Consider the following 288,358-nt stretch of genomic DNA (forward strand, 5'->3'; position numbering starts at 1 on the left):
CAGTAAAACATTGTTGGATTGTGGAAACTGATTGGATTTATTTTAGATTTAAAGTCTAACTCTGGTAGTATTTCTTTTCGTTTCTAAATCACCCTGCTTCAAATGTTAAAATACTAGTTTAGAACTTCGAAGCTAGCATCGAAGAAACAGAAGCACTGGCAGCCTACAATAATCCACTGATGATGTTAGTAGCTTCGACAGAGAGAAAGAGAGAGAAAAACACCCTATACTTTTTGCAGACTTGTGGTTAGACTTGCTCTCTGCAACTTTCAGATAGGAAAATGTGTGTAATGTCAGCTCCGGCTGTCACTGCACTCTGCATTCACCTTCTCAAACGAATAAAACAGCCCTCAACGTAACGAACCTGTCCCACCAAATCCCAGCAAAGACGATTTCAGCACACTGCACTTCACACTTAGGCAGTTGGAATAAACTGAATGGGTTGATAAGGGGAATGTCACACTGTTGTGCGTTGGGAAGATGTAAATATCCCTCAGTGGCATTCCTTCTCTTGATGTTTTAATGTGTTCAGGTCTGTCCCAGCATTCTAGTCCCACAAAGCCAGGAGGCGGAGAAAAGCAGCACGAAAGTTTCTCATCAAGTTGTGGATTAAATGTCGAATTTTTAAAGTCACCATGACTTTGTCCTCTCTCACTTTTGTGCTGATGCTCGGTAAGTGGTTCGGAATAACAGTATTTCTTTACTCTCTCTAATCCAAATGAAAAGTTTGATGTGTAAAACTTGGTGTGAAACTTTTTGGATCGTTTCGATGTCTACTTTCTGGATTCTATCGGATATTTTATATTAGTGTGGGTGAGGCTGATGAAGACTTTGAGACCTGCATGAAGTTTCCGATATTCAGAGACATTTTGTGTTACTTTGCGAAATATGTTTCTTTTAACGATTTGTTTTTCTATAGCTTGCCGAAACTTAGTTTTTGTTTAAGATTAGCAAAACCTTTGCTTGTACCCTTGACAATGTGTCATATATAAATAAATTAGGTGATGCTGTCGTGTATATAATTGCCTTAAAGTCTTTTTTTTAGTTCAGTTTAAAACTTTTTCAGTGCAATTGACTAAGTAAAAAGCAGCATTGTTTCCAAAAGATGTAACTTGACCCATATTGGAAACAGATGTGGGCTGTATATTAACAGTTTCCAGACCAAATGAAAAAAAAGCAGCAGACTGGGTTAATGAAGGAAGTGAGAGGGATAAAGTTTATTAAAAAAAACAGTTGAACGTTGAAGAAAAGATTAATATTGCTTGACTGTTCTGTGAGTGGCAGTTTATCATAGAGTATTTGATGGTTTGCCTTGTAGTGTGGCCTCAGGGCCTCTGCTGTGGTAAGGCAACTGGAGCGAGACCAAGCCCTTGACCTGGAGCGTGAGCCTGTGCTAGTTGGGTGTGAGCCACTTGTGAGACGGTTTGCAGCACTGTGTGAGCTGTCCTGACCCTGCGTGCTGTCCCTGCACCATCCTATGAGACCAAGGGACTTGAAAGCATGTCAACCACAACAGGATCAGCTAGTTGCTGTTTTTGTTGTTATTGAAAGATTCATTTCTAGCACAGTTGCTCAAAGATAAACAAGTTTGTTTTGTATAAATCCAGAATGCCAAGTAGTCTTAAAAAGGGGTAAATCTGCCTTCAATAGATCATTTTATGTGCCTCTGTATCAATTCTAAGTAAACCAGCATTAGAAAAAATTGCCAATGAGTTTATTTTTTATTATTTGGTGTGCTTTGCATCACTCTGGATGTTTAGAAGGCATAGTTCAAACCTCAGCTTCGGTAGGGCTGATTCACTGTTTTTTTCATTTCTGAAGATTTATTTTGTTGGTATTTTTGCTATTTACACTTAGTATCACATTGTGTGCTTTTGGGAAATTGCTTAAGTGCATCTGCAAACTTTGGACTTTACGTTAATGTCAATACAACAGCATGTCCTTCCACTGTGAGCTTAACGTCAACAGTAATCTATGCTTAAACTGCACTTTTAACATGTCAAAATATCCCGAAGATGCTCGGTTAAAACTAGGCAGGGGTGGGGGAAGTGGTGGGGCAGGAGAGGGATGAGGAGAAAACTATCACAAAGCAGAAATTAGGAGAGTTATGAAAGATATGTTTGAAAAGATAGATTTTGATGTGGATTTTGAAGATGAGGAGAGATTTGGCAAAGTGGGTAGCTTCAGGGAGAGAATTCTAGCATGCAGGAACATGATAGCTAAAGACAATGCCTCTAATGGAGAACCATATCAGGCCAGAGTCAGGAGAAGATAGAGCTGAGGAAAAGGGCTGATGACAGGTTGGAGAACTAGGGGTGCATGACGCCAGAGAGGGATTGGGAAAGGAGAACAAGGGTTTTGAAATCAATAATTTATATACATTAACACGCATTTAGATGAGCACTTGAAACGCCATAGCATACAAGGCTACGGGCCAAGTGCTGGAAAATGGGATTAGAATAGGTAGGTGCTTGATGGCTGTCATGGACACGATGGGCCGAAGGGCCTGTTTTTGTGCTGTATGACTCTATGACTCTCTAAAATGAATAAAACACTATCATAGACAGACATGGCCCTATGCTGTTTGTGCATAAAGCAGCTTTTGTATAAGTGATATAGTTTGCATCCAAGCAAAATATATTAGTAAAATGACCAATTTTTACTTTTTTCTTTTACTGAATGAGCCATAACTTTAGTTCTGTCTTGATCAAATAAAAGTGAAATTGTAGTCTGTCCCACAGGATCCATTCTGGAGAGTTTCATTCATGTTGCTTTCACACAAAGCCTTTGATCAAACAATTATTTACATTTAAAAATAAGGCACAGTTTTATGTTGGAAAGGATTTTAACTACATTGAACTAAAATATTTCACAAATTTGCTCAAATGTATTATTGCCCTTGATATCACACTCAGTCAATGCTGATATCAAGGAGCTCTAGTAAAATTGAAGTTACTAGGAATAAGGAGGAAAATTCTCCACTAGCTGGAGTCATACCTAGCACAGAGGAAGATGGTTGTCGTTGAAGGCCAATTATTTCAACCCAAGGACATCGCTGCAGGAGTTTCTCAAGGCATTGTTCCTGGCCAAATCAATTTCAGCTGCCTTATCAATGACCTTCCTTCCATCATAAGGTCAGAACTAAGGATGTACGCTGATGATTGGTACTGAATACTGTGCATTTGTAACTCCTCAGATGCTGAAGCAAGGCCATGCAGCAAGACCTGGTCAACATTCAGGCTTGGACTGATAAGTGACAAGTAAGTTTTTCACCACACAAATGTCAGGCAATGGCCAAATCCAACAAGAGAGAATTTAACCATCTACCCTTGACATTCAATGGCATTACTATCACTGAATCCCCCACCGTAAACATCCTGAGGGGTCAACATTTACCAGAAACTTAACTGGATCAACCATATAAATAATGTGACTACAAGAGCAGGTCAGAGGCTGGGAATTCTGCAGTGAGTAACTTACCCCCTGACTCCCAAAAGCCTGTCCACCCACCATCTTCAAGACACAAGTCAGGAATGTGATGGAATACTCCCCACTTGCTTGGGCAAATGCAGCTCTCACAACACTCAAGAAGCTCGACACCATCCAGGACAAAGCAGCCCGCTTGATGGGCACCCCATCCACCACCTTAAACTTTCACTCCCTCCACTACCATGCAGCACGATAGCAGTGTGTATCATCTGAAAGATACATTGCAGCAACTCGTCAAGGCTCCTTCAATAGCATCTTCCAAACCCACAACCTCGACCACCCAGAAGAACAAGAACAGCAGGCGCATGGGAGCACCACCACTTGCAAGTTCCTCTCTAAGTCACACACTGCTCTGACTTTGAACTATATCGCCATTCCTTCACTGTCGCTGGGTCAAAATCCTGGAACTCCCTCCCTAACAGCACTGTGGGTGTACCAACACCACATGGACTGTAGCGGTTCAAGAAGGCGACTCACCACCACCTTCTCTAGGGTGATTCAGGATGGGCAATAAATGCGGGCCTTGTCAGTGATGCCCACATCCTATGAATATCTTTTTTAAAAAGTATCTGAGAAACTTTACTTTAAGCAGAACAATGTTGAAATGATAAATTGCCATTTTCTTTCCTCTCGGTGTTAAAGGAACAAAATATTTTTAACTGCTAATATAGGATACTTCCTCTGTGCTATTTGCCTTATTTTTAAATAATTAGGGAGTCATTTACCTAACCCACCTGGCCCTGCTTACCTCCACTCAGTGTTTAAGTTCCCGAGAGTGACAGATGTGAAAGTGATCCCATGACATCAGTCATTGCACGGTGGACTGGTGGGAAATGGGGTTAAGGATGTTGGCCTGTGAGATCATGCAGCTGTGCTTTGTTCTGTCAGTCCACGTGTGAATTGATGGCTCTCATAGACCAGCAGCAGTGTTATTTTCCTATTGTTCAATTTTTTTTAATGTATTCCTGGGATATGGGTGCTGTTAAGAAAGCCAGCATTTATTGCCCATAGCTAATTGGCCTTTAGGAGGAGGTGGTGGGCCTTCTCCTTGAACCCTTACTGTCCATATGGTGAAGGTACTTCCACAGGGCTGTTAGAGAAAGAGCTCCTGGACTTTGATCCAGTAACAATTAGGGTACAATGATATATGCCTAAGTCAGAATGGTGTGTGACTTGGAGGGAAACCTGGAGGTAATGGTGTTCCGATGCACCTGTCCTTATCCTCCTAAGTTATGGTGGTGTGGTTTTGGGAGGTACTATTGAAGAACTCATGGCAAGGTGCTGCAGTGCATCCTGTAGATGGTACATACTGCAGCCACAATGTACCCGTGATGGAGGAAGTGTATGTTTAATGTGATGGATGGGCTGCTTGGAATGTGTCGAGTTTTTTTGTAGCTGCATCCATCAGGAAAGTGGAGATATTCTATCACACTTCTGACTTGTGTTTTGTATGTGATGGAAATGCTTTGGTGAATCAAGAGTTGAGCCATTCACCACAGAATACACAGTCTCTTACCTCCTGTAGTATCCTGGACATTTATTTGTTTGGTTCAGTTGAGTTTTTGGTCAATGACAACCCCCCAAAATATTGATGATTGGGGATTTGATGATAGAAATGTTGTTGAATGTCAAGGGGAGGTGGTTATGCTCATTCTTGTTGGAGATGGTTATTGCCTGGCACTTATGTGGTGCAAATGTTACTTGCCACTTATCAGCCCAAGCCTGTTTGTTGTCCAGGTTTTGCTGCATGTGGGCATGGACTGCTTGATTACATACATAAAAATGTTCTAGGTTTTTGTATGACAGGATGTGGGTCGCGGAGTGCAATATTTGGAGTTACGTTATCAAAAATTAAGAGTACTACTTTTAATTTGGCTACTTCAGAAAGTTTTCTGGACTTTTTTTATTATGAATAATCAAAGTGAGTGGCTATTATCAACTTGGAAATGATTAAGAATGTAAATATAAAATGCACAATTCTTTTTTAGTGTAAAACACTGCTTCTGACACTCCTGAAGGAAGGCTCTGGATCATTATCCTAGAGGGTTTACAGTTTTTTGTATGTGTTGTGGGGTGAAAGATGTTGTATAGAAAAACAGATAACATGCTCCTCTAGTGGTTCAGTGAGCTTAGTCAATATCTACTTGAACCAAGTTTATTCCCAAGTCTTATGCTGAGCTTTTTGATCTTGATCAGGTGGTAATAGGTTCTCTACACTGGCCTCAGTACCCCTGAATTAGGGAGGGAACATTGTTAAAGTTTCCTAATCTTGATAATAAAAGCAAAATACTGCAGATGCTGGAAGTCTGAAATAAAAACAAGAAATGCTGGAAATACTCAGCAGGTCTGGCAGCATTTGTGGAGAGAGAAGCAGAGTTAACATTTCAGGTCAGTGACCCTTCATCAGAGGTTCATCATCCTAATCTTGATGACTGTCCAGTGGAATCTAGTCCTCAGCCAAAGTCGACACACATGCATTTTCTGGCTGGAAGTGTGCACATGTAGACATCAGAAAGGTGTGAGAGAGAAACCAGAGAATTATAGACCATTTAGTCTAACATCTGTTGTCATAAAATTACAAGAGTCTATAATTAAGGATAGAGTGACTGAATACCTTCAAAATTTTCAGCTGATGAGAGCATCAGCATGGATTTGTAAAGGGTAGGTCAAACCTGATTGAAATTTTTGAAGAGGCTAATGAAGTAATGAACAGAGAAATGTCTATGGACGTTACTTATATGGATTTCCAGAAACCATTTGATAAAGTCCCTCATAAGAGACTGTTGGCTAAAGTTGAAGTTTATGGGACTAAAGGCAAATTATTGACCTGGTTAGAAAATTGGCTGAGCAGCAGGAGACAAAGAGTCGGGAAAATGGGTGGGTATTCTAAATTGCAGGCTGTCACCAGTGGTGTCCCGCAAGGATCTGTGTTAAGGCCTCAACTATTCACTGTATTGATTAATGGCTTAGATGATGGGATAGAGCGTTTGTTAATGGCACAAAAATAGGTGTCTGTAAGGAGTGTAGGTAGAAGCATAAAATTACAAAGAGATAGTGATAGATTAAGTGAATGGGCAAAACTGTGGCAAATGTATCTCAATGTAGGAAAATGTGAGATCATTCACTTTGAACAGGGTATTTTCTAAATGGTGGAAAGCTAGAAGCATTGGAAGTCCAAAGTGACTTGGGGGGTCCAGGTACATAAAAAATTAAAATGTCATGAACAGGTACAGAAAGTAATTAAAAAGGCTAATGGGCTTTGTATTGAAGGACTAGAATACAAAGGAGTAGAAGTCATGCTGCAGCTATACAAAGCCATGGTTAGACGAAACCTAAAGTACTATGAGTAATTATGGGCACCACATCTTAGGAAGGATAGATTATCCCTGGAGGGAGTGCAGCATAGATTTACCAGAATGATACCTGGATTCCAAGGGTTAAATTACGAGGACAGAGGATTGTATTTCCTGTAGGTTAGAAGGTAAAAAGGTGATTTGATTGAAGGTTTATTAAGGGGAACAGATAGGATAGATAGAAACTATTTCTGCTGGCTGGGGAATTTAGGACAAGGGGGCATAGTCTAAAAATTAGAGCCAGACCTTTCTGGAATGAAATTAGGAAATGCTTCTACACACAAAAGGTGGGAGAATTTTGAAACTCTTCTGCAAATGGCAATTGATGCTAGATCAATTGTTAATTTTAAACCTGAGATTGATAGATTTTTGTTAACCAAAGGTATTTAGGAATATGGGGCAAAGGTGGATATACAGAGTTAGGTCTCAGATCAGCCATGATCTCAGTGAATGAAGGAACAGGCTTGGGGGGCTGAAGACAGGGACAAGATTGCCTGTGCTACAGCCCTCCTCCACCATGGTCAAGCAGCCAGCCAATAATCATTGTGAATCTTCATACATGAGTAATGGCAACTTGCTTGATGGTAACTCATGTCTGTGGAGCTGTAACCTAGTAAGGAATCAACATCTTCAGTAGAGCAAACATTGGCACAGAAAGTCAGAGGATAGAAGTATAGATAACAAAGAATGATTGCAAGACAGTAATCAATTGATGGGTTTAATGAATGTCAGAAACAATGGGAATGATGCTTGTTGGCTCTGCAACATGATTTGAACCTCAAGCTCTATTCTGCAACTTGAAATGCATCTCAGCCACTTAGGCTTAATTTCCCAACTTGTTATTGCTGGTGAACCAATATGTCCTGTTGGGCCACTCAACATGACTTTCAGAATTTTCTGCTGGAAGTGACGTTAGGCATAAAATACACCCTCCCAAATATGGGCAGATATATTCTAATTAGATGGAATGACTGGAATGCATCATATAATGTATTTCCCGTTCTTTGTATCTGAGAAACATTGGCCTTGACAATAATGGGGAGGCGGGAAAGGTATGGGGGAGCCTGATAGCGGGCAAATCACTGAGACCTTGCTGAAAATTAATGGCAGTACCTCCTTTAAATAATACTGTGCAGACTCCCAGCTGGCAGCTAGTCAAATTGACTGCCTGGCCAGCAGGCAGAAGCAGAAGCGTGGTGGCAGGAGGCTGTCCCCAGCAGTCAGTTGATGGGGGATGAGGGGAGCGGAAGCCTCAGGAAGATGGGAGGAAGGCTATGGCCAAAATCAGGAAGGGGCATCTAGCTGATGGCATCATTGGGCCATGACTTTTGCATGTTAAGTTCTCTCCTGCCTGTGCGTAGCGTGAGCCCCGTCCAGGGCCTGAATTGCTGCCATAAATATAACGGCGGACAGGAATGGGGCAGGTTGAGATCGGGCTACTCCATTCCATTATTTTAACCCTTACCCCTGATGCTCTCCTGCCCATCGGGAGGAGGGGGTTAAAAATTGAGGAAACTGGGTTCAAGGAACACCGGTGCATTCCTGGGATTGTGGGAACTTAATTGTTAAAGGGCAGCTTTGGTTGATTTGATTAATTACAGAGTAAACCTGAAATGTTGAAAATTTAAATAATGAGAGAAAATTGAAATCTTCTGCCAACACTGCTGGCCACATTGCAGCTGATGTAGGCAATCTGGGTCCAAATGATTAACATGGTCTGTGCTCTACCTCTTTTCCCGCTGGCCCCCTCTGAGTGAAAACATTCAAAAAAGCACCAATTAACATGTCTGACTGCTTGGCCTGTAGCCAAGCTAAAATTTCAGTGGAATTTTGAAAAGAACATAAAATTAATGTTTGGATGTATAATATGGCTAATTCAAAAATGTTTCAAGCAGGAAGTTGGTTATCCAAGATGGCATTGCATTCAGCAGTATATGAACGAGCCAGACATTACAAATTAGAGGCCAGATGTGTGCTACAGAATACCACATCCCATCCATCACACACATTGGGATTAGCTCACAGTTCCGTCTCAATCGAAGACAGGCTGCAGCATTGATGAAAAAGTAGAAATTCTTGGTTGGTTGCGAGCTTTTATAATGCAAACTTTCACAGCAGCTCAGGGAGCTGCAGTGCATCCAAGTGAACATTTGGCACCCAGCACTGGGTATGTAAGGTTAAAATTAGTGATGGGGGTTGATTTTCAAAGTGTCTGATTGTGGTATTTATGGTTGAAGTAGTACAGAATGAAAGAGAAAATGATACAGAATGAAAGGAGGAATGCCAAGAAAATCATCAGGTGCCAGATTACCTGTACCTACCTTTATACCACCAACTATACTGCAGTCTCTGTCACACCTACATGGCAATGATCAAGAACAACTGCCTCTTCAGGCTCCATCTGAGCATTGAGCCAGTTGTACACCTGTGTCATCCTCTGTAAGGACACCTGTGGCTGAGTTATACCTAAATGACAACATTACCTGTGGAGTTATGGTCATCTGATCTGTCAACATTTTCTGATGCCATGCTTTGCCACACATGCTCCAATTAATCCAATTTTGATGGTGTTAACTGAGAAGAATGTTGGCTAAGACACAATTAAAAATTTGAATACACTTCTGACATAGGGGCAGGGTAATGTGGAGTGCCAAACAAAGCAACCCTCCTCACTCCTATCTCATGTAGAGCAGTATTTGTACTCTGTCAGACAGTAAACATATCAATCATATCAATCAGTAGATTTATCTTAATGAAGTGTAATTTTTTTGATTTGATAGGGAAATGGAAATATGAAGAGCAGGGTGTTTGTGCAAATAAGGTTTACATGCTGACCATTAGCTTACAAGATGAAGTTTGTTCCAAGAATGGGGTTATCCGCTCTAATCTGGAATTCAAAGTTATGCTATTTATGAGACTACAAACCTGATATATATATATCAGACAATCATAGAGAATTGTAAAAGTTTGTGAAAAGGAGAGAGACCAAAGCAGAGACTAGACAGAAATTAAGTTACATGCTCTTTATTCTCATCTTTGCTTAGTTCAATGGATTTTTATTTTTTACTGGCGGTACAAAGTTTATAACTGGATCATTTAAGGGTCTGAAAATTATATTGTAATTACTCAGACAGAAAGGTTCTTTTGGGCTTTTGTCTTGACTTGTCTGTGCACTTGCATTTGAGCTAGAAGGTGCCATGACAATACATGGAAGAACTCATAGACTGAAAAATAGAGAAACATTAATCAGAAGATCTTCTAAAATGATATACTGTACCCTTGACTTGCTGAGTTAATGTCTGGTAGTCAGCTGTTTCATGGATTATCTGTAATTTCTTCCCTGCCTAAATAACTCTTCCTTTGATATTCTGCACATCTGGCAGTGGTTCGTTCTACTAAGATAAGTCAGACAGCAATTTTTTTGTTTATCTGTGTTTGAGGAGTATGTTATGATGTAACCTAAAGCTATTGCATTCTCTATCTCAAGTGAACCATTTTTTTGTTTTATGTACTTCCATTACAGCGCCTAAAGATTTGGTTTAGTACAATTAAGGGAAGGCAGTGACACAGTGGTAAAGTCACTGAAGTAGTAATCCAGAGGCCCAGGCTAATGCTCTAGGGACATGGATTTGAATCCCACCATGGCAGGTGGTGACATTTGAATTTAAAAACATGTCTAATGGTGGCCATGAAACCATTGTCACTTGTAAAAAGCCCATCTGGTTCACTAATGTCCTTTAGGGAAGGAAATGTGTTCTCCTTACCTGATCTGGCCTACATGTGACTCCAGACTCACAGCAATGTGGTTGACTCTGAAATGGCCTAACAAGCCATTCAGTTGTATCAAAGGGCAATTAGGGATGGGCAATAAATGCTGGTCTAGCCAGCAACGCCCACATCCCATGAACGAATAAATAAATTTAAAAATTGTGTTAGATAGTATGGTGGTTATGCTACTGGATAGTAATGTCCTTTAGGGAAGGAAGCCTGCTGGCCGATATGTAACTTCAGTCCCACATCAACGTGGTTGATTCTGGACTTTCCTCTGAAATGGTCACGCAAGCCACACAAATGTCAGTGCAACTCGGAATGGGCTATAAATGCTGGCCAACAACATCCACATCCCGAGAATGAAATAAAAATAATTATTTTTCATTTGGGTATTCCCTGCTTCCCCCCTCATTTCACAATTTTACCAGATCCTGAACATAACCTATTTTGTGAGATTGCTCTAAAGGTGGTATTCAGTACGTTATCACCACACCAACAGTTAGTTGCCATCTCACAGAGCTCCAAACTAGTAAATCCATTATCAAAGCTAGAGTTTAATGGTATTTGTTTGCCACAGCTAACAACATTGGCTGACTCAGTGGACAATAAGCCAAAAGTGCCCTTGATGTATTTCACTGCTGGCTGTTTTAATATAGTACACTGTGTACTTGGAAACAACAATAACAAAAACAGGATATGTAAAATGTGGGCTACACTGGGACAGCATGCCACATGTGAAACTGCATTCTGTCTTTACAATCCACAATTGAGTCAGCAAATGTGGTTTTCAAAGATGTATTAAGAATAAAAGATGAAACTCAAGTGATTTTGTTTGAATCAGTTTCAGCTATGGAAGACACAAATCCATACACTACAGCATGTTACTTATGATTTCTAGTAGAACTAATGCAGAAGTGATGTGATAAAAGAGGAAAGTTGGGGATTGAAAACTCCACTGATATGTGGCCCAGCGGAATGGATGCTGTTTCCAAAGTCCTTTGAAGCTGGCTGAGTGTGAAAATGGCACAAGATTTTTCGCTCTGGAACATGGACGATGGCGTTATTTCCCCTACTAACTTCTTCCAGCTATGGTTACAAACAATAATCATTGACACTGTCAGAAGTGTATTCAAATATAATTGTGTCCTGCCCAACATTCTTCTCAGCTAACACCACCAAAATTGGGTTAATAAATCTTTCGCCTCATTTTTTGTTGGTGGAATCCTGTTGAATGCAAAGTCAGTTACCGTGTTTGCCTGTGTAACAATGATGACTACAATTGAAAGTAATTTATTGGTTCAGAACCATTTTGGGACATCCTCAGGTAATGGTAATGCACCGTATATAAGTGCAAGTGCTTTTCTTTATATTACTCTAATTTTGATTGAAGTCAAAGGAAATAAACACCAGGGAAGATGTACAATAGGCATTGAATTGATATTGTCCATTTTATACAATCAATTAAGTCAAAATTACTCCCACTGAGTCAGGGAATATTGCCCATTGTAGGGGCACAGTAGACAGAGGATTATTCTATATCTGACCCATGAAACTGCTGACCCGGAATGACCAATAGAAGTGTTTTGATCCCTGGCATTCCCCAATGGGAATAAAAATTCAACAAATATAAGATACAAAGACCACACAAGTAAGTGAACAAATTTCTTACTATATAAAAACCGTTAGCCAGGGAACTGAAGAACTTTGGAATATCATCTACTTTTTATACAAACTCTTAGAGAAATTTGTATGTTTTTTCCTGAGAAATTTATTATGTTTAGACCCTCATTCCGAGGCCTCAAAGCTCAGACAGTTAAATTATGTGTAGAATTTTTGGCCAGTTCTCTGCTGTAATTTTTTCACAAATGATGTAATGTGGCATTGGATTGAGACCATTTGAATTTATCATAACCCTAATTAGTTGCCAGTGAAAAGAAATCGCCAGTGCCTTCCTTGAGCTTAAATGCAATCTGGACCTGCTGAGGCGAACCAGTGTAATCATTATATTACAAGAAGAGATTACACAAACTAGGGTTGTATTCCTGGAATTTAGAAGCTTAAGGGGTGATTTGATTGAAGTTTTTGAGATAATAAGGGGAACCGATAGCATAGATAGAGAGAAACTATTTCCACTGGTTGGGGCATGTAGGACTAGGGAACATAGCTGAAACATTGGAGCCAGGCCTTTTGGGAGTGAAGGTAGGGAACACTTCTACACACAAAGGGTGGTAGAAGTTTGGAACTCTCTTCTGGAAACAGCAATTGGTGCTAGGATATTATCAATTTTAAAACTGAGATTGATAACTTTTTGTTAACCAATGGTATTTAAGGCATATTGGGCAAAATTGTGTATTCGGATTTTGGTCACAGATCAACCATGGTCTCACTGAATGGTAGAACTGGCTTGAAGGATTAAGTGGCCTACTCCTGTTCTTTTGCTCCTGTAACAATGTTCTGATACATTGCCATCGAGTTGAAAGAGGAGGTAAGTCAGACACTAGAGGGGTTTAAAATTGATAAAGAGGAAGTATTAGATAGGCTGTCTGAAATTAAAGTGGATAAAGCACCAGGATCAGATGTGTTACATCTAGAGATTTTTTAAAAATTTGTTTTGTGGGATGTGTGCATCGCTGGCAAGGCCAGCATTTATTGCCCATCCCTAATTGCCCTTGAGTAACCTGTTAGGCCATTTCAGAGGGCATTTTAAGAGTTAACCACATTGCTGTGGGTCTGGAGTCACATGTAGGCCAGACCAGGTAAGGACAGCAGATTTCCTTCCTTAAAGGACATTAGTGAACCAGATGGGTTTTTGCAACAATCGACAATGGTTTCATGCTCACCAGATTTATTAATTGAATTCAAATTTCACCATCTGCCGTGGTGGAATTCGAACCCATGTCCCCAGAGCATTAGCCTGGGCTCTGGAGTACTAGTCTAGTGACATTATCACTATGCCATCGCCTCCCCGGATAATGAGGGAAGTGAGGGTGGAAATTGCAGAGGCACTGCCCATAAATTTTCAGTCTTCCTTAGACTCAGGGGTGGTGCGAGAGGACTGGAGAATTACAAACGTTACACCCTTGTGCAAAAAAGGGTATAAAGATAAGCCCAGCAACTACAGGCCAGTCAGTTTAACTTCAGTGGTGGGAAAACATATAGAAAAAATTATTTGGGACAACATTAATAGTCACATAGACAAATGCAATTAAGGAAAGCCAGCATGGATTTCTTAAGGGACAATCATATTTAACTAACTTGCAGGAATTTTTTGAGGAGGTAACAGAAAGGGTTGATGAGGGCAATGCTGTTGATGTGGTGTACATGGACCTTCAAAAGGAATTTGATACAGTGCCACACAACAGACTTGTAAGCAAACATGTAGCTCATGGGATAAAATGGACAGTAGCAACATGGATATGGAATTGGCTGAGTGACAGGAAACAAAGAGTAGTGTTTAATGAATGTTTTTGGGGTTGCAGGAAGGTTTGTAGTGGAGTTTCCCAGAGATCAGTGTTGGGACCCTTGCTTTTCCTGATAGATATGAATGACCTGGACCGTGATGTACAGGGCACAATTTCAAAGTTTGCAGATGATACGAAACTTGGACGCATTGTGAACTGTGAGGAGGATAGTGTAGAACTCAAAAAGGACATAGACAAGGTGGTGGAATGGGCAGACAGGTGGCAGATGAAGTTCAATGCAGGGAAATGTGAAGTGATCCATTTTGGTCAGAAGAACATGGACAGACAATATAGAATAAAGAGTACAATTCGAAAGGGGGTGCAGAAGCAGAGGGACCTAAGTGTATATGTGCATAACTTATTGAAAGTGGCAGGACAGATTGAAAGCGCGGTTAATAAAGCATACAGTATCCTGGGCTTTATTAAAAGGGGCATAGAGTACAAGAACAAGGAAGTTGTGTTGAACTTGTATAAGACATTAATTTGGCCTCAGCTGGACTATTACATCCAATTCTGGGCGCCGTACTTGAGGAAAGATGTGAGGGCATTGGAGAGAGTACAGAAAAGATTCACGAGAATGGTTCCGGGAATGAGGAGTTTCAGTTATGAAGATAGATTGGAGAAATTAGGACTCCTCAGAGAAGAGAAGGCTGAGATGTGATTTGATAGAGGTATTCAAAATTATGAGAAGTCTGGACAGAGTAGATAGAGAGAAAGTGTTCCCACTCGTGAAAGGATCGAGAGTGAGAGGACACAGATTTAAAGTATTTGGTAAGAGAAGTAAAAGTGACATGAGTAAAATACTTTTTCATGCAGCGAGTGGTTAAGGTCTGGAATGCGCTGCCTGAGAACGTGGTGGAGGCAGGTTCAGTTGAAGCATTCAAAAGGGAATTAGACAGTTATTTGACAAGGAAGAATGTGCAGGGTTATGGGGAGAAGACAGGGGAACGGAACTGAGGGAGTTGCTCTTTCAGAGAGCAGGTGTGGACATGATGGGCCGAATGGCGTCCTTCTGTGCTGTAACATTTCTGTGATTCTAAGTTGCCATTGAATGTGAACTCTGTGAGATATAAAACAGATAAGTTGTATGTTGCATAATAACAAGGGGATTATTGCATTGCGCTTTCTAAAAATGTTGCAGAAATCTTGGTAGTTTTTTCAAAGTTTGTTTTGTAATTTTTACTGACTGTATTACCCTAAGTTAAACATGATAAAAAGCAACCTTCCTGCAGTAGTAGATGGAAAACCCATGCTGCAATAATGTTGAAATAGCAGACTGAACCATAATTCCTGTTCTGCTGCATTTCGTCAATTAGAAACACATTTCTATACTTAGCGACCCTTAAATGTTAATAGATTCAGTTTTGAAATTATGGATATGCCTGTTAACATTCCTGAAATGTTATGCATATGAACAATAAATCAGGAAAGTTTACAAGAAGAAAACATAAAAGGAATGTTGCAACACAACTATTTATGTAGAAAATGGGAAGAAAGTCAAGCAAAAGTAGATAAAAAATCAACTGAAGAAACAAGATTAGAGGAGGTCCATGCTGCCGGTGTCCTTGCTGCTCCATGTGCGAAGATATTAGATGTCTCCCAACATCTTTTAATGATCAGTTAATTATTCAATAATGCAGTATATTTATGATGCATATTCCAGATTTTCCCCCTTAGCCCTCCTAATTGCATGAGATACCAGGACAGCTGCTAGCATCTGTAGTATGGTACCACAGATGACACCAGCTGCCCTGGTAACACGTGCACTCATTCTTTATCTGCCAGTATAGATAGAATATCAGTAGGCTACGCATCTGTGTGGGTGTGTGTTGTGTGGGTGTGTATGGGGAACTGCATCAGAGTTGAACTCAACTTTATTCTCATGAAATGTTCACTTACATGTACTTTGCTTACTTGTACTTTGCTTAAAAATTGCTTTATAATGATCAACAGCAGACACCTTGGCAAATTTTCCAATACTTGTAGTACTTTGATCCTGGGACCATGTAACGCAACACAGATAAGGCATTGAGCCCATGACTTCCCTGCTTTGCATTGCCCATTACAACCTCACATAGCACATTTACCTTCTTGGGCATCAAGGGAGTCCTATTAATCCACTGTATTTAATACTTAGAAAGATTCTAAAAACAATGATGAATTGGTGACAGGGAAATTCAGGGGACAATTTGAATTAACAGCAGACACCAGGCAGGCAGTGGGTGAAGATATTGAACCTTGCTCCCGATGTCCTCGGGGGGAGGCCTAAGCCATTTTGATGTTGGGGCCTCATTTGGATCTGATCAGCTAGCGCTGAACCAGGGCTGATAGGCAGCTCATCGAAAAGGCAGGGGTGGGAAATTCGTTGGGTCCTTGTGGAGTCAAACTGGTACTCGAGGGGAAGGGAGGGAGGGAATCGTTGCGGGAGATACCAAAGGTCTGGCAGCGGGTAAGGTGATTTTTGTGAAGCCAAGGGGAGTTCTTATGCTCCCAAGAAATGATCATTCTGAAAACATACCCTGTGGTTTCCAGATAGACCTGCAACAATCCCTTTAAGGACAGCTGGTTTGGCTGCTCTTCACCCAGCACCTGTGGGTGGAGCATGAACAGTGGATGCTCTGCCCATTTCTACCTACAAATTACACCTGGGTCTTATGTATGTCTTGGGATCCCGCTTTGCATGGCTTAATAAGGCACCCAGCTAAAACAGGCAGGCACTCTTGCCGTGCAATTTGAGGACCAGTTGGAAAAGGCAGTAGGTTGCAGGAACAAAGGCAGTAAGTTGAGCACTATGATTTACGGAGTTTTGTCATTCTGTTCCTGCCAGGTGGTTGCATGAAAATTGGCCTCTCTGTTTCTGTGGACTCAACAATCTGTTGCATAAATGATTTGCATAATTCTTGGAAGGTTTGGGGGAATTGTTCAGCAGACTTCTTACTGATTCACAATAGCCACTCACAACAATAACTGAATTAATAGGCAGGTGAGGGAAATACAGAATCTGTTTTTATTGATCATAGAAAGATGGAACAAACCATTGTGTTGGTTTAATGTCGGGTGTGTTAAACTTTGATTTACATAAAGCATCTTTCCATCAATGATCTAACATAGGAATTTGCACTACAGTAACTGCTATCATCGAACAACACTGCTAAAGCTCAAAAATAATTTGTCATGACACAATGTTGAAAAATAGTGGTTCATTTATTTAGCAGATTTTCCTCTCGCCCTCCCCCTCCCCCCACCTCCACCTCCACTCAATTCCTGAGTCAGGCTGAGTGAAACCAAGGTTAAATCTATCTGATACAACTTGAATCCCATCCAGTTTTCCAGGCTCAGGTTATTTACTTAAGTCAGGTACTCCCCCAGCATGTGTCCATTCTAATGCCTGAAAGCAGGGTCGTGGCTTATGACAGTCGTAATGGCCACTAGTTGCATAGCGTTCTAGCTACTATCTAAAATCAAAGAAGAGTGCAGGAAAGTATGCCAGGAGCAGCCCCCGGCATACCTAAAAATGAGGTGTCAGCCTGGTGAAGCTACAACACAGGACGACTTGCGTGCCAAACAACGAAAGCGGAATGCAAAAGACAGGGTAAGTGATCCCACAATCAACGGATCAGATCTAAGCTCTGCAGTCCTGCCACATCCAGTTGTGAATGGTGGTGGACAATTATTAAAACAATTGACAGATGGAGGAGGTTCCACAAATATCCCCATCCTCAACGATGGGGGAATCCAGCACATCAGTGCTAATGACGAGGTTGAAGCATTTGCATCCATCTTCAGCCAGAAATGCTGATGGATGATCCATCTTGGCCTCCTCCTCTGGTCCCCAGCATCACAGATGCCAGTCTTCAGCCAATCCAATTCACTGCACGTGATATCAAGAAACAGCTGAAGGCACTGGATACTACAAAGGCTAGGGGCCCTGACAACATTCCGGCAATAGTACTGAAGACTTGTGCTCCACAACTAGCTGCAACCCTAGCCAAGCTGTTCCAGTACAGCTACAACACTGGCATCTAACTGGCAATGTGGAAAATTGCCCAAGTATGCCCTGTGCACAAAAAGCAGGACAAATCCAACCCGGCCAATTACTGCCCTATCAGTCTACTCCTGATCATCAGCAAAGTGATGGAAGGGGTCGTCGACAAGCGACACTTGCTTAGCAATAACCTGTTCAGTGACGCTTAGTTTGGGTTCTGACAGGGCCACTCAGCTCCTGACCTCATTACAGCCTCGGTCCAAACATGGACAAAACAGCTGAACTCCAGAGGTGAGGTGAGAGTGATAACCCTTGACATCAAGGCAGCATTTGACCAAGTATGGCATCAAGGAGACCTAACAAAACTGGAGTCAATGGGAATCAGGGGAAAACTCTCCGTTGGTTGGAGTCATACATAGCACATAGCAAGATGGTTGTGGTTGTTGGAGGTCAATCATCTCAGTCCCAGGACACCACTGCAAGAGTCCCTTGGGGTAGTGTCCTAGGCCCAATCATCTTCAGCTGCTTCATCAATGACCTTCCCTCCATCACAAGGTCAGAAGTGAGGATGTTTGCTGATGATTGCACAATGTTTCAGCACCATTCGCAACTCCTCAGATACTCAAGCAGCCCATGTCCATATGCAGCATGACCTGGACAACATCCAGGCTGATATGTGGAAAGTAACATTCCAGCCACACAAGTGCCAGGCAATGGCCATCTCCAACAAGAGAGAATCTAACCATCTCCCCATTACCATTGCTGAATCCTCCACTATCAACATCCTGGGGGTTACCATTGACCAGAAGCTGAACTGGACCACCCACATAAATACTGTGGCTATAGGAGCAGGTCAGAGGCTAGGAATTCTGCCGCGCGTAGCTCACCTTCTAACTCCCCAATGCCTGTCCACCATCTACATGGCACAAGTCAGGAGTGTGATGGAATACTCTCCACTTGCCTGGATGGGTGCAGCTCCAACAACACTCAAGAAGCTCAACGCCATCCAGGACAAAGCACCCGCTTGATTGGCACCCCATTCACCACCTTAAACATTCACTTCCTCCACCACCGACGCACAGTGGCAGCAGTGTGTACTATATAAAAGTTGCACTGCATGAACCCACCAAAGCTCCTTCAACAGCACCTTCCAAACCCGCGACCTAGAAGGACAAGGGGAACAGATGCATGGGAACAACACCACCTGCACGTTCCCCTCCAAACCATCCTGACTTGGAACTATATCGCCGTTCCTTCACTGTCGCTGGGTCAAAATCCTGGAACTCTCTTCTGAACAACACTGTGGCTGCACCTACATCCCAAGAACTGCAGCAGTTCAAGAAGGCAGCTCACCACCACCTTCTCAAGGGTAGTTAGGGATGGGCAATAAATGCTGACCTAACCAGCAACACCCACATCCCATGAATGAATAAAGAAAAGCAATAGCCAGTGTCCAGCCCCAAACCTCTTCTTCCTGCAATGGAAATATTTACGTTTTGCATGGATCCAACAGATCCTGCCAAGATCCTCTGATCTGACAGGCTCTGGGTGCAAAGTCTGAGTCTCCTTTCTTCTGGGGACTCATCTCATCACATTTGTATGGAATAACCTTGCTTCTGACTCGTGTGTATAACTGTTCCACCCTCTGTTCCATTCACCAGGGGTGGTAACCTGGTGTAATGAGCATCTGCCCTTTTTCCTCTACTTTGTGCCTGGGAACTGAGGACACTTCAGTGCAATCAGAGGAAAATTGGCCCCAGTGGGTCTTTTATGAACAGATCAGCTGCTTATAAGTATGCCAGGCCTCAACAGATGGGAGCTGGAAGCTAGCCACAAATGGACCCAATTAGGTCTTACTAATTTCCTTGTGTGTATACATCAAGATGAGCTGATGCAATGACAGGAAATGAAATGTTTTCTTCTTTATGCCAACTTTCTGCTTTAAGTATTCTCAAATTAACCATAGTGTAGCTCAAATACACTCAGAACACCTTTGATATTTCCGTTTTTCGGGGAATGCTTCTTATTCCCAATATCAGATTAGTATTTACATTTTTCTTCATGCATTCAATTTTAATATGTATATGTCACCATTCAAATATTAATTTATTTTATTAGTTGTAATTGTCTTAGGCTTTGTAAAGCATTTGTAAAGGTTAAATACTTTAAAGTTTTTTTTTAAAAAAACCTTCAACCTGCAAAGCCATGAAAGACCTTTCCTCACATATGCCAGGATGTGTGCAAATCCAATCTTGGCAACGATATTGACAAGGGATGCATTTCCTTCTGTTGCATTGGGACAAAACTTGGTCCAGGCGTCCCCTCGTTGGCAGAAACTGCTCCTAACAGAGGGTGCCAATCCATCCATACAACTATAGAAAGTTACAGCAGAGAAGTTAATTAGTTCATTGTGGTCTGTACTGGTTCTTTGCTAGAGCAATCCCAAAATAATCTTACTGCTTTCCTCTCTCTCTATAACCCTGTATCTTTCTCTGCTTCAAATATTTAGCAAATTTTTCCTTAAAAGATAAATGGTCTCAACCTTATTTATTTCCTGAAATAAAGCAGTCTCGTAAGTCCACGGAAGTAAATGGTTTCCATGAACAGACTGAACTAATAAAGGCGGCATTGTGGCGCAGTGGTTAGCACCGCAGCCTCACAGCTCTAGGGACCCGGGTTCGATTCCGGGTACTGCCTGTGTGGAGTTTGCAAGTTCTCCCTGTGTCTGCATGGGTTTTCTCCCACAAGCCAAAAGACTTGCAGGTTGATAGGTAAATTGGCCATTGTAAATTGTCACTAGTATAGGTAGGTGGTAGGGAAATGTAGGGACAGGTGGGGATGTTTGGTAGGAATATGGGATTAGTGTAGGATTAGTATAAATGGGTGATTGATGTTCGGCACAGACTCGGTGGGCCGAAAGGCCTGTTTCAGTGCTGTATCTCTAATCTAGAAAGAGAGGAACATAGGGAGGGTTCCACATGTCCTGGACATCAGTCAAATTTCTTTTGGTGATTATAAGTCTGATCATGATTCTAAATTGAACTTGAGAATTCTATCTTGGATCTATTGCTTCTTGGACAAATTCCTGCTAATTCCTGCTCTTGCACAGCCTGTGTGGCTGTATACTGAGGTTATTTGAGAAAATATTGTTCAATTTACATTGGTTTTAGCCTGACTCAACAAATTATATAAAAACTTTCAAACCCATATAGATCAACCCATTTTAACACCACCATTGCAGATTCCTCAGCGATACTCCACATACAGAGAGAATCTGGCAAATCACCCTGCCAGTGTTGCATCCTTCTTTCCCCAGAAACTGAATCCAAAATGGTTAGTCACTGATACATATAGCTGGTCCAACCTCTTTGTAATTTCTTGTCCTGCCAAACATAATTTCTTCTTTTTGTTAGATTAATACGTGTTTGTGCAGCCTTGCTGGCTCCTATTCATAATTATGTGTTATTTAATTTCCTAGACAATCTGGGACTAAATATTTTATCTGCACATGGTTATTAATATTTTTGAGCAGTTTGTTCCCTTTTTCATTAAATATTTAATCATAAAATACCTAGAGCCACAGGGGAATGGGGTTGGGGCGGGGAAGATTTCCTGCATTCTCTATTGAAAATACAGTTGCAAACATCTTTATTTTAGTATCTATTTTCATGACAAACGGTGACCAGAGGATGTCTCTCCTCCCCAATCTATTTATCTCCAAACAATTCCCTGTACTGAGCATTTTCCTGTATGTAATTAATAATAATAACTACAAGTTCTCATTTATTTTAACTTTTACTTTGTTATAATGTATTTAAAAATCATGTATTGAACAAGTTACTTCTCTGAATTTGCAGTAATCTTGAGTTCTATGCATTAGTAAATTGTTCTTTCTATCAGAGACTCCACTGGTAAAATCTCTTTATCTAATTTTGTTTTAAATGAATGTCTTATTTTCAAATAGGTAGGACTAATCAGATCAGTTCATAGATTGCTTGGACACATTCAAAGCAGACAACATTCTGGCCTGCCCCATCTACCCTCAGTCCTCCCAGCCCCTTCCACCCTAACATCAAACCCACAACACGAAAATTTTGCATGCCCCAACCCTAGCTCAGCATTTGATTCAATTCCTCTGTTACACCCACTACCTCAATCTTCTCCCACTGTACCTCCTTATTACTCAGCTTACAAAAATATCTGAACCAAGCAGACCAGGAGGTCCCAGATCTGTAACTAAGGCTAATTATAATGCCATTACAGTCAACTTAGCATGAATTCAGCTAATTCAGCACAGAGTGGAGTCATCCCTGGTAGGTGGTGAGTCACCCAAACTTAGCCAAAGTGGCTGTAAATGTGTTAATTCGCTTTTGATGTCTCTGGGACAGGAAAGGGTTCCTGCTCCTTGCTTCAGCTATACAAAGTCCTAGCAAACCATACCTGGAGTACTGTGAGCAATTCTGGTCACCACACCTTAGAAAAGATATATTGGCCTTGGAGGGAGTCCTGCCTAGGTTTAGGGGACATAGTCTAAAAACTAGAGCCAGGCATTCAGGAGTGAAATTAGGAAACACTTGTACACACAAAGGGTGGTAGAAATTTGGAACTTTCTTCTGCAAACGGCAATTAATGCTACATCAATTGTTAATTTTTAGTCTGAGATTGATTGATATTTGTTATCCAAGGGTATTAAGGAATTATGGAGCAAAGGCAGGTATATAGAGTTAGATCACAGATCTGCCATGATCTCATTGGATGGCAGAACAGGTTTGTAGGGTATAGTGTTGTCGTATTTTGATATTGCAATTGCATTGTGAACTCCAGAGGCTGCTGTAGAACACACATGCTAGCAAAGTGAAACTAAAACAGACAGAATAAAAGGAGAAGCCTTTATGCTCAGTTGCTGCAGTCTTTGCCTCTCGGTCTCTGCCTCATACCTTATACTAAACTCGGCTAAACCTCACCCCAGTCCCGAGGACATCACATTGGGCTAAATGGCCTCCTCTTGATCCTATGTCCCGATCTTGTCCAGTGAACCCTGCTAGAAGTGTATGTACATTTGATGCCTACTGAACTACCATTTATGTGTAACTGCTTCCATTTCTGGCAATCAGTATCAGCATGAAACAGTCCAGATCAGGCACAACACTGCAGAGTATAGCTTCTCCTACTCCCTTCAATATGGTGCTTAACCTGCTGCATCATAAGAGCATCCCCTACTAGATCTGTGTATTTTCAATGTTGGTAATTCTCGTGGTTTTAGTGAATGAATGACATCATTTATTACTCATTTTGCCAATAAGGTACATTTTTTTTTGCTGTGGAATCATGCCCACTGTGAACAGTACCGAGACTCCCCCATACTCAGCAAGATTCTTTAGAGATAGGGAGCAGACTTTTATTATTTTGTGCTGAATTTCAGTACCAAATCCCAGAGGTGAAAGGTCACTAGTTTAATCAATTCTGTTCGCACATTCCTCCTGTGGGATATGAAAGGACACTGGATTGGTTTCTTGCCTAATATTTCTTGAGATTGATAGACCGTGAAATTATCTCCGTGAAATGAATTAACCTATCTCCTTTCATTTCTGGATACAGTTTTTAAACACCACACCAATCAGTAAGAACTGATAGAAATAATAATCTACTTCTATTTGTCAAACTAGTAGAAACATGAAAAAAGCAAATAAAACATTCCTAATTTCTTCTATTTAGTGAGATTTTAATAGGGTGAGGCACCACTAATAAGTTTTTAGCCATGTCCTATTCAGATATGACATTTTTATTGTGCAAAGACTTATGACTGTGATAAGATTTTGCTTGAAATTGCAGCCAACTATTTTGGGCGGTCTTCATATTTTTTGCAGCTGTGACTGTTGGCATATGCTACTTTTGGGGCTTCATTACAAATAATTTTTGTTGTAGGCAAAATGAAAACAGACACAATTTACTCCAAGTACAATGCAGAAGAATTTACAAACTATAAAATGGAGCTTTGTGCTAAATTTTCTTAAATGATTTTATCTGCCTATCATCTGACCATTATGCTGGTGAAGGTCTCATGTCACGGCACTGGTTTTCCTCAGGTGTTCCAAAGTTTAAAGTGGAATTAACTATGTAGTGAATTAGCCGAGTTTTAAAGTAATTTGGCCATATTCTTAATGGACCACATCTGTTCTATGTGTACCTTATTCATAAAAATGTCAAATAATATTGTTAGCAATTCAGCTATTAAAGGTAGCAGTGCAGGCTGAAACATAAATTAAAGGGGCATTGCTGACTGAAAAAGTGTCACTTTAACAGATTGTGCACAGAAGAGCACCTAGATGCCATGATTAGTGACTAGATGTCACTGTGATGTCTACCCAGAGATGCCACAAATATCACAAATTTGTGTTGCTTTTATAGGAGTAAAATATATATGAGTTGTGGCTAGTCTGGCTAAATGAAGGAACACAACATGTTCTAGGTTTTCCATTACTGTAGTGGTTAGATTGAGTCCTTCAAAGGAACTCAGCTGCCTCATTCTAATCAGCACAGAAATCTCTCTCTGAAGAACAAGAAGTGTTCCCTTATATCTGGTGTCAGCAAATAAATTCATGTGCCTGGAGTTTTATTTGTAAGGAGTTTGTTATAGTTTGCTGTTGAACAGTAGTATCATGTTAAAAAGGGCTAGTATGAAAAACATCTGAGCTCTTACTAGATTTCTGAAAGGTGTTCAGTTTAAAGAACTTAGTGAATATAATTATAATTCACATGAAACCCCTTATACAATCAATTTGCCAAGACTCTCTTTTTATTTGAAGAGATGGTTTAATTACAAAGCTTGTGAGAAATTAACTGACTTTCTAGATGTATGCATTATAAAAAGGTATTGCCTTGTACTGTATAACACATGGATATACAGTTTCATTTCTGTATATGATTTAAGCATAAATAAATTTGCTTAATTATTTTAGATTTGTTTTCTACTACGTGAACTTAAGACTTGGTGGAAACATGAGACAAATTCCACTGCACAATTGACCGCAATCAGGGTTAACCATTTCATTAAACCTGGGTTAAGGAATCTCAGCAAAGTAAGTTAAAGTTATGAATTTTAGTTTGTAACAAAACGCGGTCCATGTAGGAAACGTTTATCTTTAACTAAAAACTGAATTGTTACAGCACAATATAAAAAACATGCACATTGCACAAATTAATGTTGGAAGGGTTGTAATATTTACTGTAGCAGTGTAAACTTTTCCTGCAAGCCAACATGGCAGAGTTTCAGCAAAGTTCTCACAGCAGGCTCTTCACGGCTGTTTTCTAGCCTGTCTGAAAGCTGCCTGTTAAGGGCCTGTTTGTGCCATACTACAGTCAACATTTTTCAAAATCAATTTTAAGCAGTCAACTTCACTTGAAAATCACTTGTCTCCACATCTGCACCATCCAGTTGAGGATGTGGATCTGGACTGGGAGGAACAATGAACAGAACTATAGACTTTTTCCTCATGACCATTATCAATGTAATCTCAGCAAAGGTACATAGGAGCTGCAGTTCAAACAACACTGCAGTACCTGTCTGTTACTGAATTTTACTGACTAATTCCATGCACATACTAATTGTAATTCAGGCCTGCAAAGGGTGTCGATTGTTAGAACCTTCAAAGAAGCCATTCACTGATGTTCTTGTAGCTGATATCTGCTGAGCAGTTTCTTATCGAAAGAGATGTGGTGCATCTCTGCAAGAGGAAAATGAAGAACAAATACTTCATCAGATTAAAGGGTTTCCTTTTTATTAATAATTTTTCACATTTCATGGATGGGAATGATATTTTATATTGAAGGTCCATTCCCTCACATTTTCCTCTTCCCATTTCTTGTGCCCTAGCATTTACTTGACTGGTGTAGCATGAATCCATTAGTTAGAGTAGATGGGCTATAGTATCTACAATTAGGTAGGCAGCATCTAACTTAAGTATGGAATATTGGATCATTTTCAATCCCCATGTTCATTCATTACCATCCACCTTGCACTACTTATGCAATATACAATACCATAGAAATCAGTACAGAGGATAATCATTTTCCTCGTTCCTGCTGAGAGCCTGATTCTTTCTGTTGGCACCCAAATTATCAAATGTCAAGACAATCTGAAAAACAAACTTAAGAACTGCTGATTGTGAGAGCCATTGGTCATTTTCAGAGTCAACAATAGCAACTTGTATTTATATAGCACCTTTCATATGGCACAATGGCTCAAGGTGCTTCATAGGAATGTTGTCAAACAAAATCTGACATATAAGGAGATATTAGATGGCGGCACAGTGGCGCAGTGGTTAGCACCGTAATCTCACAGCTCCAGCGACCCAGGGTTCAATTCTGGATACTGCCTGTGCGGAGTTTGCAAGTTCTCCCTGTGTCTGCGTGGGTTTTCTCCGGGTGCTCCGGTTTCCTCCCACAGCCAAAGACTTGCAGGTTGATAGGTAAATTGGCCATTGTAAATTGCCCCTAGTATAGGTAGGTGGTAGGGGAATATAGGGACAGATGGGGATATGGTAGGAATATGGGATTAGTGTAAGATTAGTATAAATGGGTGGTTGATGGTCGGCACAGACTCGGTGGGCCGAAGGGCCTGTTTCAGTGCTGTATCTCTAAATAAAAAATAAATAAATATAGCTAGGTCTTTCCACTGGTTTTGACACCCTAGTGATCCAATAGCTACTCTCCAGTCACAGAATTATTTATTTGTTCTTTTTTAACAATTAATAAAAAACATATTTATGTAAATGTAGGTCATAATTTTTAAGTGCAAAAATTGGTCTAAGTCTAGCTATGTGTGTTATTAATAACAAAAGAAATACTTGGAGGTAGGGTTCCAATTTGGGGAGCAGCTTAAGAGTGGCCTATATGTGACTAAATATGATAATCACTTTTTTAAACCAGTGTTAAAACACCATCTATTGAATCCCTTAGTAGTTGTAAGAATGACACAGATGGAGTGCACATGAAATATTTTTAAGCACTAAAACTGCATTGATGAGGGTACACATGCTGACTGACAGAATTAGTGCAAGGAAATGGAAAATCTTTTTGCCTATAAACAATAAGTAAATCAGTTGGCTGTATTATAAATTATGAGGTCAAATAAATTATAAAGCAAATTTTGCTATTGGTATTCCTTCTGCAAGTTGAAAGATGACGAAGAATTGTAATTCACCTTATTATTTAATTTTTTACATTATTTTTGTTTGTCTCATTATGACTAGGTACTTCAGTGATCTTGTTATTTTCCCCACATATGGCAATTTATCTGGCATGTTGCCAGATTCAGTGGTTAACACCGCAGCCTCACAGCTCCAGCGACCCAGGTTCGATTCTGGATACTGCCTGTGCGGAGCTTGCAAGTTCTCCCTGTGACCGCGTGAGTTTCCGCCGGGTGCTCCGGTTTCCTCCCACAGCCAAAGACTTGCAGGTTGATAGGTAAATTGGCCATTGTAAATTGCCCCTAGTATAGGTGGGGGAATTGAGGGAAGGTGGGGATGTGGTAGGCATATGGGATTAATGCAGGATTTGCATAAATGGGTGGTTGATGGTCGGCACACTCAGTGGGCCGAAGGGCTTGTTTCAGTGCAGTATCTCTAAATAAATTTCCCTAGTTAGTTCCCCTGAAGGTGACATCCACATGGCTAAATAAAAGCACTATTAAAATTAAAACTCAAGGGGTAGGATTTTTATTCATTCATGAGGCAGGAAAGGGGCAAGTGGTTGTTTAAATCCACCCTCGGGATGGCATGCCAGTTTTCCGATGCAAAACCGACAAGTTCAGAGTTTAAAACATTGTGGCAGGAACCAGAAGAGGCAACTGCCTGCTCTGCGCAAATGGCAGGTTAAGCCTATTAATGAGCTTGTTGTCAGCTCGTTAAAGGGCCAGTTTAGGATCATCTTTATAATGTGCTGGTTCGACGCATTGTCAGAACCATGACAGGGAGGAGGAGGCAGTGACACAGCGGGGAGCGATCTGGAATGGCCGGACAGAAGCAAGAGGCAGCATTGTAGAGGGAAGGCTCAGAGAAGGCCTTCATTCACAGGCAACAAGTCATGCTCATTGAAAAGTATTACCTTTTATATCTCTGCACTCTTGACAAGGGCAGTTTGGAGGGGCTGGGATTGGGAAGATGTGTGTGGAGTGGGGAGAACTAGTCCTTCTGCTGAAGGGTGTCACAAGTTCATGACGGGGGTAAAGGTTCAGGGAGATTCTGCATTCCATTGCCAACAAATGAAGGACATTCGATGAAATGGGATCAAGCTTCTCCAAGCTTGCTCCAACCAGTGATGTGGAGCAGCATCTGCCAGAGCTGAAGCAGACTCCTGGGTAGTGGGGGTGAAGGGGTAAGGAAGGAGGGACAGGAAGGCTCCAGACTCTCTACCTTACAGAATCTTCACTAGCACATTCCATCACTCTGCCAACCCTCACTTCCCATTCTCCTGCATCTCGCCAATATGAAATGGAAACACACAAATCAGCCTCAGTGTAACAACTTTCCCAGTGCTTTATTGATTAATATTTCACTATTTACAAAGTGACATTACTGATGTGGTGGCCTGCGTCATGGCTACTCCACTGAGTGCCTCCACCTGTGGCTGAAGTGGAGGCAGACTGCTCGCTAGTGCCTGTCTGGGACTGAGACTACTGTGGCGGTTGGCCTCAGCGTGGGGCACATCCAAAAGTTGCTGTACTGGCAACATTGTGGGGGCAGCCTCTGTCACAGGGTGTGATTCCACAAATGCTTTGTCTGCCAGAGGGATCTTGGGGGTGGATGATGCCCCATCAGGGGTAGCCCCCTCATCACCACCTATGGCCTCTTCAGCCCTTTCATGGCGGCCTTGATTGCTGGAGGGGCCCACCAGCTGGAGCATAGCTGGCATCCACTCCATGTCTCTTTGTGTCATTTGAGCTACTCAATGCTGCTGAGTCTGATGTGCATCCTGTGTATGTCAGTGCACTGTTCCTGCATCCACTCTAAGTGATACTGCACATGGCTGTACAAGAGGTTGGCCACTCTCTCAATGGAGGAGCTCACGTGTTCAAAGCACTGAGTCATCATGGAGCACATGAGATGAATGGGCTCTTCCATTCTCATCCCATGACTCTGCAGAGCCTCAGGTAACTCCTACATGTGGGCACACATCTCATGCTGGTTCTCCAGGTACACCATTTGTTTTGTGACTCCCAAGGCACTGCATCTCTACCCTGTTGAGCAGAACTGTGCCTGTCCTCCATCCTCCGAGAGGGATTGGCTACAGCTGACTCTGCCTCCCCTGACGTGATGTGTCCTTCACCCTGTGCCAGCATATCTAATACCGCATGAGCACCCACTGAGGTGCAAGTGTCTGCGCTGGTGGAGGGTGCGCTAGTAAGATGTGATGGTGCAGGCTCCAAAGTGTCTTCCTCCTCTGTTTCCTCCCGAACTTCTTGTCTTTGTATGGACTCCTGTCCCTCTGCAGCTGGCCCTGTGGGAGACATAAAAGAAGATGGTGAAGTGAGATCGGGACAATCAACACTGCCTCTGCTGCTTAAAATAATGAGATGACCACTTATGCATTGACAGCTTGTTGCACAAAGAGCATTGCCAAGCATCCCCTGAACCTTCAAATGTTGAAATGTTTTCACCCTGTCTACAGCAGATTCCCGTTTCTCTGTACCCAGCATCCCTGTGGCTTGACTCTCTAGCCATGTCAAGAGTCAGCTCCTCAAAGTGAGTCAGCAAGCTGTGGCACCCTGCCATCTCGGCATGCCCTCTCCTACTCCCTGGCATTCAACTCACGTTTGTCCCGTGAGGTGAAGAAAAATTGCCATTAGAACAATGCCCTTTTCCCTTACCACTGGCAGCTTTCCATTGGCATGTGCTGCTGCAGTCTCCACTCCAGCCTCCTGTCTATCAATACTAGGGATCTGACCTATGCTTATGGATCATCAAGGCTGCTGAGTACACATCTCTTCCATGCTCGGGAGAGTTCTATGCATCCTCTGTATGCTCCTCTCTTTTGCAGTCTGCTGATTGCTGGCCAGGTGGCATGCCATCTAGGTCTTTGGATTCACCTTTCCAGACCTGAGAAGGCCATTGAAATATTTCCTGCCCTGTACCCAGTTCCTCCTCGCCACTCCTCTGCAGCTGTGTGCCACCTCCAGCCTTGCCCTCTTGGTTAGTCTTGCAGACTTTCTGTTGCCACAGGCAGGGAACAGGATGTTTCGGCACTCAGTCACTGCCTCCAGCAACACCTCCAGTGAGGGGTCAGAAAAATGGGGTGCTTCCTTGGCATGGGGGTCCCCCCTACCCACTGTCCTCTGCTTGGGTCCTTCCTTTTTTAAACAAATGGCAACCTCAGCAATGGCAGCTGCCTGCCCTTTAAATCGGGACTGCTGCTGTCTGAGTCCTGCCTCCTTCCCACATCTCTCGTCACTAATTGGGCCATGAATGTGACTGACCCAACTAAGTGATTTGCAAATTAAACTTGCAACATATGTGTTGCTGCAGCAGTGCAACGTCGGTTTCCAGAGTCATCGTGACATTGGGCTTCTGACCCCGGAATAGAAATCCCACCCAAAGAGACAATTGAAAACATTTTTTTGTGCTTATTCATATGAAGAACACTAGTGCTATGAAATGGGTACAGGCGATTGTATTAAGCATCACCTATAATCTTCCCCAACAATGTGCCTTAATCCAATCACTATGACATATTTCCATTTCCGACACCAACCACCATGTGGTGTCTCTTAAAGAGACTGACAATTTAGTGCTCATTACTAACAAATTAGAGCAGCTCCTAAGATTATTCAGATTCATTTAACTGAAATACTGTTAATGTTAAATAGGTTGTGCTCCAGTGCTGGAAGATTTCAGTTTTTGACCTGGAACAGTTGGAGGCAGCTACTTGTAAATGTACGTATTGACCTATTTCCTGGCATTATAAGTACAACTTTGGCAGATGTCACATTGGTTGTAGCATAAGTTCTATTGTCTATTTCAATGGTAATTTTTTCCAAAGTGAAAACATTCTATGTGTATATTGTCACGTTCACAAAAAATGCAGCGATGAAAATACAGAATCAAACTGAAGAGTTATAAAAAAATTGACTTTTCCTTTAAAAAGTGGACAATTTGCTGCAAAATGGCCACTGAAGGTTGGCTGACTTGGCCTGTATATTCAAACTATCTCACTATCTGTTAAGGACAAAAGGATAAATTCCAGGCTAAGAGGTGTCACTAATACCCATCCTGAAACCATCAAGAGACACTCCTAAATTGAATGGGTACTTCTGAGACAAAGAAGGTGTGACGTAGCCACATCCTGGTCCATTGTGTTGTCACAATGGGGTAGGTGACCATGCGTCGCCTAATAGTGGCTAATGTGAGAGATGTTTGCCTTAAAAGGTAGCTCTCTAGAGAGAGGGAGAGAGATTACAAGAACAACACAGAAGCAGTCCAGCTAGTGGCTGTGGGAAGAAGCCCAGCCAGGCAAGGAAGAAGCCCTGCTGCTAATTCTACACTTCAACTTTGTGCAGCAGAGAACTGAAAGTGACCCACCACCTGCAATCTGAAATTTTAACCATCTACAACACCTCAACAAGTCAAGAGTATAAACAACCCAGACCTGCATCTTTAAAAAAGACTGCCCTACTTGGAAGATTCAACAGGTTTACTAAACACCTACTACACCTTGAATTCTTACCCTTTACCTTCTATCTATCTTCTCATGAGAGTGAATGTGAGAGTGAATGTGTACATGAGTGGTGTCGCGAACATTTCAGGAATGAATATTGTTCAATAAATAGTTAATCTTCTGTTTTAAACCTACACGAAAACCTGTTACTGTCTATTTATTTGGCAAGTAAAACACTCCAGGGCTAACTCATCATTTTAAACCAAACATGATTGCAGTCAGTTGGAAGGTGAACAGTGGAAACCACACACACCCCTTACCAACTGGCCATAACGAAGTGAATGTTGTGTTTGTCTATCACTTCTTTTGCATGCAGGACAGCTTGCAGGAACCTTTTTGAGTCGCCATGCCCCTTTTAATTATAATTCGTATTAACTGTTTTTTGAAACCGTTACTTGTCCTTAGGCTACCTTACTCTACTTTCAGTCAATTTGATTTTGAAATATTTCCTGCAAAAAACAAAACTCTATGGTCTGTATGTCTCAGCTGGCACTCTCAACTTTGCATAATACACAGAGGAATAAAATTATTGCATGCTTCACCAATTACCATTCTCCACATAAAGTCAGTATCAGATTTTCAGTCTCTAAACACATTCAGTACATTCCTGAAGCATAATCTGTGTGGGACTGTGTGGAGAGAAAAGGCAATCTTTTTTTTGGTTTTAAACTAGTCTATTTGAATGGCATTAATTCACAATGCTTACAACAGCAGTTTAGAAGCAATGGTTTTCAAACTGATGCCATCCTTCATCAGTTCATGCCAATAAACAAAATATTTTGAAATGAGTTGCTCCGAAACTTTGTTTTGTTTACTGCAAATTTCCAAAAGTCATTCTTTTACTTAATAGATAATGTTTACAGTTGCTTTTGTTAATGAATATTTGATTGCTGACCACAAATGTAAATAGAGCATGTTGGCTTTAACTGATAAACAAACTTGATAAAGTTCCTCATTAGAGACTGTAAGCTAGAGTTGAAGCAAATGGAATTAAGGGCAAATCATTGACCCAGTTAGGAGATTGCCTGAACAGCAGGAGAAACAGGGCAGGGATAATGGGCAGGCACTCTAATTGGCAGGATGTGACTTGTGGTGTCCTATAGGGATCTATGTTGGAGCCCCAACTATGCACTGTATTTATTAATGGCTTAGATGACGGGATAGATAGCCACACATGCAAGTTTGTTGATGACATAAAGATAGGTAGTGTTGTAATCAATGTAGATGGAAGCATACAATTACAAAGAGTTATGAATAGACTAAGCAAATGGGCAAAACTGTGGCAAATGGATTTCAATATAGACATGTGTAAAGTCATTCACTTTGGATCTAACAAGGATAGATCAGAGTACTTTCTAAATGGTGAAAAGCTAGAAGCAGTGGAGGTCCAAAGAGACTTAGGGGTTCATGTACACAGATCCTTAAAATGTCATGGACAGGTACAGAAAATAATCAAAAGGTCTAATAGAATGCTGGCCTTTAGATCTAGAGTATTAGAATACAAAGTCATCCTTCAGCTATGCAAAGCCCTGGTTAGACCACATCTGGAGTTCTGGGCACCACACCTTAGAAAAAGAACTTCAAAAGGACATAGACAAGTTGGTGGAATGGGCAGACAGGTGGCAGATGAGGTTCAATGCAGAGAAATGTGAAGTGCTTCATTTTGGTCGGAAGAACTTGGACAGACAATATAGAATAAAGCGTACAATTCGAAAGGGGGTGCAGGAGCAGAGGGACCTAGGTATAAATGTGCGTAAGTCATTGAAGGAAGCAGGACAGGTTGAGAGTGCGGTTAATAAAGCATACAGTATCCTGGGCTTTATTAATAAGGGCATAGAGTACAAGAGCAAGGAAGTTATGTTGAACTTGTATAAGACACTAGTTTGGCCTCAGCTGGAGTACTGCGTTCAATTCTGGGCGCCGCACTTGAGGAAAGACATGAGGGCATTGGAGAGAGTACAAAAAAGATTCACTAGAATGGTTTCAGGGATGAGGAATTTCAGTTATGAAGATAGATTGGAGAAGTTAGGACTGTTTTCCTTGGAGAAGAGAGGCTGAGATGTGATTTGATAGAGGTATTTAAAATCATGAGGGGTCTGGACAGATTAGATAGAGAGGTAGTGTTCCCACTCGTGAAAGGATCGAGAAGGAAAGGGCACAGATTTAAAGTATTTGTTAAGAGAAGCAGAAGTTACATGAGCAAAAGTCTTTTCACACAGCGAGTGGTTAAGGTCTGGAATGCGCTGACTGAGAATGTGGTGGAGGCAGGTTCAATTGAAGCATTCAAAAGGGAATTATACAGTTATGTGAAAAGGAAGAATGTGCAGGGTTCTGGGGAGAAGGCAGGGGAATGGAACTAAGGGAATTGCACTTTTGGAGAGCCAGTATGGACACGATAGGCTGAATGGCCTCCTTCTGCACTGTAACGATTCTGTAATTGTGATATTGGTCTTGGAGGGAGTGAAATGTAGATTTATTAAAATGATACCAAGTCTCCAAGGGTTAAATTACAAGGAGAGATTACACAAACTAGGATTGTATTCCCTGGCATTTAGAAGATTAAGGCGTGATTTGATTGAAGTTCTCAAGCTAATATGGGGAACTGATAGAGAAAAAATATTTCTGCTGGTTGGGGAATCTAGGATGAGGGGACATAGTATAGAAAGGGTCCTGTTTACTCACTTTTATTCTCATTCTGTATACCCGTTTCCTACACTATAATGCATACTGACTGCAGTTTTGTTCACTTGCTAGTATTATGTTTCCCATTTTAGTTGCACCTCTTCACTTGCTGGAGAAAAAAATTGCAGGGATATGGGAAAGAGTGGGGAAGTGGGATTAACTGGATTGCTCTTTGAAAGAGCCAGCGCAGACTCAATGGGCTGAATGGCCTTTTGCTATGCTGTACTATTCTCTGATTCTATGATTGTGTTCCCAAATCTCACCGTAAGGGAATTCCTGCATTTTAGAGGATCATAAAAGAAGCTGGTTGCTTACAGCTGTTCCTCCATGTCCTCATCCCTCCCTATCTCTATAACCTCCTCCAACACTCCAAGCCTCGTGTTCTCTGCACTCCTCCAATTCTGGCATCTTGCGCAACTCCAATTTTAATCGTTCTACCATTGGCGGCCACGCTTTCAGTTGCCTTGGCCCTAAGCTCTGGAATCTGAGTAATGGTGACCTGTAACTACTAGATTGTTTAAAAAACCCATCTGGTTCACTGATGTCCTTTAGGGAAGGAAATCTGTCTTCCAATGTTCCAATGCGGCTACAAACTCCTCGGAGTACTACCTGTTTGTTCATGGGCACTTTTCATTTCAAAAGTCATGATTTACCTTATGCTGGAAACTTCTCCTAACAAACTGACAAAGTTGTGAGCGGTCTGTTTTATCCAGTGAGTGGTACCCATTCCAGGTTGCTACATGGCTGTGCACAGGCCCATCTTATAGGCAACGTTGCTGCTGTCCTTATCCAGTCTGGCCTATTTGTGACTCCAGACACTCAGCAGTGTGCTTGACTCTTAACTGCCTTATGAAATGGCCTAGCATGCCACTCAGTTATCAAGATGGCTGCTCACCACCACTTTCTCAAGGGCAATTAGGGATTGGAGATAAATGCTGATCTTGCTAGCAACACCTACGACGCAGGAATGAATTTTTAAAAATCCCCTCAGTAAACCTCTCTGCCTCTCTACCTCTCCCTCACCTCCACGGTGAACCTTAAAACCAACCACTTTGACCAAACTTTTAATCACCGGCCCTGATATCTCCTTCTATGGCTCAGTGTCAAATTTTTAGTGATAATGTTTGTTAAGCGGCTTTGGATGCTTTCTTTTCTTTATTTTTTCTTGGAATGTGAGCATCGCTGGCTAGGCCAGCATTTATTGCCCATCCCTAGTTGCCCTTGAGAAGGTGATGGTGAGCTGCCTTCTTGAACCACTGCAGCCCATCTGGTGTAGGTACACCCATAGGGCTGTTAGGGAGGGAGTTCCAGGATCTTGATCCAGCGACAGTGAAGAAATGGCAATATAGTTCCAAGTCAGAATGGTGTATGACATGGAGGGGAACTTACAGGTGCGCCTGCTGTTCTTGTTCTTCTGGGTGGTAGAGGTTGTGGGTTTGAAAGGTGCTGTTGAAGGAGCTTTGGTGAGTTATTGCAGTGCATCTTATAGATGTTGCCTCTGTGCATTGGTATTAGAGGGAGTGAATGCTTAAGGTGGTGGATGGGGCGCTGATCAAGTGGGCTGCTGTGTACTGGATGGTGTCAAGCTTCTTGAGTGTTTTTGGAGCTGCACTTATCGAGGCAAGTGGAGAGTATTCCATCACTCCTGATCTGCCTTATAGATGGTGACAGGCTTTGGGGAGTCAGGGGCTGAGTTACTTGCCACAGAATTTCCAGACTGTGACGTGCTCTTGTCGCCACAGTACTTATATGGCTGATCCAGTTCAGTTTCTGGCCAATGGTAACCCCAGGATGTTAATGGTGGGGGATTCAGGGGTGGTAATGCCATTGAATGTCAAGGGGAGATGGCTAGATTCTCCCTTTTCAAGATGGTCATTGCCTGGCACTTGTGTGGTATGAATATTTCTTGCCACTTATCAGCCTAGGCCTGAATGTTATCCAGGTCTTTCTGCATATGGGCACGGATTGCTTTGGTATCTGAAGAGTTGTGAATGCACAGTGTTCAGTGCCAATCATCAGCAAGCATCCTCACTTCTGTCCTTATGATGGAGGGAAGGTCATTGATGAAGCAGCTGAAGAGGGTTGGGCCTAGGACACTATCCTGAGGAACTCCTGCAGTGATGTTCTGGGGCTTAGTTGATTGGTTTCCAAAAACCACAATCATCTTCCTTTGTGCTAGGTATGACTCCAACCAAGTGTCTAGGGGTGTGTCTATGTTAAAGACACAATATAAATGCAAGTTGTTCATGTTATAGTGAAATGAGAAATGGAGAAGCTACATTAGTGTCTCATTAATGGGTTGTGTTGACTTTAAAAACTAAAATATTGTAGGATGAGATTGAACACAATAGACAGCCACCTCTGATATATTAGGGCTTCATCTAATTTGCCATTTTTCATACATGGGGCTAGCGTGAAAATGTCTCTTGTGAGTTGATGAGACGCGACAATCTAACCAGATGGATCCCTTGGATTCTTTGGCTGTTTGAAACGGAATCATAATAATTACTTTTCTTAACATTTCTTCACCCAGGGAAAAGCACAGAAATGCACTTATGGCAATAAAAGGAAAAACAATACACAGGCTATAGAAAAAGCCAAACTTTGAGCTGGGAACATCGCCATTGTCCTGCTAGGTGCCAAAAATGAACAGTCTCAGTCATTTCACCAACGTAAAATCATATGCACCTTCATTTAGCTGCTGGCTAGGGTATTACACAAACTGTTGTTGCTACTCAAACTGCTGCATCTTCTATATAATTAAAATATTATTACAGTCGGGTTCACATAAAGTTAATCGCCTTATCGCTATAATCCACATAAAGTTATACTGGCGGCTGGTCCAAGCTGTTCTTGGTATGTTCTGTACACATTTGAGTTTGTGTATTTTTATAGCTGAATAACATTATAATTCATCAAATGTGATTCAAATTTGTAGGCCTGATAAACAAAAGATGGAAAAATGCTGTACTGCATTTTAAACAACAATTTGCTTGGTGCAGTGTTGAAGGGACAAGTCCTGGGGCTAAACGTTTGTTTGTGTAGTGCTGCTTCAAAGAATGCTATGTTGACTGCGTCCATTCCTCTGGGACAGACAGTGTTGCTGGCCACAACCTGCTCGGTCCGCAGGGGTTTCTCCATTGATATCAATAAGAAAACCTGCACAGGCTGCGCAGCTAACGGCCAACAGCGTTGCTTGGCCCTGCGGAATGGATGTAGTCTATGCAGCACCGCTTTGAAGTATCGCTGTGCAAACAAATTTTTAGCTCCTATTCTTTTGTCCCCACAATGCCATGTAGCAGATACATCAAAAAACTGTTACACTCAGTATATTCAGTGGCCGAATGTTGCAATGAAACGTGCCAATATCTAACTAACCAACTGTCAGCCCATAGGTGCAGAATTTCACTGGATCTACAACCTTTCCAAATGTTAAAGCACACCCCATAGCAAGGCCCACAAACTCAACAGAAGCTGTCCTTTTTTTTTAAAGTAAGCCTCTGTCTGCAGGTTCAGTGGGCAAAGCTACCAATCCCTGACCCTCATTGAAGGTTGTCTGGGCAACTGGGTTCACTTGGTGTCTGATTCTCAGTCGATTTGTAGCTCACTTTAGGTGGCTCTCTCACAGGATATTTCGGGAGCTGCTTAGATATGAGCTTGCCAGACCAAGCAAAACTACTTCAAAAAGGTCCATTTTTCAAATAGAAACTAAACAAGAAAAGTTCAAGTAGAAACATCATTATTTCCATTAATCTAACAATTCAAAGAAACAAAAGAAAAGAAAAAACAGTCTTTTTGGACAAAAACTCTAAAGCACAAACTTCAAGCTCTGGTTATGCTTCACCGGACTGTCAATAACTTTGCTACTATTCACTGCACTATCCCAATGAACAATCGGAAGCATAAGTCCAACTAATCTATACTCACGAATCGAATTGTGGAAATAACTGGAAGAATATTTGGTTGTTTTGGTGTTCTATCAAGTTATCTAAGTTATCTCTTTTGATAGGAGGGCTCCAATAAAAAATATCATAAAATCTGTTCAGGACTCAATCAAACTTGGCCTTTGAGTTACAGTACAGATGGTTGTTCTGCAATTAAATGAGAAATCTGGTCATGATTCACAATCTAACTTCATCATTATAAACTCATGAGGACTGTACAATGAGGCATTAGGGTTTGTTCTATCATAGAATCACCAAATGATAAAACACAGAAGGAGGCTATTTGGCCCATCATGCCTGTGCTACCTCTTTGAAAGGACTATCAAATTAGTCCCACTCTCCTGCTTTTTCCTCATAGCCCTGCTCTAAAAGATTCCTCATGTCACTTCTGATTATTTTGATAATATACTGTAAATCTGCGGTAAACCTATGATTATGGACCATACTGTCATGTAAACAGGTTCTACTTATTTACTCTATCCTTGGTACAATTCTAGTAAATCTCTTCTGCACCCTCTCTAAGGCCTTATCATCCTTCTTAAAAGTGTGTACTTCGAACTGGCTGCAATATTCCAGCTGGGCCTAACAGTGTTTTATAAAAGTTTAGCACAACTTCCTTGCTTTTGTACTCTATGGATCTATTTATGAAGCCAAGGATCCCGCCTATCTTTTTAACAGCTTTCTCAACTGGTCCTGTCACCTTCAAAGACTTGTGCACTTACACAGCCAGATCTCTCTGTCCCTGCACCATTGTAAAATTGTACAATTTAGTTTGCCTCTCCTCATTCCTCTGACCAAAATGAATCACCTCACACTTCTCTTCATTAAATTTCATCTGCCATGTGTTAGCTCATTTCACCAGTGTGTTCATGTCCTCCTGAAATCTGTGACTATCCCTCTCACTGTTTACTACATTTCTGAGTTAACGTTTCGGGTCAGTGACTCTTCATCGGAACTGACAAATATTAGAAAAGTCACAGGTTATAAGCAAGTGAGGTGGGGGTGGGGCAAGAGATAACAAAGGAGGTCTAGATTGGACCAGGCCACATAGCTGACCAAAAGGTCACGGAGCAAAGGCAAACAATATGTTAATGGTGTGTTGAAAGACAAAGCATTAGTACAGATTAGGTGTAAATACACTGAATATTGAACAGCAGCAAGTGCAAACCTGAAAAAAAACAGTGGGTAAACAAACTGAACAAACAAAGATGAAATGAAATAAATGCAAAAAAAAAGATTGTAAAAAATGTAAAAAAGAATGTTAAAAAAAAGGAAGAAAAAATAACTAAAAATGAAAGTAAAATGGGGGGCTGTCACGCTCTGAAATTATTGAACTCAATGTTCAGTCCGGCAGGCTGTAGTGTGCCTAATCGGTAAATGAGATGCTGTTCCTCGAGCTTGCGTTGATGTTCACTGGAACACTGCAGCAATCCCAGGACAGAGATGTGAGCATGAGAGCAGGGGGGAGTGTTGAAATGGCAAGCAACCGCAAGCAGGACCCTGAGCTTCCATTTTCAACAGCAGCCTGGTGTTTAATATGAATCCATTGCACCATGGAGCAGTATGGTGCAGGCTCACATTCATAACTGTCAACACAATGGGTTTCTAATCCTGATTTCAGCCTAGATATTGGAGAGGAATCAGTGGATACCTTAGCATTTCTCCTGAATAAGAGAGGAACAATGGCAGGTGAATCATCCCAAATTCCTCTTGCTTCACACCTAGTGGTTATAAAGCATGATCGAAAAAGTAGGTGACCATCCCCACATTTTAGTCAAAGGATGATGTGGTAGTAGGAGATGGCCTAAAGAAAGAAGAGAATATTTAGGATGTGAAAAAATAAATGGAAAATTTGCAAAAATATGAGTTAAGTATTAGAATTGAATCTCTGAATACACAAATTTAGAAATGAAAGAAAAGAATAAAGAAAGATACATAAATTCTGTAGCGTCCTTCACATCCTCAGATCACCCCGAAGCATTTTACAGTCAATGAAGTACTTTTGAAATGTTGCCACTGTTGTAATGCAGGAAACATTGCAGCCCAATTACACACAGCAAGACTGCACAAACCGCAATGAGATAATTGACAGATAATCTATTTTAGTGATGTTGGTTGAGGGATAAATATTGGACAATATTTTGCAACTGGTAGGATCACCAATATTGCAATTCTATGACCAAGGTTCTGATGAGTCAAAATATACTCTACAATTTAGATATCTTTAGAGGCAGTAGTTTGAACATTGTTGAACTGGGTAGACTACAGTAGCACATTTCAGTCTGCAGTCTGATCCATTTGCCCAGTAGCATGTGGTGCGCAGCAGGACATACACAATATGCTCGTGATCACATCAAATTTGAGACAATTTCATTAGGAATGTACAATATAAACTATTACAACAATGAGACAATAATAAAAAACTGTAACTAGAACACTCTGTAGATGTAAGGGCACATCAAGGAGTTTTTCTTTTGCCTCACCCAGGAGATTGCCTGGCTAATTGGTAGGGAGGGGGAAGTGAGTGTGAGTGCTTTTGTGCATAAAATGCATCATGACAGTAGGGACAGGCTCAATGGATCAGCTGGTCTCTTCCCTTTATTTTCATATGTTTGTATTAAATGAAGCTTGCCACACCTGCAAAGCTTACACAAAAGCACACCAAAAAAATAGAGTATGATAAGGAGCTGAGCCAGTGTCAATATAACATGGTATATAAAGGAGGGTCCAACCATATACTTCTCATCCTTGTATTGATGAAGAGTGGATAACATTAGAGCTTGTCTTCAAGCCTGGAGTTGCAATTTATAATCCAAAGAGTAGCTTTGGATTATAAGATACATCATGAAGAGGACTTGATATTTGTTGAAGTGTTTTTCTTCATGTAAAATTATGTTGTCCATAACTCACTGAATACTATGACATCTTTCAGTAATCTACAGATACATTTTGTCCTGAAAGAACACTACAAGCTCCTGCTCCTTGGAGGAGTCATTAATCTGAGTCTTATCAATCTATTCAGGTGAATGCTAATTGTTCCATGGTACTATTAGAAGAAGAGCATGGAGTTCTCCCAGGCTCCTGGCCAACATTCTTCTTGCAACCAATCCCACCAAAGAGCAGATTAACTGGTCATTCATTTTCTGGCTGTATGAAGGTCATTGTTACATTTCTCCACATGACAGTCAATACATACGAACAAGTAGTCAATTGTGTTTTATGTGTTAAGACATTTGATGAACATAGGCATATAGGAACATAGGAGCAGGAGTAGACCATTCAGCCCATTGAGCCTGCACCACCATTCAATATGATCATGGTTGATCATCCACTTCAATGCCTTTTTCCCCACACTATCCTCATATCCCCTTATGTCATTTGTATTTAGAAATCTGTCAATCTCTGCTTTAAATATACTCAATGACTGAGCTTCCACAGCCCTCTGGGGTAGAGAATTTCAAAGATTCACAACCTTCTGAGTAAATAAATTTCTCCTCATCTCTGTCCTAAGTGGCTTTCCCCTTATTTTGAAATTGTGCCCCCTGGTTCTTGACTCCCCAACCAGGGGAAACATCTTAGTTGCATCTACGCTGTCTATCCCTTTAAGTATTTTGTAGGTTTTAATGAGATTACCTCTCATTCTTCGAAACTCTAGAGAATACAGGCCCAGTTTCCCTAATCTCTCTTCATAGGACAGTCCTGCCATCTCGGGAAGAAGTCTGGTCAACCTTCATTGCACTTCCTCTCTGGCAATAATATCCTTCCCAAGGTAAGGGGACCAAAACTGTACACTGTACTCCAAGTGTAGTTTGGTGTCTAACTAAGGTTCTATACAATTGAAGCAAGACTTCATTACTCCTGTACTCAAATCCTCTTGCGATAAAGACTAATATACCATTAGCCTTCCTAATTGCCTGTTGCACCTGCATGTTAGTTTTCAGTGCACATCTGTTCCTCCTACCAAAGTGGAAAACTTCACATTTTTCCACATTATAGACCATCTGCCATATTCTTGCCCACTCACTAAGTCTGTCCAAATCCCCTTGAAGCTGCTTTGCATCTTCCTCACAACACACATTCCCTCCTAGAATTGTGTCAGCCACGAACTTGGAAATACTACATTTGGTCCCCGCATCGAAATCACTGATATATGTTGTGAACAGCTGGGGCCTAACCACTGAACCCTGCGGTACCTATCCCCCTCATCACAGATTGCCAACGTGAGAATGACCCATTTATTCCTATTCTCTGCTTTCTGCCTGTTAACTAATCCTTAATCCATACCAGTATATTACTTCTTATCCCATGTGATTTAATTTTGCTAACCAACATCCTGTGGGGGACTTTATCAAAAGCCTTCTGAAAATCCAAGTATACCATGTCTACCGACTCAATTCTGTTAGTAACATCTCAAAAACCTCCAACAGGTTCGTCATACATGATTTCCCATTCATAAATCCATGTTGACTATGCCCATTCAGATCATAATTATCCAAGTTCCATTTATCGCATCCTTTAGAATAGATTCTAGCATTTTCCCAATGACTGAAGTAAGGCCAACAGGTCTGTAATTCCGTGTTTTCTTTCTCCCTCACTTCTGCAGGAACCATTCCAGAATCTATAGAATTTTGGAAGATGATCACCAATGCATCCACCATCTCCATAGCTACCTCTTTCAATATTCTGGAATGTAGAATTTGAGGTTCTGGGGACTTATCAACCTTCAGCCCCATTAATTTCTCCAATACAACCTTCTTACTAATACGAATTTCCTTCAATTCCTCATTCCCCCTAATCCCTTAGATCTCTAATTCTGGGAGATTTCTTGTATCTTCTTCAGTGAAGACAGACACAAAGTAATCATTTAGCTTCTCTGGCATTTCTCAATTCCCCATTATAAATTCTCCTGACTCTGCCTGTAATGGACTCACATTTGTCTTAGTCAAATGTTTCCTTTTTACGTACCTCTAGAAGCTTTTACAGCCCGTTTTTACATTTTTTGCTAGCTTACATTCATATTCTATTCTCCCTTTCTTTATCAGTTTCTTCGTCCTCCTTTGCAGTATTCTAAAATCCTCCCAATCCTCAGGTTTACTACTATTTCTGACAACTTTATAGGCCTTTTCTTTTAATCTTATACAAGCCTTAAATTCCTTTGTTATCCACAGTTGACAGCCTTTACTTTTGGGGTTTTTATGCCTTGAAGGAATGTATCGATGCTATAAACTATGTAATATTTCTTTAAAGACTATCCCTTGCCTATGTACTGTCATACCATTTAATGTATTTTACCAATCCACCTCAGCCAATTTAGAATTAGAATTAGAATTAGAATTAGAACATTACAGCGCAGTACAGGCCCTTCGGCCCTCGATGTTGTGCCGACCTGTGAAACCATCTGACCTACACTATTCCATTTTCATCCATATGTCTATCCAATGACCACTTAAATGCCCTTAAAGTTGGCGAGTCTACTACTGTTGCAGGCAGGGCGTTCCACGCCCCTACTACTCTCTGAGTAAAGAAACTACCTCTGACATCTGTCCTATATCTATCACCCCTCAACTTAAAGCTATGTCCCCTCGTGTTTGCCATCACCATCCGAGGAAAAAGACTCTCACTATCCACCCTATCTAACCCTCTGATTATCTTATATGTCTCTATTAAGTCACCTCTCCTCCTCCTTCTCTCCAACGAAAACAACCTCAAGTCCCTCAGCCTTTCCTCGTAAGACCTTCCCTCCATACCAGGCAACATCCTAGTAAATCTCCTCTGCACCCTTTCCATAGCTTCCACATCCTTCCTATAATGCGGTGACCAGAACTGCACGCAATACTCCAGGTGCGGTCTCACCAGAGTTTTGTACAGCTGCAGCATGACCTCGTGGCTCCGAAACTCGATCCCCCTACTAATAAAAGCTAACACACCATATGCCTTCTTAACAGCCCTATTAACCTGGGTAGCAACTTTCAGGGATTTATGCACCTGGACACCAAGATCTCTCTGTTCATCTACACTACCAAGAATCTTCCCATTAGCCCGTACTCTGCATTCCTGTTACTCCTTCCAAAGTGAATCACCTCGCACTTTTCCGCATTAAACTCCATTTGCCATCTCTCCGCCCAGCTCTGCAGCCTATCTATGTCCCTCTGTACCCTACAACATCCTTCGGCACTATCCTCAACTCCACCGACCTTAGTGTCATCCGTAAATTTACTAACCCACCCTTCTACACCCTCTTCCAGGTCATTTATAAAAATGACAAACAGAAGTGGCCCCAAAACAGATCCTTGCGGTATACCACTAGTAACTAAACTCCAGGATGAACATTTGCCATCAACCACCACCCTCTGTCTTCTTTCAGCTAGCCAATTTCTGATCCAAAGCTCTAAATCACCTTCAACCCCATACTTCCGTATTTTCTGCAATAGGCTACCATGGGGGAACCTTATCATATGCCTTACTGAAATCCATATACACCACATCCACTGCTTTACCCTCATCCACCTGTTTGGTCACCTGCTCGAAAAACTCAATAAGGTTTGTGAGGCACGACCTACCCGTCACAAAACCGTGCTGACTATCGCTAATGAACTTATTCTTTTCAAAATGATTATAAATCCTATCTCTTATAACCTTTTCCAACATTTTACCCACAACCGAAGTAAGGCACACAGGTCTATAATTACCAGGGCTGTCTCTACTCCCCTTCTTGAACAAGGGGACAACATTTGCTATCCTCCAGTCTTCCGGCACTATTCCTGTCGAAATGACGACATAAAGATCAAGGACAAAGGCTCTGCAATCTCCTCCCGAGCTTCCCAGAGAATCCTAGGATAAATCCCATCTGGCCCAGGGGACTTATCTATTTTCACACTTTCCAAAATTGATAACACCTCCTCCTTGTGAACCTCAATCCCATCTAGCCTAGTAGCCTGAATCTCAGTATTCTCCTCGACAACATTTTCTTTCTCTACTGTAAATACTGACGCAAAATATTCATTTAACACTTCCCCTACCTCCTCTGATTCCACACACAACTTCTCACTACTATCCTTGATTGGCCCTAATCTAACTCTAGTCATTCTTTTATTCCTGATATACCTATAGAAAGCCTTAGGGTTTTCCCTGATCCTATCCGCCAATGACTTCTCGTGTCCTCTCCTTGCTCTTCTTAGCTCTCCCTTTAGATCCTTCCTGGCCAGCTTGTAACTCTCAAGCGCCCTAACTGAGCCTTCACGTCTCATCCTAACATAAGCCTTCTTCTTCCTCTTGACAAGCGCTTCAACTTCTTTAGTAAACCACGGCTCCCTCGCTCGACAACTTCCTCCCTGCCTCACAGGTACATACTTATCAAGGACACGCAGTAGCTGCTCCTTGAATAAGCTCCACATTTCGATTGTTTCCATCCCCTGCAGTTTCCTTCCCCATCCTACGCATCCTAAATCTTGCCTAATCGCATCATAATTTCCTTTCCCCCAGCTATCATTCTTGCCCTGCGGTATATACCTGTCCCTGCCCATCGCTAAGGTAAACCTAACCGAATTGTGGTCACTATCACCAAAGTGCTCACCTACATCTAAATCTAACACCTGGCCGGGTTCATTACCCAGTACCAAATCCAATGTGGCATCGCCCCTGGTTGGCCTGTCTACATACTGTGTCAGAAAACCCTCCTGCACACACTGGACAAAAACTGACCCATCTAAAGTACTCGAACTGTAGTATTTCCAGTCGATATTTGGAAAGTTAAAGTCCCCCATAACAACTACCCTGTTACTCTCGCCCCTGTCGAGAATCATCTTCGCTATCCTTTCCTCTGCATCTCTGGAACTATTTGGAGGTCTATAAAAGACTCCCAACAGGGTGACCTCACCTCTCCTGTTTCTAACCTCGGCCCATACTACCTCAGGAGACGAGTCCTCAAATGTCCTTTCTGTCGCTGTAATACTCTCCTTGATTAACAATGCCACACCCCCCCCTCTTTTACCATCTTCTCTGTTCTTACTGAAACATCTAAATCCCGGAACCTGCAACATCCATTCCTGCCCCTGCTCTACCCATGTCTCCGAAATGGCCACTACATCGAGATCCCAGGTACCAACCCATGCTGCAAGCTCACCCACCTTATTCCGGATGCTCCGGGCGTTGAAGTAGACACACTTTAAACCAGGTTCTTGCTTGCCAGTGCCCTCTTGCGTCCTTGTAACCTTATCCCTGACCTCACTACTCTCAACATCCTGTACACTGGCACTACAATTTAGGTTCCCATTCCCCTGCTGAATTAGTTTAAACCCCCCCGAAGAGCACTAGCAAATCTCCCCCCCAGGATATTGGTACCCCTCTGGTTCAGGTGAAGACCTGAATTTGCCCCTCATACTTTCATAATTTCTTTTGTTCAAATTTAACAGATTGAACTACCTCACTTTCAAACATAATGTAAAATTCTGTCATATTATGGTCACTCATCACTAAAGGTTCTTTTACAACAAGATTATTAATTAGCCCTTTCTCATTACATAAAACTAGATCTAAAATAGCCTGTTCTCCCATCGGTTCCTGAACATTCTGCTCTAGAAAATCATCCCTCATACACTCCAGAAACTCATCCTCCGCAGCATTTGTGCTCATTAGGTTTACCCAGTCTATATGCAGATTGAAGTCACCCATGATTACTGTATTATCCATGCCACATGCTTCTCTAGTCTCCTGATTAATACCATGCCCCACACTACCACTACTGTTTGGTGGCCTATAAACAACTCCTACCAATGAATGCAAGTATTTTTTTGTTGTTTATAAGATATTCCATGTTGCTGTACGTTTCTTTAATTATACTTTTTCCCTACACCTTTTTGGATAGTATAGGATACCATCTGAATTGTAACCTTGCAACCATTGCTGAGTATCCATTATTCTTCATACTTTTATAGAACTGCAGAAGACATCAGTGCTAGTACCAAACTTGGGTGAGTTTGATGTGGAATCAATCTCCAGTACTAACCTTGAGTGCAAAATTCACAAAACATGTAATTAAACAGAATAAAATATGCTGATAAAGTCATGGATAAATCAGAATTTCAATCCAAAATAGGTATCAGATATGGTTTCAGTAATCAAAGGGTTAACAAGATCCCTGTAAAACCTGTGCTTTATTAAGTCAATATGACTAATTTCTCACACACATGCTTTATGAACTGTGCTATCCAGGGAGTTTGTTCCAGTGCATATTTCACTGGAAGGAGGAAGGATTCGTGGGGTGAACTGCAGAATAAAAGTGTAAGCTTACAAGTTGGTTAGATTGATGGTTAGCTTTAAAAACCCCAGTTCAAACATTTTGCAGCAGAAGAGACTGTATTGCTACCAACAGGGTATCACTGCTTTTGGCATAGTTTGTTAAAGATGTGGAAGTTATTGCACATTACGAGTTTTCTCCTTTCATTTTACCTCACTCTTAAGAATAAGTAGCAGTCATGGTGATTCTGTGCCTGTTTAACACAGGCTTTTGGCCCCAATAACATCCACAGATGTTGTTACTTGTTATTTCAATCAGCAAGTGCCCTGGACATCCAAACCTTAGCAGTCAAAGAACACCAGTAATTAGATTTCACAATGAAAGACACCTGGCCCACCCAGCTACAAATCCCTGTGTTGTACATTCAAACCTGCCAAGTCAGTGTTCATGCTTGTTCATAAGGTCTGAGACAGCAGTTTTATTGGAGAGAATTAATTCAGCTGGTGATGAATAATATTCAGTTCCACATAAGCAACTTAATTAGCTGTTCTCGCACCTTGGATTAACTGCTTACTGTTCATACTTATCTGGGTTGAAATTCTGGTTGAATTTTAACTATTATTAGCCTATTTTATAGAGTTTTAAAATACTTCTTTTATGATTTTTTTGCTCAAAGTGAAGGATATTCAGTGATGGGGACTGGAGCTCCCTCTATTCTGCCCTAAACTCCTGACTCCGAAGAGGATCCTTTGTTGTATGAATTCAAGAGAATAGATTCTGGCATGGAATAACTTAGCTATATCATTCACTAGTCTGCATGGATTGCACTGAGTACAAGTGACAGATAGGTTTTCTCTTCAACCTGCCAAACAGGACTATAATAACCCATCACTGAGCAGATACTAAAGGGAATAATAACTTCCTTTACCTGGAATAATGGGAGTTGAAATCAATCGGCTCTATTTGTTGCTTTCTTCCTTCAGGTTTTTCCAGTGGCAGAGTCTCATTAATATATGCTAATCAGGGTCCTATGATGTATATAGCAGCCCAGTGACATTTTAATAGTACACTGTGGGGTGCTGAATATTGGCGCCCCACTCAGTAAAACCTTTTGGAGAAGAAGCAGAGAACATAAGAAATAGGGGCAGGAGTAGGGCATTCAGCCCTTCGAGCCTGCTCCAGCATTCAATAAGGTCATGGATGATCTACCTCAACTCCACCTTCCCACACTATCCCTTTATCCCTTGATGCCCAAAGTATACAAAAATCTATTGACTTCTGCCTTTAATATACTTAATGACTGAACTTCCACAGCCCTTTGGGATAGAGAATTCCACAGATTCACAGCCCTCTGAGTAAAGAAATTTCTCCTCATCTCAGACCTAAACGGCCGATCCCTTATTCTGACACTGTGAACCCTAGCTCTTGACTCCCTAATCAGGGAAACATTGTCCCACCATCTACCTATCAAGCCCCTTAAGAAATTTATACATTTCAATGATCACCTCTCACTCTTCTAAACTCTAGGAAATATAGGCCTAATCTATTCAATCTCTCCTCATAGAACAATCCCCTCATTCCAGGAATAAGTCTAGTGAATGTTAGTTGCACTCCCTCTAAGGCAGGTATATCCTTCCTTAGGTAAGGAGACCAAAGGTTTTAAATTTATCTTTGTGAAGCTAAGAGCAGCAGGAGTGCTCCTCTGAACCCAGCAGGAAAGTGTGCGCTGCTGTTGCTCTGGACTGCCCCTCCCATTCCCACTAGTGTGACCCTGTAAAAACCACCACTCCACAACCTGCATACTATTAGTAGGTGGCTTCCAGGCCTCCCAGTGGTGGTGGGGGTGGGTTGGTGGTGGTCTGTGCATCCCACCCATTTCCTAGCTGGGACTTAAAATTCTCAGTCTAATCTTACTAAGACACTGAAATTGCCAATGGAATGCAGCAGGACTAGGCTTTCTGAGGATGCCAGTTTTGTCAGGCACCTTTACCACTTGTCAGTCCCTAAGGCAGAGCAGATTGCAAAACCAATAATTCCGAAATGTAACTGAAAAAGTCTGCAGCCTTTGTAATGGTAACTTTGCTGGTCCCACACTCGCAGGTGAGCCACATCAAAGGAAGTGTAGGCTGGAGTATCGGCACTACTGTTTGCTAATCCTATCTCCAACTCACCCTCCCGATAACTGTTGCTTCCGACTAGGGCCCACAATCAGTGAATTGGCCCTATAGAATACAGAAGAGATTAGACTTCTCAGTGTTGAAGATAGCGCAATATTTGTCCACATACCCTCCAGTTCCGGTTATAACTGTGTGCAGTATTTTTCTGTTAGATGAAATTGCAGTTAGTTATCACCTAAGCTGCTGAAATACAATATAGAAGAAAACTATTATGCTTTCTCTAATAGATTTATCTGAACTGGTGTACAAATCACCATTGTTTTTTTAATTGTATGTGGTTCAATGGCTCATTATCTTGGCCGAACAAAGAGAACTGTGTGTCGTAAAAGGCCTGTTGGAAGTAGTGCCTAATTCACCAAATGGTACTTTTCTTAATTCATGTCTTTTTATATCATGTGGAGCAGTTTCATGTGAGTAAAAAAGTGCATAAAAACAGCCAAGTTATAACCCAGGTACAATGTCTGATCCATGATTGGAAAGTCTGCAGTGGAAATTTCATAGATCACAACCTTTCTTATTTATTCAGATATAATATGTCGTGAGGCACACCTTTGGTTTGATTACCATTTTTCGTGTTAGTCATTGCTTCAATAATTAGTGGAAAGAATCTGAACTTTAAAATAAATGCTTTAAAGAAATTACTTGGGCTCGATTTCCTACATACATTTGGCTGCAAATGCAGAAGTGAATTTCTTCCAGTGCCTCCTTGTTACATATAACGGAGTGTTCAATTAAACTTCATCCTGTGCTCGGCAGTATATCAATTAATTGCAAATAAGATTTGGGACCAAAAACGTGAAGCACATATGAACAGCTAAGAGCCACTTGTGACCAGGTTTTATCTGCACTTTATTTATATTGAAGACAAATGATTAGGTTTGATTTGCCAAGCAGCAGTTGGATGCTAATGATACATGGAGGGGTACTTTTAGTGGCCATTAGTAATCTCAAAAAGAAAAGGGGAAGAACAGTTTGTCCATTTCTCATGTCATGAGAAACTCAATGATACCATGTTAATAAAAGAATGACTAGAGTTAGATTAGGGCCAATCAAGGATAGTAGTGGGATGTTGTGTGTGGAATCAGAGGAGGTAGGGGAAGTGTTAAATGAATATTTTGCGTCAGTATTTACAGTAGAGAAAGAAAATGTTGTCGAGGAGAATACTGAGATTCAGGCTACGAGGCTAGATGGGATTGAGGTTCACAAGGAGGAGGTGTTAACAATTTTGGAAAGTGTGAAAATAGATAAGTCCCCTGGGCCAGATGGGATTTATCCTAGGATTCTCTGGGAAGCTAGGGAGGAGATTGCAGAGCCTTTGTCCTTGATCTTTATGTCGTCATTGTCGACAGGAATAGTGCCGGAAGACTGGAGGATAGCAAATGTTGTCCCCTTGTTCAAGAAGGGGAGTAGAGACAGCCCTGGTAATTATAGACCTGTGAGCCTTACTTCGGTTGTGGGTAAAATGTTGGAAAAGGTGATAAGAGACAGGATTTATAATCATCTTGAAAAGAATAAGTTCATTAGCGATAGTCAGCACGGTTTTGTGACGGGTATGTCGTGCCTCACAAACCTTATTGAGTTTTTCGAGAAGGTGACCAAACAGGTGGATGAGGGTAAAGCAGTAGATGTGGTGTATATGGATTTCAGTAAGGCATTTGATAAGGTTCCCCATGGTAGGCTATTGCAGAAAATACAGAAGTATGGGGTTGAAGGTGATTTAGAGCTTTGGATCAGAAATTGGCTAGCTGAAAGAAGACAGAGGGTGGTGGTTGATGGCAAATGTTCATCCTGGAGTTTAGTTACTAGTGGTGTACCACAAGGATCTGTTTTGGGGCCACTGCTGTTTGTCATTTTTATAAATGACCTGGAAGAGGGTGTAGAAGGGTGGGTTAGTAAATTTGCGGATGACACGAAGGTCGGTGGAGTTGTGGATAGTGCCGAAGGATGTTGTAGGGTTCAGAGGGACATAGATAGGCTGCAGAGCTGGGCTGAGAGATGGCAAATGGAGTTTAATGCGGAAAAGTGCGAGGTGATTCACTTTGGAAGGAGTAACAGGAATGCAGTGTACTGGGCTAATGGGAAGATTCTTGGTAGTGTAGATGAACAGAGAGATCTTGGTGTCCAGGTGCATAAATCCCTGTAGGTTGCTACCCAGGTTAATAGGGCTGTTAAGAAGGCATATGGTGTGTTAGCTTTTATTAGTAGGGGGATCGAGTTTCGGAGCCACGAGGTCATGATGCAGCTGTACAAAACACTGGTGAGACCGCACCTGGAGTATTGCGTGCAGTTCTGGTCACCGCATTTTAGGAAGGATGTGGAAGCTATGGAAAGGGTGCAGAGGAGATTTACTAGGATGTTGCCTGGTATGGAGGGAAGGTCTTACGAGGAAAGGCTGAGGGACTTGAGGTTGTTTTCGTTGGAGAGAAGGAGGAGGAGAGGTGACTTAATAGAGACATATAAGATAATCAGAGGGTTAGATAGGGTGGATAGTGAGAGTCTTTTTCCTCGGATGGTGATGGCAAACACGAGGGGACATAGCTTTAAGTTGAGGGGTGATAGATATAGGACAGATGTCAGAGGTAGTTTCTTTACTCAGAGAGTAGTAGGGGCGTGGAACGCCCTGCCTGCAACAGTAGTAGACTCGCCAACTTTAAGGGCATTTAAGTGGTCATTGGATAGACATATTGATGAAAATGGAATAGTGTAGGTCAGATGGTTTCACAGGTCGGTGCAACATCGAGGGCCGAAGGGCCTGTACTGCACTGTAATGTTCTAATTCTAACCTAATATTTATTGAATCTGATCGATCTCCTGCATTATTCTGCAGTTTAATTTCCCTAGCTCCATCCCTGTTTAAACAAACTAGGCAAGCATTCACATGAGGATTTGTATGCGATTGGCCTGAGATAATTCTCCATCCAATTTTTCCTTCCCTTGCAGTGAAAAAATGGGCAGCTTCTGCTTAGCACCTCAAGACGAGTATACATCCAGTGCTAAAGTTTTGAACAGGATTCTGATGTGTAAAGCATTGCTGCTCCAAGTCTAAAATATAAAAGACAAAGTTTACACGTTGGATTTTTGTGGTATCTTAAAAAATCTGTTTATAAGCATTTGATTATTTTTAGATGATGTTTATTTAAGGATTGTTGGAGAAGATAATTTGATATTAGGAAAGGCAATTCTTTACTGCCCTAAAAAATTCCAACATTAATCTAGAAACACATTGCTTAAGTTTCTGCAAAGTCATTCATGATGCTTACATTCACTTTTCTTCTTGACATCTCTAATTATATTCATATGATCCTTAAGTGCAATGCCCAACCACTTTACTGTTTGCACATTGGAGGAATGGTGGCAGGGGATCAATAACACTGTCAGCATCTTATTGCTCCATCATACACCACACTGTGGTCCTTCAATGTGCTGTAACATTGTGCTGTCCAACAAAAAAATATTTCTAACTGGTGGGGAAGAGAGGATTGGAGAGGCATCGTCCGTCTACCCATTCCTCCAATGTTCAAATAGCAAATTAGCCCAAAGGGGGTCTCCGATACCCGTAGTATTTATAAATCATAATTTCCATGTAATTCAAGATGTGCAGACTTTACACATTAACAAAAGGGGGGAAATTGGGGCCTTGTCCTGTCCCTTTTGCAACATCAGTTGATTGTATATTATGCAACAACAATGTGCATTTATATAGCACCTTTAACCCAGTAAACGTTCCAAGGTGCTTCACAGGGGCATTATCAAACAGAATTTGACACCGATGCAACAGTCTGTCTAAAGAACCAGATGTTTTGAACAGGATTCCGATGTGTAAATCATTGCGGCTCGAAGTCTAAAATATAAAAACAAAGTTTACACGTTGGATTTTTGTGGTATCTTAAAAAAAATCTGTTTATAAGCATTTGATTATTTTTAGATGATGTTTATTTAAGGATTGTTGGAGAAGATAATTTGATATGAGGAAAGGCAATTCTTTTCTGCCCTGAAAAATTCTGACATTAATCTAGAAACACATTGCTTAAGTTTTGGGTCTGCACTGTGATTGCTAATTTGAGAGGCATCAGTGTTGGACATTGGGAAAACATTTTGCACTTTTTATCACCCACTGTCAGCACCAAGCACTACTCCGGCTTATATGATGAAAGAGTCAGATACCAAGTAAAGTCCCTCCAACCTGCTTCAACACGATGTCTTAATTCCAACCTTAGAAAAGCACCCCCTTCTGTAATTCTTTTATTTCCAACACCAGCTCTCCCTTTAGTCTTTCTGGCTGAGGCTGATAATTTCACATTCAGTAGTCCCAGATTATGGACTTCCTTGTGCTATGGACTGTTACACACTAGGGCTGAATTTTACCAGTCCCTCGAAGCCGCCGGTCGTAGTGCGGGGGCCGGTAAAATGTTGCAGGGAGAGGCCCGCCTTGACCCGCGACGTCGAGAAGGGCCTGCCGCATATTACCAGCGACGGGGGGACTTCGGTGCGGCCTCCCCCCACCACCTGGCTGCGGGCCCTTCATCTGCAAATTTTAATTGACAGTAATGATATTCAAATAAACTTACCAGCTGTCCCATGCCGATTTTACAGCCTTCGTTCAGCCTTCGCACGCCTTTGGAACTCCACACGGATTTCCGAGGCGAGAACCTGGTGGGGAGGGGGAGTAATAAAAATTTCAGGGCGGGAAGGCTGGAGGAGCAGGGAAATCAATTTTTATTGGATGTGGGTATGGTGGGAAGGGGTCATAGGCCAAATGTTATAAGTTTAGGGGGTAAAGTTCGGGTAGGGAAAAAGGAATGTGTTGGTCATTTTGGGCATTGAAATGACCATTGGGGGGTTGGGGAGGGACCATCCACATATTTCCTATTGTTGAATAAAAATTTAATACTGCTGCCCGTTAAAAAATTTAAGGTAATTCTAAGGGCTTAAAGCCCTTTAAAAATGGCGCCTGTACGGTGCCGCTGTACCCGTTGCTGGGGACATGGAAGGCCGTCCCTAAACGTCATCGGGGGTGGGCGCTCCGCCCCCCACTCTTTAAATGAGCCCCCACGTGAAATATCATGGGTGCTCCTCAGCAGCAGCTGAATGTGGGCACCCTGCCAAGTTCAAAGGGCGGCGGTGATGCAAAGCACGGCACCCAAATAAAATTCAGCCCGAGGAACTCATGTCACACAAAACCCTGACAGCTGTCAGAATGAGGAGACTTTCATCCCAGTAATCTGAAGCATAATGTTCTACCCTGAACATCACCCAAACTCTTAAATCGATTAACTTAGAAGTTTTGGTAGCCTAGTAGTTATGGTATTGGGCTAGCAACCCAGAGGATGTGAATTCATATTCACATTATGGCAAATTGTAAAGCAAAATCCAAGAAATGTGTTTATTTATGCAACAGTGCAAGAAAATGGCCATGAAAGTTGCTGGATTGTTGTTAAAAACACTGCTTTACTAATGCCCTTCCGGGAGGGACCTGTCACATCTACTTGCTCTAGCCTGTATGTGACTACAGCCCTACACTACATGGTTGATTCGTAAGGTCCTCAGGGCAACTACAGATGGGCAATAGATACTGCCTTATCAATGTCACCCACATTCCAAGAACAATTAAATACAAAGAGGACATGATACTTGTGTAACGTTACCTTACCCACTATTTAGCATAAGCATAAATCTACTTTCTGTCAGGGTTTACTACCCCAACAGAAAATCCGGAATGGAACCCCGAAGGCAATCATGTGTCACCTTGGGCATGTTTCCAGCAGTTCCTGCAGCCATACCGGTGCCAAACATCGTGCTCTGCACCTTTGGACCTCACCAGGAAGGCCAAGAGGGGGGTTTTGACACTTGGGCAACCTCCATACATCCACCCAGGCATGCGCATTGGAGAGGTCACTCCATCGTCGCCACACAGCAACCAAAACAACATGGAAGGCAGCACTTACGGGTTATAAGTCCAGTTCAATTGGGCACTACGGGTTGCCTTTGTTAGTGGGAGAGGTCATTGCATCTCATTGGACAGCTACCGCCAGCCTCAAACCGGGCAGCCCCCAGTCTTTAGGGTTCTGTCCCACCACAGTCCACCTGCTTCAATGGGTGCTTGGAGCTCAGCGTCATTGCCCGACAAGTGGACCATAACACCGCACCAAACAGCACAACAAAAAAAGGAAAGAAGCTACCAGCCCTTCGTTTTGCAAGCGGGAACATCAGAACTCTGTGCCCTGGCCTGTTGGAAGACCTTACATAAATCAACGATTCTTGGAAGACGGCCACCATTATCAACGAGCTCAGTAGACTCAATGTGGACATTGCAGCACTTCAGGAGATAAGCGTCCCTGTGAGCGGATCTCTAAGAGAGCAAGACTACACGTTCTTCTGGCAGGGTAGGGATCCTGAAGAATCAAGACAGCATGGAGTGGGCTTGACCATCAGAAACTCTTTGCTCAGCATGATAGTGCTTCAAATGGCTCGGAACGCATACTATGCATCCGACTGCTCACCGCCTCTGGTCCAGTACACCTACTCAGCATCTATGCTCCAACACTGTGCTCCTCACCTGAAGTTAAAGTTCTACGAGGAACTCCATAATATCATTAGTAACATTCCCAATACCGAACATTTGTTCCTGCTGGGGGACTTTAACGCCAGGGTTGGGCCGACCATGACTCATGGCCCTCCTGCCTTGGGTGCTATGGCATTGGAAGGATGAATGAGAATGGACAGAGACTGCTTGAGTTGTGTACCTAGCACAACCTCTGCATCACCAACTCGTTCTTTCACACTAAACCCTGTCACCAGGTTTCATGGAGGCACCCAAGATCACGATGTTGGCACCCGCTGGACCTCATCGTCACAAGGCGAGCCTCTTTAAACAGCGTTCAAATCACACGCAGCTTCCACAGTGCGGACTGCGACGCCGACCACTCCCTCGTGTGCAGCAAGGTTAGACTCAAACCAAAGATGCTGCATCACTCCAAGCAGAAGGGCCGCCCGCACACCAACACTAACAGAGTTTCTTAGTTTCTAAATTCACTTGAAAAAGCCCTTCAAAACACTCCCACAGGGGATGCAGAGACCAAGTGTGCCCACATCAGAGACGCCATCTATGACTCAACAATGACCACCTTTGGCAAACGTGAGAAGCAGAATACAGACTGGTTTCAATCTCACATTGAAGAGCTGGAACCTGTCATAGTCGCTAAGTGCATTGCGCTGTTGAACTAGAAGAAAGCCCAGAGCGGGTTAACATTCGTAGCACTTAAAGCAGCCAGAAGCGCTGCACAAAGAACAGCCAGGCGCTGCGCAAATGACTACTAGCAACACCTATACAGTTGTATTCAGCTGGCCTCCGACACCAGAAACATCAGAGGAATGTACGATGGCATTAAGAGAGTTTTTGGGCCAACCATCAGGAAGATCGCCCCCCCCTCAAGTCTAAATCAGGGGACACGATCACTGAACAACACAAGCAAATGGACCACTGGGTGGAGCACTACCTAGAACTGTAGTCCAGGGAAAATGTCACTGAGACCCTCAATGCAGTCCAGTCCCTACCAGTCATGGATGAGCTGGACAAACAGCCAACAAAATCGGAACCCAGTGATGCCATTGATTCTCTAGCCAGTGGATAGGCTCCTGGGAAGGACGGCATTACCCCTGAAATAATCAAGAGTGCCAAGCCTGCTATACTCTCAGCACTCCATGAACTGCTTTGCCTGTGCTGGGATGAGGGAGCAGTACCACTGAACATGCGCGATGCCAATATCATCACCCTCGATAAGAACAAGGGTGACCGCGGTGATTGCAACAACTACCGTGGAATGTCCCTGCTCAGCGTAATAGGGAAAGTCTTCGCTCGAGTCGTTTTAAACAGGCTCCAGAGGTTCGCTGAGCGTGTCTTCCCTGAGGCACAGTGTGGCTTTCGAGCAGAGAGATCAACCATTGACATGCTGTTCTCCCTTCGCCAGCTACAGGAGAATAGCCACGAACAACAGATCCCCTCTACATTGCTTTCATTGATCTCACCAAAGTCTTTGACCTTGTCAGCAGACATGGTCTCTTCAAACTACTAGCAAAGATCGGATGTCCACCAAAGCTACTAAGTATCATCACCTCATTCCATGACAATATGAAAGGCACAATTCAGCATAGCAGCACCTCATCAGACCCCTTTCCTATCCTGAGTGACGTGAAACAGGGCTGTGTTCTCGCACCTACACTGTTTGGGATCTTCTTCTCCCTGCTGCTCTCACATGCTTCAAGTCATCAGAAGAAGGAGTTTTCCTCCACACAAGATCAGATGGCAGGTTTTTCAACCTTGCCCGTCTAAGAGCGTAGACCAAAATACGGGAGGTCCTCATCAGGGAACTCCTCTTTGCTGACGATGCTGCAGTAACATCCCACACAGAAGAGTGTCTGCAGAGACTCATCGACAGGATTGTGGCTGCCTGCAACGAATTTGGCCTAACCATCAACCTCAAGAAAACAAACATCATGGGACAGGACGTCAGAAATGCTACATCCATCAATATCGGCGACCACACTCTGGAAGTGATTCAAGAGTTCACCTACCTAGGCTCAACTATCACCAGTAATCTGTCTCTCGATGCAGAAATCAACAAGCGCATGGGAAAGGCGTCGCTGCTATGTCCAGACTGGCCAAGAGAGTGTAGGAAAATGGCGCACTGACACGGAACATAAAAGTTCTAGTGTATCAAGCCTATGTCCTCAGTACCTTGCTCTATGGCAGCGAGGCCTTGACAACGTATGTCAGCCATGAGCGACGTCTCAATTCATTCCATCTTCGCTGCCTCCGGAGAATCCTTGGCATCAGGTGGCAGGACCATATCTCCAACACAGAAGTCCTCCAGGCGGCCAACATCCCCAGCATATACACGCTACTGAGCCAGCGGCACTTGAGATGGCCATGTGAGCTGCATGGATGATGGCAGGATCCCCAAGGACACATTGTACAGTGAGCTTGTCACTGGCATCAGACCCACCAGCCGTCCATGTCTCTGCTTTAAAGACGTCTGCAAACACGACATGAAGTCCGGTGACATTAATCACAAGTCGTGGGAGTCAGTTGCCAGCGATCGCCAGAGCTAGCGGGCAGCCATAAAGGTGGGGCTAAAGAGTGGCGAGTCGAAGAGACTTAGCTGTTGGCAGGAAAAAAGACAGAAGCGCAAGGGGAGAGCCAACTGTGTAACAGCTCCGACAACCAATTTTATCTGCAGCACCTGTGGAAGAGTCTGTAATTCGAGAATTGGCCTTTATAGCCAGTCCAGTCACTGCTTCACAAACCACTGACCACCTCCAGGCGCTTACCCATTGTCTCTCGAGACAAGGAGGCCAAAGAAGAAGAAGAAATCTACTTAAAACAAATACGTCAATTCCTGCATTAAAACATTACATTTTGGATTTATGGTTCCCAGAGCTCTCAGCCACTAGGGTTTACTTCATGTCATTTTTGACTGTTGTAATCTAATTGATGGAGATTGATTGCTATGATTAGTCAACAACTCCATTGTCATTGCACCATGTGAGCAGTAGGTGAATGAGACAGGTCTTGGTCTTTTTTCCTCTAGCAGTTACTAAACTAGCAGACAGTGGAGTATTATGTGAGTGTGTTATGTATTCCTCTGCCAATTTTGCCAATAATAATTTCCAAGCAGAGATTTTGGAAGAGTTCTGAAGTTGGGGGACCAACAGACAAAAACGGCAGGCAAGAAAAGACCTACTGGTCCATCCAGCCTGGCTCTCACAGTTGTAATGTCTTGTGCATCACAGTACATACTCCCTACCCACCTGCAGTCATGTAATCTCCTGGGAGAAGCAAAACACCAGCGAAAAACCCAGATGAATTAGGGGGGAAAATGTCTCAAAAATTCCTCTCTGACCCCCTTAGATGATCAAAACTAGTTCAGGAGACCTCATTGGCACTGATTTGTGTGATAGGATATCTACTTCTTGTCTGAGGTGATCTCCACCCCAGCCAGAAACAGGTTCAGCTCACAGGTAAAGCAATTTAGTGAGTCAGTGTTCACTGCATGAGTCGGCAGCCTGTTCCACAAATGCACTGTTTTTTGGAAAGGAAGAACTATCTAATATAAAAGAAAAACAGAAAGTGCTGGAAATACTCAGCAGGTCTGGCAGTATCTATGGAGAGAGAAGCAGAGTTAACGTTTCAGGTCAGTGACCTTTCATCAGAACTGGCAAAGGTTAGAAATGTAATAGGTTTTAAGCAAATAAAGCTGGGGTGGGAAAAAGAGAGCAAAAGGGAAGGTGTGTGATAGGACAGAGGGCAGGAGAGATTAACTGACAAGGAGGTCATGGGACAAAGGCAAAGAGAGTGTGCTAATAGTGTGGTGAAAGATAAAGCATTAGTGCAGAGGGGGTGTTAATGACAGAATAATGAGTAGCCCTAGCCAAAAGCACAATCGTGAAAAAAATAGTAGGCAGGCACATGGTAAAAACAAAAAAAAAGATGGAACTAAATAAAATAAAATAAAAATAAAAAAGGGCCAGTCATGCTCAGAAATTATGTCCAGATACAGATTGTAAGTTTATCCCAATATTCTAAATAAGGCCTAACCATAGTCATATACAAGGAGAGTGTAATGTTTTTGTTTTCTATTGCATTGTACTAACAACACACAATAATATTCTATCTGATTTTGCTAACTGTAAGAGATTCGTGTACTATTAACACCTAGATCTTCCTCCATTCAACAGACACATTTGCAATACTATTCAGTATCTTGGCACCTAAAATCTGTTGCCTGACTACAGTAATTGTGTTCATAAAAACTCCCAATTCTTTCAATTCCTTTGATGTTTTTCATCACAAAAGCAAAAGTCTTCTGCAATTATCAAAAGGTCAGAACGGGATTTAACAAAGGCTTCATCTTAATGTCAGCATGTCTTCTGTAGACTCAACAGAGGCCTGTGCAGCAGGTTCCTTTACAGAGCTGTAAATGACTGCCTTAGGAATCAATCTGGAGACACTTGTTTTAACTTATCTAAACTATATTCGCATTGTTTCCATGATAGTTTGTCAGAATTTAGATTGGAGTGGTGGAGTGTGAGCTGCTTCTGAAGCCCGAGCAGCTCTGGGATTTTGTTAATGTCAGGGCTGTATATGTTTTGTCTAAACTTGTAGCAACTTAACACGCCTGTGCTATGTAGCATTCCCTTGTGGGAATGACCATGTATAGTAACGATATGAAGCGTAAGGGTCAAAGTCAGTGTAACATTTATTGAAAAATACTTTAATACAGGTCCATAATATATTTTAGTTTAGTGTTATCTGATGGTGCACTACACAATGTTTAAATGATTTTATTATACCAATTAAAATACTTTTTTCAAAGGCTAGTGGCTTCATGGTTCAGGACTGTGCACAACTACCGTGGAATTCCCCTGCTCAGCATAGTGGGGAAAGTCTTTGCTCGAGTTGTTTTAAACAGACTCCAGAAGCTCGCTGAGCGTGTCTACCCTGAGGCTTTGGAGCAGAGAGATCAACTATTGACATGCTGTTCTCCCTTCGCCAGCTACAGGAGAAATGCCACGAACAATGGATGCCCCTCTATGTTGCTTTCATAGATCTCATAAAAGCCTTTGACCTCGTCAGCAGACATGGTCTCTTCAGACTACTAGCAAAGATCGGATGTCCACCAAAGCTACTAAGTATCATCACCTCATTCCATGACAATATGAAAGGCACAATTCAGCATAGTGGCGCCTCATCAGACCTCTTTCCTAACCTGAGTGGCGTGAAACGGGGCTGTGTTCTCGCATCTACACTGTTTGGGATCTTCTTCTCCCTGCTGCTCTGACATGTGTTCAAGTCTTCAGAAGAAGGACTTTTCCTCCACACAAGATCAGATGGCAGGTTGTTCAACCTTGCCCGTCTAAGAGCGAAGACCAAAGTACGGAAGGTCCTCATCAGGGAACTCCTCTTTGCTGACGATGCTGCAGTAACATCCCACACAGAAGAGTGTCTGCAGAGACTCATCGACAAGATTGTGGCTGCCTGCAACGAACTTGGCCTAACCATCAGCCCCAAGAAAACGAACATCTGGGACAGGACGTCAGAAATGCTCCATCCATCAATATCGGCGATCATGCTCTGGAAGTGGTTCAAGAGTTCACCTACCGAGGCTCAACTATCACCAGTAACCTGTCTCTCGATGCAGAAATCAACAAGCGCATGGGAAATGCGTCCGCTGCTATGTCCAGACTGGCCAAGAGAGTGTGGAAAAATGGCGCACTGACACGGAACACGAAAGTCCGAGTGTATCAAGCCTATGTCCTCAGTACCTTGCTCCATGGCAGTGAGGCCTTGACAATGTATGTCAGCCAAGAGTGATGTCTCAATTCATTCCATCTTCGCTGCCTCTGGAGAATCCTTGGCATCAGGTGGCAGGACCGTATCTCCATCGCAGAAGTCCTCGAGGCAGCCAAATTGCTGTTCTCCCTTATGAACCTGCAAACATCAGCATTAGCATAGTGTTATAATGTAGATAGCTAGTGGCCCTGTTTGGCACAGTGAGTAGTCCATATCAACAGGCAACATTGGTACAGAATAATCATAGAATTATCCATTGAAGGGGAGGCATTGAGAGTGCAGATGATGATGGCCCATCAACTGCTTTATCATTGTGCTTTCTGAAGACAGTCATGAATGTTTATTATTTACTTAAAATGCTGTATATTCAGCCCATTGTGCCTGAGCTGGCTCCTTGATAGTTTATTTTGGACTTATTGGAGACCTTTAAAAGTGTGTATGTGCTTGAAACTGGTTTGACATTTTTTTGGCCTCAATTCAGGAACAGGCAAAAAGCAGAAGGCCTGCCTTCAAGACAATATTTTGCAAACTAGATTTTAAGTAAATTAGAAATAATGATGCTTCAATAGATAAGACACTGTATTATTTAATTTTCAGTACTGACAAAGCACTGTACCCAAAATGTTAACCTGTCTTTCCTTGTTTTAGATGTTGGCTGGGTATTTTCAGCATCTTCTGATTTTGTTTCAAATTTCCAGCATTTGGAGTTGTTTTTATTAATTATGTTCAGTTTGCAGTTTAACTTCAATGTACACTTCAACCCTGCCTAAGTCCGAGTGTATCAGGCCTGTGTCCTCAGTACTTTGCTCTACGGCAGCGAGGCCTGGACAACGTATGCCAGCCAAGAGCGACGTCTCAATTCATTCCATCTTCGCTGCCTTCGGAGAATACTTGGCATCAGGTGGCAGGACTATATCAACACAGAAGTCCTTGAAGCGGCCAACACCCCCAGCTTATACACACTGCTGAGTCAGCGGCGCTTGAGATGGCTTGGCCATGTGAGCCGCATGGAAGATGGCAGGATCCCCAAAGACACATTGTACAGCGAGCTCGCCACTGGTATCAGACCCACCGGCCGTCCATGTCTCCGCTATAAAGACGTCTGCAAACGCGACATGAAATCGTGTGACATTGATCACAAGTCGTGGGAGTCAGTTGCCAGCATTCGCCAGAGCTGGCGGGCAGCCATAAAGACAGGGCTAAATTGTGGCGAGTCGAAGAGACTTAGTAGTTGGCAGGAAAAAAGACAGAGGCGCAAGGGGAGAGCCAACTGTGCAACAGCCCCAACAAACAAATTTCTCTGCAGCACCTGTGGAAGAGCCTGTCACTCCAGAATTGGCCTTTATAGCCACTCCAGGCGCTGCTTCACAAACCACTGACCACCTCCAGGCGCGTATCCATTGTCTCTCGAGATAAGGAGGCCCAAAAGAAAGAAAAAAAAGAACACTTCAATGCACAAATAGTGCCTGTTGCTGAAATGCAGCTGATATGTCATGATTTGAGCTGGATCTCAGCAAGGAAAGGAATCAACACTCAAGTACTCCCTTTTAGGTTGACCAGTTGGCAGACAGTAGTGATTGACCTGCTCCTTATCAGGTTATAACCCTGCCTAAGTACTAAATTATTCAAACATGAGAAGGTAGGGATGAGGTAAGACTGCTCAGCTCATCCATCTTACCCTGTTGTTTCACTCAATAAACTGATTTATTTCCATCTTCCTCTTGTATTTGCATTAAGGTCTTATTGATTAATAAAAGCATATATTGCCTTTCATCAGAGTAGTATTATTTAGGAAGATTCACAAACAGAGAGAACTATGGGAAGAGAAATCATCTTGTGTTGAGGAAGCATGGCACTTTTGACAATAGTAATGTACAAACAGCAGATTTTTACCACTTTAAAAACATTATAAGATATCTGTGACCAGTGTAGTACTCTTCCATGGTTAGTGTGGAAATGCTTAATACATTAATAGAAAGTTAATCTGTTATTTTAGTAAATCTGTTGTGGCCATTTCGGAGACATGGGTAGAGCAGGGGCAGGAATGGATGTTGCAGGTTCCGGGATTTAGATGTATCAGTAAGAACAGAGAAGATGGTAAAAGAGGGGGGGGGGGGTGTGGCATTGTTAATCAAGGAGAGTATTACAGCGGCAGAAAGGACGTTTGAGGACTCATCTACTGAGGTAGTATGGGCCGAGGTTAGAAACAGGAGAGGAGAGGTCACCCTGTTGGGAGTTTTCTATAGACCTCCGAATGGTTCCAGAGATGTAGAGGAAAGGATAGCGAAGATGATTCTCGACAGGAGCGAGAGTAACAGGGTAGTTGTTATGGGGGACTTTAACTTTCCAAATATTGACTGGAAATACTATAGTTTGAGTACTTTAGATGGGTCAGTTTTTGTCCAGTGTGTGCAGGAGGGTTTTCTGACACAGTATGTAGACAGGCCAACCAGGGGCTGGATTTGGTACTGGGTAATGAACCCGGCCAGGTGTTAGATTTAGATGTCGGTGAGCACTTTGGTGATAGTGATCACAATTCGGTTAGGTTTACCTTAGCGATGGGCAGGGACAGGTATATACCGCAGGGCGAGAAGTATAGCTGGGGATTTAGGATGCGTAGGATGGGGAAGGAAACTGCAGGGAATGGGCACAATCGAAATGTGGAGCTTATTCAAGGAGCAGCTACTGCGTGTCCTTGATAAGTATGTACCTGTCAGGCAGGGAGGAAGTTGTCGAGCGAGGGAGCCGTGGTTTACTAAAGAAGTTGAAGCGCTTGTCAAGAGGAAGAAGAAGGCTTATGTTAGGATGAGACGTGAAGGCTCAGTTAGGGCGCTTGAGAGTTACAAGCTAACCAGGAAGGATCTAAAGGGAGAGCTAAGAAGAGCAAGGAGAGGACACGAGAAGTCATTGGCGGATAGGATCAAGGAAAACCCTAAGGCTTTCTATAGGTATATCAGGAATAAAAGAATGACTAGAGTTAGATTAGGGCCAATCAAGGATAGTAGTGGGATGTTGTGTGTGGAATCAGAGGAGATAGGGGAAGCGTTAAATGAATATTTTTCGTCAGTATTTACAGTAGAGAAAGAAAATGTTGTTGAGGAGAATACTGAGATTCAGGCTACTAGGCTAGATGGGATTGAGGTTCACAAGGAGGAGGTGTTATCAATTTTGGAAAGTGTGAAAATAGATAAGTCCCCTGGGCCAGATGGGATTTATCCTAGGATTCTCTGGGAAGCCGGGGAGGAGATTGCAGAGCCTTTGTCCTTGATCTTTATGTCGTCATTGTCGACAGGAATAGTGCGGGAAGACTGGAGGATAGCAAATGTTGTCCCCTTGTTCAAGAATGGGAGTAGAGACAGCCCTGGTAATTATAGACCTGTGAGCCTTACTTCGGTTGTGGTTAAAATGTTGGAAAAGGTGATAAGAGATAAGATTTATAATCATCTTGAAAAGAATAAGTTCATTAGCGATAGTCAGCACGGTTTTGTGAAGGGTAGGTCGTGCCTCACAAACCTTATTGAGTTTTTCGAGAAGGTGACCAAACAGGTGGATGAGGGTAAAGCAGTGGATGTGGTGTATATGGATTTCAGTAAGGCATTTGATAAGGTTCCCCACGGTAGGCTATTGCAGAAAATACGGAAGTATGGGGTTGAAGGTGATTTAGAGCTTTGGATCAGAAATTGGCTAGCTGAAAGAAGACAGAGGGTGGTGGTTGATGGCAAATGTTCATCCTGGAGTTTAGTTACTAGTGGTGTACCGCAAGGATCTGTTTTGGGGCCACTGCTGTTTGTCATTTTTATAAATGACCTGGAAGAGGGTGTAGAAGGGTGGGTTAGTAAATTTGCGGATGACACGAAGGTCGGTGGAGTTGTGGATAGTGCCGAAGGATGTTGTAGGGTACAGAGGGACATAGATAGGCTGCAGAGCTGGGCTGAGAGATGGCAAATGGAGTTTAATGCGGAAAAGTGTGAGGTGATTCACTTTGGAAGGAGTAACAGGAATGCAGAGTACTGGGCTAATGGGAAGATTCTTGGTAGTGTAGATGAGCAGAGAGATCTTGGTGTCCAGGTACATAAATCCCTGAAAGTTGCTACCCAGGTTAATAGGGCTGTTAAGAAGGCATATGGAGTGTTAGCTTTTATTAGTAGGGGGATAGAGTTTCGCAGCCACGAGGTCATGCTGCAGCTGTACAAAACTCTGGTGAGGCCGCACCTGGAGTATTGCGTGCAGTTCTGGTCACCGCATTATAGGAAGGATGTGGAAGCTATGGAAAGGGTGCAGAGGAGATTTACTAGGATGTTGCCTGGTATGGAGGGAAGGTCTTACGAGGAAAGGCTGAGGGACTTGAGGTTGTTTTCGTTGGAGAGAAGGAGGAGGAGAGGTGACTTAATAGAGACATATAAGATAATCAGAGGGTTAGATAGGGTGGATAGTGAGAGTCTTTTTCCTCGGATGGTGATGGCAAACACGAGGGGACATAGCTTTAAGTTGAGGGGTGATAGATATAGGACAGGTGTTAGAGGTAGTTTCTTTACTCAGAGAGTCGTAAGGGCGTGGAACGCCCTGCCTGCAACAGTAGCAGACTCGCCAACTTTAAGGGCATTTAAGTGGTCATTGGATAGACATATTGATGAAAATGGAATAGTGTAGGTCAGATGGCTTCACAGGTCGGCGCAACATCGAGGGCCGAAGGGCCTGTACTGCGCTGTAATGTTCTGATCTAAATAAATGGATTAACCTCTCCATTCGGACAGCAATGGAATATTCTACATCACAATAGTGGCTACACTTCAAAGATACTTCATTGGTTGTAAAGCACTTTACGACATCCTGAGATCATAAAAGGAGCTATACAAGTCCTTTTTCACTGATATCACAGAAACGTTACAGTGCAGAAGAAGGCCATTCGGCCCATCATGTCTGCACTGGCTCTCTGAAAGAGCTACTCTCTCAGTTCCATTCCCCTGCCATCTCCCCATAACCCTGCACATTCTTACTTTTCATATAACTGTCTAATTCCCATTAGAATGCTTCAATTGAACCTGCCTCCACCACGTTCTCAGGCAGCGCATTCCAGACTTTGGTTCTTTCCAAATTAACATTCAACATACAAACAGCCTAATTCCAAGGCCCAAGTGTATTGTAGTTTACAGTCCCAGTCTATGTAACCCTGTATAACTTTAAATCAAAGCCACATTGTTTGGAGAACGTTGGGCTAGATCTGCCCATTAGTCATCCAATGTGACTGGATGTATTGCCAATAGTGGTGATATTTTCAACCTGACTAAACACTGTATTACTTTTACTCCCAAAAATACAATCTTCTTTCTGCAGCAGTAAGAGTTTTGCGGATTGAATGAGCCATTAACCCTGGAGTTTGCTGACAGATTAAAATACACAGATTCCACTTTTCTGAGTAATGCAGATGGTGGGGGCAAGTTCATTCGGAAGCTAATCTTACCTGTGGCTTGGTCATTAATGTTTAAACTAAAGATGAAATACAGGGAGATTATTTTTTGTAATATTACTTGCTCCTTTGGTATGTGAACTATTGTAAGATTCACAGGCCTACAAGTAATATCCAAAGAAAATGTTGGGTTTTATTATAACTTAGCTAGAACATTATATATGAACAGTTACTGCACGAGCTATATCTAAACATGTCTTGCTCTGTCGGGCTCCACCCACAACTGACTGTCATTTGTGAGATGACATCACTTCCTCCGGTGATCTTCACTTGCAGCTGCTTAAGGTGGTCTGCTCTTAAGGTGGTCCCACAGAACTTTCAGTATGGCAGATCTCCATTTAATATATGATAAATGGAAAACTATAAAATTAACCCAATTTCAATATTACCACATGATTTCCCAATCTTTACATTGTTGTCAAGGGCGACACAGATCAGAAGACAGACATTTCCCTCTGGAAGAGAGGGAAAATTAAACGACAATTCAGCCAAGGTCTTCTCATTCAACTTTTAGCAGCTAGCTCAAGCGTTGTATCGAAAAAGGCTTGGCAGCAAGTCACACATTTACCCTTTTAGCTAGACATTGTTGTGAAGTGCTTATTTTTCCCTCTCAGCTGGGTAGTGGGGTGTGGTGTGGGAAGTAAATTGGGAATGTAATGTATTCTGTAGTGCGTTTGTAGCACACCGAGAGTCGAGCATATGTGTAGCACCATTACTCACTATAATCTCACACATTGATTCCTATAAATGTTTTTTATTTTAAAAGAGTGTCTCAATGGTATGTGGAAATATCTCATCATTGAATAAATAAAAATTCTTGTCTATTATCAAAATGGGTAGACTTTCTTGAATAATAGAAATAATCAGTATGCCAGTTGACTGCTCAATCACCCAATATCTGATTGGTGTTTGTACCTTGTGGAGGATGAAAATTTTCATGATCCAAGTGGTGTTTTTGTTCAAATCTCTATTTTGAAATTAGCCATGCGTGTCTGTTTCTTAGATGTCATGATTTCTACAATAGTCATTAACATGCGTTGTACTAATTCAGCTAGAAATGATGTTGTGTAACTGCAGATATTTTTGAATTTGTTCTCAGTGGCAGTCAGCAGTGAGTTTATCCAGTGATGTAATTCAGTTACTTTGCTAGAAATGTAGTTACCCTACTATGCATAATGTTGATGTGCTGCATGATTGGTTGCATTTTGTTTTGTAAATGTAGCATCTGTCTTTCTGTTTCTGGGTAGATGGTATTTTTAGTCCAAAGAAAAAAATTAAAATAAAATGTTCAACCAATCTATAACTTTATTAACATCAATAAACTCAAACATGAAAGTACTATCAGACTATGATTAATGTGGACTGTCAGAGACAAGAACATCCTGCTGCAGTGCGGACATGAGTTAAGGTGAAAGCTGTTAGCCTGGAGCCTTTCTCTTAGTCTGGCAAACACCTTCTTTCCAGGTTGCAGGAGTTGAATGAAGGTCTCATTCAGAATTTAACCTTCATCTGAGCTGATTTAGCCTCAGAGGAGTTCTAGTCACTAGTCCTGCAGGACTGTTAGACTCCATTCAATTTCTCAGTTATCTCGTAAGCTAGAATCCCTTTTGTGTTACCTATTCTTTTTAACAGGATCTGTAGTTACATCACGTGCAATGATTAATTTGTATTAGGTATTTTTCCTGTTATAAAGGTAAAGTTGCATGACATTCTAGTTACTGGAACTATTTTTCCATCATAAATTTCTTTAATGGAAATATTCAAAGTTAAACAGTCTTGGGGTAATTTTTTAAAATTTCATTATGTACACATGACCAGAAGTGGTGAATATAGTAACAGAGATGGGGTACAACCCTGTGTGCCAGATTTCCAGCCCATACTCACTGCTATTGAGAATCCACACCAAAAGCCTAGACTCCCAACATGACAGTCTCTGAACCCATAAATCACAACTAATGCCTGATTAACCTTTACGCTTCTACCAACACCACTGAAACCAAAGCTCATGCAAACATGGTTAGCTGTTGAAGCCATGCTTGAATCTCTACATCTAATTAAATTTGACCTTTTTAAAATGTCATTAATTTTACCATATGGGATTAACAGAGTACACAATGAAGGCCTGTGTGATATGATTTATATTCCAGATAAGGAGCTGAGCGAATTATCAGGTCAGCTGACTTGTAAGATATAAATCATATTAATCTGTTTTTGGAATACTCTCTATATATTCATCAACCATTCCATAAACAGACTGGTGTCTGTACGATTATATTTAAACTTGACAAACCAAGTGAATTCTATGTTTTTCGGCATTCAAAATTTAATTACACAAGGTGGCAAACATGGTTTTAAAGAAAATAAGCTCCTATAAGATAGTAATTAAACCTTAGCTAGGCCTTATGCTGAAGTAATGGTTTTACTCAGGCATAATTATGCTTAGAAGTTATTTCTACTGTCTCTGCCTTTGTCTCCAGTCCAATCCCTCCAGACAGTGACTCCTTTGATTCTAGTTTTCAAATTCTCTTAGTCTCAACATTTTACATGTAAGAGTGAGACAGGTGGTTTGAGTTTGTTTCCCTCCCACAATCACAATTTTTGTGACATCAGCATCATGCAACTGCAGATGTGCCAGACAAATTGATTAAAAGGTCTAATGTTTCACTTCACACCTAAACATGAAAATGGTGTTAAATAAATGGGGCAGATATAAGTGACTGATTTACAAAAAGAAATACCCATACAAATAGCTGGCGCAACTCATTCATTTCTCTGTAATGTTCAATCGATTACAATGGTGTGTCATTTTTTTAAAAGCAACATTATATTGCTTTTCACATTCATGCATCTAAATGTGACTGTAAGAATGTTTCTCATTCGCATTCAACCAGGTATTTTTGGAGACATTAAAATGGTCTACTTTACGTTCTCAAATTATCACTTGTTTCATTTAAGTAATGACAGTCACTGCATTTCAAAAACCCAAGCATTTAATTTATGATGTTTCATGTTATTCTTTCTGTCACAGTATGTAAGGGGTTAAACATCAGTTTACTCACAGAAAATGATTTGGTTTCATTTGTTACACAATATTCCCAGAATGGAGGTTAAGCCAGTGACAAGCATCCAAGGGAGGAGGGAAGCTATTCAGTTCAAATATACGCATCCTGTGGGTTTTGTTTCAACATATGTTTGATTGGCAGCTCTAATTAGAATTTCAGATAGATGAAAATTTTATTTGTCCTAGACAAATTTTGAAAGTATATTTCAGGCTGTTTTTTTTCCAAGTGATTAGTCTATTTCTTTCTTTTCTTTCTTTTGGGCCTCCTTATCTCGAGAGACAATGGATATGCGCCTGGAGGTGGTCAGTGGTTTGTGAAGCAGCGCCTGGAGTCTATTTTGAATAGATTAGTCTATTTGAAGCCATCATATAGATATAGATTCAGATAAGCCAGAAAGACTTCATGGAAGGTCAGCAGAAAACCTTCAATTCAGGTTAAATCATGGTCCTAGTTAATCATGGCTATAGTTCACACTGAATTTCAATGTTACGGATATGACTGTTGTGTCTGTTACTGTAAATCTCCATTGCTACTGTTCACGTAGCCACTTAATGTTTAATAAACCTGTTTGACAGTTTACAGTCCATACCATGGTCCAGTGGAGAGTTTATTTGCTAACTTTGGAAGTAATGTAAGGGCATGAGATCCAATAATCTGAAATACAGTGATCAGGATTTTCTGTTAGGTATTGGGCAGTCAGGATACATTCTTGTTCATAGGTGATTAGATCTCATCCACAGGATGAACCAAGTAATATTTATGGAGTATAATCCGAACAAGATAGGGGATGAATAGAAATTCTAGAAATTACAGTACAGAAAGAAGCCATTCAGGCCATTGTTGCTGTCTTGGTGCTAACTTTTCCACAGGTGCTACCCAATCTCATCCCATTTGCCTGGGTTTCCCCCAATCCTTTTATTTTGTTCCCTTTTAAAGGTTTACCCAATTCCATCTTAAATGATGTAATAGTCTCTACTTTAGTAGCAACATGATAAATACTCCATATTCTAATAACCCCCTTTCATTCTTCTAGTGATAATCCTAATTTTATGCTCTTGGATATCAGCTTTCCAATCAGTGAGAACCATGCGGGTGAATTTCCTCGTGGCTGCTCGCTCTTTGCCACAGTAACTTCAGTACCAATCCCTGTTTATATACGGACATGAGGGAGGCTGAATTTTCCCCGTGGAGGCGGGAAACAGGATTCAGGACTGTTTTTGGGTCCTGAATCTGCCTCTGGTGGGAAACTGATAAAAGACAAGATTTTCATGTAAGTGAACCCTTAATTGGCATGGAGACACGTTCCCTGTCCAATTAAAGATAGTGGTCGGGCTCTTGAAATTGGAAGGCTAATCAGAGGTCTCCCAACTTCAGAGAAGCCACCGACTGGAATAAAAGGTGGTAACAGGGAGGGCACTTCAACAGGAAGGAGCCCTCTCAGCCACATTTTAAAGATTTAAAAAACACAAAAAGGATCACTGTGGAGGGAGGGAGCCCTTCTACAGGGCGGCCTTTGGCTGCACTGCCACCCACCCAGGCAGCGAGAACCTATAGGCCTGCCCGGGGCACTGGCACCCCAGCTTGCTGCTGGGTGCTCGACTCGAGGCAGTTGATCTGTTCCCATCCTATCGGGAAACTGGAGGCTGACTGGAAAATCCCAGTCGGCCTCCTTAATTCTTGATCAACAAGGTTCTGAATGAGCCTAATTGCCTGCCCACTCATGGGGGTGGGCGGTATTCCTGGGCCCAGAACACGTGTCGACTAGAATGACCGACGTTAGGAACAGGGTCAGGAAGCCAGCATGCTGACTGGCCTCGTAATTTTTGGGCCTCGTCCGTCTCCATTTCTGATATCGGCAGGCCCTGACAATTCAGCCCAGGGTTTTTGACAAAGTTACCGTGGCAAAAAGGTAGAAGATCTGAGAAAATTCAACTTCTATGTTTCCCTATTTACCCTCTCAAAACCTGTCATGATTTTGAAACCCACTATTAGATTCTCCTTAACTATTTCTGTTCGAGTGAAAATGTTCAAATTTTTGAACTTTTCTTCATTACTATAAGCTTTCACTCCTGGTGTTATTGTCGTGTTTCTTCAATGTACATTTATATGGTTCTAATATCCTTCCCATAATAGAGGCACCCACACGTATTTCCAACTGTGGTCTAATAAACATTTTGTACAAATATAACCTCACTTTATTGCTTTTATATTCAGTGATTCTTTCTATAAAACCCAGAAATCCATTTGAATTGAATCTCCCATCTCGTTGTCATAAATGGCAAGTTTGTTTATTCCATTTATTGCATTCCCACTCAATACTGTCATTGTAGTCAACTCAGTTGCATCCACCAACTCTGGTTTTCACCACAGATTTGCATTTAAAAAATGTACATGCATATTGACATAAAAAGAAAAGTCTTGCATTTATATAGTGTTTTTCACGACCTCAGGACATATCAAAGTGCTTCACAGCCAATTAATTTTTTTTTTAGAGATACAACGCTGAAATAGGCCCTTCAGCCCATCGGGTCTGTGCCGACCATTATCCACCAATTTATATTAATCCTACACTAATCCCATATTCCTACCACATCCCCACCTGTCCCTATATTTCCCTACCTATACTAGGGGCAATTTATAATGGCCAATTTACCTACCAACCTGCAAATCTTTTGGCTTGTGGGAGGAAACCGGAGCACCCGGAGAAAACCTACGCAGACACAGGGAGAACTTGCAAACTCCACACAGGCATTACCCAGAATTGAACCCAGGTCACTGGAGCTGTGAGGCTGCGGTGCTAACCACTGCGCCACTGTGCCGCCCTAATTACTTTTGAAATGTAAGCACCATTCTACTGCAGAAAATGCGGCAGCCAATTGTGTTTTAGTGATGTTGACTGAGGGATTATTATTGGCCAGGGCACTGGGGATAACTCCCTGAGTTGTAGGCCTATAGGATTCGGGGGCAATCAGAGGCCTTGCAGGGAAGGTTGGGGATGGGGTTGTTCAGGCAGGCATGCCGAATTCAGGAGATAGGTGTAAAGGCATTCAACTCCTGGATCCAGCAAGCCTTGAATGTAGCTGTTGGGTTTCCCAAGCTCAGGAAACTCAGCCGACCACAGCTTAACTTGAAAAACTGATTGACAGTGAGGCTCGCAGCCTCAGTGGGGGGTGCTGTGAGGACAGATCTCAGTGGGTGGGAGATCATGATAGGGGAACGGATAGTGGTTGGAGGAAGGATGGTGGTCAGGGCCATCAGATCATAATTAAGGGGAGAGATCATGGGCATGGGAGGAGAGTGTGAAGGTGGGGGAAATTGCTGAGTGGTGAGGATCATGAGGAGTGAGCCATTGTGGAAGTGGAAGCAAGTAAGCTTGTTGAGTTGAGGGGAAACACTCCTACTCCTCCTGGTCCATAAACAATGCTGTAAATGCATTTGCCTGATGGATCTGGCCTTTCTCGCCTCCTTTTACGCACTGGGTTTCCTGAGGCCTGAGAAACCCAAGCAAAATAAGTTAGAAATAAAATTCCTGTAAAAATTGAGACACACAACCCTCTTAAAAGCTGTTACCTACTAATACGCCTTCTGAAAGCGGATTGGTTGTTCACTCCCCATCCTGTCTCCATGGGAGGGTCTAAGGCAGGTTGTGGTCGGGTTGGAAACTTAAAATATTCTACCTTCTCATCCGATCAAAACCCATCTGTTCGGAGGGTTACAATTATCACCATTATGTCCAATTTTGAGCAGCACACTTTAGAAAGATTGTCAAGGCCTTGGAAATGGTGCAGTGGTGATTTACTGGAATGGTACTTTGGGTTGAGGGACTTGATTTACGTGGAGAGACTGGAGAAGCTGGAATTTTTCTCCTTAGAGCAGGGAAGACTAAGGGTAAATTTAATAGAGATGTTCAAAATTACATACAATATACAGCACAGAAACAGGCCATTTAGCTCAACCAGTCCATGCCAGTTTATGCTCTCAAGCTTCTTCCCATCCTTCCTTATCTAACATTATCACTAGTCCCTTCTCCATCGTACACCTATCTAGCCTTCCCTAAAATGGATTGATACTATTAGTTCAACTACTCCCCGTGGTATCGTGTTTTGATAGAGTAAATAAAGAGAAACTGTTTCCAGTAGCTAAAGAGTTGGTAACTCGAGGACAGAAGTTTAAGACAATTGACAAAAAACCAGAGGCAAGATGAGGAGAATTTTTGTTTTCACGCAAGTTGATATGATCTGGAATGCAGTGCCTGAAAGGATGGTGGAAGCAGACTCAGTATTAATTTTCTAATGGGAATTTGATAAATACTCGAAGGGGAAAGATTTGCAGGGCTATTGGGGAAAGGGCAGGGGAGTGGGACTAATTTGATAGCTCTTCCAAGGAACTATGGCCTTCTTCTGTACTGTATCATTCCATGATTCTATGTAAAAAGGGCTTCCAATTCGCTATCACCAATTTTACACGATTGCATGAAGTCAGAATTACCCCCTCCAGCCTTTAGGTCCTGAGTCTGCCCCGGATTATTCACCATGTGTCTCTGGGTTTTAGATGGGAGAAGCTTACCATCTCAAAGTCATAGCTGCCTAGTGATTCCCTACATGTTTGGATCTGGGATCATAGTTTGCAGCACATAGATCATGTGATGGAAAAAAAGACTTTCTTTAACGACCTCAGGACATCACAAAACACTTTAGAAGTGCAGTCACTGTTGAAATGTAGGAAATATGGCAGCCAATTTGAGCACAGCAAGCTCCCACTAACAGCAGTGATGAGGACTAGATAATCTGTTTTTTATGACGTTGATTGAGGGAGAAATATTGGCCAGGACACCAGGGATAACTCCGTGCTCCTCTTCAAAATAGCGTCATGGGGTGTTTTACATCCACCTGAGAGAGCAGACAGGCCTCCATTTAATGTCTCATCCAAAAGACAGCATAGCACTGGAGCACTAGCTTAGATTTTTGGGCTCAAGTCTCTGGAGTGGGACTAAAAATCATAGCGCTCTTGTCTTTAAGCCAGAAGGTTATCAACTGGGCCACAACTGGCACTGTAGGCAGTGTGCCATCATTGCATAGTTTAAGTTTCTTTTAAGATGGTGTTCAGATAAATGCATTTTAAAACTGACTCCAGGTAGTTTTTTCTCGAGTAATTCCTTTATCTGTTGTGAGGGAAAGTAAGTACGCAAATTCTGGGTCACATTTTAGAGGATGCTATCGATGCCAGAAAGCTTTCAAGGAGGAAGTCATTACACATACTGCTAAGTTAATTGCATCAGAAATTCCCTTGTGTCTTTGAAATATAAAATGCCTGTAAAACTTTAAGACACCTGTTGGATACTCTAGGGTTATTTTGAAAATTAAACTGTTTCATATGCGAAGTCAGATATCAAAAGAAAATGAAAGAACCTTTAACTTAAGGGGCTGCTGTTCACACACAATCTATGTGGATAGTAAAATTAATTAATAACATATTTGCCTGCTTGATGGGAAAAGGCTGTTTTGACCTTTGGTGTTCTTTGAAGAAGCCAACTCTGCTTCAAGGAAAGCAATGCTGTACCTGGACAGCTGTGTTTGGATGTTGCATTTCCATTTTATCCTCCTGCATCAGTGGGGCTTTGTGGACCTTATATGCTCATGTTATGATTGTTCAAAGCTCAGCTAAAATGTCCTGAAGGGAACACTAAGATTTTGAATATTAGTATTTTTGGGACAGTTTGAAATATTATGTAAAGCAAGTATTATATTGGAATAGAAACAAAAAGTGCTGGAAATACGTGGCAGGTCTGGCAGCATCTGTGGAGAGAGAAGCAGAGTTGATGTTTCAGGTCAATGATCTTTCATCAGAACTGCTGATATTATATTGATATTTATTTGGTGTAATAACTTGCATTTACGTAGTGCCTTTAGTGTAGAGAAATATACCAAGGTGCTTCACAAATGTGGAAGGTAAAGACTAAACCAAAGGATTAGAAGGGATGACCAAATGCTTGGGGTTTTAAGGAAGGTCTTGAAGGAGGAGAAAGAGGTGAAGAGATGGGAAGAAATTCCAGAGAGTTTTTTTTTTCATTCATGCGATGTGGGTGTCGCTGGCTAGGCCAGCATTTATTGCCCATCCCTAATTGCCCTTGAGAAGGTGGTGGTGAGCTGCCTTCTTGAACCGCTGCAGTCCATTTGGGGTAGGTAGACCCACAGTGCTGTTAGGAAGGGAGTTCCAGGATTTTGACACAGCGACAGTGAAGGAACGGCGATATAGTTCCAAGTCAGGATGGTGTGTGACTTTGAGGGGAACTTGCAGGTGGTGGTGTTCCCATGTATTTGCTGCCCTTGTCCTTCTAGTTGGTAGAGGTCGCGGGTTTGGAAGGTGCTGTCTAAGGAGCCTTGGTGCATTGCTGCAGTGCATCTTGTAGATGGTACACACTGCTGCTACTGTGCGTCGGTGGTGGAGGGAGTGAATATTTGTAGATGGGGTGCCAATCAAGCAGGCTGTTTTGTCCTGGATGGTGTCGAGCTTCTTGAGTGTTGTTGGAGCTGCACCCATCCAGGCAAGTGGAGAATATTCCATCACACTCCTGACTTGTGCCTTGTAGATGGTGGACAGGCTTTGGGGAGTCAGGAGGTGAGTTACTCGCCTCAGGATTCCTAGCCTCTGACCTGCTCTTGGAGCCACGGTATTTATATGGCTACTCCAGTTCAGTTTCTGGTCAATGGTAGCCCCTAGGATGTTGATAGTGGGGGATTCAGCGATGGTAATGCCGTTGAATGTCAAGGGGAGATGGTTAGATTCTCTCTTGTTGGAGATGGTCATTGCCTGGCACTTGTGTGGCGTGAATGTTACGTGCCACTTATCAGCCCAAGCCTGGATATTGTCAGGTCTTGCTGCATTTCTACACAGACTGCTTCAGTATCTGTGGAGTCACGAATGGTGCTGGACATTGTGCAATCATCCGCGAACATCCCCACTTCTGACCTTATGATTGAAGGAAGGTCATTGATGAAGCAGCTGAAGATGGTTGGGCCTAGGACACTACCCTGAGGAACTCCTGCAGTGATGTCCTGGAGCTCAGATGATTGACCTCCAACAACCACAACCATCTTCCTTTGCGCTAGGTATGACTCCAACCAGCAGAGAGTTTTCCCCCTGATTCCCATTGACCTCAGTTTTGCTAGGGCTCCTTGATGCCATACTCGGTCAAATGCTGCCTTGATGTCAAGGGCAGTCACTCTCACCTCACCTCTTGAGTTCAGCTCTTTTGTCCATGTTTGAACCAAGGCTGTGATGAGGTCAGGAGCTGAGTGGCCCTGGCGGAACCCAAACTGAACGTCACTGAGCAGGTTATTGCTAAGCAAGTGCCGCTTGATGGCACTGTTGATGACACCTTCCATCACTTTACTGATGATTGAGAGTAGGCTGATTGGGCGGTAATTGGCTGGGTTGGACTTGTCCTGTTTTTTGTGTACAGGACATACCTGGGCAATTTTCCACATTGCAGGGTAGATGCCAGTGTTGTAGCTGTACTGGAACAGCTTGGCTAGGGGCGCGGCAAGTTCTGGAGCACAGGTCTTCAGTACTATTGTCGGAATATTGTCAGGGCCCATAGCCTTTGCAGTATCCAGTGCCTTCAGTTGTTTCTTGATATCACGCAGAGTGAATTGAATTGGCTGAAGTCTGGCATCTGTGATGCTGGGGACTTCAGGAGGAGGCCAAGATGGATCATCAACTTGGCACTTCTGGCTGAAGATTGTTGCAAATGCTTCAGCCTTATTTTTTGCACTGATGTGCTGGGCTCCCCCATCATTGAGGATGGGGATATTTGTGGAGCCACCTCCTCCAGTTAGTTGTTTAATTGTCCACCACCATTCAGGGCTGGATGTGGCAGGACTGCAGAGCTTAGATCTGATCTGTTGGTTATGGGATCACTCAGCTCTATCGCATGCTGCTTACGCAGTTTGGCACGCAGATAGTCCTGTGTTGTAGCTTCACCAGGTTGACACCTCATTTTGAGGTATGCCTGGTGCTGCTCCTGGCATGCCCTCCTGCACTCTTCATTGAACCAGGGTTGGTCTCCTGGCTTGATGGTAATGGTAGAGTGGGGGATATGCCGGGCCATGAGGTTACAGATTGTGGATGAGTACAATTCTGCTGCTGCTGATGGCCCACAGCGCCTCTTAGATGCCCAGTTTTGCATTGCTAGATCTGTTAAAAAATGATCCCATTTAGCACGGTGATAGTGCCACACAACACGATGGACGGTATCCTGAATGTGAAGGCGGGACCTCATCTCCACAAGTACTGTATGGTGGTCACTCCTACCAATACTGTCATGGACAGAAGCATCTGCGGCAGGCAGATTGGTGAGGACGAGGTCAAGTATGTTCTTCCCTCGTGTTGGTTCCTCCACCAGCTGCCACAGACCCAGTCTAGCAGCTATGTCCTTTGGGACTCGGCCAGCTCGGTCAGTAGTGGTGCTACCGAGCCACTCTTGGTGATGGACATTGAAGACCCCCACCCAGAGTACATTTTGTGCCCTTGCCACCCTCAGTGCTTCCTCCAAGTGGTGTTCAACATGGAGGAGTACTGAGTCATCAGCTGAGGGAGGGCGGTAGGTGGTAATCAGTAGGAGGTTACCTTGTCCATGTTTGACCTGATGCCATGAGACTTCATGGGGTCCGGAGTCGATGTTGAGGACTCCCAGGGCAACTCCCTCCCTACTGTATACCACTGTGCCACCACCTCTGGTGGGTCTGTCCTGCTGGTGAGACAGGACATACCCGGGGATGGTGATGGCAGTGTCTGGGACATTGTCTGTAAGGTATGATTCCGTGAGTATGACTATGTCAGGCTGTTGCTTGACTAGTCTGTGGGACAGCTCTCCCAACTTTGGCACAAGCCCCCAGATGTTCGTAAGGAACACTTTGCAGGGTCGACAGGACTGGGATATTGGTAGCCAAAGATACAGTCACCAATGAATGAAAGGCAGAGAAATTGTCCAAGAAGCTGGAGTCATGGAAATTAAGAGTTTGGGGGCATTACAGAGGCAGGGGTTGGCACGATTTTAAATTTGGAGTCCCTAAGTCAATGGCGAAGGATGTGATGGGAAAATGGGATAGGATAAAAGCAGCACAATTTTGAATTTTTTTTCCGTCATTCAAGGGATGTAGGTATCGCTAGCTAGGCTACCATTTATTGCCCATCCCTAATTGCCCTTGAGAAGGTGGTGGTGAGCTGCCTTCTTGAACCGCTGCAGTCCATGTGAGGTAGGTACACCCACAGTGCTGATTGGAAGGGAGTTGCAGGATTTTGACCCAGCGACAGTGGAGGAACGGCGATATAGTTCCAAGTCAGGATGGTGTGTGGCTCGGAGGGGAACCTGCAGATGGCGATGTTCCCAACCATTTGCTGCCCTTGTCCTTCTCGGTGGTAGAGGTCATGGGTTTGGAAGGTGCTGTCTAAGGAGCCTTGGTGTGTTGCTGCAGTGCATCTTGTAGATGGTACACACTGCTGCCACTGTGCGTCGATGATGGAGGGAGTGACTGACGGTGGATGGGGTGCCAATCAAGCGGGATGCTTTGTCCTGGATGGTGTTGAGCTTCTTGAGTGTTGTTGGAGCTGCACCCATCCAGGCAAGTGGAGAGTATTCCATCACACTCCTGACGTGCCATGTAGATGGTGGGCAGGCTTTGGGGAGTCAGGAGGTGAGTTACTCGCCACAGGATTCCTAGCCTCTGACCTGCTCTGGTAGCCACGGTATTTATATGGCTAGTCCAGTTCAGTTTCTGGTCAATGGTAACCCCCAGCATGTTGATTGTGGGGGACTCAGCGATCATAATGTCATTGAATGTCAAGGGGAGATGATTAGATTCTCTCTTGTTGGAGATGGTCATTGCCTGGCACTTGTGTGGCATGAATGTTACTTGCCACATATAAGCCCAAGTCTGGATATTGTCCACGTCTTGCTGCATTTCTATACGGATCGCTTCTGTATCTGAGGAGTCACCAAATGAGCTGGAGATTATGGAGTTTATGACTTATTTATGAAGTTTGTGGTTATTTGTTATATTCTTAAGTTTCTGTTTAATCACATATCCTTGCAAATGCTTTAGACTGCTAGTTTAGCTGCATTACACAATCTGATAGTTATGGTTTTTTGCACCTTCTGGACTAGTTAGGAGTGCGTGCGTTAGCCTGTGCCAAATCAGGTGTGAAATATTACAATAAAAGAGTAACTGTTCGTCCAATTCATGGTGTGCATAATGTTGTCGGATATAAAGCTGCTGATCCAGACTGCTTTTTGCTGTGCTCGCGAATAAAAAGAATTTGGAGAGAGCCTAAATGGTAACAGCAACATAAGTTAACTTAACACCAAGCTGAAACTGGTCAAAATCAAAGGAGTTTACAGGAAATGCTCTAAAACCTATTACCTCTCATTTTTAATCTTCTTCATGTGACTAAGCCAAAAGTAGCTGCAGAGATCATTATTTTTGATGATATACTTGAAACTTCAGTATTAAAGAGTTAGTGAGTTCTACTAAAGTTCTTACTACTTCATTTAATTTAATTCTTTTGAAAGACCCACATCCTTTTTCTAAATCACTGTCAGTTATTGTGCCAGAAAAGGGAGGAGGCTTTGACTCCCCCACCTTGGCAATGATTGCTGCAGTAGGAAATGACTTTCCTTTGAGTTTCTCTTTGTTTAAGTTCCCATTTCTTTTGTTTCACCGTTATCTCCCCATTCAACTGCTTAACTTCGTTGTCATTTTACTAGTTGGAGTGTCAGAGCTTTCTTACTCTTTCGTGGAACAGTTGAAATTCTACTGTTTTCCTCTACATTCATGATGCTGCATTCAATTTCTTCTTCCGTCTATAAAATATAGCAGTTTTTAGTGGCTCTGACCCACTGTTTTGGAGAGATATTAAACAGCTCAGTGACCTTTCAAATTTTTGGCAATGGGCATCTCCTGCAAACATTGGCACACTCCTGGAAACCCCTGTCCATACTTCTGAAAGACAGTGTCAGTTCTCGAGAAACCTTTTTTTTCACTAGTATTCAATAATGGAAATAACTATTGGCAAAATTTAGAAGTCTATAGTCAGACACAAACCTGGTAATATCATAAACTCCCATAGAATCCTATGATCCTAGGTTAAAAAGCTACATTGGAACTGGTTATGGTTCAATTACTGACTGAATAATATGACAGGATGTTCAGGCAGATATGTTACCCCTTCTTTTCAGACAAATGAGTCATGTCTGCTTTCTAACTTAGAAAAGGGAAAAAGAGCCTCCACCCCCCCACAACCCCCCGCCCCCCATTTAGCTTTAAATGTCGGCACTGTAGTTATGCTAGATGAAGGTAAAGCAGCTGGCAGTTAATTATAGTCATTGGCCTCAAAATTATTATCAAAGTTACTTTCTGATTTCCAGCGTTATATGTTCATAAAACTGATTGTTCATAGTTTACCCTGTAGTATCCTGCAGGTTTATATATACTGATTGCTCATGTTGGCTGGAATCTTCCCGGTTCCGTGGAGATGGGGTTGAAGGTCGGACCAGGAGGAAATTCACATAACTAGGAGTCAGGTCAGTGGCCCGCATGTTTCTGCCTCTGGGCGATCTTCCCGGCGGTGGGTCATCATGGCCAATGGCTACCTGCCTGGCAGTGGCGGGTAGCCAATTTAAATAATTAACTGCCCATTTGTGGGCTGATTGGGGATGGTGCTGGGATGTTCCTGGAGGCGGATGGGCCACATACTGAGGGCCGAGTATGGCAGGTGCCTGGAGGCAGCTTGCCAGTGACTGGCTGGGGAGGTCCGCGAGGCCTCCCATTCTTACCCCTCCAGTGGAGCAGCATTGATCACTGGGCCCCATCCCGTGGAAGGGTTTCCCCTCCACAGGGGTGGCCTGGCAGCTGAGGCCAGAACTAATTTTTTAAAAGTTCAAACCTCTACAGAGGACGCCTCAAGATGGAGGCTTCCTCAAGAGTCAAGATTCAGCCAGTTATAATTTTCACCTACTTCAATATACACGAACCGGTGGAGTATACATTCATAATTACAAACATATAGATTATTTATCCTTCAATTGGTGTGATCAAAGGTTTCGTTTACCCCGTATCACTCAACATTTAAAAATATTAAGAGAATCAATTACCAACAGTAAATTTATAGCTGTTTTATTCATGCTTTGTATCAACTTATAATCAGTACAATGTTGTGTTTTCATCATGCTTCAGATAGTTGTGGAACTCTCCTGAGCTAAGATCATTTTATATAGCTTACTAAAGATGGATATGATATATGGCAGGAGGTAGTAATTCACTTGGACTTTACAAATGATGTCAGGCCTTTTCACAAGAATCACAAAGAAAAGTGAATTGAAGCCTGATTCTGAAAAAAGACCTTTTATCTTTCTAAAAATATTGTGTATGATCTACTCCTGACATTATAAAGCTGTTTTTTTGAACTCGAGAGAAGAAGGAATTATCCAACAATTTGAATTAAATGTCTTTGTGTAGCATGTACCCATGACTATCTGAGTTTGTGGTTAACTGATGCAAATTTTTCGCCGACAACCACACATGTGAAAACCTGACTCCGTTTCCTGAATCTAACCCAGGGGTACAGAGCTAATTATAGGTCTGAAGTTGGGATCTTACTGAGAATTATCTCCCTCACTCATTGTATAGAACTGCTGAACTATCAGGAGAATATTAAAAGTTTTTTTAAGTGTCAATTGAATACAAATTCATGGTCAATCTTGTGTTTCACAGGCTTGAGACTGGCATAACTAATTTCACAAAGGACCTTTACTGCTGTTAGAGCAAGAGACTTGCACTCCATTGGCCTGGGCTGAATTTAAATTCCAGTGATAGAATAAAGTAAAAAAAAGCAATTTGAATGTTTTTAAAAAAATGTTTCTAGTATTTTTATGAATGATTAAAACAGTTGGTGCTGGTCATTATTCCACATAGGGCTATGTTTTGGAAATCCTGTGTCTGGTTCACAGTGAGGGAGGAGAGCACTGCAGGTGCAACATAGAGCTTGTGCCATGTAGGTTTGGTCGTTGAGATGGGAGTAAAAGTATGTTTTTACTTATTTTAAGATGTGCTGCTGAGGATTTCTTGAAGCTATTATACAAAGCATGTCAACATTAATTTCCTTGTGGCTACATTGTACAGCATCAGTGTATTGTCGCACTTTACATTCACAATAACATTGAGTACTATCCAAGGCAAAAAAGGAGTAACCCAGACTTGACAAATTATACAAGTGCAAGCTCCCCTGATGACTAGCAAGTCTATCCCGTAAACAGCTAAGCAATATGGACCAGAAGGCTCTATCTTTATGCTACGTTGTGTGAGGTGAGCAGCGGGAAGGGTGCTATAGTCATCCTGGCTGCCCATGTTAGGGATTGGGAAAGCAGCCAGCATGCCCTCTTGAATAATTGTCCCTTCTGGAATTTTGCATGTCCGGATTTTCAGGATCTGCAATAGCTGTGATGCCCCTGTGGCCACTTGGATAATGGCCACTTAGGCAAGGTATCAGACTTACCTGTCCCTCATAGAATCTTGCATCATGACAGCAAGGAGTCAATACTTTTGGGAAAGAAAGACAAATACTGACAAAATTTTAAAAAGGAGAGCAAAGCTACCAGTGTAATATAATATATTTTTGCCCATATTATTGTGGATGACATATGCTCACCCCACCCCTGAATTTAATGTCAAAAATGATACAAGTGTAATTTGTGAACTTTCCACTTTCCTCTGCCATATAAATCCGTATGAGTTTAATTGTGCTCTGTGATTTAGCGCACATGTTTCCAAGCTATTCCAAGATGGATTTTTCTTGTCATTACTGCATCAAGTAACAGTACTTTAGGGGATAAAAAGTGTGCACCGAGTGACTGCTTCTTTTAATAAATGATTCAGACTGTAGCACAGTAGGTTTGTACATGGAGTGTGTGCAGGTCTTTCTTTGAATACAATGCTGTATGTCCCCCACCAACAGCCTGTGTGAGGGAGACTTGACCCATCTTGGCTCAAAGCACTTCCTTCTTCTTTCCAAAGAAAATAAAATATTTTTATATCCCAGAACCAGATGTTGTAAGAAGCTGATGCCAGCCTTTAAAATTGAGCTGAATTGCTTACATAAACTTTCAATGCATAAAAGAAAGTTTCTCTTCCTTATTGTGTTAGATGTGCTTCTAAAGTGCAGTTGAAAATCTAAATGGCATCAACAAAAATTGAAAGCATGCAGTGGACATTTTAATTACTTTTGTGAAAATTTTCAAATTAAAAGAGAGGGGTGCAGGATATCACAGATACTTGAGAGCAAAGCAGATAATTTCATCATAAACTATGAAACATGCATTATGATTTAAACTGGAAAATATGTACAGATTATATCAAATTTCATACAAGTTGTGCACTTTGCACACAGTGCTCAGCATAGCCTCTCTGTTTTGAGAGGTCTAGAACTCCCACTGACTAAAGGAGAGTCCTACTGGCAGTGTCGGAAATGCCAGTTTTATTTTGCTAAGTGTGTACAGAAAACCTTACAAGTAATTACATTGTGTGAAATTTTACAAGTTCAGTCACTCTTCCAATGTTTTAAACACATTTTTGGCAAGGCTAACATGTCTCCTTGGAGTTAATTTAGAGAATGAGGTAATGGAAAGGGACATCCTCTTCACCTTGGCTAATGACTTGCACACCATTGTGCGCAGTGGCCATGTCATGGCTTCTCTTGGTACTATCTGCAGTGGATCTACTTGATTTAACATGTGTCCTGGCACCAAATACCATTGTCTTTATTTGAGAAGTTAACAAGTTCTGTGGTGTGCTGTACTCCAAGTCAGCCTCATCATAAAAGTTTTCCGTCAGCATTTCTTTTGTTCTCGCTTGCCATAATTCATTTGTATGTGGAAGTTGAAGACAGAAAGAAAAATGTTAAATGGTCTCATAACTTTAACCTTTCTCAAGGGGTCGCATCCGAGTGAATATGTGCTTTATCTTTTTAATTGCTTTAATATCCCTCCTGTAAAGCATCTCACAAAACCACACATAATACTCCAACTGTGGATTCAATAAGTTCATGTAAATTTAACATTGCCTCCTTGCTTTGTATTCTATGCTCTAGATACAAAACCAAGGATTCTGTCTAGCTTTTTATGCCTTTACCTATTTGTGTGGTCACTTTTAATTACCTGCATATCTGCACATGAAGGTCCCTTTGCTTTTCTACTCCGTTTTAAAATATCATCATTCAAGAAGTATTTCCTCTTTCGATTAAGCACTTTACAACCTAATTCCATCATACTCCTTACTTGTGCCTTGCAGACGGTGGAAAGACTTTAGGGAGTCAGGAGGTGAGTCACTTGCTGAAGAAAACCCAACTTCTGACCTGCTCTTGTAGCCACAGTATTTATGTGGCTGGTCCAGTTAAGTTTTGGAATACTCTCCACTTGTCTGGATGAGTGCAGCTCCAAGAACACTCGCGAAGCTTGACACCAGCCAGGATAAAACAGCCTGCTAGATCGGCACCCATTCACCACTTTAGACATTCACTCCCTCGACCAACGGTGCACCATGGCTGCAATGTGAACCATCTACAAAATGCACTGCAGCAACTCGCCAAGGCTTCTTCAACAGTACCTTCCAAACCCACGATCTCTGCCACTTAGAAGAACAAGGATAACTGGTACATGGGAAAACCACCACCTCCAAATTCCCCTCCAATTCACACACCATTTTGACTTGGAAATATGTAGCTTTTGGTTCATCATTGCTGGCTCAAGGTCCTGGAGCTCCTTACCTCACAGCACTGTGGGTGTACATAGACTACATGGGCTGCAGTGGTTTAAGAAGGCACCTCACCACCACCTTTGCAAGGGCAATTAGGAATGGGCAATAAATACTGGCCTTGCCAGCAACGCCCACATCCCATGAACAAATAACAGGTGTGCTTACAGCCATGATTTCATACGCACTGAGTTTCAACTGGCAGGAAAAATTGGAAGATAAGTCAAGCTAGACCACTGTTTCTCAGCTTCTAACAAACAATTAGAGAGGCCATGACAGAAACCTAAGACCAGGTTGCTTGACGGTCTTGATGTTGCAGAATTGCATGTGTGATAGGGAATTTCAAAATGGGGAGGTGTGTTGGTCTAACATGGTGGAACCAACACTTGACATTCTGGGCACATTGGTGCCAAAATCTTCCATGATCCCCGCTCTGGTGTTGTGGGAAAGAGGCAAAGAGAAGAGCAGCACTTCCCCAAGTTGTGAGAAGAGGCAAGAAGATAGGCACTTTGCTTGTAGATGAAAGAGTGAGTACAGTTATCCTCGGAGTGTTCTCACACCTCATAGAGGTAGTATCATAGCAACATTGGCATTAGAACACCTGGATGGAGTGTGACCCTCACTAAAACAAACGCTGCATCCTCAAAGGTGTCTCATGAAGAATAGTAAGCCATCTTAGTCAGTATGTTCATCACTTAATAGGAAATATGATTAAAGCATTAAACCAACTAAAAAGCACCTACTATATAAGAAAAAAAACAAATGTTTGGCAGTGAATTTGAGCGAGTAAATCATTTGATTGTATTACTGACTTGCAGTTTACTGCGAGTCATTTATTTTCCTATTCTTTCCGATTGCCTTCAGCCAAGTTTAAAGGTGTTCGGCTGGGTGCCCTTATACATTGGCATGGCTGCAAACAGCTTTCAGTCTATTGGATAGAATTCTAAATGTTATGACGCAGGCCTTTTAATTTTGTGTTTCACTGAATTTACTGCAACTTTAATCAAAATTCTAACCAAAAAATTACAACATGAAACTGAAATTCATCAAAATTGTTTTAATGACAGTATTGTTGCCTTACAGTGGCAAATAAAGGTGCTGTAACTTGCTGGATAGGAGCCAACACACCAACTGTTCACAAAGCTGAAAAGTATATTCTCATAAAGTTGCTCACAACAATTAACATACTAAATTATGTCCATGTTGCCAATTTTTAGTGCTGAATACAGTATTTTTAAACTTTGATCCAAATCTGTAAATTTAGCAGTACTGTGTTCCGTTACTAGTCTTAGCCTAGTATCTGTCAGAATGTATATATATCTCTGGAATTTGACAATATTTATAAAGCATGAACAGCAAAAGCAATAATTTTAAAACCCAAATTTGGGAGGACCTCCCAAATTATCATTTAGCCAGTGTTTTGCCACTTTACCACGTGTGGTCCATCATAAATCATCAGATAAACAATGAACTTATTGAAGCTCTAGGAATGGCATGATGGTAGTTGTTTTTTAATAAAATAAATTATTGTGTACAATAATCTTTACAAAATGTATCACAGTGTACAAGAACTTAATAATACTGTTTTCTTTGTTGACGAAATAGTTCAGTTGGCACATTAAGATAAACCGTTATTCCTGCTCCTTTAAATACAGCCAGTATCTTGTCAGCTAGTCTTGTGTCTGTATACTTTAACTGACGTTTGTTGACAAATCGAGAAATAACAACTAGTTCTGGAATTTTTAATGTCTAGGTGCCGAAGTTCCTGACTTCACTAATTTTAGCTCGAAAGTCGTGTAATGTGGCAGGTAAGTGTTGTTCAGCCATGGAGTCATTTCAGCACAGAAGGAGGCCTTTCGGCCTATCAAGTCCCTGCCAGCTCTCTGGAGAGCAATCCAGTCAGTCCCATTCCTCCAGTCTATCCCCGTAACCCTGCAAGTTTATTTCCCTCAACTACCCATCCAATTTCCTTTTGAAATCATTGATTGTCTCTGCTTTCACCACCCTTGTAGACAACGAGTTCCAGGTCATTACCACTCGGTGCATAAAATAAGTTCTTCCTCACATACCCCCTGCATCTCTTGCCCAAAACCTTATATCTATGTCCAATAGTCCTTGGACAATCAGCTAATGGGAATAGCTTTTCTTTGTCTACTTCATCTAAACCTGTCATAATCTTGTACACCAATATCAAATTTCCTTTCAATCTCTTTTGCTACAAGGAGAACAACCCCAGCTTCTTCAGCCTAACCTTGTAGCTAAAATCCCTCAACCCTGGAACCATCCTGGTAAATCTCCTCTGCTCCTTCTCAAGGATCCTCATATCCTTCCTCAAGTGTGGTGACCAGAACTGAACACAATACTCTAGTTGTGGCCTAACCAGAGCTTTGTAAAGGTTCAGCATAACTTCCCTGCATTTGCCCTCAATACCTCTATTTATGCTAAAGGACTATTTGTCCATATCCATGTTTAGTGTTGTTTACTACAGGAAAGGTCAACAACAATAATAAATTGCATTTGTATGTTGCCTTTAACGTAGAAAAACATCCCAATGCACTTCACAGAGAGGTAATGAGAAATAAATGGACAGTAAGCCAAAGAAAAGATATTTAATCGGTGACCAAAGCCTGGTCGAAGAGATGAGCCTTAAAGAGGGTTGAGAGAGAGGAGCAGGAAGTGGGGAGTTTTAGGGAGGGAATTGCAGAACATGGTGTATTGGCAGCTGAAGGACTAGTGGCCTATGATGGATTGAATGGAGGGGAAGATGTACAAGAAGCCAGAGTCAGAAGAAGAAACGTTTTCGGGAAGTTGTAGGGCTGGAAGAGGTTACAGCAATATGGATGAATGAGGTAATGAAGGATTTAAATAGGAAAATGAGAATTTTAAATCTATAGTGTTGGGGTACCAGGAGCCAATGCGGGTCAGCAAGAGCAGGGATATTGGGTGAGCAGGACCTGGTACAAGTTAGGATACAAGCAGAGTTTCAGATCAGCTGTTGTTTGCAGAGTATATTGAGAGGTCAGACAGCAGAGAATTGGAATAGGTGAGTCTGGAGGTGACAAAGATATGGGTAAGGATTTCATCAGCAGATGGACTTGGGTAGATGAGGAGGCAAGCAATTTTATGGAGGTGGAAGCCTTTGTGATGGAGAGGATATGGAGTTGGAAGTTTTAGGTCTGGGTCAATAATGTGCAAACCAGAGCCTTCATTGAACAGACCTTTGGGTGCTAGATATGCTTTACTTGATTACACTGACCTCAGGTTAGAGAGAGAAGAGGCTAAACAAGAGTCTAATAATATGCCCTAGAGAAGGTGTGAAAAATATTCAAAGTCTTATGCATGTTACATAATAATATTAATTGGATAGTGTTACGACCAGGTGAGGCAGGGTTCTAGGGCTCCCCTCTCAGCCTTTGTCTGGTTTGGCCGTAACAGGGTTTAACTTTTAAAACACCGTGTTTTAAGCTTCCCCTCAGTGAATTTTTGTTCACCGCTCTTTAATTGTAATGGCAAAGAAATCAACCAGACAGGTTTTCTTAGATTTAAACAAGAAAGGTGTAAGTTTATTAACCTTAAAACTCTTTAATTCGGTTACAACTACTAGAAATACATAACGTGACCACGCTAGTATGCATACGTGAAAAACACACATGAAAATGGTGACAGAGGAGGAGAAAGAAAGAGAAAGGTTTAAAGTAATTAGCTGGGGTTCAGTTACTAGCTTTCGGGTTTCATGTAAAGTCTTGGATTGCAGTTGTCTTGCAGTTCTTTTTAGGGCCCAGTGCACACTTTCGAACTTGTTTAGTTGCAGGAGTCTTCTCGCTTGAGGTTTGAGTTGCTTCAGTGGATCCCCCGGAACTTCCCCCTGAGAGAGAGAGAGGGAGAGACCTTTCTTCCCTATTGCCTTCAAATTGCAGTCTCTGCCCAAAACTGTCCTGTGAGCACAGTTCAAAATTCCATGTTGGCCAGCAGGTTAGTCATGTAACTAACCCCTTATTTGGAACAACTTGTCCTGCAAGGTTTTGTGGATTCTTTCAATCTTAGCAGACACCCTCAATGTGGGGGTGGGGAGGATGGAATGCTGGCTTTTACACATACAATATCTCTTGATTCAAATCCATCTGGCTAATTGAATTAGGGGAGGCATTCCTATTGTCTTCTCCAGGCAACTGTCTTTTAGAATGCAAAACAAGCAGTCATGTTTGACTGGTCTTTTGAACCAAGCTATTTTTTCAGTTCAGTAACAGTTTAAAATTAATATTCCATATGATGAAATTAATGTGTCTCATTATTGGTAGGTGTGGTTTTCATGACAATAGAGATTTCATCACTGACTTGAAGAGATGCACCTAAAATTCATGATAAACTGGGCAAACAATGCTGTATTGCAGTTATTGAAAGCAGAATAGCAGCTACAGGGATGGAGACAGATGCACAAAGAGTTCATTTCCCAGTTCTTCCAGGACCCTGCAACAGACATTCTTATGTTTTAATGGACATATTTAAAATCACAGAACCACAACTGGTTTTGCCCATTTAGTTATTGCAGATCTCTGTAATGAAGTGATATGAAGACATTTTTGATTGTTAAGTTTTCAGGAGGATGGTAAGCTCCAAACTCCTCAGGCATCCAGGTATATAGAGCAGCTGTAATCTCCTGTATACTCTGTAATATTGAACTTGGATGGGAAGAAATGTTGCATAACTCAAGCTATGCATTGCACACTTAGAAATCTGCTTGATTGACTTCAGCAATACATCAATATATATTCTACGGACATACGAATTAGGAGCAGGAGTAGGCCGCTCAGCCCCTCGAGCCTGCTCTACCATTCAATAAGATCATGGCTGATCTGATTGTCACCTTATTCCTTCCTAGCCTGATAACCTTTCAGCCCCTTGCTTATCAAGAATCCATGTACCTCTGTCTTAAAAATATTCAAAGACTCTGCTTCCATCGCCTTTTGAGGAAGAGAATTCCAAAGACTCACGAGCCTCTGAGAGAAAAAATTTCTCCTCATCGCTATCTTAAATGGGCAGCCCCCTATTTTTAAATAATGACCCCTAGTTCTGGATTCTCCCACAAGAGGAAACATCGTTTTCACGTCCACCCTGTCAAGATCCCTCAGGATCTTATATGTTTCAATCAAGTCGCCTCTTACTTTTCTAAACTCTAGCGGATACAAGCCTAGCCTGTCCAACCTTTCCTCATAAGACAACCTGCCCATTCCAGGTATTAGTCTAGTAAACCTTCTCTGAACTGCTTCCAATGCATTTACATCCTTCCTTCAATAAGGAGACTGATTAAATACTGATTAAAAAGGACTGATGAGACATGACAGTCAGTTCTTTCCAGTCTGCAGAGAATTGAAAGGTAGCCAAACAGAAAGTAAATGAAATGCAGGATTCAAACCAGCATAGGTATACAGGCCATCCTGCTTAAATTGATTTGGAAGAGGTTGGGCCAAACCATCTGTATCATACCGCACTTTTGGCTGCAGCACAAAAAACTTTGGCATGGCACTGTTGCCAAAAGTGCTTTATAACAACAGTATCAATGTGTTCTGCAATGAAACCAAGCTAATTCAGAAAAGTGAAGGAAGAAGAATGAAGATTATATGCAGAACATCATGCGAATGCATATATGGAATGATGCACCACGCAGGAATATTGTGCAGAATGCTGTAATCATTTTGTAGATCATCTCTAGGTCGCACTGGAAGACAATCCCACCCACATGCTCCTCCTCACATGATTGCTATGAGCATCTACAGTGTTGCTTTAGTCCTGCATTGGATTCCATTCCTCTATAAATTTCTAGATATCTTAGATAAAAGGACATTGACTACAAAAGCAAACTGATGTTGATGAATCTGTATAAGACCTTGGTTATGTGCGAAGTTTTGGGTACCCCCATTGTGGAAAGAATGTTTGAACCATGGTAAAGGTATCACATCAACTCGTAGGATTGTAACAGGGATAAGAGGATAGGTATGAGGAGAGATTTCATAAATTAGGGCTAACTGTCTGGAGCACAAAAGGTGTTTGGGGTTGGGGGGTGGGGGGTGTTGGTGGGCATCAATACAGTGAATCTGTCCCAAAGGACAGAAAAAATAAGATCATTATAAGAAGCATAAAATGAGAGATTGAAGAAATTTTTCATGCAACTGGTTATTGGATTATAGAAGTGGCCAATGAAGGTGATTTAGTCATAACATTTAAGAGATAAACATTCAAAGGAAAATATTACATGGCACAGAGAAAGAACAGGAAAATAGCACTGGGGGAGTGTGGAGCCAGCATTGGCAAGGCATGATGAGCCAAAGTAGCCTCCTTCTGTCCTTAAAGTTTTACCATTCAACATTTTTTTTAATTCATTCATGGGATTTGGGCGTCACTGGCCAGGCCAGTATTTATTGCCCATCCCTAATTGCCCTTGAGAAGGTGGTGGTGAGCTGCCTTCTTGAACCGCTGCAGTCCATGTGGGGTAGGTACACCCACAGTGCTGTTAGGAAGGGAGTTCCAGGATTTTGACGAGCGACAGTGAAGGAACGGCGATATAGTTCCAAGTCAGGATGGTGTGTGACTTGGAGAGGAATTTGCAGGTGGTGGTGTTCCCATGCATTTGCTGCCCTTGTCCTTCTCGTTGGTAGAGGTCGTGGGTTTGGAAGGTGCTGTCTGAGGAGCCTTGGTGCATTGCTGCAGTGCGTCTTGTAGATACTGTTGCCACTGTTGCCACTGTGCGTCGGTGGTGGAGGGAGTGAATGTTTGTAGATGGGGTGCCAATCAAGCGGGCTGCTTTGTCCTGGATGGTGTCGAGCTTCTTGAGTGTTGTTGGAGCTGCACCCATCCAGGCAAGTGGAGAGTATTCCATCACACTCCTGACTTGTGCCTTGTAGATGGTGGATAGGCTATGGGGAGTCAGGAGGTGAGTTAATCTCTGCAGGATTCCTAGCCTCTGACCTGCTCTTGTAGCCACGGTATTTATATTGCTACTCCAGTTCAGTTTCTGGTCAATGGTAGCCCCTAGGATGTTGATAGTGGGGGACTCAGCGATTGTATTGCCATTGAATGTAAAGGGGAGATGGTTAGATTCTCTCTTGTTGGAGATGGTCATTGCTGGGACTTGTGTGGTGCGAATGTTACTTGCCACTTATCAGCCCAAGCCTGGATTTTGTCCAAGTCTTGCTGCATTTCTACATGGACTGCTTCTGTATCTGAGGAGTAGCGAATGGTGCTGAACATTGTGCAATTATCAACGAACATCCCCTCTTCTGACCTTATGATAGAAGGAAGGTCATTGATGAAGCAGCTGAAGATGGTTGGGCCTAGGACACTACCCTGACGAACTCCTGCAGTGATGTCCTGGAGCTCAGATGATTGACCTCCAACAATGACAACCACCTTCCTTTGCGTTAGGTATGACTCCAACCAGCGGAGAGTTTTCCCCTGATCCTCAGTTTTGCTACATTTGTGTAAGTTTGGACAGTTTGACCAGTATCTCATTTATGTCCTTATTCATATCTTTTACTTCAGGTCCTGCAGTGGAATAGCTGTTTGAAACAATCATATGGTTTTTGTTCTTACCGGTACTGTCCAGTCCAGGTTTATTGGTGATGTAACTATAAAACTCCAAATACAGATCCAAATCCCAGCCTCAATCTGATTCTTTTAGGAAAAAAATGCCATTGTTAATATCTTAGTACTAGTGTTCCTTTGGTTTTCAGCCAGAGTGCTGAAAAAGTCTTTGTAAGTCAGCTTTTCATTGGGTCACATTTAACTGCATCCCACAACAACATGTATCAGAGCAGTGGTTCACACAACCAATATTCATTTTATAAAGACAAATTTTCAGCAATGAGGTACATAGCTACGAGTTATACCTTGATCCAAGGACTGTGAGTGAGGATGTATAATGGAACATGACATAAAATCAGTATGGGACAGCTCAAATCCACTGTATGGCATTTAACAATGTCAAGAAAACCTGTATATTAAAATAAGGAATGGTTTTTACTTCTATTGGAACATTACTCCATTGTCTCACTCATGAAAGTAACAGTTATGAACTAAAGTGAAATGGAACAATTATGAACTGTAAAAATGAACTGATGAACTCAGCTCCAAACACACACACTTTTTCTGCAAACAAGATGGAGTAAAGGGTGAGGTGACTCTCCTGTGTTAATCTGGTAATTGTGTATCAATTGTTTGATTATATGCAGGTGGAGGGTGTTAATTGGGGTCTTACTTGAGCACTTATAAGCAGATGCTGGTGAACGGTTTTGAGGGAGGAGCTATATGTTTGTAATCCTTTTACCCTGCAAAATAAATGTGAAACTGAGCAAAGATAGGCTCCAGCATTATCCTTCTATAACAGACTTTCTGGAGTTTAACATCCTGTACTGCAAATATACATCGTGACTATTGGAGATTAAACCTATCATCATGCCTGGACTGGTTCTGGGGAAGGCGCATTAAAATGCTAAACAGCCCATTCAATGCTAAATGGCTCCTATCTTCAAGAATTGGGTTGACAAAGACCTTCACAGACAGAGCAACTCTGGATGCAAAGCCAAGATAATAGGTAGGAAATAACACCAATTTATTGAGATAAGCCACATTCAAACCCCATTGTGTAACAATAGTCATGCATTCAAAGACATTGTATGAACACACAAGGGGAGACCATCCATGGTCATTTGACCGAAAACAAATCTGATTAGGCTTTTTCTTTAAAAAAAAGTGATTTCTCTGAAAGAGAGAAAACCAACAGCTGAGAGATCCATTCCAGTCAAGAGGACCTTGCCTTTAACATCTTTAAATCACCGAGGGAGAGACTGAAAAAGGTGATCTTGAAAACTCTCCATCTGAGAAATTTTAACAAGATTGTCACTGACTTTGACTGAGTCTTAAACAAAGGAATCTGCACTATTTCAGTGAACTAAGAAAAGGAACAGCAGGCTTGCAATGCTGTTAAAAGCTCATCCCAGAAGACCACAAAGGTTTCAAAGTGAACTCTTTACAATAATCAGACTTAAGTGCATGCTATCCTCTAATCTCTATCTTTTCTTGTGTGTGCATGTGAGTACCTGTGTGAGTGGGTGAGGTTGCAAATATTTTTGGGTATTGTTTAATAAATAGGTTTAAAAAAGAATAATGATGAGAAAATCTGTCATTTGTTTGTTTATTTGACCTTTAAAATACTCGGGGACTAAAATACTATTTTTTAAAGAAAACACTGTCTTCAGTCAGTTGAGAGGTGAAAAATTGAATCATCCAGACCATTTCCCACTTGTCCGTAACACCATTTTTTTTTTGCCTTTTCATTATAAGAGTTGAAGAAGGGGCGATTGTTACTTTCCAGTGGCACTTTCACTTGGGAGAACTGCAATAGTTTATTTTTACCTCCATGGACTTATAAAACTGTTCAGTGCCTGTATAATTGGGCACGGCCCAACAAACTGATTGTGTTGTATGTGTTTGATGATGTATTAAGTTAATAAAGGGAAAGATCTGGCAAATTACTGCTCTCTGTTCATTTCTTGTAGTTGCCTCTGTTTTGGAATTTTTTTTAACAAGCTGTTTAAAAAAAAATTTGCACTGTTGCGAAAGCAAAATCCCTCACATCTGCATTCTCTAAAAGCTTTGTTCCATTAGCAGGAGCATTCATTTTTGTTTTGACTTGTTTAAGGCACTGAACGAGTCCCATTGACCGCTGGCTCTTTTCCATTTATCCGTCACTTTAAACTCAGATTGAAATTGAGAATTTTCTCCTTGTTGTGATTGACTACATTCCTGAGATGATGATTTTCCAAATTTAATAAGACCATTCTGGTTACCCCCCCCCCCCCACCATTTGCTTAATGAGATTCCTGGTTGTCTCATTATTAAAAGCGAGAGACTGGCACACGGGGGGATGAATGGAAATATTTTGGCAACAAAAATTTATTGTGGATTTTCCACTAATGGATGCTGTCACTCAAATTGAAAAAAGGATTTATAAGATTTCTGCCAACTGAAGAAATTATGTGTCCAAACTCCTGGTGTTATTTTTCCCATGTTGACCTATTAGCTGTTTCTAACTTATTTTATTCACTACATTTTTATACCATAATAAAGGAGAAAAAAATGTTCGTCACTGCATTGAATTTAATTGATACTCGTGTCCTCAACAGGGCAAAGCTCCTGCCATTGTTCACCAGGTAATTTGAAGGAGAAAGTGGTCAAGAAATGTCATACTGGATTGGATGGCAGTAATTTTCACTTTGGGTGATGTGGATTTAGCTGCTCGTTATAAATTTCTCCCAATTTTTGATTTCCTTGGACTTCAATAGAACTAAAATTCGGGAGAAATGTGTAATAGGTGCCAGAATTGATATCACAGGTTTTACACTATAGTCCAAAGTCAAAATTACCCCGATGTCTCTCTGTTCTTACTCCAGAAATGTTCACCACATCAGGTAGTAAAATACCTGAATACTGATATGGAAGTCTTTTTATATTAAATAATGTACTTACCATCAGACTGTCAATAGAGCTGTGATGGAGGAAGTGGTAACTATCTTTCATCAGTAGTCAGCCCAGGACACTCACAAAATCCTGGTCAAAATGTCAAATAGAGGCAATGATTTGAATAGCAATGTTGAGGTTTGCCAAAGCAGCCAGTTTCTAGGCTTTTGCAGTGAAGCTCCTGGTCTCACTAATGATAGCAAATAAAGTTGGCAAAGGATTTAGGTTTATATGTCAGTTTGTTTCAGTGGTACTACTCTTGTCTCGGAGTAATAAGGATTGGGTTCAAGCGCCAATTCAGGTTTGAAGACATAATCTAGGCAGCACCTCTATGTGGTACTGGGAGAGTGCTGCTTTGTTGGAGGTGCCATCCCTCACAAGACATTAAACTGAGGTCATACCTGCCTGTTCAGGTGGATATAAAAGGTGCCATGGCACAATTCATGAAAAAGAGCAAGGTAGTTTGTTGTGGCCAATGTTTATCCCTAACCATCACCACCAAAACAGATTAATTGGTTATTGGTCATAGTGGTTTGTGGGACACTACAATCTGCAAATTGGCTACCATGTTTGTCTACATAACAACAGTCATTGTACTTCAAAAGTAATTCATTGGCTATGGGGCATTCAGTGGATGGGATAGGCGCTATATAAATGAAGGTGGTTTCTTTACAATTAGTGATGATAGGAATTTCACCACAATAGTCTTGTTGTAGACTTACATGTCTCCGGCCGTCCATGTCTCCGCTTTAAAGACGTCTGCAAACGCGACATGAAGTCCTGTGACATTGATCACAAGTCATGGGAGTCAGTTGCCAGCGATCGCCAGAACTGGCGGGCAGCCATAAAGGTGGGGCTGAAGTGTGGCGAGTCGAAGAGACTTAGTAGTTGGCGGGAAAAAAGACAGAAGCGCAAGTGGAGAGCCAACTGTGTAACAGCCCCGACAAACAAATTTTTCTGCAGCACCTGTGGAAGAGTCTGTCACTCTAGAATTGGCCTTTATAGCCACTCCAGGCGCTGCTCCACAAACCACTGACCACCTCCAGGCGCTTACCCATTGTCTCTTGAGACAAGAAGGCCAAAGAAGAAGAAGAAGACTTACAGTTATATGGCTAACAGAGAGTGAAGATTAGAAGTGTATGCATGTCATAAATGTGCTAATTCTTCTTTTGGGCCTCCTTATCTCGAGAGACAATGGATACGCGCCTGGAGGTGGTCAGTGGTTTGTGAAGCAGCGCCTGGAGTGGCTATAAAGGCCAATTTTGGAGTGACAGGCTCTTCCACAGGTGCTGCAGAGAAATTTGTTTGTTGGGGCTGTTGCACAGTTGGCTCTCCCCTTGCGCCTCTGTCTTTTTTCCTGCCAACTACTAAGTCTCTTCGACTCGCCACAATTTAGCCCTGTCTTTATGGCTGCCCGCCAGCTCTGGCGAATGCTGGCAACTGACTCCCACGACTTGTGATCAATGTCACACGATTTCATGTCGCGTTTGCAGACGTCTTTATAACGGAGACATGGACGGCCGGTGGGTCTGATACCAGTGGCGAGCTCGCTGTACAATGTGTCTTTGGGGATCCTGCCATCTTCCATGCGGCTCACATGGCCAAGCCATCTCAAGCGCCGCTGACTCAGTAGTGTGTATAAGCTGGGGGTGTTGGCCGCTTCAAGGACTTCTGTGTTGGAGATATAGTCCTGCCACCTGATGCCAAGTATTCTCCGAAGGCAGCGAAGATGGAATGAATTGAGACGTCGCTCTTGGCTGGCATACGTTGTCCAGGCCTCGCTGCCGTAGAGCAAGGTACTGAGGACACAGGCCTGATACACTCGGACTTTTGTGTTCCGTGTCAGTGCGCCATTTTCCCACACTCTCTTGGCCAGTCTGGACATAGCAGTGGAAGCCTTACCCATGCGCTTGTTGATTTCTGCATCTAGAGACAGGTTACTGGTGATAGTTGAGCCTAGGTAGGTGAACTCTTGAACCACTTCCAGAGCGTGGTCGCCAATATTGATGGATGGAGCATTTCTGACATCCTGCCCCATGATGTTCGTTTTCTTGAGGCTGAGGCTAAATGTGCTAATAGACTAATGATTACTGTAGTTCTGTGCTTGCTAGCTATGTCATCTGTGGAATGCAAACAGGTAGTCATAATTGTAATGCTGATGGCAATATTAGGTCATGACCTTTCTATGTACGTTTTATATTCAATAACAGATTGGATAGATAGATGAACAGAATGGGTACATATGATTTGAACTATTTGCTCACATGGAGAGTAAATGCCAACATGGACTGGTCAGGCCAAATGACCTATTTCTTTGTTTAAACTTTTGTGTAACCATAGAGAATAGGGAGACAGTTCACAAAGATTTGTCTTTTTGGAGATTAACTGGACTGGGTGAGTTCATGGCATGGCAAGTCATACAGGTTTGGAAGTATTGCACATGTGGACTCTGATTTCATATGTTCTGACACTGTACCTAACATTGCTCCTTTCTCTTTGGGACATAGGTTGTGTTCGCTTGTGGATTGCAATGGCCCAGTCTGAAATAAGGAAGGTTGAGGAGCAGGATGTTGTTCTACCATGTCAGCATCGCTTTGGTCGTTTAGTATCAAAGAATCTGGATATTGAATGGCTTTTGCAAGACTCTGAACCCAATCAGAAAGTGGTGAGCATTCCTTTCTCAGATGTTTACATTAGAGTCAATTAATATTCTAATTGTGTTAATGTTCAATGAAATAGCTACATTGTGTCATATTACATTTTAGTTTACCCAGCAGGCACATGATTAACCTTTAACCCTACTCTGCAATTTAAACACACAGCAAGGCTTTTCGTAATTCCCTTCATTATAAAAAGTCTGGATGCACCAGGCACCAGTTTATATTAACATAACCCTGTTACAAGGCAGTTACATTCATGACAAGATTTCCCAACTTCAGAAAGGCCTGCCTCTGAGCTCTAATCCATTTATATTAAGCAGATTAATGTTTATGCTAAAATAACAGACGTGGGAATTTTTGCTTATGTTTGAGGAGTCAGATTTACTCTTCATCACAAGAGGTACAGAATATAAGAGCAAGGAAGTGCAGTTGTGGTTTTACAGAGCACCGGCTGCTTCTCCTCTGGATTATAGGGGTTAAAATTCAATTTCGGCAGGGGGCGGGGCAGTAAAACGAATAGAAGTGGAATAGCCACTGGTTAGACACCCGGCTCATTGAATGGAAAGGCAAGTCAAGCAGGGCGTATAACAGGCGGCTGATACCTTCCAATGATGTATTTTAGCCCCCTGGTGTTCTTTCTTGAGTGTTCCATCCTTAGAAGGATACATTGGCCTTGGCAAAGATTCAGCAGACTGAAAACTGGAATGCAGAATGTTGAGAGAATGGGTAAACTTGGATTATATTCCATGGAGATGAGGAGGTTGAGGGTGATTTTATTAAGATGTATAAAATAACAAAGGGAATTTACTGGGTAGATAGGGCACACCTCTTTCCTTTACAGGAGAAATCTAGATTAAGGGAACATGATCTTAGAATTCAAGTTTTAAGCTAGTTAGAAGTGAATCCAAGAAAAATTTCTTCATACAAAGGCATGTGAGAATATGAAACACACAGCCCAGAAGGCCACACATAAAAGCCAATTGAGGGGTTTACTTGGGAAGTAAGGATGTGAAGAAAAGGAAGGAAATAAGAATTAAAAAGATAGAGCTGCAATGGCTAATAAGATGGTAGAGTGGGCTCAATGGAACTAACGATGCACTTCTCTAGAACACTGATTTAGGCAATTAAATGGGTATGGTACACATCACGGTTAGACAGCTTTCACATGATCGGTGCAAGAAACAGCCTTGGTGGGACAAATATTCTTTTCTGATTCCATGCCTTTTTATTTATTTAGTAACTAATGGTTGCTTGAGGCAAAAAGTTCTCAGGTGAGTTCCTCACTTGTGAAGGATTGCAATGGATTTTCTTTAAATACTGCACTGATTAACATAAACTGGGTGGGAAATAATGATCTAAGCATTTGAACCAGAGTTCCCAAAGATTTTGATTCATGCCTACTCAATTAAATAATGGTGCTTTTGAAGATACTATGTCAGTTCTGTGACCAGAATACATCCCCTCAGGGTTCCCAGATCCTGAATATGTATGGCCTTAGCATGTTTGCTTATCATCTTGTTAGAAGACCCTGTCTGTCCCATTCTCATTGAAATTTTACCTTTACATTTTCCTATCTACTTTTGCAAAAACAATGGGAAATGGCAACAATTTGCTTCCATCAGGAATCTGCTGATGCAGTTGTGTCTTTTTAAAAAATGTATACAATGTCCAAGGAACACAGTACGGCCAAGGGCGGGCATGAGAGTGAATAATATTCTGCCAATGACATTCTGAACCCACAGCTCGGGGGCATGTTACAGTAGCCCAAGGATGACTTTTCTTTGATTTGACTCCCTTCTCCCAACTTGTGCCTGACCACTGACGGGTACATCCAGAACTTAGTCGAATGCGAACAGCAAACCTGCTGCAGTGGCACAATGTGTTAATGTTTCAATGTATCCCTGCATCACCTCAATGCTAATAAACATCACTGCATCATCCTAAATGTTATGCTTGCATACTGTTTCCTTGAAAAAGAAATGGAAATGTGACCTCCTCTCAGGCCTGTGTTAGCTTGGGTTGACTGGCCTGTCCTTTCCCTTCCTCTCATGTGGGAACTGTTTGCAATCTAAACTCTACTCAATCACTCCACCTACAATATGGCTGAAAAGGGAACTCACTGCTTTGGAGGAAATTAATGAGATGGGAGTATCATTGTGTCGCCTCGTCACATCTCTCAGGACCTCTGGACGCTGCAGATAGCGTTAGCCCATTTGCTGATCTTTTTACTACAGGCCAGTTAACAATTCAATGAGTAAAATATAAAATATAAAACTATAAAATAAATGCATAATCCAGTTTTTCTCAATTTACACACTGATCAACAAGTAAAACTAGCTGCTCTCTCCATAGATTAAATTTAGCAATGGAACAACCAGAGTTAATGTATTAAACCCATCTCAGGCTTGGATCTGGAATTGTAATTAGTAGGTGAATGTAAGATTACATAGAATTATACTGAATTCACAGTATCCACATCAGTGTTTATGCTCCACGCAAACCTCCTCCCACTCTCCCTTATCGGACCCTATCAGCATATTCTTTTAATCTTTTCACCCTCATATGTTTGTCTAGCGTTTATTGGTTAGAATGCAATTGTATTTGATGAATGTTAAGATTCTCAGAGAAAGTATCTGATATTTACAACATTTCATGCTAATTTAGGAACAGAAAGATTATTAAATGCTGTATGAAGCACCTTGAGGCATTTTACTATGTTAAAGGCACTATATAAATACAAGTTGTTGTTGTTGTTGTGTCGCATTCAGCTCTCACCTCGATGAACACTGGATCAAATTCTGCTGTTGCTCCAGCTCCGTCTTTCATATGAGTATAGGTTTCATTAGGCAAATAAAAAAAGAAAAAAAACTGCAAATTCTAGAAGGCAGAAATAAAAATAGACAATTCTGGAAATACACTGATCAGTTAGTATATGTAGAGAGGAAAGGCAGGTTGACTTTTCAAGTAGAATCCTCCTTCGTTAGTAGCTGGTAGTTTAACAATATGAGTAAATGTAAAAGGAGCTTGAATAATCTTTCAGGCAGAACCACGCCTTCACACTTAAAGAGGCAAACAGAAGAAAGTCACTGTGTACTTCATGAGTTAAGATCATGGACATAAAACAACTTACACATGAATAGATTGGCTTTGGAGACCAACAGCATGGAACAGGGAGTAATTTAATCCCTCCTCCTAAATGCCACTGCCAGCAGTCACACAGAGGTAAATTGCTGTACTTCCCTACATTGCTGCCAGAAATGGGCTACAAGGAGGTGTGTGACTGGGAGAAAAACATGTTTTGGCCCTTTAAGTTATTGCTTATTAGCCCTTATTCTGACTGGCTACAAATTGAAAATGGAAATAATAGGACTCTATAGTGTCTTCAGTTGTTGGTCCAATGGTTTTACACGTGCAAGCACATGTTAGTGATGCTACATGATGCTAGTGAGGGCTAAATGGCCTACTCCTGTTCCTATATTTTACATGAATTCTCTTTGCTAAACTGGAGTACTGCAATATCACTTGTTAGCAGTCAGTGATTAGCTGAATGTTGTAAGTGGGACTGTTGCTACTTTTTCATTTTTTATGTATAAATGAACAAAGGTAGATCATTTCTCAAAATGAACACTTTCAACTTTAAGCAAGTTCCAATCTGTTATGGCCCGGTGAGAAAGGGGTCTAGGGTTCCCTCTCAGCCTTCACCTCGTCTTACCGTAACAGGGTTTAATTTTCAACACACCATTCTTTAGCTCCCCTTAGTGAATCCTTGTTCACTAACTTCCAATTATAAGGCAAAGAAACTAGACAAACAGGCTTTCTTAGGTTTCAAGAAAAAAGGTTGAACTTTATTAAACTTAAACTCTAATTCGGTTAGCACCTATATGTGACATGCCCACGCTATCATGAATACGCGATACACACATGCAGATAGAGACAGAAAAGAGCAGAAGAAATACAGTGGAAAAGTTTGAGGCAATATCTGAAGATCGTTTTGGTTACTGTTCTTTGAGCTTGATTGCTCTTGATTTTAGGTAGGTCATGCTTTTTGTTGGGGCCCAGTATTCTTAAACCTTGTTCGATGTAGGAGACTTTTCTCTCTTGAAGTTCATGTGTTCTCAGTGGGTCCAGAGGCTTTTGAGAAAGAGATGGGAGCAGACAGAAGAGATTTTCTCACTCCAGGAGCAAACAGTCTTTTCTGAGTTCAAAAACTCTGTGGCTAGTTCAAAAAACCTTGGGCCAGCCAGTTAGTCATATGACCAGCTGGTTTAACCAGTCCTGGCTCTTGTGGATTGTATCACCTTAGCAGTCTCTGGAATGCTCTTCCTTACACCTTCAATATCTGGTGATCAAAATCCATTGTGGGTTGAATGTGTCAGGGAATGGTCCTTTTGTTTCCACAAGCACTGTCTGTTAGTATGCAAATGTTTTTCAACTAAGTGTCTGGCAGCCCTTATAACAGACCTTCTCTTCTTCCCAGCAACAGTTTAAAATCAATGTTCATATGACAAAATTAATATGCCTCATTCTTGGCAGGTGGGGGACTGCATGACACAATCCAATAAAGTCAGTGTGCTCGATCTCTATATTTACCTTTATCCCCAGCCTGAATTCACATCCACATTGGTACTGAAGTTAGAAAAGTTGAAATGTGAATTGAAAGTTTACATAAAGTGACATGTGCGTAAAAATGAAGCCAGAGGACTAACAGACCAATGAAACTCAGCCCTTCCTTTGCAGAGTGCCAAATCATTCAATATCCTGTCCATTCTAGTGACCTCAAGAAATGTATAATGATCTTTTAACCTTTTTCACAAACATCAATGGCATATGCTATTATGTCAAGAATCTAGGAAACTTAAAACAAATTTTGTTTAACACATGTTTCAACCTGAACTGACTAAGATTTTGAAGGTATTTTAAACATGTGCTTAAAATGTATAAACTTCTCAATAAACATGGTGTGAGCTACAGATGTTCACTGTGTTTACTTTTATAGAAATCAGCCAATGTTTTCATGCTGACACTTTGCCTTACTTTATTAAAAGCTCTCTGTAACCTTCTCCAGTCATATAACCCTCTGAGATATTGGCGCTCCTCCAATTCTGACCTCTTGCGCATCCCCAATTTTAATCACCCCACCATTGGTGGCTATGCCTTCAGCTGTCTAGGCCGTAAGCTCCGGAATTCCCTCCCTAAACCTCTCTGCCTCTCCATCTCTCTTTATTCCTTTAAGACGCTCCTTAAACCTACCTCTTTGACCAAGCTTTTGATCATCTGCCTAATATCTCCTTTTGTAGCTTGGTGTCAAGTATTGTCTGATTACGCTCCTGTGAAGCACCTTGGACATTTTGTATAGCTAAAGGTGCTGTGTAAGTGCCAGTTGGTGGTAGTGTTATACTGTCTCCACTCTTTCTCCTGGGTTCCTGCCACAGAGCCAAGACCCTGGGGCTTTTTGCTTGCTTTCTCCGACTTTCTTCATCCCTTTTTACTCACTTACTCATTTTTAAAAAATTCTATTTCCTTTTTCACTCACTACAGAGATGTGTTCAGATATCCTGCTGCTTGTAATATTCACGCATCACCTTGATTTGTTATAAGACGACCATTTAAGTTTGGTAATGATACCATTTTATTATCAACTGCAGCAGCAGTTCCTTCCATTGGCTGTTGATGCTATTTTAGTAAATGAAGTTATCTATTAACTAAAAAAGCAACATTCTGATCTGACTCACCTCAGCTTGTGTGCTTTTGGGATTCTTGTGTAAATGGAATTATGTGGTTCAATCTATAAATGATGAAAGAATAATTAATATTTAAATTTTAATTTGCACCTGTTAAAGTGACCAAGTTTCAAATGTTCAAAATGCGAATGTTGAATTCTTTAACTTCTGGGCAAATTAACTAATGATTATTTGATGAACTGTTTTTTTTTAAATAGTGGAGTGCCAGAGTCCATTCATTATTAATGACAATCTTTAACCAGAAATAGAACTTTATAATGATAACCTCTCAATTAACAAAACAGCTTTTATCAGTTTGATCAAAAGTTGTGTTATGGGATAATTGCATGAGAATGCTTAGCATATTGATATGAAGTTTCACTCCTCCTCAATTTAAGGGAAGTGTTTGGATATAAAAACATAAAAAATAGGAGCAAGAAGAGGCTATTCAGCCCTTCGAGTCTGCTTCACCATTCAATCAGATCATGGCTGCTAGGCAAAACCAATTAACATGCCCCCTGTGTCCCATGGCATGATTGCAAGGGCAAAGAAATGTGTTATGTTTTAACATTGCTACTAACCTTTGCCACTTGCTCAAAGCATATTAAGGAGAGCCACTGGCATAGGATATCTGGAAGTCTTGGTATAGAAAACACATTTATAGAATCTTAGAATGGTTATAGCACAGAAGAAGGCCATTCAGCCTGTCATGTCTGTGCCAACTCTTTGTGAAAGCAACTCAGGTCATCCCACTCCCCTACCTTTTCCCTGTAGCACTGCAGATCTTTTCTCTTCAGTTAATTATCCAATTCTCTTTTGAAAGCCATGTTTGAATCTGTTTCCAGCACACTCTTAGACAGTGCATTCCAGATCCTAACCACTCACCACATAAAAAAGGTTTTTCCTCATGTCACCTCTGGTTCTTTTGCTAACCACTTTAAATCAGTGTCCTGTGGTTCTTGACCCTCCTGCCAATGGGAACAGTTTCTCCTCATCTACTCTTTCCAGACCCCTCATGATTTTGAACATCTCTATCAAAACTCCTCTCAACCTTCTCTAAGGAGAACAGACCCAACTTCTTCAATCTATCCACGTAACTGAAGTGTCTCATCCCCAGAACCATTCAGATAAATCTTTTCTGCACCCTCTCCAATGCATCACATTCTTTCTAAATTGTCGTGCTCAGAATGGAACACAATACTCCAGTTGAGGCCAAACCAGTGTTTTATAAAGTTTTACCCTAATTTCCTTCCTTTTGTAATCTATGCCCCTATTTATAAAGCCCAGGATTCTATATGCCTAATTAATTGTGTTCTATACACCCAAGTCTAGGTCATTGATGTTTATCAAGAAAAGCAATGCTTCCAATACTGACCTCTGGGCAACACCACTGTATTACTTCCACCAGTCCAAAAAAACAACGGTTACAGACAGGTGGTAAGGGGTGGTTCCGACTGTTCATCTCCCAACTGACTGCAATTGTGTTTTGTTTAAAATGATACGTTAGCCCCTGACTGTTTTTAGGGTCAAATAAACACAAACGACAGGTTTTCTCGTAGGTTAAGCAAAAGATAACTATTTATTTTTACATGATTCCTGAAGAATAGATAGATAGAGAGGGACATGGGTAAGTGGTTTAAAGTGAGGTAGGTGTTCACGGTTTAGGTAAACCTGTTGAATCGTCTCGGAAGGGCAGTCACTTTTAAAGGTGCAGGCCTGGGTGTTTGTGGTCTTGAACTTGTTGAGGTGTTATAGATTTCTGGTGGTTAAGACTTCAGACTGGAGGTGGTGGTTACTTTCAGTTCTCTGATCAGCCAGTTGAAGTGCAGGATTAGCAGCAGGGCTCCTTCCTTGTCTGGCTGGACTTCTTTCCACAGCCACTGGCTGGACTGCTTTTTTGATGTTGTTATGATCTGTCTCTCTCCAGAGGGTTGCCTTATAAGGTAAAAATTCATCACATGAGCATTTCTGTTATTTCACACATGGCCTTCTCCCCTGGTGTGACCACACAATGGACCAGGATGTGGAATCCATGGCTATTTATGGATGTCTGGATGGGTACTATTCTGTTATGATGTGGCTACTTCACACTTTCTTTGTATTAGAAGAAAACCATTCAATTTAGGAATGTATCTTGATTGTTTCAGGATAGGTGTAGTTAACACCTCTTAGTCTGGAATATATCCTTCTGTCCTTTTGAGACAGTGAGACAGTTTTTGAATACACAGGCCAGGTCATCTGACCTTTGGTGGCCATCTTTGCAGCACATTGTCCACTTTTATAAAGGAAAAGTCAATTTCAAAGCTTCCATATTGAATAAAGTTTATATCTTAAAAGTTAGGAATATGATATGTCTTTGCTGGGCATGGCACAACCATTCACCATTACTCTCTATTTCCTGTCACTCAGCCAACTTTGTATCCATGCTACCACTGTCCCTTTTATTCCATGGGCTTCAACTTTGCTGACAAACCTGTTTTGTGGCACTTTATCAAGCACATTTTGAAAGTCTATGTACACCACATCAAATGCATTACTCTCATCAACCTCTCTGTTACTTCATCAAAGAACTAAATCAAATTAGTTAAACACTATTTGCTCTTAACACATTTGTGCTGGCTTTCCTTAATCCACATTTGTCCAAGCAGAAAATGTGCAACAAAGCATTTGTTGTCATTCATAATTATTTCAATCAATATTCATAGTCCTTGCCTTCTCTTTACAATGGAAAGACTGCAACATTTTCTGTTTAGAGAAACATGTATTTATGTGACAATTTAAGCGAGGTTACTCACTGGTACTGACAAATATTTAGTGTTCCATTTATGGTTTCAAATAAAATCATAAGAAATAGCAGCAGGGGTAGGCCAATTCAGCCCCTAGAGCCTGCTCCGCCATTCAATAAGATCATGGATGATCTGCTTGTGGCCTTAACTGCACTTTCCTCCCTGACGCTCATAACCCTTGACTCCCTTGTAGATCAAAAATCCGTCTAATTCAGACTTGAATATATTCAATGGCCCAGCTTCCATTGCTCTTTGGGGAAGAGAATTCCAAAGATTAACAACCCTCTGAGAGAAGAAATTCCTCCTCATCGCCATCTTAAATGGGAGACCCCTTATTTTGAAAATGTGACCCCTAGTTCTAGATTCCCCTATGAGGGGAAACATCCTCTCAGCATCTACCCTATCAAGCCCCCTCAGAATCTTGTATGTTTCAATAAGATCGCCTCTCATTCTTCTAAACTCCAATGAGTATAGGCCCAACCTGCTCAATCCTTCCTCAAGTCAACCCCTTCATCCCAGGAATTTTCTCTGGACGGCTTCAATACAAGTATATCCCTACTTAAATAAGGAGACCAAAGCTGTATGCAGTATTCTAGGTGCGGTCTCACCAATGCCCTTTACAGTTGTAGCAAGGCTTCTCTACTTTTATACTCCAACCCCCTTGCAATAAATGCCAAAATTCCATTTGCCTTCTTAATTGCTTGCTGTACCTGCATGCTAACTTCTTGTGATTGCTGTATAAGGATACCCAGATCCCTCTGTATTACAGCATTCTGCAATTTCTATTTAAATAATATTCTGCTTTTCTATTGTTCCCACCAAGTGGATAACCTCATATTTTCCCACATTATTCTCCATCTATCAAATTTTTGCCCACTCACTTAACCTATCTATATCCCTTTGCGTCCTCCACCCATCTTTGTATCGTTAGCAAATTTGTCTATAATACACTCGGTTCCTTCATCCAAGACATTAATATAGATCGTAAATAGTTGAGACCCTAGCACTGATCCCTGGGGAAGCCCACTAGTTACAGTTTACCAACATGAAAATTCCCATTTATCCCAACTCTCTGTTTCCTGTTAGTTTGCCAATCTTCTATCCATGCTAATATATTACCCCCAAAACCATGAGCTCTTATTTTGTGTAGTAACCTTTTATGTGGCACTTTCAAATGCCTTTTGGAAATCCAAATCCAAATGGCACATTAGAATTGTTCTAAAGTCCATGTTCAAACTGACTTCACTGAGTATATAAGTAAGCAAAAGTAGAGAGCTAAGTGGAAAAATAAGGCTGGAAAAATGTTATTGCACCAGGGCAATGTTTATATGACAAGCCCTGATTCTATGGATTTGCTAACTGAATGACTAGGGTGAACAAAACGGTTGGATTTAACTGAATTTAAAGCTGACCTAATGTTTTGTTTAGAGCCACAGGGCTTTCATAAAGATTCAGCTCCCATAACTCTCATCAGGGGACCTCCATAGCCGGTTCTTTATTTCCTCATTCTTTTTTTGCCTCTATTTTATTGATGTACACTACCTGATTTTCAACTGGACAGATTGTGGGCAGGGCATTTTTTGACACCAAGGGAGAATAACGCGGCAACTGGAATAAATCACAGTTCACTTCATGGATGTTATTGCCAGAATTCTGGAAAGAAATAAAGGGAACTGAAAGAAATAATTCATCACCACATGAAAATGTTCTGTGACCATTTAGCAGATACTGGAACTATGGACCATTGTGAAAGGAGTTGAATCATTTGAGTTAGTGGGATTTTGATTTTGAAAGCGTCACATAATAGCTTCAAAATTTTTCTAAGCAACACCCTTTTTGCCCGTAGGGTCAGCGATAAGGAAATATTAGTATGAGCAACATAAAATTCCATGTGGTCTTCCAACCATCCTCCAGCAATGATCTCTGCTGCTACTACATGCAAAACCCACACATTTTATTATTCATTTTAAAGGATATTGCTCAACATGTAAACATAGACATCACTGGTCAATTTTCAGTACGTTAGGGATTAAGGCATTTTAGATAATTATGCCACAGCTGCACATTCTGACGCATAGCATTTTGACTTAAAGGCAGCAGACAGTTAAAACACGCAAGCAGATGTTACATCAAATTATTTAACTTTGCCACTTCAACCAGTAGGAATGGGTTATACAGCCTATGCTAGTGAATATGGGGGTAAAGTTTCTGCTTTGCCAATTCCCACGCAAATTGTGTCCAAAGTTACATCTGTTTTGAAAAGTGTTATTTCTCCCTCAAGTTTCCATTCGAACTCATTTGCATTTAGCTAAATGCAAAATCTGCCAAGAGCCAACACAGTTAGGTAACGTGTTAAAATGAAATATTTTTTTAAAAAATTAACTTTTAAAAATTTCCCTTCATATATTTAGAAGTAGTAACTTGGTGACATTTAATTAAAACAGCTGAAAGTAGGTTTATCATAAAAAATAAGCATTTTTAATTATTGTGTCAATCCACCATCTCTGAGGAATTGATTTTAAAGCACTCAAATTCACTTGAAAACATATATAAAACTATTTTCTAGTTTTATCGGGGTACATGAGTCTGTTTCTTAATAAATTAAAACTAAGATCACCTTTAAAAGCTTTTAAAACTTACTTTTAGTGTCCTTGCACCTAACAGAACCAGCTTAATTTTTAAAGCCTCCCTCAAGGCCCACAAATGAGCACAATTGGCGGAAACTCCCAATGGTGACTAATTCATGCTGTTGGAGTGGCTAATTATGGTGGGGGTGGAGCCTGCTTCTCGTGAGATATTTTTAAAACAAGCACAAAGGATCGCGAAAATTCAAGTTGCACTGAAAGCAAATGGCCCTTAAAATTCTGCGAGTTTTTGCGCCGGTTACGCTGATTTTGGCCGAATTGTGCTGAGAAACCAGCTTAACCAAGTGAAAACTCCAGGCCGTGATGTTTTTGCGCTGGTGACAGTATAGGGCAGAAATAGCAAGTAGAACGGGAACTTTTTCAGGAAGTGAACTATTCATTCTTTATTTTGTTCATCCAGTAGGACGTTGCTTGTCATCCACGTCAGGAAAAGTACTTGGCGACACATCCCTTGAAAAAATTTAGTTTATTAGAGCTCTGATGACCTTTCTTTCCCCGAGCGTCTCATTAATATGGCTTCAGTAAGAAGTTGACTAGCTCTTTTGTCTTCTTTCATCAACATCGGTACCTTTCTGTTAGTGGCCGGATACCTTTACTGAGAAAATTATTTTCTTTTCCCGTTCTTTCTTGACTAGTTGTTCATTGCTTTTATGATATCTCTGACATTGAGTACGTCTTTTTGAATTTTTATTGCATCTTTGGCTTTATTTTCATCACTTCAAAGGCCTTCCTTTATATGTTAGTGGAAGTTTCAGGAGAGCAGCTTTATATCAGTTTCACAGCTCTACTCCATTTACACTTCTTTTTGACACCATTTTCCCCATCAGGTCCCGGCAGAAGCAGCACCAAGAAGTTCAGCAACATTTCTTGAAAGACTTTTGAAAAATGACTGTCTCCTGCCCAGAACAAAGGAAGTTAGCAAGTTTGTATAACTAATGGCAATTGATGGTGAGAGAACTGTATGTTTGCCATTGGTTAGAATTTTTAAATAAATGTTTGCTACCAAAAACTGTGTTGAATCTGATGTGTTGAGTTTTTTTTTCTTTCAGCACAAATCATGACTGGGGTCCTTTTTTATAACCTGTCCTACCATTTTTGTCAGTCGTTGCTGTGAATATGACTTCATTTCTGTCTTTCAGTTGTAGTTTTGTGTTGCAATGTAACTCATTATCTCCCAGTGAGGGACCACCTTGAAAAAAAGGAGGAAAGTTTGAACAGCCTTACAACGATCTGTGACAAAAAACAGCTTTGTTGTTTATTACGCAATGGTATTGTTTTATTTCTTGCTGATCTCAGTGCACAGGGTAAAAATTAAATACAGTTGGCTGACTGTATTTAGTTGTATGCAGGTGATGGGCATTGACTGGGGATTTACTTGTGCCCCTATAAATAGGAACAGACTGAAACTTTTGTGGTTGGGTTGGGAGGTGCATGTTTGTAATATGTATCTCTGTAAATAAATGCTTATAAAAGTGTGTAAAGATTGGCTCCAGTTCTATCCTTCACCACCTAGCTTTCTGGAATATAGCAAACTACAGAGAACATACATTATAGTCTGGTATGCTGAAAGCAAGAATATACATGTTCAGGTTGTAAGAGGTAGTTTAACATTCTACTGTCATTCTGTTCAATAGAACTATTAGCGTCATTCTGTCCAATAGTGTCCCTGATAGTTACCTAGCAGGTATGAATGCATACAATGAAGGTGTTTAAGCTTCAAAGGATGCCAGAGATTACCTTGACCAACAAACATCCTTGGTAATTGGCAGCCTATGAATGGATGACCACCTAATAAAATCATAAGAAATCTAGCCTTTTCATATCCTTTGTTCTGGTCTATTTCTGAGTCTATCTTGGAGAAGTGCATGTGAAGGAGTTCTGATCAAATCACAAGGGAGTTAAATCCAGTAAAATTACAAAGCAGATGCTTACTGGAGTGACCAGTACCACTGTACCCGAAAGAATATCTAAGGGAGACCCAAACCTTGTAACACCAATCTTGAGCCCAAACATCAGGGGCTCACTTTTTGTCTTAAAATTAGTTGCAATGATGCAATTACAGATTGATCTAATTCTATTCTGTTTGATTCACAGGTGATCACTTATTCCTTGGGTAAAGTGTATGAAAATATAAGTCCAAAGATGAGAGGAAGAATCTCCTTTGCAGCAGATCAACTGATGGGAGATGCGTCCATTAAAATATCTTCCTTGCGTTCTACAGACTCAGGGCTATACACATGCAAAGTGAAAAACGGAGGAGATTATGACTGGAAGACTGCTATTAATCTTGTTGTTTTGGGTAGGTGGCTAGAAGATTTTCATTTTAATATTTGACTGTTTTTTAAAGTACTTAAACCTTTTTGTGGGCTTGGTATTGAAAAGGTGTAATAATAATGTCAAAATACGTGGCAAACATTCTTAAACAATATGGTATTTGGTCTGATTTATGGTAGTCCAGTAGGTTGTATAGAATTAGTTCACTTTTCAAAATATTTTTGAAGATATGCCCATAATAAAAAATCTTACATTCGTACCACCTTTCTGTCTTTAAATCCTTACTTCCTGTTGTCATACTTATGCCGTTTGCAATATATATGCCATTGTTCAGATATATAATGATATTCGCTTGTGTAAACTTGTCACATTTTTGTTACACTCTCCCTATAAAGGCAGCACTGTAGTGTTTCAGTATAGCGTCATCCCAGCTCCTCAGACTATGTGGAGAAGATCCTAAGCTCCAATCAACTCTACTGCTGTTTCCCAAAATACCACAATATTTGATTCTTAAGTAGAAAGAATAATAAAACATCACAATGATGTTAGAATGGGGTGTGAATAATATTTCTGTGCCCTGGTCCAATTGTCCCACCCTCAAGTTTTACTTTACCCAAAGATTACGTTTAGTCTTCATTCCTTGTGTACTATGCCACTGGAGTTTGATAAGTTGTATTAAACATATGGTGCACACTTCCTTTAGTGTCACGCTTACTTCCTGTAACACTTTCCCTGTTCGACATTTGTTTGGTCGAATTCCTATTGTTATGAAACAGTGTATTCTCTAGCTCACCATGAACAATCCTTTCAGAGATCTGTTATTTTAAATGTGAATTAGTGTCAGATTCATGCTCATGTATCATCAAGTATTACTTATTGTTAGAGGAGGATCACTGAATAATCCTTGGGCACTGCCAGGACATATTACTGGTGACATACTGTCTGTGACTACTTATTAAGACTTACTGGATAAGGGGAATATTTTATGGAATGGGATCAGAGCTTTCTAGGAATTATATAAGTTAATAATAACACAAGAAATAGGAGGCAGAGGAGACTATATGGCCCCAGAAGCCTGCTAGGCCATTCAGTAAGATCATGGTGGATCTTTTACAGCAACTCCACTTTCCCACCCTATCCCCATATCCTTTGATTCCCTTAGTGCCCAAAAATCTAATGAGCTCCATCTTGAAGATACTCAACAACTGAGCATCCACAGCTCTCTGGGGTAGAGAATTCTTAAGAAAGTATCTTTTAGTTAGATTGTGTGACTTCCCATAGTAGGCCAGAAGATGTACTGTTTTATAAGGACAGGAGCATTATACTCTGTAAGGAACAATATATTATTCTAGTGTAGCTGTGTGCAAACTAACTTTTCTTGTTCAAGGCCACTAGGTACAACTACTGTGCCTTCCTAGGTCATTTGTAGGTCAGACAAGTTTTCTATTTTGCGTAGGTGAGTCAGATGCAATATGAAGAACACAGACATAAGTTAGATGCTGATTTATAGATTTTATTTATCGTGTTATATTAGCAACTATAATTTTAACCCCTTATTACGGAACATCTTTCAAATGAGACATTAAATCAAGGTCCTGCCTGCCCTCCTGTGCTGGCTGACACCTATCACCCAATCCACATCATGAAAAACAGATTATCTGGATTTTTTTAAAATCACATTGCTGTTTGCGGGATCTTGCTGTGTAGAAACCAGCAGTTGTGTTCCCTACATTTCCAACAGTAACTAGACTTCAAAAATAAAAAAAGTTCTTAAGCACTTGAGGGCGTCCATAGCTCATGAAAGGCACTGTTGAAATACAACATCTCACCTTCTTTAATTATATTAGAAGCCGATTTTCCTCAACCCTGGGGGAAACATGCCAAAGTCAAGGTCATCTACAGGTCAAATCATGGATTTGATTTATTTTAAGATACAAGTGGAATGGTGACAGTCTTTGATTTGTGCTCGCACAAATAAACAGTACATTTACCTGGAGTGCCACCTACTGTATGTTCCGAAGAACTAGCAAGAAAGTATTTTTTTGCCTGTCTTCTCCACTGCTGCTCTCTGGTGTGAGAGTTTACTTATGAGGGATGGCTAGAGAAACTGGGGCTCTTTTTCTTCGAACAAAGAAGTTTAAGAGGAGATTCAAGAAAGGCTTTCAAAAATTCTAAGGAGTTTTAATATGATCGGTCAGTCAGGAAAAACTAGAGGGCATTAATTTGAAATAATCATACAACAAACAAAGGAGAGATTAGGAGAGCGTGTTTTATCTTGGGGTTTGTTAGAAGATAGAATATCCGATCAGAAACAATGGTGGAAGCACTTTTATAATGGCTTTCATAATAGAAGTAAATAAAATATTTTAATTTTGTTCTTTCTAAAAGGTTATGAGGTTGGTTCATATGTGCCCTGCATTGATCTCATGGTATTCTGTCTGGTGTATATGTGCCTTGTGGAGTGAAGTGTTAACAAATAATGGTGTCTGAACGTATGAAGCTGTGGCAGATCCAGCTAAACAAATGAAACAAGCTATTGTGCTTTCAAATGCAGCTTCTTTATCATCAATGCTCTTTTGATATCAAATACCTCTTCTGCTCCTGTGGGAAACACCGCTTGTACCTATTTGTAATACATATATGATTGACAAATAAGAGTTTATGGACAGTTGCACAGATCATACAGTACACAGATGTGCCTATACTGTACTAATATATCTGAATTCCTACCATTTACCCAATGTGCATTTTAACCAGCTATAATGAAGACAATTAATCACACCTGTTATAAAATGCAATATACCGATTAAAATGTGAGATCTCAATCAAAATATCTCTGTTCTACTTCAGTCAGACCTTCTAAGCCCAAGTGTTGGACCCAAGGGCAGTTACTACAAGGAAATGATATCAAACTTCAGTGTAAATCAGAGAAAGGCACTGATCCCATCGTGTATAGTTGGAAACATGTTTCAGAAACAGAAGAACACCAAGCCAAAGTTGGTACCAGTTTAAGCATAGGTTGGTGAATAAAATTTTACAGAAGACTGGATTTATTCTAATCCCACATAGGACGCATTTTCCAAATCAGGGTATTCTGCTTATACTCATTTTTGTATAGTACAAAGGATTTCAAATCAGATTTGTACGGCTAAAGAAAGTACTCGAAACGTTTAACAGGTTAGCCAGCATCTGTTAAGAGAACAGATTTTTCAGATACGGACCGTTCATTGGAAGTGGGAGACATTACAGACATAAGGCATTTTTTTTAAAAAAGCTGTCCATCTGTGATATCATCCAATTCTGGCAAAGAATTCACAGATGAAACATCTGTTCTCTCCACTAGTGCTGGCTGCTCTGCTGAGTGCTTCCAGCATTTTATTTTTGTTTTTAATTCAGCTTTCCACCACCCGTGGTCTTTTTTGCTTTTTGTTTAATGAAAAATGTATGTGAGCAACAGTAGTGTCGCTGAAATATCCAGATGAGTTACAGTGCTGCAGCGAGGATGCTCTCCCTCTGATGTTATGTTCCCTTAGTTTTCCATAATTACACTATTTTTGAATGTTAACTATTTGAGGATGATTAGAATTTAAAATAATATGGACAACTCCATACACAACATCTAACATCCAATACTGGCAGACAGTGAAGGACTGCGCAATACATTTCCCCTTGCAGTGAGCTCCTGATCACTGTTATGCCAGCAAGGGAGGTACAGAGCAAAGACTAAGTGCTTTCCAACAAAGACAGAGATAGAAATTCAGAAGCAATTTTACATTGGGACATTCAAGCACTTCCTAGTGTCCAGTGACTAAGTGACACTTATTTAGACCTGGAAGGTGGTCATTTGCTTGCCTATTGGTCCGGATATGTCATGTACCTAAAAGAAACACAGGAAAAGGAAAGGAAGAAAAAAACCTCACAAAGATAAAGAGTTCTGAGTGGGAACATAGTTCAGTGAAAATATCTTATAGCATGAAAAATTGCTCCAAAATACATTTAGCAAACATGTGATAGAAATTTTCCAAAGTTGCAAACATAGAATCATAGAAGGTTTACAGCACAGAAAGAGGCCAATTGGCCCATCATGTCTGTGCCAGCCAAAAAACAATCCACCCATCCTAATCCCACTTCCGAACATTCGTTCTGCAGCCCTGCAGATTACGGCACTTGAAGTGCGTATCCAGACTCCTTTTGAATGAGTTAAGGGTTTCTGCCTCAACTACCCTTTCAGCCAGTGAGTTCTAGATCCCCACAACCCTCTGGATGAAAACGTTTTTCCTTATCTCCCCTCTAATCTTTCTACCAATCACAGGCAGATGTCCAGTCACCAAAATGAGGAAGCCAATGACAGTCTCTGATCCACAACTGCTTTATTGGCGATTCATATTTCAGTCCAAACATCAGTTCCCACTCTGTCTTTCTGGACTAACTCTCTGTCTAGAGACAACTCCCCAACTGACTAAAAACCCAGCCTTTAAATACAAAACTATAATGAGCATCACCTGCTTTCTATTAACACTGAAATGAGTCCTGTTTAATTAAAGGGACCAGCATTTTCAATATTGTCAACTGACCTCTCTGCTAAGAAACAGACCCTTCACTTCCACTCTATCCAAGTCCCTCAAAATTTTGCACATTTCAATCAGATCTCTCCTCAGCTTTCTCTGTTCCAAGGAGAACAACCCCAGGCTATCCAATCTTTCCTCCTAGCTGCATTTTTCCAGTCCCGGCAACATCCTCGTAAATCTCCTTTGTACCCTCTCTAGTGCAATTACATCCTTTCTGTAATGAGGTGACCAGAACAGCACACAGTACTCAAGTTGTAGCCTAACCAATGATTTATACATTTCCAGAATAATCACCCGACTCTTATATTCTATACCTTGGCTAATAAAGAAAAGGATTCCATATGCCTTCTTAACCACCTTATCGACCTGTCCTGCTACCTTCAGGGATCTGTGGACATTCACTCCAAGATCCCTCACTTCCTCTACACTTCTCAGTATTCTCCCATTAATTGTGTATTCCTTTGATTTGTTTGACCTCCCCAAATGCATCACCTCACACTTCTCCGGGTTGAATTCCATTTGCCACTTTTCTGCCCGCCTGACCAGTCCATTGATATCTTCCTGCAGTCTACAGGTATCCTACTCGCTATCTACCACACGGCCAATCTTTGTATCATCTTCAAACTTCTTGATCATGCCCCCTACATTTACATCCAAATCGTTAATATATACCACAAAAAGCAGGGGACCCAGTACTGAGCCCTACGGAACGCCACTGGAAACAGCCCTCCAATCGCAAAAACACCCATCAACAATTTCCCTTTGTTTCCTGCCACTGAGCTAATTTTGTAGCCACCTTGCTGCATTTCCCTGGATCCTATGGGATTTTATTTTTTTAACTAGTCTGCCATGTGGGACCTTGTCAAAAGCCTTGCTAAAATCCATGTAGACCACATCAACTGCACTACCCTCATCTATCTTCCTTGTTACTTCTTCAAAAAATTCGATCAAGTTGATTAGACAAGATCTTCTCTTAACAAATCCATGCTGACTATCCTTGATTAATCTGTGCCTTTCTAAGTGACAGTTAATCCTATCTCTCAGAATAGATTCCAATAATTTGCCCACTACTGAGGTTAGACTGACTGGCCTGTAATTATTCGGTCTATCCCTTGCTCCCTTTTTTAATAGAGGTACAACATTAGCAGTCCTCCAATCTTCCGGCACCACACCTGTATCCAGTGAGGACTGGAAAATGATGGTCAGACCATCTGCTATTTCATCTCTTGCGTCTTTTAACAGTCAGCCCTGGTGATTTATCAACTTTCAAGGATGCTAATTCCATTAATACTTCCTTGCTCCCTATGTTTATCACATCCAATATTTCACACTCCTCCTCCTTAACTACAATATCTGCATCGTCCCTCTTTTGTGAAGACAGACACAAAGTATTCATTAAGAACAATACCAACATCTTCCACCCCTACACATAGGTTACCTATTTGATATTTTATGGGCTCTACTCTTTCCTTAGTTATCCTCTTACTCTGAATGTATTGATAAAACATCTTTGGGTTCACCTTGATTTTGCTTGCCATTATTCTTTCATGCTCTCTCTTAGCTTTCCTAATTTCCTTTTTGATTTCATCCCTCCACTTTCTATACTCTTCTCAGCTTTCTGTAGTATTGAGTTCTCGGTGTCGGACATAAACTTTCCTTTTCTGCCTTATCTTACCCTGTAAGCTCCTTGACATCCATGGGGCTCTAGATTTGGCCATCTCATCCTTTTTCTTTGTGGGAATGTGTTTACTCTGAACCCCTTGAATCTCCCATTGGAATGCCTCCCACTGCTCTGACACTGATTTATCTTCAAGTAGCTGTTTCCAGTCCACTTTCGCTAACTCACTCCTCAGCTTAGTAAAATTGGCCTAGCCCCAACTGAGAACTCTAACTCCTGTTCTATCCTTGTCCTTTTCCATAATTAAGTTAAAACTGACTGAATTATGATCACTACCACTAAAATGCTCTCCCACTGCCACTCCTTCCACCTGCACATCTTCATTTCCATCTTAAACCATAGAACCATAGAAAAGTTACGGCACAGAAGGAGGCCATTCAGCCTGTCGTGTCTGCGCTTGCAGAAAAAATTAGCTGCCCAATCTAATCCCACCTTCCAGCACCTGGTCTGTAGCCTTGCAGGTTGCAACACTTCAGTTGCGTGTCCAGGTACCTTTTTAAAGAGTTGAGGGTTTCTGCCTCCACCACCGATCCGGGCAGTAAATTCCAGACACCCGCCACCCTCTGGGTGAAAGTTTTTCCACATGTCCCCTCTAATCCTTCTACCAATCACTCAAGGTTTAATTTGCAGTAATTTACTCTTTGAGATAATCTTTGAATTGTTGCCTTGTCAAATGCCCCGTGCAGAATTCACCATGTAACTACGTTGTACTTGCTTTTTCAGATTCAAAAACTCCAGAAATGCTGTTTCTGAGGAACTTGAGCCATGCAAATGCTGGACAATATCAGTGCAGTGCCACGAATGAAGCAGGGGAAGCAAGCTGCTTCATTAATATTGCGATTATGCGTGAGTTATTTCACTGAATAAACAAAATCAAAGAATTTGGGGATTGCACTCAAAAGTGCGCAGGCAACGATACAGCTTAAATCAGATTTATTCACAATTACCCAGATTTTGCTGTTGTAATGACAGTGAAACTGTCAGGGATCGCCATCATTACTTTGTGAAACTGACAGGAACTTCTGTCGTTTGTACATGTGGCATTAAATGTGGAAATCCAGCAGTTGCTGCCAGTGAGTCCCTGCTCCTCTGCTTTCAAAGCCCTCACAAATTGAAATCAATTAGAAATCACTGCATTGATTTGACATTCTACTTTTTCTTCTCTGTTTTCATTATAAAAACCCTTGAAAAGTTAAACCTTGTTGAATCAGGTGTAACTGGGTTTTTAACAGTGTACTAAGTCATAATTACTGTTGAACATCTCTGGTCCTGCAAACCTAATTTTATATTTGTGGAATGGCAAATTTCTCTGTTGCATGATAAAACATTTCATAGATTTTTTCCATAAATTTTTTAAAATAAGAAAAATTATCTTTTTTAAAGTTTTTTTTTCTTTTTCAGCTTCTATCTTAATCCCAAGTGTATGTCCCAATCTCTACTTCGCTTTCTGTAAAATTATCAAAAGTGAATGATAAAACCTACTTGTTAGTTCCTCATTTGCTGTCTGTGAGAATTCTTCAATGTGATTGGCTGCTTAGCCTGCCTAATGACATCACTGTTGCTGGATGCCGGAGCTGTCCTAGAGCTGGCACCAGAATGAAATTAGCATTGGGAACTACGGAACTCACTAGATCTTTGTGGCAGCTTTTTTCAAGGTTAGCGGTGAGCACCATCACTTCACAGCGGACTGCAAAATACAGGCCAATAAAATTTATGGTGGCTTATGGGGAGAATGAAGATGTTTGTGCCATGTGACCTATTTTTAAATTTAGTGTGTGCCATGTGAAAAAAAAGTCCAAAAATGTATCTTTTTAAGTAAATGCTATTTGGATGGTCTGCTTAATTATGAGGGTCATAGTTCAAGCTTGACAGAGTGGCAAAATAGAAATTCTGAATTCACAATTACCATGTTCAACAATAATGAGCACAAAACAGAAATAAGCTTACTTTAAGAAGCTGGTGAAAAACATATGTCACCAAAAAGTGTTTTTTTTAACAAGAAGAGTGCCAATAGAAATCCACATTCCCACTAAAATAAGCAGATGCATATTTTCTTTCAAATTAATTTAATTGGACAAGGATGCCAATATTAATTTGCAAACTTAATTTTATTTCCAGATGTGAGAGATCCTGGGATCATTGCTGGTGCTGTAATTGGAGTTATTCTTGGGCTACTGTTAATCTTCCTTATTGTCTGGTTCACACTGTCCAGAAAAGAAAAACATAAGTATGAGGAAGAGGAAATGCCAAATGAGATCAGGTAGAGTTGCAATCAATGGTTTAAGATGTACAAACGTGGTAGTTAACATGGGTTTCAGGCCAGTTATCCCTCAGATTTTGAATATTAATACTGACCTTGTCACTAACTACTGGTGAGGTATGACAGAAATCTCAGTCTGAGCAAATATTCATTGCCTCATCCCTGTGACTTAATTCTAACCCCAGTTTCTGCACCAGTCCAATGTTTACATTTTTGATAGTGTTTATTCTTGTGGTTTCTGATCCTGTCATTGTGCCACACAAACATTTTCATCACTATCTCGAACAACTGTCTGATGCTGCTGGTGGAGGTGTAAGAGAGGCTACTTCCTAAAGGTCGTGCAATACTTTGCTCCACAGCAGTTGCAGTACGACTAAGCCCATATAATTTTTACTTTTTTAAACTTTAGATTGTCCTGTCAGGCCTTTTTAATATAGCTGAAAACATACTAGGGTTCTACAGGAGTTGTTAAGTACAACCCTACTTTGGCACATAAGTATGGAGCTCATGACGGCCGATATCAGGAGTGTGATGGAATACTCTCCACTTGCCTGGACGGGTGCAGGTCCAATAACACTCAAGAAGCTCAACACTGTCCAGGATAATGCAGCCCGCTTGATTGGCACCCCATCCACCACCCTCAAAATTCACTCCCTTCACCAGCGACGCACAGTGGCAGCAGTGTATACCATCTACAAGATGCACTGCAGCAACTCACCAAGGCTCCTTCGACAGCACCTTCCAAACCCGCGACCTCTACCACTTAGAAGGACAGGGGCAGCAGATGCATGGGAACACCACCACCTGCAAGTTCTCCTCCAAGTCACACACCATCCTGATTTGGAACTATATCGCCGTTCCTTCACTGTCGCTGGGTCAAAATCCTGGAACTCCCTTCCTAACAGCACTGTGGGTATACCTACCCCAAATGAACTGCAGCGGTTCAAGAAGGCAGCTCACCACCACGTTCTCAAAGGCAATTAGGGATGGGCAATAAATGCTGGCTTGGCCAGTGACGCCCACATCCCATGAATGAATTAAAAAAAAGCCGCACACCATCCTGACTTGGAACTATATTCCAGAGCAACTCATGTTGCTTTTGGTTCTTAATAGAACACTAAAGCAGATCGCTATCAGAAAGTGCTTCTTTAAGGTAACTTTTTGCATATCACAGGTATTGTATACTCTCAAAGCAGCTATTTATAACTAACATTTAAAGTGATCATATTTCTATTCATAAATATTAAAATATACAAATCTTGTTACAAATGTAACTGAAAGTCCACATTTATCTCATCCTCCCTCTCTATGAAGAGGGACTAGCATCCACTCGCCACCTTCACAATGGCCAAACTCAGAAAGCTCAACATGGGGAATTGTAGGTGGAAACCAGCCCCAATGAGCTGCTTAACCAGGTCTCATGCAAAACAATGCATTGTAAAGGTGGATCTGCTGTCTCTTTATATTCTTGCTCCAAACCTTAGCTTATATTTTGCTATTTTCTTTCATTGCACTGAACAGGGAAGATGCTGAGGCACCAAAGGCAAAGCTTGTCAACGCACAATCCTCAGTGGGGACAGGAAGCACAGTGTCTGGTTCCTGCTCAGTCAAGTCCGTCAAAAGCAGCACCCCTTTCCCCCAGCAGCCTTCAACACCATCAACTGAGGAGGACAAGACACCCATTACTTACACATTAACAGAGGAGGCCAAGATTGATAAGAATGGACCAACCCAGGCACATATGAAAAGAATGGGAGCAGTCCCTGTCATGATACCCGCCCAAACAAGGGCTTTTCAAACTGTGTGAGCATTGACTAGGAAAGGGAAATGCTTTTCTGGGTAACGTATTGGGAAATTTAAACAGCCAAGTTAACAAATTAAATTTAAGGCTGGAAAGTCTGAGCTTCCTCATCCCCTTTCCCAATTTTGGCATGAGCAAATTTTGTTGAGTAAACAGTATGGATATACCTAAACCAGACCTGTCTATATTACTGGCTGCATTAGGGAAAAACTCCACAAGAAACAGATTTTCATTGAATAGATGAATTTATTTAGCTCATCAAAGTTCTTAGCCAAGCTTCACCGACCCTTTCCTGATAAAGCACACACAAGAAAATGATTTAGTCTAACGCTAACTGAATTCTGTCTGAATTTGCTGAACTTGTGGAATGGTCAGATATGAGGGATATTTTCACATTGCTCAGAGCTGGGTAAATGATTACTTGTTTCAGAGCACTATTGAAAGAAAAAGGGAAAATAGTCAACATTGTATAATCTATAGAACTCTGATTTGTGACTTGCTACTGGTATTAATTTTGTAAAATATGCCCTGGAATACTCCTGTGTGAACATTTCTGACAGGCCCCTTGTTAGCCAATCCCTAATTTGCTTCTTACATTTTCACGGTCAGTCCTATATTATCCAAGTCTGATTTTGAACAATCTTTCAACCCATTCCAAACTATAACAGGATTCCTTGGTATTTGCAGACTGTGCAACATTTAACACTTACATTCACAAAAAAGGACACTAATGGAGAATAACCTTTCAGCTAGGAACCTGCAGTAAGTAGTTTAATGCATTTTCATCTATTTCAACATCTATGTTAAAATTATACACAGGCATCACAGCACTGATATATCTTGATATCAGCTCAGTGACAGTGATATTGGATGATATTGGATACCGAAAGCAAAAATTCCGAAAGTAACAAATATTTAAATGAATTGATGTCTATTCATGTGAAACGTGTACAGTAGTATGTGGTGTTTAAGTTTGCTCACAGCCTGCACAAGTACATAAGAAAGCTTCGCTCATTTTTATTTAGTGTTTTCAACTGCACAGTTTTTATTGAACTGATTATTTTTTTAAATCAAAAAGCAAAATGCAATTCACAAACACATCATGTTGATATTCATTGGTGAGTAATTGTCAATAACACAACCTTACCATGCATTACCAAAGGCTTGTGATATTACCTCATAGATTATTCAGCCCCTCCAGCCTATTCTATCTTGGCTGATCTGTAGCTCAACTTCATTTACCCATCTTTACTCTATATCCCTTGATAGCCTAACCACTTTAGGCATTAGCTGGTCATACGGCTGCTTCAGAAGACTTGGGGCTGGATTTTTAAGCCCCAGCGGGTGTGGGCATGGAGGGGGCAGGCTGAGAATTTTCATGGAGGCAGGATGAGTGGTGAGGGGGGAAGGGCTACCTGCCCACAAGCAGCTGGTAGCCAATAAAGACACTGAAGGCCTATGAAGGCCCATTGTTTGAGGTCAGCTGGGATTTTCCAGTCAGTCTCCAGGTCTCCACAGGCAACAGAGGACAGTGCAGCTGCCTGGAGATGGCCTCCTAGCGGCAGACCTGGGAGTGGGGTGGGGGGCAGCAATTCATGCCAGTAGGCTTAGAGGTCCTCCCTGCTTACCTGGGTTCATCTATAGCTGTAGGCCACCCTGTGGAGGAGTTCCTTCTCCATAATGGTGGCCCTGCTGCAAAGGCCTTTTTTATTTTAACTTTAAAAATGGAGAAAGGGTGCCCTCTGCCTCACTTACCTGGCATGGCATCCTGCTCCTGCTTCCAAGCTGGAGGGCATCCTATTGGCCCTCCGGTTTCGAGAGCCCACTTGCTGTCCTTAATTGGACAGCGAGCCTACCCTCTGGCATTAGGTGGCTAATTCGGCGAAAATCACAGATGAATGGCTGTTCCCCACATATTGCCGGCTTCTGACCTCCATTTGAGCTTCGTGGTGGCGTCCTGAAGCCCGCAAGGAAAATCTTGCCCTTGATATCCATCTGATTCATAAATTTTGTAACTGGTCCATGATAATATTACGCCACTATACCCTACATCATGGTGACTTTCTTCACTCTCTTTTTATTCCACCAAAATTTCCTGTATATTTTAGATAGTTTACAGACCATTTTTCTAAAATAATTTGTCATATCAGGTGGATTGACATCATACTGTAAAAATTGTGGGCAGGGATTACTATTATTATAGTTCTTCCTACCAGTTGGAAGTCAAGAAAAGTGGCAGGAATATGGGCCTGAATTTTCCACTGATAAAAATGGAAAAGAGAAATGAGTTGGTTCAAGTGACTTTTAAGATCTCAGCAAGTAATCTGAGAAAATTAATTAGGCATCTGAGAGAGCAACCGATCTACTGTTTCACATCTTACTGCTTTCTTTATGAGATTTGCATTCCCAGATAATTAATTTGCTTTAGCTAACTGATAGCTAAGGTTCTTTAGCTGCCTGATCCTTATTCATCTATTACTGGTGTGTGTGTGTAGAGTAAGTGGTGTCTCCTTTGAGCTCCAGTTCAAACTTGCATAACAAGGCTGTTTTCCTTACAGAGCTTACACAAAGTTACAGTTGGTGCCTTTCTTCTTGTGATTGTTTCAAGGCTGAACAAATCTTGGAGAAATGCCCAAAATGGATGACCCCATGGTAACCAAAACTACATGCACAGAATTGCATAGAATGTATAGCACAGAAACAGCCCATTCAGTGCAACTAGTCTCTGACGTTGTTCATGCTCCACACAAGCCTCCTCCCAACCTACTTTTATGCATTTTTACATAATCTTCTATTCCTTTCTCCCTCATATGCTTATCTAGCTTTCCCTTTAAAGCCATCTACTTAATTTGCCTCAACTGCTGCTTGTGGTCGATAGCTTCACATTCTAACCACTCTCTGGGTAAGGAAATTACTCCTGAATTCTTTATTGGATTTATTATTACCTACCTTGTATTTATGGCCCCCAGTTTTGAACTCCTCCACTAGTGGAAATGTCTTCTCTACATTTACCCTATCCAACCCCTTCATTATATTAAAGACCTCTACTAGGTGGTAAATTGCTGCTATAACATCAGTACAATGTAATGTTTCAACTGCATCTTCACCTGCCTTAATTGGTATCAATTATGTTCAAAGCAAATTTATATTTCAGCAGGACTGTTAAGGGCAATAGAACATCTGTTGACACTATTGCATTTTAATCACGTAAGTATTATCTGCTAACTCTAGTACATACTATTTGCCTTAATAAAACCAATGAAAGAGAATGAAGTTTTGTTGCGGGACCACAGATTTCCACAACCAATCCCACAGGACAGGGAAGGATATCTTCTCCAGAAACTGTTGATTGCTCTTTGGAAATGATCAATCAACATAAACTGTTCCTCTGGTGTTTCATAATCACTCATCATGAAATTCTTGCCCTCAAGCTCCAAAGGCAAATTTTATTGTCATCTATATATATTATATATTGCTTTCAGACTCCAAAAGATTCTATACTTGACAGGCATTACAGCTCCCTCCAAAAAAATGGTCTGCACTTTAACTTGTGTTGCCTAAGTCTTGGTAGAGATAATGGCCCAAATTTTGCTGTCAAAATAACAGTGAGGCTAATAGCACTCGTTGTTTTTGAAGTACATATGCCACAGCAACTTCAGCTGAGAGCAGATGTGCAATGAAATGCAGAAATCCAAAATTCGCTGTCCAAGTTGTGTTGCTCTGCTGTTAGCTTTGCAAAAATTGATATCTTAAAATACATTGAGTGGCGTGAAGTTGCTGTATTCGCATGGTAGCTATGTCGTAAATCTGCTGTGGAAAGTTGTCAATTCATTTCAAGTCTAAGTTCCCTCTTGCCTACCTGATGGATGTTTACTACTGCCAGTCAACTGAAAATATACCACTACAAATGTGGAGTTTCATTCCTTCAGGTTTTATTTGTTTGAGGTTTTTTTCAAATTTCAAAATTCTTTTTAAAACTTTTTCTGTCTCTTTTTTCCCCTTTTAATCCAATATTTATTTCCCTCTCCTTATTTCTTTCTGTATCTGATTTGACATTAAATTCATCCACTCTAACTTGCACTTCCTGGTTAACCTGTGTGATGTTCATTTCACTATCCTTCATTCTGAATGTTTAAGGAGATACACAGTTGTTGCCCTGTTTACTCAGGTCCCAGATGCCCTGTAGAGGGTGTCACACTCTTTCTATCTTGTAATTCCAGCAATTTGTAGAGCAAAATATCATGAAGATTAAAGGGGCCAGGGAAGTCTAGCAGCAAGAGCTGTTGGTTGGGACTTGGCCTGCTATAGCAGTTTTTGGCCCATATGTGTCCAACAAAGCAAATGGGTTCTGTGTACTAGATTTTAGAAAACTGGTTTCTGTTGGTTAACTTTACAAGGTGCCTGATCATTGACAATTACTACTTACCTTTTATTCTTTGATGCTGGCTTAATGTACAAAAGATGACCCAAGAATTAATTTGAAAGAAAAAAAACTGCATGAATCATGGTCCACACTTTTATGCAATTATAAACTTTTGAGCCCTAAAGATTGGGTGCGGGCATGTACAAAAATGCTTAGTTACAAACAACACTGTAAAAACACCCGGGAAGCACAGAGTCCATAACCTTAGGGAATAGGGAATTCATATTTGTCTAACATATGGGATATGGTGCAACATATTGGAATTCAGGGACATGTGCCAAATATTGTTCAGAACCATTATGCTCATGTCATTCACACAGTAAGAACATCTTTCAAAGCAGATGTTCTCCACTTACTGTGATTCACCATGTAACTTAACCAGTGAAGCTGGAATATGCAGACATGTTTTATATTCTGTGTGTACCTACGCTGTTCTTCCTATAAGCAAACAATGAAGGGAATTTTGAAGATAAAATTTTGCATAAAATGTTTTTAAAATCTTGTCAGAGATAACTGATAATTTGATAAATGCATGTTCAAAAATAAAAATGAGAGGGTAAGTGCATTTCTGCCTGAAAAGGCATCGATACAAATGACCCAGTGCCATAGCAAATTGGGGATATAATATTCCATTCAAACGGGACACAAAAATCTAAACAAGATGTCTGATCTTTGCAGACAATTTCAAACTTTGTTTTTATATATATTTAAATAGTTAGAAAAATTTATGTTCATTATTCCATAAATATTTGCTTGCAGATTTTATAAACTGCCAAATTCCATCATTTTTGTTATTAGTGAGAGGAAGTCTGAATGGAGCATTTGATAATATTAGTATTGAAACTATTGACTCATTGCCTTATACGAGCATTGCATGTCCTCTGGTGTAGCTCTCAGAGTTTTGGAAAGTTACATTGTGCCCAGTGCAACTTAACCAAACAACACTGTGAGTGTCTGGTCATTGGATGGGTTATATTTGCACAACCAATCACATTATTTACAACCAAGAAACCTTTCAGAGATTTCTTTGCTGCTGGATTCAGCTGTTACAGGGCAAAGTTCATTAATTGAGTTTCCTTGCTCTTATTGTGAAAATCATTTCACTGGCTGTGGGACAGAATATGGTTAACCACTAATGAGGTAGTTTACCTGTGAAAGATTTTGTTACAAATTTCAAACATCCAAACAGAAATTGGCAAAGATTTCAGTTTGGTTTTAAAAAGTAAAACTTCACTACATTTTTAGCTAAAAGGGATAGAAAGAGAAAACTTTGTATATACCAAACAGGACCTCTGAAAGGGGAAATTATGTTAAAATATAAACTGCTGTCAGTATTTAACATTACACTAATCACAACGCACCACACCATGATGTTATTTAATTATCCAACGCTTCCCATGCAATTGTGCTTAACCTCTGAACGGTGCACTTTGCAGGAAAGTTTTCTTTATTGTTATATAAAATTAATTTTAGCTTACGGGAGTATGACATTTCAGAGGTGTATAAAAAAGTACAGAACATTAACTTTATTTCCCATTTTTTAAAAACATTCTTTTCTTGCTATTAAGCACACCACACGATGCAGAGTTCCTCAGGTGTGAGGATGGGCAGATCGTCTCCTCCTAGGCCTCAGTCACTATTGTTCATTAGGCAAATGGTAGGTGTACGAGAGTAACTTGGGTTGCTTCTCATAATTTCCCTCCCAGCTTGTGATTAAAATTGTGGCTTTTACGTGGTGCTCCCTCCAATCCCCCCCAACTCCCACATGACACAACCAATATCAGACATGTGAACCTACATCCTACCCCTGTATGGCATGGTATATTGAATACCAGTATGCCAAGAAATAATACTAACTTTAGATGATCTTAAGTATACCAGCTGCTGCAGTGTTAGTGTGATACATGTTTACGTTTGAATTTAAAATGTACAAGTGGAGTAGCAGGCAAAGGTACAGTTTAGCAAGTGTTAAATACTGAACAGTAGAGGTAAAAAAATACAAACTGTGAATACTGGAAATGTGAAATTGAAACAGAAAATAATGTAATATGCAGCAGGCCAATTAGTATCTGAAAAGAGAAAGCTAGGCAGAGGCTGCTAGTGTCATGACTACTCTGACAAAGGGGCTCCCTCAAAATATAATTCTATATTTTCTCTTTTCAGTTGTTAATAGGCCTGCACTGCCAGTACAGATTTTTTGCTTTTTATTTCATGCATATGCATTGAATCATTTGAAAATTACAGTCCTATATTTATAACAGGCTGAAAAACATTTTAGGAACAAATGATTCCCATTTTAAATATAGGGCAGGCTTATTATGTATTTTATGTTTTGTTCTTATTGTCTTTTTTATTAACAAATATTGTACTGCAAGAGTTCATAACCCCCGTTTCCACAGCTTTAAATTGACAAATTTACATAATGAGAGAAGCTAATGAAATGCCCGTACTATCTGCAGCCAACTAGTTAGTCCAAAGTTTGTAACTGCAGCACCAAGAGAGTCATTAAAGTGATTAAATAAAATCCTGACAGAATATTTGTGGTAAATATACTAGGAAAACTGAAGCTAGCTTTCCTTAAAGCACCCAGGACCCTAGTTCAATTAATTGCAAGCTATTGTAGTTAAAAACAAACAATGCAAAAAGAATATATTATATTGGAATAACATTTGGTGGCAAATGAAATGCCAGCATTTGTTTGTTCAGGAGATTCTGTTTATCTGCTATTCTTTTTCGTAGTATTTCGAACTAATGTTTAACTGAGCACTGTAATAGTAACTTGCATTGGATTTCAGTGGGAAATATTTCAGTTAAGGTAAACCCTTTATATTTAACACTCTAAGCACGATAAATGTTTTATTTGCCTAAGATATGAAAAAGAACAGATAATTTGACCATTGTCTTTCTTGCTGCAGAAAACTGTGACAGTCCTAAATAAGTCAGAATATAGGATAGGATAGGGAAACTGCGGAAATTCCAATTACTGTCAGAAACAGAAAGGAAGAAATCGAGCTTTAATTTTCTGATTGAAATAAAATCACTGCTAAACATTAAAAGGGATAGAGAAAACTCTGTAATTATTGCACTCTGTGGTACTATGTTGCCCTTTTCAATTATATTTTTGAAATTTCTTCTGTCCAAAATGCTCCATCAGTAAAATTAAAAGCATGTACAAGGGATCATCTTTAAACTGTCATGCACAATGCACACTCACATTTCAATGCATAGTATGACATGAGAGAAATGACACTGTATCCTGGATAATGCAGCACGTCTTAATGTAAAGAGTTTCTCATTTCAAGTGCAAATGTATATTTTTGTAATTTACCACAGCATTTCCTGGTTTGGATGTTGTAAGTATTCTCCAATAAAATAATAAACTTAATTCATCTTGTGCTTCTGTATTTTTTTCTGATGCTTCAGTAGTGGAGGCGAAATATTCATCAATGTGTAGAGATATAGAAGTGAGAGTGATGTATAAAGAGTAACAGTTTTCTAGAGGTCCCTGGATGACTGTGATAATTCATTTCTTGGTCTGTGCTAAGATAGCTGATCTCATCTGATGAATGTGGGAGTATTATAACTGCTTTCAGTAGGGAGGTAGGGAGGAGAAAAATCAGCTCAGTTCCCATTCCTGATTGCTGTTCAGTTATTTAAACTGGAAACTGCATGTGTGTGGATGCTGTAAGAACAAAATTGGGCTGTGCAATGTTGCCCCCCCCCCACCCCCACAGTTGAATATCATTCCTGACATCATTGTCCAATCTCATACATGAAAAACAATCACCTGAGGATAACTGGAACCTCTGGAACTGTACTCAATGTGAGGTAGTGCCTTCAACAGAAGGGGGAGAACATTGGAAGAGAAAAGATAAATTACCTAAGTACCTCCCTTCTAATGGGTAGAGATTATATTTGATGCTTGCATGTTGGGTATCTGCTGCATGTATCTATTCATGTACCAAGATGTCAGAGTGGGCTGAAATAAGGGACACTTTCGAGCATGAGAGTCGGTATAGAGAAATGCCAAAAGGCAGTGCCAGGCGTCATTATAAGGAGAGACTGGTTATTTAGCTTGGAAAAGACATGTCTGACACATCATCTTTTAGAGCTATGTATGATAGTTAATTGGATGGAAAAGGTTAATCCATAATACTACCTTTAACTAAATAGGAGTAGAACAAGGGAGCACAAGTTTCCTTTCGGAGTGCTGGAGGCAAAAATCCTGGAATAATTTAAGAAATGATTAGATACTGAAAAGGGGGCAGTTTATTGTTGCATGGATGTTTGAAAGAAGGGGATAGGGATAAACCAGGTAACTCCAGTGATGGGAAACTTGTAGATTCAGTAATTGGAACAAAATGAATTTTCACTTGGAAAAACATGGGTTAATTAATGACAGCCAGCACAGATTTGTCAAAGGCTAATTGTGTTTGACAAACTTGATTGAGTTCTTTGATGAAGTAATGGGGAGGGCTGATGAGGGTAGTGCGGTTGATGTGTATATGGACTTTCAAAAGGTGTTTTTTTAAAAGTACCACATAATAGACCTGTTAGCAAAGTTGAAGCCCATAGTATTAAAGGGAGAGTGGCAGCTTGGATATGAAATTGGCTAAGAGACCAAAAGCAGAGAGTTAATGGGGCATGGTTGTTTTTCAAACTGAAGGAAATTAAACAGCGGTGTTCCCCAGAGGCTGGTATTAGGACCACTGCTCTTTTTCATATATATATATCTCAATGATCTGGACTTGGGTATATGACATAATTTCAAAGTTTACAGATGACATAAAACTGGGAAAAGTAGTACAAGAGGATAGTGAGGAGGTAACAACAGCCTTCAGGAAGACATGAACAGACTGGTGAAATGGGCAGACACGTGGCGATAAAATTTAATGCTGACTGCGAAGTGCTGCATTTTGGAAGGACAAATGAAGAGTGGCAATATAAACTAAACGGTACAATTGTAAAGGAGGGAGGTGCAGAACGGAGAGACAAGTGGGTTTACTTACAAAAATCTTTGAAGGTGGCAGGGCAAGATGATGCAGCTGTTAAAAAAGTATTTGGGGTCCTTGCCTTTATAAATAGAGGTATAGAGTACAAAATCAAGGAGGTTTTGCTAAATCTTTATAAATCACTGGATAGGCCTCAGCTGAAAAATTGTGTCCAATTCTGGGCACCACATTTTCGGGAGAATGTTGAGGCCTTGGAGAGGGTGCAGAGATTTACTGGAATGGTACCAGGGATGAGCATCCTTAGCTACCTGGGAGAGTGGAGAAGCTGGGATTGTTCTCCTTAACACCGAGATGGTTAAGGGGAGATTTAATAGAGGTGTTAAAAATTATGAAGGGTTTTGATTGAGTAAATAAGGAAAAACTGTTAACAGTGGCAGATGGATTGGTAACCAGAGGACACAGATTTATGGTAATTAACAGACGAGCCAGAGGTGAGATGAGAATGTTTTCACACAGCAAGTTATTATGATCAGGAATATACTACCTGAAAGATTGGTGGAAGCAGATTCAATAGTAATTTTCAAAAGGGAATTGGATAAATATTTAAAGGGAAGAAATTGCAGGGCTATGGGGAAAGAGAAAGGTGTGGATTAATTGGATAGCTCTGCCAAAGGGCTGACATAGAATCAATGGGCTGTAAGATTCTATGATGGGCCAAATATCCTTCGTCATCTGTGAGAATCTTATGATATTGTGATGAGATTTCTGACTGAATTGTCTTTTTTAATGGCAATTTACAGCTATGGTCCTGAGCAACAATGAAATCACACTGTTGTACATTGATTCACAGAATTCAAGTCCAAGTGGGAGATGCTTTTCCTGCACAGTGAAGCAGCTGTGTAGCTTCATACTAATGAATATGGCTAAGAGATAACAGAAGCTTCCATTTTGATTTACATATCTCATGTTTTTTAGATCAGATATGTCTCTGCTAAATAGTTTGGGATATGGGCCATCCCAGCTTTAAGAAGAACTTCCATTTATCATGTCCTAAAGGCATCCCGATGAAGTTTACTACCTGAATTACTTCTAAGTATAATCACTATTATTATGTGGATAAACATGGCAATTTACATACAGAAAGGGCCCCTAAAAGCAACGAATGAATGACCACAAAATGTATTTTTGGCAATGCTGTTTGAGGGAGGAATGTTAGTTAGGTCACATAAATTTCTGCTCATGTGATCTTTTACATCCACATTAGTTTGAAATGTGACAAGGAGTTGCACCTCCACCCCTGACCACACCAATCTGTCCCTTATGCAGGGCTCGATACACGCATAGGAAAAGCAGCTACCACCTTTGGCTGCCTCGCAAAACGCGCATGGGATAACACCAAGCTGACCCGTAGGACCATGCTGATGGTTTATAAGGCCTGTGTTCTCAGCACCCTGCTGTATGGCTGTGAAACATGGGTGACTTATAGCTACCAGGAAAAGAAGCTCAATGATTTCCATCTTTGCTGTCTGCGGCACATTATGGGTATATCCTGGCAGGACAAAATCACAAATGCGAAGTCCTCTCAAAGGCAAAGCTCCCAAGTGTGTTAGTGCTAATCAAACAGAGGCGGCTTTGGTGGATCCGACACGTCCGCAGGATGGAAGATGGTCGCATACCCAATGACCTTCTGTATGGCGAGGTAACTAGGGCCAGAACACCAGTGGGGCAACAAATCTCCACTTCAGTGATGCTTGCAAGAGTGACATGAAGGCCCTAAATGTTGACGATCACACCTGGGAGTCACTAGCTAGCAAAAGAGGGAAATGGCGGCACATCCTGTGGACTGGTGTGTACCATCATGATGACTAGTTGCGACAGCAGCTCGGCAACAGGTGCCAACATCAAAAACAACAGCTCACAGCATCAGTTAGCAGTTTCACATGTGGCACTTCTGGCGAAATCTGCCTCTCAAGGATTGGCCTTCACAGCCGTCAGCAAAGGTGCACCAAGAGAAGATACCCCACCTGATTGGATTGTTTGCTGCACGTCCATCATCTTTCGTAGATGGAAGGATGCCAATCAACCACAGAAATTTCTGCTCATGTGAACTAAAAGACAGTATCGTCAACTAAACTCCCACAGTACTGTGCTGAGGTACCTAATTATGTGCACAAATCCAGTGGGACTGAAACCCACAAAATTTTAATTCAGAGGTCAAGCTGCCACTTAAGTTAAACTTTGCAGAGAATAGGACACAATAACTCTTAGTTGGTAAAATTCAGTCAACATGGTTTGTATATGTGCACCAATTTATTTTATTCTTTCTCAAAGATATCTTAAAGAATCCTGTCCAAGCTTTGGTAAATGAAATCATATTCAAGTTTATATAGAATATTTTACCATCTGGCAATGCTGATGCAGCATGTGGTTAGCTGGTTGAACTGATTAAAGCTTTCACATTTTGAAACTATCTCCTGTTTACTAATCTGAGGTCACCTTCAGCTACATTGGTATTTCACAATGCACAAAAAAAATTTGTTCAAGAGCAGGCTAGTCATGGTAGTTACTCAAAGCGTCTCATCTACAAGCCACAGACCACTTCCTAGAAGTCCACATCTTTACCCACTTGGGTAAGAGAGTAGATTTCCACACGAAGCTGATTTTTTTTTTTAAGGTAGCTAAGTAATGAGTCATATCCAGTGATCTATTGCTAAATATATTTTCCAACTGGAAAATTATACTCAGCGACTGTCTGAGGGTTTTCTGTCTCTTGATGCTCCAGAATCCTTGACAATTATAGCAAAGTTGTTGTCATGGCGACAGCTGGTGCTCACCAATGGGTCAATTAAGATGTAGTTGATTCACTGATTTTCAAATTACAAGTGACTTGAAGGAAAGTAATTTAGGTCACGTTGTTACCTCAATTACATCAGATTTGGTGAGCTAAATGTTAATGCAATTTGAAATTCGAAGCTGTTTGAATATGCTTTAAATGCTAATTTCCAAACTGTGGTCCTTCAAAGTTTTTATAATCCCCTCCTTTCTCCTGCTTTAATGGGTCCTTTAGGGTTTATTTCAGCTCTTGCCTATTGCCATTAATTAGTTAATTAATCCATTCATTTCTTTTTACCTTGATTTTTTGGCTGAAGTATATATTTTTGTTATTGAAAAATTCATTTAAATGATTTTAGATAAAAGTATCCAGCAGTTGACATGAAATATTCTATTCTTGCAATTTTTTGCATCTAGCTTTTGTGTCCTAATGTAAAACAAACTTATTTGGGCTGTAGCACAGTGATACAGTACCTTGTGCAGCATCGTATGCACCTCAAGAATTCTTTAAGCTGTGGTGTTTTGGGAGGTCATTAGTTGTGGTTTGGCCAAAGGGTTTGGCACAGACTCGATGGGCCGAATGGCCTCCTTCTGTGCTGTAACCATTCTATTAATCTGTGAGCTGGTTGCGATTAAGTATATAAGTGAGTGTGGAACGTGCCTCTTGTGGGAAATTTATTTGACTCCATTTTATTTAGGTGAAGTTTCGTTCATGATTGTTCTCAGTTGTATAAGTTTTTGATGAATCAATTATATATTGTTACTGTGTGAGAGTCTTCTGCGCTCTTGGATGCTCTAGAATACTTAACGATAGTTACGGCAAAGAAAGTTGTCACGGCTACAGCTGGTGCTTACCAATCGGGACAGTTAAAATGTAGTTGGATTCATTAAATTTCAAATTACCAGTAGCTTGCAGGAAAGTAATTTAGTTCATGTTGTTACCTCAATTACCCAGCATCAATTCCAATCCCAAAGTAAACAAGATAACAAGCATCCACTTACTATTCTGGGTTACATACATACAAGGCAAATATCCCATGTTCATAGCATCCAATAGCCAAGGTCAGAAGTGATAATAATAGAGTTCAACATACACTTTAGCTGGAAGCTACAAGGAATGTTTATTAATCACTCAAACAGAAAATATAATTAAGCATTGCTTCACTGCAGTCCAAATAATCTTTTCAGTAGAAATTATAGACTACTAAACAGCGTTAATTGTTTAAATGGTTTTCAGAATCTGCTCTACTTTTCAGAACAGAAATTTTATTAGTTAGTTTGCCTTTGCATCTTATATAAAAAAACACAATGCTAAAACCAGGCATCTGAACATAACTGGCTATTCTCCTGTGGTCCACAAGGTGCTGACTCCGATGCTTCAGCAAGTTGAATGGAAGATTCCTCCGACAGCTACCCCCTCTTTCACCAGTTTGTTATACTGCTGCACAGCTTTCTCTGTTTGTAGAACCACAGCATCAACACCCTTACTTCTGATGAAAGACAATGTCGCTTCAGGCACCTAAAACCAACACTGCAAATTAGATTTCAATGATGCTACTTCAGTAGAAGAATTTGCACTCATTCCTGATTTGGGTCAAATTTGAATCCAGATCAAATCCGTAGATTACCATGCCACAAATGGATAATTTTACAAAACCAAAGGATAAATCTATTGATGTTTCTTTAAAACTTCAATTTGATAATACAATGGATGAAACCTAATACCACTATTCAAAAACATCCAGAAAGAACCAACCTGAGGAAAAACTTTTTTTTTTTTTACGCAGTGAGCCGTTAGGATCTGGAATCACTGTCTCAGAGTGTGGTGGAGGCAAATACAATCAGGGCTTTCAAAACCAAATTGGATAAGCACCTGAGGAAAAAGATTTTCAGGGCTACCGGGAAAGCCAGGTGGGGTGGGGAGAGGAGGTGGTGAGTCTAACTGAGTTGCTATTGCAGAGAGCCGGCACAGAAACTACAGGCCGAATGGCCTCCTTCTGTTTTGTAACCATTCTATGATTCTATGCTCTAAAGAGATCTTTACAAGTTACCATTTGTTTAAATGGTTTTCAGAATCTGCTCTACTTTTCAGAACACAAATTTTATTAGTTAGTTTGCCTTTACATCTTATATTTTAAAAAAACACAATGCTAAAACCAGGCATCTAAACATAACTGGCTATTCTCCTGTGGTCCCGAAGGTGTTGACTCCGATGCTTTTATTCTAACAAAAAGATCAAATGTATTCAAAATTTCTTTAAGGCCATTTTTAAAAAATCCAAATTGGGGTCTTGGTTTAACATCTGGTCTGAAAGACAGCATATCTTGACAATGCAGTATTCCCTCAGTACTGCACTGAAGTGTCAGCCTAGATTATGTACTTAACTTTTTGCAGTGGGCTTGAACCAACTGAACAGGTGAAAGTGTTACCAATGAGCATTACTAGAAATTGGGCACGGTGATGCATGAGGTTGGATTGGGTGAGCATGGATGAGCTTGATGGTCTTTTCCCACCTATCTTCTCTTCTCATGTTAGTTTCAGTTCCTGGACTATTATCATTGACGATCAACTGTCTGGTGCTCGCAAGTACACAACAGCAGCCTATGGGAGCTCAGGGAACATTCTTCCTTATGGTCCAATCTGTTTGCTCTTCCAAAACAGCAAACTATCTATGTGGACATTAACAAATGGAAATTCATGTCCTACTCTGTGGTTACTCAAGGTTGCTAATCGACACTAGCACCTTCAAAGTGTTTCAGGGAAATGTTATTAAAAATACTAAGTTTGTACCTAAATTTTTCTCAAGAGACATACACACATGCCATTAAAACTTAGTATTTAATACTGGCACTATTGTCAATGGAACACATTTATGACCAAATTTGAAAAATGATCTACCGATTGGACTGTGGTGAAAAAATTACATTTCAAGAAAAGCAATGGGGTCATCTAAGCCACAAGCAAGTGAAGTTTGATGATTCATTTTGTTCAATGTTTCCCTTAAAATATACTTACTTGCAATGCTTCATCCATCCCCCTTCCAATTACAAGAGTCTGAATACCTTTGTCTATAATCTCATTAATATCAGCTGGCTGAACTCCAGGTGTATGCTGAAAGAACATGGGAACAATATTCAAGATACAAACTACAGTTTCATGAAAAAGAAACTTTTTTTTATTCATGACTAGTCTTCGGAGTCCATCAAATTCTCTACGGTTGCCGAATTTCACTGTTAGGTGCTGTGATTGTTGACAGCCTCAGTGATCTGCAGCCTCCCCACTAAAATATTGTATAATCTTTTAATTCTTGTTCTAATGTATCCTATTCTATATGACCTGAGCCATCTACTAACTAGTCGCACATATAAACTCTTGGAATGTGTATTGAGAATTCAACCATCAGGCCCAAATACAGCTTGGAAGAGCTAGTATTCTGATATTTGCATAGTCAGACCCAATATGCAAGTGCTAAGACTGTCGGATGAATCTCAAAATGGCAGCAGTTCTTACCATGTGCTTCTTATCGTATTTGAGACCATTCTATAACCCTTAAAAGAAACTGGATTCACAACGGAATTTCAAGTGTTCTGGATTCTCTGCAGAAATTTTCTGCACAACGTATATCAAGAAAGCAAACTGTCACAGAGGACACACAGATGTATTTCAATGAAAAAGTTCCATTTATGTAACATTCGTTATATCAACAAGACATTACAGAATGCTACACCTTGAAGAAGTGAAAATGGACACCACAGGAAAGAACAGTCAATGGGATTCATGGGGGAAACTCTCCACTGGTTGGAGTCATACCTAGCACAAAGAAAGATGGTTGAGGTTGTTGAAGGTTAGTCATCTCAGCTCCAAAACATCACTGCAGGAGTTCCTCAGGGTAGTGTCCTAGGCCCAACCATTTTCAGCTGCTTCATCAATGACCCTCCCTCCATCATAAGGTCAGAAGTGGGGATGTTCGCTGATGATTGCACAATGTTCAGCACCATTCACAACTCCTCAGATACTCAAGCAGTCCTGTAAGAGGTTCCGTCCCCGTACCCCCTTACTACAGTTCTTAGACTTTGGGAATTACAAGAACAAAATTACACACGACACAGAGTTAGGCTGAACCACAAATTCGTTTAGTTAAAAAAAACCCTCCTAACATCCTGTTACAAAGACCTCTAAACTAATTTAAACCTTTTCCAAAAAAAACAGGCAAAACCCCACGTTTCTGCCCCAAATTCACTCAATTCAAAACTCAAACCCTGCCAGGATTTGGTTGCTACACTTAAAATTGTTTTAAAACTCTCAGCCTCAAATACCCCGTGGATTTGGCTGATAACGTACAATCCTCTACACGGTTGGCCCTTCCAGTGAGAATTTGTAGGTCCACGAGCCAGGTTGACCATTCCTGACCCTCCTTCTCGACTGCCGTGGCCATACTACAAACCCCTTCAAGATTTGACTGAAAAACTTACAATCACCCACACGTCTGATCATCACCAATGTTGATTGTAGGCCTGGACCTGAAATGACCAGTCCCCATCCTTCTTCACACAACTGCAGTGCCAAACCCTTCGATCTTGTCCTTTTTATGATGATCCTTATCGAAATATCATGAACACATCTCCTGAAGCCATCCTCCTGGATGGTCAGCACTTAGCACCTTTTAATCTCTTTCCTCTGTTACCTGCCTGGTCCAGACAGATCCATTTAGTGCTGATGTGACTTCCCTGACCGAGAACAATGAACTCCACCAAGGTGAGGTAATACAGGCTCCAAAGCTAATATCCATGAAAGAGGTTTCTCTCCTGCCTTGACCAGTTAGTTGTAATAATGGCCTCCCCAATCACTTAACATGATTGCAGTTATGCTGGGTCACTGTTATGATAATGTCCCAAATTCAACTCCTTTAACAGTGTCTGTTCTGTTGTGATGTTTGAAAATTGCAGCCTGCCTCTGTGTGCTTTGTGTTGAGGTTTGGCTCTTATTCACAGTACTAATGTCCGTGGGGGTTGGGGTTCCTTCCCCTTAGTCCACAAAGTCCAGTCTTAAAGTCCAGTTGGGGAGGTGGGGGCAGGAATTCCAATCCCACAGTCCGTGCCAATATACAACAAGATCTAGACACTATTCAGGCTTGGGCTGATAAGTGCAAGTTACATTTGCACCACACAAGTGCCAGGCGATGACAATCTCCAACAAGAGAGAATCCAAGCATCTCCCCTTGACATTCAATGGCATTACCATTGCTGAATCCCCCACTATCAAAATCCTGAGGGTTACCATTGACCAGAAACTGAACTGGACTAGCCATATAAGTACTGTGACTACAAGAGCAGGTCAGAGGTTGGGTATTTTGCTCTGAGTTACTCACCTCCTGACTCCCCAAAGCCTGTCCACCATGTACAAGGCACAAGTCAGGAGTGTAATGGAATACTCTCCACTTGCCTGGATGAGTGCAGCTCCAACAACACTCGAGAAGCTCAACACCATCTAGGACAAAGCAGCCCATCCACCACCTTAAACATTAATTATCTCCATCACCAACGCGCAGTAGCAGCAGAGTGTACCATCTACAAAATGCACTGTAGCAGCTCACAAGGCTCCTTCGACAGCAACTTCCAAACCTGCGACCGCTACCACCTAGAAGGATGAAGGCAGCAGATGCATGGGAACACCACCACCTGCAAGTTCCCCTCCAAGCCGCACACCATCCTGATTTGGAAGTATATCACTGTTCATTCACTGTCTCTGGGTCAAAATCCTGGAACTCTTTAACAGCACTGAGGGTGTACCTACACCACTGCAGCGGTTCAAGAAGGCAGCTCACCACCACCTTTTCAAGGGCAATTAGGGATAAGCAATAAATGCTGGCCTAGCCAGCGACGCCCACATCCCATGAAAGAATTTTTTAAAAATTAGGTAAAATGGATTAATAGGGCAGAGTTGAAAAAGTGGTTGACTAAAAATGTCGTTAGACTTCTGAAATCAAGGAGGAAGGAGGCAAGGCAAAATGGATTTGCAAAGGAGTTCTAGAGGGCAGATGCAAGACGGATAAAAGAATGGCTGGCAATGTAGAGTGAAGAGTAGGAGAAAGAATAGCAGAGGTGACAGCAGGTGCAAACAGTTGAGTAAGATCAAAAGGGCATTTTAAAGATGAGGATAACGATTTTAAAATTGATTTGTACAGCATGGGAAGTGGGTGTAACCTGACAAGGATGAAAGTAATGGACGTACAGAGCTTTAAGCAAAAAGAATGCATTAATATGTACCAATATTACTTCTGCTTTGCATTTATATATTATGATGATTCCTTTAGTTGTTGGATTCCACTGTTCAATGCTGTTTGCTAGAAGTGTCTATTGTGTAGGCTGAGCATTATATTTATGGAATTTGTATTTTTTTGTTGTTGTTCCATAAGTATTTACTTGAATTTAAATTAAATGATTGCATTGCAAAAGTTACAACATCTGGAAATGGCACCTACAGAGCATCTCCATGGACTGGTTTTCACAGCACACGTTCTACTTGAAACCCTTTGCATGTAGACAACAAAGTTTTTTTATCCAATATGCCAGCAGACAATATATACAGATTATACTGTTTTAAACTATGCAGTTTGCTAGATTACAATTAATTTCAGCATCTCAGGTCAAATCTCTACTCACACGAGTTCCTGTCTCTCTCCAGTCCCACGCTCGGTTTCCTCCTGGCCAGACTTTACAATCCTTGTACAGCGTATCACTGCCTTCAACCTTCATTTCTCCCCACCTTAATGATGCAATAGAGGGTGAAGTCATTCTTCACTCACTGTTGGGGTAGGAAAACAAAAAGTGAGCTTCCATAGCAAATTATATACTTAATTGGTTTCTATTTGATGCATTTAAAGGAACTGGCCAGGACAACATAAATGTGGCTAAGGCCTTTTAACTAACACTGTGTCTCCTGACTATGCAGACAGCATTGTCACCAAACACGTCCCTAAAGGAGTCACTGGAATGCTTAGCTAGCATTTCCAACAGAAGATTCCATTTTTACACAAATTATCAGATTTCCTTTCCCTTAGTTTTCTCTCTTTAAAGGCTTTCTCTCGTGCCAAAGTATGGATTCACACATGCAGACCTCCCAATAAACCATTCTACATGTGTGGCCCATAACCGTGAGTGTTTGCAGGCCATTTGGAAAACCACAAATGTAACACCTCTATTCAAGGAAGGGCAGGGAGCAGGGAGGATGGTACGGCAACAGGAAGCTACAGGCCAGTTAGCCTAATATCGGTCATTAGGAAAATGCTACAATCCATTATTAAGGAAGTAGTAGCAGGACATTTAGAAAATCATAATGCAATCAGGCAGAGCCAACATGGTTTTATGAAAGGGAAATCATGTTTGACTAATTTATTACAGTTCTTTGAGAATGTAACAAGTAGGTTGAATAATGGGGAACCAGTACATGCAGTATATTTGGATTTCCAAAAGGCATTCCATAAAGGTGCCACATGAAAGGTTACTACACAAGAGCTCATGGTGTTGGGGGTAGTATATTAGCATGGATACAGGATTGACTAACTAACAGGAAATAGAGTCAGGATAAATGGGCATTTTCGGGTTGGCAAACTGCAATTAGTGGAGTGCCACAGCGATCAGAGCTGGGGCCTCAACTATTTACTATTTAATGACTTGGATGAAGAGACGAGCGTATTGAAGCCAAATATGCACACATTACAAAGATAGGTAGGAAAGCAAGTTGTGAGGACACAAAGTGTCTGCAAAGACATACAGATCGGTTAAGTGAGTGGCACAAATTTGGCAGATGGAGAATAATGTGGGAAAATGTGAGGTTGTCCATTTTGGCAGGAAGAATAGGAAAGCAGTGCTTACATAGACAGGTTGTAGAATTCTGTGGGACAGAATGATCTGGGTGTGCTTGTACATGAATCACAAAAAGTTAGCATGTAGGTTCAGCAAGTAATTAGGAAGGCAAATGGAATGTTGCATTTATTGCAAGTGGGATGGAGCATTAAAGTAGGGAAGTCTTGCTACAACTGTACAGGGCATTGGCAAGACCATACCCCCAAAGCACTGCAGTTTTGGTCTCCTTACTTAAGGAGGGATATACTTGCATTGGAGGCAGGTCAGAGAAGGTTCACTTAGCTGATTCCTGGGATGAAGGTGTTGTCTTATGAGGAAAGGCTGAGCAGGTTGGGCCGATACTCATTGGAGTTTAGAATCATAGAATGGTTACAGCACAGGAGGCCTTTTGTCCCATGCTGGCTCTCTGCAAGAGCAACTCACCTGCAGCCAGGATGTTCTCAGGGTCCATAGAGGTGATCTTGTTGAAACATAAGATTCTGAGTGTGCTTGACAGGGTAGATGCTGAGAGGATGTTTCCTCTTGTGGGGGGCAATCTCTAACTGGGGGGAGGGGGGACACACAGTTTCAAAAAAAGTAGACTCCCATTGAAGATGGAGATGAGGAGGAATTTCTTCTCTCAGAGGGTTGTTAGTGTTTGGAATTCTCTTCCCCAGAGAGCAGTGGAGGCTGGGAAATTGAATATATTCAAGCTGAGTTAGACAGATTTTTGATCTACAAGGCAGTCAAGGGTTACAGGGAGCAAGGAGGAAAGTGGAGTTAAGACCACAATCAGATCAGCCATGATCTTATTAAATGGCGTGGCAGGCTCAAGGTACTGAATGGATTACTCCTGCTCCTATTTCTTATGTTATATTATATAGCACTGGAGAAGTTTAAAACACTTCCAAAGAGGTCCACACAGGCATTACAGATCTGAGACTCATCCATTTAAGCAGAGTAATGCAGCACCCTAAATAAAACAGCGCAGCATACCAGGTTTTATAGAGTTTGTAACAAAGTTATCACACACAATTACTGGAACAAAAATATATCACTGTTGCAGGTATGGAAACTTCTGCATCATCAGACTTGGCAACCCCCAGAGCTAGTGCGGTTTTACCCAGAGCAGATTGCTCAGGAACTGAATCCAGAGACTCGCCAACGTGGCAACCAAACTCTGCTCGCACAAATCCTCTGGATTTTACATTTTATTTTTATGCTAATTGCCTAGCTACAGCTGGATTTTTTTTAAAAAAAAGCAGGAGGCTGTAGCAATATTCCCGCTGACTGACAGCCTGCAGCAGATCAGCGGTCTCTTCTTGAATCTCAGCCCGGAGGCTCAGCTGGAGCGGCGGCCGACAAACCTTCCCTCAGCGCTGGGCCAAGCAGCGTCTCGCTCCCTACAACAGAAGCTAAGTTAAATCTTCCCACCAACCTCCCGCTCCTCCGCCCCCTCCAACCTCAAGAACGCCGAGAGAAGTTGCCGGTCCTCGAAGCCGCCTCACCCCCAGCAGCGCCCACGGTCGGCACAGAAACGGCAGGTCGGGGCCTACAAAAGCCTGAGCTTCCTGTGCCACCCTCCAATTACAGCCCCTTAATCCTGTCTTGAGTATCCATCAGGGTAAACTCATCAGGGCTGTACCTCGAACTGTGTCTAAACTATCAAAACTACTTATCCAACATCCAGTTCTCCATGAGCAGAAATTTTACCCCAATTAAATATTGGGAACACCAAAATTATTGCCTCCAGTCCCCGCCACAAACTCCACTCCCTGGCCACCAACTCCATCTCTCTTCCTGTTAACTATGGCTGAGAGAGACTATTCGTAAGCTTGGTGATCTTGAGATGGGCTTCTGACCACAAGTGCGCTGCCCCAAGACCACCTGTTTCGACCTCTGTAACAACACCCGACTGTCCCTGCCTCAGCTCATCTGCTGCTGCAACCCTCATCCATGCAGTTGTTATGCTCGACTTGATTATTCAATTACACTTCCAGTTGGCCTCCCAAATTCTACCCTCTCTGAATGAGTTCATCCTAAACCCTGCTGTCCATATCACACATCACAGCAAGGCCCATTCCTGCAGTCGCTGACCTACACTTGATCATGGTTAAACATTTCAATTTTAAAATTGTCATCCTTGTTTTCAAATCCCTCTATAACCTGACCCCTCCCCATCTTTGTAATCGCCTCCAGCTTCACACGCCAGTGACAGATAGCTGTTGTTTTCTAACTTTGGTGTTGAGCATCCCCAATTTTAATCCTGCCAGCATTGCTGGCCATGGCTCCAGCTACCGAGGCCCCAAGGTCTGGTTTTCTCAAACCTCTCCACTCTCCTTTAAGACAATCCTTAAAACCTCTTCGACCAAGTTTTTCATCATATGTCCTTATATCAGATGGCTTGGTGCCAAGGTTAGTTTTAGAAATGCTCCAGTGAAGCATCATGGGATGTTACACTAAAAGGCACGATGTAAAAACAACTTTATGGTCTCAAAACTTCTGGGGTTGAGAGCAACCTCTAAATCCACAGAAAATATAGGTGCACTTCTGACTGTTTCCTTTGGCTAATTTTCTTCAGCCTGGAATTAAATAAACTGCATAAATGTATAAAAAGTGTAAATCTGTTAACCTACTATCTGAATAAGTTAATGCTGTCTTTTTTCCTGGAATTAAATATATCAACATTGTTCAGTTGCGGCAGTACTGGAGACCTGATAAAGGGCTCCATGCTAATAGAACTAGTTCTTCAAAAAGTTAAGACTTCCCTAAAATTTCTTTCGAAAGGCAGAAACTCAAGTTCAACTTTCATAGTGCACACATCTTGAAATAATCATCCAACTATCTCATATTCCAGGTGAACTACGATAGGCCAGGCCTACGCAGGTGTAGCATTAGTGGGTTAAAAACCCATTTGGGTTTTTTTAAATAAAAAGTTTCAAAAGCAAAGGAATAAAAGAACCGAGCATAAAACCAAAGTAAGATCGAGTTCACCAAAATGTATGCAAAGATCATGCCAGAATTTTTTTTTTCTTTGGCCTCCTTATCTCGAGAGACAATGGGCAAGTGCCTGGAGGTGGTCAGTGGTGTGTGGAGCAGCACCTGGAGTGGCTATAAAGGCCAATTCCAGAGTGACAGGCTCTTCCACAGGTGCTGCAGAAAAATTTGTTTGTCGGGGCTGTTACACAGTTGACTCTCCCCTTGCGCTTTTATCTTTTTTCCTGCCAACTGCTAAGTCTCTTCGACTCGCCACACTTTAGCCCCGCCTTTATAGTTGCCCGCCAGCTCTGGCGATCGCTGGCAACTCACTCCCACGACTTGTGATCAATGTCACAGGACTTCATGTCACGTTTGCAGACGTCTTTAAAGCGGAGACACGGACGGCCGGCGGGTCTGATACCAGTGGCGAGCTCGCTGTACAATGTGTCTTTGGGGATCCTGCCATCTTCCATGCGGCTCACATGGCCAAGCCATCTCAAGCGCTGCTGACTCAGTAGTGTGTATAAGTTGGGGATGTTGGCCGCCTTGAGGACTTCTGTGTTGGAGATACGGTCCTGCCACCAAGTATTCTCCAGCGGCAGCGAAGATGGAATGAACTGAGACGTTGCTCTTGGCTGACATACGTTGTCCAGGCCTTGCTGCCATAGAGCAAGGTACTGAGGACACAGGCTTGATACACTCGGACTTCTGTGTTCAGTGTCAGTGCGCCATTTTCCCACACTCTCTTGGCCAGTCTGGACATAGCAGTGGAAGCCTTTCCCATGCGCTTGTTGATAGTTGAGCCTAGGTAGGTGAACTCTTGAACCACTTCCAGAGCGTGGTCGCCAATATTGATGGATGGAGCATTTCTGACATCCTGCCCCATGTTAGTTTTCTTGAGGCTGATGGTTAGGCCAAATTCATTGCAGGCAGCCCCGGACCTCGATGAGACTCTGCAGGCACTCTTCAGTGTGAGATGTTAGAGCAGCATAGTCAGCAAAGAGGAGTTTCCTGATGAGGACTTTCCATACCTTGGACTTCGCTCTTAGACGGGCAAGGTTGAACAACCTGCCCCCTGATCTTGTGTGGAGGAAAATTCCTTCAGAAGACTTGAACACATGTGAAAACAGAGGGAGAAGAAAATCCCAAAAAGTGTGGGTGCGAGAACACAGCCCTGTTTCACGCCACTCAGGATGGGAAAGGGGCCTGATGAGGTGCCATGTTGAATTGTGCCTTTCATATTGTCATGGAATGAGGTGATGATACTTAGTAGCTTTGGTGGGTATCCTATCTTTTCTAGTAGGCTGAAGAGACCTCATCTGCTGACGAGGTCAAAGGCTTTGGTGAGATCAATGAAAGCAATGTAGAGGTGCATCTGTTGTTCGCGGCATTTCTCTTGTATCTGACGAAGGGAGAACAGCATGTCAACAGTCGATCTCTCTGCACGAAAGCCACACTGTGCCTCAGGGTAGATGCACTCGGCCAGCTTCTGGAGCCTGTTTAGAGCGACTCGAGCAAAGACTTTCCCCACTCTGCTGAGCAGGGAGATTCCACGGTAGTTTTGCAGTCACCGCGGTCACCTTTGTTTTTATAGAGGGTGATGATATTGGCATCGCGCATGTCCTGAGGTACTGCTCCCTCGTCCCAGCACAGGCATAGCAGTTCATGTAGTGCTGAGAGTATAGCAGGCTTGGCAATCTTGATTATTTCAGGGGTAATGCTGTCCTTCCCAGGGGCTTTTCCGCTGGCTAGAGAATCAATGGCATCACGGAGTTCTGATTTTGTTGGCTGTATGTCCAGCTCATCCATGACTGGTAGAGGCTGGGCTGCATTGAGGGCAATCTCAGTGACTGCTCTCAATGCCAGAATAGTTTGTTAATATTTCAATATGAAGTTACATATGGGGCCTGAAGCTCAGCTTATTGATCAAGATTGTCATCCCACCAAGTATCTTGGTCATTGGCTCATATCAATTGTCTGACTACACTTGTAAGGCACCTTAGGACATTTTAAGACTCTATGCACAGTCATTGTTTGTAAGGCATTTCAAAACACAAAGAATTGTTGATGCAATTATTTGCAAGCATAGGGAACAGCCAGTACTGCAGGAAGCCAGCTGAATACCCCCTGCCAATTCAATAGAGTCCCCAGAACATTTGCACTCCCTCTCCAAACCTCTCCATCTTAAAACCTACCTCTTTGATCAAGCTTTTGGTCACTTGTTCCAATATCTTGTATTCAGTGACAAATTTCAATTGCTGTGAAGCACCTTGGAATGTTTTACAATGTCAAAAAGTGCTATATAAATGCAAATTGCTGTTGGAAGAAACATTTTGTATCTTTCAAAATTAGGCTACATTTAGTCTATTCTTCATCTAAAGTTCCATATGAAAAATAAAACATGTGAATTTTATGAGACTTAACAGAGCTATTTCAAAGATTGCGGCCCAATAATGCAAGTAATATGAGCAAGTGTATTTATTTTACCCAGCCCAATTTTTGATGCTAAGTCCAAAACACAACCTTTTGCTGTTACAGGCAGGATTTATTTTGAATAAAAATAAGTGCATTTTCAATGCTCATTTTTTTAAATCTCATGGCACAAGTGATAACAAGGTTGAGGCTGAGTGAAACAATTTACTGGGGGATTTTACAATGACAATCAAACCCCTCTTTATCCCTTACCATAGTCCTATTGCACCAAACATTTCAACACATGATTAAAAAAATTAAACCAGTTTCTGGCAAGATGATTCTTAAGCAGCTCAAGATCAGCAACAAAAAAACAAAACTAGAAAGTCACTCCACATGCAGCAATATAACTATTACTTACAATTTGGAGCATAAATAAGCACTCCCTCCCAGAAAGATATGAAAATTAGAAACTCAAGCAGAAAGGTATTGTCAGATTTATTATGCAATATTTAAATTGAAGAATATCACGAAGTTAAAAGCAGCTGTGCTGGTTCATAGGCCAAAGGCTCCAATTAGAACAAAAAGGAGAGAGTTAGTTAAGGCTTCGTTATAATTGCTCAATTAGCAAAGCCTGTAATAACTAAAATGGCAAAACACTATAAAAAGAAATTTAGACACTGCTTTTAACTGTTAGATATCACAAAGTAGCTTATTTTCAAGTGCCCAAACTTGGTTGAGAGCAAGAGCAAAAACTTTGTAAACAGACATTTTAAATTTGTTGGAAGCACTTCCTGGGTGTCAGTCAGTCCGTCCCTTCGCTCTAGCTCTTTCACTTGCTTTGGTCACCATTTTCAAGGTGAGTTTTTCTCTTCTTCTCATCTGCTTTGGTTTCTTTAAATATATGAGTCCTGTAAAACTGGAGCTCTTTGATGCTCTCATGGATGTCATCTAATGCTCTGAAAAGTAAGATGTGAATTAGGAACTAGAATTATTCCATGTAATAATTCTATTAAAATCCTGTGAAGTATTGCATTTTAGGTGGGTACTTTTCCCAAAGGCAGAAGGTTATGCTGGGTCACAATTCCAAAGATATCAACTCCATTGCACAGGTAGCTAATTGTGGACATGTTTATAGACTATAAATTATTGTCGACAATCACTGTCTAGGCTATTCAATTGGAGGACATCACACCCAAGTTTGATGATGTCTTCATCTATTTGAAGCTTGTTAATTTTGTGTTCATGTACTCTATTTCTGCACAGTCCAGGTTAGCTTACGTTCATCTACATTAACCTTGCCTTTCAACATTTTACACCTCCAATAATGCCACTAGGATATTTCATGTCAACTTCAAAACCCTCCAGAACATGAATGCAAAAATATTACCCAACAGAAGCAACTGTATAGGTCATGACAGAAAAATGGATTATCTTGGTTTATTACACATTCAACCATTGGGAATCAGAGGAAGTGCGCGCAGTGGGCTCTTCCCTTCCCCCCCCCCCCCCACCACCAAGTGGCATTATCAAATCTTCAAGGGAGCCCACTCTTTTTTGCAAGTTATATTTGAACTGGCTAAAAAGGCAAGGTTTTAACAGACCAGTCTACTCTTTTTTCTATTATTCCTCCAAATAGTTACTGATGGCAGGCATTACTCACCTGTGTGAAGCCTTCTTCTTTGGTGCATCTTCATATTCATCTGCATACCAGCGTCTGAAAGCATCAAAAAGCAAATAACGAACATTGCTCCGTAAACCTAGGTGGAGATTTGAATAGGACAGTCGGAAGTATAAACTTTTGAGTTGATGGATTGGGGGGAAAAAAAAAGTGACTCCTGACAATGCAGCCCAGCGCTGGATGTCATCAGAGCGCTCCCAACTTCACACATGCGCAGAACAGAACCTTGCTGTCAGTATGGTGCTGCGCATGCGCAGCCTACGTCAGCAACCAGCTAGCCAGGATTAATTCTACATGCCGGCGAAAACGTCATGTACTGCAACGTCTGCTCACCGCTTCGCCAGTTCTCCTCTCTAGGCTGCTCACTCCCCACTTCACTTGCCTACAGGCCACTCGCTCTCCGCTTCCTCCCACAATCACTTGGTCGGGGGAGAAAAGAAGGGAGCAAGACAAGCAGGGTAGGGAGACAATGGGGGGGGGGGGGGGGGGGCGGGGGCGGGGTGGGTGGCCAAACAGAGGAGCAGTAGGAGGGAGCAAGAACGAGACGAAAGAGAAGCGGCAAGCAGATGGGCGCGGGCGTCAGCAGCGAAGAGAAGCACGATGGCAGGTGGGAATGGGGTACTGTTGGGGGTGGGGTGGAGGAGACGATCGCAGCCACCTGGGCATTTGGGTTTCATTTGTTTGTGATAAATTGAGCGGCACCATCTTTACTACCGGTAGCTGCCAAAAATATTTCAGTGCATGAGGCTGCATTTCCACATGTGCAAGTACTGCACCACCTAGTGGTTGTGCTGTTAGCAAATGCAGCCATAAAATTGTACAGCTTGTATGGAAAAGATTACAGTATTGAATAGAACTACAGATCTAATTGCAACATAGAATTATGAGGTCAAATAAAGTATCACTTTACTCTTAAAACAATCCTTCGTTTGAATTCCATTTTGATGCCACACAAAAAATTGGCAATAAGACCTTCTGCCAGTGGCAAAGTTTTTTTTTAAAATTTAGATTGGAAAATTGCAAATTCAATGACAGAACAGACTCAAGGGGCTGCATGGTACAGGATCTTGAAATGTGAGTGTATTTCCTGGTGTTAACATAGCTGTCAGAAGGAAATACTCAGTAGGTCTGGCAGCATTTGTGGAGAGAGAAGCAGAGTTTGTGTTTCAGGTCAGTGACCTTTCATCAGAACTTTATATTAAATGCTGCATGTGAGAAATACTTGTAATAATCCAGTGGGCTCCAATGACAATTAGCAGCTCAGCAATTGTAAAAAAGTGCAGTACTCCCAAGTTGCTGAGATATTCTCACATTGTATTTTAACACTGTTGCTGCTAAGTAACATCCAAAATTTTGAATTAAAAGCAATTTTTACCTGCATAATTCTTTAATCGTGCTGACATCAATTATTCTGTAATGCAAGTGCTTCATGAACTGTGGCATATACTTATCCAGAAACTTTTTATCAGCGTGGACTGAATTTCCTTGAAAAATAAACATTTAGAACATAAATTTTCTGCTGCATTACACTTTTTCCCTTTTGAATTTTCTGCTCTCCTCTCCTAAGGGATGCAAATTTATGTTCCATAGGTACCTACACATCTCATAATTCATTTGCATGTATCAAATTTTATTACTCTCCAAGAGACCCAACTATTGTGAACAGGCCAATACCTTGCTAGAAAAAGCTATTTCCCCAATACAATGATTCTTTTAACCCTTCATATTCTAGAAATATATTTTTGGTTTCTTTGACCACTAAGTGATCCCTTGCTTCTTATGCCTTTAGGAGTGTTACTTGCAACAATCATGAAGTTACTTTAAATGGATTTTCATGCAAACCACAATACCTTGGTTAATCTGACATACCTGCAAGTGGACAGAGGCCTGGTGGGGTATGCTGGCGTACAAAGGACAGAAACTCATATTCTGCTTGCTGCAGGCTAATTTTACTATCCCGCACTGCCTGTGTGAGGCCTGACTGCAAGAAAAAGATAAAATATATACATATACACATTGTTTTGAAGCCAGATGTACATCTTCTTAGCTACAGAGATAACATTTATTCAATTCCCAAAACATTCTTAACTGTGTTGTTGTTCTGCCAATACATATAATGAATTCCAAAACACCTTTTGAGTTTATGTCTTCAGAATTAATACTGTTTATTAACTTGACATTCTTTCACATTAACTTTGCCACTCTGTAAACAATTTTAGTAAGACACTGTTAAATCTCTTCTGACATGCCACAAGGAGTGAATTGCAAATGTAGTTTTCAAGTGAAGTGATGCTCAAGAGCCAGGATGTGCAGATTTAATTCAGAAAACTGATTTATTTGAAATTCATACATTCTGTCCTTACTTCAACATAATTATAAATTATGGCCCCATTTATAAAGAAAACTACACAAACCTGCCTTGCTGTAATACACTCTTCTAGTGATACTGCTGCAGCAAACAGTAGTGACAGTGTAGCATTAACAGCAAAGCCATCAGCCATTATTACAGAGTAAATCTGACAGCAACTTCGGGCACCCGCACAGTTAAATGTGGAAATCTAGAAGATGCTGTCAGAGATACGCTGCTCCTCTACAGGGTACACTGTTGCAGACCTCAGTGATATATACTGAAATAGTCAATGGCATAAACGCAGGGTACTTACCTATTCGTGCTACTAAAGATAGCAGAGAATATTAAGGTTAGTACATTCAGCGTAGAGTTTTTTTTTAAAATTGATTAATTACTGAATAACTTCCCTGGCCATGAAAAAAAATAATTTTACAAGCATAAAGTCTAACTTCCTAAGAAAGTTAATGTTAGAGTTCATTTTTAAAAACTTTTGCCTCTTATCGCTCCCCTTCTATATTTTCCAATCTTTATTGTGCTTTCTCTACATGATTTAAATCTAATTTATATTTCCCGCTTTATACTTCTGTGCCTGTGAAGATTCTTCAATTTGATTGGTTAAAAAGAGTTGCTTGCCCCATCCATAAATCCCCTATAAGACGGCATTGTGCTGGAACAGATCTATGATTTGAAGTCTCTGCTCTACACACTAAAGTTGGTCAAACCTTTTTGGGCAGCTGTCAGTGTGGTGAATAGCAAGTGCTGTTCTTTTGTCGCTGACTGCAAAATTCAGGCCAATGTAAAAAGTTAATAATGTAAACACAAGAATTAGTGATGGAAAGTTGACTTGAAGTGAACACAGATTGATCCTTCTACAACAAATTCCAATGCATCAATTCCACATCCCTGTGCCACCCTCCCCACAAAAACAGCCACCAATCGAATCCCAAAAGTAATTTCTACCAATGAAGCTAAAATTTGTTTCACAAGTTTTTTTTAAATAAAGTACACTAGAAGACAGAAAATTAAAAACTATTAGCTCCTGATGCTGCAGAAGATATTACAGAAAGCAAGAAATCCTCCAAAGTGATGTCAAAAGAATCTATTCAAATTAGGAAAGGAGCTCTGGAAACAAAATGTTTAAAAGATCATTGTGAAATGCTTTTGAAAGACAGACACTATTGTTAATATACAGGCAACTACTAAACTAGAGCAATAGGACATGATGTTAATAGGATGTACTGTCCTGAGCAAGTTTGATATTAACATTGTTCTTTTGAAGGGAGTGGGCAGGATTACCATTTCACACATAAGCACATCAATTTTTAGCTGTGCTGAAATAGTAAGCAGCACTGTACCTTCCCATGATGTTCTGTACACCAGTCCGACATGCCATCCAGTAGCTCATTTGGTTGGTTAACAATCAAATGCGGACCCTGATAACAAAGAAACACCAGTGGCATTGAGTGTTTATTTTGGAACATAAAACACGGCCAAAAAAAATCATTTAAATCTCTTTCCAGGGATGCACCCTGATGTAAATTTTAAGCATCTTACCGCGGCTAAAATATTCAGATCTGAATCAGTAATAATGCAAGCCATTTCTATGATTTGATCTTTTTCTATGTCCAAGCCAGTCATCTATTTAAAGGGGGGGAAAAAAGAGAAAGAGGAGGGAGAAAAGGAAAAATATCAGACCACATAGTAATTTTCAACACATGATTTTACCCCTCCTGGCAATTCCATAAAATAGTAAAAGGCCTAGTACTGCATGCCATACATTGTTGTTGAATGGTAGCCTCTTGGAAAACCTAAAGCCCATCATGACAGAGCCAGAGAATTATTCTGGTTCTCTGCACCCAACTCCTCATTTCTATACAAGACACAACATACAGTTTCAAGTGTCTGCATAGATCAGACTAGCAGCATAGAATCTTAAGTCCTTGTCGGTAGAGACAGTTATGATGACCAGGTGAGGAAGGGTCTCAGGCTCCCCTCTAACCCCTTTCCTGGTTTGGCCGTAACAGTGTTTAACTTTTAAAACAGTTTTTAGCTTTACCTCTGAATCCTTGCTCACTGCTCTCCAATTGTAAAGGAATCAGACAGGTTTTCTTGGGTTTAAACAAGATGTCGGTTTATTAACCTTAAAACTCTAACTCAGTTAAAACGACTAAAAATACATGACCCAACCACACTAGCATGCACACACAATAAACACACAAATAGATATAGGGCAGGTTTGAAGTAGATGGAATAAAAACAAGAAATGCTGGAACCACTCAGCAGGTCTGGCAGCATCTGTGAAAAGAGGAGAGTTAACGTTTCGGGTCAGTGAGTTCCGATGAAGGGTCACTGACCCGAAACGTTAACTCTGCTTCTCTTTTCACAGATGCTGCCAGACCTGCTGAGTGGTTCCAGCATTTCTTGTTTTTATTTCAGATTTCCAGCATCCGCAGTATTTTGCTTTTATATTATTGAAGTAGATGGAATTCATTTACTGTTTTGGTTTGGATGTAAAGGCCTTGATTGGAGTTAAGTCTTGCAGTTCTCGTTGGGGCCCAGTGCACACTTTCAAACTTGTCTCACTGGTACCAGAAGGCTGCAGGCATCTTCTGTCTTGAGGCTCAAGTTGCTTCTGTAGGTCCCTGAACTTTACATATGAGTGAGTGAGAGAGAGAGAGTGTGTGAGACATCTTTCTCCTCTTTGGTCTTCCAAATTGTAGTCTGTCAAAAACTTTACTGCGATGCACAATTCAATCGATCAATCCCTAGGTTGACCAGCAGGTTAGTCATGTAACCCCAGTTCTGTTTGACAGCATCGCCTGCGAGGGTTGTTGATTCTTCAAAGCTTACTAGACACACTCAGTGGGGAGTGGTGTGCTGGCTCTTACACAGACAATGACTCTCAGTCTTTTGATCATCACTACTGACGAAACCCATCTGGCCAATGAATCAGGAAGCACTCCCATTGTTGCTTTATTCAACGGTCTCAGAATGCAAATGTGCAGCCATGTTTTCAGCCACCGCTCTGTGGTCCAGTAAACATTCAAATAACATTCCATATGACAAAATTAATGTTTCCATTTGGCAGGTGTGGTTTCTGTCACACAGTTTAAGTAAATTTTACCCAGAAAACTCCACATTATAAAATTCTTCAGTTACTTGTTCCTTCACACCATTCATTAGGATCGTGATCAATTACAAGACTGTGACATTGTCTACACCAGGAAAAACACACATATTGGTGTTTGGAATTCAGAGGGAAACAAGCTTACAGAACACCCAATGTAACATAAATTGAGTTATCACCACCTGACTGAGATTAATCCCACCAATTTTCATCTCATTTGATGAATTTTAGTTTCCCAGATACATACACCATTCATTTTCCTACCTAGGGCAGATAGCCTAGAGTCCAAGCACCACCACTTTTGACCCAGAAGCTGAAGGAGTTGACATGCTCCATTTGCTCCAAGGGGACCAATCTCGACTGAGCAGCTCCTCGACTGATATAAGGAGCTTACAATGGGGGGGGGGGGGGGGAAAATCACATGGAAAAGTTGCATCACCTATCTCTGGCACATTACATGTATGCACAAACAGTACCACCCGCCATAAAACCTGTCCTAACTTTAATGCCTCTTCATATTTTTCAGATTACGATTTCATCGCTGGAGATAAAAACATTTTTCACACGATACACCAAGATAGGACCTTTCTATAAGTGACCTAAAAAAAGTGAATACATTCAGGCATTTTAAGTGGGGTTAAAATAAAAAAGATAATAGACAAGTGGCATAATTATAAAAAGGAAAAAAATAAGATATGAATCGTGACTGGGGCGCATTAAGCCACAGAAAGATTCACACGTTGGTAGAAAGCCGCGTTTATAAAACAAAAGCTCCAATAAATTCTGCTTCAAGCAAACGATGCAAAAGGTTTTCCAGCTCCCTGGGGATGCAGTAATTTACTATTTAAAGAGTTGTAGCGCACTGCAGGAGGAAGAAGAGGGGCCACGCCAGGGGAAAGAGGTCGTTACCTCCAGATCCACCCAGATCATCCTCTTGGCCATGCTCTGTGCTGTCATGGTGGTGAGACGCCGGGGTCGGAGCGGAAAGACCGGGCCGAAGCGGGACATCAGCTGCTGACTGCGGCTGGGCCCGGGACAGGCTGAGTGCAAGCAGCCTGCACGATAAGAGACGCTCCGAGGCCGACAGCAAACAGCAGAGCAACATCCGGATGCCAGAGCTTTAAGGCCGGCGCTGTGAACACGCAGCATTGCCCGCCGCCGGCCCTGCCAATCCGCCCTGCGGCACCCTAGCAACAGGCCCCGCCCACGCACACACTGTCGCACAGAACGTCGCAAAACAACAGATTGGTTGACCAAATTAAAAGCAAAATACCGCAGATGCTGGAAATCTGAAATAAAAACAAGAAAGTGCTGGAAGCACTCAACAGGTCTGGTAGCATCTGTGGAGAGAGAAGCAGAGTTAACATTTCAGGTCAGTGACCATCAGAACTGGCAAATATTGGAAATGTAAAAGGTTTTAAGCAAATAACGTGGGGGTGGGGCAAAAGATAACCAAGGAGAAGGTATTGATGGGACAAGGTCACAGAAAATAACTGACCAGAAGGTCATGGAGCAAAGGCAAATGGTATGTTAATGGTGTGCTGAAAGACAAAGTGTTAGTGCAGAGAGGGTGTTAATGGACAGAAAAATCAACAGCCCTGGCCCAAAGCACAAACATAAAAAAACAGTGAGTAGGCACAGTAGTAAAAAACTAAAATAAAATAAACAAATAAAAAATAACTAAAAAAAAAGGAGGCTCATCATGCTCTGAAATTATTGAACTCAATGTTCAGTCCGGCAGGTAGTAGCGTGCCTTCTCGGTAAATGTGATGCTGTTCCTCAAGTTTGCATTGATGTACTCTGGAACACTGCAGCAATCCCAGGACAGATATGTGGGCATGAGAGCAAGGGGGTGTGTTGAAATGGCCAGCAACCTAAAGCTCAGGGTCATGCTTTCGGACTGAGCGCTGGTGTTCCACAAAGTGGTCACCCGATCTGCGTTTGGTCTCCCCAATGTAGAGGAGACCAATTTGTGAGCAGCGAATACAGTATACTACATTGAAAGAAGTACAAGTAAATCGCTGCTTTGCCTGAAAAGAGTGTTTGGGGCCTTGGATAGTGAGGAGAGAGGAGTGATTGGCGGACCAGTTGGGGCTGAGATGCTGCAGAGTTTCTTTCATTATGTAAGTTCAAAGTGAAGGAATATTTCTCATCAGTCGTCAAACACTTTTGTAAAATGCTGTATTTTTTTATGTTTGCAATTAATGGCCATCTACTTAATAAACTATACTTAGCCTATCAGCTCTAGCAGTTTTCTGTGCCCATCTGTTGCAGATCTTGGGCCTGTGATTGAAGCAGATGCTGGTTCCCCTCTGAGGACTGAGGGGGTGCTGCACTGTTGGAGGTGCTGTCTGTCAGATGATGTTAAACTGACATCACGTCTTCCCTTTCAGGAGGATGTAATAGATCCCATGACACTATTTTGAAGAAGAGCAGTGGAGTTATCCTCAGTGGCCTGGTCAATATTTATCCCTCAATCAACACCATAAAAACAGATTATCTGGACGTTATCACATTGCTGTTTGTGGGGCCTTGCTGTGCACATATTGGCTGCTGTGTTTCCCATTTTTCAACATTGACTCCACTTCACAAGTACTTCATTGGCTGTAAAGTACTTTGCAACGTCTGATGGTCATGAAATGCAATATATAAATGCACGTCTTGCCTTCTATACCTTACCCAACATGTGAGCATTGACAGTGAGAGCCAACAGGCTGCTTTGTATGGCATATCAGAGTGTGTAAGGGAGGTGGTGGGAGGGGGTATGGGGCGGGTGGTGGTCACCAGTCACCGTTATGCAAGGAGCATATTTGTTGTATGTGTGTGGTGGCTGAGTTATCATCACGATTCATCATGTAGTTGCTTTGCTTTCAATCTCCTGTGTGTGTGTGGTTCAGTGAAGCAGCAGATTTCTCGCACTCCAGTAAATCATGTACGTTATGAGCGCTGGACTTTGTAACATGATTATGTTTTAAAACTGTGATATTTTAAAAGTTTAAGATGGAGTTTGAGAAGTCAGATGACCTCACATCCACTCTGCTTAAGGACAAGACAGAAATCTTGGTTAACAGGACAACAGAGAACACAGATGAAAAACTTTTTTTTGAAAAAAAACAGAGACAGCAGGGGTATAACACCTGAAGAATAATGGGTTTCACCTTTCCAATCTTTCAAATCGTAAACAAGGAGTCAGTGATTCTGAGAATTCAAATATGCATGGCAGCTGCTAACACCTGGAAACAATGGAAGATGCGGGTGGCTCTGCTGAAATCAGACTTCTGGACTTTGCATTTTGGAAAAGGACAATGAACTATTGGCTTTTGATTCCAGATAAATTTAACAGATTTTCTGAAAGCATACAGGCTGTAAGAAAGGAAACCAGTGCTGATAGCCTCAAGGGAGAGAGAGGGTACACCTGCTGTCAGAGAAGACTGATACAGCGAAAGGCTGCGAAGACTTGAACCTGTTCTGAAAGTTTAAGTTTTTAGAGTAGAGAAGACCAACAGGATCACCAGGGGATCACCTTATTCACAGATGCCCAGGTCTGAAGTGCTTGGAGAAGTAAGCAGAGGACATTGGCTTTGAGAAAGGTCTGGGAGATCCAACCCATTGCAACTGGGAGGAATTTGGAACTTTTAACTGCAAAGACTTTGCCATCAAAGAGGACTATGTGACATATAAATGTGCTGTGAAGTTTTCAAGTATTTTAATAACTAAAGGAAATATCTTTCTTTGTAATATAATATCTTTCTTTGTAATTTGGGGTATCAGCTACCAACAAAGTACTATTTAGTTAATAGGGATTTATTTTAGTTTAATTGTTAGAATAAAAGCATGAAATCTTGTCATGTAATTTTTTATATTAGTCTGGGGGTCATCTCTTGTATTTTTAACATTAATGGTCTCACTGAGGTCGTAACAACTTATGGTATATGCTTAATAAGATGTTGATACTCTTTCTGCACACAATTCTGGCCACTATTTAAAGAGGTGTGAACACATGGCAATAGTGGCAAATTTCACTTTTGCTTTGGCAGACATATTGGTAGCTAAATAGTTTTAAAAGTTACATGAAAACTAAAGCAAGTCCACAGTGGCATTGGGATGTACTCTACCACCACCTCTGACTCTTTAAATCCACAACACAAGTGCTGCAGAAAGTGGAAGACATTTGAGCGACCCTGAGAAAACTATGCTCTTGCGCTGAAGCGTGACCAAGAATCAGAACGAGTGCAGATAGTGACACATATCATAGTAATTGGGAAAGAGGAGTGTGGAGTCTATTCCATGTAGATGGACTGGGCTGTAGTTGGAGCTAGGAATAAGATAGAGCCGATGCTGATGAAGTTCTTTCTGTACTGCCAACTGCGCAAGAATGTTCCTTTTGTGAGATATATATTCAAAAGGAGAATGCAAGATACTGGTGAAACACATGACCAGCATTGCTCAGCAATGTGAATACTCACAGAAGGGTGCAAGTTCCAAACCATAATGCCAGAAGAGATACTTCAAGGCCAGGCTGTGTTTGGGATTATGGATTCAAGGGTGTGAGAGACTGCTTCAAGAGGCTAATCCAACCTTTTTTTAAAATGGATGAGATTAGTAACGCATCTGAAAGCATGGTGGTGCAACTCAAAAAGTCTTTGCCATCAATAAGGTCAATTCTATTGGTTTGGATGACTCAGAATATGTTGCACTTAAGCTGGAGTCAGGCAATTACACAAGATTTCAAAGATATGGATGCACAATGAGATGTAATTCCACTTCACCTGTACAAAAAAGCAACAAGAGATTTTTTGCTTGCAAAGATTGAACAACTTAAGACTGTGATTGTAGCTTATGGAGGTTCAAGCCTCCCCATTATAGGACAGTACAAATCATGGACCAACATGGTGACTGGAAGTGCTAAGCTGGACAATAAGATCATCAATAGCATGACCATATGGCCTCTGCTGGGTAGAAAGGACTGCCTGGGCATGGACATCATTAAGTATAATGATAATGATGAAAATTAACCTTTACTGGAGTAATAGTATAGACGATCAATACCTGCAAACTACTAAACATGGAGTGTTTTTTACTGTAACATTATTGGATATTCAGTGATGGAGGTACGACAAGTTGAGGGAGAGTTCCGAATCAGGCTCCACAAGGCATTAGATCCAGTCCAACATGTCCCGTGTTATGTACCAGTGGCTGAAGGAAACCCTGGATGTTTGGTCAGACAGGACATCATCGTTCTTGTAACAATGCCAACACCTTGGATCAGTTTGACGGTAGTTGCACCTAAGAAAAATAGCATACTACGCATCTGCTTCGATCCTAAAGACTTAACCAAGGATATCAACCAAGAGCCTTATCCTTTACTAACTATTGAGAATGTAAAGACATGCCTACACGGTGCTAAAGCCTCCATGATTCTCAACATCTACAATAGGTTTTGATATCTGAGGCTTGATGAACTACCACACTTTATTATATTCCACACACAGTTTGGATGGTGCTGCTGAAAGTGTACGCCATTTGGGATCAGCTGAGTGCCAGAATTTTTCCAATGAAAAATGCATTAGCTGCTGGAAGGACTGAAAGGGATAGAAGTCATTTCAGATGATTTTTTGATGGTTGCTTTTGGAGAAATGCTTGAAGTTGCAATTTGAGACCATGATCAACAACTGGAAAATTTTCTATATCGATGCAACGATTGTGGAGTGGTATACACGGACAAAATTAAACTTTGTAAGCAAGAATTACCTTTTCTTAGACACATTGCCATGGAAAGAGGACTTTGTGTTGATCCAGAAAAATTGGAGATGCAGTGACCGATTGATGTAACAGGGATCCAGCAACTGCTTGGACTTGCTCAATATCTGAGTGAATTTCTCCTGCATCTGTCAGACGTAATGATTCTCAGACAGAATGGTTCTCTGGAGAGTTGTGAGTGTTGGCGCTGCAATGGCTTCTTTGATATTCTAATCTCAAGGAAGAAGTCATTCTACAATGTAGTACATCTCAATCTGAACTTGTAATAGCAATGATGCAAAGTAGACAACCAGTCACGTATGCATCAAGAGCACGGACATCAGCAGAGATGAGATATGCACAGATTGAGAAAGAGCTTCTAGCATTCGTGTTCGCCTGTAATAAATTTGAAGCTTACATCAATGGTCGGAATGTGGTGAATATTGAAACAGATCACCCTCCCTTAGAATTGATAGCGCTCAAGCTGTTCAATAACCCACCTAAGAGACTTCAAAGAAAGCTGTTAAGATGCCAAAAATATTGTCAGAACATTTTGTATAAAAAAGGGTAGAAAGTGGTCCCAGCAGATACACTGAGCAGTGAGCATACCTGGCTGAATCTAATGCCTGTGAATTTACATGTGAGCTGGAAGAAATTGATCATCATTTCCAGTTGAAGACTCAGGCAGGCAACAACGTAATCATGCTGCAGCGGATGGCTCGATTTAGAAGCATCTGTGGGTTATCATTTGGCAAGGCTGGTGTGGGATCAAATCAGATGTACCTGAATGCCTCTACCTCTACTTTGACTTTTAAGATTAACTTCTTGTCCAAGGGCAATTGATATTCAAGGGATAGCAACTCGTGGTACCAGCTGAATTGATAAAGAATTAAGATCAATCACTTATTCAGCACATATCGTCATTGAAGGTTGTCTTTGTAGAGTCTGTGACAGCCTCTACTGGCCCATGATGTCAATAGAGCTTTAATAATACATTGCAAAGTCTGATATCTATTTGGCTAATTGCAATTCTCCAAGTACAGAACCATTACTACAACTTAAGATTGTAGCTAGGCCTTAGTCGAAGGCTGGAGCTGACCTTTGTGAGTTACATGGCTGTAGCCTGCTCGTTGTGTGTCGCTGTTACAGTAACTTTATCGAAATAGCCAGCCTCACTTTTGTTACCACATGCAGTGTTCTGAGAGAACTCCATGAGATGTTTGCAAGATTTGGGATACCCATCCGCAGAATTTATAGTGTGCAGGAGATGGGGATTGAGACATGAGATGTCATCACCTCACTACCTGGAGTTCAACGGCAAAGCCGAAAATGCTGTCAAGCCTCAAACGACTTCACAAAGTGCTAGGAATCTGGTCAAGCACAGTTCTTAGCTCTATTAGATTCAGTCACAAGCTGAGTGAAAGCCTTGCACAGAGACTTATGCGCCGTTAGTGCAAGACATTACTTCTGATAGTGGGATCATTTCCACAGCCTTGCTGTTCGACTGGGGAAGATGCTCGTGTGCTTATTGGAAAGAAGCAACATCAGCAGCATCACTATGTGAGGAATCCTAAACCACTTCAAGAAATACACCCTGGTGATAGAGTGCTGATGTAATTCCTTGGCCAAAGTACTTGGAGTCTTGGAGCATGCACAAATATGGTGGGTCCTAGAAGTTACAACGTGCAAGTCGGACACTCATCATGCAGCAAGAATCAGTGTCAATTGATGTATGCTAATGAGCTACTTTTTTTTCTTATTTGTTCATGGCATTGCTGGCAAGGTCAGCATTAATAGCCCATCCCTTAATGACCTTGAAGATGGTAGTGAGCTGCTTTTTGAACCGCTGCAGTTTTTATGGTGTAGGTACATCATAGTGCTGTTAGGGAGGGAGTTCTAGGCTTTTGACCTCGTGACAGTGAAGGAATGGTGATATATTTCCAAGTCAGGATGACGTGTGACTTGGAGGCGAACTTGCAGATGGTGGTGTTCCTATGCGTTTGCTGCTCTTATTCGTCTCGGTGGTAGAGGTCAGGGGTTTGGAAGGTAGTGCAGAAGGCGCCTTGGCGGGTTGCTTCAGTGCATCTTGTAGGTAATACAAAACTAACATTAAAACACTTTTCAGATTATAATTTTGTTCCTTTTGTTTACTATGCACTCTAATGCCTCCAGTAGACTTCATTCATATGTTGATCTGTTTCAAATGATTGGCATTTTGCAGAGAATGGCCCTACTTGCAACTGAAATAAATTCCTGCATGACACAATAGTTAAGATTAACCAATGCATTTTTTCTCTTTCTGGCAGTTGATGCACAATACCTGAACAATTTGCAGCTCAATTTATGTAGATATAGTTTAATTGTTGATGCACAGAAAAGCAAAGAAGGTGAGAATGATCAGAAAACATTCTGAATGGGTAATTCAGTGAATAGTCCAAAACACAGACCAATAATTGTACTGAAAATAGATGAAAATGTTCTGATGAAAGGCCACTGACCTGAAACATTAACTCTGCTTCTCTCCCACAGATGCTGCCTGACCTGCTGAGTATTTCCAGTACTTTTTGTTTTTATTTCAGATTTCCAGCATCTGCAATATTTTGCTTTTATGTAAATAGAAAATGCTGGCTATACACAGCAAGTAAGTCAACATCTGTAGGATATCATATCATGGATGTATATTCTTCATTAGAAGTGAAGACTGATAGCTAAGTATTGTAGCAAGGGTTTGAAGAAAAGAGCAAGAAAAGGCAGGAGAAGATCTTTGTGAACCAGAGAAGTATTTAAAGAGGCTTTTGAAGGAAGTGAGAGGGGTAACAGAGTGGAATAATTTAGGGAGAGAATTTAAAGAGCAGCAATGCAGTGGCTAAAGAAATTTTATCTGATACTGGACTGAAGCTGCAGAATTACACTAAAATTGGTTTGCATGATTTGGGAATATATTGCTCAGTTAAGATAGGGGAGAGATTTGAAAATAAGGATGTGGTTTTTGATACACTGCGGTGATTGGAACCAAGCAGAGTTTGCCAAACAGAAGGCTGGTGGGAGTGCAGGACTTTGTATGGGAGAGAACTTTGAATTGTGGAGTTTGTAAATGAAAGAAATTTGGGAAGTCAGTTTTGTAGGTATTGGCAATTGTAGATATTAGGGTTTTGGCGATGGAAAGAGGGTGTACATAGAAGGGGCACAGACAATGTTTCAAAGGTGGAAAAGTGCATTCCTGGCTACTGATCTGATATGAGGCAAGAAAGTCAGCTGAGAGTTGAAAAGGGTTTTGAGACTGTGGGCAATGGAGGTTGATATTGTTGGAGCTTCCTAAAGAGCTTTGGGTTTGCCAGTGTTCAGATGAAGAGTTGCTGTTAGACAAGTAATTGGTTAGTAGTGAAGTCAGTCGTGGTAGGAGAGTTGGTGTCATTGGCACATGTGAACATTCATCCTGTATTTGTGGATGATGTGGCCAAGGGAAGGCAGAAAATCATAGAATGATACAGCACAGGAGGCTATTTGGCCCATCATGCCTATGCCGGGAGGGGACTGAAGATGGATTCCAAGTGTACAGATTTGTAACCAATCATTACAAAGACAAGAAATTGTTATTAAAAACGCATCTTAAATATTCAGATTTATTAATGTGTTTTTTATTTAAATTAAATTTTTTATTTTAAATTTAGAGATACAGCACTGAAACAGACCCTTCAGCCCACTGACTCTGTGCCAACCATCAACCACCCATTTATACTAATCCTACACTAATTCCATATTCCTACCACATCCCCACCTGTCCCTATATTTCCCTACCACCTACCTATACTCGGGGCAATTTATAAAGGCCAATTTACCTATCAACCTGCAATTCTTTGGCATGTGGGAGGAAACCAGAGCACCCGGAGGAAACCCACGCAGACACAGGGAGAACTTGCAAACTCCACACAGGCAGGACCCAGAATTGAACCCGGGTTGCTGGAGCTGTGAGGCTGCAGTGCTAACCACTGCGCCACTGTGCCGTCCTTGTCAGTCCTGGGAAATGGAATATTGTGGACCTGCAGCACTTCTCTGCCAACATAACAAAAGGGGTACGCTCCCCTTTGTATTTCATCTCTAACGTACTGTAATAATGTAGTTTTGTTCATCTCCCACACACACCCATGCTTTGTCACTTTACCAAATTACCAAACCAGGTTTGTGTTGTGGTTCCCTATGTACACATTTCATGAGACTATCCAGAGGTATTTGAGACAGAACTCTGAGAATTCAGGTCACAGCAAGGTGGAAAACTACTCTGCCATTCAGTAATTTGGCATCATGCATACTAACGATCCATGTCTGCCATGGACGGTTCAGTATTTCATGGATCCAGTCTGTGAAGGAGGATGCCAGCTTGAAATGTGCCAGTTTAAATGGTAATGGAAGAAAATCACCTAATTGTACTAGGTTGGCAGCACATGTTGGCAAATGCTCATTTTAAAGGAATGCACAATTCTGAATTTTCTGCCTATATCCTTGGTTCCATGATGAATAAGTCAGGATTCAAAACTCCTCTGCAATTAAGAAATTATTTTCAGTAAGTTAGTTAGGTCTTGTCCAGCTGGTAATGGATTATTTATTACGACTGGGTGAAAGGAGTTTTATATAATTTTTTATGTATGATTCTTAATATAAAGTTTAACAAAATCAAATGGAAAATAGAGTAGTTTTCAATAAAGTTTAGTGAATGCACCTTCTTTAGGCAAATAATGTAACGCCTGTGTTCATTGTAAATTCTAAAATACTGGAAAATGCAGCAAATGAAGTGTCATAAATCAAAAATGGCCTGGAACATAACTTTTGTGTGTTCATTATTTGTATCTTCCAATCAAGTTTTTATGTACAAATGTTTAATATTTTACTGCAATAGGTGTCAAGAAATGATGGTATTCCGACAATTTAAGTTACAAAGCCCTTGGCTTTGAAGGGAATGCAATGTGGATTTACCAGAATTACACCTGGATTCCAAAGGTTAAATTACGAGGTGAGATTACACAAATTTGTATCGCCTGAAATGTAGAAGGTTAAGGGGTGAGTTATTCAAAGTTTTCAAGATATTAAAGGGAATAGATAGGGTAGGCTGGGAGAAACTATTTCCACTAGTTGGGGAGTCCGGGACTGCAAGGGGCGGGGGATGCGGACAGGGATTTGTCTAAAAATTAGAGCCAGACCTTTCAGGAGTGAAATTAGGAAACACTTGTACACACAAGGGGTGGTAGAAGTTTGGAATTCTGTTCTGCAAACAGTAATTGATGTCAGGTCAGTTGTTAATTTTAAATCTGCGGTTGACAGATTCTTGTTAACCATATGCAGACAGATCAGCCACAATCTCATTGAATGGTGGAACATGCTTGAGGGGCTAAATGGTGTATTCCTCTTCCTATGTTCGTTGCAGTTATGTTGTGGGCTTATAATCAGTTCTTGAGTTGTCAGTTTTCTAAAGCTTTTGGTCAGCTTATGCTAGTTTTCGAGTTTAGTATTTGTGACTCATATCAAATGACGTTTATTACTGCATTGCCCATAAAGCACTCAATCTGAGCATTTAATTTTGAACCGTGTCTTATAAAATTAAACTGGTACCCAACAAGCAATCTGGCATTCTCTAACTTTTGGGCGATATCTGACGTCCAGGCTCGCGGGGCGGAAGTGGGGCCTGATTGCGTGGCTAGTGGTGCGGAAGTGGGGGCCGATGACGTGGCTAGTGGGGCGGAAGTGGGGCTCGAGGGGAGGCTCGCGGGGCCCGAAGTCGAGGCGAGCGGGATTAAAAGGCGCCTGAGCTGTAATTACAAACTGAGTTTGGTCCAACGAAACCGGGAAAAGCCAGAGCAACCATCATGGGAGTATCGAACGATGCGGATAAAACATTGTTCATCGGGAACCTGGATCTGAGAGTAACTGAGGAGCTTCTGTTCGAGCTGTTCCTGCAGGTGGGTCTGGGCCTAATGAAGCTTCTCAGCCTCGGGCCTTGAACATGTCTCAGCGGCTCTGTTGTTTGGTTTGGGGGTTGGAAACGCGGAGTCGTTCTGTTATTTTTCTTTGAATTATTTTTTGAATTTTTTCTATTCGCTTTAACTCGGCTACTTTTTCAAGTCTCTGCTATTTATTGAAGCGGGTAGACGATGTTTGGCCTGCCTTTTGTTGCCGGCAGGATAAACTTTCCCAGGGGTCAGAAAAATAAAAAATAAAAACTCCCACAGGTTTTCCATCTGAGCAACATTCGTACATTCATTCATTCCCCTGCTGCTTTACTTGTGTTCACATTGGAAAGGTTCCAGGTCCGGTTTTTTCCCCAGGTTCTCCAAGTTAAATGAGTTTGTTTCAAACTCCTCAACCTCAGCTGGAAGAATGAGAGGTGATCTTATTGAAACATGTAAGGTTGTAAGGGGGCTTAACAGGGTTGATGTTGAGAATATGTTTCCACTGGTGGGAGAATCTCGAACTAGGGGACATAGTTACAGAATAAGGGGGCACACATTTAAAACTGAGATGCCAAGAAATTTCTTCTGAGATTGGTGAATCTCTGGAATTCTCTGCTTCAGAGTTGTGGAGGCTAGGTCACTAAATTATATTTAAGGAGGAGGTAGATAGATTTTTGAAATCTCGGGGAGTTGAGGGATATACAGAGCAGGCCCGAAGAGGAGTTGAGGCCTGGGACAGATCAGTCTTGATCTTATTGAATGACGGGGCTGGCTGGCCTACTCCTGCTCCTATTTCTTATGTTCAATGTTCTAACATAATTTAGTTCACTAATTCGCCGGGCACTTTTTTCAAGTTGATGGTATTTTTGTGTTTGCTTTTCTCGACTTGATTAAAAATGTACTCTCTCTAGTCCCACTTCCTATTTTCTTTTTTGCCAGGCTGGCCCACTCCTTGCTGTAAAAGTCCCCAAAGACAAGGATGGAAAGTCAAAGCAGTTCGCGTTCGTGCATTTTAAGCACATAGAGTCGGTCCATTATGGAAAGGACTTGTTGAATGGAATACAACTGTATGGCAGGGCTATCAAGATCCAGTTCAGATCAGGTAAGGAATGGCTAAATCATTTTTATTTGGTTTTGCAGGTTATTTCCTCTCATCTGGGGATTGTTTAACTTTTTTAATAGTTTGCCTAATTTTAAAAAAACATAGACTACTTTCATGTCAGACAATGCAAATCTATTCCCAGATGTCCAACCTTTGAGCTGGTTGCTCGAAAGGGACGAAGGGTGTCGGTGAACTGTAGGAGTTACTAGTGGAATTGGGCAGGGCACTTTAATACACACCATGCAAAGATTAAACTTAAAAGTCCTTGTCAATTTTGCTACTCTGTAATGGACCCTCTTAAAGATGAGTTGGATTATATTTGTATGCTTGTGGAACTTTTTTTTTGGCTTTACATTGGCTATGCCACTATAATGTAGGGTACACAGTTTATATGCTTGAGTATTACCTGATCTGGTAATTTGCAAATGGACGCTGATACTGCTGTCACCACCAACCTTTGTTTAGAGGTTGGAATCTCTGAAGGAGATAACTTAAGTAGTTTGACTTGGAGTGGAGATAGCTGCTTCAGTTTAAGCTGGTTGAGGGAAAGAGAGGGATGTGAAAATTAGAATTTAACAACTGAGATGCAGGCATAAAGATGGAGGAATCTCAATTGTAAGCAAATGACTATCAATTTAGAATGTCTTTTTTATTGCAGGGAAGTTTAAAACGAGCTTTTGTATTTGAAATTTGCAGTAATTTCCTATGTTCTGTTCGTAGGTAGTGTTCATGAATCTCGGGAAGGAAACCAGTCTCAGAATTCAACTGCTTCTCACACACCCTACAATTCTAACCAGTTCAACAATAATCGGTATAGACTGGCTTTTGTGACTTGTTCAACTATTTTATTTTTCAGCTCTACATGTGGCTAGCTAGGAGTGTAATCTATTTGCTACATCAGACTTTAAAAAAAAAATCACCAATCCACTTTATGTAATGAGAACTTGCAATGGCCCAAATGTTGCTTTTTAGATTGAGTGTTGAAAGAGCCTTTGCTGTTCTGAAGTCCTGAAGTTTAGTTCTTGGGCTAGGTCTGGAAGCTATACAGGTTATTTGGGAAATTTTGGACGTTGTGTTTGGCGCATCCATGTTATCGTACAGACATTTAACTCCAGTTATTGTATGGAAAAGCTGGTGTAAAAATCACTATTTGGAGGTAGTCTCAACAGTGGGCATCACTTTCAAGGTTAGTGCATGCATTGCACGGCAACGGGCACAAAAGTGCAGAATAAAGTGGTGATGGGAAACTTGCACTAAGGTTTGTATTGAAGATGTCAATAATTCTGTTTGTAAATTTGGTGTTGGAAGAAATTCAATCTTCGTCGCCATTAATTTTCAGCTCATTATACTCCTGCATTTCAAGCAGTGTAAAATTTACTTGGGAAGCAGGACTCTGAGCTTCTGTAACAGTTGAAATCAATGGGAGTTGGCTAAATCCTGCACATTCTTAACTTTTCACATTTCTTCTGTTGGAAATTAGGAAAAAGAAATGGAGATTATAATAACGCCTACTCAAAACACCAGGTCGTCGTCCCAATGCTCTTGCATTGGGGGAAATGCCATGGTGGTAAATGTGTTTGTGAAATTACAGAGCACTGGGGGCCCTATCCTACATCCATGTGAACGCTTTTACAATGCTTGAGTTATTTGGATTTGAACAGATTTTCGGAAATTGTTTTTGGTCTGTATTGCTTCTTGTATCTTTATAAAGTGATCGCCTTCCCTTTCCACCTCTTCCCCACAGCTCTGACAGGTTTCAGCGGGGAATGGATAATACAGGCTCTCAAATATTTGCAACTCCACAGTCAGTACAAAGATCATTTTCTTCACCTGATGGTCTTCAAAGGCAGGTCATGGTAAGTGAAATAACTTTGTGAAAAATCTATTTCCACACCAAGTTTGTTGGGGTAAAACTACTCTGAAATATAAATTTCCAGGTACTGTCTACTATTGTTCATGTCTGCAATTGTATCCTAATTATATATAAATGGTGCTACAGCCATTCTGGATTTTAAAACCAAAAATTAAATTTTGATGGAGATGTGATTCTTTAACATTGTTTAAAAATTTCATATGAAATACCATTTTAATAACCATGAACCTTTGGATGTATTTTTTTTTTTTTGTTGAAGTCCTCTTAACTTCTTAAATTCATTTGTATTTTTCTATGCCCGTATTCTCAAATTCTGTACATAACAGGAAACCTTATCACATCTCCATCAAAATTTAATTTTTGGTTTTAAAATCTAGAATGGCTGTAGCACCATTTATATATAATTAGGATACAATTGCAGACATGAACATGTAAGCACTGATGTACCTTTTCATATGTCAATTCCATTTATAATAACATCTGGTCACTCGCCGCCCCAGTCTTGTGTTCTTTGAGACAAGTCCCAGGGTAATTTTTGCCAGAACATGGTAGGATGAGCAGTAATTTTGTTGCTCTCTGTTGTACCCTCTCTAACATTGTCTTTTGTATTGCTGAAAACAAACATTTTGTCAAAGCTTTTCATATTGTGCTCATCAGGGCAACTCTCAAGAATACCAATGTAAGGGAAAGCAACAAACTTGTGTGAAAAGAGAGTGCTGATTGATTGGCAAGTGGACTCTGGTAGAGGTGTTGCCATGGAGAATACGCCAGTTTATGGTGACTGACAGTTAACTGCCAAGCTTTGTTTGAAATTTAAACCAGGCAGCTTGACTCCGGTCAAGGCATTGACCTGTGGAAGGAACCAGCAAATGGCTGTCACTTATTTTGTTTAGCTGAAACAGGTGCAATGTGTGTACATGTTCTTTCTGTCTGCAAAGAAAAGGGCCCTGTGTATTAGTATATGTAGCTTCCGAATGCGCCACCCTGCGAGCCCTAACCATCTTAAATTGGTTGTTTGTCAGCGTAACTCTTAGCATACTGAGGATTATTTAGCAAATGTTGTCCAATCGTGGAATCACATCTAATGTTGGACACTCCTTTTGAGTTTTAGCAAGCGTAGGCTGGTTGGGAATGGTCTGTACCTTGGAGGAAGTTAGATTAAAATAAGTTATAAGGTATTTAGATCTAGATTTATCTTAACCGTGTTTAAGATTTTAGTTTTTTTAATAAATAGCTAACTTGTTGTCTAAAGATAACTGGTTTGGTCTGTTTTATTGGGGTTACTGGAGTGTTTAATTTGGCTGTTTTCCCATTGGAGTGATCGGATTGAATTGACAGTGTGTTGTTCCCGCCGCGGTCGTAACACTTGGTACTGAGGGAAGAAAGCAGTGAAGGTATTTCGGTGAGAAACTTGGGTAGACTGTCGAGCATGAGGATTTTAAATGAAAGTCATGACCAGTCCAGGAGTAATTTTGGGTGATAATGGTCACTGACAAATTATTCCTACGTGGAGGGGGTGGGGGCATGTGGTGGAAGATTCAAGGGTGGCTTTCAAAAGGGGATTGGATAAGCATCTGAATAGAAAATATTTGCAGGGAAATGGGACCAGCTGAACTGCCCATTGTGTAACAGTTGGTAAGCAAGCAAATTTCTGAGTTGACTGTTTTTGAGCCTCTTTTGCATATATAGGTTTTATTTCTTGGTCATCAACCAAGTTATAACTTATTCTGCAATGATATCATTAATCCACCAATGTGGGCCATTGAGATGGAGTACCCTTTTCCATGTCTGAGACTATTGGGCAAAGATTTTAGGAGCTCAGATGAATGTTGAGCTGCACGATTTATCGTTTTGATTGAGCGTCTGAGATTATGTTTTTGTAATTCCTTCTGGCTATGTATTTTGGGGTTAGCATGGTTTTGATTTACACAAACTGTGAACACTCATACTTTTCAGTGCCTCTAGGTTGTGAAACAGCTTCATATATCCCAACTTTTACAGGGACAGTTCCTTATTTTTCCCCCTGTTCCATCTGGATAATTTTGAAGACATAGAAGCCTTCCTTCTGTGACTGTGCTGGCTCTTTGAAAGGGCTCTCCAATTAATCTTGTTCCCCTCGTCAGTCGTCTTAGCCCTGCAAATTTTTCTTTTTCAAGTATATGTCCAATTTCTTTTTGAAAGTATTGAATCTTTTTCCAGGTAGCACATTCCAGATCATAACAGCTTTGTAGGTTTCAAATTCTGCTCATCTCCCCTCTGATTCTTTTCCAATTAGCTTGAATCATCTGTGTCCAACAGTCACCGACACTCCTGCCAGTCAAATAGGTTTCCCTTGTATCAAACCCTTTCATATGTTTTTTTGCTTGCAAATTGAGTACCTGGGTTTGACCTTTCATTGTTGATCAGATGATTTGCTATCTCCAGTTTAACTGTTACAACCGAGGTGGGAGGAGCGCACTCTTAATTCAGTCCACTTCTCCACAGGTCACAGCATATCAAATGTTTCCACCTACCAAAGAACAGCCAATTACATACTCTATTTGTCCCCTAAAATAAAACACACCAACCAAGTTTATTTAATCACCAACAAAATGAACTATTTTTTAACAAACTAAGTCTTAACCAAAAATGGGAGATCTGTACACGAAAAGCTGCTTATTTCCCTAGCCCTCATTTGTGCACACATACATTCAAAGAAAAACCAGTTCACAGGGGACAAAGGATTTTTTGGCTTACAGCTATTTCTTAGGAATAGAAGGAACAATAAATCAGTTTGTCATGTTCTAGTAGGAAATTCTTCAGTAGAGTGATTTTTCCCAGAGTCGGATGCCACTCCAAGTTTCTCCCAGTGAGGTTGATGAATAGCCTGTGACGGGTAGACGTCAAAGGTAATTCAACTGCAGCAGGCGTCACATAGGTCTTTCAGCAGGGGTGTAGCAATAGAAGATTTCTTCAGATTCTAGGATTTCTTTAAACACTGGATGCAGGGATTCTTCAGAGACAGGAGGCAGGAGAAATCTGCCACCTTTCAAATATAGGGTTTCTTCTCAAAAGATGCAGGATTCCTTTACAGAGAGGTAATGCTTTCTTTGGGTCTTCCTCTCTGCTGTAGGCAGGTTAAAGCCAAATTTCAAATGTCTGCTCTTTGTCCAACTCACTGACTTTTTAGAGGGTCCACAGTGAAAACAAACTTCCCTGAGCTTGGTCACATGCTCAGACATAGTCTCCCTTGTCATTCAAAAAGTTGCTCTGAGGAAACCCCTTGCTGGTTTCATTGAAATGACAGGCTTTCCTGTCCTTATTTCCAAGTTCAGCTTCCTTTTCAAAGCACTCATAAAGTTCAGCTTCTGTTCTGAACTTCCTTTCAAACATTCAAAAAATTTCAACTATTTGCAGGTGTCTTCAATGTCCACTGAACATCCCTTTTCAGTTTAAAAAAAAAACCCACAATCCTAAGTTTTTAATACAAAAGCAAACCTTGTAACAGTCTAGCAGTTCATATTTATAAATTTTGATTTACCTTCCAGATTAACAACATGTGGCAGCAACAGGCCAGGGGAGGGCAGCAGAACTACAGCCTCTCGCAGCAGCCAAATTCCAACAATCGATCCACCCTGCAGCAATCATATCGAGGAATGTCTTCTAGCCAGCAAACGGCACCTCAGAATTATAGCACCTCTGTACAGCCGCAGTCATCCAGTTCCAATTCACGAATGATGTGGCATTCAGAGAAATCATCATCGAGCATCCCGAGGCAGCAGGCTCATTCATCCTATCGATCAGATAACAGTCATTTTCCCAGAGATGCTCGCTTCCAGGATCACAGTCCAGACCAGTACTATAGGGGGAGCCGTGAGCCTGAGTTCCAACATGACCAAAGTTGGGAATATGATTATAAGAGGGAGCATTCTCGAGGCGGCAGGCGACGAAATTGGCAATAAACTGTTCCAATATTGGATTGATGGAATTGAGTTAATCCCCTTTCCATCTGAAAGATTGGAATTTGATGGTGTTCAGTGAAAATGAACTAAACTGGAGCGCCACCTGGTATTAAAGTTTTATATACATAATTGTAACTTTCTCTACATTCCCAGTTGGAATGTCTGCACATTTGTTTGTGCTCACTCTTCAACTGAAGCTGTCTGTCTAATCCTGTTCCCTTCCCATTCATAGACTTGTCTAGTTCCTCTAATACTAGTATCTGCCTCAGTAGCTACTTGGGGTAAAAAAACATCCTATGTTCTAATTGTGCTCTTTGGGATGTGGGATGGTGGAGTCATCCACCTTCCACTTTAGCTTCTATCTCATTCCAGTGCCCCTTTACCTTGGGGAGTTATTTGAACCAAAATTTGAACAGCTCGTTCTGCAGTGCACAATGTGACAGTAAAGTGAAAATAAGATTACTTTTAGAGAAAGTATTAAGCATGCAGTAGAGCTAATAACTCAAATGATTTTGTCCCATTCAGATTGCACGTGAGTGGAATCTACTTATAGTGATCATGCAGATGCAATACCTGAGTGCCAAAACCCATATGCAAGCTCTAGATTTTTTAATCTCTTGTACCGATCAGTCTTGTACTAGATTAGCCACCCTGTATACCTTCTGTTGATGCTTCCTGGAAGCAGACATTCTCATTGAATGATTTGAGCAATGCTGCTCTATACTCATCAGAACTGTGAACACTTAATCAGCTACCCAGCCTGCCTCCAGTGTGTACTTCAGAATGTCAGCGTTCTTCCAATCGGTGGTCACTCTTTAAAATTCTGGCAAGTCGAAATGACAGCACACTAAGCGGAATGCTGCTTACCAGCATGTGGGGGATTGCCCACACTGGCCAGTCCTTTATAATGGGCAATAGGGCTACTGGCAAAAATAATTGCTAAACTGGTTTTCACTTTTTATTAATTTTACAGTTCCATCTGGTCACCTGATTCTAAAATAAGGGTGATTTTGCTCACTGAACCATGACCAGTTTTATAAAGACATTGCTTAAAAGTTTGGCCTTCTCTTCACATTACGTTTGTTGCACAAAAATTGTTCCATCTCAAAAATAAAAATAGGAAGAAAATTTTAGTGTAAATATGAGTAAGTTTGGTAAAACGGTGAGGAATTTGAATCTGGGTGGTTGTAATATGAGCTGTTTCTTGGCTTTACTCTAAACTGGAAAGTAGCATGCTCCTGGTAAAGTGGTTTTACATTTTGTTTGGTCTGGAATGTAGGAAACCAGTATCCTCATGGACACTGCCAAACCTAATCTTGGTGATGGAATCATATTCCACAATTGGGTTATATAAATGCAGGCAGCTATTGCCTGGTGTTAGTCTCCCACACTTCAAACTAAACAAATAGCATGGTGACCAGTTGTCAGGTGGTTGAGTGCCTATTTGATGAAAGTTGTTGCTGTTTTCCTTCAAGTTGTTTAACTCATTTTCCAGTTCGTACGATACAAGTTAAGCGGAAGCTGTTTATCACAGTGTTACAGCCTTCAAGCAGTGTTGGCCTTCATATTGGCAGTGCATGTTTTTTTTTTTTGGAAGTAGTTCACTATTGCAGGTATATTCTAGTCTCAATTGAAGTGCAGCTATTTCCTGTTGATGGGTATTATACTATTTACTCTTTTTTTTGTCTTTAATTTTCCACACACTTAATTTTCATCTAGCCAAATTTTACTGCTTTTTTTTCCCCCTTCTGCAACTGATAAATTTACCAACCTGTTGTAGTTTTGTTCTGTATACCTTTTTCAGTTGTGTTTGAGGAATAATGTATTCTCTGGTCTTCAGTTCACTAACAGTTTTTTATAACCTCAACAAAACAGTTAAGAATTTTTTAAAAGACAAAATTTGTGCAGATTTTTTAATGTAACCATTCTGATTTGTGAATCCAGGTTTAAAAGAAAAGAAACTGGAATTTTTCCAAGAAAATTTGTAGTGTATATAAGCGTGAAGTAGCTAACAATGTTTTTGATCTGTAAAATGTGTATTTGTAATTTGTTTTTCTTTAATTTGGAGTCCATATTTTACTTTTTTGCAAGTTCTTTTGACTTTGTTTCTCTGTTTTTGAAATTGGGAAGTTTAATTGCCAGCCAGGCAAGAGGAGATGGTGGAATTTTAAATACTAGGAAAAATTGCACTGCTGCCTAAATTTTAGTGCAGGTTTTTACAGCGTTCTATTTAGCTGTTGTACAGCTTGTAATTTGTCTGTAAATGTGCAATATTTTAATACTTTTTGTATAAGACCCTGTTCAGTGCAGTCTGACTTTTATTGGTTCCTGACTATAGCTTTGGTATATACTCCCCAAGCAAATTTCAAATGATAAATGTTCTGTCATGCAGTTCTGTGTTTGGCATTATTCATGTACCAGAAAAGGTTTATACTTAAATGTATTTTCTCCAAGTTATAATTTATATTGTGATCCTTTGTTTCTGGGAATTTTGCAAATAACACATTTTGCCACTGTTCTTTGTTTCTCCCGTGTATTGTGAACAGACCATGCAACCACATTTAAAGCTAGCAAGACTTTGAAGTAAAATGTTTTCCCCCTTCGTTTATGTATTTTTCGATAAAATATTATGAAGTTGCCAACACTACAGCCTTGGAACACAATTCCATGGGCACATACAACTATAAATTCATATGACTGGCAAACTAAACCTGGACATATAACTCATTGTTCCTGAAATGCTGAAACCACACAAGATTGCGGATATAATAAGTAATGTAGGTCAGAGTATAAAATTACAGACTTGAGTAGATTGAATGAGATGGAGTTTAGTGCAAGGTCATCTGTTTTGGACAAAAAAGGATAGGTCTGTTTTTTTAAAAAATGATATTGGAAGAGTTGGAGCTCCAAAGAAATGTAAGGGTCTTTTGTGCACTGGTCCCTAACAGATAGTGAGCGGTCAGGTACAAAAAAAAAATCAATGGTTAATGGAATGGTAGCCTTTATATCTAAATAGCTAGAATATAAAGGTTGAGGGTTAATTTTGCTCCAGTTTTGGTTGCACCACATCTGAAATATTGTGCATTTTTCTGGCCACTGGACCTTTAATAGTATGTGGCAACCTTTTGGAAGGCGTGCAGTGTAGATTCTTCAAAATGTTACCAGGGTTCAAAGGGTTAAATCTGAGGTGAGGTTACAAAAAATCGTTTTGTATTCCCTGGGATTTGGAAGGTTGAAGGGGAATTTGAATGAGGTTTTTAGGGTTTCATAAATTGGTTTATAAACTTTTTCTGCTAGTGTGTAGTCTAGGATGAGGGGATATGAACTCTGTCAGAGACAGGCTATTTGAGAGAAATTAGGAAACACTTTTACACCAGGAATGATAAAAGTGTGGAACACTCACGAAAAGTAGTGGATGCTGATAAAATTGAGGGGCATAGCTAGAGTGAATAGGAAGTCCTTATTTGCTTTAGTACAGAGATTATTAAAAAGGGTTATAGATTTAAAGTAATTGACAGAAGGATTAGAGGGGAGTTAAGAAATGTTTTCACCCAGAGGATAGTGGGGATCTGGAATTCGCTGCTTGAAAGGGTGGTAGAGGCAGAAGCCCATCAAAATTTTTAAAAAAGGTTATGTACTTGGGTTGCATCTTCTGTAAATTTTGTCTCTGCTAGTTCAATTTAAAATTAAATAGATTTTAGCGAGCCAAGGCAAGGATCAGCTGTTATCATTGATGGTTTGAGGGGCTGAATGGCCTGTTCCTATGAATAGTACTGTGGGTTTGGATACCTGTGCCTCTGACAATTGACAAATTCAGCTCTGATATGAGGTGCAGCACATAATTCAACTGAACTGTTCTGATCAGTATGCTGCACAATCCTTTATGAAGGTCAGTAGAAGCCCAAGATTGGATTTCTGCCTTATTCAGCTAGGAATTCCTGCAATAAAAAAAATCTTGTGTCGTGTCCATGGAAAAGGAAAGCTGACATAAGTGTGAAGATAAAAGAATAAATCATGACATATGGCGTATGCCTGTGTACTATTAAGAGCAGCTTGGGGCTAGCTGTGAGCTATAGTATGTTTCTAAAGATGTGTGCTGCTCATGCAACAATTTTCAAATAATGACTAAAACTTTGTGCTCTTGTCTGTATTCCAATGTTCTGCATCCAAGGTCAATTCTGTAACTTGGCAGAGAACCTGCAGTTAACATTTAGTTTAGTGTTTAGTTTAGTTTAGAGATACAGCACTGAAACAGGCCCTTCAGCTCACCGAGTCTGTGCCGACCATCAACCACCCATTTATACTAATCCTACACTAATTCCATATTCCTACCACATCCCCACCTGTCCCTAATATTTCCCTACCACCTACCTATAATAGGGGCAATTGCTGATGGCCAATTTACCTATCAACCTGCAAGTCTTTGGCATGTGGGAGGAAACCCATGCAGACACAGGGAGAACTTGCAAACTCCACACAGGTAGTACCCAGAATTGAACCCGGGTCGCTGGAGCTGTGAGGCTGCGGTGCTAACCACTGCACCACTGTGGTCTTCAACCTGAAGATTCTGAGTTATCGCAGCTAATAATCTCTTCTTATAGATTGATAGCTAGCTAATCCTAAATATAATCCATGTCTAATGTTTTCATTTAAAAGGGTCCCTAGGGGATGAGAGCAGCTGACACTCTTCACTTTAGTATGTTGCTGATCCAGGTTGCACTCCCGTATCACTCTTGCTAGACATTGTAAATGTTGTGCAAGAAAATTGTAATGTCTACATCTAAATCTTGCTGGTATTTAACCATTTTTCTCATCTGAAATTGTGATCATTTTATCATATCAAGGATATTGTGCATGCTTACCAGTTGATATCCTTGAAACTAATGGGAATACATATAGTTCTTCCTGTGCTGCTCCCTATGTGTTAAAAGTGTTCATCATAATCACAATTGTAGGACAGGAGCAATCTCTCACACAGTATTGGCATTCAGACAATTATAATCAAGAACTGTTTCGAAAAGTGAAATTTCTTCAAAGCCATTTTTCTCTTCCATTTCCCCATTATGTTAGCTAGTGTTCCAAATCTAAATGGTGTCATCTTTTACCAGTTTTCTCATCCCTAATGATTTGTATTCTCATACTCCTATGCATTTCACACTTAGTATATTTTAACTACTAGGCAGGCCACTCAACTGTAAACCAATTAATCTCAACTAGTCAAGCAAGTGACTGCAGAAACTTGTTTTAAATGTTCAAAATGTGAGCACTTACAAATTATAATGCTGGTATGAAGAACTTCAGCTTTTAGGTTTTCCCTTTTTTGAAATTACAACAATGCATTTCCGAGTTTAATGTGCTGGTAAGTACTTTTAATGCTAAGGCAATGCTTGCCAGACTGGGGGCCAGGGATACAATATTTGTAAATGTCATCTCTTAAATTTTCCCACTAACTGATACTGTCAATCATATACTCTATTTGTCCCAGAATAAAACACACCAACCAGGTTTCTTTAATAAACAACATCAGTTCATTATAAAATGAATTTTAACAAGTACTGAAGGTCCTTTTTGAACCTTAGCCCCTCATACATGCACACATATACACCAGTTAACCTGAAAAATAAAAGGGAATTTTGCTTTAGAGCCCTGTTACCAAAAAAACATAGGTGGAATGCATGCTCATTTGTGAAGAAAAAAGAGAAGATATGGAAAGACATACGTTGTTTTGGTTTGTCGCCCCAAATGCGTATAGACAGCTGTCACTGGAATCTTCCTAGAACAGTTCTTTTTCAGGCGACGTCGAAGATCAGTTCGGGTAGGCTTCCAAGGTAATGCAGATAGGCTTTACGGTAGAAATGCTGCAACAGGGGTTTCAGTTTCTACACATTCAATATACAGGGTTTTGTCAAATACAGGAGGAAAGAGGAGACTGACACACCAGACACGCAGGGTTTCTTTCAACGGGAGAGAAAGAGATGAGCTGGGTTTCCTTAGCAGGCAAAAACCAACTGTCTTCCAAGCAGTTTACTATCCAAAGCAAAACCAAAACAATGTCTCAAGAATCAAGTCTCCTGACCCCTATAACTCTTGACCTGTCACTTCTCTGTAAATATTTTCTCCAAGTCAAAATAACAAGATAGGTAATTACCTGTAAACAGGTTCCTTCCTGTAAGGGCTTGTCAACAAGCCAAGTCCAGGAACCTTCTGGTGACCTCTCTTCATTAAAAAAAACACAAAAGTTAAGCATCTCTTAAAGCTTCCAGTTGAATCAATGTCCATAATTCAACTATAAGGCCTTAAAAACATATTTTACAAAAAATAGAAGCACTCTTGTAACAATGGGAAGAGATTTTTTGAATATGGAGGTTTAGAAATGCTTTATAAAATCTTACTTTTTGATTTCTTACTACAAATACCTGCACTTCCCTCTGACTGCTTATTGCCTATTTTCAGATCTCTCACTCCCAAGTGCAGTTAAGGCTTATCAGGAATAGATATCACATTTCCTATGGCATGCTATTTTATGCCATTAGCATTGGAGGAGTAGTAGCAGCAGCACAGTATGAAGCTAACGAGAGTCAGGCTGCATTTAAGGGTGATGTTCTGCTCCCACAGAATATGCAAGCAGCACAGGCCATATGATGACCTTTCTGAGGAGTTGTGCAGAAGAGGAGGATGTCTCAGCAAAGAGGCAATTTGTCTATCTCTGTGGTGTGCTGCAGGAAGACCCTGAGACATACTGATCTGTCCATGCTGCTCTCTTACTGACTTTGAAGATGACAATTGTGCTCAGCTGCTATGGCATGGGATGATTTTAAGCAGTCTATGGGTGAGCATCTTTAGTTTAGTTTAGAGATACAGCACTGAAACAGGCCCTTCAGCTCACCGAGTCTGTGCCGACCATCAACCACCCATTTATACTAATCCTACACTTATTCCATATTCCTACCACATCCCCACCTGTCCCTATATTTTCCCTACCACCTACCTATACTAGGGGCAATTGCTAATGGCCAATTTACCTATCAACCTGCAAGTCTTTGGCATGTGGGAGGAAACCGGAGCACCCGGAGGAAACCCACGCAGATACAGGGAGAACTTGCAAACTCCACACAGGCAGTACCCAGAATTGAACCCAGGTCGCTGGAGCTGTGAGGCTGCGGTGCTAACCACTGTGCCGCCCATCTATGCAATATCAGCCTGGATGCAGTATGGTCATGCATTTGTCAAGTCACTGACTCTCTTTAGAGTCAGGGTGGTAATAGAATGAAAACAAACAAATCTCCCTCCAGTTAGCAGAGAGAGGACAGTGTGTTTGGTGGCGTATTTAAAGGTGGTGCAAATGGCTGAAGGTGATTTGGTAAATGCGGGGCTTGTTTGATGGAAAGTGAGGGCTAGTCAGGTTTTATCTTTGCTGTGAGAGTAAGGAGGGGGTAAGGCTTAAGAATGGGCTTTGTTATTCACCACTTGGGGAAACCTCCAATGAGAACATAACCTGTTGCCTGTTTCTTTTTCTGGCAGTAGTTTACAGTTATGAAATGGAAACATTTGTGTAGAAACTTAGAAAAAGAATTGCTGTGTTGAATGAATAAAATTGTGTACCTTGGAAGTTGAATCAGTTTTGAGATGATTACTGTTATGGAAGGTTTTTTCTGAACAGTACAAGCAGCAGAATGAGTTGCATTTGTAGACACAACCACTAGGAGGTGGTGCTGACCAGTTGTATCAACATCCTTAATCTGGCACCAAGTATAGTTTTAGTTTGAGAAGAGCATGTAATTGTGTATTGGTGATAACTAGAAGAACTGACCTTTGTGGTATTTGTATAAGGACTCATAACACGTCATAGGCTGAATCCATGATAGCTTATGAAATGTAGCTCAATTTGCTTAGCAGAGAAGGGAGTGAAAAATAAAATATTTTCAATATGGCATAAAAGGAGGTGGAATTTAACAGTCATTCACTTCATGGCAGTTTATGTGAGGAAGATTCTGTAATTGTTAACTTGATAGAATGTTTTCTTTATTTATTCATGGGATGTGGGCATCGGTGGCTAGGCCACCATTTATTGCCCGTCCCTAACTGCTGTTGAGAAGGTGGTGGTGAGCTGCCTTCTTGACCCACTGCAGTCCATGTGAGGTAGGTACACCCACAGTGCTGTTAGGAAGGGAGTTCCAGGATTTTGACCCAGCGACAGTGAAGGAATGGCTATATAGTTCCAAGTCAGGATGGTGTGTGACTTGGAGGGGAACTTGCAGGTGGTGGTGTTCCAATGCATTTGCAGCCCTTGTCCTTCTAGTTGGTAGAGGTCGCGGGTTTGGAAGGTGCTATCTAAGGAGCCTTGGTGCGTTGCTGCAGTGCATCTTGTAGATGGTACACGCTGCTGCTACTGTGCATCGGTGGTGGAGGGAGTGAATGTTTGTGGATGGGGTGCCAATCAAGCGGGCTGCTTTGTCCTGGATGGTGTCGAGCTTCTTGAGTGTTGTTGGAGCTGCACCCATCCAGGCAAGTGGAGAGTATTCCATCACACTCCTGACTTGTGCCTTGTAGATGCTGGATAGGCTTTGGGGAGTCAAGAGGTGAGTTACTCGCCGCAGGATTCCTAGCCTCTGACCTCCTCTTGTAGCCATGGTATTTATATGGCTACTCCAGTTCAGTCAATGGTAGCCCCTAGGAAGTTGATAGTGTGGGATTCAGCGATGGTAATGCCATTGAATGGCAAGGGGAGATGGTTAGATTCTCTCTTGTTAGAGATGGTCATTGCCTGGGACTTGTGTAGCACGAATGTTACTTGCCACTTATCAGCCCAAGCCTGGATATTGTCCAGGTCTTGCTGCATTTCTACATGGACTGCTTCAGCATCTGAGGAGTCGCGAATGGTGCTGAACATTGTGCAGCCAACAGTGAACATCCCCATTTCTGACCTAATGATTGAAGGAAAGTCATTGATGAAGCAGTTGAAGATGGTTGGGCCTAGGACACTACCCTGACGAATTCCTGCAGTGATGTCCTGGAGCTCAGAAGATTGACCTCTAACAACCACAACCATCTTCCTTTGTGCTAGGTATGACTCCAACCAGCAGAGGGATTTCTCCCTAATTCCCATTGACCTTAGTTTTGCTAGGGCTCCTTGATGCCATACTCGGTCAAATGCTGCCTTGATGTCAAGGACAGTCACTCTCACCTCACCTCTTGAGTTCAGCTCTTTTGTCCATGTTTGAACCAAGGCTGTAATGAGGTCAGGAGCTGGCCCTGGCAGAACCCAAACTGAGCGTCACTGAGCAGGTTATTGCTAAGCAAGTGCTGCTTGATGGCACTGTTGATGACACCTTCCATCACTTTACTGATGATTGAGAGTAGACTGATGGGGTGGTAATTGGCCAGGTTGGACTTTTCCTGCTTTTTGTGTACAGGACATACCTGGGCAATTTTCCACATTGCTGAGTCGATGCCAGTGTTGTAGCTGTACTGGAACAGCTTGGCTAGGGGTGCATAGGTTTCATTCATTGCTCCTGCCATAGTTCATGTAGTAAAGATGATAAAACTTCAGAACTGCTTGTGAATTTGAACTGAAGCTTTACTGTCCTCCTTTACTTCAACAAAATTACTATTTTTGTTTTAAATTGCCACACATTGTATTGTGCCAAAATTGGTCCAGAGGAAATGAGAAAGCTACCTCATGAAGCCTGGCAAACACCCACAACTCACCAGAATTATTCAGTTGGGGTCCAAGGCCTAATTTCAGATGAGTCTCAGGCCCGAAAATGGGCAAAATCAAATTTCTCCCCATCTCTCCCTTTCATCAATGGGATATGTAGGCACTCCAGTTTTCTACACAGCACACACCTAACAAACCTAACAAAGCAATGAAGAAGTAGCATTTTGATGGTTTTAGCTAAAAATGAAATATATCAATGACCTTCCCTCCATCATAAGGTCAGAAGTGGGGATGTTCACTGATGATTGCATAATGTTCAGCACCATTCGCGACGACTCAGATACTGAAGCAGTCCGTGCCCATATGCAGCAAGACCTGGGCAACATTCAGGCTTGGGCTGATAAGTGTCAAGTTACATTTGCACCACACAAGTGCCAGGCAATGACCATCTCCACAAGAGAATCCAACCATCTCCCCTTGATGTTCAATGGAATTACCATCACTGAATTCCCCCACTGTCAACATCCTGGGGGTTACCATTGACCAGAAAGTGAACTGGATCAGCCATATAAGTACTGTAATTACAAGAACAGGTCAGAGGATGCTTCGTCAGAACGAAGCATCTGATGTAAGATCATTGACCTGAAATGTTAACTCTGTTTCTCTCTCTCCACAAATGTTCCCAGACCTGAATATTTACAGCATTTTCTGTTTTTATTTCAGATTTCTAGCATCCACAGTATTTTGCTTTTGTATTAGCTTTTTAATGAAGTCTGGATGACATATTCTTATCAAAGGCTCTACAGCGGGATGATAAATAGCTTTTACACTGAATCCAAATTAGTAGCCAAGTCGTCGACTGTTCCGATTGAGTTGCGGCAAGGCTTTCTCGATCACATTGGCTTCTACAAACTTTAGTATAAGCAGTAATGAGGATAATAATTGCACAAGTCTTTTGTTAATCATATTTTGCATTTGGTTTTGGCATTTCATGTGATCTGTGATTCCAAGCTACCTGTACCTAAATTGATATTAACTTACATTTTATCTTAAGTTTATTTTTTATTTTTATTTTTAGAGATACAGCACTGAAACAGGCCCTTCGGCCCACCGAGTCTGTGCCGACCAACAACCACCCATTTATACTAATCCTACAGTAATCCCATATTCCCTATCACCTCCCTACACTAAGGGCAATTTACAATGGCCAATTTACCTATCACCTGCAAGTCTTTGGATGTGGGAGGAAACAAGAGCACCCGAAAACCCACGCAGACACAGGGAGAACTTGCAAACTCCGCACAGGCAGTACCCAGAATCGAACGCGGGTCCCTGGAGCTGTGAGGCTGCGGTGCTAACCACTGTGCCACTCTGCCGCCAAGTTGACGTGCTTTATATTCCACATCATGTCCATGCTCTTAATTATTCAACAATTCCTACTCGAGATGTCAGAACACCTTTGCTGAATGGAAAGATACAAGGATCATGTGCCCAGAGGGCAATCTCTTCCCATGATACTATGTTTCTTGGAGGATTTTCAAATATTTTTCAAAGGAATATCTGATATAGGAAAGAAACCGAAGGAGCGCTATCATAAAATTGTCTCCGAATTTGATACATGTTTTATACCATATTTAACGAGCGCCCCAGTTATTCCTATCTTTGACTTTTTGGAAATTTTTATTAACTGCATATTCTTTGAAAACTTACCATTTTAATGGAATAACAGTTTAATGGATATATACTTGGGAAATACCATTGCATGAGCCATCTCCTGTCCTTCACAAATTATTCCTTCCCAATGGCTCAATTAAAATCCAGAGCTGATTTCCAGTTCCAACGAAAGGCCATCAACATGAAATGTTAACTCTGTTTCTCTCTCCACAGTTGCTGCCAGACCTTATGAGTGTTTCCAGCATTGTCCATTTCTATCTCAGGTCTGATTTGTCTGTGCTGAGTGAGCTATCTCAGCCAGGTTGGTTAGAGAGGCAATGTATTTAACTATAGCATCCCGAGGCAAAGGAGACAAAAAAGAAATCAGCCATGGGTTTCATTTTGATTACCATTCCAGTGTATCCTGCTGTAAAATGTACATGAGGACAGGACCAAACTTACCTGTGATGACAATCACATTCAAATACTTGCCAACATTAATTTTCGTGAACAAAACAACTTGCTTTAAATATAATGCCTCCAATGTCATAATGACATACAAATAAGGGGATATGAGGATAGTGTGGGAAAAAGGCATTGAAGTGCATGATCAGCCATGATCATATTGAATGGCGGGACAGTCTCGATGGGCTGAATGGCCTACTCCTGCTCCTATGTTCCTATGTTGTAAAACCTCCCAACGTGCTTAACAGGAGCATTATCAAACGAAATTTGACACCGAGTCATGAGGTGAGTTTCAAGGGGACTCTCAAAAGGAGAAGAGAGAGGCAGAGAAGTTTAGGGAGGAAATTTCAGAGCTTAAGGACTTAGCAGCTGAAGGCACTGCTGCCAGTAGTGGAGTGAATATCATGGATGCACAAGAGGCCAGATTTGGTGCAGCGCAGATATCTCGGAGGGTTATTGGGCTGAAAGAGGTTGCTGAGATCGGGAGGAGCACGGCTATGGAGGGATTTGAAAACTATGATAAGAATGTTAAAATCGAGGCATTGCTGGAGCGGGAGTCAATATAGATCAGGGAGCAAAGGGGTGATGGATGACTAAAGTGGTGTACTGCACATCTGCTGATGCCTATGGAGACTTAATCAGCATCAGTCAGCAACTTCATGAGAGAACGGAAGAGAGAAAATTGACAAAATGTATAATAATGTGTAAAATTATACATTAGTACTAAATATAATCTATTTATCGTACGCTCTTGAAACTAGTCATTAAAACAGAATTAATGATTTGGCAGAATTATAATTATTTCTGCAGGGCTATTACATTGAATAAAACAGCAATAAAAAGAAAATAATGAAGGAAAATTTAAGGCAAGACAAATTTAAAGAAGGAAAATAAAACCGTCTGACAAATAAATGGCTTCAGAAAATATACAACAAATGAGAAGCAGATGAAATGATGGTCAGAATACAGGTAGGATACTATTTAGGTACAGAAAGATGAGACAATGCAATACTAAACTGGAAACCAGAAAATTCACAATTAGGCTGGTTAGGAACATGGTTTAGGTCAGTCTAGGCGCTGTAACCTTGAAAAATTAAAACATGAGCACAAGGATTATTATATTACAATAGGTAACTCACAATCCACATTTTGCATCGATGCACAGAGTAGTGACATTGAAATTCTGAAATGTCAGCACTTTTCATTTTAACAAATAGTGTGAAATAACTTTTGCATTGGCCAAAGTATAACATTTCAGGCCAGCCCAGGCACTATTGTGAAATTAGTAGAGCTGCAGATGGTGCAACGAGAAATTTCAAGCTTTTAAGCATCTAGCTGGAAGCCAATGAGTCATCCCTAATATTAAAGTCCACTTTTTCTGACCAGACAGTGACCCTGGATCTAGCAGTATAACTTGGATTTGTCAACTCTTGGTATTGGTCTCAAACTGATTTCTATAGTACATCTGTTCCCTTGAAAAAAAATTTAATTTGGATTTTAAATTATATCATAAATGGTCTGTAACAAAAAGTAGGTGTTAAAATGATTAGGCTCTTGTATAACAGATTTTATCCTCCTGAAGTGTTCTGGTTAAATATTTATCAGTAAAATAGATGAACACTTTCTTAATCCTCTGATAACATCAATTGCAACTGCACATCAAGGGAACAGAGGTAATATTGTAACATAGAACAAACACTATCTTTTCTGGGTTTAGCTTGAATGTTCACTAAAAGCAGGCAATATTCCCAAAGCCACTGCATTCTAGCATTATGCAATCTGAATACTAATAGAATGCTGATTAGTTTCATGCTAAGACCTTGAAATGACTGCATCACCTTAATACCTCTAATCCTAGTACAGATGATCTTCACTGAATACATAATAAATCCCATTAGTTGTTGTCTTGCATCCCTCACTTGATAGACAAAGTATGGAATAAAACCATTACTGGTGGATTAATCCTCGAAGTATGACATTTCCTAAGTTTAACACCATATCTTCATATAAAAAGACCTGTATGATAAAACTTTAGGAAATAGACACAGAGAGAATATAAGCTATTGCGTGTTCTCGGAGAAAACTGAAAGATGTAGATTTTGTACTGCGGGCAATAATATTGTGGAATAAAGGATATTGTTTAAACTTTATAAATGAATTACTGCACAGCCTATGGTACTCATATTTAGATCCATCTTATTAAGAAATTATAGACTGTTCTGACAGCTATTAAGGCTTTAAGTGGTATTACTTTGGACAGTCTGAATTTTGTTCCCATCAGACGCGAGACTACAATACAAATTGGCCTCAAATTTGTATTAATTGAGACTAATGTTTCCATCACCTTACAGAGAGGTCATAAAATTTAACAATGGGACATGGAACTGTGATGTATATTTATTGAGATTGTATAAATTCACAGATTAGGCAAGTGTGTAACAAAGGCAGAGTAGTATTAATGGGGGATTTTTAGCTTACACATAGATTGGGAGAGGCAGACTAGCACCTGTCAGAAAGGTAGTGAATTTCTGGAATGTGTCCGGGATAGTTTCCTACAGCAATATGTAACAAGGGGACAGGCTATATTAGATTTAGTTATGAGTAATGAGCCAAATTTAATTAGTAGCCTAACTGTGCATGAACATTTATCAAATAGCGATCACAACATGATCGAATTCAAGGTAGCGTTTGAAAGTGAAAAGCACAAATCAGCTACAAGAATTTTAGACTTGGGTAAGGCTGACTTTAATGGGATGAGACAAAGACTGTCCACCATAAACTGGGAAGATCTGTTAATGGGTCAAACGACTGAAGAACAGTGGAGAGTATTTAAAGAAACATTTAACGAAATACAGAGCGAGTATATACCCCTGAGAGGAAAAAGCTCCACTTCACAGAAAAAACAGCCATGGACAACCAAAGAGATTAGGGATAACATAAAACTAAAAGAAAGGGCTTACAAAAATGCAAAACGCAGCACAGATCCAGCCGAATGGGATAGATACAAAGACCAGCAAAGGGTCACAAAGCAGCTTATGAGAGCTACTAAAAGGGATTATGAAAGAAAACTTGCAAGAGACATCAAAATCAATAAGAAGAAATTTTATAGTTACATAAAGGGAAAGCGGGTGGTCAAGAGCAATGACCACTGAAAGCTGAAAATGGAGATATTGTCATTGATAATGGGGAAATGGCAGACATGTTGAACAATTACTTTGCCTCAGTATTTACAGTTGAAAAGGAGGATAACTTGCCGGAAGTCTCGAAAAAATTAACAGCCGATAGGGGACAGGGACTTAATACAATTAACATAAAGTAAAACATCAGTAACAAGGAAATTAATGGAACTAAAGAGTGAGAAATCCCCAGGACTCGACGGTTTCCATCCGAGGGTGTTAAAGGAATTGGGGAAGCACATTGTAGATGCCCTAACTATAGTCTTTCAGAGTTCTCTAGATTCAGGAGTAGTCCCTCTGGATTGGAAAGTTGCACATGTCACTCCACTTTTTAAGAAGGGTGAAAGGGGGAAACCAAGGAAATTACAGACCAGTTAGCCTAACATCTGTGGTGGGCAAGTTGCTGGAGTCTATAATCAAGGATAGGGTGACTGAACACCTAGAAAATTTTCACCTAATCAGGGACAGCCAGCATGGATTCATGACGGGAAGGTCATGCCTGACAAATCTCATTGAATTTTTTGAAGAGGTGACTGAGGTAGTGGACAGGGGAATGTCTATGGATGTTATTTATATGGACTTCCAGAAGGCAATTGATAAAGTCCCACATAAGAGACTGTTAACTAAGGTAGAAGCCCATGGAGTTGAGGGCAAATTATTGACATGGTTGGGAAGTTGGTTGAGTGGTCGTGGACAGAGAATGGGGATAATGGGTAAGTACTCTGATTGGCAGGATGTGACTGGTGGTGTCCCACAGGGATCTGTGTTGGGGCCTCAATTATTCACATTATTCAATAACAACTTGGATGATGGCATATTAAGTCATATATCCAAATTTGCTGATGACACAAAGTTAGGCGGCATTGTAGACAGTCTAGATAGCATAAAATTGCAAGGAGACATTGACAGACTCGGTGAATGGGCAAAACTGTGGCAGATGGATTTCAATGTGGGCAAGTATGAGGTTATCCATTTTGGACCAAAAAAGGAAAGAGCGGGGTACCTTCTAAATGGGAAGAGGTTAAGTACAGTGGATGTCCAAAGGGAATTGGGGGTTCAGGTACATAGATCTTTAAAATGCCACGAGGGCGGCACAGTGGCGCAGTGGTTAGCACCGCAGCCTCACAGCTCCAGGGACCCGGGTTCGATTCCGGGTACTGCCTGTGTGGAGTTTGCAAGTTCTCCCTGTGTCTGCGTGGGTTTTCTCCGGGTGCTCCGGTTTCCTCCCACAAGCCAAAAGACTTGCAGGTTGATAGGTAAATTGGCCATTATAAATTGTCACTAGTATAGGTAGGTGGTAGGGAAATATAGGGACAGGTGGGGATGTTTGGTAGGAATATGGGATTAGTGTAGGATTAGTATAAATGGGTGGTTGATGTTCGGCACAGACTCGGTGGGCCGAAGGGCCTGTTTCAGTGCTGTATCTCTAATCTAATCTAATCTACGTGCAGAAAATGATCATAAAGGCTAATGGAATGCTAGCCTTTATATCTAGAGGATTGGAGTATAAAGACAGAGGTTATGCTGCAGCTGTACAAAACCCTGGTTCGACCCCACTTGGAGTACTGTGAGCAGTTCTGGGCACCACACCTTAGGAAGGATATACTGGCCTTGGAGGGAGTGCAACGCTGGTTTACAAGAATGATACCTGGACTACAGGGGTTAAGTTACGAGGGGAGATTACACAAATTAGGCCTGTTTTCGCTAGAATTTAGAAGGTTAAGGGGTGATTTGATCGAAGTCTTCAAGATATTAACAGGAAAGGACAGGCTAGATAAAGATAAACTATTTCCACTGGTTGCAGATTCTAAAACTAGGGGAATTATCTAAAAATTAGGGCCAGACTGTCCAGGAGAGATGTTAGGAAGCACTTCTTCACGCAAAGGGTGGTAGAAGTTTGGAACTCTCTCCCACAAACAGCAGTTGAAGCTAGAACAGTTGTTAATTTTAAATCTGAGATAGATAGAATTTTGTTAAGCAAAGATATTAAGGGATGTGGGCCAAAGGCAGGTATATGGAGTTAGACTGCAGATCAGCCATGATCTCATTGAATGGCGGGACAGGCTCGAGGGGCTGAATGGCCTACTCGTGTTCCTATCTTCCTATGATTCCTATGATCCTGACTTGGAACTATATCGCCGTTCCTTCACTGTCGCTGGGTCAAAGTTCTGGAGCTCCCTTCCTATCGGCACTGTGGGTGTACATAAACCCCAAGGACTGCAGCGGTTCAAGAAGGCAGCTCACCACCACCTTCTCAAGGTCAATTAGGGATGGGCAATAAATGCTGGCCTAACCAGCAACGCCCACATCCCATGAACGAATTTTAAAAATGCAGCCGTATTTATGTGCATGCTGATATACTGTTGATTTACAAACAACTTTGTACAAAAATCTCTGTCATTTAAGTGATTGCTAGTGGCATGAATGCTGTAAAGCCCTGGCTCCTCTTCACTTAGACACTCTGGATTCATTTCAAGATTGTGAACTGCATCCTTGTGCAATCGCTGTTTTCCATTACCACTGGAATAAGTTCCCTTTCCTGCTTTAGCCTTTCTATTGGCAATTAAAGCACTTGACGTTTCTGTACTGTCATGCTTGTGCTGTGTGGTTGCCATTACCGTGATAACAAGGCATTAAATGCTATCACCAGGACTCTTCTAACTAGGTCTTTTCACTTTCGGCTTGGCAAAAGTCTTCTGACAGTGGACAGAAGTTGTGCTAGTCGCTGGCATAGGATGAAATTCCCGGGGCATTCTTCGATGCCATCTCCATAAAAAGAGCAATCTTACACGCTAACTCAAATGTGTGTTTAGTAATTTTCGTTTGGATTCTTTCATCTAACAATCCACACACAAATCTGTCTCATAATGCCTGGGCTGAGAATGTGCCAAAGTCGTAATGTGGTGATAAATTCACCAGTGCCACAATATACTTAGCACTGTTTCTCTACCTGTCTGATTTCTGGCTCGAAGTTTGTAGATTTCTGCTATCTCTTAGTGGCTCTGGGTTAAAATGTTCCTCCAATTTGGTGATGATTGTTTTGAATGGCACATCTTTTGTCTTGTTAGGAGCAAGAGGTTTGTTCACGTGCCATACAATTCCTGGCCAATTTCTGTTAGCAAAATTGCTTTCTTGCGCTCAAAAATTGCTTTATTCTGAGTCTTGACCTCTTCACTTTCACCTTCAAGTTCCAAAATGCTATTAGTTCATAAAAGTATGTCCATTCTTTCAATATATGAACCGAATAGTTCTCGAGCCTGTTCACATGTTCCTAGCCTTCTGATGAATTCCATGGACGCAGCCATATTGTCCCATTTCCAAATTCACAGTAACTATTTTACTACAACTGCCTGTAATAGTGATACCTAAAACCTGTCTCGGCAGTGGTTGAAAATACTCTCTTACCCAAATTAGCACTTTGAATCTGATGCAAATTAGGACTCTGCGGCATCCCATTCAACTGAGGAGACAGTTTGAGATTCAGGCTTTGCACAATCCAGCCAAAATCTCCCCCACAAGCAGGTAGGTCACCGGGAGCTGGCTGATCTTGTTCACTGCAGTCCCTGCTGCTGTTTGCTGCCTAGATTTATGGACTTTTCAACTCATCCTCATTGCCTCAGTATATTCGGTTGGCACTAGCAGACAAAATGAACACCAGGCTTGACCATTTTAAGGAAGTGTTGATTTATGTCAATACATCATCATGTCATTACGTCATTAACATAATATACAAATACATTACTGATATGTTATGAGTTTTTATAGAGTTTCTTTCCTTCAGTAAGTGCTGATGTTTCATATAATTTGAATATGTGAGTCAGACACATTCCCTAAGCAATCAGTACCTAGCTGACTGATTTGATGGAGTCAGTGCCAGAGAGTCTGAATAGCAATTTATTAGTAGAGCTTAGAACTTCTGAATGTTCCCGTATGTTATATAATGGCTCGGATTTTTCAGTGGTGAGTGAACGGTTTTAACCATTCATTGCTCTTATATTTTCCCGTAGCCTTTCTTTGGGCTTTTGCACTGGAAGCTGTGACAATTGGAGATTGATTTCAGGATGGCTCCTTCTACAGGGAATCTGCAAGTAACAGTGTGTCTGCACACCAATCAGATTGAAGAATCCTTACTGACACATGCAGAGTCTAAACCAGGAAGTGTAAATTTGTATACCTAATTCAATGTGAAATCATATACAGAAAGTGAAATAAAGACAGCAAAAGAAAGATGCGGTTACGTGAGGAAGATAAAAGACACTGGAAGAAAAGGTTTAAAAAATACATTTTTAATGTTTTTAAAAGCTCCAATAATAATTTAAACCTGAAAGAATTCACTTACACGTAAATGGACAAGCCCTACTTTTTCTGGTCTGTTTAGCATCACATAAGTACTCCAACTACACACAATTGAATGTATTACTTAAACAGTTATTTCTTTTTGTTAACCTTGGATTATAACAAAACCTAAAATAAGTTCAAAACAAAAACATTACTAGCGGAAATACCAGATCTCTGAAAACTGTGAGAAAGTGTTCAATTGTACACATACAATTAACTCAGTTCCCCTTCACACTCTAGTTACACAGTTCTATTGTATTTGGGGATTAAGTGATGATTGAAATGTAATAAGGTCCACTCTGCCAAGAGAAATCAACTTTTTGTTCATTTCTGTTGCTATCCCCACTGCCACTGACAGTTTTGACTTGTTATCCAAAATGTCTGCTGTATGTGATTGGCAGCAGTGATATTATAACATGGAAAAAGGTTTTCTCCAATTTGTTAGCAGATGGTAGTCTGTGAGGCAGTTATTTAATTGAATAAATAGCATGGGAGTAAATGGATTTACCAAGCATTATGATAGTAAGCAAGGTTAATGGAGGGGGCTGGTCTACCATGTGGTGACAGGCTGTGCACTCCTGTGCAGAGAGGACAATTAAATGTAGCTGCTAAGATGATGTAATATTAATAAACGATATTTAAAAATGCAAATACTAAGATCAGAAAATATCAGCTACAACTTGTAGGAGAAATGCCCTAAGAATTGCCTCAAAATAGAGTCAGAATTAAAACTGAGTGCTAGGAAAAGATCACAGAATCCTGAACAGTGCAGGACAGAAGCAGGCCTGTCGAGTCTGCACCACCTTGTTTGAACAGCAATCCAGTTAGTCCCACTCCCCTGCTCTTTCCCCTTTTTTTCTGCTTCAAGTATTTATCCAAATTCCCTTTTGAAAGCTACTATTGAATCTATTTCCACCACCCTATCAGAGAGTACATGCCAAATCCTAACCACTCATTGTGTAAAAAAGTTTTCCCTCATGTCACCTCTGGTTCTTTTGCCAAATACCTTAAATCTGCACCGTCTGGTTATCGACCCTTCAGACACTGGAAACAGTTTCTCTTTAATTAGTCAATCTAAACCCTTCATGATCATCAACACCTTTATCAAATCTCCTCTTAGCTTTCTCTATTCTGCTGTAAGGATTCTTTGCAAGAGTCACTGAGTGTTGAAAGTAATTCTTTTACATTGCATATGTAGGAGTTTGAAATACTTCTGAACCTAGGAAAGAGCTAATGCTAATTAAATCTTGTAGGTTTATACATCAAAATATTCATTACCAGGGTTAGAAGATAGTTCCTTTTATAGACCTGCACAAGACCTTTTGTAAACAAAGAGCTGAGAGACTAGGAAGTAAACAAGAGATCTGGAATGTCTAGGTGTCAGTTCTTTCATTAATCTGGAGTGTATCAGGGATACAAAATGGCTGTATAAGGTAATTGACACCAAAAGAGTTGAACTATTCTAATATGTGTTACACAGATTGTTCAATTAAGTTGAGAAGGTTTCTTTAAGGAAAAAGATGATGTTTTTGGTACTAAATTCATCAGTCCTCACTTCTTAGTTTAGCTGTAGTTCTTTCAGGAGTTCTTGTTGTAACCTTTGTAATAGGAACTCTTTGTTTAGTATGTGTAGAAGGGGGGTCTGTGTAGAATCAGAAAGTGCATCTCTGGTAGTGAATGAGAAGTTAATCTTACAGAAGTTAAGATTGTATGGCTATACCATCTAGCAACAGGCAGATGTGTGTCTCAGTTAGATATAAGTTTCCTTGAGATCAAGGGAGGTGAGATTTAAGCTAGCTAGTCCAGGTACAGCTACCACCACAGAAGGTGACTTTCCCCAGGGGCAGAGGATCCAGCAGGAATGGACTGGATCTCTACAGACAGAGGTTCATCATTCTGACATCTCAGAAGGCTAATACCATCCTCCAGGAGGAAGGCAAGACAACCAATACATTCTTGCCAGCTCATAAGGATGAGGTTGGATACGTTCTGGAAACATTGTTAAGTACAAGTATATGGACTTTAATGTATTTAATAGATTAGCTATCTAATGCTGTTTAATTTTCAATTATCTAAGGAAGCTAATTCTAAATTAACCGCAACATAAATTGATTAACAGCAAGCAGTTACTTACAATGATACGACTGAATTGCATTTCTAACCTTCTATTTATTTTGTCAATTTACCCTATCTACTAATTCTTTGCATACTTAGTATTTAAGTTTAAATAGTGCGAACAATAATTTGAGAAAAAAGAAACAATTGTTAGTTTGTAACTTTATTTTTTGAACTTTGACAAGATCGATTCACGGTAACTTGTGCCAATCCCGAATATAAATGCTAATTTAATCCAAAGTGGTTTATGTAAAATAGTTTGAGCCAAATTTAGGCGTTGTTATCTCCTAGGCACAGATAGTACAATGGCGAGGAATTAAGGTGACGGGGTTAAGGATTTGTCTGGTGCCCTTGTTAGGGTATCGATTCCAGTGTTCAAATTCCTGTATTCCTTACAATAGCAAAGTAACCTGCTGTTCAGTCAGTCTATATGGTTGGAAGACTTTTTTTTTACACTTTCCCTATATGTGGATGCAAATCTTGGTTTAAGAGTAGGGCTTTAGGCCTGAAATTTTACTTACCTGACATGCAGGGAGCGGCTGGGTCAGAAAGTTGTGGGGAACCTGAAAGTCGTGATTCCCCCACACTGATTGTCAGGCTGGCTTCCAGTTGGACAGCGAAGCAGTTGGTGAAGGCCGCAGACCAGGTAAGTACATGGCCGGAGGGGCGGGGGAGGGGCGTGGGGAACAACCTTGGAGATGGGAAAGTGGTGTCAATCTCGGATGGATGAGGGGAGCTGATCCCGGCAGGGAGGAAGGGGTGTCAATCGATTGGTGGGGGGGTGATCCCAGGGGGAAGCGGGGATTCCCAATTCCGGGGACTGGGGTGGGGCGGAATCAGAGGCTTGGGGGCTGAGGGAGGGATCAGAGGCCTGGAGTGGGGCAGGTCAGTGGGGTGGGGGGGGGGGTGGAGAGATCAGGGGCCTATGGGAGCAGTTGGAGGCTCAGGTTGGGGGTGAATCAGTGGCCAGGTGTGAGTGAGGAATTGAAGGTCTGTGGGGGAGGTTGGAGGACTGGGATAGGGGGGGATTAGAGGCCTGGGGTGAGATCAGAAGCTTAGGGAGTGCCCAGAGGCCTTGCAGGAGGGATTAGAGGTCTCATGGGGAACGTCAGTGAGGGGGTGGGGGTAGCATGCCTGATCACATGGGTTACTCAGGCAGGCGCAGAGATGAGTACCTTCACACCTACTTCCTGGATCCACCAAGCCCTAGCTTGAATGTAGCTGCCAAGTTTCCCGAGTTGGGAAATCTGACCGCCAAGTTATAGTTGAAAATTTGAATAACAAAATGAGGCTCGCTGCTGCATTGTTATATTTAAAGAATCAACTCACCTCCCCCATCCAAAATTAACACGACTTTCCCATCTCCACGGTTGCCCTTCCTGCCTCAGTTAAAGCCAGAGGTGTTGTTGGACCACCTTAAGAGGCTGTAAGTGAAGGTCACTGAGGGAAGTGAAGTCGTACCGCACATGACCAGAGAGTTGTGGATGTAGCCCTATAGAGTGAGAGGTATGTAGATGTGCTCGTGTAGTAGCTGTGTATGTTCCAGTTAAGTTATAATAAAAACCCATGTATTCTTTGGATATTACTTGGAGTTCTGTGAATCTTACAATAGTTGACATACCAAAGGAAGAAGAATATTATATGTTGGCAGTGGTGGGATGTTTTTGAAGAACACCAAATATTACATCGTGGCAACATTTGATTTTTTTCTGAGGCACACACCAAGAGCGAACAAAGGATAGCTAATTGCTTACCTGCAGTGGCTGAAGATTCAGGGGAAGAGCAGTTGGCAGGAGAAGCCACAACAGTGCAGCAAGCTTGGACTGCAGACAGGTTGTTGAAACTTTGTGAATATAGTAGATAATTTGTTGGGGGATCAGAGCTTTCAACTAATCTGACAGTGGGTCGACAAAATTGAAAAGAAGTAGTCACAGCCATAACAGGTTTCCCTTTTTTTGCTTTGTGGGCTGGGCCTATGCCAAAAAGAATGGGAAGAGCTCAACTGTGCCACTGGAGGTCCAGCACAAAGTAAAAGGCTGGTTGTGGCAGCTGTTGGTACTGAAAGCTGCAGCTCTGCAGAGAGAGAGAAAAAAACTGCTTTCAGTTTAAAAAAACAAAGGAGCTGTGTAAACAAAGAAAACGCTCCTCTCACAGTTTAAAAAAAATGAGCTGTGTAAACAAACAAACAGCTGTAGTCTCTCACTCATAAGGAGCAGGCCGACCAAAACGAATTTGTCTAAAAAAGGAAACAGAAAGCTGTATCTGTGAGACAGAAAGCATGTAAAGCAGACAGCCTGTAAAATGTCCTATATTTATTCAAAAAAAGGCAGGATCATCCAGAAAATGGCTTTCAGATATCTAATTATGGATCGGAAGACCTCAGACATAATGTCTGAATTTAAACTGTTTTGACAATGGTTGGAACTGTGTTTCCTTAATCAAGAAGTGAGCAAACCAGAGAAACAAGCTGTGAAAATCAAGATTGCACTGGGCAATGAGGGCCTGCAATGGATCAACAAATCAGGATTGTCAGCTGAGGATCAGAAGGACCCCAGCAAGCAATGGACATTCCTGGAAGATCAACTCAAGGTAAATGGCAATTTCTGAGTCCATAGGCTTGAGCTTATGACATACTAGCAAAGGCGAGCTGAGTCCATTGACCAGTTTGTTGCAAGGTGTGGAGACAAAGCTTAGGAATACGACTTTGCAGATATCAAATTGACAGAATGGATTATAGAGCTAGCAGTCACATCTACACACATTTCACTCTGTTGGGCTACACCCACAACACTCTGGTCATCTGTGATGTAACATCACTTTATCCGGTGACCTTCACTTACAGCCTCAAGGTGGCCCCACAACAAGAAGTGGGCGCATTGGGGATGGGTTTGGTTCGGGATTCTGATCTTTAAGATTTTTACCCTACGTCTGACTCAAACCTGCCTGTTTATTTTGGTTACAATTCCTGCGTTAATGGCTAACAAGGTTACTTAAGTTTTTTTTGACAATGTATTTGTGTTAATGGATAAAGGCTTTTCAATTGATATTATATAACTACAAGTTGTTATTGTTTCCATGACTTTAACAAGTGTTTCAAGTGATAAGAAGGTGGTGCACAGTTCAAACCATGGCAATACTGATTAGTGAGGTCTCATGGGACAGGTTGAGAGTTGTTTTCTGTTTATAATCTTCATAAAGGATATTGATCAGATTGTGAACAGAAGTCTTTGTAACTGTCTCTACTCTCTCAGTGAGTTACTAAGTTAATATTAGGGTGTATTTCCAGACATGGACATACAGATCGTGTTAAAACATACTGAACATTCATTTAGTTAAACAAATTGCATCCAGTGTGCATCTGTCGGGTGTGATAAATATCCTTAGGGTGTGGAATGAGTGTGTAGTGGAAAATTAATTAGCTCCGATGTCATCTACATTAAAAAACAGCAAATCAATAACTATTATGTTAAGTGAATGATATTTTCTGATTCTGCTCAAAATTCATTTCCTTTAATAAACTGTTCTGATAAAACTACCAATGAACAACCAGCAACCATTACAAAGCAAGCTAATTAAATGGATCTGAAAAAATGTAAATTATTTTCCACAGATATCTTGGTTTCTCACTGACCTTGCCAATTCGGTCTTGCAAAAAGTTTGTTGTTTACCTGCTGCTGTAATCCTCAGCCGTTCCTGGAATCCTCAGCCATTCCTGGATATTTGAAGGCAGTCCCAGTAGTTCTCACCCTTTCACCCCTGCAATGTGTTTCTTCCATTTTACACAGAAATTGTACTACAAAAGTGCCAGTAGATATTGAAATGATCTGACTCTGTAAGGGACCCAGTCGGGAGAGTACTGTAGGTGACTGGCAGATAGAAGTCCTGTCTCCAGGGCACATCAGCCTAAATGATGCCTCAGCATTTTCAGACCTGGGGTACCTACCTCCACCCTAATACATCCTGAGAGTCACCTTGCTGTATATCCTCAGCTTTAAAAAGGTATCAGATTAAAAGTGAATACAGAAAGGTACAGGAATAAATATAAGATACAAGCCAATCATTTATGAATAAAAGAATTAATAAAGGATTTACACATATTCATAGGTAAATATCGCCTCTCATGACTTCAGAATGCCCCAACATATTTACAGTGAATTAATTACTTTTCAAGTGTTATCACTGTTGTAATGTAGGGTAACATGGAAGTAAATTTGTGCACAGCTAATTCCCACAAGCAGTGATGAAATAAATGAGCGGTTGATTTTCATAGTGATGCTGGTTCAGAAATAGATGTTGGAAGGAAACTTCTTCAGTGCCCTTGGATGTTTCCATCCACTTCAGAGTACAAACAGATGATTGGTTTAACATTTCATCCAGTAGATAGCACATCCAACAGTGAAATAACAACCAGATTATATGGCCAACTCTCCAGAATGAGAATTGAACCCATAACTTACTGACTCAGAGGTGAGACTGCTATCAGTGAGACAAGGTTGACCCCTGAAGCTACTGGTTTATAGATTTCACAGAAAAATGACAAGTTGCAGAATTCAATTCCCAAAATGCTGACAGAAATCCCAAAATACCATGTAACATAAACAGAATTTGCTTTATTCTATTACCATACGCTAGTGGCCTTGATGTACATTATCTTACACCCGTCTTATAATAGAACAGTATATCCTTTAACTCACTATGGACAACACAACTGGAGATCTTCTTGTACTATATAAGATGTTGTGCATTACATTATATAGTTCTGCTGTCATAAACAGCATATCCTCTTACTTATCATAAGGCATGAGCAACACCAGAGGAGTTCTGCTAGTATCTCCATCCACTGTGTAAGGTCCTCCCGCCATAGTATACTGAGGGGCTGAACCCGTGTAGAACCCCTCGGCTGTATGCACCAAATATATTTTTGCTGTGTAATTCAAATGTACATTAGCATGTAAAATGGAATGGAAAGAGTTGTGAGGTACCTCATATTCTGTATCGAAGGAATCTGATCACTATTGTACTTTCCGAAATGTCAAATTTCAACTGTTTAGTAATGTAGTTTTTTTGACAAATTTTTATGAATATAGTATTTTTGGGTGGGTGGGGGGGGAAATCTGCTAGTATCTCCATAACAATGGATGTTCTGATGAAGGATTGCAACCTAGATGTTCTTCACTCTTTCTCTTTTTATAATTCCAGCATTTTTTTAAATTTCAGAATTCCTTTACTTGCAGTTTCCTTTTTAACTCTGTTACATTTCTATAATCATTTAGATGGCACTCAGAATATTTCAACCACTCCTGATTACTATAGTTCAAGAAAGACATTGATGTATTCGAGAGAGTTCAAAGAACAACAAGGGAAGGTCATGGATTTTGATCATTGTCATAAGGCACTGCTTTGGGAGATTGGATTTACATTGTTTGAAGAATAAGTACTGAGGTGGCAGTGGGAATTAGGTTTGAAGATTCTGAAGGAAGAGATAAAAGAGTACAGCTTTTTAACAGCGTAGTTAGGAAATTAAGAACTCATGATATGAACATCAAAATCATAGCCTGACCAATTAAGATGGAGCCTCTCATACAACATGGCTAAATTTATACTCTCCTTTTGTTCCAAAGAAGGCACTAACACTTGCTGAAGTACAGCGTATCCAGTTGGCCATTCTTCATGTGTGAACCCAGAGAATTAGTGCCGAATCTTCATCCAATTTTTTTCCTGTAATTTGAACCCCAGCTGTCATAGAACCACAGACATTTACCAACAGAAGATGGCCATTTGGCACATTATGTTGTGCTAGATCTTTGCTAGAGCAATTCTAAGCTAATCTTGTTACCTTTCTATCTCCTGACAGCCCTGTATTTTTCTCTGTTTTAAATGTTTATACAATTTACCAGTAAAAGAGATGGTGGGCTTGGCCTCAATTGCTCCATGTTCCTACACCCTCTATGTAAAGAAATTTTTCCTAACTTCTCATTCTCTTAGTGACAATTTTAATTTGATGACTATTGAATGAGAGGAAGTTGTATTTCTCTATTCAAAATAATGTTTTCTATATATGGCTTAAATTTTTAAAAATCTGGAAATACTCAGGAGGTCAGGCAGCTTCTGTGGAGGGAAAGAGAGAGAGAGAGAGAGACAAAGTTCATGTTTCAGGTCAATCACCTTTGATCAGAACTGGAAAGTGTAAGGGATGTAACAGATTTTAAGCAAGATTAGGTGATAGTTTTGCAGAATACCTCCATTCATTCCACAAGCGTGACTCTGAGCCAGTCGTTTTAATTCTCTGCCCAACTTCCATACTGACCGCTCTATCCTCAGCCTCTACACTGTATTAATGGAGCTCAATTATAGCCCAAGGAATAGCGCTTCATCTTTTGATAGGCACTTTACAGCCTTCCGGACTTAACATTCAGAACACTATTTCCGATCATAACCACCACTCCAAGAGCGATAATGATTCTGCTTTTGCCATTTACACCTCCTCTAGACATATCTTTTGTTTCTTTACTTGTCCTATTACCATCTCCCTTTGTCTTGTGCCATCGTTCATTTTGTCATTTATTCTGTCCTGCCTTCCATCCGATCGCAGACCTTCCCTTCTGTTCTTTCCTCCCCTACATCCTTTCCATGCCTATTACATCTTTAACTTTTTCCAGTTCTGATGAAAGGTCATCAATCTTTGTCTTTCTGTCAACAGATGTTGCCAGCATATTCTGTTTTTAATACAGATTTCCAGCATCCATAGTATTTTGCTTTTGTATTAATACAAATGGCTTTTTTACTGTGGCTATAATACAGAGGCCAATCAAGGGCACTATAGATGAGCAGTTCCTAATATAAGCTATTGCAGAGGAGGCATAGTCTAAAAATTAGAGCCTGACCTTTCAGGAGTGAAATTAGGAAACATGTCTGTACATACAGGGTGGCAGAAGTTTGGAACTCTCCTCTGCAAACAGTAATTGATGCTCGACCAGTTGTTAATTTTACATCTGAGATTGATTAGATTTTTGATTTCAAAGGTATTAGGGGATATGGGCAAAGGCAAGAATATGGAGTTATGTCATGATCTTATTGAATGGCTAAACAGGCTCAAGGGGCTAAATGGCTCACTACAACTCCTATATTCCTTTACAAAGTAATCAGCACTGGAAGCACCCCAACAAACACCTCCCCCCCCCCCCCCCCCCACCCCCACTCCACACCCACCCCAGGGAGACTGATTTTTTTTGATGAAAAGGTCATCAACCTGAAACGTTAACTCTGTTTCTCTCTCCACAGATGCTCCCTGCGCTGCTGTGTATTTCCAACATTCTCGGTTTTTATTTCAGATTTCCAGCATCCGTCGCATTTTGCATTTGTTTTATTTTGGGAGTGAGAAATCCATATTTAATTTCAGAGAAACACTTTAAAAAACTGATCTGACCGACTCGATATTCCAAAAGCTCTTGCATTGCATTTCTTTTGGACAAGAAGTATTTGGAAGACTTTGGAAAGAAAACACAGCTGTTCCTTCTTTGCTTCTCAGCATAAGGCAATCAGCAATGTCACAGAAAATAATAAAAGAACTTGACATCCAGATGGGCTGCTGAACAAATCTGGCTGGCACCATGCAGAAGGTGCTCTGTGAAGTGATTTGATGTTCAAGCTCCCAAGGGCACTGTGCAGCAACTCAGAAAGCAACAAACCATTTAGTGATCTCTGTGGAAATAAGAATTATCATTAGATATATTAAATCATTAAATAAGCAAACATTAAATTGCAAAATCTGTAAAATAATCCCTTAATACATGCAAAAGTATATATTTCAATATATATTAAAATGATATATATTCCATATATAATTTTCAAATTTCTTATTGTAATGCACTCATAAACAAACCCTCAGTGAAACCAAATGTCAGTGCTGTTGTCCTCCAGTTCTTAAGAATTTTTTCAAGTTTGGAAATCAAAATCTGGCTCAATATCGTCTTCTAATATTTTAAAAATATACCATTATAATGCCTGCTATTCAGTCATCCCATTACTGGTGACACCGCAGAGTAAGTTACTCCAATTCCTCAACTATTTCACCCTGTTACGATGGTCACAATTAAAATGCATTCAATTTGCTCCAAATAGCAGTGAGCTGGCTTTGACCCAGTGGTAGCCTCTGACTGGGAGGATTGTGGGTTCAAGTCCCACTCCAGAGACATGAGTGCATCATCGAGGCTGATATTTCAGCGCAGTGAGAGAGTGGCATCTTTCAGATGATATGTCTGCCCTCTCAGGTAAAATAATTCATGGTGCTATTTGAAGAAGAGCAGGTGATTTCTCCCTGATGACTTGGAACAATATGTATCCCTGAAACAGCATGACAAAAACAGATTATCTGGTTATTTATACCATTACTGTTTGTTGGCTCTTGCTGTGTGTAAATTGGCTGCTGCATTTCTTACATTCAAAGTGATTACTGACAACGCAGCCAGCAGTTTACGTCATCTGACTGCGCCAATCTGCGCACACGTGCAGATTGGTTCCTACCCTCTGCGCGCACACTGCGTTCCGCAGTGCCAGGACTGGTTGTCGCATATGCCTATGACGTCATCGCGTAACGCGGGCAGATGGTGGGGGGATCCGGGCCGGAGAGAGCAGGAGTGGGGGAGAAGAGGATGTCTGGGGAGCGGGTAGAGAGTGGGTGCAGGGAGAGCGCGGCCGAAGACCTTGCTGGTGGTGGGCGCGCTTTCCTCCTCCCCGCCGCCTGCCCCCGACCCCCATCGCCCACCTGCTTGCTCACCCCCCCACCCCCCACCCCCAGCCCGCTCGTTCACCGCCCCCACCCCCCGGCCCGCTCACTCACCGACCCACCCACGCCCGCTCCCTCCCTCCCCGCTCGCTCCCTTCCCCTCCGGCCGTTGTGTGCTGCCATGTGTTTAGGTTGCCATCATGTGATTATTTGAGCAGCGCCATCTTTATTCCTGGCAGCTGCCTGACGACGCAGACTGGGACATTTTAGTGACACAGGCTGCATTTGCGCATGTGCCATTGCAGCACCACCTAGTGGTGGCGTTGTCAGCAAACGCAGCCATGTGAAATTATCTATTGTTGCAGGAAGTCCACATGGATATAACATATGTAGAATATATACATCTTATTTTAATATGATACATATTACGCAGGTCAATTAAATTCTATCGTAGTCTAATATATACCATCATGCAGGCCCCCACCTGCCAAGAATGAGACACCTTAATTTCGTCACATGAACATTGATTTTTAAACTGTTACTGGAGTAAAGAAAGAACTTGTTTAAATAAAGAAAACACCAGAACTTTGACTGGAAAGATATTTGCATAGTAACAGACAGTACTTGGAAAGGCCAAAGGGGCCACTCCCTGCTCCAATTTAATCCACAATGGACTTTTGATTACCAGACGTTGAAGATGGAGAGGCTAGCATTCCAGGTTAACTGCTAAGATGGCCGAATACACAAACAGACTAACTGGCTGTTGGAGTTTTTTTGAATTTGAACTTGCCACAGAGTTTTAAAACTCAGAAAGCTGTTTGCTCCTGGGCTGGAAAAGACCGCTCTCCTTTCTCCTTCCAAACTCTTTCTCACGGAACTGAAGACCCATTAAAGACACATGAGCCCCAAAAGAGAAAAGTCTCCTACAGTGAACAAGGTTTAAGAAGAAAACTGGGCCCCAAAGAAAATGAGGATACTGAAGAAGATAGTTCCAAATTCAAATTTGACTTGGGGTCAAAGATTTCAGATTTGAAAACTGAAAGAATTACCTACAAAAGGACTGCAGTGAGCTTGAAGCACAGGCACAAGAAACTCTTCTGATGTTGCCTCAAACCTCTACACTTTATTTTTCTTCTCTTTTCTGTTTCTATTTGCATATGCGTATCGCGTATGCATGCTAGTATGGTGCGTATCCATAGGCGTTAACTAAATTAGAGTTTAAGTTTTAATAAATTTCACTTTTCTTCTTTAAACCTAAGAAAGCCTGTTTATGCTCATTTCTTTGCCTTATAATTGGAAAGTGGTGAACAAAGATTCACCAAGGGGGAGCTCGAAACACTGTTAAAAACAAAACCCTATTACAATAAGACCAAGTGAAGGCTGAGAAAGATCCATAGATACCTTTCTCACCTGGTTGTAACAATATTTAGATACATGGATTAATGGACTTAAATAAGTGAATATATTGCACTCTGACGGGAAGCATAAGAAAAGATGATAAACATTCAATGAAAGGAATGGTATCACCATTAGGATTTCGATTTCCCATTAAACATTCAATTTGTTTTCCTCATTTAAAAATACTGACTACATCTACAGATTCACAGCTTAGTCTAATGCTCTTTTTAAGCTGCACCACTGGTGTTGGTGCCCTGCTCAATTTTCAGTGCAGTGATTTTCAGATTAGTGTATCCTGGTATTGATATCCAGTCATTTCGTTTTGCACCAGAGGCCTGCAATTTATTACAGAGTTTATTTAAAAATGTTAGTGTTCCAACAGGCCAGAGCACCTTTCAATTACTATTGATTGAAAAGGATCAACTGTTCTGATAGTTCTTCTCCAGCAGTTGATGCTGGACATAGTCAGGAGCTAATGAGTTGCGCTCCACGTGCATATTTGAATAGATTTGCAAGAAGCTCCACTTCTCCCTTCTTTAGTGGATTTCCCCGCCTAAGGTTCCATTACGTGCCTCAAATGTCAGTTTGGCTCAGTTGGTTGCTCTGTCACTTTTGCTTTGAGTTAGAAGGTAGTAAATTCAAGCCTTTCCCAAGGACTTTGAGCAGAAAATCTAGTCTGACACTTAAAATGCAGTACTGAGGCAAGGCTGCCTTTGGATGAGATGTTAAATCGAGGTCCCACTTGCCTGTTCAGGTGGATGCTAAACATCCCATGACAGCATTTGAAGAAGGGCAGAGAGTTCTACTGATGACCTGGCCAGCATTCCTCCCTTAACCAACAGCATCAAAAAACAGATTCATTCACTATTTATGGGACTTGGTACAAATTGGCTGCCTTCTTTGTCTAAATAGCAACACTTAAAATGTAAGTCATTGGCTGTGAGGTGTTTTGGGGCATTCTAAGAACATGAAAGACAATTTAAGTAAATACAAGTTTATTCTGTCTTTCTAACACATTTGGGTTCTTCTGTCAGACTTGAAATGGGCAAAATTGCTTTTATGTTAACTTGTATAGTCAAATAAAGGAGCAGATTCTGCCAGAATGACCTGAAAAAGAGCTCTATTTACATTTACAATCTATTTAAAGTGCCTGCATCAGAAAACTGTTGCAATGGTCCGTGTTGTTTCTCACTGATGGTAGCAACATTTCTGACATCTATCTCCTGGATTCTGTACAGCCTTTAGCTCTCCAACTACTACATCGTGATTCCAGAAGTTCCTGCAATCCTGACCAGCCTCACTTGGTTTTAGTTGTCCTGGAGCTGTCTATCGGGTCAGGACAAGTATCATGCCAAACAGTTCAGGCCTGAGGCCTATTTTATGGGATGTCATTTTCCTACTAACCTCTATGGAGGAGAGCTTCAGAGAGATGGTGCCATTCCCAAATGCTCACCCTCAAGATCTAAGAGACTTGAGAGCGAGAGGAAGGATCACTGATCAACTGATCCCCTGCTTCTGTCAAACTCCTAACACCAATTCTGAAGAAAGATCCTTCTGGATATCAAAACTTTCAGAAAATTAAGGATTTCTTACCTTTTATTAACAAATGTTTGTTTTCCAATAATTTTCTACAGTAAGAACATGGATGCAGATTTCCACATTAGTCATTAGTGTAGTTCTTATGAAGGTTTATTTGAAAACAATGTTTTATTTTGTTTGTTCATGGGATGTGAGCATCACTGTCTAGGTCAGCATTTATTGCCCATCATTAATTGCCCTTGAGAAGGTGGTGGTGAGCTGCCTTCTTGAACTGCTGTAGTCTTGAGGTGTAGGTTTACAAACAGTGCTGTTAGGAAGGAAGCTCCAGGATTTTGACCCAGCAACAGTGAAGGAACGGCAATATAGTTCCAAGTCAGGATGGTATGTAGCTTGGAGGGGAACGTGCATGTGGTTCCCATGCATCTGCTGTCCTTGTGCTTCAAGGTGGTAGGTTTGGAAAGTGCTGTCGAAGGAGCTTTGGTGAGTTGCCGCAGTGCATCTTGTAGATGGTACACACTGCTGCCACTGTCTGTCGGTGGTGAAGGGAGTGAATGTTGAAGGTGGTGCTAATCAAGCAGACTTTGTCCTGGGTGGTGTCGTGGTTCTTGAGTGTTGTTGGAGCTGCACCCATCCAGGCAAGTGGAGAATATTCCATCACACTCCTTACTTGTGCCTTGTAGATGGTGGACAGGCTTTGGGGAATCAGGAGGTGAATTACTCACTGCAGGATTCCTAGCCTCTGACCTGCTCTTGTAGCCACAGTATTATGTGGCTGGTCCATTTCAGTTTCTGGTCAATGGTAACCCCCAGGATGTTGATAGTGGGGGATTCAGCAATGGGAATGCCATTGAACATCAAGGAGAGATAGTTAGATTCTCCCTTGTTTGAGATGGCCATTGCCTGGCACTTGTGTGGTGCAAATGTAACTTGCCCCTTATCAGCCCAAGCCTGGATGTTGTCCAGGTCTTGGTCCATCTGGACATGAACTGCTTCAGTATCTGAGGAGTCATGAATGGTGCTGAACATGGTGAAATCATCCCCACTTCTGATCGAGGGAAAGTCATTGATGAAACAGTTGAAAATGGTTGGGCCTAGGGCCCTACCATGAGGAACTCCTGCAGTGAAGTCCTGGGACTGAGATAATTGACCTCCAATAACCACAACCATCTTACTTTGTACTAGATATGAATCCAACCAGTGGAGAATTTTCCCCCTGATTCCCATTGACTTTAGGGTTCCTTGATGCCATACGTGGTCAAATGCTGACTTGATGTCAAGGGCAGTCACTCTCACCTCTGGAGTTCAGTAATCCTTAGCTAGCAGAACAAATTGCTAACCTGAATCTTATAGGGATCAGTTTTTTGAAATTCGTTTGTGGGATGTGGGCATCATTGGCCAGCATTTAGATGGCATTTAAGAGTCACCCAAATTGCTGTGGGTTTGGAGTCACATGTAGGCCTGGTATGGAGGGCAGATTTTCTTCCTTTAAGGGACATTAGTGAACCAGATGGGTTTTTTACAACAATCGACAATGGTTTCATGGTCACCATTAGACTGGCTTTTTTTTTAAATTCCAGAGTTATTAATTGAATTCAGTTTTACCATCTGCCATGGTGGGATTCAAATGCATGTCCTCAGAGCACTAACCTGGGCCTCTGGATTATTAGTCCAGTGACATTACCACTACACCACCACCTCCCCTGGCTTTAACTCAGTGGTAGATTTTTTTGCCTCTGAGTGGGAAAGTTGAAGGTTCAGGCATAATATAATTCAAATAAGTAGCAATATGTATCAACAATATATTTTTCTTTTCAAATGCAAGTGGTGAATAGATCTCCTGGTGTTCCAGCTGATAAGGGAGTGTCTGCATAGTTTGGTTATCCTCCTTCTAGCTCTGAAATTTGTTCTCCCATGAGACTTTTAACAGTCCAAACATTATTCTAATTTATTTGGGTTACCATATAGTTACCGAAATTGAAAAAGTTACAAGTTTGAAAAAAAACCTACAGTTTGCAATATGAAATTGGAAGACTTACTGAATGTATTAAAATATTTTAATAAAATGATGATTAAAGTCAGTAGGGCCATAACTCATTTTGGTGAAAAAGACTCAAACACTGAGATTTTCTTCCCAGCTGTGCATTTTTATGACTTTTTAAAATTATTCTTTTCATGAGATGTGGGCTTCACTGGCATGGCCAGTACTTGTTGCCCATTCCTAATTGCCCTTGAACCAAATGGCTTGCTACCTCACTTCAGAGGGCAGTTTAAGAGTCAACCACATTACTGTGAGTCTGGTGTCACATGTAGGCCAGCAGATTTCCTTCTCTTAAGGACATTAGTGAACCAGATGGGTTTTTATAGCAATCAGTGATAGTTTCATTTCACCATTACTGAGGCTAGTTTTCAATTCCAGATTTTTATTAATTAATTAGTTGTTTAAATTCCATCATCTACCATGGTGGGATTTGAACCAATGGCCCCAGGAGATTAGCCTGGGCCTCTGCATTACTAGTCCAGCGACATTACAACTAAACCACCGTCTCCCCAACTTTCTGGGTGCACAGATACGGGAAGAAAAAACACAGAACACTGCTTACTCTGAACTCTGGTAAGCTTCTAAATTTGTTATTGAGATCAGCAATAAGGAAGTGCAAAGGAAATTTTGTTCTTTTGATTTATAAAATTAATTAACTATTGCACAATTTAATCACTTTACCTAATATTTGAACATATCATTGGTGCAATTATGTTGAACAATACAGAATGCAGTAGAGATGAGTAACATATAAAATTGGAAAGATAGAAGACAAACAGATTAATTTCCATCACACCAGAAACCTGGAATAATTCTGGATGTATGATAGTAATTTTGTTGCAATTAACATTCAGAAAGCAATTAACATTCTGTCATTCAGAATAATGCTGAATAAATGTCTTTGGTTATTCTTGAGGGTTGTAACAACTAAAATTCTCAAGGGCCAGTACCTCAGGAGACAGCCGTGTGCTGCAAAGCTTAAGAAATCAATTTATTTCTCAAAGATGGTTAAACCTACAAAGATGCAGCATATGCAGATCTCTGTCGCATGTTGATGCCTTCTGCAGTCCTGATTGAAATTTTATAAACGTCCTGCAGCATATCTAGAGCAGGGCTGCATAATTATGTTTGATGCGACACATAAAGGAAACTACAGAGCCTGTCTGAAGTCCACACTGTTCTGTATTACAATTGTTTCAGTGCCATCTATCAGTGCTTAAACATAATACTTGTTTCAATAATAGGAAAATATTGGTTAGGAATTATTATTGAGCCGGAGACTCTATGAGGTAAATTAAACAAGTGACTGGAAAATTAAATTACCTCTGTCTGACTTTTTGAAACTGCAGACATCCATACTGAAAGATAACGGAGATCTAGTTTGATCCAGTGTCACCATTTGTACTCCACCTAACAGATGGGCCTCAGTGAGATACACAGAGAATTTTAAATAGCTAGTTTAAAACAAAGTACAAGAAGTGCAGTGAAAGCCATTCAACATCTGGAGGAGAAAGGTGGGTTAGACTCTTCATTATAAGAGTGGTTATGACTGAAGCGGGAGGAGTGCACTGTTAATTCAGTCCCACTTCTCCACGGGTTACAGAATATCAATAAATTTTTCCACTTACCGAAACAGCCAATTAGATACTCTCTTTGTCCCTGAATAAAGCACACCAACCAGGTTTCTTTAATGAACAACAAAATTAACTGTTTATTATAAAACCAAGGTCTTAACCAATAATAACGTAAATCTATATACGATTTGAGATATTAAAGCTCCTTATTTTCCTTAGTCCTCATGCACATGCATACACATCCAAAAACTAGTTAACTGGGGGGAAAAAAAGATTTTTGATTACAGCTGTTTCATAGGAATGAAAGGAATAATTTTAAAAAACTTAATCTGTCATGATCTGGAAGGATGAGGTGTCCCAAAGTCATATAGTTGGATGCCACTCAAGTCTTTCCAAAAGAGATCGATGAACAGTCTGTGATGGGTAGGCGTTCAAAGAATTTCAACAGTAGAAGGCTTCACATAGGTCTTCCATCAGGTGTGCAGCAACAAGGATCTTCTTAGGTCTTACAGCAGCAGTAAAAGGAAGGATGTGATTGCACTGGAGAGGGTGCAGAGGAGATTCACCAGCATGTTGCCTGGGCTGGAGCATTTCAGCTATGAAGAGAGACTGAAAAGGCTAGGGCTGTTTTCCTTGGAGCAGCGAAGGCTGAGGGGGGACATGATTGAGGTATACAAAATTATGAGGGGCATTGATAGGTTAGATAGGAAGAAACTTTTTCCCTTAGCGGAGGGGTCAATAACTAGGGGGCATAGATTTAAGGTAAGGGGTAGGAGGTTTAGAGGGGATTTGAGGAAAGATTTTTTCACCCAGAGGGTGGTTGGAATCTGAAACACACTGCCTGAAGAGGTGGTAGAGGCAGGAACCCTCACAACATTTAAGAAGTATTTAGATGAGCACTTGAAACGCCATAGCATACAAGGCTATGGGCCAAGTGCTGGAAAATGGGATTAGGATAGGTAGGTACTTGATGGCCAGCACAGACACGATGGGCCGAAGGGCTTGTTTCTGTGCTGTATAACTCAATGACTCTAAAATGTTTCTTCCAATATACTAGATTTCTTAAACCCAGGAGGCAATAGTACAGCTTGGTGCAGGGATTCTTTAGAGAAAGGAATAGGATTCTGTCACATTTGAAATACAGGGTTTCTTCTCGAGATAGAGGATTCCTTTACAGAGAGGTAATCCTTTTTCTGGGTCTTCTTCTGATCTCCAGGCATGTCAAAATCAAATTTCAACTGCCTGCTTTTTGTCCAAATCCACTTGCTTTTTAAAGTTCCAAACGGAAACCAAAACCTTCCTGAAACAGGTCACATGCCCAGTCGTAAATTCTCTCTTGTCATAACAGAGAGTGACTCTGAGGTCAACCCCCTACTGGCTTTCTTGAAATTACCTGCATTCCAGTCTGGCTTTTGTTGAACTTCCTTTCAAAACATCCATAAAATGCAACTATTTTCAGGTGTCTCAATGCCCACTGAAATCCTTTTTCAGTTTTTAAAAAGAAAGAATCCTAAGTTTTAATGCAAAAAAAAATCCTCGTAGCAGAGTTACAGCTTGAAGAGGTTGACAACATCGCTGGTACATGTCTGGAAGCAGGAAAATCTCCCCATTATCAGCAGCAGGTGGAAGAGTTAAGCAAAGGTTCTCTGTTTGGCATCCTTCCATCTATGAAATATGATGAACATGCAGCAAACAATCCATTTAGGTGGGGTGTCTTCTCTTGCTGCCCCTTTTGCTGATGGCTGTGAAGGCCAATCCTTGAGAGGCATGTTCTGCCACAAGTGCCGCATGTGAAGCTGCCGAGTAACGCTGTGAGTTGTTGTTTTTGACATTGGCGCCTGTTGCCAAGCTGCTGTAGCAACTAGTCGTCATGGTGGTGCACACCAGTCCACAGGATGTGTCGCCATTTCCCTCTTTCGCCAGCTTATGACTCCCAGGTGCGATAGTCAACATTTAGGGCCTTCATGTCACACTTGCAAGCATCCTTGAAGTGGAGCTTTGGGCGCCCCACTGGTCCCCTGGCCCCAGCTACCTCACCATACTGAAGGTCCTTGGGTATGCAACCATCTTCCATCCTGCAGACATGTCCAATCCACCAAAGCCACCTCTGTCTGATTACTGCCAACACACCTGCGAGCTCTGACTTTAAGAGAACTGCCACATTTTTGTCCTGCCAGGATATACCCATAATGCACCACAGACAGCGAAGTTGGAAATGATTGTTTCTTTCCCTGGTAGTTGTAAATTGCCCATGTTTTACAGCCATACAGCAAGGTGTTGAGAACACAGGCCTTATAAACCATCAGCTTGGTCCTAAGGGTCAGCTTGGTGTTATCCCATACGCCTTTCTTGAGTCAGCCAAAGGTGGTAGCTGCTTTCCCTAAGCTTGTATCGAGCTCAGCATCAAGGGACAGACTGTCTGTCACCGTAGACCCAAGATAGCAGAATTTTCTAACCATTTCCAGTGGGGTGTTATTTAGTGTGATCAGGGGTGGAGATGCAACACCTTGTCCCCTGACCACGGTTTTCTTGGTGCTTATAGTCAAGGAGAACAAGTTACAGGTATGGGAGAGACAGTCCACGAGTCTTTGTAGCTGAGTAAACAAAGGTAAAGGAGTAAAACTATGTATACAGCAACAAATCTCATCCCAGCTCTGAGAAATCAATGGAGAGGTAAACTGGCTAGTTTCCATAATGGGAGCCCAACCTGCAGTGCCAGTTTTATACTCCAAGGTAAATTGCAAATTACTTTTAGCTTTTCAAATTTTGCTTTTTGTGTTCTTGCTAACTTCTTGATCCCTGATCTGTCCACTTTCAGATGGTCTTGCCAACATTTGTACAAGAAAAGTATTGCCCTCCTGTCAAAGGAAAGCGTTGTCAAGCCCATATGAGTCCACTTCAATTCTGTGTTTACAGCTGCAGACGGAGGACCATTTTCTACCGTTTTATCACTTATATTGTATTTCAATGGAAAGAAAGGTTGGATGATAAGGGTGACTGAACCCTATGTAAACCATGGTACCATTAGAATGATCATTGAACAGTTTCAAAAGTGCCATGTTCAGATTTGATACATTTCATCATTCAACAATGATGAGTCAATTGGCACTTCTTTTGTAATGCTCTTATAAGACCCATTTATGGTAATTTTAACAATTGATTTAAAAAAAATATATAATCACAAGTGCTGTAGTGGCCCAATCTCATCTCTCGGCACTGAACTAATGTGACACTTAAGCTAACACTTGTTGGGTTTTACTACTGCTTTAATTATGCTTAGACTTTAGACTATCCCAAATTACCAGAGAGTTCGCATGTGGGCTGACTGGAAATTTCTAAATGCAAACCAGGTTGATGTTGAGAGTGGAAGTAAATTTTTCCCTTAAGTTCTGTGTCTTGTGATGTGGAGAGAGTTGTGATTAAGGTCATTAAATTTTCGATGAATTTTCATCATTAATGTAAGTATCTAAATTTAAGCCACAATCCTGTTCCCTGCCTCTATCCTGATTTCTGTCAAAGCCTACATTCCACAGCACAATATGTTTTGGAACATGTTTTAATTGGATGTTGCACTTAGAGTTAAGTAGAAGATATATACTGGAACAGCAAGGGAACAGAGCCCACAATGACAAAATACCAGCCTTTAATTTGTACTTTGATGTGACCATTGTTTTCAATAAGAAAGTATTATATCGCCGTGAACTACCCTGCCACTTAATCACCAGACAAAAGGAAACAGAAATGGACAGTCTCAGTTTGAAAATTCATAAAAAATAAACTCAAACAATACCAACAAAACAGAGTACGCCCACACTAGGGTTACCGACTCTGCTTGGACGTAACTGAGACTGCAGCAGCAGAAAAGGCTGTGTGCCAACCTGTGTCTCTCTCTCCAGAAAACATAAGGTTTGAAAACTGTCTGCAACCCTCCAAGCCTACAGATTGCTACAGAGACCAGGGGAAGAGAGCCAACTACAGCGCAAGGGGAGAGCCTACAGTGTAACAGCCCCGACAACCAATTTTATCTGTAGCACCTGTGGAAGAGTCTGTCACTCTAGAATTGGCCTTTATAGCCACTCCAGACGCTACTTCACAAATGACTGACCACCTCCAGGTGCTTACCCATTGTCTCTCGAGACAAGGAGGCCAAAGACTAGACTAAGACTCGAAGAGGTTCTGCTCAGAGTCATTGAACTGGAGTCCGAGCTGCAGACGCTGCGACACATCAGGGAGGGGGAAAGTTACCTGGACGTTTTGTACCAGGAGGCGGTCACATCCCTTCGGCTAGGATCTTCTGATTTGGTCAGTGGTCAGGGACAGGACAGTGTGGCTGTAGCTGAGGCAGGTAAGGGGACCCAGAGGGCAGGAGTGCAGGAACCTCAGCCTTTGTGATTGTCCAACAGGTATGAGGTTCTTTCAGCTAGTTTGGATGAGAGTGGGGGCTGCAGGGTGGATGAGCAACTTGACCATAGCCTTTCATTCAAGTGGAGGGAGAAAAAAGGAATGTAATGGTAATAGGGGACAGTATAGTTAGGGGGCTTGACACTGTTCTCTGCGGCAAAGAGCAAGTGTCCGAACGGCTGTGTTGCCTGCCCAGTGCCAGGGTTCGGGACATCTGCTCAGGGCTGGAGAGGAACTTACAGTGGGAGGGGGAGAATCCAGACATCCTGGGCCACGTTGACGTAGTGTCACCAATGACATAGGCAGGACAAGGAAAACGGTTCTGCATAGTCAGTATGAGTAACTAGGTGCCAAATTAAGAAGCAGAACCTCAAAGTAAGGTAGTAAGTTAAAAAATAGCACCTCTAGGGTTGTAATCTCTGGATTACTCCCTGTGCCACGTGCCAGTGAGGCTAGAATTAGGAAGATAGTGCAGCTAAACACGTGGCTGAGCAGCTGGTGTAGAAGGGAGGGTTTCAGATATCTGGACCATTGGGCTCTCTTCAGGGACAGATGGGACCTGTACAAGAAGGACGGGTTGCATCTAAACTGGACGGGCACTAATATCCTGGCTGCAAAGTTTGCTAGCGTCACTCGGGAGGGTTTAAACTAGTGTGGCAGGGGGGTGGGAACCATTGCAGTAGGACAGCTAGTGAAATAAATGAGGAGGACATAGTAAATAAGGCCAGTAGGACTAAGAGGAAGAGCAGACAGGGAGATGTTGCTGAGCACAGCAGGACTGGTGGTCTGAAGTGCATTTGTTTCAATGCGAGAAGTATAACAGGTAAGGCAGATGAACTTAGAGCTTGGATTAGTACTTGGAACTATGATGTTGTTGCTATTACAGAGACTTGGTTGCTGGAAGGACAGGATTGGCAACTAAATGTTCCAGGATTTAGAAGCTTCAGGCGGGATAGAGGGGGTTGTAAAAGGGGTGGTGGAGTTGCATTACTGGTTAAGGAGAATATCACAACTGTACTGCGGGAGGACACCTCAGAGGGGTCATGCAGCGAGGCAATATGGGTGGAGCTCAGGAATAGGAAGGGTGCAGTCACGATGTTGGGGGTTTTCTACAGGCCTCCCAACAGCCAGCGGGAGGTAGAGGAGCAGATATGTAGACAGATTTTGGAAAGATGTAAAGGTAACAGGGTTGTGGTGGTGGGTGATTTTAACTTCCCCTATATTGACTGGGATTCACTTAGTGCCAGGGGCTTGGATGGGGCAGAATTTGTGAGGAGTATCCAGGAGAGCTTCTTGAAACAGTATGTAGATAGTCCAACTAGGGAAGGGGCCGTACTGGACCTGGTATTGGGGAATGAGCCCGGCCAGGTGGTCGATGTTTCAGTGGGGGAGCATTTCGGGAACAGTGACCATAATTCCATAAGTTTTAAGGTACTTGTGGATAAGGATAAGAGTAGTCCTTGGGTGAAGGTGCTAAATTGGGGGAAGGCTAATTATAACAATATTAAGCAGGAACTGAAGAATTTAGATTGGGGGCGGCTGTTTGAGGGTAAATCAACATCTGACATGTGGGAGTCTTTCAAACGTCAGCTGATTAGAATCCAAGACCAGCATGTTCCTGTGAGGAAGAAAGACAGGTTTGGCAAGTTTCGGGAAGCTTGGATAACATGGGATATTGTGAGCCTAGTCAAAAAGAAAAAGGAAGCATTCGTAAGGGCTGGAAGGCTAGGAACAGATGAAGCACTTGAGGAATATAAAGACAGTAGGAAGGAACTTAAGCAAGGAGTTAGGAGGGCTAAAACGGGTCATGAAAAGTCATTGGCAAATAGGATTAAGGAAAATCCCAAGGCTTTTTATACATTTGGGCGGCACAGTGGCGCAGTGGTTAGCACCGCAGCCTCACAGCTCCAGCGACCCGGGTTCAATTCCGAGTACTTGCCTGTGTGGAGTTTGCAAGTTCTCCCTGTGTCTGCATGGGTTTCCTCCGGGTGCTCCGGTTTCCTCCCACATGCCAAAGACTTGCAGGTTGGTAGGTAAATTGACCATTAGCAATTGCCCCTAGTATAGGTAGGTGGTAGGGAAATATAGGGACAGGTGGGGATGTGGTAGGAATATGGAATTAGTGTAGGATTAGTATAAATGGGTGGTTGATGGTCGGCACAGACTCGGTGGGCCGAAGGGCCTGTTTCAGTGCTGTATCACTAAACTAAACATATATAAAGAGCAAGAGGGTAACCAGGGAAAGGGTTGGCCCACTCAAGGACAGAGATGGGAATCTATGTGTGGAGCCAGAGGAAATGGGCGAGGTGCTAAATGAGTACTTTGCATCAGTATTCACCAAAGAGAAGGACTTGGTGGATGATGAGCCTAGGGAAGGGAGTGCAGATAGTCTCAGTCATCTCATTATCAAAAAGAAGGTGGTGTTGGGTGTCTTGCAAAGCATTATGGTAGATAAGTCCCCAGGGCCTGATGGGATCTACCCTAGAATACTGAGGGAGGCAAGGGAAGAAATTGCTGGGGCCTTGACAGAAATCTTTGCATCCTCATTGGCTATAGGTGAGGTCCCAAAGGACTGGAGAATAGCCAATGTTGTGCCTTTGTTTAAGAAGGGTGGCAAGGATAATCCAGGAAATTATAGGCCGGTGAGCCTTACGTCAGTGGTTGGGAAACTGTTAGAGAGGATTATTCGGGACAGGATTTACTCCCATTTGGAAACAAACTAACTTATTAGCGAGAGACAGCGTGGTTTTGTGAAGGGGAGGTCGTGTCTTACTAATTTGATTGAGTTTTTTGAGGAAGTGACGAAGATGATTGATGAAGGAAGGGCAGTGGATGTTATCTATGTGGACTTTAGTAAAGCCTTTGACAAGGTCCCGCATGGCAGCCTGGTACAAAAGGTGAAGTCACACGGGATCAGAGGTGACCTGGCAAGATGGATACAGAACTGGTTTGGTCATAGAAGGCAGAGGGTATCAGTGGATGGGTGTTTTTCTGAATGGAGGAATGTGACTAGTGGTGTTCCGCAGGGATCAGTGCTGGGACCTTTGCTGTTTGTCGTATATATAAATGATTTGGAGGAAAATGTAGCTGGTCTGATTCGTAAGTTTGCGGACGACACAAAGGTTGGTGGAGTTGAGGATAAAGATGAGGATTGTCAGAGGATACAGCAGGATATAGATCGGTTGGAGACTTGGGCGGAGAAATGGCAGATGGAGTTTAATCCGGACAAATGTGAGGTAATGCATCTTGGAAAGTCTAATGCAGGTGGGAGGAATACAGTAAATGGCAGAACCCTTTGGAGTATTGACAGGCAGAGAGATCTGGGCGTACAGGTCCACAGGTCACTGAAAGTGGCAACGCAGGTGGATAAGGTAGTCAAGAAGGCATACGGCATGCTTGCCTTCATCGGTCGGGGCATTGGGTATAAAAATTGGCAAGTCATGTTGCAGCTGTACAGAACCTTAGTTAGGCCACACTTAGAATATTGCGTGCAATTCTGGTCGCCACACTACCAGAAGGACATGGAGGCTTTGGAGAGGGTACAGAGGAGGTTTACCAGAATGTTGCCTGGTCTGGAGGGCATTAGCTATGAGGAGAGGTTGGAAAAGCTCGGATTGTTTTCACTGGAACGACGGAGGTGGAGGGGCGACATGATAGAGGTTTACAAAGTTATGAGCGGCATGGACAGAGTGAATAGTCAGAAGCTTTTTCCCAGGGTGGAAGAGTCAGTTACTAGGGGACATAGGTTTAAGGTGCGAGGGGCAAAGTTTAGAGGGGATGTGCGAGGCATGTTTTTTACACAGAGGGTGGTGAGTACCTGGAACTTGCTGCCAGGGGAGGTGGTGGAAGCAGATACGATAGCGACGTTTAAGAGACATCTTGACAAATATATGAATAGGATGGTAATAGAGGGATATGGGCCCCGGAAGTGCAGAAGGTGTTAGTTTAGGCAGGCATCAAGATCGGTGCAGGCTTGGAGGGCCGAATGGCCTGTTCCTGTGCTGTACTGTTCTTTGTTCTGGATTATTAGTTGAGCCACGTGTAAATTGGCATAGACAAATAAGATTAGAGAAATTAATGCGAGGCTCAACGACTGGTGTGGTAGAAGTGCGTTCCTGTTCATGAGGCACTGGCACCGGTACTGGGGAAAGCAGTGGCTGTAGTTTGGGATGGTCTACACCTGAACCATGCTGGGGCTGGTGTTTTAGCGAGCTGCGTAACTAGGGATGTAGAGAGGGTTTTAAACTGGCTAGTGGGGGAAAGGGATCAAATTTGGGAAGATATGGTAAATTAAGGAGTAGAGACAAGGCAAGAGATATAAGTATTAAATTGGGAAATGATAAACAGACTGACATGAAGGGACAGAGTGTACAAATCTAAGAGTAAATCAACAGTTAAAGCTAGAGGTAACAAAAGTAATAAAAGGACACAACTAAAGGCTCTGTATCTGAATGCAGTTAGCATTCCAAACAAAGCAAATGAACTGAGCGCGCAAATAAGAAATAAATAAGTACGATCTGATAGCCATTACAGAGACATGGCTGCAGGACAACATAGGTTGGGACCTGAATATTGAAAGGCACGTGGCATTTAGGAAGGACAGGAAGCTAGAAAAAGGGGGAGGGGTAGCTCTGTTAATTAATGATGGTATTAGCGGAATAGAGAGGGATGACCTAAGTTCAGGAGACCAGGATGTAGAAGCAGTTTGGGTAGAGATGAGAAATCATAAAGGCAAGAAGTCACTTGTGGGAGTGGTGTACAGGCCACCTAACATTATCCACACTGTAGGACGGGGTATAAAGGAAGAAATAATGGTAGCTTGTCAGAAAGGTACAGCGATAATTATGGAGCATTTTAACCTACATATAGACTGGAAAAATCAGATGGGTAGAGGTAGCCTAGGTGAGGAATACATAGAATGTTTTCGGGATAATTTCTTGGAACAATGCGTTCTGGAGCAAAACAGAGAGCAGGCTATACTAGACCTGGTATTGTGCAAGGAGATAGGATTAATTAATGACCTCATAGTTAAGGCACCCCTAGCTAGCAACAATCATAATATGATTGAATTTTACATTCCGTTTGAGGGAGAGAAGAGTCGGTCCAAGACTAGTATTTTAAACTTAAATAAGGGCAATTATGAGGGCATGAAAGTGGAGCGAGCTAAAATGAACTGGCAAATCAGGTTAAGGGATAGGTCAATAGAGATGCAATGGCAGACATTTAAGGGGATATTTCAGAATACACACAATAGATACATTTCAATGTAAAAGAAAAATTCCAAGGGTGGGATCTGCCATCCGTGGTTGACTAAAACAGTTAAAGATAGTATCAAACTTAAAGAAAAAGTCTATAATTGCGCAAAGATGGGAGTCAGGTCAGAAGATTGGACAGAATATAAAAAACAGCAAAGGATGACTAAAGATTGATAAGGAAGGTAAAATTAGAGTATGAGAGAAAGCTTGCTTGAAATATAAAGACAGACAGTAAGAGTTTCTGTAGATATTTTAAAAAGTTAACAAAGTGAGCGTTGGTCCTATAAAAAGTGAGTCTGGAGAATTAATAATGGATAATAAGAAGATGGCAGATGAATTGAACAGATACTTTGCATCAGTCTTCACTATTGAGGACGCAAGTAACATCCCAGTATTAGCTGTAAGTCAGGAAATGGAAGGGAGGGAGGAACTCAAGAAAATTGCAATCACCAGGGAAGTGGTACTGAACAAATTGTTGGAGCTGCAGGCTGACAAGTCCCCAGGTCCTGATAGACTTCATCCTAGGGTGTTAAAAGAAGCGGCTAGTGAGATAGTTGATGTGTTAGTTTTCACTTTCCAGAATTTCCTAGATTCAGGGAAGGTTCCATTCGATTAGAAAATAGCAAATGTAACTCCTTTATTCAAAAAGGGAGGGAGACAGAAAGCAAGAAACTACAGGCCAGTTAGCTTAACATCTGTCTCAGGGAAAACATTAGAAGCTATTATTAAAGATGTTATAGCAGGCCATTTAGAAAAATTCAAGGTAATCAGGCAGAGTCAACATCGTTTTGTGAAAGGGAAATCATGTTTAACCAATTTCTTAGCGTTCTTTGAGGGAGTTACCTATGCTGTGGATAAAGGGGAACCAGTGGATGTATTATACTTAGATTTTCAGAAGACATTTGATAAGGTGCCACATTAGAGGTTATTGCAGAAAATAAAAGCTCACGGTATAGAGGGTAACATATTGAGATGGATAGAAGATTGGCTAGCTAACAGAGAGTAGGCATAAGTGAGTCATTTTCTGGTTGGCAAGATGTAACAAGTGGTGTGCCACAGGGATCTGTGCTGGGGCCTCAACTTTTTACAATTTAAATAAATGACTTCGATGAAGGGACCGAAGGTATGGTTACTAAATTTGCTGATGGCACAAAGATAGGTAGGAAAGTAAGTTGTGAAGAGGACATAAGGAGGCTACAAAGGGATATAGATAGCTTAAGTGAGTGGACAAAGATCTGGCAAATGGAGTATAATGTGGGAAAGTGTGAAATTGTCCACTTTAGCAGGAAGAATAAAAAAGCAGCATATTATCTAAATGGTGAGAGATTGCAGAGCTCTGAGATGCAGAGGGATCTGGGTGTCCTAGTGCATGAATCGCAAAAGGTTTGTATGTGATCTACCTGCTTAATTTGGAAAGCTAATAGAATGGTATCGTTTATCGTGAGGGGATTGAACACAAAAGTAGGTTATGCTTCAGCTATACAGGGCATTGGTAAGACCACATCTGGAGTACTGTGCACAGTACTGGTCTCCTTATTTAAAGCAGTACAGAGAAGGTTTTCTACACTCATACCTGGAATGGGTGGGCTGTCTTACGAGGAAAGATTGAACAGGCTAGGCTTGTATCCGCTGTAATTTAGAAGATTAAGAGGCGACTTGATTGAAACATATAAGATCCTGAGGGGTCTTGACAGGGTGGATGTGGAAAGGATGTTTCCACTTGTGGGAGAATCGAGAACTAGGGGTCACTGTTTAAAAATAAGGGGTCGCCCATTTAAGACAGATGAGGAGAAATTTTTTTCTCTGAGGGTCGTGAGTCTTTGGAATTCTCTTCCTCAAAAGGCGGTGGAAGCAGAGTGTTTGAATATTTTTAAGGCAGAGGTAGATAGATTCTTGATAAGCAAGGAGGTGGAATGTTATCAGGGGTAGGTGGAAATTTGGAATAATCAGTTCAGCCATGCACTTGTTGAATGGTGGAGCAGGCTCGAGGGGCCGAGTGGCCTACTCCTGCTCCTAATTCATATGTTTGTATGTTCGTATTCCAGGTGGTTTCATGATATGACCTCTTGCCTCCAAATGCCTTCCCCAGTCAGAACACCTATTCCCCAATCGCCAATATTTGTGCAACTAATAAATAAAAGTGTTCAAAGAAATTGAAAACAATTTAATTTTTTTCAATGCCCCTGTGATTTTGCTCGCAGTAGCAGCCAGGAGATTAACCTTCACCTATTTGAGATACCATGGAAATCCAGGGGAGCTGGTGACCCTAAACCACACAAGAGCATTCAGCATCAAGGAGTGTGACAGCCTCAAGCCTTCAGGGCCACAGTCCTCTCAGTCACAAAACCCTCAGCTCAGCTGTTAATGTGGCAGATATGCCAGAATCTATATTTTTGCCTATGCACCTGATATTCCTTCTGGGGTTGGGAAACCACTGTCGGAAACATTTCTGTATCCCAACCCCACCCCGGGGTGGGGGGAAGCAGTCATAGCGTGCGATTTTCACAGAGGAGGAGTGCCAAATGGCTGGAGGGCGGGTGGGGTGGCCAAGGGGGCAGGAATGGAGATAGGACTGAGCAAGTGTGGGCCCATTTAAACACACCACGGTGGCTATTACTGTGGCTGCTATTTAACTGCAAGAATGGATGCACCAGTGTTGGAAGAAGTAAGACCGAGGGCTGGCATCCGGGAAGGGGCTGCCTCTTCTTTTCCCGATGCTGATCTGGAAGTCCTCCTTGAAACAGTGAGGGAGTAGAGGGAGGACCACTTCCCAGAGGGTGGCAGGAGAAGAACACCCTTCCAAACAAAGCTGGTTTAGATTGAGGTTGCTGAGACTGTCAGCAGATGAAGTCTGGTCAGAAACAATTGGGGCCAGTGCCGGAAAAGTTTCAATGTACTTCTTTGCTCTGGCAAGGTCAGTGCAATATGAAATCCTCATGACAGACCTCTGGGTATTCATTCTCCAGCAGACACACCAGTTGAGGAGCCTGAGGGTGCATGCTGCTCCTGAACATGGGAGGAATGTTTGCCCAGGGTATTTACTGACCCCCAGCAAGGTTCAGAGCCCGAGCATTGTTGAGGACTTGGCAGCACTCATGCACCTTCCTATGTCAATGAACCACTGGCATAGGCCATAGAGGTCAGCAATGCCTTACCTCCCTCTCTTTTGTGCTTGCAGGAGAAAAAGGCTCACAATGCTTCAGGAAGGGCATTGAAAGGAGGAGCATTGCCCTGTCCCCACATAGTCACCTCCACGGAGGAAAGAGCCATGGAAGTCATCAGGGTGGCCCCACCCCCCCCCGGGAGCAAGTCGAGGAAGGTGAGATGGGCATTTCTGGTGGAGGGGGTGAAAATAGATGAAGGGGTGGAGTGTACTCATCCCCGTCTGACAGCATGCCAAAGACTCATCTTCTGCTCACCAAGGTTAGTTCTCATGATCTCTTCTTCTGTCTCCCGCAGGTTCAGATGTGGAGGGGGAACAACAGAGTCCTGTGATGGCACCGAGGCAAGCACTGGAAATGGAGGCATCAGAGCAAGCACCGTCACATCTTACAAGCATACCCTCCACCAGCGCAGACACACGCACATAGGTGGGTCTCCGTGTGCGATTAGATAGGGTGGCACTGGGTGAAGAGCACCGTACCAATGTGCAGGAGGAGGTGAGAGGCGCAGCGGCAGCTGTGGGGAGCACCCCTGGGAGTATGGAGGACAGACAAAGCCATGCTCAGCTGCAGGGCCTCAGAAGTCATACAAAAGGAGGCTCTACTTAGACCAGCAGCAGAAGATTTGTTCCCACTTGTCAAAGTTCCTTGAGGCAGTATGGGGACATTGCTGAGAATGGAGGAGTCCATTCAGTTTATGTATGCTGCCATGGCTCAGGGTTTTGACGCATGAGCTCTTCCATTGAGAGTGGCCAACCTCATGGAGAGCCATATGAGGCAGTACACTGACATGCTGTAGCATTGACTAGTCAGTGGCACTGTTGGCACAGAAATGTTTAGAGTGGATGCCAGTTGCGCCTAGCTGGTGCTTCCCTCCAGCCATCCAGAAGGCCATCCAAGGGCTGAGGCGGTCACTGAGGAAGATGAGGGTGCCAACCCTCATCAGGCACCATCATCATCATCAGCCTCCTTGGCCCCTCTGACTGAGGGACCATCCATGCAGCAGGGCCCAGTGATGCTGGGGCAGCATCCTCTGGAGATGCCCCCACAGGCACCTCTACGACAATGTCGACCACATGTATCTCAGCCGCAAGCAGAGACAAGCGAGCAGGCTGCATCCACCTCCTCCGAGGCCACAAGGGAAGCATCGCGTAGAAGTCCGATGAGCTGTGTCATTCCAGGGCCTCACCTTCTTCAAGGTCCACACCTTGCTAGAGGGCCATGTTGTGGAGAGTGCAGCAGACCACCACAATGCACAAGACCTTTGCAGGAATGTACTGCAGACTGCTACCTGATGGTACTGGCACCATAACTGCATCTTCAGAAGCCCAATGGCCTGATTTATGGTTGGCCTTGTGAGCAGATGGCTGCAATTGTAATATATCTGTGTCTCTGTCTCAGGATCTCATAAAGGAGTGAGTAGTCATCTTGTCAAGGGATTATTTTTGTTCCCTAGAATCCATCCAGAGTTTTTTTTTGGTGAAATGAAGAGCTGCAGGACCCTGAGCTGCTGGAGGATGAAAGAGTCATGGCAGCTGCCAGGAAAGTGGGCACACACATGCAGGTAGCTCTTGTTGTGGTCGCAGAGAATTGAATATTGAGGGAGTGGAAGCCCTTCCCGTTAATGAATCTTGTTGGCTGCTCATTCGGTACCTTGAGGTACATGAGTGCAATCATTGATGTCCTGCACCTGGGGGAAATACAGAAATGTGCTACAAGGCCCCTCTGTCTAGAATTGAATGTACTGCCCAGCTTTTGCAAACAGGGCATCAGTCACCAGCAAGATGCAATGGTGTGCTGCTGTTTGCAAGACGGCACCAACATCCGCAGCTGCTCCTTGGAAGGAGACACAGGCAAAGAAGTTCCAGGCTGTAGTGACTTTGATGGCTACTGGCAGGGCATGATGAGCAATGATGCAAGGTGTGAGGTCTTCCTCAATAAGGGCACAAATCTCATCGACCATCTGCCTGGATAGACGCAGTCTCCTGCGTCACAGGTTCTTGACATGTCCAGGTAGCTCCATCTTTGGCGGTAGATTCTATGGTGAGGGTATGGTCTCTGTTGCCTTCCTGCCTTCAGCCTTCTCTGCAGCCCTCCTCATGCCTGGACTCTGCCTCTCATGCTGAGGATGTTGCTCCTCATCGCCACTGGACCCAAAATCTGACAGTCACGCTCCCATTGCCAGCTAGTGCCTTTCTTGCACTCAGTTGGATTCCCAATAATGTGTGGAAGCCTTACCCCCTCCTCTTATGCCTCCACAACACCAGGAGGGTGAAAATCCCTTGCAGTGCTTGAGTGTATACTCTCCCTGTGACCTGTGCACACTCAATCGCACCTGTGTGTCAATGGCCGAGTGCCCCTCTCAGTCGTGCTCCCTTTTATGTGCCGGTCTAAGTTGATCATGCGGCCATGATTGGCTCCCTGCTGAGTTGCCACTTCCATGCACCTGCTTTGAACCTGACCTAACGTGCAACCCATGCATCCCCACCAAAATCCCAAACTGGCCCTCAATAAGCTCTTAATGAGCTAATTAACTACTTTAATTGGTCTCATTCCCAAATCAGGTGGGGTTCTGGGGCCTGCCTTCCCCCTGCCGTCCTGATTTGCTGACGCAGGAACAGAAATAGGAAACCGGCACACCAGCTGGCGCCGCTATTTTTAATGGCCGCATGCCTCCGTTCCTGCCCCTGGCGGGACCTAAAAATCCTGCCCCAGTCTAAGGGAGGTAATTGTCTAAAATTTAGTTGTGTATTTCAGTTCATATTAAACTTTAATCAGATAAATCTCTGTTTGACAAGGTAGCACAAGGAAGGTTTGTAGATATCAGAGTGGTATTCAATTAACTATTTTAAGAAAATACAGCTCAATGATTCATTACAGAGATAAGTTTTGATTAGGTAGATAATCTAAGCAAAGAAATCAACTTCAGTCTGTACCCATTTGTATAAACATGGACAGTCCTGAGTAAAAATCGACAGGCTGAATAGTGATTACATTGAGAAGTCAGCTTGGTTATTTATCTCCGTGACCTAACTACAGATTGTACATAAGAGCCCATAATTTAGCCTTTCTACAGCAGAAGATTTGTTACTTTATGTTAATTTCCATTTCTTATCTCTAATTTTCTTTCCTGTTCTCATGTCTTCTTTTGCAAGCACTGAATCAAGTTTATGTATGGTTCTGTAGATGCCATCAACACTTTGGGTAAGAGGTAATTATGGGACTAGGTGATGAGTATCAGAAGGCTATTTAAGTTGGAAAAGCTGAACCTAAACTATCTGCTGGCTGTTTTTTCTCCCCCTCCCAGCCCAGGTGCACAGAGATTAACATGAGTATGTCCATTGATACCTTAACTTGGATCAGCTAACTCAGCAAAATCATGGCTTTGATTATCCATAGGTCGATATCAGACCATTACGCCATTGAAGCACTTCATCATTGCAATTTACAATGCTGTTTTCTTTCCTTGGTTAAGGTTCCCCTGTCCTCGTACCAGGCATCGAAAGAACAGTGAACGTACATTTTATAATAACACCTGCCACCTCCTCAGAATTCCCCAAAGGACCTCACGTTCAATAAACAAATTTTAAAATACAATCATTTGTTTTATAGGAAAACATGGCAGCCAAATTACACACAAGAAGGTCTCTCAAATGATAAATAGATAAGTAACCAACTAAGTTATTTTTGTTGGTTGAGGGAAAAATGTTGATCAGAGCACTGAAGTAATTCGCCTACTCTTCAAAAAGTGCCACGGGATCTTTTAGTCCACCTGAATAGACTTGGCTAAATATCTCATCTGAAAGACAGCACCTCCAACAATGTTCCAAAAATGCAGTCCAACACTACCTCCCTACTTTACTGAGGTCTCAGCCTAGTTTATGTACTTAAGTGGATGACCTCACACTTTCCCACATTGAAGTCCATCTACCATAGTTTTTGCCTGCTCACTTAGTTTGTCTATGTCCCTTTGTAACCTCTGGGTCCCATCCACACAACTTACTGTGCCTCCCAACTCAGTGTCATCTGCAAACTTGGATATATAGCAAAGCTTTAGCAAGACTTTTGACAAGGTCCCACATGGAAGATTGGTCAGAAAAGTAAAAGACTATGGGATCCAAGGGAAAGAGGCAAGTTGGATGCAAAGTTAGCTCAGCGGCAAGAAGCAAAGTGTAATGATCAATGAGTATTTTTGTGACAGGAAGGCTGTTTCCGGTGGGGTTCCGCAGGGCTTAGTACTAGGTCCTTGCTTTTTGTGGTATATATAAATGACTAGACTTAAATGTAAGGGATGGGTGGTTGATCGTGAGGAAGAAAGCTGTAGACTGCAGGAAGACATCAATGGACTGGTCAGTTGGGCAGAAAAGTAGCAAATGGAATTTAATCACGAGAAGTGTGAGGTAATACATTTGGGGAGGGCAACAAGGCAAGGGGATACACAATAAATAGGTTACTGAGAAGTGTAGAGCAACAGAGGGTCCTTGGAGTGCATGTCACAGATCCTTAAAGGTAGCAGGATAGGAAGATAAATTGGTTAAGAAGGTATACAGGATACTGTATATATTAGCCAAGACATAGAAGAGCAGGGAGGTTATGCTATAACTGTATAAAACATTAGGCTGAGGTTCTTTTCTTTGGAATAGAGGAGGCTGAGATTTAAATCAATTGAGATTTAATTGTGGTATATAAAAGTATGAGAGGCTTCGAGACAGTGGATAGGAGGGTTCCATTTTCTCTAGCAGAGAGGTCAATAACCATAGGGGATAGATTTAAAATAATTGGTAGAAGGATTAGAGGTGAATTGAGGAGAAATTGTTTCACTCAGAGGGTGGTTGGGATCTGGAACTGACTTCCTGTAGGGGGGGTAGAGGCAGAAAACCTCATCATATTTAAAAAGTACTTGGATATGCACTTGAAGTGGTGTAATACACAAGGCTACAGGTCAAGAGCTGGAAAGTGGGATTAGAATGAATAGCTCTTTTTTGGCTAGCACAATGGGCTAAATGGCTTCTTTCTGTGGGGTAAATTTCAATGATTCTCTAACTCTCTATTCCTACATTAACACCATTGATAATTATGGTAAAAAGCTTTTGGGTGTAACCTTATCAAAAGCCTTCTGGAAGTCAATATCAACAACATCCATAGGTACTCCCTGCCCACTATGCTAGTGATCTCTTCTAAAAATCAAAACTAGGTTAATCAGATGTGACCTACCCCCTCACCAATCCATGATTCTTTCATCTGCTAAGAGCTGTCTAAGTGTTCAGTCATTCTGTCTCTGATGATAAATTCCGGTAACTTCTTCACAAATGATGCTAAACTGACAAAAGATATGTATTGTTACCAGGTTCAATAATGTGCAGCTTCTCTTACAAGACATAAATATTTCTGTGAAATAGAATTGCTCATTTAACTCAAATTACTGTGGAAAGCCAAATCATGTGCAGCAGAAAGCATTACGTGATTTGTTGAGATTGTTTCCATCTCGGTGTGTGACTGATGGTACTGATTTATGACCTGTCCTTCTCTGTCTCAATAACCTCCATTCATTTTTACCTAGGGACCCATACCAGCTTAATAATATTGCACAGGGTGATTGCAAGGCCTCGTGGATTTGTGGAACATGCATTTTTATGGTATTTGTGTTAAGAGCAATCATATGGGCGGCACAGTGGCGCAGTGGTTAGCACCGCAGCCTCACAGCTCCAGGGACCCGGGTTCGATTCTGGGTACTGCCTGTGCGGAGTTTGCAAGTTCTCCCTGTGTCTGCGTGGGTTTTCACCGGGTGCTCCGATTTCCTCCCATATCCTAAGACTTGCAGGTGATAGGTAAATTGGCTGTTGTAAATTGCCCCTAGTGTAGGGAGGTGGTAGGGGAATATAGGGACAGGTGGGGATGTGGTAGGGATATGGGATTAGTGTAGGATTAGTATAAATGGGTGGTTGATGGCCGGCACAGACTCGGTGGGCCGAAGGGCCTGTTTCAGTGCTGTATCAATTTAAAAAAAAATAAATAAATAAATATATTGTTCTGTCTCAAATGTATGAGAAATGCAGCCACTTCAATACAAAAAGTGCTTCCAAAAAACCGAAGTCCCAATCTTGCTCCTAATATTTGAAAAATTGAAACTCAGGCATTGATTTTTTTACCCCTGGGCAGGAACATGGCCTAGTGAGTGGTTGTGCAACCCAGGACCGCTGCCAGGGATGCTCGGATGATTTTTGCCACCAGGTTTTATTTGAATGACACTTGTCGATTTCCCGAACAAAAGGGAGCACCTGCATGGTTGATGAAATGTGGGGGCTTAGAGTCTGGCAACTGGGACGCAGAGGAACGGTCTGGCACCAGCTAAGTGTGTTGGATGGTTTGGAGAGGGGAACCACAGTCAGATCCCAACAGCTAGGACCAAGTGGAGAAGCGACCACTGCTACTCCACTCAGGCTGCAAGAATAAAAGGATAAGGCACCTGCTCTATTTTAACTGCCACACACCCCGCCAGCTTTACGCAGGGCAGAGGAGTTAAAATCAACTCCTATGAGTTGAGTGTAGGGCTGCCCAATAATTCCACTGAAACTCATTCTCATAACTTGTTAATTGTGCATTTCTACTGCTAAGGTATTCACACCAGTGCACTTTAAAGGCAAGGCTGTTGACTTGGATATTCACTTCAATGTTAATCTGACTGACCCAAAACTCTTCAACTTCATACCTCACACCAGATTATTAAATTCCCTCACAAAAATCAATGGCAAAGTGAGAAATGCGCTCAATTCCAAGATTTCAGCTTTAGCAAAGGAAGGGTTCAAGAATCCAAGGTAAATACGTTTAAACAAAAGCAAAATACTGTGGATGCAGGAAATCTGAAATAAAAGCAGAGAATGCTTGAAATACTCAGCAGGTCAGGCAGCATCTGTGGGGGAGATCAGCAGAGGGCTGCATTTTCCCTGTGAGATTCTGAATCCCACCGTCAGGCTCAAATGTGGGTCAGAAACCCACACTGTGTGGGAAACAGTCACTCATTGTGATTTTCCCCGGAGCGGCCAATTAATGGCCAGTGTTCGGGTTCACTGTCCTTCGGGCTCTCGAAATTGGAGGGCCAATCACAGGCCTTCCAGCTTGAAAGCAGCAATAAGATGGCATGGAAGGTAGGTGAGGGAGAGGGTTTCAAAATGGAGGCACCCTCTCTCCAACTTTTTTAAAGTTGAAATAAAAAATGCCTTTTGCAGCCAAGCCACCACTATGCAGGGCACAGGGAACCCGTCTACAGGACAACCTGCAGCTGCTCTTGCACCCAGGCAGGGAGGGTCTCTCAGCCTGCTTAGAGCCCTGGTCCCCCGTTTTGATGTTGGGAGGCCGCTTCCAGGCAGTTAAACTGGCCCCTGCCACCTACAAGAACCTGGAGACTGACTGGAAAATCAAAGCCAATCTACCAGAACAGAACATAATTGCCATTAATTGATTTAATGGGACCCTGCCATGTGTGGTGGGTAGCTCTGCTATTCCCCATCTCACCTCCGGGAAAATGGCCCGGCGGTGGAGGGGGGATGGAGCCCGGGAACTAGCATGCAGTCCAGCAATGCTATTTTTAACGTCCACCCACCTCTGTTCCTGGTTCTGGTGAGGCCTAAAAATCAGGCCCAATGTTTCAGATCATTGACAGTACATTTAAGGCTTTTTATTAAAATTCCAATCAATGTTACAGGTGCAGAGCTTCAAAATGAAGGACTGCCATATATTGAAGAATTTACAGAGTTATCACCAGCCTGGGGAAAACTGTGCTCGCCCTTCAGGTTCTTACACATGCCAGATCTTAATGATAGCAAAGTAAGGCAATTAAGAACAGCTGTGCATTCTCCATGAGCTGCATTCCCCTCAGTGAGATATTTAAAGGTTATGGGCATCCTCATACTCCACTTATTATTAGCTTTCGCTGAGTGCTTTCAGAGCTATCAGCATCAGAGTATTCCTGCGGGTGAGCTTTTCAAGCTGCACGCTTTGTACTTTAATCTTCCCTCTTTTCTCAGCAGCTTCCCCCCCGCCATCCCCTCCACTGCTCCAGAAGATACAGACTATTTCCTAGGATGCAGGTATAGTCACCTTCCAGTACCTTGCTCAGATTTCAGCTTTGTGTGCTGCAGCCTATGGGAAAAAAGGGAGGGCATTCCCCAACAAAACACACACACAAACGCGATCAGGAGAAGAACCACCAGATGATTTTTCTGCACCCTAACCTGAGGGGCACTGAGGCTAACTGTCACATTTCTACTATTTCCCTGATGAATAGCAGCCAACTCAGATTAAGCTGCTCCGACATTGGGCCAAGACCTACGCTATAATGGTGTAAGCTCCTGACTCCTGAATCTCATACAGCTGACTGCAACCTGAAAGTAAAATTCTGGCCAGAAATATATGGCTCAGCTGATCACTGTCTTAATTAGCTGAGCGATTCAAAGCGTTGTGAGCTTTATAAATTAAGCGCTGTCTTATTTCTCGAAATGTAAGTGTATATAATTGCAACAAGCTAGGTCTATTGCATGGACTGCAGACGATGGCCGTGTGGCACTAATTTTTTATTCTGGCCTTTTTCTGTCTTTTCTTATTTTCAATTTTCCTTTTTTTATCTGATCTTTTTCTCTCTTTTCTCATTCTCAGTTTGCAGTTTTCCTGGCTGTCAGATTTTTGGTTGTTTTCCATGAAGCTGTGCAGCTATCCTGTAATCCCTACCAGTAGTAAAGGCTCCCTGTTAAAATTATAGTTTCACAAAGGCTATGGGGATAGGGCAGGGGAATGGGACTGACTGGATTGCTCTGCAGAAATCCAGTATGGACTCAATGGGCCGAATGGCCTCTTTCTGTGCCATAATGAGGCTATGACTCTATAAGCAAAGCTTTCGGCTCAAGAAACCTCCATTTGCGCCCCTATATCCAAAACCATAAGATGAAGGAATGGTAACCAAAGGATGGGATCCTGTTTGAATTCTGCTGCTTGCTCAGGTAATGATGTTGAATTGACAACTTAATGTTTTTGTTTGTTCTTTCATGGGAGGTCGGCATCACTGACAAGATGAATATTGTTGCCCATCCCTAATTGCCTTTGAGAACTGAGTGGCTTGCAAGGCCATTTCAGAAGGCAGTGAAGTGTCAACCACATTGCTGTGGGTCCGGAGTCACATGTAGGCCAGACCAGGTAAGGACAGCATTTCTTCCCTAAAGGACATTAATGAACAGATGGGTTTATACGGCAATCGATGCTAGCTTCATGGCACCATTATGGAGACTAGCTTTCAATTTATGATTTTTTAAATTAATTAATTTTAATTCCACCAGCTGCCAGGTTGGGAATTGGAGCTATGTCCCCAGGGCATTAGCCTGGGCCTCTGGGTTACTCATCCAGTGACGTTACCACGATGTCACCACCTCCCCCAATTTAATAATTGATACCTTCACATTTTAGGACAGAGAAAACGTTGCAATAAAGGACGTCAATATTAAAAAAAACAAGTTTGCAGTCTGGTTCTCATGTATGTTGCTCCATTTAAATTAGAATGCTTAACAAAAATCAAGGATAAAACTTTTATGTGGAAAAATCGCATGATTTTTTTTAATGGTTAAAATGGGAACCAAGCAGTTTGGCTGGCGCTTGCTGCTATAAATATGGTAATAGAGGGTTAGATGTGTTCCTTCATTTCTGCAGGGCAATTTTTATTCACACATGTACAGCAATTAGCTTTGTTGCATAATCTATTTCAGAAGCCTGCATCAGTTGTTGACCCTAAACATTTTAAACACACACACAGTTGAAGTCTAGTTACTTTGTTAATGAATTTCAGAGTAATTACCTAGAAATTACTTTCTGAATTTAGTGCCACAGGAAGTATGAAATGCTGAAAATCTTATCACATGATGTTTGGAAGTAAATTGGTGAGAAGCAGTTGTTAATATCTCTACTTTGCATAATGTCTTCATGCCACAGAGAGTTATATCATGCTTACTAATACAAAATGGCAAGAAGTTTAAAGGCAAGGGACAGAATTTTTCCTGATTAAACATTGAGCAGAGAGAATTCCAGAACAACAATAATTAATGAGGAAGATAATTAGGAGGGTTTATGTCTCAATTCCTACTTTGTAATGTTGAATTTGTATTGCTGAATTGCTTCCAGCTGAGCAGTTCTTTGTTTTTATTCGTTATGGGATATGGGCATTGCTGGCAAGTCCAGCATTTCTTGCTCATCCCTAATTGCTCTTGAGAAATTGCTGGTGAGCTACCTTCTTGACCTGCTGCAGTCCATATGGTGTAGGTACAGCACAGTGCTGTTAGGTAAGGAGAAATGTTCCCTTTGAAATTTAGTTGTTATGGGCGTTCCATTTTTTTCAGTGTGTGGTCCCTTTAATTTTTTTGTGTGACCCTGTACACGTGTTATTTGTAATTTGTTATGCGTGGCCGTGCAGCCTAGTGCGAACATTGGTAGGGAGCTCCGGCGTTTTGACCCAGCAATGATGAAAGAATAGCGATATAGAAAAATAGTCATACAGCACAGAAACAGGCCCTTCAACCCATCGTGTCTGTGCCGGCCATCAAGCACCTACCTATTCTAATCCCTTTTTCCAGCACTTGGCCCGTAGCCTTGTGTGCTATGGCGTTTCAAGCGCTCATTTAAATACTTCTTAAATGTTTTGATGGTTCCTGCCTCTACCACGTCTTCAGGCAGTACGTTCCAGATTCCAACCACCTTCTGGGTGAAATTTTTTTTCTCAAATCCCCTCTAAACCTCCTGCCCCTTACCTTAAATCTATGCCCCCTGGTTATTGACCCCTCCGCTAAGGGAAAAAGTTTCTTCCTATCTAACCTATCAATGCCCCTCATAATTTTGTATACCTCAATCTTGTCCCCCCTCAGCCTTCTCTGCTCTAAGGAAAACAACCCTAGCCTTTTCAGTCTCTCTTCATAGCTGAAACGCTCCAGCCCACGCAATATCCTGGTGAATCTCCTCTGCACCCTCTCCAGTGCAATCACATCTTTCCTATAGTGTGGCGCCCATAACTGTACATAGTACTCCAGCTGTGGCCTAACTAGCACTTTATACAGCTCCATCCCTGCTCTTATATTCTATGCCTTGGCTAATAAAGGCAAGTATCGCATATGCCTTCCTAACCACCTTATCTACCTGTGCTGCTGCCTTCAGTGATCCATGGACAAGTACACCAAGGTGGTCTGACCTTCTGTACTTCCCTTGCCTTGTTAGTCCTCCCAAAATGCCTCACCTCACACTTCTCAGGATTAAATTCCACTTGCCACTGCCACGCCCATTTTACCAGCCCATCTATATCATCCTATAATCTAAGGCTTTCCTCCTCACTATTTACGACACCACCAATTTTCATGTCATCTGCGAACTTACTGATCATACCTCCTATATTCACGTCTAAATCATTAATGTACACTACAAACAGCAAACAGATATATTTCCAAGTCAGGATGACATATGACTTGGAGGAAATCTTGTGGGTGGTGATGTTCCCATGTGTCTGCTGCCTTTGTTCTTCTATGTGGTAGAGGTTCCGGGTTTGGGAGGTGCTATCACAGAAGCCTTGGTGAGTTGTTGCAGGGCATCTTGTAGATGGTGCATACTGCAGCCACAGTGCACTGATGGTGGAGGAAGTGAATGCTGAACATGGTGGATGGTGGGCCAGTAAAGCAGGCAGCTTTGTCCTGGATGGTGTCGATTTTTTTGGAGTGTTGTTGGAGTTGTACTTATCCAGGCAAGTGGACAGTATTCCATCACACTCCTGACATGTGCCTTGTAGATGGTGGAAAGTCTTTCTGCAATATGTTAGTTTATAGTACATTAGAATCTGCCTGATTTCAACCAAAGGGTAGATTTCAGGACACCACTGTCATCACTACTATCCCATTTTCTCCCTCTTTATATTCCATTGCAGATATTGCAGTTAAAGAGGAGGAGTGTGAAATATTAGATACGGTAAGCATAATGAGAGAGGAAGTACTAGGAGGTCTGACATCCTTGAAAGTGAATAAATTGCCAGGGCTGGATGGATTGTATCCCAGGTTGTTAAAGGAAGCCATGGAGGAAATAGCAGATGCGCTGAGGATCATCTTCAAATCCTCACTGGATATGGGCGAGGTGCCAGAGGATTGGAGGTCTGCGAATGTTATACCATTATTTAAAAAGGGTGCAAGGGATAGGCCTAATAATTATAGGCCGGTCAGTCTGACCTCGATGGTGGGTAAATTATTAGAATCAATTCTGAGACTTAGAAAGGCCCGGATTAATCAGGGATAGTCAGCATGGATTTGTTAAGGGAAGGTCATGTCTTACTAACTTGATTGAGTTTTTTGAGGAAGTAACAAGGAGGATTGATGAGGGCAATGCAGTGGATATGGTCTACATGGATTTTAGTAAGGCATTTGACAAGGTCCCACATGGCAGACTGGTCAATAAAATGAAAGCCCATGGGATACAGGGGAATGTGGCAGGTTGGATCCAGAATTGACTCAGTGACAGGAAACAAAGGGTAGTAGTTGACAGAAGTTTTTGTGAATGGAACGCTGTTTCCAGTGCCGTTCCACAGGGCTCAATGTTGGGTCCCTTGCTGTTTGTGGTATATATTAATGATTTGGACTTAAATGAAGAGGCATGATTGGGAAATTTGCTGATGACACAAAAATTGGCCGTGTAGTTGATAGGGAAGAGGATAGCTGTAGACTCCAGAATAATATCAATGGTTTGGTTGAGTGGGCAGAAAAATGGCAAAATGGAATTCAATCCAGAGAAGTGTGAGGTAATGCATTTTGGGAGGGCAAACAAAGTGAGGGAATACACAATAATTGGGAGGATATTGAGAGGGGGAGAAGAAGTGAGAGTCCTTGGAGTGCATGTACACAGGTCCCTGAAGGTGGCAGGACAGGTAGATAGAGTAGTGAAGAAGTCATAAAGAATGCTTTCTTTTATTGCCTGAGGTATAGAATACAAAAGCAGGAATGTAATGTTGGAACTGTATAAAATGCTGGTTAGGCTGCAGCTGGAGCATTGCATACAGTTCTGGTCACCACATTACAGGAAGGACATAATTGCTCTGGAGATAGTGCAAAGGAGATTTACAAGAATGTTGCCAGGGCTTGAAAGTTGCAGCTATGAGGAAAGATTGAATAAGCTAGGGTTGTTTTCCTTAAAACAGAGGAGGCTGAGAGGTGACTTAATGGAGGTGTACAAAATTATAAGGGGCCTAGATAGGGTAGACAGGAAGGAACTATTTCCCGTAGCAGAGAGGGCAATAACCAGGGGGCACAGATTTAAGGTGATTGGTAGAAGGATTAGAGAGGACATGAAAAACTTTTTCACACAAAGGGCAATGGGTGTCTGGAATTCACTGCCAGGAATGGTGGTGGTGGCAGAAACACTCAACTCATTTAAAAGGTACTTGGACATGCACCTGAACTGCTGTAACCTGCAAGGCTATGGACCAGGTCCTGGAAGGTGGGATTAAATTGGGTGACTAGTTTTTTCAGCCAGCACAGACACGATGGGCTGAATGGCCTCCTTCTATGCCATAATTTTTCTGTGGTTCTATAATTCCAGCGGTATCCTAAGTAATACCCTTGTCTTCACCAACCTCCATTTGGTTCCTGTCTCCTAATGCATTGATATCACAATCCTTGTCCTTGTTTACAAATCCCTCCATGGCCTTATTCTACCCAGCCTCTGTCAATATGTCCCCCACTTCATGCCTCCCCACTTCTGACTCCGGTTTATTGTAGGTTTTCCTCTGCTTCACCACTGCAGACAAACTCTACAGCCAGCTCATCCTTGCACATTGGAATTCTTTTTCCAAACCCCTCTATATCCCCCCGCTTCCCTCAAGAGTTTTCTTAAGATCTATGTCTTCAACTGCACATATGGTTACTTACCCTCATTTTTCTCCCAATGCCTTTCTGGGTCTGATCCCCAGCTTGTTTTGCTTTGTCAAACATGTTATCAGTGTGAGTTGTTGATTATTACTGTTTTTGTCCTGAGTCATATTGTGCCAAATCAATCCCTTTATGCTGTGAGGTGCATTTAGCAACAACAGAACTGCACCAGTTCATCTCCATAGATACATCGTTACTATTTCATCTTCATGGCCAGGACTTTCCTTGATGTTGGAGGAAGATCTTTAAAGGCCAGTAGTGGACTGTATGACTGGGTTGACACCCATCTGTTGTAACTATTCTGGGGAGGGAAATTTAAACTCAAAATAAGATGAACAGAATTCACAAATACGAACATGTCCAGGTCACTTATTTGTCATTTTCCACTCCTACCATTAATATGCTTCATTTTCTACAGCAGGACACAATGCACCTCACCTTGGTACAACACAATCTGCTTCATCCTGGCAGAAGGCCAGAGCCAAGAGGAATCTATGACTGCAACACCTGATGGAGTCCTGAGGGCATTGAGTAAACACCCTTTCGGTGGAGGTCCAATACAGTAGGTCTCGATAGTCCCTAATTTTTCCTCCTGGCTGATCTCCTTCACACTGGCAGTCTCCTTGCTCTTCTCTGCAACCTGCCGAGTGATTCGATGTTCCCTTACAACAGCACTGCCCATAGATGCTGGATATGAGAAGTGAGGATTTAAAGCTCCTGTGCAAAGCAGTTAGTAGCTTTATTAGTCTATGCAAAAGGGACCAAGAACAAGAACTGCTTTATTTCCTGAACTGCAGGTTTGCTGCTGCCCATGGAAACCTAATGGAAAAGAAGCTTTGGACAGACCTTTTGGGGATGAGGGCCTTGAAATGTTTTTGATTCTATGTCCCTGACCAATTTAAAGACCCTTCTTGTCATTTATTTCCACGATCACTTAGACTTTTACAAGGTTTCATACCAGTTGTCATTTTCTTTCGTCCCCAGCTCCCTTTAATGGAACTAGTAGGATCCTCTGAGCTGCCATGTTTGGAAGAAGAGGGGGACCTACAAAGGGATGTCAGGCAAGCCAGGTGGCATGACAGGTGTTCCATTTCGTCACTTTGGCAGATGCATTGAGATGCTTTGTCAGCAGTTGTGCTGGTGGAGCCCGCTCTTCCAGCAGACCAAGGACTGGATTTTAAAGCCTCTCTGATGCCAGGAATGGTGGCTGGGGTCAATGAGGATTGGAGCAGAGGAGGCCCACCACCAACCCCGACGGCGGCAACAAAGCCTCGTGGTGGCCGCCCTGCTGCTCGGTGACTGGACCTGCATTAAAATATCTTAATACCTACTTACCATGTAGCCGCAGCGATTCTGTCGGCAGGTTCCAACCTTTATTCTGGAAACCGGCAATGCTGTGCCTTCGAATTTCCATTCAGGGAAACGAGGTGAGACACCTGTGGGGGGAGAGAGAAGGAGGTGATTTTCTCTCTGCGGGGCGGGGGTTACAATGCTCCGGATTGGTTCGGGGGTGGGTGGGGGGGGGGTGATGGGAAGGGGTAAAGGGCAAAGGTTCTGAACTTTGTGTGGGGGGCGGAGGTCAAATTTTCACGTTAGGTATTCCGGGGGGCGAAAGAGCAGGAATAATTTGTTATGCTATTTTTGGAGGGGGCGGTGGGAGAGGACATGGAAAACTGATTTCATTAATTTTTAAAATCTTAATATCCAATGTACCTTGAAATTTTAAATCCACATTGAGGGCTGTAAGCCCTTTAAAAATGGCGCCAGCGCCTGTGCATTGGCGCTGGACGTCGTCATCTGCAGCGGCTTGGCCGCCCCCTGCACATCATCGCGGGGAGCCACCACATTTGAAATCGCAGTGGCTCTGCGACGTGGGTCCTGTGTGTGCGGGCCACATTTTTCTATGCCCGCCGCCTATTTCAGCGGCGGACTCTTAAAATGCAGCCCATAGCGTCATCACTGCCAGATGTGAATGTTTCATTAACATTAGCGGGATGTTTCTTCCGAAGTTCCTTAATCATGTGAGAAACGTAGCCCACTTAATAATAATTTACACCAAGTCAAACTCTGAAGAAGTAAGTTTATTTAACGTTCTTGCAAGATCGGGTGTCCTACAAGCAGGCACACCGATCAACATATTCAGTTCATGTTTATACAATACAAATCCATTTGTCCACGCCTTTATTTTACATTATTGGTTATAACGTATTATGACACTAACCTATCCTATGGTTGCTACAGTCTCCTCCTCTGTTTACTTCTCCCCCTACTCTAACTTTCTAGCCCCTAACTCTTGTTTTTGTTTTACCTTATTTGGCTCTCCATTGTGTGTTTTAACTTGCAGCTGTCAGCCTTTATCTTAGTGGGGCAGTTTCTTATTCACTACATCCTTTGTTCTAACTCTTGCTGTTTCTCTTTTCTCTGCCTAAGCACAATTTTTAACTGCTGTACTGCCTCAAGGTCTTTACTTACATACCCTTATCAGTTCTCTTTTTCAGTGATTTCATTATGTTGTGTAGAAATGACTTCTTGGTAATTTTCCACAAGCTGTAGAAACAACATTTCAGTATTTTTTATTCTCACAATTCCCCTTTTTCTTTTACTTAATCCTTGTTGTTTTCTACATACTGAGGAGGGGTCTCATATGTCCTCTCAAATCCTCTGAGCATTATCTCAGCCGCCTTCTCAATGTCTGTGCTCCCGTTGATACTATCCATTCTGTCATTTGGTTTCGGGCCTTGAATTCATCAGGTACCCTTCTTGGGACCCCTATGGAATCCAAGTACACCTGGTCGTCAAAAGAGTTCACTATCGCTTCCCTTTTACCCCTTTCCCTCATTATTATCTTTTGTTTCTCAAATGCCAAGGTGAATGGTATTGCCAATTGAACAATTGCGCATGTCCCCTTCCACTGGGAGGGTAGGGTCTGTCTCAGGATTTTTCCTCCGCAATACCACCATAAATCCGCTCTGGGGACATTCAATGATGAGTAGTTCCCTCCCCTGACTCTTCCAGTTACGTCCTCAGTCTCTATGCATGACTTCAACTCTCCCATATTTCTGGTTAGCTCCACACCGTGTCGACTTATACATGATGTGTGATTCACACTGGTGGCTAAAAATGAAGGGGGAATCCTTGAATCTTTTTTCTCTGGAGGAGGGAACATTAATGACAAGGATATGCAAGTTTGAATACCCCAAGCCGTCTTATCCTGATATAGGGCTAACATGCATTCCATGCCCTTTCAGTCACGCTCCCACCCCAGCGGGAAAGGTACTACTTGAGCTATCGGTCTACCAGATGCACAAGCATAGCAATTGTTTTTGTTCAAACTTTTTACAGTATATTTTATCCATTCTACCCAGGCATTTGTGTCCCCGCAACCGGTTTCTATCTCAATTGTCTTTCTCAAGTCTTTTACCTCTATTATTTTTACTATGTTAGGATCGTTATGAGAGGTCCTTTTTAGTTTGTTAGATGGTTTACCAGTCTTATCTATTGTTACCTGAAAACAACATTTTAATTCACCTTTCTTTTTCCCTTCTCTAACTGTTACTCCAAACACCTTGTTGTCTAATTGGAAGTGGGTAGTTTTGATTTGTCGTTCTTCTGTTACTGAGCCATTCTGATGGCGTTGGATGGATATTCCACCAGTCGTTTGTAGTTTAGTCTCTTTCCACAATTTCACCAGAACCCAATCTCCTGGTTGGATCTTGTGCACTGCAAATTCGAGAGGTGGGGTCTGTGCTAACAGGCCTTGCTTCCTGAGGAATGACAATGAGGAAGACAATGCCAGTATATAGTTCTTTAGAAACGAATCTTTAGTTTCTAAGGTTGGCATCTCACCCCTGGTTCCCATATAGGGTAATCCGAATAGCATTTCATAGGGGACAGTCCCACATCTTTTCTAGGGGCTGTCCGAATTCTGAGTATCACTATAGGTAAACATTTGGTCCAGGGTAACCTTGTTTCAAGTACCAGTGCCATGCCTTTCTGCTCACTTCCACATTCCCCCCTTTTATCATTCTATGATAACCTTCTCTCTACTGATCAACTTATATATGATTATATATATTCACTAGGATTATGTGGATCTATTTACTCAAATAACATTTAAACAGTATAATATAAAAGCAAATATAAAAAACTCAGCAACTGCTGAATCAGAAGGGTAGGCTGAGCCACCCTCTAACAAGGGGGCGTGTATTAGCCTGGTCGGTATGTTTTTCATTCTAACTTTCCCCTAGGATTGTCATGTCTGGGTGATAAGAAGAGTGCTGTTGAAGTACAATGTCTCTCTCTCTCTCTCTCTCTCTCTCGGTACCAGCTGCAAGGCCAAGTTGCCTCTGCAGCCCTGAAGTTATGAAGTCATTTCTGATGAGCTGTCCCTCCCTGCAGAACTGAAGCTAGCTTGTTAGCAATACATGACTGATTAATTGTTTCATCTTAAATGTTCCCATGTAATTCTGTTCTTAAAAATTCTAAAATCTAAATTCTGTTCTCACAGTTCCCCCTTTGATTCTTCAAAACATTTTAAAAAATCAATCCCTTGATCCCACCTAGGTGCCTTTAATGGTCTCTATTTGTCTAGAAACAGCCTTCAACACCCAGAGGGGTCGCACTCAATACGTCGCCTGCTTGTGCCATAAGAGGGGCCTGCGGTAACTCTGTAAAGGCATAAGTTTTGCAGGGGCTTCAACTACTTGTTTACAACATAAAAGGGTGGAACACTTGTACAATTACCATCTCATTTAAGCTTCACTGTTTTTCTCTGGCTTCATCTCTATTAACGAAAACTTTCTGCGCTTCTCTGAGCAGTTCGTCCAATTGTTTTTCACTCCATCCATCTATCTTTTGAATTTTCTTTTGGATGTCTGGCCATGATTTTGTTACAAAATGGACTCGAAGGAGTCCTTGGGCAACTGGGTCTTCTGGATCTAAACCTGAATATTTCCTCATTGTGTCTCGTAATCTCTGTAAGAAATTTGAGGGAGTCTCATCCTTTTCCTGTCTTACTTCGAAGGCCTTATTCAAATTTTGTGATTTCGGGACAGATTCCCTAATGCCTTTTACTATCAGATTTCTAAGGTCTTTCATCTGGCCCCTATGGCCGACGTTATTGTTCTGCCACTGCGGGTCTTGATTAGGGTATTTTTGTTCGGCTGGTTCGTTTCCCCCTACCCCGGGAGGGTTTTCTCTTTCCCAAATTTTCAGGGGTCTTCTATGAGGACTTTCATTTCCTTTTTAAACACTCTTACCTCTCCTGACGTTAATGGTGCACTAACAAATCCAATTTCATTATTTCCTATTGGTACCTCTCTCAAGGGCATCATTGTCTTAGGAGACTCTCTGTCTCTATCGTCGTCGTTATCGTCCGGTTTAGGGGTGGTCCTTCTTGCTGTCCTTAGATCATATTTGGGTCTTTTTCTCCTTGGTTTTTGTCTCTAAATCCCAATACTCCAACATCCGTCCCAATGGACTTTCTGGAGGGATGTTGCCGGCAGACTTTCCTTGTCTCCTATCGTCTTCCTTTTTAGACGATTTATTTCCCATGGTCTACAGTATTCACCTCCTAACTGAAGGGTCTTGTACCCTACGGTATTCACCTCCTAGCTGAAGGGTCTTATACCTTACGGTATTCACCTCCTAACTGAAGGGTCTTATACCATACGGTACTCACCTCCTAGCTGAAGGGTCTTATACCCCACAGTATTCACCTCCTAACTGAAGGGTCTTGTACCCTACGGTATTCACCTCCTAGCTGAAGGGTCTTATACCATACAGTACTCACCTCCTAGCTGAAGGGTCTTATACCATACAGTACTCACCTCCTAGCTGAAGGGTCTTATACTGCAGGACTGTAAAATTCACTCCTCAAGGACTTTTAGTACTTAGAAGGTCTTATCCTACAGTTAACCATAAGTCACCAAGATAATACTTAAAAGTCGTTTTTCCTACCTTGGTCCGTGCACGGAGTTGCCTGACTTCACGTGTGTACCTGCCGCACTAAATACTCGTTCAGAGTGACTTCCCTAGGATCGTTTTCAGTCGATTACTCGGGTCCGCTACCGACAAGAGAAACGAGACCGTTTTTAAATTAACGGGACATGTCTTCTCATCTGTCGTCGGCCGCGGTCCCGGCAATGATGAAGAGATCCTGGACGAGCCCCCAGTTGTGAGAAACGTAGCCCACTTAATAATAATTTACACCAAGTCAAACTCTGAAGAAGTAAGTTTATTTAACGTTCTTGCAAGATCGGGTGTCCTACAAGCAGGCACACCGATCAACATATTCAGTTCATGTTTATACAATACAAATCCATTTGTCCATGCCTTTATTTTACATTATTGGTTATAACGTATTATGACACTAACCTATCCTATGGTTGCTACAGTCTCCTCCTCTGTTTACTTCTCCCCCTACTCTAACTTTCTAGCCCCTAACTCTTGTTTTTGTTTTACCTTATTTGGCTCTCCATTGTGTGTTTTAACTTGCAGCTGTCAGCCTTTATCTTAGTGGGGCAGTTTCTTATTCACTACATCCTTTGTTCTAACTCTTGCTGTTTCTCTTTTCTCTGCCTAAGCACAATTTTTAACTGCTGTACTGTCTCAAGGTCTTTACTTACATACCCTTATCAGTTCTCTTTTTCAGTGATTTCATTATGTTGTGTAGAAATGACTTCTTGGTAATTTTCCACAAGCTGTAGAAACAACATTTCAGTATTTTTTATTCTCACAATCACAACATGGTACTGCTTGAATGAAGGTATGCCAGGGCGATTAAGAGCGAGTGGTGCCTGTTTGGCCATACCCGTCGAGGTAACCCACTGAATATTTCGGCAATCCTTGGCACTCTTTCCTGGGAATGACATGGGTTACCATCTTCTCAATGATCTAGGTCAACAGAGAGGCAGATGTAAAGTTGTTCCAGCTGCTGGAGGGATTGAGGTTCACAAGGAGGAGGTGTTATCAATTTTGGAAAGTGTGAAAATAGATAAGTCCCCTGGGCCAGATGGGATTTATCCTAGGATTCTCTGGGAAGCTAGGGAGGAGATTGCAGAGCCTTTGTCCTTGATCTGTATGTCGTCATTGTCGACAGGAATAGTGCCGGAAGACTGGAGGATAGCAAATGTTGTCCCCTTGTTCAAGAAGGGGAGTAGAGACAGCCCTGGTAATTATAGACCTGAGAGCCTTACTTCGGTTGTGGGTAAAATGTTGGAAAAGATTATAAGAGACAGGATTTATAATCATCTTGAAAAGAATAAGTTCATTAGCGATAGTCAGCACGGTTTTGTGACGGGTAGGTCGTGCCTCACAAACCTTATTGAGTTTTTCGAGAAGGTGACCAAACAGGTGGATGAGGGTAAAGCAGTGGATGTGGTGTATATGGATTTCAGTAAGGCGTTTGATAAGGTTCCCCATGGTAGGCTGTTGCAGAAAATACGGAAGTATGGGGTTGAAGGTGATTTAGAGCTTTGGATCAGAAATTGGCTAGCTGAAAGAAGACAGAGGGTAGTGGTTGATGGCAAATGTTCATCCTGGAGTTTAGTTACTAGTGGTGTACCGCAAGGATCTGTTTTGGGGCCACTGCTGTTTGTCATTTTTATAAATGACCTGGAAGAGGGTGTAGAAGGGTGGGTTAGTCAATTTGCGGATGACACTAAGGTCGGTGGAGTTGTGGATAGTGCCGAAGGATGTTGTAGGGTACAGAGGGACATAGATAGGCTGCAGAGCTGGGCTGAGACATGGCAAATGGAGTTTAATGCGGAAAAGTGTGAGGTGATTCACTTTGGAAGGAGTAACAGGAATGCAGAGTACTGGGCTAATGGGAAGATTCTTGGTAGTGTAGATGAACAGAGAGATCTTGGTGTCCAGATGCATAAATCCCTGAAGGTTGCTACCCAGGTTAATAGGACTGTTAAGAAGGCATATGGTGTGTTAGCTTTTATTAGTAGGGGGATCGAGTTTCGGAGCCACGAGGTCATGCTGCAGCTGTACAAAACTCTGGTGAGACCGCACCTGGAGTATTGTGTGCAGTTCTGGTCACCGCATTATCGGAAGGATGTGGAAGCTATGGAAAGGGTGCAGAGGAGATTTACTAGGATGTTGCCTGGTATGGAGGGAAGGTCTTACGAGGAAAGGCTGAGGGACTTGAGGTTGTTTTCGTTGGAGAGAAGGAGGAGGAGAGGTGACTTAATAGAGACATATAAGATAATCAGAGGGTTAGATAGGGTGGATAGTGAGAGTCTTTTTCCTCGGATGGTGATGGCAAACACGAGGGGACATAGCTTTAAGTTGAGGGGTGATAGATATAGGACAGATGTCAGAGGTAGTTTCTTTACTCAGAGAGTAGTAGGGGCGTGGAAAGCCCTGCCTGCAACAGTAGTAGACTCGCCAACTTTAAGGGCATTTAAGTGGTCATTGGATAGACATATGGATGAAAATGGAATAGTGTAGGTCAGATGGTTTCGCAGGTCGGCGCAACATCGAGGGCCGAAGGCCCTGTACTGCGCTGTAATGTTCTAATTCTAATTCTATGGTAACTTTACTATAGGATCACGTGCAGGGAAAGTAGAGGTCAGCTGTGGCCTGAAACTTGGCTGCACCTCTTTGTAAGTAATGAAGATTATTGGAATGCTGACTTTATGAACTGACACAGAGAGGGAAACTTTCCTTGTAACTATTTCATGGACCAAAATCTCAATGTCAAAGATGGGGTCAGCTGCTGGGCTGCTCTGTCACTTGCTTGCAGATGTACGACTGCAGATGTTGTTCTCTGCCTCTTCATTCCATTCATTAGTTCTTAATTCCATATCCAGGTAAGCCTTTGGCTTGGAAAATGAAATAATCAAATACTTTGAAATACATGTATTGTTGTTGTTATGTGGGGAGGGTAGAGTTTATGGTAGGCTAGGTTGTACATGGTCTGTGGAAAGAGTGGGATTGAAAGGCAAAGCATTTTTTTCTCATTGCATGATTTGTTATGTTCTAAAATTATATCGATTGCTGCTTCAAATGTACCCTGCGTCCCACTTGAGAAAGAAGCTGAGGTGAACATGGAAACAAAGTGTGTGCTAAAAGTCAGTTCTTTCATGAGTACTTCTGTTAAAAGATCTATATCTTCCACTGCTACAGAACAGCTGTTTTGTGATGTGTTTCTTTAAAGGTTAACCATGCAATTTTTCAGAAAGCTGAATTAATTCTTCTATTGATGAACTGTGCAGAGAAGTTAGCCACTTGAAGAATGCTGATGGATTGTAAACTTATTTAGAGAAGTCAAGCCAGTACTGATATTACCCCATTAAAATGTCAGTGGAAAGAGGATATTCAAATCAGGCATCTCTGCAGAAAGGACAAGGCTAGATAATTATAGACTCGACATGTCATTGCTGGTATCTCTGCCTTGCTATTTTTCTCCTTCATGTGACAAATAAGCACTGCTTAGCAATTCTGATTAGTGAAAAATGACATTTAAAATGCTTGTGGAAGCTCTGGTGCAGAAATGTTTTTCCAAAATCTCATCTCCTCATGACACGGCTGCAGCGCAGATTAATTTATGTAACAATTCTTCAACAAAGTAATAAATTGAGTGTGCATCCCACCTTACTGTAACCTTTGAGAAGGCATGGGGTAGAAATTCATCTTAGCCGCAGCACAAAACCGGTGGCATCGCATCAGCCGCCTGTTACAAATCGCACCCAATAGCCAGTTGAATTTAACAGAAATGAATATCATTCGAGGCATATAACAGTCGGACCGTGCAATAATGTTCGTTCAGCATCCTGCCCAAGTTGAGTTTCACCGTCACTGTTTCAAATCTGAAAAGCAGATGCCTAACACTGAATGCATATAAAATAACCAGTTAATGCATACCTTCACCATTTGAATACAGTTCATGTGAGCCTTGAATGAGAATCTCTATGATGGGTGGGCAGAATTACATTCTTCTTGTTCTTCACATGAAATGAAGCCACTAAAGAATTTTTTGTTTCCTGGAAACAGTTGAAACTGAGAGAAAGCAAATGTAGAAATGATCGATCCGTTGTGGTTTCCAAGCTACTGATGAGTTTGTTCGATGATCTGCATCTGGAACTGCAATCCTGTTTAACATGCTTGTCTGAACATTGTCTTTATTGGCCATATAGTACATACCATGGAGCTTCAGGAGCTTGGTTAAGTTTAAATCCATGTTTCTCTTACTTTACGCACATCACTATATTGCTTGTACCAACAGATCTTGGTGTTCTAATTTACAATTTATCCACCAATAAAGGATCAGCATTAAAACCTGCCCTTTCCAAACCCTATATAAATATATATGTATGTATGTATGTATGAGTAAAATTAGTTGTTTATAGAAACTAAACTGAGTTGTGCTGCCACATAATTTATGAGCACCTCAGATAGCATCGAGTTCTGTTGATGAATGAATTTTTTCCATAATGCACTGTTACCTGATGTGTTAAAAAGAGAAAACTTGCAATGCTGGAAATCTGAACGAAAGCTCCAATAACTGCTGGAAATATAATCAGCATTTAGAAACCACATACTTTCTTATTCTCTGACATGTTCTTGTTTTAAGATGTAACTGTGCAGTTGGAGTTTAGTTATGGAGGATGTTAACTAAACAGAAAATGAGAAGTGTACAGGCAGTCACTTATTCAGCTACCATGACTTTAATAATAAATTATTCTGTAGAAATGATGATTAGCTGAACTTAAGGATAAGAAAGAAGCTCTCATCAGTTGTCATATTTAGGATGAAACATCTGTGCAGGATATATGTATTACCAGATATTGTACACCACATAGAAAATAAATATTTGGTTAGAAGCAACTCGCCAAGGCTCCTATGACAGCACCTTCCAAATCCACAACCTCTAGCTAGAGAAATAAGGGCAGCAGGTGCATGGGGACATCACAACCTCCAAGTTCCCCTGACTTGGAAATATATCACCACTTTTTCACTGTCACTGGGTCAAAATTCTGGAACCCCCTTCCTAACAGCATTCTAGGTGTACCTATACTACACGGACTGCAGCAGTTCAAGAAGGCGGTGCACCACCAACTTCTTAAGGAAAATTAAAGATGGACAATAAATGCTGGCCAAGCCAGAGATGCCCACGCCCCATGAAGGAATAATAAAAGAGGTAGGTTCTGTGCAAATGTTGGAACTATCTGAATGCGGTTTCCTCTCTACTTAAAGAATAGGCATTTGGCCTACAATAATAAAGTAACGAATCATATCACAGAGGATTTCATGTAAACTAGGGACACATCAGTGCTAATTACCACTTGCTTCTGGTTTCCTGATTGGGGTTGAGGAGCAATGTCTTTGGGACTTTAACATAATTTGCTCAACCTAAATTTTATATTTTTTACGACTGCGACCCTATACACAATTGAATGGGGGATATGCCAGGGCACAAGGGGAAGTGGGCTCGGGTTCAAGATTTAAAGAGGGAAATCAGAAATTGTTTCTTTACACAGAGTGAGATCAACAGTCATAATAAATTACCAGGAAGGATGATTGAGGTTGAGTCCAGGGGCTGAATTTAACCGGCCTCTGGGCGGCGGGAACCCAGGTGGGGGGCTGTTAAAATAGCAGGGAACTGCATCCCGCCACTGGGGAGATTTCCCACTGGCGGGCAGGAGGCAGGCCCAGGTGCGGATCAGTTGCCAATTCCATGGAGGTGGGCAACCAATTTGCACATTACAGGCCCCAATTAGGGGCCGTTGGCCACGTGGGCTGGCCGCCAACTTCATGGAGGTGATCTCCCCTCAGCAACCCAGGGTGAGGGGGCTGACATCAACAGAGCCGGAGGCTCCATGGCCCAAAGATGGGGCCACGCGGACAAGAGGCAGACCTCGCAGCCCTGATGAATCCCCCTGGAGGGCTTTCCTCTCTGATTGGCAGGACCTTCTGCCCTCGGCCATCCTGAATATTTTATTTGAATGTATCTGTCCCAGGTCACCTCCATTTTGAGATGGCCCCGAGCTCTCCGAGCTTCTACAGCACCGCCCACCTTTCCTGGAGGCACTGCTGAGGCTTCTGATTGGGCCAAGCAGCACGGAGAGTCCACCCGCTGTCCTTAATTGGACAGCAAGCCTGGAGGCAGCCAATTAGGAGACTGCCTCCAGTAAAATCACTGAGCCTATCCCGCTAATCCTGATGTCGGAGTCCTGAAGACCACAGGAAAATCCAGCCCCCAAACTCTTACAAGGAAGAAATAGATGTTATAATGGGGGGATGGCAGAGCTGTTATTCTGGAAGGATGAGATCAAGTCATTTGAAGCGTACTCTTTAACTGAATGTACTTCTGATCTTTTGAAAATGTGAGAGTTTTTGTTGTTTATAGTGACAAATGAGGTTAGATTTAAGGACACTTTTGACCTTTTCCCCTCAGCAGCATAATAAATAACCAATCTAAGCAATATTGGTTTACTAGGAGCTCTGAAGATTGTTAAGAGTTATGGCTAAGGATGTAAGAATCTAATAAAATCTACTGAGAGGTGTTATTCCATTGTTTGAAGACAGCACCAATAATGCTATATTGCCAACCAGAGTAACAAAGTTCACAAGAATTACTTCTATTTCTCAAAAATTTGGGGTAAATCTAAAAAAAATCACAGTTGATGCTCTCAGCCAGTAAAATGTCCATGAATACTGTGATTACACAATAGGGTGACTTTGATAAATGAAATTCTAAGCCAATTTATCGCCTTGTAACTCACTGCTAGCTGTGTAATAGACATGTAAATATTTTTGTATATTTGTGAAAAGTCATCAGATCCTCTTTAGAATAGATCGATGTTATTTAATATTCTGTATTGATTTGTGTTTTTGTTAGAGAGGGGTGGTTCCTGAGTTTGGTTTAAGGAGACAAAGGGAGAATGCATTGAACCAGATGGACCATGAGCTGTCCTCTTAGGGAATGCAACATGAGATCAATGGTTAATGACTGCATAGTAAATGGATGTTAAGAAAGATCCAGTCTGTTGCAAATAGGATAGATTTGTCACAGCTTATCATTAATGATCAATCCATGTGAGTCTGGAATCAACGGGCTGGATTTTATTTTCAAATGGCAGCCCGCGTGTGCAGGCAGTGTGCCACCATGCTGCCGCGATCTTGAGGGCCACCTTGGCGATGCCGTGCACAGCGTCAGCTGTCTCTGGGCAGGCGCTGGCACCTTTTTTAAAGGGCTGCCAGCCCTGCTCAGAGAATGCAGAGATGCCCCCATTCCTCCCACCTCCCACTACCCTAAAAATAAATGTTTGGCCTGTTCCCTCCCCCACCAATACACTGAAATTGCAGAGTTGACCCCTTTCCCCCCCCAACTGCACAAAGTGCAGAGGTCACCCCTTCCCCCCACAACATTAAAACACAAAGTTGACCCCGTCCCTCACCACCCCCCACCTCCACCTCCACTAAAAATGCAACGATCATCCCTTCCCCACCTTGGTGGCACTAGCTTTCCCTGGACAGGAAAATGAAGGTGCGTGAGTGCCGCCCATTGCACTGAAGATCCAGATCCGACAGTAAGATTGTGGGGAAGTGGATTTAAATGTATGCTTAAAGTTAATTTCAATATTTAAAGTTGCGTCCCGTTGCTGGGGGCGGTGGTGGGTGGGGGTGGGGGGGGTGGTGTTGTGCCATGGAGTTTGGACCCGGTAATCCCGGCATGAATAGTACTCTCTTTGACAGTGACCAGGTTGCTTTGTCCATCCCACCAATCAATATCCTCCTTATCTATCTGATTGTAACCATAACATCTCCCTTCCCCAACAGCATCACATTGCGGGTCCCCAAAGAATTCAACCTTGGCTCCCTCCCTCTGCAGTCTAACATGATCTAGAAGCAATTTTAACCTAACTCGCCAGGTGGGAGACCAATGGGATCGGGTGGAATGTTCGTTTTACATCCTAACCAATCTCCATTGACTCAAAAGTGTAAAATTGATTTTGTCAGTCTCCCGATAAGGTATGGGTTAAGTTAGAGTTATGTCAGATTTACAAGCACGTGAATGACACCTAGCTGTACCTCTCCACCTCTTCATTTGACCCCTTCATTGCCATTCTCTTATCAGGTTCCTTGGGCTGAATTTTTGGGTCCCGCTGAGGTCGGCAACAAAGGTGGACAAGACATGAAAATACCAGTGCCAGCAGCGTGCTGGTTTACTGAGCCTGTTCCTGTTGCAGTCCATATTTGCCAAGGTGGGTTAGGGGCCAGCAGGGCTACCATGAGACAGGTAGCCAGTTAGGCTCATTAAGAGATAAAAACAAGAAATGCTGGAACCACTCAGCAGGTCTGGCAGCATCTGTGGAAAGAGAAGCAGAGTTAACGTTTCGGGTCAGTGACCCTTCTTTGGAACTAGCAAATATTAGCAATGACAAAGGTTATAAGCAAGTGAGGCGGGGGTGTGAGATAACAAAGGAGAAGGTGTAGATTGGACAAGGCCACACAGCTGACCAAAAGGTCATGGAGCAAAGGCAAACAATATGTTAATGGTGTGTTGAAAGACAAAGCATTAGTACAGATAGGGTGTTAACGGACTGAAGATTGAACAGCAGCAAGTACAAAACGTTAACTTTGCTTCTCTTTCCACAGATGCTGCCAGACCTGCTGAGTGGTTCCAGCATTTCTTGTTTTTATTTCAGATTTCCAGCATCCGCAGTATTTTGCTTTTATTTTAGGCTTATTAAGAGATCTGCCTCCATGCCACAGTTTCCTAACACATCTACCTGGAGCCGGGCACCCAGCAGCAGGCCGGCTGTCCAGTGTTCCAAGCAGACCTACCGCCCCTCCTTGCCTGCCTGGGAGCGGGTACAGCCAAAGGCCACCTTGTAGATGGATTCCCCCACCAATCCCCTTAACTCCAACTGTGGTGGCCTGGCTGCTGAATCTGTTTTTTATTTAAAGTTTTAAAAAAGTTAGTGTAAGGGTGCCTCCACATTTAAGTGCCCCTCTACTGCAGCCGGCTGCTTCTCTCAAGCTGGAAGGTCTTTGATTGGCCCTCCAGCTTCGAGAGCCCGCCTGCCAACCTTAATTAGACAGGGAACCTGCCTCCATGCCAAGTAAAGGGGCGTCTCCATGAAAATCGCTAAGAATGACTGCTTCCCTCCTGGGGCAGGTATGGGGCCTGGAAACAGTCCTGACTCCTGTTTCCATCCCCGGAGGGAAACTCCAGCTGCTTGCCTGACATCCAGGGCTGAATTTTCAGGTTGGAGGCAGGAAGCGGAAGTCAGGACTGTTTCCGGGTAACCAACCCGCCCCCACAGAGAAACAGATTAGAGTCACGATTTTCAGGGGTCAACCCCTTAATTGGTTTATAGTCAGGTTTGGCAGCCAATTAGTGGTTGTGGGGGTGGGAATGGAGGCGGGCCATATGAAGTGGGGGCCCAATTTAAACTCCCCACGGCAGCCATTACTGTGGCTGCTGTGTGAGTGTTGAAGGAGCAAACAGAAAATTGCTGTTGCACCTTGGCAGTGTCCCATGATGTCATTGGAAAGCCGAAGGCCCGGCACCTGGCACAGGGCAGCCCCTCGGTCATCAGACAACGACCTTGAAGTGATCCTGGAGGCCGAGGGAGGTCCTCTTCCAGGAGGGTGGCATGAGGAGGACACCCATACAGGCAAAGAAGGCCCAGGTTGAGATAGCAGCCACTGTCAGCAGAAGAAGTGTCATCAGATGATCCTGGATTCAGTGCCAGAGGAAGTTCAATAAACCGATACATTCTGGCAAGATGAGTGTAGCTCCCAACAGTCAGTACAGGTTGCACGGCTTGCACCTTCCAGCAGACACACCACCTGAGGAGCCTCAGGGCACATGCTGCTCTTGAATATGGGAGGGGTGTGTGCCCAGGGCACTCATTCACCCCTCAGAATGGCTCAGAGTCCTGCTGCTGCTGAAAACCTGTCACTACTGAAACCTGCAGTTTGTACTGGATAGGGGAAGATGCAATTGGCCACAAAGGATAGCAGTGCCTTATCTCATTCTCTTCTGTCCTTGCAGGAGAAATGGGCACATAATGCCTGGGAAATGGTGCAAACCGGTGGAGGGTCACACCAAGGAAGACCAAGTGATGGAGATAGCCAGGATTGCGGACAGGAAGTTGGCCCTGGCGAAATGGGAACTGATGGTGGAGATGGTGATTACAAAGGGCAAAGTGCTCATTAGGGTGGTGCAGTGCACACCGTACCAGACGATAGCATGCCAAGCACTGAAATGCATAGGGCAGCCTCAGCACTGTAGTGGCTTCCGATCATATAAGCTAGCTCTCATGATCTCTTCTTATGTGTCCCACAGGTGCAGACACAAGGTCCAGAGACCTTCCCTGTCTCCCTCAGCGGCCCCAGAATACCAGCAACTGAAGAAGCACTATCACACCTTACAATGCACCGTCCACAAGCGCAGATACTCTCAACTTCGTGGGTCCTGCAAGTGTTAGATAGTGTGGCACTGGGTGAGCAGCATGGCACGAGTGTGCAGGAGGAGGTGCCACAGGTAGAGGCAGCTGTGGGCAGTCCCCCTCAGAGGAGGGAGGACAGACACTGTCCTGTACAGCTGGGCACAGATGCAGGACCTCAGGAGCCACAGGAAAAGAGGCTCTACCAAGAACTGCAGCAGCAGATGTGCTTCCTGGCGCAGTGTGGGGACATGGGCAGAGAATGGGAAGGTCCATCCAGCTCATGTGCATTACAATGGCTCAGGGCTATAAGCGCATGAGCTCCTCCATAGAGACAGTGGCCAATCTCGTGGACAGCCATATGTGGCAGCACTTCGAGTGCATGCAGGAAATGTGCACTGATGTCCAAAGGATGCATCCCACACTGTGTAGCCTGGACAGGTCAGTGGTGCTGGGGGCACAGAGATGTTTGGCGTGGATGCTAGTTGCGCTCTATCTTGTGTCCTCCTCCAACCACCCAGTACGCCCACCAAGGTGTGAGGATGTCAAGGAGGAGGAGGAGGGTGCTTCCCCTCATGGGGCACCTTCATCATTCTCAGCCTCCTTGGCTCTTCTGGCAGTCGGAGCATCTGTGCAGCAGGGCCAAGTGATGGAGGCTGGCCCTGCAATGATGCAGGTGCAGCAGCCTCTGGCGTTGCCCCGTCCATGACAAGGATGACCACCACATGCATCTCAGCCGCAGGCAGAGACAATTGAGCAGGCTGCCTCCACCTCCTCCGAGACCACAAGGTGAGCACCACATAGGAATGGCCAAGCGTGGAAGCCACCATGTTGCATGGAGCACTGAGTGGGTCACTAGGTTGTCTCTTAATGTCTCTGTGCACTGTTTCCCTCTCATCACTGTACAAATAATGAAACTTTAAACCACACATCTGAGACTCCTTTTATTGCTGGCATGACAAGAAAAGTGATGTGAGGTGGTGAAGGAAATCAAAGGTTCCTGCTTGGTGAGGGCAAAGGCTCTGGGCAGATGTGCATCCTTTATTGGCGATAAGAGTTTAGATGTTTCCACCTGCGTCTTCAATGGATGTGTCAGCACAGATACCTCAGACTGACTTCCATACCATGCCCTTCATTCTGGGTCAGAGGGACTCAGCTGAAACATTCCTGAGTCATATGATCCCTGACATTCATTGCATCCTGACGAGAACTTTGCACCTGCACTGTCCCGACACTTCCTTGTGTTCTGCCTCCTTCCCCTTCACCTCCACTTCCCCCACCTCCTGCTCCCCATCTTCCTCTGGTAAGGTGTCTTGTTCCAGGGCCTCAGCATCCTCAAGATCCACAGCTTTCTGGAGGGCCATGTTACGGACATGAAGCAGACCACCACAATGAGCGAGACCCTTGCAGCAGTATATTGGAGGGCACCACTCGAAAGGTCCAGGCTCTAGAATCGCATCTTGAGAAGCCCGATGGCCTGCTCAATGTTTATCGTAGAAGATGGTTTCGGTGATATCGCTTCTGTGCCTCTGTCTCAGATGCTTGTAGAGGGGTGAGTAGCCGTCCCTTCAAGGGATATCCCTTGTCCCCTCGGATCCATCCACAGACTTTGGGGAGTGAAGTGAAGATCTGTGGCAACTTGGACTGGTGGAGGATGAAGGAGTCATGGAAGCTGCCAGGAAAGCAAGCGCACACATAGAGGAAGCACTTGCTATGGTCACAGACCAGCTAAATGTTGAGGGAGTTGTAGCCCTCCCTGTTGATGAATCTCATTAGCTGGTCACTGGGTGCCTTGATGACCATGTGGGTGTAATCAATGATTCCCTGCATCTGGCGGAATCCAGCGATGGTGGCGAAACTCACTGTTCTCTGTCCCTGTGAAGCTTCATCTGTTGAGAAATGAATGTACTGCCCAGCTCTGGCAAAGAGGGCACCAGTGACCTGCGAGATGCTGCCATTTGCAAGATGCTACTCAGGTCCGCAGCTAATCCTTGGAAGAAGCCAGATGCAAAGAAGTTCAAGGTCACAGTGACTTTGACGGCTACTGGAAGGGCATGATGACCAGTATTGTGAGGCCTTTGACCATCTGTCTGGAGTGTCCTGGACCTCGGTCATCTCCAGGTAGCTCCTTCTTCAGCGGCAGATCCTAGGTGGAGGGTATGGCCTCCATGTCCTTCCTGCCCCTTATGCCTCTCCGCTGCCTTCCTGATGTTCTGCCCTTCCAGCAGATGGTGTTGATTCTCATTGCCACTGGGTCCAAAATCCGAGCGTCATGCCCCCTTCGCCAGTTGCTGCCTTCCCTTTGATCATCTTCTTGCTCAGTTGTCCTTGGCAGCCTTGTCCCCTGCAATGCCAGGAGGGTGATGACCCCCTGCACTGTCCGAGTGCTGACTGCCTGCTCTCTCCGCCACCTGTGCAGCACCCAGGGCACCTGTCTCCCAATGGCTGAGTCCCCCTCTGTGCTGTTCAAACTTCAAACCTGGGGTGGCCATGACTGGCTATTCACTCTGTACTTGCCTCCTTTCACTGAGTCTGCCCCAGACAGCGCGAATAGCCTCTGTAAAAATCTCAACTTCCCCCTTCAATGAGCTCTTCAAGCGTATTAATTGGCCTTAATCTGGGATCAGTCGGGATCGCGATCCTGCCTCTCCCCCACCTTAGTGAACATGGCCAGCACTGTGAAAGGTGGGAAATAGGCATGCCAGCCGGCACCAGTACTTTTGGGTCCTGTCCACCTCTGAAAATTCAGCCCCCAGTCTCAAATGTGCCGTATTTTCTTCCAACTAAACATTGAGCAGAGTGAAGTCATTATTGTCTGCCTTGTACCAAATTCTGTTCCTTTGCAACTGACTCCTTCCCCCTCTCTGGCCACTATCTCAGGCTGAAGCAGACTATTCACAACTTAGGTGCTCTATTCAACCCCTAGCTGAGTATGTGGCCCTATATATTATCCATTACAGAGACTGCCTTCGTCCCCACATCAACCCAACTGCCACTGAAACCCTCATAGTCATACAGCACTGAAACAGGCCCTTCAGCCTACTGAGTCTGTGCTGACCATCAGCCACCCATTTATACTAATCCTACATTAATCCCATATTACCTACCACATCCCCACCATTCTCCTTCCTACACTAGGGGCAATTTACAATGGCCAATTAACTATCAACCTGCAAGTCTTTGGCTGTGGGAGGAAACCAGAGCACCCAGCGGAAGCCCACACAGTCACAGGGAGAACTTACAAACTCCTCACAGGCAGTGCCCAGAACTGAACCCGGGTCGCTGGAGCTGTGAGGCTGCGGTGCTAACCACTGTGCCACCCTCATTCAAGTTTTTGTTGCCTCCAGACTCCCATTGCTCTCCTGGGCACCCTCATGTCTTTCAATACTTGTAAACTTCAGCTGATTTAAAACTGTACTGCTCGTATTTTATTCTAATTCAAGCCCCATCTCTTGCATCACCCTATTCCTCACTAACCTACATTGGCTCTAGGTCACCCTATGTGGCAAATTTAAAATTCGCGCCCTTCTGTTTAAATCCTTCCACAGGCTCACCCTTTCCTATCTCAGTGATCACCTCCAGCCTTAAAATCCTTACCAGAACTCTTCATTCTTCTGCTTCTTGTGCATCCCCTCCCCCTTCCCCCTCTCCCCCCTCCCCACCCCCACCCCCATCATTGGCAGCCATGTCTTTGACAATTTAGGTCACATTCTGTGGAATTACTCCCCTAAATCCCTCTGTCTGTCACCTTCCTCTCCACATTAAAGTGTCACTTGGAAACCCATCTCTTTGCCTAAGCTATTGTCACCCCAGCGAGGCCTGGACAACGTATGTCAGCCAAGAGCGACGTCTCAGTTCATTCCACCTTCGCTGCCTCCGGAGAATCCTTGGCATCAGGTGGCAGGACCGTATCTCCAACACAGTAGTCCTCGAGGCGGCCAACATCCCCAGCTTATACACACTACTGAGTCAGCGGCGCTTGAGATGGCTTGGACATGTGAGCCGCATGGAAGATGGCAGGATCCCCAAGGACACATTGTACAGCGAGCTCGCCACTGGTATCAGACCCACCGGCCGTCCATGTCTCCGCTTTAAAGACGTCTGCAAACGCGACATGAAGTCCTGTAACATTGATCACAAGCCGCGGGAGTCAGTTGCCAGTGATCGCCAAAGCTGGCGGGCAGCCATAAAGGCGGGGCTAAAGCATGGCGAGTCGAAGAGACTTAGCAGTTGGCAGGAAAACAGACAGAAGCGCAAAGAGAGATCCAACTGTGTAACGGCACCGACAACCAATTTTTTCTGCAGCACCTGTGGAAGAGTCTGTCACTCTAGTATTGGCCTTTATAGCCACTCCAGGCGCTGCTCCACAAACCACTGACCACCTCCAGGCGCTTACCCATTGTCTCCCGAGACAAGGAGGCCAAAGAAGAAATGTCACCCCATGTAACTGTTCACTCTTGCTCTCAGCATCTGCTTTTCCACATGTCTTTGTGAAGTACAATGGGTCTTTGTTAAAGGTGTTACATAACTGCTAATGTTATTGTAATTTATTTGGTCTGTTTTCTTTTGGTATTCCATTTAGTGCAATGAACATTGGTAATATTGTAATTATATTTCAATACATTAATATTTCTGTAAATTTAGAAAAGTACTCATTAAAGGAATTATATGAGTGTGCGGAAAAAAAGGTCATTCACAAATGCTGCAACTAATATGAACACACAAAAAGGACCAGAAAAGGCCATCTGTCTTGCCTTGGAAGTGGTGCAACCTATTTACACAATTAAATTCATCTCAACATTACCCCCTCCCCCACTGCCCCCTTCAATCTTGCAAGCTCCTAGGAGAGGCAAAAACAAAGAAAAATCTTCTGCCAATCCAGCAAAAACGAACTCTGGCAAATTCCTTTCCCAGTAATAGACCAAGTAAAATTTGTCGTTTCGTCACCGATTTAGTTAATTACCTGATGAGCTCAAAAAGACACAGGAAAATACCTCCCATTAGAGAAACCTGAAATTGAGCATAAACTTCGGGAAGGTCGTCTAGTTCAATTGTTGAGCTTACTGGCCATTTTGTGCCACTGACTTAACAGACCAAGCGTGGTCTTTGGTCAATGCTGAGTGAGTTGATTTCACCCAGGGTGCCACAAGGGGAAATGTAATTTGGCTTCATTATGGTTGGGCCAGTGGTGGTGGAATTGTCCTGAGTTCTCATTCTTGATCAACACCTGGTAGCACATACAGCAAAATGCACATGCTGACTTTGAGCAAGGATAGGATTGAATTGGTCCAAACTTGACTGGAACGTACAGTGTTTGATCATCTGTATGGGAGGATGGGACATGAGATTATTTCCTGCTGTGCATATAGTGGCGGCATTCTTCATACACAGGTGACATGTATCAAATGAAGTATTCCCTTGGCTGGTTGTGTGGAAGTGCAGGCCCTGTGATAGCAGCAGTAATTCTTGCCAGAGGCGAGAACTAATGAAAAAAAAATCAATGCAAATAGTATTTGAAGATTTAAACACCAACCCATAATCCCCACAGGAAATTGCTTCCCATTATCAAAATATATGTTAAAAAAAAGAGACAAAAAGAAATTGGCAGTTTGGTGGCAGTAAAATACCTGCAGAAATAGATGCTGGAAGGAAGGATAGAGATGTGATATAATTAGAACTCAGTGCCTCTATTTTTATAATGCGAGCACGAATAGCGGATTAAACAATACCAAGCGTACAAAAGCCAAAACTGATTGTATCTTTAATTTAGGAATAAACACCAGAAAGATGTGTCAGAAAGTTTCAAGCCTGCTAAAAACCTAGTGTCAAGATTTTATTCATGTTATTAGCACCAGGCTGAACAGTGGGGTTATCAGTTACAATGGGTCGAATTTTACAGAGCCCCCCCCCCGATGTTGGGAGTCGTGGCGGGAGGGGGGCCCGGCCCGATATTGCCAATGGCGACAAGGCCTTGGGGCTGCTCCACTGCCACTCGGCGACGGGAACCAAATTTAAATATGTAAAATTATTTAAACGAAGGAATAAATTACCTTTTGGCTCCCACCGTCCGTCCGGCTGCAATATCAGTGCTGGTGGCTGGCGATCTGAGGAGGAACACTCGTGTGGAGGGGGGAGCAGGTATGTTGTTCAGTGCGGGGGGGTGGGGAGTGGCATCAGAGTCATTTCATTGATGTAGGGGATGGTGGGAGGGGTGAAATTTAAAGTTTATGAACTTTGTGCGGGGGAAGGTCAGGTGCACAAGGTAGGTATTTTGGGTGAGAGGAGAGGGCAGGTAATTCATTCTATGGTTATTGGGGTCAGATGTGAGAAGATCAGGATCAACTTATTTAATTTTTTTAAATCACTACATCTTTAATTATTTAAATTGAAATGTAGGGCTCAATGCCCTTTAAAAATGGCGTCAGCACCTGTGCAATGGCGGCTGACGCCATTGCCAGGGATGGACAGTCCACCCTCTCCACGGCATCGGGGTGGGCAGTCCACCCTGGCCATTTAAATGAGCCACCGCGTTGAATATCGCGGCAGCTCTGCAACCTGGACTGCCATTTTTTTCGGACGCCGCCAATTACAGCGGTGGCACCTTAAATTTCAGCCCTATCTGATCTTTAATTTTTCTGTCTGTGCTTGCCGCCTATCCTAAATTCAAAACCAGATGTTGCCTGCATCCTCCCTTTTAATGGTGTACTTCATAGAGACTGCTGTGGATGGAGTAAAGTGTGGCAAAGCCTGCAAATTGCAAATCTGGAGCAGCCAAGCGTAGACCTTAATACCACCGAATGGCAGGAGATAAGGAGGAGTTTCATTATCTCCAGATGTGATACTAAGATAATGCTAGGACCAGCAATTCCACAATTCTACAAATGTGGAATAAAGGGTTTCCACATTAAAATAAAGATACCACTGGGGACTGAATTTAGTTTCTGTTGTGCCCTTAAATAAGCAACTGCATTTTTGTAGCACTATTAACATAGAAAAAATGCCCCAAGGTGCTTCACACCGCTCTGTAATCAGTACACCAACAGGAATTAGTAATTCAGCTCCAACTACTCTTCGTCTACCCTGCTCTCTATTGAAGCTCATGGTTAGTGTTGGATCCAGCAGAAGCAGCTCCCATCTGAAACAAGTGAGTGCTTCATTAATGTATTCAAATGAGAGACATCTTATACACATTCTCATGATGTGGGGATGTGCAGATTATCAAGTGCAAAGCACGTTCAGATGCTTGGGACTGGAATCATAGGATCATAGAATGATACAGATAGAAGGAGGCCATTTGGCCTATCATGCCGATGCCAGCACGTTGGTAGAGCTATCCAACTTAACTGACTGCTCCATTCTTGCCCCATAGCCCTGCAAATACTTTCCTTCAAGAAGTTATCCAATTCCCTCTTGAACATTATTGTTGAATCTGCTTCCACCACCCCTTCAGATAGTGCATTCCAGATCACAACAACTCACTGTGTAAATAAATGCTTCCTCATGTCATCTCTGGTTCTTTTGCCAATCACATTATATCTCTGTCCTCAATTGGCCACCTTGTGTGCTCCTTATACCATGAAAGTCTGTAAGTCCACAATTGTACCAGTGACTGTTGACGCATATGAGCTTGTGCTGGAAAATTGAGTGCTGTTAGTAGTTCTCCATTGTGGTGGGATTTTTAATTTAAACTGTGGGTGAAAATTGGCCCTTGGTGTTTAATTTATATTTTAGAAATTTTCCTGTCAGCTCACTCAGAAACTGGATTTCTAAACTGGATGAGTGACAACTCTATATGTTTATTTAGTATAAGTATATCTTAGATATGAGCTTATTTTGAAGTCCAAAGTAGTTTTGTTTGCTAAAATGCTTCTCAAGACTTTTTTATCTGTCCCTGTACATTTTGAGTATTAATTAAAAATTAGGAAAGAACAAAAAACACATTGCGCCAAAGTTTTAAATTGCAACAAATAGTGTGACTGTGTTTTCAACAGAGCTTTTAGCTGTGGCTCAGCGGTACTAGGTTCGTCTGAGTCACAAAGTTGTGCCTTTAAGTCCCACTGCAAGGGCTTGAACACAAAATCAAGACTGACACTTCAAAGCCGTACTGAGGGCATGCTGCACTGTTGGAGGTGCCATCTTTTGGATGAAATGTTAAACTAAGGCCCCATCTGCCCTCTCAGATCTCTTGGCAATACTTGAAGACGAGCAGGGGTGACTCCCTGGTGTCCAGGCCAATATTTATCCCTTAACCAATGTCACTAAAACAGATTATCTGATCATTATCACATTGTTGTTTGTTGTAAATTGCTTTGTGTAAATTGGTTGCTGCATTTCCTACATTACAACAGTGCTACACTGCATGGGCTGTAAAATTCTTAAGGATATTCTGGGATCATGAATGGCATTATATAGATTCAAGACTTTCTTGTAGTGGACTGAATCTGTACCTTAAAGGAAGTTATTCTCCAGTAACCCATGCCAGCTTTGAATCTTTAAAGGACAATAGCAAAATCTGGAAATGTGTTGTGAATACATATGTCTTCACTGCCAAACCAACCATTTCACCATGGTGTTCCTGGATTCCACAGTAGGGCAAGACCTAGTTACAGCTATTTTATTCACCTGGCAAATATGCAATCACTAGTTTTCTTATCAGAAGGCAATAAAAATACTAGAACAAAGGAACTTGCAGATACACTATGGCTATTTTTTGCAAAGATTTATTATATCAAAATACAAAACATTTTTGAAGCAGAATAATGTTAAATGGGAATTAAGCAGCTGAAAATGTCCACACAGTAGTTCCCAAACTACCTTGCAGTTAAATGTCTTCTATTGTTTCTTTGACAATGCACAAATTGTCGCATGTTCTTAGCCAAGCACACACATTTCTTCATGAACATGCACCATTTTTACTCTGATCGATTACACAGCAGGTTTGAAATATTCGGTAACGGTTGGGTACCAGGACTCCCCCCCCACCCCCCACATCCTTACGGAGCATAATAAATGAAAATAACATTAGCTGGACTGCCGGTACCACCTGTTACTGTAAGTGCCTGACATCACTGCCAGAAGATATGATACTTTATTGAATATCTTATTTAGAACTCATAATAAATGGAGTTATTTGTGATTATGTATAGATGCGTATATACATGTGCAAACAGGCATAAGAGGGAAATAAAATTCCGTATCAGTGAAGTTTGAGTCATGTGGTGCTGAGAAATTATCTTCACATTGGGAAATATTGAATCAACACTGGGTTTAGTAAGATGGTGAGTACTCCTCACTCTCAAGGCGTAGGAACAGAAATAGGCCATACAGCCCCTCGAGCCTGCTCCACGGAAGCAGTATCATCTTGTGGGTGTCAGATGAGTTTGCTAAACCATTCCACTGATTCTCTTGCAGTTAGACTTCAGCTGAATCCACTTGCTGTCACTGTGTTGCAACATGCTTCTATTACCTGTTCTACATCGATTGCCTGTTTATGCTCTGAGACAATATCAAAATTCTTTTTTATGTTGACAATTTTCACATTGAATGGATGTAACCTTTCTGCAGTGCTACGTTAGGAAGTGTGCCAGTTATAGACGTAGAAAAATTCCCAAACCCTATTTAGAATTGCAAATATCATAATGACCTTGTTCGAAAAGTGTCAATTCAAGTCAGTTTTATTGAAGTTTAATTTCTGCATGATTAATATCTTAAAATGACTTATCCATCAACAGATTAAAAGTAGTGGGAAACTTCGGTCCAAAATCTTCAAATTATTGCTTAAAAGAAGAAACCAAATTTAATCAGTGAGAGACAAGGCTGGAGTTGGAGACTGATGTGTTGGCTTGGGGTAATGTTTACAGTTGTCTGCATTATGGAGTTCTGGGCCTTGCAGAGATAAGTACAAGCCTATTTTATATTATATAATTGAAAGGTACAGCAATGTATGCAATAAAGCAAGTGACATTCTGATTACTATTGAGTCTGAATCTATAATTTCAACACTTCTGGAGGAGAAAGAGCCACAACAAGAGAAAGGATAAATTCCAGAGTTTTGCTAAAAGGGGAGACATTTGCTTTCAACTCCCAAATCCATCACAACATATTTGAAGAAATATAAAATAAATGGTAACAACAGATGATGTATAAAATGGGCTATGAGTAGTGCGGCAGAGCAATGCAAAAATCATTTAAAATATATGCTTGGTGAGGCTAATCAACTTTTGTTATCTTAAGATATCTGACCAATAAAATTTAACGTACAATGGACAACCCCAACCTCGTCTAATAAATCTCCCCATTCTGCTTTTGGTTCTTTATCTCATTAGATTCGATAATGGAAATTAGATAAAATGATATGCTTATATCTGTGTTTACTGTACATGCACATTTAGCTGGTTAAGTATGAACATATTTAAGAGCATGTATACATGTATGTGTCTGAATATTAAAATATCTTAAAAATTGCCCTTGATGGAAATAAAAAATGTTTTACTCAGTACATTTGAGATATTACTGGAGGTGGTAGCAGAGATTGGAAAACATGGGATTAAATATACCTATACGATCTGAAATATAAATAACAATTATATAGACAACTTCCATTTTGGCAATTGGATCCAACACTATAAATGTATCTAAAGACTAAATCACATATCTTCTTCAGGTTCTTCTCATTCCTAGTACACAGATCATGTTTTGATTCTAGTTATGCTTGTGCCCGGCCTAATAATGTCTAAATCAGATTATTTGTAAGTTTTTTACTAGAGAGTTGGAGTTCCAGTCATAGGGTTTGAGTTAGCGTAATTGAGTATTGAGAATCCAGTTACGCTCAGTGCTAAGTTAACTATTAGGGAGGATATTCTGCAGAAAGTCAACACTTGCATGCTGGTGGGGAAATAATACAGAGCCAGGCCTCATGTCAACATGCGACCCAACCATAAAACAACATTGAAGGCAGTCACCTTGACTGAAGGTGCAGGCATGGTTGCAGGTGGCAAAAAAGGGGAAACAAAATACTTTGAAGTAACTCTCCCAAGAATGGAACAAAAATTTGGAATGAACCAGATTATCAAGTATAAATATCAGACTTTCAATCACTCAATATCCACTGTTAAACTGCATCCAGTGTCCTGCTATCACTGGGTGATAATTGGAGCAAAGGAGGGCAGGAAAAGCTCCATCTTTGACTTGGCAGAATGCACGGCATGGCACTCTCACTGCTTTCAATGACAAAGCAAACTACTGATCGGTGCCATCTCCATTACAGAATCACCCCACAAATTAAAGAATCTATAAACCGAAAGAAAAGTAAAATAAGCCATAGCATATTTAAAGCAACAGGCCCCATTACCAAAACATTATCAATTGACAGAGAACTTCAAGATGTTGGGAAGATTAGTTATCTGTTTTTCAAATTAAACCATAACAACATTTCCTCCTTCAGTGGTAAATGTGTTTCTGCCTCAATTACTTTATAATATTCCAAAAATAATTGAAACCCAACGATAAACACAGTATCCACTGACCATTAATGGCACTCTTCAAATTTAGACAAGTCATTTATTTACATATTTTTTGTGTATCAAGAGTTTCCTCTAAAAGCAGTTCTCTAATTACATAAGATCGAGAGCAAAGAAACAGGCCATTTGGCCCAACTGGTCTCTGACGGCCTTTATGTTCCACACTAGCCCCCTCCCACCCCATTTCATCTAACCCTATCCAGATAGGTAATCATTCATTCAGACAACATACTTGTTAATCTTATGATGACTTAATTTTTGTTTGGCTATCCCTTGTGTGTCCTGCACCCAAACCAGGTAATCCTGCAGTCCGCTGTGTCATTCTCACATGGATTTCAATTTTATATGGTTGGGGGAGGAGAGGGAGACTAAGAGCCCAAGTAGGATATATAACAGTAAATATTCTACAGATAAGGCTTTGGTACAGCACCATTTGTTTTGATCATACACACAAACAATCTGCACTTATTGAAAAAAAATGATCACAACAGTAATACCTGAAATTGATTCAATTAACCCTCCAGTTGCCATTTTGTAGACAATGTTTTAAATATTATGTGCATAATGCTGATGCCAGAAATGGAATTCCCCCCTTTACAATCATTATGAAGCCTTCTTGGTAGCTTAGTCCATGCAGTGATGCAATTGGCAGTGTCTCATTCCTGCCTTAAAAAGTACAAAATGATTGCATCACAATGCTTAAGTTTATAATCGAGAGAGAAAACTATAAAATTATTTTAAATCAATATATTTGCCATATAATTAAACAGTCATCCTCACCAAAAAAGAATTGTGAAGATACAGCTGATCAGATTGTTTTGACATTTTCTGCAATGATATAGTTTGTTAAATGTGGGGTTGAAGCATTAGCATCAAGAGGGTTAATGTCTCTGCAAAACTGTGCTTCCAATTATCTCTAGAAAAATCTCCTGTTGTAATGTACAAGATGATGATATTCTGAGTGAGGCATTGCTAAAGAAAACTATTAAAGCTTATAGACCACATTTTTTTGGGAGGAGCAAGTATTGCAACACCACAGCTGTAGCACTGAGATGTGTGCATTGTGCACCAGTAATGGAGAGATTGCAATATGGCAACTATCTGAACAGGATGCTGTCACAACAGAGGTCTTGGAAATTGCACTGAGTAAATATTGCCTCAACACATTCAGATGAATTGTTATTTTACTGGGGGTGTTAGCCATTCATTTGAACTCCACAGAGAAGTTTTACTCTAGATAGATTAACATGAAATAAATTTCTCAGTTAATAATGATAATAGAGAAATTGCATTCACTTAAGATTTGAAAGTAGGCGAATTGTGATCAGCTGCAGTGAAAATAAGCATCTGTGCGCACTTTAGCACAAAAGAACAACCTGGGTCTTTTATTTTAATAACATCTTTTAAAATGTGGTCTAGATGACGTTACTTTAACCAAACAGTATCTGTCTATGTCAATCAATATGAACCTTCAGTAACTCCTCAGCAGCTGGTCCTGAATAAATCAACTTGGCTTCTCCAAGAGACCAATTATGATACTGGATATCATCATCTGTATTAAAATTAAAGTCCACAATTACATAAAAAAGACAGCACACACTTTTCTGGTTTATGCAGGCTGCTATCAAAAACACAATTGCATTAAGAACAACATGTAAGCCTCTAAACAAAATCTTGTTAGTCTGCAAAATTTATAGGCAGATATCTTTATCACAGCGTTTTAAACAGACTCATTAGAAACATTTTAAAACAGTGATTACACTCTTGTACATTCAGGATACTTTACTGGGTCTTTCCTGACCTCACATAGGCTGAGTTTTAAAGCTTTTGAGGGCTACAGTAAAGTTCTGCACCAAATTCCATCCACCAATTCTGAAGAATAAATATACCATCCATCCAATTTCCTCAGAGCATGACACAAAAATTGAAACAATTCACACATTGTATACTTTATTCGAACAATATCTTGTAGTGGCATTATGCACTATGTGTTTATATAAATGAATGAAGGCAGTGATAGGTAGTATATTTATTCCATAGATTCTTCAGTCTTCAAAAGCCCTAAAATTATTAAAATCAAGATTTCTCACATTGAGCCAGTGGCATTGTTCTTCACCGAGACTCAGATACTTAAATTACTTTGCAGTTTGTTGTATTGCAGAAGTACATCACCATCTTTTATTTTAAAGGTTTGCAAAAGTAGATGTCCAGTCAGTGTTCAAACTGACTCCCTTAAAGACACACTCAAGAGAGTTAGGGAAGGCTGGAGAGCTTCGCAAAATAGTTTATAACAATCTGACCTGGAACAGTTTTGGAGTGAAGGCCTCACAAACCAACAAAGTGATCCCGGCTGTTCGAAAAGAAGCTGGAGGGTTTCCTAAAACGGTTAGTCATAAAATTCTGTAGATTTTATAGAAATAATGAAATACATCTTCAATGACCCAGACAAAGTGACACTTTTTTAAAAAAAAGTCCTATGTGACTCACTAATAATACCAAGCACCAAGGAGATTAATTAATAAGTCAAATTCAGTTGAAAACCATAAAACGTTGTGAAATCAATCTCAGTAAGAACATTTTATGTAACGTTTAATAGACACAGACAATAGCTGTTAAGGGAGTGAATTCAAGTTCGAAACTATCACTAGCTGAACAACTTTACATTTTCAACGTTGTTTTATCAATTACTGGAATTTATAATCAGTATGAGAAAACTGTGTGAGAGCAATGACTGTACAAGCTCGTCCAAATATGGTTTTCTGTACCCCTTGATAGCTCACTGTGGGGATAGGCACTAAGACCAGAAAGCTTCCAGGTTTAACCTTTGGTCTGTGCTAAGCAATTATCTGATCTCAGCCTGATTGGCAGTTGGGGTGGGGTGGGGGGTGGGGGGTTGGGGGGGGGTGGCACCATATTTGGCCTCAGCATTTATGGGCTTGGGAAGGTGCTGTAGTGGGGGAGAGGAGAAATCAGTTGGCTGCTTCTGTGATCCATGCTGGAAATGGGTGTGTCGGGACATCAGGTCGGACATGAGGATCATGCTTGGCCGTAATGCTCACATTTGCATCGCTTACCGACAGCAACTGTCCAGACTCAGATTTAAAGAATAGCCATGTGCATGAGGTTCCAGAAGACTTCTGCTGGCTATGGGACAGTATCCAGCATGAATTGTACCTATCAGAAGAGGCGGTGGAAGGGGAAGAAAGCAGATGGTGTAAAATATATCCTCTCGGTACTGTGGCACACAAATGCCAATTGGCCGGAACCTGGGCACTTTCAAGATTTGAAATTATGTTTCTTCAACCATGACTAGAACAGTTAGAATACAGCAATCGCATTTTGAGATAAACCCCATTACACTGTGCCTTTATGACACTAGCTCATAAATTGGACATCAGCATCAAAGGGGGCTGGCGTAACATTATTTCCATTCAAACTGATCTTTCACTTATCTTGTGAAAGGAATTGGTAACGTTACTCTTAAAAACAAAAGCATCAGGAATTCCTGTCATGCATAACTATCCCAAGAACCCACCCCGACCCCCTTCAAATGATGGGCACAATCTAACCTTTACTGTACATCATGTTCAAAGTAGCTCTTCATAATGAAGAAAAGCAAAAGCAGAGAAACGTTTTCAATGTGCATCTCAATAAGGAACACTGATTGGGGGTCAGCTTTTTTTTAGTAAGGAGATTACATGAGGCGCACACCACTGCTTTTGTTCCTTCACAATTCTACAACAGAGACCTGATCCATGTTGTAAAGTAGATTGACGCCATCAACTGCCAGAAAGATAAGTACTTCAGATTTTAAATTTACATATATGTTATAAATTGAAAAAAGCTACACTTTAGTTACTGTACATTATGAGTAAAACCCTACGATACGACAGACAGCAGCTCAAGCCTCTTTTACTCAGTTCATTGACTTAGCCTGTCTCCTTCACCATTCTCTCTATGCCTTTCCACGTAGAACTCTCAAGGAACTCAGATTACAGTACTACAACCAAACACTAGAAACACCCCACATTTGGAAAAATCTGTGCACCGAATAAAACCAGGGGCCGGATTTTGCGGTAGAAATAACAGAGGCGCTATCAGTGCTCACCGTTATTTATGTGGAAATCAGACAGCAGCTTTCAGCGACCACACATGGGCAGTTAAACACAGAATTCAGGAAGTTACTGTCTCAGATGCCCTGCTCTTCCAGAAGCAGCTCTATACTGGTATCTCAAGAGACTTGGCATAGAAACACATGAAACACCATGAGGTTGCTTTACTTACCTGATATATACAAACTAAACTCACCAGAAAATTTAGGGTTTGTTCTTTCCAGTGTAAGTACCTTTTTAATAGCCTGATAAGTCTTAATGACTGCCGAATGACCTCTCCGGCACTGAAAATTAACTTTTGCATATTTGGAGTCTCATTCCTTAAGATTTTAGTTTAGTTTAGTTTAGAGATACAGCACTGAAACAGGCCCTTCGGCCCACCGAGTCTGTGCCGACCATCAACCACCCATTTATACTAATCCTACACGAATCCCATATTCCAATAACATCCCCACCGGTCCCTATATATTTCCCTACCACCTACCTATACTAGGGGCAATTTATAATGGCCAATTAACCTATCAATCTGCAAGTCTTTGGCATGTGGGAGGAAACTGGAGCACCCGGAGGAAACCCACGCAGACACAGGGAGAACTTGCAAACTCCGCACAGGCAGTACCCAGAATCGAACCCGGGTCCCTGGAGCTGTGAGGCTGCAGTGCTAACCACTGCGCCACTGTGCCGCCCATTTAATTGTTGATGATTTTTTTTTTTAAAAGTAAGTAATGTTATTACTTTTTTTTTCCCTTTTATCTCTCTCTTAATCCAATCTTTCCCCCTCTCTATTTTTTTCTGTACCTGATGTGACATTGAATTCAATGTTCTCACACTTCCTGGTTCTGACTCTGCTGTTCATTCATGATTCTTCGACCTAACAGTTACTTGTCCTGTTCACACAGTCTCCAGATGCTCCGGAGATGGTGCTGCACTTCCTGGACAGTTGGCTGACTGGAACTTCCAATGCAAATGCCCACAGAATGTCTATGGGCAAGGGCAACAAACATCATTGCTGATCGCCAAATCTGGCCCATAATAAATAAAGGAAAATGTAAGGTGAGGCATTGATCTGTGACACTTTCTTTCCTACATGAGCCAACCATGTAGCATTTCTCGGGGCACGATTAACACCAAATTATGAATAATTTTGTGCTATGAATTCAACCTCACCTGGAGTTGGGATGAGCTTGAGCTGATTTCATTTAGGAACATTCATCCCGTTTCTGATTGTAAAAAGAGTTGTTTACATACTCCCTTGTGGTAAATTCCAGGGCTGCTTGACATTTGAGTCTGTCAGCTGCAGATGGCAAGCGTCAGCATTTATTGGCTTTTATTCTTGTGGAAGCCTCACAAAAACAAAAGAGGTAGTTATAACCTGACCCACCAGGTGGGGAAATGGCAGTGTTAGTTTGACAGCCATTTTACACCCTGCTCATTTTTACTTTCCATGGAAAATGTGCAAAATAGGCAGCCAGTTCCCCCACCCTGCAGGTTAGGTTACAATTACCCCGTAAATGTTTCACCTTGACAAATTTACTGTGATGGATGAGTACAGGCTTATTGAATAAGGAACCACGGAATGACACTTGGCTATTTTCAATCCACCAGTCCAGTGGGTGAGGTGGTCACTCATTACCTGAGCTGCATTGCTTTATCAGTAAATCGCTGATTGAAATTCCTGTAACGAGTTTGTACCACATGCTGGAATAAAAATACAAAATTAGCTGTAAACTTGTGTCCACTGGGAAGTGGGCTGTGACTGCTAGAAATACGTTTATTGAAGACCCTTATCAGATAGTCACCTTATCAGTTGACTGGATTCAAATTCAGGTCCCACAGGCAAAGGACAGGAACCTAACAGACTACACTGCCCACCAAAATCATTTTTGAAGGAACAAAGAAGTTCTACATAGACTTCATTTGTGATATTAACTGACCAAAGTCCCAGTTGCTAAAGTCATGCAAAAAGCTGGCTTGTTAGCTCACAACCTAGCAAGAGAAGGCTGTTGGATGAACATTATATGGTTCGGCCTGGTCCATTCACACTTCCTAGTCAAGTATTCATCAGAACATTATTGCCTTATACATCCTCCCTGAATACTCTTACTGAATAAGACTCCTCACCTCCCAACACTGCAAAAATAACGTAGCTTTGCTTGAAATATAATGCAATGCAATGACTTTAGAAATATTCCACTAGTCATAACGAGGATTAAATTTTGAATCCTAAGCTTTTGATCTCGATATGTGATTTTTACCACTTAAGCTATCTGTGTCCTATACACCACCATATCTAATAAAATTCAAGAGCAAAGAGTGACTAAATATTAGTATACTTCTAAGTGTTTCAATCAGCAACTTTTGTAACAAATAGAAAAATAAATTATGATTTTATATTTCTGGAATAAAGTGGAATACAAGCAACAGAAAAATATTTTTTTTTTCTCCAATATGTACAACTAGTGCTCTTCAGTCACTATGCAGCATAATGGATTATCTGCAAACACAGTCCAATGGTTGAAAAAGTGATCTCTGGGCACTACTTTTATGTGCCTGTCACTACCATTCTAAATACTCAAGACTCTCCCTTTTTATCCAGTTCAATTCGGAATGGGAGCAGACAGTGCCTACTGTAATTTCAGCAAGTCTCTCTGCCATTACCTTGAAGAAACTATAAATGTAAATAATATGAATGCATTGTTTTCTGCTGCTGTTTTTATATATTTTAATTGCTAGTTCCCCCATTTTAAAATATTCCTATCACCACCCCCCTCCCTGCCTTTTTAAGGCAGCTTCTTCCCCAACCGAGGTTGGGGAAGCAGCTTAACTGTTCCTTAGCTGTCCTCCAAAGTGACATCTCATAATTTTCAGCATAATGTTGTCAAGGCAACATCCCCAGCCTGCTGCCAGTGAGTGAATTACTGACTGCCCTCGACAGTAAGGTCTTTGCACATGAAATATGTTTTTGCAAAAGTCTAAATTTGACACAAGAGGTGAGGTGGAAGGCAAGTTTGCTGACTAAAGGGCAGTTTCCCCAGGAAACATCTCGAGGGACAAATGCGAGCTTCCCTTCAGATTTACGATATTAGACATTTTTTTTTAAATAATGAAAAGCAAGCAGCACTGATTCTCCAAGCAATGTTCTCACACAATTCATGTTGAAGATAAGGGAGTTCTGAAATATGTTATCAAAGAACACATAACATTCAATTACTGTCCTTTCTGTGCAGTAATTCGATTATGATGCAAAGAAATCCCATGTGGTTATTACTGTCGTTGAGAAGCCGAATGGGATTCAAGGGCAAAATGACCTCAAAACTCCACGACATGCTGCATGAAGAAAGAAATATTAGATCTGATGTTTTTGTTTAATAATCCCAAAACTTTAATTAATGTAAGTTAGTAACTTTGATTTAACAGAAATGACAATTGGGTGGTATCTGTAATGAAAGACCAATGCACAATGGCACTTTCACACCCAGGTGACCATCGAAAATCTACCCCAATATTGATCTCTGTCTGCCAGAGGATGAAAGTCCTCTTTCAAAGAAAAAACATGAATTCCCTGTTCCTTGTAATTAATGATCCACTGATAAATTCATGGGAATCACAGTCTTTTTAAGTGTAAGAATTTAGTTTTCTTAGTTTGTCATTAACTGTCATTAATTAGGACTTTTTAAAAACAATATTCCCAGAATGGTGAAACTGATGTGAAATTGCATGAACTAGATACAGAAAATTGAGTAGGAATAGAAAGGGAGATCTGGTAATATCGAAGAGCCTTTGGTTAAACTAACGCTTTGTAGAATTTCAGCATGATTTCATTGGATTTGTAGTCTGGATACACTTCTGGATAAAGCCAAAGATTTTTTTGAGAGGGAAAGGTGGGATTAATAAGGAAACAGTGCAGCATAGGGAACTGAATGACAAAGTAGGGGTGTGAGAAAGAAGGAGGTACTGGTAAGAGAGTCTGATGAAATGTGCCTTGACAGATGCTGCCAAAACAATGTGGATTGTTTTTATTATTTATAGATTTATTATTATTTTATAGATTTTCTGGACTGCAAGAGTGCATAACCAGGTAATGTTTTGCAAATCAGAGAGATGTATAAAAAGGGCAGAACATTAATCTTGGGAATTTCAATTACTTAGATATTGACTGGGAAAACAGAGAATAAGCTAAGGGGCAGTGTTTGCTTCTAGGGGAAACAAAGCATTGGTTTCTTACTCTATTGAACAGCCTATACAGTCAGAAGCTATTCTGCATCAAATATTTAATAATGATACAGTTATAGTATAGGACACAATAACACAAGAAATGGGAGCAGAAGTAGACCATATGGCAGGAAGATGGTGAGAGATTGCAGAGCTCTGAGATGCAAAGGGTGTCCTAGCGCATGAATCACAAAAGGTTAGTATGCAGGTACAGCAAGTAATTAGGAAAGCTAATAGACTGTTATCATTTATTGCAAGGGGAACTGAATACAAAAACAGGTGGTTATGCTTCAACTATACAGGGCATTGGGGAGACCACATCTGGAGTATTGTGTACGGTATTGGTCTTCTTATTTAAGGAAGGATGTAAATGCGTTGGAAGCATTTCAGAGAAGGTTTACTAGACTAATACCTGGAATGGGTGGGTTGTCTTATGAGGAAAGGTTGGACAGGCTAGACTTGTATCTGCTGCAATTTAGAAGAGGAAGAGGTGACTTGACTGAAACATATAAGATCCTGAGGGGTCTTGACAGGGTGGATGTGGAATGGATGTTTCCCCTTGTGGGAGAATCTTTATCCTTTATCCTGAGACTGTGTCCCTGTGTTCTAGATTCCCCAACCAGCAGAAACAATCTCTCAACGTCTCCCCTATCAAGCCCTTTAAGAATCTTGTATATTTCAATTAGATCGCCTCTCATTCTTCTAAACTCCAGAGAATATAGGCCCAGTTTACTCAGCCTCTCATCATAGGGCAACCCCCTCATCCCAGGGACCAATTTAGTACATCTTCACTGCACTCCTCCAGTGCCAGTATATCTTTTCTTAAATGTGGAGACCAAAACTGCACACAGTATTCCATGTGCGGTCTCACCAAAGCCCTGTACAATTTTAGTAAGACTTCTTTATTCCTGTACTCCAATCCCTTTGCAGTAAAGGCCAACATGTCATTTGCCTTCCTAATAGCCTGCTGCACCTCCATGTGTGCTCCTTGTACGAGTAAATAGAAGGTAATAGAAGGTAGAAGTAAGGGAGCACCTAGGATCCAGTAATCATAATATAACTTGAGCTGAAATGCTTGCGAGGATATTCAAAAAGAACAACGACCCAGATTTTGCATTAAGAATAAAGTTGAGGCTAACAGCAACTCACCATTATTATGCAGTAAATCGGCTAATAATTTCTGGAGTCTGCACATGAGCAATTAAATGCAGAAATCCGGAAAGTGCTGTCCAAGTTACTCTGCTCCTCCACAGGTTGCACTATAACAGTATGGTGCCAATAGACTCAGCATATAAATCAATGTAAGGGTGTGAAGTTATGGTAATTAGCCACTAAAGATGCCAGAAAATGTTAGGTCTGGTACATTCAGGTATAAATGAATTTTTAACAGTGTGATCAGTCAAAGTTACTGCCAAACCTCTCTGTACTGAAAATGTAATCTTACAAGTGTGGAATCACATTCTTTCAGAACGTAATTAGTTCTGAACATTTAAAAAAAAAATCTTTTTCTTTTACTTTTTCTTTCTGTCTCTTTTATCCCCTTCTCTTAATTCCATCTTTCATTCCCTCTCTGGACTTAGGCTCTGTGTGCCTCAGTGAGGATTCTTCAATCTGATTGCTTGAAGAGCCTTGCTGTTGCTTGTCCTGTTTATACCCACTATAGATCCCCTGTAGAGTGCACTGCATTGGACCAGATGCCAGGTTCGAGTAGTTTTCCACTCAAAAGCCCATGAAAACTTTGTGGGCAGCTGTCAGTGCAGTGAACAGCGAACGCTATCCCTTCATCCCTTCATGACTGCAAAATCCAGGCTCTTAACACAAAAATGAGCAGACTTCAGAGGAACATAAAATGAGTTTTTAAAAAAGTGAACTGGAACACAACAATAGTTGAAAGATCTATAGTAGAAAAGTAAATGTAGAAAAGGCTAAATTAGTTGTGGCTAAATAAAAACAAGTGAAAGGGCAGTGCATGGCAATGTGGTGGTGTAGAAATGTAAAGAATAGGATTGGTGATAAGCAGAAGGCTTTCAAAATGTACAATAAGAATTGGATAAATTATAAAAAAAAGTTGAGAAATGCAGTCAGGGAAATCCAAAGAAACAGTGACAGTGAAGAATTACTCAAACATTTTCACAATAAAGAAAGGAACACGTAAAAATTATAGGGAGAAGCTGGTATCAACAATTAAAATAACAGTTGAGTTGTTTCACATCTTTTATTCAGGAAGAGGAGGGAAACTTGCCTGATGAATATTGGCATAAACTTTACAATTTATTGCTCCTGGCACGAAGCCTCATGCAACATGTGTGCAATTCACAAATATGGTGGTGAAGCTCAGCAGACTTCATGCACCTGAAGTCCTGAATTGTGCTTCCATTATGTGAAGTCCAATGCTAGAAACACTAAATAGTAAAATTTACTCCACTGTGTGTAATTCTGGTCACCCAATTATAAGAAAGATATTAATATAAAAGCAAAATACTGCGGATGCTGGAAATCTGAAACAAAAACAAGAAATGCTGGATTCACTCAGCAGGTCTGGCAGCATCTGTGGAGAAAGGAAGAGTTGACATTTCAAGTTGGATATGACTTCTTCAGAACTGAAGGAAGGTGGAAGGGTTTTATGCCATTGAAAGGGGGAGGGGGAGGGAAGAGAACAAAAGGGAAGGTCTGTGAAGGAGTTCCGAAGAAGGGTCACTGACCCGAAACGTTAACTCTGCTTCTCTTTCCACAGATGCTGCCAGATAAGAAAGATATTACTTCCCTTGAGCCATAGAGAGATGAAGGATAAAGTTGGTTCTAGATGTCAAAAAGTTTTCTTTGGAAGAAAAGGGAGATCTGAAGGGAATCCAATTGAAGTTTTGCAGATTCTGATTGGAATCGACAAAAACTGATCCAATTAAATTATTCATTATAGTAAATGGCTCAAAAACTGACATAAGTAGGAGGCATATAGGGGTAAGGAAGGGAAATAAAAACAAAGTGCTGGAGATACTCAGCAGGTCTGGCAGCATCTGTGGAGAAAGGAAGAGTTGACATTTCAAGTTGGATATGACTTCTTCAGAACTGAAGGAAGATGGAAGGGTTTTATGCCATTGAAAGGGGGAGGGGGAGGGAAGAGAACAAAAGGGAAGGTCTGTGAAGGCGGGAGATATTAAATGACAAAGATGTTATGGAACAAAGGACAAAGGGAGTGTTAATAGTTGTCGTGAAAGACCAAGCATTTGTTCAGAGAGAATAAAGAACAGCTCTGTCCAAAAGCAAAAACATGAAAAATAAGTTTAAGACTGGTACATGGTTAAAAAAAACAATCGAAATGGGGGTCATGGTCCGAAATTGTTGAATTCAATGTTGAGTTCTGAAGGCTGTAAAAGTACCTAATCGGAAGATGAGGTACTGTTCCTCAAGCTTGCATTGAGCTTCACTGCAGTGGGCTGAGACAGAAATATGGGTGTCAGAGCAAGGTAGTGAATTAAAATGGCAAGGAACCGGAAGCTTGGGGTCATGCTTGCAGATTGAGCGGAGGTGTTCTGCAAAGCTGTCACCCAATCTGCATTTGGACTCCCCAATGTAGAGCAGGCTGCATTGTCAGCAGCAAATACAGTATACTAAATTCAAAGAAGTACAAGTAAATTGCTGCTTCACTTGGAAGGAGTGTTTAGGGCCTTGGATGGTGAGGAGAGAGGAGGTAAAAGGAAAGGTGTTACAACTCCTGCGACTACATGGAAAGGTGCCATGGAAAGGGAATGAGGTGTCAGGGTGATGGAGGAGTGGACCAGGGTGTCACAAAGGGAACGGTCCTTTCGGAATGCTGCCATGGGAGGGGAGGGGAAGATGTGTTTGATGCTGGCATCATGTTGGAGGTGGCAGAAATGGCAAAGGATGATCCTTTGGATGTGGAGGCTGGTGGAGTGGAAAGTGAGGTCAAGGGGAACCCTATCATGGTTCTGGGAGGGAGGGAAAGGGGTAAGAGCAGAAATGCGGGAAATGTGTGAAATACAGTCGAAGGCCCTATCAACCACAGTGGGTGTGGGTGGGTGGGCGATCCTCAGTTGAGGAAAAAAGAAGACTTAGCAGAAGTGCTATAGTGGAAGATTGTGTCATCAGAACAGATGCAATGGAGACGGAGAGACTGGGTGAATGGAATGGAGTCCTTACAAGAGGCAGGGTATGAGGAAGTATTGTCGAGGTATCTGTGGGAGTCAGTGGGCTTCTAATGAATATTAGTAGACAACCTCTCCCCAAAAATAGAGACAGAGAAGATGAGGAAGGGAAGGGAAGTGTCAGCGATGGACCACATGAAAGTAAGAGAAGGGTGGAAATTGGAAACAAAGTTGATGAAGTTTTCCAGTTCCGGATGAGAGTAGGAAATGGCACCGATAGTTATCAATGTACCCGAAAAAAAGAGTTGGAGGAAGGGGCCTGAGTAGGATTGGAACAAGGCATGTTCAATATACCCCACAAAAAGACAGGGATAACTAGAACCCATGTGGGTACCCATAGCAACACCTTTTATTTGGAGGAAGTAAGTGAAGTTGAAGGAGAAGTTATTCAATGTGAGAACAAGTTCATCCAGGTGGAGGAGGGTGGTAGTGGATGGGCTCTGGTTCGGCCTTGTTACGCCAATATGCTTTGGTGAATGATCATTTTCTTTAATCCAATGACTGGCGATCTGAATTTATATTTTTTTTAAAGACATCTTTAAAAGACCAGCGTGTTGTTTGCTATTTTTATTAGTTCAGTTGAGGGACAATGAAGTTAACCTCTTTCTTTGTTAACTCAAGAAAACCTGTCCGATTGGTTCTTGTTATGATCATATCAAGTAAGTAATCAAACACCTATTGAATTAACCAGTATATCCATTTTAAGAAAGAGTTTAAATCTGCTGTGGTCTAACAAGGAGAGGGAAAAGAAGGAAACCCTTCGACCCCTCCTCACTTGACCATAACAGCCTCTGTTCAAGGAAGAAGTGGAGAGCCCTCAGACCATCCAGAGGGGGATGGAGGTGTAGAGAAATTGGACGTCCATTGTGAAAAGGAGGCGGCTAGGGTCAGAAAACTGGCAATTGTTGAAATGACACAGGGCTTCAGAAGAGTCATGGTTGTAGGTGGGAAGTTACTGGACACAGGACAAAAGAATAGAGTCAAGATAAGAAGAAATAAGTTCAGTGGGGCAGGAACAGGCTGAAAAGATGGGTCTACCAGAACAGTCCAGTTTGTGAATTTTGGGAAGGAGGTAGAAGCGGGCTGTTTGGGGTTGCAGATTATAAGGTGGGAAGGTCTCCAGAGGAGATGAGGTCAATGACAGTCCTGGAGACAGTGGCTTGATGTTCGCTGGTGGGGTCATGGTCCAGGGGAGGTAAGAAGAAGTGCCTGAGAGTTGGTGCTCAGCCTCTGCAAAGTAGATGTCGGTATGCCAGACAACAACAGCACTACCCTTGTCAGCAGGTTTGATCACAATGTCAGGGTTATACCTGAGAGAACGGAGTGAAGCAAGTTTACAGGGTGACAGGTTAGAGTGAGCGAGGGGAGCCGAGAAATTAAGACGGCGGATGTCATGCTGACAGTTCTCAATGAAAAGATCAAGAGCAGGTAAGAGACCAGAGGGAGGGGTCCAGGTGGAGGGAGAATACTGGAGGCAGGTGAATGGGTCTGCTGGTTGGGGGAGGACTCCTGGCCAAAGAAGTGAGGCTGGAGGTGAAGGCAATGGAAGAAGAGCTCAACGTTGTGCCAAGTGCGAAATTGATTGAGGTGAGCATGTAAGAGTCCTTTGCTAAGTATAGTTCGTTCAGTGTCAGAGAGCAGAAGGCCAGAGGGTATTGTGAATACACAGTAAGGTGAGATTAGAAGCAGGGATAGATCAGAGGGAAGTGAAGGAGAAGAAAGATCTGGAGGGGCATTGGTACCCATGAGTTGTTGGAGCTTGCATTCCTTAACACCAAAAAGTTTTTTGTTAAAGCTTCAGATAAGATGAATGATGTAATGAAACTGTGGAGGAGGACAGCTTTGAGATAGGGTGAGTCGGTGCTGCTGGAGAGAGAGGTCGAGTGTGTACATGTGCCAGTGCATGGCACTGAGTGTGGATCTCAGGATGCAGCGAGAACAGCAGTCCTAGCAACATTGTATGTCTCGGGATACCTATAATCCTGGGTGGATTCAAAACATGAAGGATGAAACTTCAATTGGAATCCACATGGAATAAGTAAGAGCCAGAGACAATCACTGAGGAAGGAGATATGGCTGTGAAAACGAGTTTTGGTAGACACCTTGTCGAACACCAGGATGGAAATGGAAAACAATGAAGGTGAACAAGGTAAAAGAGACAAACTGAAATCCCATCGGAGAAAAGAGCAGAACTTCAAGGTAGGCATTCCTGGAAGAGAAGTGGCAGTGAATTAAACACCAAAATAAAAGCAAAATACTGTGGATACTGGAAATCTGAAATTAAAACAGAAAATGCTGGAAATATTCAGCAGGTCTGGCAGCATCTGTGGAGAGAGAAGCAGAGTTGACGTTTCGAGTTGGATATGACTCTTCTTCAGAACTGAAGAAAGGTAGAAATGTGATGGGTTTTATGCCATTGAAAGGGGGGAGTTTGGCGGAACCCTTTCATCCTAAGAATTATAGCATTCTAAGATCAATTACCATGTAAGGCTATTAAAGTGACCAGTCTAAGTTAGGCTGAGAATTAGGTGCAGCTCTGGATGCAGAAGGAATTGAGTGATACAGTGATTAGACAAGTTGATCTCTGAAAAAGGCAGGAGATTGCTGAGCCTAGTGGTCATTTTGTCTTCCAAACAATTCTTCAGCTTGTGGTTATGAAATGAATTCTTCCTGTAAATGCACCAGTGGGATCATCTAATGCATAAAAATCATGACCCGTGCTGCTGAATTAACATATTTTACTTTCCCTACATTAGTGTTAGTTTAAAGAAGAACTAAGATAATTTCTCAGAATCCAATTCTGCCTTTTATATTTCCCAAGTGGTACACATTGACTCCTCATTTTGTATAAAATGTTCCGTGAATGTTATTTGTGTACAGCTAGTCAGCATGCACTGACTGTTCCAACATCCATCAAAACTTAGTCCACTGCAGTATATTGCTATATTATCCCTGCATGGCATGTACACGCCTGCCCCTCCATGGTGCTACTTTGATTAGATAAAACCAATTATATGTGGGAAATATAAGCTGGCCTATGTAGCTGAGAAAAAAATATTAAAAGGAGTCAGACAGGAATATAGGAACAGGAATAGACCATGTTGCCCTCGAGCCTATTTCACCATTCAATTAGATCATGGCTGATCTATCTCAACTAATTGTACTCGTCTTTGTTCCGTACCCCTCAATACCCAATAAAAAATGATTGATCCAAGTCTTGAAAACTTCAGTTGAAGCATTCACAGCCTTTTGGCAGAGTGAGTTCCAAATTTCCACTACCCTTTGTAAGAAATGCACTTCCTGATGTCACTCCTGATTGGCTTTTAATTTTTAAGATCATGCCTTCTTGTTATGGATTTCCCACCAGTGGAAATAGTTACTCTGTATCTACCTTACTGAATTCCTTAATCATGTTAAGTCCCTTGATTAGATTACCCCTCAACTTCTCTGAACTCAACAGAGTACAAGCCCAGTTTATGGAACCTGTCCTCATAATTTAACTTAAAACCTTGGTATTATTCTGGTGAATCTGTGCTGTACCTCTTCCAACACCAATTCCTTTAGCTTGTATTTGCTTGAGTTCAGAAGGCTGAGTTGTGCACTAATTAAGATCATAACATCCTGTATTTTTAGCACATTACACTGTGTGTTTATTATAAACAATTTCCATTTCAGAACTCCTCCATTTAGCAAGCTGTCTGCATATTGAATAAGAAATGCCAAGCACCTCGAAAAAAGTGTCTTCTATACTTCATTCCCTAATTCCCACATCAACAAATACATTCTAAAGCTTTACCATGCAGCAGAATCATTCTGCTAAACAACAACTATCTTAATATCCTACAGTTTATTTCCTTTATACATTTTTTAGGCTAATTTCACTTTCATTTTCCTCTACTATTCTTCAAAGTATACTAGACTTCTGAGCTGCATGCATTGTTAATAAAGCATCTGTAAAAATGAGTCTCAGTACATAAAGATTTTCGCTACAAAGAGAAAATGTCCCTATCCAACATTTGTGAGGCAGATTCCACACTAATTTTGCACTACTACAAATATATCTCTCATATTTATCAATTTCAATATTTTTTCTGAATAAACATTTTTTCTTTAAAAATGTTTCCACACCAAGCCAAAAAAATTAAATACAGAGCAGGAAATCATTATTCAAGTACATTTGCACTTGTCTTTTGACACTGGGGATGATTACATTTAAATGATATGACAAAAAAACTTGTCTCCTGGTTTAAATTATGCAAAGGTTTCTGAAAAATACTGCAGAATGTCATGAATGGAGTACACTTGCAATCCAGTATTCACTGACAAGTATATCATTCATACCATACACATTGATGTTAAAGAAATCTCAGATTGCGCTGTTTAGATATTAAAAGGTGCTGTCTATAGCATAACAGCAGTGTGAACCAAAATAAAGATGGGAGTCATAGTCCCACACATACAAATCACTGGAGGCTATTTATTGGATATCCCACCTGAGACATTGAGTTATAGCAGTTCTTTCACAATTGGGCCACTCCCATGAACTCATGAGCATGTCATTCATATCTCTCCTTGACATATTGAAAGTATTCCCATCCAGCATCAACCATTATTCCAAGGGTGATTAATTTTACATTGTAAATGGGCCTTTGCAGTGTAACTCACAAATCATGAGATTTGGTCATAATTGATTAAAGAACATTATCTTATTTCATTATCAGCATCCGCAGTATTTTGCTTTTATTATCTTATTTGATATCAAATGGTTGTAAAATAGTATTTTATTGGCCAATTATTATTATGCAAGAGTTCAGATACAACATTAAGTTGCAGGTTGAAAATTCCTTTTCATTGTTGATTACTGAGCATTGCTTTCGGACATTGCTAAAATTATGCTGGATTGCATTGGTTTGATGCACATTTTATTCACACAAAGAAATGCTGCTACCTGAAAAGTAAAAGGCAGCAACATGAAGAGGGGCATGACACAGCTACCTGGAGCTGTCCCAAATATAAGTTTGCGAAAGTATAAAGGTCATTGTGCATTAACAAGTATTGCATATTACTAAAGTCTGTTAGAAGGGGGGAAGAAAGTGAATTCTGGCTATTGAAATTTTATTTTGTCAATGCCCCCACCCTTTTCCTCCCTTCACTTTCTCCCAAGCATTTAAATATAAACGCAGCAAACGCTGAATACTTTACTTTCTGATTGCTAGTTTATTAAATGCCCGATTTACTGTGACAATGAAAATATTCCATTCACATTTTAGTAATTCATACCAGAATCACTTCAGAGTACTAGGCTAATTTTGTTTTCGGAATATCCAATCAGTTATCAAACCTGCAATATCTGGTCAGTTTAAGGAAGTTCAACCTTGCAACATTGGATCAATTTTGATTTTGCTATATCCAATCAATTTCCTTCAAATAAAATTCAATTGATCCTTTGACTGCATATTGAAAGCCAAATAATCCAAACAGGTAATTGAATTATGGTTTTCCTACAAACAGGCACTGATAATGACAGTAGCCTTAGGGACAGGATATTAGCCGGGCTAATAAAAACTGAACATAAGTTGTCAGATTGATTATCAGTTCCTTATGTTTGGAGATCTTCTCTTAGGAAATACCAGCTTTGATCTCCGCACATGGCTAAACAGGTCACAGGATCAATGAAGGGATTTGCTATTCCAGTGACAGTACTCAGTTGCATGAGTAAAAACCTGCTTTATTGCCATTATGATTGTGTGAAGATTGTTACAGAGCTTTGCAAGTACAGGAAGAGGTGAAAGGACTGAATTAACCCATTTATGATCATTTGGCTCTGGCAACAAACACTTCAGGTAACCTACCAAATATGAAACTAAGGAACCTGACACAAGTGAAAAAGTTAATGGGTTAATACACTACTAATAGCAGAGAAACCATAATAATATTTTAAAGAGTATGATTGTCAGCCCTGTTTCAGATAGTGAAATAGCCTTAACACCACCTTGAACAAGGCAATCAAACTATTTTCTTCACCTGCTTACCTGTATTTAACTGAATACTCTACAACACTGTTGGGATGAATTTCCAATATTTTGCTACACGCATTCTAAATCCAGTTTGTCTCATTCACCAGATATGCAACAGTGAAAGCTGTGGTGTTGAGCAAAAGAGAAAACCATATAATTTAGAAGTTAAAGCCACCTTGGAGAAGTGTGGCTTTCAAAATGCTTAATGCTCAAATGACAATTTTGCCTTTACCCATTTTAATGACTAGAGACCAACAAAATAGGTTCTGGAGCTTTTCAGCAAAAATATAAGGGGAAAGAAAGAGTATTGACAAACCACAGCAAACTGTGCCATTCAGTATTAAACTTTCAATACAAATCTTACTGTATGTGAAGTATTACTTCACTGTTCAGATGTGCTGTACAAAAACAATAAATTCAGCACCTGACATGGTGCCATCTTAAGTGGTAGAATGAGATTGAGCATATGTACCTATTAGAAACTGTGACATCGTAAAGCAGCAAGATCTGTCAAAACACACATACCATTACACAGGATATATGCCATCATTGACTGATCTGTCATATTGACGTTATGGAATCATCTTGGAGGGGATATGATATTACTGATGGGCATATAAACATTCCCCAATTAGTCATGTTATTATGTTCTTGGCATAAAATTATTACAAACAACATGTTTCTTCACACCATCTTTTTCAAGCCTTAAACTAAGTAGGTTGGTGAAATAAAACATTGCCACCCTTTAAGTAGACCTTTCAAGGGGTATATACGAATATAGTGTCGATACTTTTAATTGTGGGGTAGGTAGCTAAGAAAATAGCACTGTAGCACTGCTGTTTGCACAACTGAGACCACAAAGCTAACTTCTAACACAGGGTCTGTACTTGACTTCTTTGAGCAGAGAAACACATTCTGTACATAGATTTACAAATCCTGTCAAGTATTTTGTTAAACTAATAACTATTAACTAGAGCTGTGTTGCCTGCCCATGGTGTTCTTCATGATCCATCTGATCCAGAATGGCCATTTCATCCTCAGGCTGGTGTCTGTACTTGTGAAACTCTTCTTTCATGGCAGAAAAATAAGCATATGGATCCTGACGGGAGTGTCTCTTCTTTTGGAGGTAGAGAATGCCTTGGGGCTGGAGAACCTGAGATTCACCGGGCTGCTGGACCTGTGAGATTGGAAAACCTAATCAAAAGAAGAAAAATTTAATTAGATGCTAACTAAAAATCAATGATAACTCTGTATGGTAGGCCTTAAGTACTTTATATAGGAATTAAGTTTGAAATTCCTTGCTAGGTACTACCAATAGCAGCTGATTGAGGGACAGTACAATTATAGGAAATAAGTCTGCAATATATTTTTTCTGTAGAAATAATGGCCTGGATTTTCCCGCCCGTGATGACGGGGTTTGAGGCTGGGGTGTGGGAAAATAGAGGGGAGCCATGCCAGGATGGCTCTCCGCCGCCTCTGGGGGATATAGGGGATCATCTTCCGGGATGGACTGGGAACTGGGTCAGCTGCCCACTCCACGGAGACGGGCAGCCAATTAGTTCAATTAAGGCACCACTTAGGGGCCATTTTGCACCAGCGCCAGTATTTTACCAACGTCCAAGCGCACCCCCCCCCTCCAGCTGTGTGCAGAGGCCGCCAGCTCAATCGAGGTGGCCTCCTGATGGCAGGTCTGGGGCCCATCGGAGCCAGAGGCTCCGTGCCCTATTGCCAAGGCCGTGGGGATGAGAGGCCGGAGCCCTGTCCATGAATAGATTTTCAGAGGGATTTCCCCTCCAACCTGATGGCCTTAATGGCTTTGGGCTTCTTTAATTTATATCTTCAATGCAGGTAGCCGAGGATGCCTCCATATTGAGGTGCCCTCATGCTTGCCTGACTGCCTCGGCAGCGCCCACCTCTCCTGGTGGGGCTGCAGGCCTGACATCACTGCGGACCCTCTGATTGGGCCTGCAGCATAGGAAGTTCGCCCGCCATTCTTAATAGAATGGTGAGTAGTGAGATGGCCAATTAGGTGGTCGCCTCCCAGAAGGTTTTGCAGATGGGCGCTATGGCGACATGGGGGGTCGGAACCCCCATATGGGCCTGACATCGGGATTCTGACCCCCGCCAGAAAATCCAGCAGAATGAGCTAATTTCCCACTTCAAAGCGCATGCTTTGAGTTATTAAAAGTCCATATGGCTGGTAGCACCAATCTTCAAATAGCCCTGTTTGCTAATTTTCTCCCATTTTCTCATGAAGTTGCTGAATCCTGTGGGGTTAGGATTCCATGTGCACCAGATGCCTTCCAGCATCTTGCCCAAGTGGACATTCTTCATGTACGAGCCTATACAAAGCGTTGGGAGATTATTCAACTGTAGGGACATCACAATGAAGACTAATCCTATCCTCACCCAGCATTTACACAGGCACATTGATTAGTAATAATTGGGAACCCGGACTAATTTTTCCCTCCCTCATTCTGGGATGACAGTTGTTAAATCTTGACAGCTGCGCTGGTAGAGATCAACTAACCTAGATCATGAATGCCAGGACCTTTGGTTCTGTATGATTCAGTTATACACTACCTCTAGTAACTGTGTACTGGGGATTCAAGAGGTATTAACTTTCTATCACATTGAAGACTAAAACTCTATTGCAAGGCTATATCAGAAAATACAAATGCCAATTGTGCATTTACTGGCAGAGATAAACAATTGGACCAAAAATCAAAAAAAAACAAATTCCTCGCATACATTCTCAATAATTAGTTCAGTCACTTTGGGGAGTTGGTAAGAGTTTTGCTGAGATAATATTTTACTTAAAAGAACATTTTTACGATATCTTAAGGTTGTATCCTCCATTATTTAGTTGTTTCCCTCATTTTTATGTATATCTTTGTCATACATTTTATTCTAACTCAGAATAATTCCTAACCTTAAGCAAATGGAGTTCTGTATTTACCTGCTCGGAAGGAAGGCATAACAATTGTTCAACGTTAACCCTAGTGTATCAACTTTTCCTCTCCCTCTCGAGGGAAACACTTAGCCTCTGTTCAACAGTTCCCTATGGTAGCCTGATTGATATAGAGAATTCAGCAGCATGTTATGTCACCAGATCACTTAAATCTTTATGGTATCTTAAAAATCCAGTCGGTGGCAAGACTGACAATGGGGAGCCATTATCTTAGGATGACCAAAACAATGTTGAGCTTTTAACACAACTAAGTCCTGATTTTATTTGATATTATCATCAAACACTTGCCTCTTATCTAATTTTGAGGGTAAAATACAGCAACAGAAAAGAAAGCATTTATATGGTGCTTTTCACAACAACTGGATGTCTCAAAGTGCTTTACAACCATTGAAGAACGTTTTTTGAAGTGTAGTCACTGTTGTAACGTTAGAAACATGGTAGCCAATTCACCACATAGCAAACTACCACCAACAGCAACGTGAAAATGACCAGGTAATTTGTTTTCATTGAGGGTTAAATATTGGCCAGGATACCGGGGATAACTCTCCTGCTCTTCTTCGAAATAGTGCCAAGGGGGATCTTTTACGTCCACCTGAGAGGGCAGATGAGGCCTTGGTTTAATGTCTCATCTGAAAGACAGCACCTCTGTCAGTGCAGTGCTCTCTCAGTACAATGCATTGGAGTGTCAGCCTTGGTTTTTGTGCTTATGTCCCGGAGAGGTACTTGAACCTGGAACCTTGTAACCTGGAACAGGGCAGTAGATATATCCACCACACCTGTGGTGAACCAGGCAGCCCTCTAACCATATATGCTGTTGGCTTTCTACGACTGTGTTGATGATGAAGACTAAAACATGATTGCAAGGCTATATCAGAAAATACACACAGCAATTGATTGATCCAAATCAACTTTTCACCACTATTAAACGAATGAGAAAAATAT

General features: G+C 41.7%; 5 protein-coding genes across 10 annotated transcripts in view; 2 read left to right on the forward strand and 3 right to left on the reverse strand.

The window, feature by feature from the left end:
- The first annotated feature begins 412 nt into the window (after positions 1-412).
- On the forward strand, positions 413-131,178 carry LOC137381385 (CXADR-like membrane protein). Its single transcript, XM_068053906.1, has 7 exons — positions 413-672; positions 99,508-99,665; positions 112,906-113,110; positions 115,936-116,103; positions 120,055-120,177; positions 121,450-121,591; positions 123,113-131,178. The coding sequence occupies exons 1-7, from the start codon at positions 636-638 to the stop codon at positions 123,396-123,398; spliced, it is 1,119 nt and encodes a 372-aa protein (XP_067910007.1). The 5' UTR covers positions 413-635; the 3' UTR covers positions 123,399-131,178.
- A 5,523-nt stretch (positions 131,179-136,701) lies between these two features.
- On the reverse strand, positions 136,702-145,014 carry LOC137381386 (mth938 domain-containing protein-like). 3 transcript variants are annotated; one of them, XM_068053907.1, is made up of 4 exons: positions 144,907-145,014; positions 142,262-142,403; positions 138,615-138,710; positions 136,702-137,118 (listed from the first exon to the last, which is right to left on the reverse strand). In XM_068053907.1, exons 2-4 carry the CDS (start codon positions 142,391-142,393, stop codon positions 136,978-136,980), a joined length of 369 nt encoding a protein of 122 aa, XP_067910008.1. In that variant the 5' UTR covers positions 142,394-142,403; positions 144,907-145,014; the 3' UTR covers positions 136,702-136,977. The 3 variants fall into 3 exon arrangements, with proteins under 3 accessions (XP_067910008.1, XP_067910009.1, XP_067910010.1); XM_068053908.1 differs by having other exon boundaries at positions 144,882-145,008; XM_068053909.1 differs by lacking the exon at positions 144,907-145,014 and adding an exon at positions 143,888-144,121.
- Positions 145,015-148,946: 3,932 nt separating this feature from the next.
- Positions 148,947-157,185, reverse strand: smfn (small fragment nuclease). The gene is made up of 7 exons (XM_068053910.1): positions 156,902-157,185; positions 154,420-154,503; positions 154,221-154,298; positions 152,385-152,496; positions 151,891-151,999; positions 150,498-150,551; positions 148,947-149,793 (listed from the first exon to the last, which is right to left on the reverse strand). The coding sequence occupies exons 1-7, from the start codon at positions 157,139-157,141 to the stop codon at positions 149,667-149,669; spliced, it is 804 nt and encodes a 267-aa protein (XP_067910011.1). The 5' UTR covers positions 157,142-157,185; the 3' UTR covers positions 148,947-149,666.
- A 10,277-nt stretch (positions 157,186-167,462) lies between these two features.
- On the forward strand, positions 167,463-177,192 carry LOC137381388 (RNA-binding protein 7-like). Its single transcript, XM_068053911.1, has 5 exons — positions 167,463-167,682; positions 168,613-168,775; positions 169,496-169,586; positions 170,520-170,631; positions 174,176-177,192. Exons 1-5 carry the CDS (start codon positions 167,590-167,592, stop codon positions 174,587-174,589), a joined length of 873 nt encoding a protein of 290 aa, XP_067910012.1. The 5' UTR covers positions 167,463-167,589; the 3' UTR covers positions 174,590-177,192.
- A 106,943-nt stretch (positions 177,193-284,135) lies between these two features.
- igsf9bb (immunoglobulin superfamily, member 9Bb) overlaps positions 284,136-288,358 on the reverse strand; it is a 665,840-nt gene continuing 661,617 nt past the window's right edge. For 3 of the 4 annotated variants that reach the window (XM_068053913.1, XM_068053912.1, XM_068053916.1), the window contains one exon: positions 284,136-285,639. In XM_068053913.1, coding sequence (XP_067910014.1) covers positions 285,416-285,639 — 224 coding nt within the window. In that variant the 3' untranslated portion in view covers positions 284,136-285,415. The remainder of the gene's footprint in view (positions 285,640-288,358) is intronic. The other variant, XM_068053914.1, reaches the window with a different exon arrangement.

Source organism: Heterodontus francisci, chromosome 22, assembly GCF_036365525.1.
Source record: "Heterodontus francisci isolate sHetFra1 chromosome 22, sHetFra1.hap1, whole genome shotgun sequence".
NCBI lineage: Eukaryota > Metazoa > Chordata > Chondrichthyes > Heterodontiformes > Heterodontidae > Heterodontus > Heterodontus francisci.

What these genes read in the sequence shown, in the direction of transcription:
- LOC137381388 (XM_068053911.1), top strand. Translation starts at nt 167,590, where the DNA reads ATGGGAGTATCGAACGATGCGGATAAAACATTGTTCATCGGGAACCTG. An exon ending in TGTTCGAGCTGTTCCTGCAG is followed by an intron (nt 167,683 to 168,612) that starts GTGGGTCTGGGC and finishes CTTTTTTGCCAG; the next exon opens with GCTGGCCCACTCCTTGCTGT. An exon ending in GTCTTCAAAGGCAGGTCATG is followed by an intron (nt 170,632 to 174,175) that starts GTAAGTGAAATA and finishes TTTACCTTCCAG; the next exon opens with ATTAACAACATGTGGCAGCA.
- smfn (XM_068053910.1), bottom strand. Translation starts at nt 157,141, where the DNA reads ATGCTGCGTGTTCACAGCGCCGGCCTTAAAGCTCTGGCATCCGGATGT. An exon ending in ACGATTAAAGAATTATGCAG is followed by an intron (nt 150,552 to 151,890) that starts GTAAAAATTGCT and finishes TGATGCTTTCAG; the next exon opens with ACGCTGGTATGCAGATGAAT. An exon ending in AAGAAGAAGGCTTCACACAG is followed by an intron (nt 149,794 to 150,497) that starts GTGAGTAATGCC and finishes CTTACTTTTCAG; the next exon opens with AGCATTAGATGACATCCATG.
- LOC137381385 (XM_068053906.1), top strand. Translation starts at nt 636, where the DNA reads ATGACTTTGTCCTCTCTCACTTTTGTGCTGATGCTCG. An exon ending in TGGTACCAGTTTAAGCATAG is followed by an intron (nt 116,104 to 120,054) that starts GTTGGTGAATAA and finishes TTGCTTTTTCAG; the next exon opens with ATTCAAAAACTCCAGAAATG. An exon ending in GAAATGCCAAATGAGATCAG is followed by an intron (nt 121,592 to 123,112) that starts GTAGAGTTGCAA and finishes TGCACTGAACAG; the next exon opens with GGAAGATGCTGAGGCACCAA.
- LOC137381386 (XM_068053907.1), bottom strand. Translation starts at nt 142,393, where the DNA reads ATGACTTCACCCTCTATTGCATCATTAAGGTGGGGAGAAATGAAGGTT. An exon ending in GGAGAGAGACAGGAACTCGT is followed by an intron (nt 138,711 to 142,261) that starts GTGAGTAGAGAT and finishes ATGTTCTTTCAG; the next exon opens with CATACACCTGGAGTTCAGCC. An exon ending in GGATGGATGAAGCATTGCAA is followed by an intron (nt 137,119 to 138,614) that starts GTAAGTATATTT and finishes TGTTGGTTTTAG; the next exon opens with GTGCCTGAAGCGACATTGTC.